Here is a 288358-nt window from a genome sequence, read left to right on the forward strand (position 1 = left end):
TTGGCCTCTCCAAACAGTCCCATTGTCTAACATGGGAATCTAAAGCTGTGGCTTCATCCCCATCCCCCCAAAGCTCATACATATGAGAAGCTACACCCAGTAGCTTTTCATACATATGAAAAGGACACCCAGTTACACATCCTATGGCTGACTGTGCTCAGATCATGTCCAGCATTAGAACCGCTGCACAGACAGATATTATGTAGGGCTGTGATTTGATCATCTTCTCTTAGGGCCAAGTTAGATGTGTCACCGTCTAGTTATGGACTTGAGTTTACTTACGATAAGCAGCCAAATGGAGCTGCACCTGGCACCAAAGCTGCAGTGTGGAAGAAGGGGGCAATTGAAGTTTTGTTTCTGTGCTGTTATCCCTCAAAAACTGCCCTCTTGAAGCAGCTGTTTAACCCCCAAAGTGCCAATCTGTAGCACTTAGGATTGCACCCTTTGTCTTACATACCTTTAAATTTACTTATAAATTTATTCTCCTGTGTTATTAATGCAAATCGTTGATTTCCAGCTGTCATTTACTGTTTATCATTTTGGTTGGCAACCTTCAGTCTCGAAAGACTATGGTATAAGCCTACAGCATCCGGTATTCCCAGGCGGTCTCCCATCCAAGTACTAACCAGGCCTGACCCTGCTTAGCTTTCGAGATCAGACAAGATCGATCATCTGCAGGATACAGCAACTGTTTATCACTGCAAGTGATATTAGAGTGACATTTTAAATGGAAGTGTTGTTTTTAGATGGCTATGGGCTGGGAGGGAGTGTTGTCAGCTACCTTGGAAACAGATAGTGGAAAGTCAGGATATAAATGTTTTAATGAAAATAATCTAAAACGCAACAAGAGAGGAGAAAGAAGGAAGGGAGTAAAGAGAGAGGCATGGGCAGTTGTTCCAAAAATGAGTCATGACTCTCTAGGGAGCCATGGAAACTAGTCAGGGGAGCCATGGAATCCTTGAGAAAACCCACCATCCTATATAGGATTGTAGCTCTAATAGGGAGCCATGGCCAGTGGCCCAGTAGGTCAAGGGAGCTGCCAGTCATAAAAGTTTGGGAACCAGTGGTAAGAGGATAACAGGGGACAAATACGTACATGTGCAGCTATACAAACTTGGGCTTTGTGCCCTCGCTATTTTCATTTTTGGACTATGTCCAGCCAAGTGTAACCATTCTCAAGGGTTCTCAAACCCTTTTCAAAGATGGAATGTAAATAGACAACAAGGGTGGAGATGTTTCATCCCTTTATTTGGAAATATCATCTCTGGGAATCCAAATTATGTCTTATACAGGACACAAGGACATCTGCTTGGATGGGTGGGTTGCACCAAGTTTTGATTATATAAGGTCTAAATGCATTTTTTTTTTGTAAGTATATTCCAAACCTTTTGAATTCTGCCTCTCTGTTCTTAATTAATCAGTCCCTGCTAGCCCTTACAATTATTGTGCTGTTCATTAGCATTTGGAGAGGTCACAAAAATTAGGCTGCTGAATAAAGTAGCATACAAAAAAGAAGGCACGGGTTTTTATCTCCTTTCGTTAATAGTTTATTAATTGGCAATTAATTGTTTCACAATGATTGTTGACTTAACATGGGCACCATCTCAGTTAGCAAGGAGAGAAGGGGGTTTGAATCGTTTGTAATGATGAATATTCTGACCAATATAACCTTGAAGAAATAAAACAAAAACACGACATTTTAGGTTTAGTAAGCAGTGTGGGAGTTAACTACCATGGAGTAAAATAATACAAGCAAAAGAGATTGTGGATTGTGCCAACACTGGGACAAAATTTTTTGTTTCTTTCTTGAGTGGCCCAGTGGTGTTGTGTAATGCATTTTCTTTATTTATTCACAGACCACCAGGCCATAGTACATACAAATGACTTGAACTCCTTTTGTCATAAGGCCATGTCCCATAGGTGTGTGGCAAATATGTGGAAGGAACATTGCGCTCACCTGGTGCCTGTCGCTAATATTGGGGTGACCATTGGCCTCACCCCAATCTCTACATGTTTGTTGAAAGGTTTGAAAGGGATGCCCTATCTAACCTGTCAATTGACTAGAATCCCCTCTCCCCAAATACATTTTACAAATGTCACTCTGTACTAAGCATGTTTACTCTCAAATACGTTTCACTGACATCCATCTGACTTACTTTCAAGTAACCTTAGAATTGAAGCAGGGGAAATTTAGCAGCACGCAGTCAAAAGCCCCTTGCGTTCGTATTTAAGGAGACTTGCATGACAAAAGACTGCCCCAGTCACTTGAGCGTTGATCAATCCAACATTGGGTGTGCAATAGGTTTTTTGCTTAGTGGTGGACTCTGCATACACAGAAGAGCGTCTGTGACTATGTGTTTGAGAAAAATGAAATTTCTAACTGGAAATCAGTACATGGATAGGGCAGACCTGCTGAGATTGACACTTCCATTTTCAAAAATGTAATTTCTGTAGACATTTTTCCTCTTCTGTGCTACTAAGAGGTCTTTCTATTATCTGTGTGAACCCATAATGATATTTATAGGGAGTGGGGCAGATGGGGAATGGACCCTAATTACAGGGCTTCACTTGAACCAGCCAGAACTCACCAGGACCCAGCCCTTTTTGGGTTCTGAGCTGAGTTCAGACACTTGTAAGCAAGGGGATTCTCTGAGCCTATGTAGAATGCTTTCCCTTTACCCCAGAGCAATCATAGCCAGCGTTCACATTCTTAGGATTATTGGCAAAGTTTTCTAAATCAGGCAGGATTGAGCCCCACTGTCTCTTATTTTAGAAGTGAGAGCCTGACTAATCAATGTTAGATTGTCATGTATGCAGCATGGGATAATTTCTGAGACCTCCTGTTATCTGTCATCCTAATTGGACAGTACAGAGACCAGACTTCTTGTTATAGGCCTACAGGAATATGTTCTCTTGCTCTAAATCATCATCTTTTGATGAAGGATACTTCTGCATACGTGATGAGAGAAGTGTCTCCGGCCTGCTTTCTTGATGTGAAAGAAGATATTAAGGACCTGGACACCCCCCTTTTCACTGCTCATTTTATGGCTAGGGAAGCAAACTGTTGCTAACCCTGCCTCTTTTGTTAGGGGAACTAGGATGTTACCATCATATTCTACATCTGGAGCAATTCAGTTCCAGAGAGAAAACCACTTTGAAATTGGAAGGTATATAAAGAAAAGGAAATAGGCATTGATGAAACCTGTGAGTTAAGAAGGTGACCTTCATTCCTAATCCTTTAAATGGGGTTAATATGATTGGATGAATGTAAAAGAAACCTTCCAGTTGTGCTAGCAAACGCATTTAGTCCGAACCCCTATAAACTAAGTCATTATGTACACTCTGAATCAATCAGTAAAATTCTTTTTTTAAGAAATAGTCAGGAATTCTGAATAGAATGGCAGCTGTTTTGGTCAATGTAGCGGCAAAACTGCAGTTTGATATTGACTCTGAACCTGTCTCCTAACCTATCTGAATACTTAACATTTGTACTGCACTTTCTGAGTGTGCAAAGTGCTTTGCATGGAGCAGGGTTGTGGCTCAGTGGTAGTGCACATGGAGAAAGTCCCATGCATGCAGAAAGTCCCAAGTTCAATCTCTGAAATCTCCAGGCAGGGCAGAGAAAATTTTTGTCTGAAATCAGTCCTCAGTAACCATCCTGATGCACAGAGATCAACGGTCTGGTTCCATATACGGCAGTTTCCTATGTATTGACTTGCTGTAGTTGTTACAATAACCCTGCAAAGTAAGTACAGTAGTCGTATCCCCCGTCAATCTGAGGCTGAGTGGAAGTGGTTTGCCTAAAGTCAGCTGGTACTCTCATGGCAGATGTGAAGTGCAAAATGGGGCAGTCCTGATTTCGCAAAGTCTTTCTTAGCCAGTGTGCATCACCAGCTCTTTCTTGCTAACGTGGACTCACCCTCCCGAGCACTACAGTGAAAAGACCTGATCTGGCCCACCAGTGCCAATTTTACACTCCTTCAAGTGACTGCAGGGCTTGAGAAAGGGAACTTTCATGGTAAACATGGAACCCCAGAAGGACCATTAACACCCTCCTTTCTTCATAGACCAATAAAACATTCCACTACATTGGGGGCCCTCCCAGCTGAGAACTGCAAGATGATCCGTTGGTGAAGGCACTAATCCCCAGTTAGTGGTGGGGGAAAATATAGACCAGCTGCCTCCTGCCGTGATCCAATCGTCTCTTGGATACGACAGGTGCTTGATTCATTGTCATGTTTTCTGTTTAAATCACAATCCTTGTTAAAAACTTGTGCAGCGTAAGCCCATGTTATTCTGAAAGCCTACCTACATTCATATGGAGGGCACTGTGAAGATACCTACTGTCGATCAGCCTTGCGTTGTGAAAAGATGCAATGCATGCGACTGAGTGACAATGCAAAAGATGCGCTCAGGAATAATTTGACAGCTGTATAGAGAACACTGACATAGTGTCTGGGCTTTGATATTAAGAATGCTGAATTACCTCATGCTGTACCATTACTTTGTGTCTGATGCGCCCTGTGGTTAGGATAATCTGCAAAACCTTTTTTTAAAGTTCAGACTGTATATGGATAGTGAGTTACAGACAACCATAATTTTATGACAGTGACAGTAAGAACATAAGAACAGCCCCACTGGATCAGGCCATAGGCCCATCTAGTCCAGCTTCCTGTATCTCACAGCGGCCCACCAAATGCCCCAAGGAGCACACCAGATAACAAGAGACCTCCAAGGTTTTCTGGGAATTGTAGTTAAGAACATAAGAACAGCCCCACTGGATCAGGCCATAGGCCCATCTAGGCCAGCTTCCTGTATCTCACAGCAGCCCACCAAATGCCCCAGGGAGCACACCAGATAACAAGAGACCTCCAAGGTTTTCTGGGAATTGCAGTTAAGAACATAAGAACAGCCCCACTGGATCAGGCCATAGGCCCATCTAGTCCAGCTTCCTGTATCTCACAGCGGCCCACCAAATGCCCCAGGGAGCACACCAGATAACAAGAGACCTGCAAGGCTTTCTGGGAATTGTAGTTAAGAACATAAGAACAGCCCCACTGGATCAGGCCATAGGCCCATCTAGTCCAGCTTCCTGTATCTCACAGCAGCCCACCAAATGCCCCAAGGAGCACACCAGATAACAAGAGACCTCATCCTGGTGCCCTCCCTTGCATCTTCTTAAATGCAGGCAGCACAACCCTAGAAATATACATAGCTGCAGTGGTTCCAAAAATGGCATCCCAGTACAGCTGCAACAGCATCATGCATCATTATGTAACTGCTATGTTGCAGGTTTAGAGTTTTCAATCCCATGATGTATCTCCACCTTATTACCAGCATGGTGTGTATCAAAAACCTGCAGACCAATCTTACCTGGGGCTTACAGGGGCAGATCTTGGAATATGCTACCCTAAGTCCTGGACTGTTGGGGTAGAACCCACACCGCTGTTGTGTGTGTGCTGGGGCGGCCACTGCAAATGACCAAAGACTCTGGGCTCATGACAGTGGTTTGCAGTTGCCCTGTTAGAGTAAGTAGGTCAGTGGCAGTGGCATTTGGGGGGAGAATTGTGAGTGGTTCTTGGAAGAGGAGCAGGTCAGACAGGGGCAGGTTTGTGGGTGGGTGGAGGAGGATCTTGAACCATTCTCTAGCATCTTCAAGTAGGGCAGGGAAAGAACCCTGGACAGCCTTGGTCAGTCAATGCTGATACTACTGAGTATAGTAGATGGCTCTATGGTGTGACTCAGCATAAGGTAGCTATTGATGTCCACTAGAGACAAGTTAGGGACTCCATGGGGACTTTTCTTGTGCCTAGAGATTAAGCTGTGCCTTACTGAGTACAGGGCCAAAGAATGCTCTGTGGTGATGCAAGCAGAGTTATACCTCATGCTGAACGGGAAGACACTGCCTCACACAGAGCTTGTGTTACAGTTCATTTTGTGGAACTGAACTCCCCTGGAATTAATGGTACCAACAACCATGCATGTTTAGCACTGGGGTGCAGATGTTTTCCAAGCATGTAACTGTGCTTCTCAGTTTTATTTAACTGAAAGGAGTTGCAAGTCATTTTTTTCTTTAACAAATGAAATCAAAACGGGGGGGGGGGGAGGACACTGTGACCTGCTCATCAAGGAGATGGTTTTGTTATAGGGAATTGTCCCCTGAGCCTTGTATCTAACACCCTTGTAGCTCACTCCATGGCACCTTAGTTTGGTCAGTTACATCAGGACCAACACACTGCTAAACAAAGGACTGCAGAAAAAACTTGTTTGCCATTGGTCAGGTCATGTCAACTGTATGAGGAAGTCATCTGTGCAAGAAATGGAAACTGTACCTGCTGAGCAATGGTCATGTTGTACAGTGTGCAACATGCACGTGCATAATTTCTTAGCCTTTTTGGATGCCCTCTTTATCTGCACATTAGCAGAAAATTCTGCCATCTTTTAATTCATAAATGAAAAGCATTTACCGTTGATGAGCTAGCAGAACTCCTAGAAATGTCATCGTAAGAGCGCAAGCGACATATCTACGCAGAAATACACAGATTTACGTGCAGATGGAAGGCCCTTCTGGAGTGTTTTGATTACAGCAATATTGGCCCAAACTAGTGACTGCTATGACCTGGTCTAACTCCTTGTCCAGCTGTCACACACAAACTCATCTCACCCCTTGCTTCCCTCTTATCTTCTATCCTGTGCCTTATCTTCCTACTTATCTAACTGAAAACAGAAGGCTGGATTTTCAGTAATTTCACAGAGGCCCCTGACAGCAACAACAGGGATATAATTTAACTATTAGATGCCCACATCCTCCCTGAGAGTGTTGCACCACCTAAAGGAATGACTTATCTGCTTTCAAATATTATTTTCCTAAAATTCCAAATTCAGATGGGGAAGTTTTTCAAGCCTGCAAGCTGAAGACTGTAAGCTAGTCCTCTCCTTACCTGAAACCCCTATCCCAGCTCTGTTTGATGTATAAGTCATCATGCCAACACAAGCCACCACCCATGCAATTTTTTTGTGCCAGATGCTGGCAAAGCAAACAGGAGATTTATCTAGTCCCTGCAGGACTGCAAGACATGATTGACAGGCATCTTCTGGGTGTGTGGGTCATAAATTGTGAATTTGTCGAAGTTTTTGAAACTGCTTAACAGTGGACTGTTGTGGGCTGCTCTTTAACACAGGTATGGGCAGACTTCAGGGTTGGAGAATCCACTTTGCTTTTTTTACCAGAAGCCCAATATCCACCAATTGGACTCGGATAAAAACAGTGGTAGGGTGATGGAGTAAAATGCAGAATGATGGGTTGATCATGAGCCATTGACTGGGCTAACATGTGCAAGTCCAAATCTACATCTAAAGATCAGGTATTCTAACAGGAGGAAGACCTCTTGCAACTGTGTCTGTTAAGTAATTGGGAATTGAAAACACTTGTCAGTCTACTGCAAATCCTCCAGTGATCTACCAGAAGCTTGTGATCTACCTTCTGCTCACCCTGCTTTACGATGTATGTCTAGATCAGTATTTCCCAAGCTTCAGGTTGGGACCCACCAGCTGAGTTAATTTTTTGCGGATCCCGAAAAGTTTTCGAAACATTAAAAGAACCTTACAAGTACCCTTGCCTGGTTTGCAGAAAAAAATAGCTGAAGTTGATTGGTATGAAGTAATCTTCCTACCCCCAAATTAAAATGTCACATTTTCCAGGTTTTTTTCATAGTAATTAGTGGGCCATAGATCACATATGAACCCAGTTTCAGCCTTTTGGCTGGCCTGGGCATCACTAACTGCACATCTTGCAACTTGTTCACTCTTCTGGGTACGCTGGAATGACTGTAAAGGTTTGGGGGAACACACACATACTAGATGTAAAATCTCTAGCAGCCTCAGGAGCACAGGACCCCAATTATTATTAATTAATAATTTATTAATTATTGTTAATTAATAAAATTTTCTTTCTATATCTCTTTTTTGTCCAGTGGGTTGTGATAGATTGTCATTTTAAAAAGTGGGTCCAGGTGCTAAAGAGTTTGGGAACCACTGGTCCAAATAAATGTTTAGATGGAACTGCTGACTAACAACAGAGACTGATCAGGAAGGAGGTCAGTTTTGCAATGTGGCTTTTCAAATGTATAACTAAAGAGATTGTTCACTGGATCAGACGGTATTTTCTTGCAAAGCCAGGCTCTGGGGCTGCTACATGGACAGTACACAGAACTAAGATGCACCTCTGTTTTTCATTCTTTACAATGAAATGCCTTGCCATGGTCACATGGTATGATGTGGGTGTGGGGAAGTGTTGGTCCCTCCCAGATGAAAGGGAGGGCACAGGGATGTAGGTCGCTTGTTGTCTTGTGTGCTCCTTGAGGCATCCGGTGGACCACTAGTGAGATATAGGAAGCTGAACTAGATGAGCCTTTGGCCTGATCCAGCGGGGCTCTTTTATGCTCCTTGGAATGGACTGGGAGGGAGTGAAAGAAAAAGAAGTGATATTATAAAAGAAAAAGGAAGAGAAATGGAAATTGGGAGCAATAAGTATGGTTTTATGACTCTGCAATTAATGTAAGTTGAAATGAAATTTGAAACATAGGGTTGCTACTTTGGCTCCAAGCTTTCCTGGACATCTGGTTCAGTTCAGCTAAAGAAATCTGTGCATATTTGTTGGCTCAGGAGTCCTGGGAACAAACTGGATGAGCAAAGCAGTGCGCATAGATGTCTGCTGCTTTGGATGAGATGTGCAGTCTAAAACAATGTTTCTCAAGGTTTGTCCTCCACCGGACCACTTTGCATGGTCCGCCTGTTCAAAGTACCACTGAGGGTAACTTGTGATGTCATCTTGCGCCAGTCACCTCTGGGTTGTGAGGCCAGATGTGATGCGACAAACACTAGTAAGAGGCTCAGGGTGAATAGGAGAACTTTTTTGAGCATGAAAAAGCATGCTTTGTAGCTCTGTCGGCCAAGCCTCCTGCTATTTGTTGTGTCATATATCTGGTCTTGTGGTCTCGCGGAAGGTGTCTGGGGTGCTGCGAGGACCCCCAGACACCGCCACTGGTGTGCCTATACCACTTGCTGAGAAACACTGGTCTAAAGCACATTCCATTGATATTCTATTAATACTCCTAAGTATTAAAAAAATATTCTAAAGAGACCAGGGTCATGCCTCCAATTTTTTAAAATAAAAAAATAAACAGAATCCAAGTGACACAATTTCACACGCCATGAAAATTGTATTGGAATTTATATTCCTTAAAACTGTCTCAAGTAACTCTGGTTGCTGGCTTACATAATCATGGAAGTCAACACAATACATGTCAAAAATTGAATTTGCATTGATGCTGTACCTCAATGTGAACACAATTTTGTTCCTTTGTCCAAATATTACCCATTACGGGGAATGCCTACTCTTGCTACCAGAAACAGACGCTGCATCCTGCACAGCCTTGTAAAGGTTTGATACAAGGACAGCTCCACATTTCACAACCAGCAGCTTCATGCACTGATTGTCATGCATTTTCAAATGTGGCTAGCATGGCCATCTCTTTCTTTACAAAAGCAAACTTTGAATGCAACAGCTCTGGCATGGCATTTGCTCCACTTTCATTACTCCCAAGTGGTAGGTAGCAGGTGCACCAAGATCAGGGCTTCACATTCTGCTTTTGAAATAGAAATATCCTTACAGCACAGAGCAGCTGTAAGATGAAGTGATGCTACTGCTCTTTCTTTGGGGTCAAGGTAGGGTTAGAGGGCTTTGATGCCTAACATAAACATGGCCTAGAAGTCTCTTTTAAAGGAGTAGGCAAATTCATAACATTATTTGCCATGATTACCTCTCTCTCTCTCTCTCTCTCTAAATCAGGGGTGCTCACACTTTTTTGGCTCGAGAGCTACTTTGAAACCCAGCAAGGCCCAGAGATCTACCAGGGGGGAAGGAAGCGTCTGACAGACACCCCCTTTAATGTATGGAGCCCCTGCTGGAGTCTAGTCAATTTCGTCAGTTTTGTTGCTGCATGCCTGAAGAGCAGCTAAAGTGTCAGTTTCAGTGTCAGTTTAGTGTCAGCTAAATATGTCAGTTTCGTCTAGTCACTAGACGAAACTGACATATTAACAGTTTGGAGAGACAGGGCTCCGCTATCTACTCATTTTGCCTCGCAATCTACCGGTAGATCGCGATCCACCTATTGAGCACCCCTGCCTAAATCAGTGGTTCTCACGTATTTAGCACCGGGACCCACTTTCTAGAATGAGACTCTGTCAGGACCCACCGGAAGTGATGTCACAACTGGAAGTGACATCATCAAGCAGGAAAACTTTTAACAATCCTAGGCTGCAATCCTACCCACACTTACCCAGGAGTAAGTCCCATTTACTACCATTGTTAAAAGAACATACATAGCAGCTTGTTAAAAGTACAAGTCTGTAACATTTGTGCAAATGCATTCACGTACCATGTCTAATATATCAAGTCTCATATATTAAAATATTGAAATGAATGGGGACCCACCTGAAATTGGCCCATGACCCACCTAGTGGGTCCTGACCCACACTTTGAGAAACACTGATCTAAATGCTTTTTATACCACTTTTCTAAAAATCCAAAGTGGTTTACAAGGCATCAAACTGTCAGGATAAAGTATTAAAATAAAACCATTTAAAAAACCATAAAACAATTTAAACAATAAAAGAGCAGATAAGAGACAAAATAATAGCAGCATAAAAGTTTAAGTTAAGGTACCCCTAAGGAGTACCTCCCTTCCCAAAGGCTAGTCGAAACAGATGGGTCTTCAAACCTCACTGGAAACCATGTACCGAGAAAGCTGCTCTCAGATCTTCTGGCAGCTGGTTCCAGACACATGGTGCCATGAAATGGTCGTCTGTCCAATGCAGAGGTCCTGTACCTCTCAGACCAGGATGCTGAGGACAGTCAACAAGGGTGGGCTGTTGATGCCTGTAAGTTATATATTGTTAATGTTAGAAACCGGGTGCTGGACTAGAGGCCTTTTGGTCAGATCCAATCGAATGCAAGGGCCCTCAAGGTGGCTTATAAAATAAAAACATATTTTGGTGGCCATATCAGAAAGATTATCAGAAAGAATGAAGACAGGAATTGTACTGACTATGCAATCAATGGTCATCACGTTAGCCACAGTGGGGGGAATGAAGTCAGATAAAAGCATATCTAAAATTAAAACAGTACAATTAATCAACATAATTTCCTTGGTTATATTCAGAAGTGAGGATTCCCCCCTATAGGGTTTCAAACTGTACAAGAAAGGTCACACTGGGACTGTAAAACTATTTGTGCATACTTGATAAACATGCAGTGGATAACAACAAAAACAACAATCACCCTTTGTGTACTGCTTTCTGAGTATAAAAAGAGCTTCATGTGTATGGTCTTGACGTAATCAGGGATGATGTTGGGGGAGGGGGGGAGGAAGCCAGTACAAATTACCAGGACCCAACCGTTTAGAGAAGGACCCTGGGCCTAACTATGCTGTATGTTTTTGTCTCGTGTAAAGATTTTTAGCAGGTCCTCTCTTGCTGTGGGGCGGAGGCAGCAGAATTTCACCCGCTCATCAGGGCCTGAACCCATTCTTAGTGTCCCTGAATGTAATTGTTACAACAACCCTGTAAGGTAAGTATTAGAGGTAAACACTGTTACCCCCAGGATCTGGTTACGTGTGCACTGAAGGCAGGGGCTGTGATATAAAACACCAAGCCAAACCTATTCGGAATCCAGCGAGGCTTCACTCCCAACATGGCTGGAGCAAGGTGTTAAATTGCATTTGCAATCCCAAGTCAAGGGCACAGAGACTTGGAAGCGAACTCCCAACTGAAATCACATCAGTCATAGAGGGAGAACCCACAGTCGACGACACATGTCCCTGCTCTCCTTCATAGTGGCGTAACTAGGTCATTTGACACCTGGGGCCCATACATTTTCGGTACCCCCATACGACAAAATCAATTAATTAAATTAATTAATATTTTTCACATTTTTATATGACCCTACCTCTAAGGAGCTCAGGGTGGTGTGCGTGATTCCTCCCCTTCTTTTGTCCTCACAACAACCCTGTGAGGTAGGTGAGGTTGACAGACAGTAATAGTCATGACATGTTGTTGGCAACCTTCAGTCTCGAAAGACTATGGTATCGTACTCTGAATGGTGGTTCTGGAACAGCGTCTAGTGTGGCTAAAAAGACCAATTCGGGAGTGACAACCCCTTCCACATTGGGAGCAAGTGCAGTCTGTCCCTGGTCTGTCTCCCTGGCTATGGGCCTTCCTTCTTTGCTTCTTTGCCTCAGTCTGTTAGCCAAGTGTCTCTTCAAACTGGGAAAGGCCATGCTGCACAGCCTGCCTCCAAGCGGGCCGCTCAGAGGCCAGGGTTTCCCACCTGTTGAGGTCCACTCCTAAGGCCTTCAGATCCCTCTTGTAGATGTCCTTGTATCGCAGCTGTGGTCTAACTGTAGGGCGCTTTCCTTGCACGAGTTCTCCATAGAGGAGATCCTTTGGGATCCGGCCATCATCCATTCTCACAACATGACTGAGCCAACGCAGGCGTCTCTGTTTTAGCAGTGCATACATGCTAGGGATTCCAGCACATTCCAGGACTGTGTTGTTTGGAACTTTGTCCTGCCAGGTGATGCTGAGAATGGGTCGGAGGCAGCGCATGTGGAAAGCGTTCAGTTTCCTCTCCTGTTGTGAGCGAACGGTCCATGACTCGCTGCAGTACAGAAGTGTACTCAGGACGCAAGCTCCGTAGACCTGGATCTTGGTATGTTCTGTCAGCTTCTTGTTGGACCAGACTCTCTTTGTGAGTCTGGAAAATGTGGTAGCTGCTTTACCGATGCGTCTGTTTAGCTCGGTATCGAGAGAAAGAGTGTCGGAGATCGTTGAGCCAAGGTACACAAAGTCATGGACAACCTCATGACATGAAATAAATAATAATGGCCCTTTACTTGCTCGGTCATCTAAGCATTTTGGAGTGCCTCTTAGAGTGCTGTACCTTTTTGAGCCAGCTCATCTTAGCACAGCCATTTTCAACCACAATGCCATGGCACTCTTGGTGTGTTATGGAAAGTCTGCAGATGTGCCACGAGATTTTGGGGGAGGTTCATTTGTTAGTAGAGCCACTGGGGGACGTGAGCCCCTGATGTCAGTGTGGTGTGCTTTGTCAATTGCCCAAACACTGATGGTGCACATCGATCATTTTAGTACCTTGTCAGCAGGGCCTAGGAGAGGGGGGTAAATTTGAACCCAGGCCCAGGGTAAAAAAGGGGGCCCAGGAGCCAAAGGAAGGGGCCCAGAAATTTCCCGGGATCTTACATTTTCCTATCTACTCAGACTTGTTGCCTGCATGGGATTCTGGGAACACCACCATGAGTGTGCAGCTGCAGCTGGGCTGAGGAATGCATAAATTACACTTCTTAATACAGTGAACTCTGGGAGGAAACTGGCCTGCTACAAGAGCTCCTTGGTTTGTGGAATTGCTTACCATGAAGGATGTCTAGGAGCTCAGGGACACAGCTCTGGGACTACAGATGCTACAGAAGCAAGTTTTGGTGGTCACTTTCCATTCTAGTGGGAGCCTAAATAGGATGATGCTAATTTTCTGCAAGATTTTCTACATTTCAAAGATTTCAGAGAGACTAAGGAGTGTGTTTGGTTTTCCGTATTACTGTCTCCAGCTGCTGATGCCACCTGGGTGGGTAGACCTGTGCTCCAAAGACTTTTCCAGCGATCTCACCCTCCCCCCACCCTGTTTTGCCCCTCCCTTCCCCCATTCTGCTTGCCTGTCACCCCCCCCCCTTTTGCAAAGGCGCCTGGAAAGGAACTTTGTACCTTCTGATAGAATTCCTTTCAGAGGTCCTGCTTGTCAGTGTGCCATGAGATGAAAAAGGTTGAAAATCACTGTCTTACAGCCCAATCCTAGGCATGCCTACTCAGAAGTAAGTCTCATTATAGTCAATGGGGGTTACTCTCAGGTGAGTGTGGCTAGGATTGCAGCCTGTGAGCCCAAGCCTATGCAAGCCTACTCAGAAGTAAGTCCCATTATAGTCAAAGGGGCTTACTCCCAGGTAAGTGTGGATAGGATTGCAGACTTAGTGTGTCCAATAAAACCCAGTTTGCCTGCTAGGAACTTAGGATCTCACTCCTGCGTTCTGGTTCACTGACCTCCCACCGGCTCACTCCCAGTTCCCTTCAACAGGGTGAGCCCCTCCAATCATCTCAACGTGAAGGTCAGCCTCCCGGGGAGGAGCCTCCCGAGCATGGGAGGGGGGAGACGGACCCCTGGAAAAGGGGCGGGCAGAGCCAAGCCTCTGCTGCCCAATCAGTGCCTGGAGCCCTTTGAAACAGGCGTGGGAGAACCGGCCGCGAGTCCTCTCTGCAGTTTCCCAGGTCTTTCGTTCGGCAAACCAGCCAGCCAGCCACGGTCAAGGGAGCGCTGGCGTCGTGCCATCCGAGCAGGCTCCGGCTGCTGCTGGTGGAGAACTTTCTGATGCTGGTCTGCGGGGCTCGTGCGCTCTCTTCCTCCGCCGCCTTTCCTCCTATGGATGTTGCTTGGGCTCTTCCCAGCCCCTGAACCGACCCCTGCTGAGCCTTTGGGGCTCCATCCAGCTCTCCTGCTGCTGGCTGGCTGGAGGCACAGGTGGCTGTTTACCTGGCGCTCGCCTGGTTGCTCCAGCCTGCCGCTGGAAGTCAAGGAGAAGGCGAGTCGTGGGATGGGGCCGCCGGTGCCTGTCGCCCTTCGCTGGAGGAGCTCCTAGAGCCCGGCTCCAGAGGTAAGGTCCGCTCACGCCCAGCGTCGCCTCCCTCCCCGCAAGCGAGCGATCCAGGCAGGCTGCTGGGCAAATGCACCCTCTTGCTGGTGTCCTGAGCGAACGACGAAGGATGCGCAGCTCTGGGTGTGCGCCTCCTGTACTCCAGGTGCAATCACAGACCGGGGCTGCAATCCTAGCCACGCTTACTTGGGAGTAAGCCCCATTGACTCTAATGGGACTTACTTCTGGGTAGACATGCATAGGATTGGGCTGTCGGGCTGCAATCCTGTCCACACTTACCTGGAGTGAGTCCCATTGACTATAATGGGACTTAGTTCTGAGTATTCACGCATAGGATTGGGCTATCAGCCTACAGTCCTAGGCACACTTTTTTTTCCCCTGGAGGTAAGCCGCATTGAAGACAAAGGGACTTACTCCTGAGTAGCCATGCATAGGATTGCGCACGAGTTAGCCCCCACTGAACACAGTAGCGTTCATTTCTGAACATACCTATACGGGCTTGCGCTGTTGTGCTGCGATCCTAAACATACCTACGGACTGAGGCTGTAATCCTATCCACACTTTCCTGGGAGTAAGAACCATTGACTGTAATGGAATTTACTTGTGAGAAGATTGGGCTCTAAGGCTGCAATCCTATGCACACTTTCCTGAGAGCAAGTTCCATTGAAGGCAATGGGACTTACTTCTGAGTAGACAAGCATAGGCTTGTGCTCTTAGTCTGCAATCCTATACACACTTTCCTGGGCATAAGAACCATTGAATGAAATAGGACTTCTGAGTAGACATGCACAGGCTTGCACCCTTACTGCACTAAAGACGGTGGGATTTACTCCTGAGTAATCACGAGAGGATTGCGTGCGTAAACTTTTTCCCTCTACGTGTACAAGGTTTCTTCCCTTCCTCCTCGCATGTGTGAAGTGGGGGGATCCGAGTAGGCGCTAGTGATACACGAAGGAGCAGCGTCTGGTGGTGGGCGTTCCGAAGTAATTCCTCCAGAGTAAAACGCGTGCGGTGCTCCGTGTAGTGGAAAGGGAAGCAGCAGCACTGGCGAGCGCGTGTGAATAGTGGGGACCCGTGTCTGGAGCAGCCAGGAATTCACAGGGCGCCTGGGTGATCGCCTGCCCTGCCAGGTAGACCCGTGTCACCCTGAAACCTCCCAAGTGTTCATTCCTCTCCTATCCCAGAGACTTGAGCTGTCGGAAGGCAACACGTCTGAACCTGTTACTGGGTTGGTTTAGTGGGTTGTTTTTTGGAATCGATGGAATACGCTGGGTTTGGGGGGGGGGGAGGCAGGAAGGCGAACCGACCTTGCCCGCCTCGATGCGCGTTTACTCCGGAGTATATTCGGAGTGTACTTAAGAGCGCAACCTGGATGCCTAGGAATGCGTAGTAGTAGCAGCTACTATGGGCAGGTGGCCAAGGTGGGGCAGTGGACAGTGGGGAGACGATCGACTGGGTTCTGGGGTCCACGAAGGAAGGGGAGAGCCCAATCCTAGCCATGTCTACTCAGAAGTAAGCCCTATTATAGTCAATGGGGCTTACTCCCGGGAAAGTGTGGGTACAATGGCAGGCTGGCGTGGCTCGCGAACGACTCGGCTGGAGGAGGCGCTTGCAGAGCCCAAGCCGGCGGCGAGAGCGCTGCGGGTGCGAAGTGGAGGAGGAGGAGAGCCTGGCCATCAGACAGCCCCCAGGAACCGAGAGGCCCGGGGCTGGGGGCGGCTCTTGCAGCTGCGGGGTTCCATCGGAGCTCGCCGGGCTGGGAGCAGACTCGCCGCGCCATCCTAGGCAGGTCTACTCAGAAGTAAATCCCATTGTGTTCAAGGAGACCTACTCCCAGGAAAGGATGGATAGGCTAAGGCTACCTGTGGGTAGTAAGTCCCATTGATTATAATGGGGCTTACTTCTGAGTAGACCTGCCTAGGATTGGGCTCTAAAAGCGAGACTGCGCCCTTCCGATGAACGGCGTCAGCAGCAGCATCTGGAGCCGGGCTGGGGGGGGGGGGGAGATTCCGGTCCACAGACGATGCTGGGTGCAGGCAGGCTGGCTTCAGTCCCGGATCTCCACTTGGGGACGTTGCACCCGTTCCTCCAGCGCCCCACTGCCCCTGCCTGTCTCCTGAACTGAATGGGCTTCCCCCAACGCGTGGGGGGGGGGGGGGAAGCGGACTCAACCCTTCGACCCCGCAATGGCCCCGATCCAGATCTCTCCCACCTTCATGCCCACCCATCCACCCCGCCCTCTTTGTCCCGGGAGCGACGCGATCCTTGGCACCTCTTTGGGAGACACAGGAAGATGCACTGTGGTATCTTCCCGGAGGTGGAGACTGGTCACACCAGTCAGTCAGGGGTGGTGGTGGTGGTGGTATGAGTCTAAAGCCCAATCCTATGCGTGTCTACTCAAAAGTAAGTTCCATTGTAGTCAATGGGACTTACTCCCAGGTAAGTTTGCATAGGATTGCAGCCCAAAAGCCCAATCCTGGACATGGCTACTCAGAACTAAGTCCCATTATAGTCAGTGGGGCTTACTTCCAGGTAAATATGCATAGAATTGCAGCTTAAGGGCCCAATCCTATCCAACTTTCCAACTCCAGTGTAGCCACAGTGCAGCCCCATGGTAAGGGAACACATGTTCCCATACCTTGAGAAGGCCCCAGAGACTGCCCCTCCACCACAGAATGCAACACACATCCCACTTGCATATCTGCACTGGAAAATTGGATAGGATTGGGCCATAAGTCTGATGTATACAGTCCAGTGGTCAGTAGTCTCCTTCTTGCATCTGCTTACTCCCCTGGCTTTGGCATAAACAATGCCTTCCCTTACAAGTTCACTGTAGGGTGAAAACCCTACAGCGGCAATTTTCAATTTTTTCATATCATGGCACACTGACAAGGTGTTAAAAAGACACACCGTCAGTTTTTTGACATTGGACAGGGCACACCATGTTGTTGGCATGGGGATCACATCCCCCAATGGCCCTATTAATAAATGACATCCCCCACAACTTTTGAGGCATACCTGTGGACCAACTCATGTGCCAAGGCGCACTGGTTGAAAATTGCTGCACTATAGGAAGTAAAGTTTTAGCTGGAGAAGGGGAGACAGAGAGAGATGGATGGTCCATCTTCTGGCTGAGATCTGACTCTGCTTAACTGGGTAGGGGTGGGCTTCCTCCCTTCCCATCTCTTCCTCTGCTTTGCTGGAAGTTGTGCTGATTTCTCACCATGCCCAGCAGCAGATAGGCTGGGAGATGTGAAGAAGGGGCCTCTGGAAAGGCCACATCAAAGCTGAGCATCCATCCATAACTCGAGTAGAGATGTTTGGTTCCTGTAAGAGAGGACTGCAACCTAAGTCTAACTGAACACAATGGGCTGAGAAAAGTAAATAACACTGTGACTCCTGAAATGGGGGGGGGGGGTGTCCTGTGGATTTCATTGAGATGTTGGTTGTGACTTGTTTAATGTGGCTGATCGTGATGTGTGCATCAATTCAGTTTATCAGGGGACAGTGAGCTGTATTTAGAATTCATTGTGAAGATTCACCCAGGAGAGGCATGAGTGAACACAGAGTCTCTATATGGGGCAAAGAGACTCACACCTTTTGTCTAATTCTCTCCCTGCACCCCTTTTGCAAATACATTAAAAAAACTGAAAATTTATCTAACTTTTTGGTTTGTCTATAGTGGGGGTACCATATCAGCACTGTGGAAGTGATGGTGATTTTTCTTCACAAAGAGACAGTGCCTATGCTGATGTGGTGATGGCTTTAACAGAGAAAGGGGATTGCCATTCAAACAAGGAATATCAGGCAGGATGAATGCCAGTTTATTGAGATGGGGACTGCTGTTCATGTACCCCTGAAGTCCACTTACTACCTGACCCTAAACAGACTACTATGTGCAACAAATTCCATATACTGTCAATCCATTGCACTCACTTCCAAGAAGTAAGGATTGGGGTATCACAATCATCATGGCATCCAATTTTTACAAGTCTACAATCCTTGGAGTAAGCTCAGTTGAAGACAATGATGCTTCTGAGTTAGATTAGGACACTAGATTAGGATGGGTGTGAAAGAGAGTGTGGATGTGGGGGTCACAAACTATTAACAATTTTGATGTCTTTGTTTTTGTATCAGCAATTCAGTACCCAGCTGTCAACCTCGGTGCAGGTGAGCTTAGGACCCAATCCTATCCAACTTTCCAGGGCTGATGCAGCTATGCTAATGGGGCTTGCGTTGCATCCTGAGGTGGGGGGGAGGAGTCACGGAAGCCTCCTAAAGGTATGGGAATATTTGTTCTCTTACCTTGGGGCTGCATCAGCACTGGAAGGTTGGATAGGCTTGGGCCCTAAGTTGTGTCATCTACCTGACAAGTGAGCACAAGTGTCTGTCATTGGGGAAACACATTCCCTGTCCACCATACTTCCTTTCAGGAATCTCCATAACTCTTAGGTAGCCAGCTGAGATAGGATGACTGTTCCCCCCTTCCTGATCCACATGCTGTAAAAATAAATAACTCATGACAGCATATTCCCAGTATGCCGCTCAATGTATTCCAAGGTATGCACTCAGTAATTGTGCGCAAACCTTTGCACAGATGTGTTTTCAAATTGCTTTGACATATATTTTCCCTGGCACATGTGGTATTTGCAGAGCTGGCATTTTTTCCTGCCTGTTTTTCCTGCCTGTTGGGAAGGGAAGTGGCTGCATTTGGTTTTAATGTTTTTAAAAAAATTTTTTAGTAAAGAGCCTACCATTTTCTAAATAGCCGTTGCCTACTGATGAACCATGACTATAGACATATGAAATGATGTAATTTTTAACCATCAGCTCATTTGACAGAGGAAACAGTCATCCCTCTGCCCAGGAAAAATACAATTGAATCTTGTGCTGTAGCTTATATTTATGGTGACAATTATCAGACTAATTATGAACAATAAAGACATGTTCCAAAGTGGCCATCTGAGTGCTTACAATCTGTCCACTGGTTGTGTGAAAAGTTATTCTTGTAATAATTCATTATTCAAAAAGTAGACTATAAAAAACATACTTAGCTTTGAAGTTAACTTTTTTTGTAGGTTTGTTGCCACTTCGTGAAAAAGAATTAGACTCTTTAATGTTCTTGATGTGGCTGTCTTGGTTATACAAGACACACTGTTATAGGGGGAGAAAGGAATTACAGTATGCAAGTTTCTGTGTTTGCAATGCTATTAAACAAAATAATTGCTTCTATTGTTAAATATCAAGATTCCTTGGAATGTCTTAGTGTCTTCTACAAGAATTATTTTTTAGAATGGGATCCTGTTTAAAAAAACTGTAAAAAAACTTTTTACAACATTGAAAATAATAATTCAAAATAAGTTGCTTTTATGCCACACTGTCCTGACTGCTTCAGCAAGTTGCTTAAGGATCTCATGCCTGCTCTGTTCATAGTACATGTGCAAATGCTTGGGCTTTCTTGCTGTTCAGAGGAGACAATTGATTTTGCGGCCACTGGAGAGTAAGCGTGTGTGTGTATGTGTGTGACATCATCGTCAACCAATCAGGTGTGTTAGATGCACACTGACCAAACTGTACAGTCGTGTCACTTTGATGGTTTTGCTCCACTTCCTATGAATCAGGCAAGCTTAGACAGACCAACCTCATTATTTAACAGGTTCCAAATGCTGTTCCCACTGGGTCCCAGTTTTGTTTTCAGAAGTCTAAGGAAAACAAAACATATATGCCTGGCACCTTAATTGCATTTACATGGGAGGAGGCCTCAGGAATTTGTGAGAACATTAAAATAAGCAGGCTTAATGTTGTCATGATTAAACGGCAGAGCAAAGATGCCATTGCTTGATTAAGAAAAAAATACTGCCTTTTTACACTTTAATGTTCTTTTAGTTATAGTGATGAGTAAAGTGGAGAATGTTAAATAAATGAAGGTAGTTTTATCTACCTTACATGATTCAAGCATCCTCTCTAATTCAATTTATCCACATAATCTATTTTGGAGATAATTAAATTGCACCTGTGTTGTCTGATCCTAGGCCGTGATCTAACTTACGCAGTCTGACAAGGATATTTATTGTAGTGCCACTGATGATCGTCTGAAAGCTATTCCGTAGACTTTATTCTGTGAACGTGTTGCACTTTATTTTCACGACTTTATTTCCAGTTTATTGGAGAACTTAATTGTTTTTGGTGCCTGGAAGTGCTGCTATCTCATTCTACCCACTGTGGATGTGAGTGGGAATGGAAAGCAGATGTGGTATGGTGAAGAAATGGGTTGCAGTGCCGACTCAGACATGATACCACTTGGTGACCCCTTAGATAACTTGCTGCCTTTGATCTTTACCCGTAATGAGGAGAAGGGGCTCCTTCACAGGATGAATGAGGGCTGTGAAGCTGTTTACATTGTGACAGAGCTATATAATGGTTAATAAAAACATGTGTGTACTGGTTTGGAAGTTGGAGTTACAGCTGGGAGATCATCGCTTGGCCTTGGAGCCTCCTAGGTGGGGCCAGTCATGATCTCTCAGCCTCATCTTCCTCATAGGAGTGTTGTGAGGACAAAAGAAGGGAAGGAGCTATATACACTGTCCTGAACGTCTTGGAGGAAGGGCAATATAAAAATGTGATATCTACACTGGACGAGATCATGATTTCCCATAAATAGTTAAATAATTAAATGCTACAGGATATACCATCCAATGTTATGCCAGGTAACAGGAGTATAATGTAGTGCAAAGTAGGGGTGTGAATTCTGTTTTTTGGAATGGGGGAAAAATGGGGGACGGGCTGTAGTTTAGTTGTAGAGCACCTTCTTCACACGCAGAAGATCCCTGGTTCATTCCCAGGTACCTTCAGACTGAAATCCTTGAGAACTGCTTCCAGTCAATGTATTGAGCTGGATGGACCCGTGTTCTGATTCAGGAAGAGGCAATGGATAGTGTAATGAATAGGAACCAACCCAAATGGCTCATTCAGATCACCTCCCATTTTTCCCCCCCAAATGATTTGTGTTCATTTTTTCCCCCATTCATACTCTTCATTTTTGTCTTAATTAAAAAAAAATTCCTTAAGTTTGCAAGTAGTTACTGTATTTGCTTTCACCTGTATTGGCAGCATTGGGAACCAAGATGTTGGGTGCCTCTTGAATATCCATATTCTGTCCTGAGAAGCAACATGGGGTAGCATGGGTAAAACAAAGAAAGAAGAAGGCCACTGCCATGGAGATGCTGCAGCCTCTACCTGGGATGATGTGGTTGCCCAGGGCAGAAAGACGGTGTCTTCCAGGAAGAAACTGCATATAGCTGCTGTAGAAAGAAAAATTAGCAGATGGAAGTTGGAAACTTAGATGGATCACTCAGTGTTGCAGGGACAGGCATCTTAGTCCTTCATTCTCTTGTGTTTGCATTTTTCAGTGTGTTCTTTTCAAAATACTTGTGCTCTTGGTTCATCCATGGGATTGTTTCAGCCTTAGAATGTTATTAACAGTGCAATCTTACTGTGCTTACTTAGATGAAAACCCCACTGTTTTCATTGGGCTTCACTCCCAGATAACTGTGTACAGTATTGAAGCCCTACTGAGGCATTTTCCTACAGTGCTTTATAATATCACTGACGTGTAAAGATGTCTACTGTCATTAGAAGATCAGAGAGTCGGTGTGTGGGCACACAGGGCTCTAATCTGTTTTGAGTCGACAATAGCATGCAACATGGTACATAATGAATTAACTTATATTGGAGGCAGCAAACAAGTCATTATTTGATTAGAGAATATTCAAATGAGGTGAATGTCACCATCTTGTGCTATTCTGATTTACATTTTTTTTAACCAGTTAGAAAATTAGAGGGGCTACTGCTGAGAAAGAAAACGTCAAGAGGATTGTAATGATTTTTTCACCTGTTTGAAATTATTTTTAACTGAAATTATTTTTAATTGCTGCATGCTTTTCGGTGTTTAGATCCTGTGCTGTCAGATTTATTTGTCTAATGCTTTTGCTTATTATATTTGATGCAGATGGAAGGCGGATTCATACTGTCTCTGGGGTGATGCAGACCTCATGCAGGCATGTAGCAGCTCAGCTAAACTTGGCAAGTGTTTGTCTGTCTGGACTCTGTCTCCCCCCTCCCCCCTGGCATTGAAAATAATGGAACATGCTTGCCGATAATGTGGTAAGTGTTGTCATTTTAGACACACCTTTGTGTGATTCACGGTGTTACCTGCCAGCATGATGAATGCACAACCTCAAAAAAGGTGGTAGTGTTTGAGACACATTGACGGTTGAGTTGGGTGCTAAGAACCCAATCCTATCCAACCTTCTAGCACTGATGCAATCACAATGCAGCCCTAAGTAAGGAAACAAACATTCCCTTACCTTGATGAGGCCTCCATCAATTGCTCCCCACCATAAGATGTAAGCCTAAAATGTAGATGTAGTGCACACCCAGTTGGCACGGCTGTATCAGTGCTGGAAAGTTATATAGGCTTGAACCCTAAGACCAGAAAATGAACATTTTAAGGTATAATAAAGGAAATGGGTGGTCATTTCTGAGCACAATTCAGAGTACTTGTATTGTCCTTTAACACCCTCTTGGACTTGGAGTCAAGATACGCAAAGACATATCTACTCCTGCACCAGCCTGCCGTATTCAGTGGTCACCCTCAGGTGTCCTCCTCCAGGTGCCCCTGCTGGCTGAGTGGAGACAAGTGATGACTAGAGAGAAGGCTACTCAGTTGGGGCATGGAATGTTCTCTCTAAGAAGGCTCACCTGGTACCTGTGTGACTGTCTTCTCTCTGCCAGAGAAGATGGATTTATTTTCCCAGGGTTTTAAAGGAATCCAATTTTTACCTTCTGTGATTTTAGGCTGACGAGTTTCTAATGTCTAATCTTTCAATCTTCCTTTTTAATTTTTATTTTTTGTTAGCGACCCTAAGAAGCTGGGCATTGAGGGGTGAGACAGAAGTGTCGTGTATAAATAATTTGTTGAAAAATATACTTGGCATTGACATTAGCAGCAATGTATCTTCCTATTTTAGCAAGAAGTTGTGTCACTGAAGCAATAACAAACTGAGTCCTGCAACTGAATAAACAAGCCCATAGGTCCAGTTATCAAATTGTCAGTTTGCATTTTGCAAATAACATGTGCTGCACTCTCATGTGACGTGGGGTTAGACAGCTACATAGCTATACGTATGCATAGATATCATATACAACTTACAGCACAATCCTATGCATGTCTACTCAGGAGTAAGTCTACTCAGGAGTAAGTCTCATTGTGTCAAGTGAGGCTTACTCCCAGGAACATGAACACAGGATTGCTGCTTTATGCCTGGGTTACCAGATGTCTATACAAGGTTCTACCCTTTCTTTTGTCATGCTCTAACACAGTATGTGTGTGACACATGCATAGCACAACACTGGTGCGCCGTGAATGGTCTGCAGGTGGGAGTTTGGGGTAGGGCCATTTATTAATAAGGCCATTAGGGGATGTGAGCCCCCCACCAACAGCATGGTGTGCCTTGTCAAAAAACTAATGATGTGTCTTGACAATTTTAGAACCTTATCAGTGTGCCGTGAGACGATAAAAGGTTGAAAATCACTGCTCTAACAGGATCTGAAGAAAAAAAACTGTCCACCTCAAATTCCTATGGGATTTATGGTTGGGGTCTGTATCATCCTATGTCTAGATAAAGGTTTTCATTCAACGTTTTACAGAAAATCCTGTGAGGTGGGGGCATTGTCATTATAGATTCTGTTCAGACAGTGCATCAAAAGTTTTGCTCTCACCATAGTTACAGGCCCATGGTATCTTTTGAGCTTACAAGCAGACAACAGGCAACCATGGTTTAGAGCTACTTTTCTGTTTTGGTTTTTCATCTGCTTAGTACTCAGCTTCAGAAGTTCACTCCCATCTTCATGGTGCAGCAGGATCTTGAGGCAGAGTGATGACTCTAACTATGGCTTGCCAATGGTTTGTGAATTCAGACCTAGCAAATTCCTAGTAAGCGGTGATTTACGAAACAGCTTCAAACTATAGTTCGATATTCTGATTGGCAACTCCTGGCTCAACCGGTTCCAACAAACCATGATTTGATACGCATACAGCCATTGTATCTTTTGATCTGTAACACTTTGAAAAATTGAAGTTCTTGCACACGATCTGACGTCACACTCTATCATTTGTTTTGGCTATTTTCTTGCCTGTCCTTCCATCTTTAAATCCTTTAAATCAATTTTGGAAAATATTATTGGTCCTGTGTGCCCATTGACCTGAATACATTGCTGTCCTTTTGTAGCAGAATTAGATTTCCTTAACTTAAAACTGACCAATGAGACTGATCTTTCTGAGAGCCATTGAGGTGTTGTTATGACACAAGGAAACCAATAAGATGTTAGTATGAGTCATTCTCATTTCTTTGTATCAGAGCTAAAACCAGAACTCTTATTCAGTTATATGAGAGTCATCAAGTTGGCCGTTGGTTTTTTGTTGGTTATCAGTTTGTTGGGTGACCTGTACTGTGATATATTTAAATAAATTTAACGCAGGTGACACCAATCCTAGTGATGCCACTGCATTTAGGTTGTGCGTATGATATGGTAATTTATTCTGTATGGTCTAATATGAGAAGAGGTCCACCATGGGGGTGACTCAATGAGCTCTCATATCAGATAACTTTCAGAGCTTCCTGAGGGCAGGACTAGAATCCATGGGTTGAAGCTATAGGGAATTAGATTTAGGCTACATATGAGGAAGAATTTTCCATTTGTGAGAGCCAATACCGGAACAGTCTGCCTCTTACAGTTGTGGGCTTTATCAAGCAGAGGCTGGATGATCACCTATCAGGGATGCTATAGCAGTCGCTTGCTGTGAACAGGGTGTTGGACTAGATAACCTCCAAGATCCCTTCCAATGCTAACCTTCTGCGATCCTATGAAAACCTACTATGTTACGTTCAGGGAGCCCAGCCTTTTTCTTTTGCAGACTACATCTCATTGTCAGCTTCTTCTGTTGTCAGCTTCTTCTGTTGGTACCAGAAGTAGAAGTGTAGCAATTAAACAAAAATTGTCTGCTATATGAGTCAAATAGTAATCTTAATAATTAGCATGTCTGCCAAACTTTTACCAGATTTTAGGATCCTAAAAGACTGAGGAGTAATTATAAAAACAAAATAAAAACAAGAAAGGAATTATTTTTGTTATTATCCAAGCAGCATTGGTGGAGCTTCAGTCATAGAATTGCAAACAGTGTGTTAATATTTTTTCTAACAGTTATACTGAATTTGTACACAATTGCGATCCTGGCCTCTGTGCCTACCAGGACTGCAAAATACCACCCCCCCCCCCATGCAGCCCAGAGAAATGAATTGGAAGTGATGTTTTTAGTCCTTCTGAGGAATGGAGAGCCCGTGTGCCTTTTGTGTCTAATGGAAGGCCTAAGAACTTCACTTCTGGTTTTCACCAAAAATTGGAAGTGACTTTTTAGGCCTCCCAGAGGTCTCAGTAGACCTTCTGGGGGCCTTAAATGGGCCTGAAGAAAAAACGTGACTGGGTAGGGGGTCGTGCCGGCCCCCTCCGGGTGGCATCCTGGGGTATTTGCCCCCCTGACCTCCCCCAGGTACGCCAGTGTTGTATAGTTGCCTCTGTGCATCCCTGCTTCTCCTCCCCAACTGTAGGGGAAATTGTGGAAGAGCGCCCCCCCTGGAGATAGGATATGGTGCTAGCAGTGGTCCCTTGCTCAAGGACAACCAGGAAACCTAGGGTAACCCCAGGGCTCTAATTAGAAGAGGGTGTGCTGCACAGCTGTAGCTACTAGTGGCAGCCAGGTCATTACAGGATATAAGGAGCACCTGGAGAAGGGAGAGTTCGTGGATAGTAGGAGAAGTAGAGCTTGGAGGAAGGAAGGAGGAACTGATTGATTGGCTGACGGACCAACGGACAGGTGGATGGACAACGAATTGGCAGACTGACTGATGGGCTGGCGGACAGACAACGAACTGGTGGACTGACTCATGGAGTAGCTGACTGACTAACCAAACAGGGAGTGCTGAGGTGGTGCTGCTGTACTTAAGAGAGCTGATGCTTGGAGAACTGGGAGGAGGGACTCAGCAGTCCTATAGGCAAGCCACGTACTAGTCATCTTCCTGCTGGTGCTGGGGTTCAGCAGTACACTGCTAGAGGTGCTTGAGCCAGGGGAACTAATTAAAGTGGGAATAAGTCCTCTAGGCCAAGTTTAGAACAGGAATTTAGCAAAACAACAAACTTAATGCAGCCTTCTTTTCAAAATAACCTGATCTGTTCAGAATTCTGCAGGAGCTACAGGGATGAGATTTGTAGCATGAAAGTCATTGGAAACTTCTCTTGTGCAAGGCCTGTTGAAATGGAAGGGTGCTTCACCCAAGAAAACAGAAGAGCTAAACTTGGGCAGAGATTCAGATCTGGCACCAGGGCATTCTCCATGCAAACCAAACCTAATTTAAGGAGGAGGAGGAAGTGGGTGTCTCTGCAGATGGGCTAGGGCTTGTGGTTGAAACTACAGTCATATTCTCACTGCCACATGAGTTTGGATTTGAGGAGTTGAGGGGAAATGACTGGTTTGATGCTGTACAGTCAGAAGTTGTTGTATGTTGGTCAGGGGCATCTCGGAGTTATTTGTTTTGCACCTTTCATCAGTGCATTTTATTTCAACTGATGATTCTGTCCATGATCTTGTTTGCCAGTTCTGCACGCATGATAATCAACCGAACTTAATGCATGAATAACGGGATGCTGGATTGCAACCTGTATATATTATTGCGAACTTGCTTTCAGGACCTTTCTTGGGATGAAAGTCTTGTTGTTGTTAACCCCTCATTGTATATCTAAACTGTAATGTAGTTATAGGGTGTTGAGGGTGCCACTCAAGTTAAAAGATGAAATGTTTGATTAAAGCAACATGTTCCCTAAAAGAAGAAGAATGTAGATATTTGGATTGAAAACGGGGAGCAATTCTTCCAAGAATTTTGCAACACAACACATGACAAAAGCCATGCTTTTTTGTCAGCAGAAGATGGGATGAGAATGGGGAGTTTGAATGAATAGGTTTTAGAAAAAGATTATGCAGGGTATGCATTTGTAAATGGGCGGAACATTTGCAAAATGAAGCAAAATTGCCTCCTTGTTTGCTTGTGCATGGTTTCTGTATTGTTTTGGGTAGGAGTTAATATTTTCTACCCGTATAATCCCAGGCACTGTAGAGTTCAGCTTTCAATTGGCCCCTCGCTGCTACCGCAATAAGAATAATATATTAATAATGTAATTTATTTAGATTTACCTCTTTTAAAAGCCTGTGCAGCATCTGTGAGCAGTTTGGGTACAATGTGCCGTTGTGGAACAATGGGAATATCTCAGCAGGGTGAGATGCTAATAATATACACAGAAATTAATTCTGCTTGCCTCGAGCACTAAATAATCAGAGGTAATAATCAAACTCCCCCCACTAAGATGTTGAAAGAAAGAAATAATAAGGAAGTTTTTCTTCCCCAATCTCAGGCAAGAGTTCACAGGGATAAAATGTAAGATTTGCTGGGCAACTTGCTTCACTGAGTTGTCACATGTTTTTCAATGTGCATCAATCTCCCAGGAATAAATAAGATCTTACCCCAAAGTAGCTTATGTATGAGTCATGTTCGCACCTCTCAGTCTGCTTTTTTCACATATGCATTATCTTTCATTCTCAGCTGGTTATCTTCTGGATCTGAATGTTGGTGAAGAGGTGTTGGTTAGCTTAGAACAGGGGTCTCCAAACATTTTGGCCAGAGGGCCACATCAAATGTCTGGCATGATGTTGAGGGCTGGAAAAAAAATTTAAGTATAAAAGTTATATAAATACATTAGAGATGTAACTTAGATGAATGAATGGGCTCATTCATTTAACCTCTCTGGCCCTCAGAACACCCTCCAGATGCAACTAGAGCATAGTTCCAGTCATGTTCAGCAAAGTGGGCCAGGAGCTTTCAGGAGAAAAGCGGCTGGCCACAGGCCGAATAGAGGCTCACCACGAGCTGCATCTGGCCCCCGGGCCGGGGTTTGGAGACCCCTGGCTTAGAGGATTGAGCTAACTAGGATGTGCCCAGTTTGAATCTCACATTTGCCATGAACACATCATGTGGTCTTAGAAAGCTTCTCAGTCTTCCGCATATGCAGGAGCAGCATGGCCCAATTTGGAACTTTCATGTAAGATCACCCCTTCCAGCAGCCCCTGCCCACTCACCTGGCAGCCATGGTGAGCTATACACTTGTGGTGCCATGAACAAAGTGTGGCACCCGGAAATAGTTGGTGGTGACATGATGACATTGCTGCTAATTGGTTCTGGGAGAACCATTTCGGGCCAAATGAAATCAGGGCAGGCACGTGGGTGCACAGGAGCCTCCACTCACCATATTGCCCTCCCAGGCACCAAGATGCTGACTGTGGCAGCAGGTGATTTGCCTGCCACCCCAGTGCGGGGGAGGGGGCAAAGCTTGGGGCCCAATTTGAAGAAATTAGGCAAATCACCCTAAACCTGGCCCTGGCTATATGGGATTAAGAATTTGCACTTACCTTACAGGGCTGTAAGAATTGTAGCAAGATAATAACTTGAAATGGTTTAAATACCTTAAGTGGTGTACAAATGTTAAGTAGTGTTATGCATATACAGGCACACACACCTGTTGTTCTCTTGCCTCAGGAGGCAGGTAGGAGGAAGGTACCTGGAGTCCCTTGAGGTTCCTTGTCTGGCAATTAGATATAGGGACCTTATTTGACATCACAAACACCTGCTCCTAGCTTAGTAAGGTGACATACAAGAGACCCTGTAGTTTCACCTAGCCCTTTAAAGCCTCTTACCTTGCATATCTTAAGAGTAACCAGGCCTTGGGCATAATGACTAGACTACTACCTGCTTCCCTTCCTTTCACAGCCAACTGACTCCCTTGCTTGCCCACTCACCTGCTTCCCAAACACAGCCTGACTCATCCATGAGGCCAACTAAAGTGATCACTTCAGGCAGCAGATTGGTTGGTGTGTGTGCAGGTGCCTTTTATGCATTTGCCTCTGTGGTTTTTCCTTGTATTTGAAAAGGAAGAGGGGAGGAGGAAATGAGGAAGAGAAGGAGAGTGCTGAGCTAGAACACTAGGACAGAGACTGGCACACTGTTGGATAAATGGGGGCAGCATTTGGGATGTCACTTCAGGCATCAGGAAGTCTTGGGTCAGCCCTGCCCAAACTATTTAGTCTGCATTGCTGCACCTCATCCAGATCACCAACCCCAAGTGTAGGCCTTCAGTGTCCTCCATATGTGGGGGGTGTACCTTCATACATCTGTTCTTTTGCATGTATGAAATTGCTCCCTACACTGAGGTGAATTGGGGTGCTTTGATGAACAGTGGAACCCCAAGTGTGTTTTGGATGGTGTTCGGATTAGAGCAGTGTTTCTCAAACTGTGGGTTGGGACCCACTAGGTGGGTCGTGAGACAATTTCAATTGGTTCCCCATTCATTTCAATACTTTGTTTTTAATAGACTTGATGCTACCATGGTATGTGACTGCATTTGGCGAAATGTTATAGACCTGTAGTTTTAACAAACTACTATGTATGTTCTTTTAACAATGATTGTAAATGGGACTTACTCCTGGGTAAGTATGGGTAGGATTGTAGCCTAGGATTGTTAAAAATTTTCCTGCTTGTTTATGTCACTTCCAGTTGTGGCATCACTTCCGGTGGGTCCCGACAGATTTTCATTCTGTCCTGGTGGGTCCCGGTGCTAAATGTGTAAGAACCACTGTATTAGAGGATTATGAAATGTTGATTTAATTTGCTAAGTGCATATTTTTTCAAAACCTGTTTATGAGTGAATTAATTTGCATGTGCATCGCATAGTTGGGCTCCTCACAGGTTACACCAGAGTAGTCCAACTGACTTCCATGGCACTCTTCCCGTGAGAAGCTTTTGAGGCCTGGAAGACACCTTTCCAGCACCTTGCCTAGAGAGGTTAAGGGCCAAATCCTATCCAATTTTCCAGTGCCAGTGCAGCTGTGCCAATGGGGCATGCACTGCATCCTGTGGTGGGAGGGCAGACACAGGGGCCTCCTCAAGATATGGGAACACTTGTTCCCTTACCTTGGGGCTGCATTGTGGCTGCACCGGTGCTGGAAATTTGGATAGGATTGGGCCCTAAATTGGCTCCCTTCTAATTGTTAAGTGATGTCCATAGGGCTTTTGAATGTATGGTATGTTCAGCCCTGAGAAGTCCATCTGCATATCCATATTGTGGGTTATTTCTTACAAGTTTAATATTGTGGTGTTGCTCTTTTCAAAGCATGCCAGCTGCCTTGCTCTGTCGATGAAGGAAAGGAAGGACATGTCAAGTAAATAAATAAATGAAAGTTCCGTGCATTTTTCCATGACAAGTTCTCCAGGCACCAACTGTTGCCTCTCTCTGCAATACAATTATAGATTGTGCTAATGGGGAACTTTGGGGTGGGTGAGGACGAATTGCTTCTTCAGGAGTGTTGTTCTGCTGTTAATTCCACACCACACACTCCAGCAGGTCAGTTTGCCCCAGAGCTCAACTGTAATGAGGTCCCGCTTTTTGATTTTTTTTAAGAGAATCCCATTTGCTATATATTTAGTTTTAATGCTTCCATTTGGGCTACAAAAGGGCATTAAGTATTTCTCAGCAATCTTCGTGTCTCTTTCCCTCTCTGTTTTGACAACTGTATTTATTCAGGAAGCTTACAGAGCAGATAGTCATAGGGTTCCCAGTCCTAGCTGTTTGTTTCTTTTTTAAAAATGCATATTTAGATGTCAATCACAAATGCATGTTCAAGAAGAATGCCATACTGCGTATTTAATACTAAACATTTATTTATTTAAATATGTTTCTGAAAATCTTGCACCAGATACTGATGCTAGATTTTGACCTTGTAAGCCCTGAATCAATATACCACGTCATCTTGTCGGTTTTAAAAATCATGAGCCAAAGTTAGAAGTCTACTTATATTTGAGGCTGTTACTACTGCTCGGTGTTCTTAATATTTGTTAAAATCTGTGATCAGTTTTGTACAGCGAGTCTCTCCTTCAGCTTTTGCAGATTGTTTTGCTTGTTAGGTTTAAGATTGTAACCCTGCCCACTTACTTGGGTGCAACCCTGATTGAACTCGATGGGACTTCTGCACAAACGTCCATAGGCTTGTGCTGTCAAACTCCTATCATCCCACCAGGATACACAGACGAGTGGAAATGCATTTGTTTTCTTTCTCACCTGTATGTCTTTCCCCCTGCCCGCAAGTTGAATGTATACATTTCTCTTTTAAATTGGACCGTTGGCAGCGAATAAACAATGAGTGCTAAATCTAGTTTGCAATTGCAGCAGGTGATGGTAGCTATTTGCAAAAGAGACATTTCAGAATATTCTTCCCTCGAGAAATAGGATCTTGCCCATTTGAGTTTTCCTCCCTGCTAGATATAAACAATTGAAAAAACATTTCTCAGTACAAATAACACTTTCTGGGCAAAATGTGCTCTGGGTTTTGCTGAGGCTTTTGCTGTGGCTTCAAGCAAACGGTGTCACAAATGAGGGGACATACTTTAATTGTGCTCTGGAAACTTTTGTTGGCGACAGGATTCAACGAAAGATGTTATTAGAGAAACAGATTTTCAGGTGTCTGTCCTATTAATTAGCGTTTTGCCTACAACAGTCCCTTCTTGTTCTTGTTCATATACAGTTGCTTTTGAAATGTTTGGGCCACTTCTGCATCTGCTTTATAAATAAGGCTAACTGCATTATTAGGGGAAAAAATGTACAAGGAAAAGTGGCAGCTATCAAGACGGTGTGGTGTCTTAATCTGCCAAAAGGGTTTGATTTATTATTGATAGAGAAGGCATGTTGCTGTCGGTTTATAGAATTAACAATTGATCTGCTTGTTAGGTGCAAGTCTTCATAAGTGTAGCATGTTTATTCATTACGGTCATTACCTAGTGGGAAACAGCTGAGATCACATTTAGCCATGCGAAATGTCGACGCGTTGAACTGTATTTTAATATTCCAACTTTTTCAGACCAAGTCCCCTCCTTGCACTGGCAGGAATAAAACGTATTTTAAAAAACAACAACATATTTTGTATTAATTTGCATCCAGAAATATGTCACGATTTACTTTTCCAGACACATTAGCCAGAGTAATAAAACATTCAGGTACAAAACCTTCTCCATTGTATTAAGCAATGTCTTGGTTAGTCTAAAAATATGCAGATGTGTGAAATTGTAGCTGATGCCCGAAACCATTTTGGGAGGCAAATGCAGAGGGAAGAGGGACTTTCTAGCAAATATTTTCATGATTGTTTGTCAATAAATAGAATTTCAAGTGAACTTGTGTGTGTGTGTGTGTGTGTGTGTGGGAAAAGAGATTTATCTGAAAATGTTTGTTTTATGCATTAAAGGCGGTGAATAGTCATTGTGACACAGCTGAATTATACACAGAAACATTTCCAAAATATGAAAGTTAAGGTCACCCTGAAAAGAAAAGAAAAAATTTAGCATGGCTAAAAAAAATATCTGCTTCCTGAAGAAACCAGGATTCAAAGTTTACTGTTTTTCCCAGTTTCTCTTACAAAGCTAGAGAATCCCAAGTGGAAAACCCGAGTGTATTTTGATGTGCAAATATTGTCAAGCTCTATAGAACGTAGCAGCTTTCAAGCAGAACTATAGATTAGATTAAAAATGCCTGATGATGCCTCAGCATACCGGAGATAATAGTAGTTTCTTTCCCCCTCTAACATGGTATCACATTTAAGGGGTTATTTTACGTTACACAGATATGAACTCTTAAAATCAAGGAAGCGCATCATATTTTAGTCATGTAAGCAGACATTCATAATCTAGTTGTGTGGCAGGGAAAAAAGAAATTCTACTGAAAACTCAGAATATGATTAAAGTTTCATTAATACCAGGCAGCCCGGTTATAACTAAATCCCAGTGTGGTGAGATAGTGGCGCCAGTGTAGCTTTCATTGTATCACGTGGGGAAGTTTGGACTGCTTGAGGCCTTCTAGGGGTAGGGGACATTTGTAAGGGTAAGCCCCAGCAGCAGTTATGGATCAACTTTGGACTGGCACCAGCTCAATCACTGGTGCAAGTCCGTGTTGACCTGGGAAGGTGGATCAGGCCCAGGAAAGGGGTCAGGATTTGGTTGTGCTGCTGCAGCTGACACGCCTCCCCTTGTGGGCTTGTTTCGCCCTCCCCTCTTTCTCTCCCTGCACAGCCTTATCTGCCTCACCTGGTCTTTGGCCATCTGCTGGCATGTGGGGGGCCACTCCATCCTCCCTGCCAGTGGCCCGATACCATGTGTCAGTGGAGGCTGCTTTGTGACTGCCATAAAGCAGCCTCTGCTGCCACAATGCGTGGTATGCTGGCACCCGGCCAGCGTTGGATTGGGCATTAACGGCTTATTTTCTTTATAGAACCCCTTAACTAACATTTGCTGGCTTATTGAAGTCACAGAAAATCAAAATAACATTGATTTCCCTTAAGAAATGAATAATGATGACATTAGTGTCTAGCATGTAGATGAAGACAAGTTACTTCCCCCCTCCTTCAGGTCAAAAGCAATGGGATATTAGCTGTTCAATGTTGTATGTGTCAGCTTGGGGGTGGGGAGGAAGAAGACCCCTAGGGTGTTTTCTGAAAAACAGCATTGACTTCCCAGTCCTTATGTCATTTGAGGCATCTTCCTCAACAAAGTGCTTCAGGTTTGCATTTGCAGCATCACTTGGCACTGAAGAGTGCGGTACTTTCCTCCCTGAGACCAATGCATTCACTTCCGGAAGACAGAAGCTAAAACCCTGTAGCCATAGACTGGTCTCAGTGGCCCATGATTATACTTGGGAGTTTACTTGACTCATAGAGACTCATTACAGTGTCCTTTCAAGAAAGAAAGAAAAAAGCTGGCATGGCCAGGTTTGGGGTTTCTTTGGCCTCCGGAACAGAATAGTTTTTGTAAACCAAACATCTTTTAAGGGAGAGCTGGCCGTGTCACTTTTACGGTCACGTTCTTGAAGCGTGTGCCAGTCAATGAACTTGGTACTCACAAACTCCCCAGTTTGTGTTGCTGCAGGGAGACACTGAAGAGCCCGTGCGGGTACTTCCTCCAGCCATCCTCCCTACAGACTTGTTGCTCTGTTCAAGTGAAGGGTGGGTTTTGGTGGAACAGGGTGTTAGTTTCATGGTGATGCCTGTGGGAACTGCTCTTGCTCCTGTTTCCCTGCACAGCTTGTTCACCCCGTGAGAGAACTCGAGCAGAGGTTCAGTCCACATCTGGCACCACAGGACATCAAATCTAATAGAAAGCTTTTGCCATTAGCTCTGTGCCTTCTGGGGTCTGCCAGGGTCTGACTCCTGCCCTGTCCTCATCTCCTCCCGACAGCCCTGCTCAGATACCAACATTATACAATCAAAGTTGGCCTCACTAGTCTGGCACTTGCTTATTCCTAAAAGATTATTAACTCCCTTTTAATGCCATCCTTCCTCCAATGAGCCTGGACGGGACATTGGTCCTTCCCCATTTTTATGGGGAAAGCAAAGATCTCATGAGGCAGGTAAAGCTGACCAAACTGATGTCCCCCAGAGCTGGCTCAGACAGTGCATTGTTGACCAACCCAACCTCATGCAACTTGTGGCTCAATCCTATCAGGGATCTATGGTGGCAGATCTTGTAATTTCCTACAGCCGGACCTGTCGCGGCGGTGAAAGCTGTACTGTCATCCAGTGGCGTAGCTGGAGGGGGGCGGAGCACTCAGGCTGGCAGGGAGCCTCAGCGAGGCGGGCAAGCGGCCCCTCCCTTTGGAGCCATTCCCGGCGGGGGGAGCGAAACGGAGCCGTATGGTTCCGCCACATATATGCCACTGCTGTCATCGCGTGCTTTGGAGCTACCAGCGCAAACAGCTGGTGGCTTGGCACGTGCTCTAGAACTGCCTGGTTGTTCTGTCAGTGCAGGTAAGGTTGGGGAGGGAGCAGCCCATGGAAGCTTTGGTGCAGGGATTGGGCCAGGTCAGGGACGTGTCAAGCATAGGCAGGGGGCAGATCTTGGCATCAGTGGCAGTGTCAATATCCTATGCCTACATTTCCACCTATGCAGGAGGTATGGTCTGGACTCTGGAGGATGAACTGCTGCCTTGCTTGAAAAAGCTAAGCAGGATGAGCTGCTTTGGAAGAGAGACTGTCACAGGCTGCAGGCGTATCTCTTTGGTGGAGTGTGGAGGAGTCAGCTGGGAAAAAAGGATAATATCTTGCAAACTGTTCTGAAGCTTGGTTTGCAACTGTCTGTGAGAGCTTGGAGGGCACAAGGCAGCAGCCAGGATGATGTCAGCACTATGACGGGAGAACCTGGAAAAATAGTACTTGTAAAACCCTCATTAAAAAATGGAATTTATGTTCATCCTTCCTATATAAACCGCTTTGAGTCTAAGAGGTAGGCAGCATATAAATACTGTGATAAATTTTTTAAAAAATGTCTCCAGCTTGTACCGCCCCCCCCACCTACTCAGAGTTACACCAGCCAAAGAGCTGGTGTAGATCCAAGTAGGCCCATTGGGGACCAAGGAGTGGTGGAGCAGGGAACTATAATAGTTCTGTTCTTATCTCTCTGCTGCTATCTGGACCGCAGTCGACTGGCCGGTTCATAGCATCCAGTGGAGACCGTGTCAATGCCACTGTATGGTCTGGGCTGGCCCAGGATAGGATTGGGCCCTTAGTCTGCAACGTGATACACACTTTCATGTGAGTAAACCCCACTGAACGTAATGGGATTATTTTTCAATAGGCATGCCTAGGATCAAACTCTAAAGATGTGAGCATATCTGCTACGTCCTTGCGCCAGTGGGACACCACTTAATTTTGTTGAACTAGTGGTTCAAAGACTACAGTTTGCCAGGCCCCGCATGATAGTGTTTTGGCAAGAGGGGAGGGGCGGGATGAGTATGGTACACTCAGTGATGTATTAACATCCTTAATCATGTGGGCTTCGGCTGGTATTATAATCAGACTCTGACAAACTTCACGGCTGGGGGTGATTTGAACCTGGATGGTTTTGGTCATACGCTGACACTCTTGTCCAGGGTTTCCCAAAGACACCCTCACATGGGGACACCGTGGGTGGTCCTCAGTGGCCCCTTTCTCCCAGGCCCCACCATCTTGGAGTGTGTGAAATCTCATGAGATTTGGGCACAGCCACCTCAGATCTTGCAAGATTTCACGAGATCCAAGGTGCTGGCCCCTGGTTGAGGCAGGAAGAAGAGGCTGTGGGGATGCTGTGACCCCGGTAAGTTTATGAACCACTGCTCTAGCCCCCACCCCACACTTTCTGTGCCACTGGGAGAATTGTGTCAGTAGGAGTAAGGGATCAAACTTAAATGTGATTTTTTTAAACCTCTAGAACAGTTTTTCTTTTTCTTTTTTGCTGGTATATCTCCCAGCTGTAATTTTGATTAAACATGTATTTGGTGTCAGTGCAAAGAAGTAATAAACACCTGCTACTCTAATGCGGATTTAGGCACAGCTGAAGCGACTGAATGGACGTGAGTGTTCTTAGTTCAGAGGGACGGAAAACTGCCAGAACTGGAGATGTAAGTAGGAGCTGCTGAAAATTAATTGTAAACCTGTCAAGTCTGGTTTGTCATTTTCTTCCTGTTTTTCGAGCACTCTTTCAGCAGATAGTATTAGAGAAGTAATACAATAAAGAATCCCCTCTTTCCTTGCTTTCTTCCCAAATCAACTGGTTTGTGGGCAAATTATAGCTGTAAAGCATCAAAGTAAAAATATGAATTATTTGTTTAAGGCATTCCTGTGTTGATTTTCTTTTTTAAAAAAAATAAAAAATTAGTATTTTATTACACTGCTTTGCCCAGATGTCTGAAAATTGCGAACTTGATTCTTTCCGATAGAAGTTAGGTTGGCTTACTGTGAACGTTTAATCAACTGTGCTGGGTACTTGTTACCTGAGGACTATTCAGACAGAGACCTGGATTTGACTTAATGGGAAATCATGGTTTAGCATTCTGCGTCTTATACTATGTTCTGAAATTGTGAAATCCCAGCATGGCAGGGCCAAATGAGATGGAACATTGCAAGCCTGCGACGACCCAGAAATACGCCTCATTCGGTTTAATGGGATTTACTCCCAGCTGAACATATATAGGTTTGTAGCCTTAAAGTGTTATAATCTCTGATGGGACTAGTGTCTCTTTAATTAATAGCAAGCTGGATCAGGGGCCCATGTGAATTGAAATTCTGGTGGGCTGGTAGAGTCACCCCTGGGGGCTGGGGATAAGAATAGGCCCTCAGTTTGGCTGTACTTGTTGTAAGAGGTGACTAAACAGCCACCGGGTAGATGGGACTCATCAGCCTGGGAAGGCAGCTCATCTGAGAGAAGGAAAACTCTGATCCCAAACCTACACTGCCTTGCGACTACATCCAGTTATGGAAAAGGCTTTAGGAGTCAGCCTCGAGGCAAAATCCGGAGTCGGAGTCTCTGAGGCAGTTCATGGCTGAACACAGTCATGTTCTTGCAACTCCTGCGATGCCGCTGGAACCAACCGTATTGGCTTCTGCCTTTCCATTGGACCATTTCAGCAACATGGAGGGGGGGGGGATTTGCTGCATGAGGAACAGTCTATCCTCCATATCTACTTTACCCAGGCTTCGCATACTGGAGAGGACACTGTTCCAGAACCACCATTCAGAGCGCGATACCATAGTCTTCCGAGACTGAAGGATGCCAACATGGTAGAGTCATTAACCCAGCCTTACAGCCAAGATCCCAATGAAGTTACTATTTATGCTGAAGAAAAGCTCCCATTTCGTGCCAATGGGAGCTTTGGGGGGGGGTAGATAAATAGGAGCCCCCAATGATTTGAACCATGGATTGAATAGGGGTAAAGCTGTGAGTGAGTGAGTGAGTGAGAGATATCAATTTTGGAGTTTGAAGGAACAGAAGGGGGGGTAGCAGGGAGAAACATGAGTTTCTAGTTGGAATGTCTACTGTGTGTCTGTTCTCTGGGACCTGCCTGCTGTGACGGTTCATCTCTGCTTCTGTTTATGGCCTGTTTGCATTTTTATCAGTGAAGCGAACCTTTCCAAGGCATAGTTTGTCTCTGACACTCTCTCGCATCCATAAGAAATTCATAGGTATCGGCTCTGAAAATTTCTCTTCATGCAAAAGTGGGGAGGGTGTAAGCACACAACAAAAGTCATGCTGATGTTCCCTTTGTTATGTAGAATTTCCTGTTTAAAATCTTTTTGGACCTGGGCCTTTTGTTTCAAGTGCAGGAGAGCTCTGGCTATCTATGAACTAAAACACTTTCTTTTAAAAAAAAGGACAGGTATTCAAAAATACAATTGCGCGGGTTCAATTGCAATAGCTAATATACATCTTAAATACAGTGGGTGCTTGGTGGGGGGGATTTGTTCCAGGACCCCCCCCCATGGATACCAAAATTTGCAGATAACTAATTTGGAGGGGGAGGGGAAATGGCACAATAACTTGCCTGTGGGCTCTGCCTGGCCCTATGGAAGTTATGCTCAGCCTCTTGGCCTCTAAGAGAACCTCTTTGATGTGACCGGAAGTAACTTCTGGTTTCCATCCTGGGAGGTATACAGAGACACAGGGAGGCCACATGTGACCTCTCGGTGCCATGGCTGGACATGCTCAGAAGTCACTTCTGGCCATGTCCAGGCGGTCTTGGGTAGCCCAATCCTGAGTTGCCCTAACCTCTTCATAAATGACCTGGAGACAGGGTTGAGCAGTGAGGTGGCTAAGTTTGCAGATGACACCAAACTTTTCCGAGTGTTGAAGACCAGAAGTGATTGTGAGGAGCTCCAGAAGGATCTCTCCAGACTGGCAGAATGGGCAGCAAAATGGCAGATGCGCTTCAATGTCAGTAAGTGTAAAGTCATGCAAAAAAATCAAAACTTCACATATAGGGTTCTGAGCTGTCTGTGACAAATCAGGAGAGAGATCTTGGGGTGGTGGTGGACAGGTCGATGAAAGTGTCGACCCAATGTGCTGCGGCAGTAAAGAAGGCCAATTCTATGCTTGGGATCATTAGAAAAGGTGTTAAGAACAAAACAGCTAATATTATAATGCCGTTGTACAAATCGATGGTAAGGCCACACCTGGAGTATTGTGTCCAGTTCTGGTCACCGCATCTCAAAAAAGACAGAGTGGAAATGGAAAAGGTGCAAAAGAGAGCGACTAAGATGATTACGGGGCTGGGGCACCTTCCTTATGAGGAAAGGCTATGACGTTTGGTCCTCTTCAGCCTAGAAAAGAGGTGCCTGAGGGGGGACATGATTGAGACATACAAAATTATGCAGGGGATAGACAGATAGAGAGATGCTCTTTACACTCTCACATAACACCAGAACCAGGGGACATCCACTAAAATTGAGTGTTGGGAGAGTTAGAACAGAGAAAAGAAAATATTTCTTTATTCAGCGTGTGGTTGGTCTGTGGAACTCCTTGCCACAGGATGTGGTGATGGCATCTGGCCTGGATGCCTTTAAAAGGGGATTGGACAAGTTTCTGGAGGAAAAATCCATTATGGGGTACAAGCCATGATGTGTATGTGCAACCTCCTGATTTTAGAAATGGGCTATATCAGAATGCCAGATGCAAGGGAGGGCACCAGGATGCAGGTCTCTTGTTATCAGGTGTGCTCCCTGGGGCATTTGGTGGGCCGCTGTGAGATACAGGAAGCTGGACTAGATGGGCCTAAGGCCTGATCCAGTGGGGTTGTTCTTATGTACTTTATGAGAGCTTAATAAGTCTGAATGGCCATACTAAATTGTGATGCCACATTTAAAGCAAAGTGGTCACTTATTTTCAAAATCCTCCAAATTTGGTCTCCTGTTTATTTATTTGCAGAATTTTTACCCCACTTTCTCTCCCTGTCGGGCACACAAAGTGGCTTCCACAAAATTAACAAAAATATACTCACGCATACATATAATTATTAAAATGTCATTAAAAAGTAAACAACTTTAAAAACTAATTAAAAGCCCAGAGTAAGATTTAAAAAAATTAATTAAATCACTCAAATGTTTCTATTATTACTCTCTTACATTTTTTGGTGATGGCAGCACATGCTAGTGAGAGAGGCTTTGATTAGTTACAAGTTGCATTTATACTAATCTCGCCAAGAGCCAGTTCAATGTAATACGTTTTTTAAACAGTACAACAACTTAAAACAGTGTACCAGAAGCTTCTTTTTGCATGTATGCTGCTTTGTATTTCATTTGCAGCATCAAGCTTAACAAATCCTTTTTGCAGTTGAAGAGATGCAGTACCACTGTAAGGGCAGTGTATTTTTTGTTTAGAGTCTTGCTGCATTTTTTTTTCACAAATGATGCCTTTCCCGGCTGCCACATACCAAATTACAGTGCTGGCAAAGTGCTGCTACATGTTATAAACCTTGTGCTTGAATCGGTGACATCTGTTTTGAGAGGCTTGGCAGTAGGAAAAAAAAAGCAGCAACAAACCCCACAACCACTCTCTTGCGTATCTTGAACAGTGAAGGAAATTCAGCAGGGAAGAGTTACAGCGTGTAAGAGAGTTCCACTACATCAATCATTAAAGGAGCTGGTGGCAGGTTAAACGGGCCTAATTGGCTGATTTACAAGAAGAATCACCTTTTTGAAAAAGAGGGTTGCAGTTCATTTGCACCGTGAAATTAAAAACAAAAGACCCCTCTCTAAAATCTTGTATAGCCATTGCCAAACAGTACATAGGTCAGTTGGATAGCATACCCCTGGCATGTATGTAGTCCAGTGTTCAATGGCTGGCACCCCTTGAATAGGCTGGGCCTGGAAGTATTACGGGGCGACTGGTCTGATGCTGTATAAAGCTTCTGCAAACTCTGTTTCCCACGTGAAATGGGGAGAGGATTCTATTGGCACAGGAGAGACTTAGAAGCTGATGTAAGATTGGCTGAGATGTGTGAAGCACATTGATCATCTAAAGAAAAGCATTACGTATGTAGTGTTACTAGCGCTCATTCTTTCTGATCCACCCAGCCACACCACAAGTTCTCTTTTTATTACTCTTCTTTTGAGTGTTGCAAAACGGGCAAAACGGATCCAGAGCAGTGACAGGATCCTGGCTAGTTTCCAACGGCCTTTTGAGAGCTTTTTCCCATGTCAATCTGCGAAGCAGAAGAATATTCCTCACTGTGCAGGACTTTTGAGAGCTGTGAAGCTGATAGCTCTGTAGCAATATGTGAGAGTGAGTTCTCCAGGTGTTGTCTGATATGGTGCTTTGGGAAGGCTTTGGAGACTCAGCTCCTACCCATGTCCTATTTGTCTCACAAGCTGGCTTGAGAGAGTTGTGAGATAGTTTTTCTTCTTCCATGGTAGTAGAATTCATGGGTTAGTTTTCCCATTGTCCACCTCTTGACCCACAGTGACCTCCAGGTGTGACTGCAGGTGTAAGCAAAGCTAGAATGGTTATTTGAGACATCACAATGCAATGCTCAAGTTTTATGGTCTATCACCATGATTTCTTGTCCCTGCAAGCGGAGTGTTTCACCAAAGTTAATGAAGCTATATTTTTATTATCTGCCCTGAATTAAATAACCCACATTCATGTCATGCAGTTTTAACAATCTTCAGTTCATCAGGCGTCTTGAGATGCAGTAGAGCTGAGCAGTACTTGGGGAAAAAAAAAACAAAGCTTCCTTTCTGAGATGAGTGCAATGAGCACTCTAGATTCATTGCTGAACTGTGAGTAAAGCTGGAGATTGTAAGGAGTGGGGAATGGTGTCTTTGTGTGTGAAACCCGCACCAGAATAGGTGGGCTAAGCCTGTTTTGGGACAAATGCAAACTTTAAAAGCCATTTCTGCCTAACATTGCATATATGCAACAGGGACCAAATGTGTACCCCTGTGGGTTGGGCAAAAATGGGTTAATTAATGGGCTCCAGTAGTCAAAATTCAAAGCCTTTCTAGCTAAATGGCCTTTGATGTTTCTTCTAATTCTTTGAGCCTTTATTGACATCTTTGTCAGAACTGATTTTGGCCATTAAAAAAAAAAGTACATTAGTTAAACGTAGTTCTCTCCCTTCAGTTAAGGAATAGTGAAGCTGAGTGTGCACTAATGTGGTGAACTAATGTTTAGTCTTTCCAAGAATACCATTGAAAAAAGACATGAGATTCTATGGGGGGGGGGGGAGAACAAATTGAGGTTTACTAGCATGCTGTACTCTATTAAACAAGTTTGAATTGATCAATGTGTCATAAAATATAACCTGAAATATGAGTGTAAAATATGACCTCAATCTTGTGCCTATTAAGATCCATGGGAAACCATTCTCTGGCTTTAAGTGGGCATTGGATTAAGCCCACTGATCCTTCCATTCAGTACTTGGCTAGAAAAATTCCCAAAAGATTGGAGTATCTGTGCTATCAATATTCAGTGTCTGCCCTCCTGCAGTTAAGACCCAGGGAAAAATCAATGTTCCAGCGAGCCATAATTTTTGAAAGCACCCATGTAACATTATCCATTGTTACCCTGTCTGGTATTGGTAAACCAGAAATAGGTAAAGATCTGCGGGAACCCTTTTCTGAATGTATTTTTAGCCGCTTAACTAGGGAAAAAGATTGGACAAGATTGGGTTAATCTTTTAAGTGCAATTATTTATTGATCGGCCTAGGAATCATCCCGATGGTACAAATGCCCTGCTAGCCTCTTAGCTGTGTTTTGCTTTCAGTCAGTGAATTATAGAAAATGAAGAGTGACATTAAACAAACCATTTTCAGGAATAATTACCAAACTGCAGACACTGAAGAAGTGGTGGAAATCGCTGTCAACTTTCTCCCCTTTCACAGGAGTTGGAGACTTTAAAATGGCATTTAATTTTCACAATAATTTTATGCAAGAATCCTCTGAAATGAAAATTTATTGGTTAGCACTAGGGAGAAAAATGCATTCCCAGGGAGAATTGTGGTTCCCCTAAAGAACTAATTCGGAAGGATCGTGTTTGGAAGAAAAGGATGAGAGGTGAAGCATCTTCCATCATTTAATCCTGTGATCTGTTTCCTTCCCCACATTGATAGCCGTCATTACTGCTTACTGTTTCTCTGTGCCAGTGAAGAGTATGTATTGGCTTGTGAACAAAAGAGCACAGTATTTGTTATAGTAGATATTTGTTTTGTTTCATCCTTATGGTTTAAATGGCTGTATGCCTGTTTTTGAACAAACCTTAAGAACATATGAATATAAGAAGAGTCCTGCTGAATCAGGCCAAAGGCCCATCTAGTCCAGCTTCCTGTATCTCACAGTGGCACACCAGGTGCCTCTGGGAGTGATGACAAGAGACCTGCATCCTTTTGCCAGTCCCTTGCACCTGGCATTCAGAGATGGGCGACCTCTAAAAGCCAGAGGTTGCATATAATCATTACGGCTTATAACCTGTGATGGACTTGTCCATAAATGTGTCCAATCCACTTTTAAAGGCATCTAGGCAAGATGCTCTCACAGCATCCTGTGACATGGAGTTCTTCAGATTAATTATGCACCAAAAGCGGACATACTCCAAAACTTCTAGTTTTTTCCCCCTATTGTAATGCAATGAACACTCACTGCATCGCCCTTGGAAAGTTGGTAGGAAAGACCATGGTATAGTGCATGATTTAGGATGATAGTCAAGACCTTTTCTTCATCCAGCTGTCATCTTATCTTGGTTTGTCACCGAGATTATTTTTATGCTTAATAGTATCCCACAGGCTCCTATTTATTCTTCCAGGTTTCCAGAGCAGAAACAGTAAGCAACAGGTCTAATCACTTCTCTGTGTTCACTACGGGTACACTCGTAGTGTACCTTTCATACACTTCATGTATGAAGTGTATTTCTTCCTTTCATAGGTCTGATGCAATGATTTCTTACCAGTTCTTAAAAAATTACCCCGAGCAAATTAGTCTGAGTTGTTAAAGGCCAGCTCTAAAATTACTCAGGACGAGAGGGTGATGAATCTCTAGTCATACAGAACTTTACTTGCAATGGTTCTCCGGATTAGTTTGAAAAAATACATATGATAATGAACTACTTTTGTGTTAGTGAAGACAGAGTTGGCCAATTGATCAGTTGAAAAGTACTTGGTCAGTTGCCCCTGACATCCAAGTACTGAAAACATTAATTGAATAAGGCAGTTGCTAAAATAGATACTATGGCTAACATCAAAATCCCAAGAATGCTAGCTTTGATGAAACATTGAGATCTGAATTTATAGATTTGAATTATAAATAATTGTAGTTAATCATTTCTAATTGGTATTAAGCACACATAAACCAATGATATTCAAGAGACAAAATTGCTTTTTAGTTGGCATCCCAGGGAAAAGACAAATGGCTGCATATGAAGTAAATTAAAATGGAATAAACTATAGACAGCAACTATATACAACAGCAATTGGTTTTATACAGGTTGAGCCCACATATCTGTAGATATTGTATCAGAGGATTTGGCTCAACTTGAGTTCTCTGGACCCGAATTGAGACAGATTTGGCCCAACCTGAACCCTCCAAAGGTGACCGGAGTTGTGCTCCAGTTGCCTCCGAAGGGTGATCTGAGGGCTGGGGGGGGCAGGACATGGGGAGCAAGTCCTCCCTGGTCCTCCAAAAACCTTGTAAGGCCTTTAAATGTCACTTCTGGTTTTGACGCAAAACCGGAAGTAACCTTCTAAGGTTTCCCAAAGACCTTTGAAGGCATTCTGAAGGCCAGGGAGGCTACACGCTGCCTTCCTGACCTTTGGATCACCCTCTGGAGGTGACTGGAGCACAGCTCTGGATGCCTTTGGGTGGTTTAAAGGGTGCCTGAAGCATGGATTTCATTATCCACAGGTTTTTGCATCCATGGGGGTTCCAGGAATGGAACCCCTGAGGATAGTGAGGCACCACCATAGTGTTGTGGTGACCACAGTGCCAGGGCTAGAATTGCCTGCTCCTCAGTGATGCATGTGCTCTGCAAATCCAGTTCTCCACAAGGTTGGAAAGCCTTTGCTTTTGACAGGCACCCACTGCATAAGGGCGTTTTTGGCTTCATGAAATATTGGACTGTAGTACTAAAAATAGTCAGGGAGTTGACTGTCAAAAACGGACAGTTTTTGAAAGGGTTAACTTACCATTGTGCCAACCCTAACTGAAAGGTGACTGTAAAGGTCTTTCAAATACATGTTGACCACAAAGTGGTCAGTTAACCATAACTGTTGATATGGCTGTTGACCGCAAAGTAAATTTTGCAGCATTCTACCTGGAGGTAAATGTGATGCCTGTGGGTCTAACTGCATGTTGTTGGAGACAAGAGCACTGTGCTTGTCCTCTTCTCTTTGGCAGCTGTGTCCAGAGAGAGCACTTGGTATGGTGTCACTGTGGCCTGTGCTTTCCTACCCCCCCTTCCACATCTTTGACTAACTGAGATTACTCAGGGCAGTTTTTGTGTGACTGATGTGATGTCAGTAGGGTTGCCAGGTTGGAGGTACCTCTCGACCTAAGGTTCAGGAGGTGGAATCTGATAATGTCAAATAGCTGCGTATCTCTGACTGCTCAGTCGTAACTAGTGCTGGCACTGTATGGCTGCACCACATACACTGTATCCAGCACTTATTTGGAGCAGGCTGGAGGTCTCCTCAAGGTAACAGAACATTTGTTCCTTTATCCCATGTCGAGCCCCAGCCTGCCCAATGGGACTACTTGAATCTGAGCGAATCCTCTGGTGCTAGTCTGAGCAGCTCCACATTCATACAACATTTGAGACATACAAAATGATGCTTGAGACATTTAAAATTATGCAGGGGATGGACAGAATGGATAGAGAGATGCTCTTTAGACTCTCACACAACACCAGAACCAGGGGACATCTGCTAAAATTGAGTGTTGGGAGAGTTAGGACAGACAAAAGAAAATATTTCTTTACTCAGCGTGTAGTTGGTCTGTGGAACTCCTTGCCACAGGATGTGGCAATAGCATCTGGCCTAGATGCCTTTAAAAGGGGATTGGACAAGTTTCTGGAGGAAAAATCCATTATGGGTTACAAGCCATGATGTGTATGTGCAACCTCCTGATTTTAGAAATGGGCTATGTCAGAAGCAAGGGAGGGCACCAGGATGCAGGTCTCTTGATGTCTTGTGTGCTTCCTGGGGCATTTGGTGGGCCACTGTGAGATACAGGCAGCTGGACTAGTGCTTTACTTTGCTTTTATGAAGGCAAGCGCCAGAGCAGCAGCTGTTGCACCGGCGCGACCAATCAATAGTGTCAATGACTAAAAAAATCTGGTCATTGAAGTCTGCAGTGAAAGGATAGCAAATAGGAAAAACAAAATGAGTGAAATTGATCCTTTCCCCCCCTTTTTTGTAAGAATGTTCTCAATTTTTTCCTATGGAAAAATTGTAATAATGTTTTTATTTCCGCATGATGAATGAAAATACTTTTTTAAAAAAATAGTATTTTAAGATAATATTGTATTTGTATTGGCAACCTTCAGTCTCGAAAGACTCTGGTATTGCGCTCTGAAAGGTGGTTCTGGCACAGCGTCTAGTGTGGCTGAAAAGGCCAATCCGGGAGTGACAATCCCTTCCACACCGGCAGCAAGTGCAGTCTGTCCCTGGTCTGTCTCCCTGGCTATGGGCCTTCCTTCTTTGCCTCTTTGCCTCAGACTGTTGGCCAAGTGTCTCTTCAAACTGGGAAAGGCCATGCTGCACAGCCTGCCTCCAAGCGGGCCGCTCAGAGGCCAGGGTATAATATTGGTACAGCCAATTATATTGCTAGAAACCTCCTGTTAATACCTCCCTTCACCATTTCCTCCTGCGATCCTTCCAGGTGAACTGAAGGAGACAAGAGTGGCAGGCTGGTAGCACAGAGTGGCAGGCCTACAGTGCACAGGTGCGAGGGAGGGAGGAAATGGCACAGAGGAACCTTCCAAAACCTAAATCTCAAGCTCCTGAAATTAACTGGGCTGAAACCATGAGACTTGGCAACTCAAGATGTCAAGCAAATCTCGGCTTTAGCCTGACCCAGAGTGACACGAAAGCACTGTCTGCTTGCTTCAGTGGAACTTAACCTGGGTATAGCAGCAAGTGTCACTCTTGGTCTTTTTAGAGCTCAGCAAACGAGCAGATGAGTGCTTTGCTGGGAATGCTTCCTGTGCAGTTGCCTTTGGCTTACCAACATGAATGCAAATGTTCATGTATTTGTAAGTAGGAGCAGGCGCGAGTCTGCCATAAGCACGAATGCTGTACAATTTATCATTCACGAGCCGTACTTCAAAGACCACGGCACCGTTGAAAGCATGGCTAGCATTGACAACGTGGTCTGTGATGGGAGTGCTTGCGGCAGTTCAGTGGTCCTTGAAGCAGGGCTCATGAATGATACCCAAGATGGTCAAGTGCTCATTTTGTCGATGCTGGAACTCTGTTTCCAGCTCCCAGTGATGAACTTTTTTGAACACAATAAATTAAGGAGTTCCAAATGGCATGATCTTCCCCAATGGCTTCTGCAGCTGTGCATGAGTGCGCCTCTGCAGGCTCATCCCACAACTCACTATGTTAGAGTGTGTGAGAAAGCGTGTTGCATATTCTAATTGCTGTGAAAACAATGGGTGGGTGCTTCTCCTTCTGCTTTCAGGAAAGCTGAAGAATATCTGGCATGTACTGTAGTGATCAAGAGCAGCAAGACTGTTCTTCTAAACCAGGGGTCTCCAAACCCCAGCCCGGGGCCAGATGCGGCCCGCGCAAGCCTCTATCCGGCCCGCAGCCAGCCTCTTGTCCCCTGAGAGCCTCTGGCCCACTCAACTGAACACAACTGGAGCTGTGCTCTGGTTGCGTCTGGAGGGTGTTCTGAGAGCCAGAGAGGTTGAATGAATGAGCCCCATTTGTTCATTTATTCACTGATCTAAGTTCCATCTCTAATTTATATTTAAATTTTTTCCCCGGCCCTCAACACTGCACCAGATATTTGATGCAGCCCTCTGGCCAAAAAGTTTGGAGACCCCTGTTCTAAACTTTGAGGAAGGGTTTCCCAGAGAAGGGCAAGTTTCTGGGGTCTCTTCCTGTGGTGTAGTCCAACTCCAACGTTCTATGACTCGGTGCATTTCCCAACATGGCTAGTCACCCATAGGTGAAACCGTGTATGAACCATGCTCAAAGAACAGCACAGAGGCAAACAACTTTTCTTAGTCTTCGTGATCCCAGAGTAAGGATCCTCTATTGGGTTTGCCAGGCATATGTGTCGTTTTATTGGGAGAATCTGCTGAACTTGTGTTCTGTCCTCAGAAGTGAATGCTAGAGGAATGAATGAGAAAAGCGTGTTTTTCCAAGTAAATTTATGGGCTTAAAGTGTTTCGGACTGAGAGATTTACTAGGTAAATGGACAATGATTATAAAATTGATCTAGCTCCAATTTCCAGAGACAAAAGTGAAAGTATAGGTTCCCCCCCACCCCTCCTTCTTGACCTTCATATGATTTTTTTTTAAACGTCTATCATGGGGTTCTGTTTTATCTATAGGCCCTCTTGTGGTCTCGGTCCAGCATGTTTGGAAGTGATCTCAATGTTTGTACAGGGAATATGCAGCTCTTCATTTTACTGCAGCAGTTCCCAGCTATGACTCAAGCAAAATGCTGTTTTTCTTTCCTAAATTCACTTTCTTCGTATGATGTGCATTCCACAGGTGTTGCGTTTCAGGTTGTCATTTTGCAGCCAATTCCATGCTGTTCTGCCACAGAGCTTTTTTTCAGAGCAGAGCACTAACATGTGCCCTTGTTTGTTTATGATGTGGGATCCAGGGATTTTACATCAAAGCAATGCTTCTGTTTCAGAGATACTGCATTTTCTACCTCTCAGACTTGGATTGGCACTGGCCAAGTATTGTTGACTGATGAGTCAACTGACTGCCAATTATGTGACCATGGTTTACCACATAGTCAAAAGTATCCTCGCATTAATGGGTGTCTGCATCCTGAGTTCATCTGTTGGGAATGAAAGTTCTTTGCTCACTAGCTTGGTAGGAATCAGGGTTACACATACATCAGTCATATAGATCTAGGTACCCCTTGCCCACAACTCTCACAAGACAGTGTGCTCTTTCCAGGGTTCTCCACTCCAGTTAAGCTACATGGTGCCTCCAACTGGTTAGGTTCTGCAATTGTAGACGTCTCTGGACATGAACAGGGCATATAGTTCAGGAGGACTCATGAAGCAAACATTCATAAATGGTCATGACAGTGTCACAGGTCCTAGATGATAGATAAGAAGTTTGGTGTTGAAAAGAAGACCTTCCATTTTATCTGCCCTAGTGCTCCATCTAGGAGGAACCGAATACTAGTCTTGGACAATTGTTTATGTGTTTAGTATAATTTTTCATGTTGTCCTCACTCCTATTAATGCGTTAGTGGTTTATATGCTTGACAGTCAAGTATATCTTCTGGCTGGGAAGCAGTAACTGTTTCCCAAGTTAGTAAACCTCTTGCAGTTTTTAGTACTGTGAAATTTAGTTGTACAGCGTGCAATGGTGCAGATTGGAAAGTGCTTTTAACTTAACTAATTACAAATGAGAAACTCAGGTTCCTTCTATACCTGTGCCCTCTTGTAGCCCTTACGGAACTGGCTCAGGAGCCCAAGTAGACTGGGGAGGGGGGGGGCAAATAAAGCAAAATACAATGCATGCTCTGCAGGGCATTGTGAGTTAGCCCAGCAGTTCTCAAAATGTGGGTCGGGAATCCAATTTTTGTTGGTTCATGAAACTGGCAGGGCAGATTAGGCTCTGTGTATCAAGGGTTAGACAAGCTGCTTCTGGGGGGGGGGAGCACTACTGCCTGATCACCATTATAGCCACACCCCTAGGCAGTTATAAATCAGGCAGCAGCCTCTAGGGCCTCCAAAAACCACTGGATTAGCCCATTCCCTCTTTAAGGACACTCTCCCATCTTTATCAGTGTGCTCACTGTAAGGACTTTCACTTATCCTAAAATACTGAGCATGTTAAGGCTATCCCTCTTTTTCCAAGATTTTCTATATATGGTTTGGGAACAGTGGGGAAGCAGGTCTATCTCCCATTTTACTCAATGGGTAGGGCTTTCTTCCACTTTGAGCTCTAGTGATACAGAAGGGAACAAATTTGCTTTACATCCACAGGAAGTTCTAGGAAGTCTGATCAAATTTTGGACTTCTGGATAGGACAGAGGCCCAGAAGGGTCCCCTTTCTTAGGGGTGTTCCTGCGGGCTTTAGGAGAAGCACTCTTCAGGACCCTTGGAGGACAGAACATGGCTGGAGAAGAGGTGTCCTTCTCTGTGTAGGATGCACTGCCTGATGGGTAACTCGACCCCACACTTTCAAGGCATATGCATCTGACACTCCCTTTTATATAGTGCCTCTTTTTTGTGCTGTGTTTCTACAAATTACTCTGAATATGATCCTAAAGAACAGAAAAAGATGAAAAAAAAAACTCATGGGGAAAAGTGGAAAAGAAGGTGAAAAGTAATCGTTGCTCATAGTTTGCAGCCATAGCTTAAGGTGCTCAACCTCATTATGTGATGCTAGAGCTTCTGAAACATGTTTGCTGACTTTAATGTTAGCTGACTTTAATGTTTGCTGTATTGTATAATGTTGTTCTATTTTATCATGGCATACAGCTTTTTCCTTGCAGTATTGGGCATTTAGGGTGATTTTGGGGAGAACTTGGAATGAGTTAGAATTTTTCCCATTGAGATTAATCCAGTGGTACTCAAACTTTTCCGGCCAGTGGCTCCCTTGACCCCCGTGGCTGTTGGCCATGACTCCCCATCATGTTCTTGAGGGCTGGAAGTAACATCATTAAACAGGAAGTGGCCAGAAATTATTATTATTATTATTAACAGTATTTATATACCGCTTTTCAACTAAAAGTTCACAAAGCGGTTTACAGAGAAAAATCAAACAACTCAAGAAATCAATCAAACAACAATCAAACAGAAAATCAATCAAAAGAAATCAATCAAACAACAATCAAACAACAAAGAAATATTAACTATATTAATATTAATTATATTAATCATATCATTAATTAAGTATATTAATACACAGCAATATACATGCTTTATAAATGATCAGCTGCTGATCACTGTTGGAGACAGGATGCTGGAGTAGGTAGATTTTGTCTGGTCCAGGAAGACTCATTTTTTTTAACTTTGTAAGCATACCAATGGAATTGTTTTACCAAATGAACTTTGTGAACAACCAGTCTGACCAACATTACACACACACACCGCTGTGGACCCCAATCCAACTAGTCATTTCTCCCATTCTCCTTGGATAGGATTGAACCCTTTATTAATTTAATGAAATTAAATTTTTCCAGCAGCTGGTGGGGAAAACAAAAATAGACCATGAAAATATATCAGAGCTGATAAGGGTTTGGTTAGGAAGCTGATTTGTCTCCTATACTAGGAGATGCACAGCTCAAGCCTATGCATGTCTCCTCAGAAGTAAGTCCCATTAGAGTCAATGGGGCTTACTCCCAGGAAAGTGTGGATAGGATTGGGCTGGCAATCACTTCATCAATGGCTGATAAGTACAGTGGTGCCTCGCATAACGAAATTAATCCGTTCCGCAAGTCCTTTCATTATGCGAGTTTTTCGTTTTGCAAAGCGCGTTTTCCCATAGGAATGCATTGAAATTTAATTAATGCGTTCCTATGGGCAAGAAAAGTCAGAACAAAGTCAAATTTGGTTTACGAAGTGTTTATTAAGTGCTCTTTAAAGGCATACATACTGTACTGAGGATTTCAAAAAGGGGGGGATGCTGAGTGGGGAGCTTGCAGGCTGTAATCCTGTGCACACTTTCCTGGGAGCAAGCACAATGGGACTTACTTCTGAGGAGACACACACAGGATTGTGCTCTAAGCTGGGGAGGAGGACAGAGCAGCTGCACTCAATTGCTTGCTTTTGCCGTGATCATGGGGAGGGAAACAAGGAAGCACATTGGGACTTACTTCTGAGGAGACATGCACAGGATTGTGCTCTAAACTGGGGAGGACAGAGCAGCTGCACTCAATTGCTTGCTTTTGCTGTGATCATGGGGGGAAACGTGAAGGAAATGGGGCAGTGAGAGGGTGAATGAGCGATGGGGGGGATGCTGAGTGGGGCGTTTGAAGGCTGTAATCCTGTGCACACTTTCCTGGGAGCAAGCACAATGGGACTTACATAAACTGACATGAAGATCCTCCCCTTACTAGGGTGGACGGGATCATAAACTGACATGAAGATCCCCCCCTTAAGACAAACCAAAGCAAAACAAACAAAAAAATTTGTTTTGCGAAGCATAGGTCATAAAAATTCACTGTGCGAGTTACCAAACTTCGCAAAACGCTTTCGTTCTGCGAATTTTTCGCTGTGCAGGGCATTCGTTATGCGAGGTACCACTGTATTCCCTTCAAATAGCAAGATTCATCACTTTAAAAATACAGCCACTCCTCTTCAGTCAAACAACAAGATTAATAAATCACTTTAAAAACAGGACCCTTTTTCTGCTCCTGGCCAAGTAAAGGGTGTGCTTCTCTCTCTCCCCCCCCCCCCCCCCCGCCAACTGCATGGAAACAACTTTAAGGGAAGTGGGAGGAAAGCGGGAAGGTTTGGAGATTGAAAGGGGGGAGTGGAAGAGGGAGGGGGTTGAAAAGAGAGATTTCACTTTGATGAGAAGCGATCCCAAGCTGGGAACTAGGAACCAACCAGACAAGGATCAGCGAGGGTTTCTTTCTGACGGTCAGCAAGGGCAAGGACTGCAAAATGAGCATGCTTGGTACTTGCTGGATGGGGGCTGGAGTGGAAGAGCTTTGGAAACAACATGCAGCAAACACAGAAGGCGGCAGCCTCGGAGTGGAGGGAGAAGAGGGTGGGGTGGCAGCAGCCACTCTTGCAGCTGAGCAACTCCCATTTCTTCTGCTTTTAAAAAAAGCACAGAGGATGGACAGAAGACGGGCTCGTATTCTGCCCAGGGGTGTGACTGTATCGCTGGGAGAGGACATCCCATGCCTCCCGTTTCAGTTCCTGGCGCCTCCCTAACGAGCTGCACCTCACAGTTTGAATAACACTGGATTAATCTAATGATTGTATACATCCAGATTTTTGCCATAAGAGTTGTTTTTGGGAGTGAGGGAAGACTGTATGTAAGTTGTGGATCCTGGGACAGTGGACAATGTGTAGCAAGTGGCTGTAGACAGTAGCCGATGTATAGCAAGTACTTCTGGTTCTAGGGGTGGGTGGGAATTTGGGGACTGTCATTAATATGGGCCGCATTCTTGTCTGTCTTCCCTCCTGCTGCCTCGCTCCCCCATCCGGTGTAAAATGGAGTTTTGAAATATGCCGATGTCAAGAGCTGACTGGCTGTGACAGATTGAAAGGCTGCCAGCAGAGAGTGGAATGTGATGTCATAAAAAGGGCACTTCATCGAGGTCTGTTTTGCCGAGCCATTTCAGTGTGCCAGCTGGAGTCTGACTACTCCGCAAGCTAGTGGCAGTCTTTTTGTGGAGCTGAATTCTATGCTTCAATATGTTCTACTGCGATTGCTACCCTGATAGTGTTCATGGCATCGCTTCCAGGAGAGAAGGAGCTGACATGTATCAAGTCAGGCCTCTGGTGCATGTCTTCAGGTTTCTGACAATGAACCCTCTAAGGCAGTGATTTTCAACCCTTTTCATTTCACTGCACACTGACAAGGGGCTAAAGTGGTAAAGGCACATCATCAGTTTTGTATGACAATTGACAAGTCGCACCACACCCCCAATGGTCCTACTAAAAATGACCCTTTCCTAAACTCCCACAGCACACCTATAGACAATTCGCAGCACACCAATGTGCCATGGCACACTGGTTGAAAATAGCTGCTATAAGGGCTAAGACAGAAGCCTGAACTAGGGTGGTTCCATACTCCACAACTGTGTGGGTGTTGTCTTACACAACATAGTTTCCGTATGGAATGAAACATATGCAGTTTGGCAGCTACCATGCCACTAAAGGCCTCTGTGACGTGTCTTGTCCTTGAAGCTGCTTATATGTGGTGCTCACCACGGGAGGGGATGTGTGCAGTCAAGTGGGAAAGATCTAGGCAGTCAAACTCACTCATATGGTTCAGTGGTGTTGCCAACACTGTTCTAATACACATGCACTTGGGTCTATAAACTGTGTTTAAAAAAAAAAAAGTTAACGTTTCCCCTGCACAGTTGTGTCCGACTCTAGGGTTGGTGCTCATCTCCGTCTCCAAGCTGAGTAAGCCAGCGTTGCCCAAAGACATCTGTGGTCATGTAGCCTGTATGACTAAATGCTGAAGTGCACGGAATGCTGTTACCTACCCACCAAAGTGGTACCTGTTTATCTACTTGTATTTACATGCTTCCGAACTGCTAGGTTGGCAGGAGCTGAGGCAAGTAACAGGAGTTCACCCTCAGCTCTGGGGTCTTGAACTCCTGGATTTGTATCTTGTTTGTAGATTGCAATCCCCTTGGGGCAGTGGCCCATATCCTCATCCTTTGGACAGCACCATACATGTGGAGGGCACAAAACTAATCATAGTAGTACAGCGTCAGCACACTGTGTTGGCATCATGTGTCCAGTGTTTGTGTGCTCTGTGTTCACTCCCAGAGGCTTTGCCACATTCATCTTGTTTGAGTGTACTTCTGTTGAAAATAACAGAAATCTGTAAGTCTGGGGAGGAAAGAGAATTTGCTTCCAGGAATTGTACCCAGTCTCTGTTTTGTTTAGCTGTTCCGTGTGGTGCAGGGCCTCCTCCATCAGGCCCCCCCAGTAGACCAGGAGGAATACACGGTCAGCCGCTGTGACGTGTTTGCGCAACATTTTGCAGATAAAATCGATCGTATTCGTCACAACTTGGATGCCACATTGACAGTGTCTGACGATGTCCCCTTGGCAACTGCTTGTCCTGTGTTGTGGGATTCTTTTCAGCTTGTACAGCCTGAGGATGTGGACAGACTCCTTTGGAGTGTGAGGCCATCTGCCTGCCTGCTCGACCCTTGCCCAGCTTGGTTGATAAGAGCTGCCCGGGGTGGGCTGGCTGAGTGGACAGGTAGGGTGGTCAACTCTTCCTTGATGGAGGGGACGTTACCACTCACTTTGAAACGGGCGGTGGTTCGCCCCCTCCTGAAGAAGCCCTCCCTGGATTCCACTGTGTTGGATAACTACCGGCCGGTCTCCAACATCCCGTTTCTGGGCAAGGTAATTGAGCGGGTGGTGGCGTCCCAACTCCAGAGGGTCTTGGATGAAGAGGATTATCTGGATCCTTTTCAATCTGGCTTCAGGCCGGGCTTTGGGACGGAAACCGCCTTGGTCGCCTTGGTGGATGACCTACGCCGGGGACTGGACAGGGGGAGTGTGTCCCTGTTGGACCTCTCAGCGGCTTTCGATACCATCGACCATGGTATCCTTCTGGGCCGATTGGCCGAGTTGGGAGCTGGAGGCACTGTTTTGCGGTGGTTCCGCTCCTACTTGGAGGGTCGGTCCCAGATGGTGGTGCTGGGGGATGCCTGTTCGACACCCTGGCCTTTGAGATGCGGGGTGCCACAGGGCTCAATTATGTCCCCCATGCTATTTAACATCTACATGAAACCGCTGGGAGAGGTCATCCGGGGGTTTGGAGTGGGGTGCCATCAATATGCTGATGACACCCAGCTCTATCTCTCCTTTCCTCCAGACTCCAGGGTGGCGGTTGAGGGCCTGGAGCGCTGTCTGGAGGCAGTGAGGATCTGGATGGGGGCTAACAAGCTGAAATTAAATCCGGATAAGACAGAGGCTCTCCTGGTTCGGAAATCCTTGATGCAGGTGCTGGACTATCGGCTTGCGCTGAATGGGGTTGCGCTCCCTCTGAAGGAGCAGGTCCGCAGCTTGGGGGTCCACCTGGACTCGCAGCTGCTCCTGGATTCCCAGGTGGCGGCTGTGGCAAGGGGGGCCTTCGCTCAGCTTTGGCTGGTGCGCCAGCTGCAGCCGTACTTGGATCGTGCAGACCTGGCCACGGTGATCCATGCCTCGGTGACATCGAGATTAGATTACTGTAACGCACTCTATGTGGGGCTGCCCTTGAAGATGGTTCGGAAACTGCAACTAGTGCAGAATGCGGCGGCCCGCGTGGTTACTGGAGGTAGGCGGTTTGACTCTGTCAGTCCGCTTCTCCAGCGGCTGCACTGGCTGCCCATTCGTTTCCGGGCCCAATTCAAGGTGCTGGTATTGACCTTTAAAGCCCTATACTGCTCTGGACCAGGGTATCTTAGAGATCGCCTGCTCCCGTACAATCCGGCTCGCCCTCTCAGGTCATCAGAGAAGGCCCTTTTACAAGTGCCACTGCCTAGGGAGGTACGTGGGGCGGCTGCAAGAAATAGGGCCTTCTTAGTAGTGGCACCAACGCTATGGAACTCCCTTCCCCTTGATTTAAGAATGGCTCCCTCTCTTGAGACCTTTCGGCAAGGCCTGAAGACCCTTCTGTTTAAACAGGCCTTCTGAGTTCTCGGCCTTTTAACGTCTTTTTAACATCTTTTAATATTTTTTACAGGCCTGATTCTTTTATGACTTGCTGCTGCTCTATGCTCTTTTTACCTATTTTTTTTACTCTGACTGCTGTTTTTTATGATGTGTTAATATGTTTTTATTTGTTTTTAAATTGTTTTTAATCTGTTGTAAGCCGCCTTGAGTCCCTTCGGGGAGAAAGGCGGGGTAAAAATAAAGTTGTTGTTGTTGTTGTTGTTATTATTATTATTATTATTATTATTATTATTATTATTATTTATTTATTTATTTATTTATTTATTTATTTATTTATTTATTTATTTATTTATTTAGGCTTTCAGGATGGGGAACCTTGCAGCTCAGCAACTAACAGGGTGGCTGTGTGTGTGTGACTCGAAAATGGTGATGACACACACTTTGGTGTCTGGAATAATGCAGGGAGGAGGAGGGATGGAGGCACCATGACATTGGCACATTTAATATGATTAATGATGCAGCTTAATTTGCATGCATGATTTATCTGTGCACGAAAGAGTTCTCAGATGAGCAGCTTTCTAGCAAAACAAGTGACTTTGGAAAGCGTTTGTCTGAGAGGCAAGGAAAGAAAGAAGAGTACATTTTGTTGCTGTGTGACCTGCCAGACGAGAGAGATAATGAGTTTATGACCCAAGTTGGAAATATTTAATATCTTTTTTATCACTATGAATTATGTACACGCAATCTAGTGAGCTGTCTTAACTTTTGTAAGTCAGGGATGACTTAATTGGACTCTAAGACAGGGATGAATTTCATTTAGTCTTCCTCTGATTATTTTAAAAATACAGCTGAAATTACAGTGACCTGCTTGAGTCAAAACACAGCCCTTGAAGCACCATGGCTAGACTGAGAGATCTTTTTCCATATGGCCACAAGAGGGCAGCATTGCTTCACTAAACACAGAACGACCCATTGCATTCTTGCAGGGTTTGCTCTGAAATGTATTTATAGGGGGAAAAAGAATGCAGTTGTTTAACTAGGAGTTAGATTCTCCCCCCCCCCCTTTAAAGCTAATCATTTGCCCTGGGATGGTTTGAACCACAAGTGATCCTAGAATTATACTTATGCTTTGCCTCTGAAAGGTTGCTTTGAATGCATTAAAATAAACCAAACTTCTATATACAGAGTATAAACCCAGTTATGTGCTGCCAAGTCAGACAACCTACAGTGAACTGAATTTCTGTTCTTTATTGTATGTATTGTCAGGCACCTTGAAAACAACACTTGCAATTAAGATGACCAGTCCAGTTGTGGGAGGAGGGTCAGTTGGTGTCCTGTTTATCTGCTCCAACTTGGAAATTTACTAAGCGACCACGATAAATAAATATTGAAAATAATAGACAGTCTCGGCTTCTTATGTGTCTTTGAGCAACTTGATGTGTATGAATCAGTGGGTGACACTTTTTACAACATGGAGATAAGTGCAAGCATCTGCTCATGATGACAGTTCTTGGTTCTGTCTCAGACACTGAAACCCAGTAGAAGAATGTGAGCATCCTCAAAATTTGTCTCAAAACAGATCTGAAAGGGAAGGAGGCTCCTTGTTTCAACCATAACAGAAGGAGTGGGAGGTCATAACCTGACTGTTGTGTAGCTCAGATACTGCTCAGAGGGGGACTTGTATTGAGCCTGCTGCCAGGGAATCAGTAGCATAGTTGGGGGGGCAAAATGGTAAGTCCTCCAGGTGCCACGATTTGCCATGTAAGCAGCTCCTCCCTTGCTCTCCCTCACTTGCCATTGGAGTCATTCCAGGCAGTGCTGGCAAAGTGCAAGCACTCACCAAACAGCATCTCCTGCATGTTGCCATCGCTGCCCGGAATGGCTCCGATGGTGAGCGGTAGGAGCTGCTTACATAGTGCATTGCGCCTATACTACTTACTGTTTTGCCCCCCTCTAGCTACGCCACTAGGTAGCATGCCAAGCTCTCATAGCAACCCTGTGAAGTGGACTAGGCCCAGAGAGTCAGTGACAGTTCAGGGTTGCCCACAGTACAGCCTTCTGCGTGTCAATACATAAGCAAACCCCATTGTGTTTAATGGGACTTGCTCCCACCTAAGTGTGTATAAGGATTGCAGCCCCAGTGACCTTCACGGCTTGTAGGGCTTGTGATAAGATATGAAACAATAATATCATTGATGTTATTAATATCAATATTATTATTGATAATAATAATTATTATTGGACGCAAATTATTGGACGCAAATGCATCCAACAGATGGGAACATTTCAAGAATACCGTTTACAACACCGCCTTGTCCATATTCGGCAAGAAGACCAACAAGGCGGCAGACTGGTTTGAAGCCCACTCTGAGGAGTTGACACCAGTCATTGAGGAAAAGAGGAGAGCTCAAGCAGCATACAAGGCCTGTCCCAGTGAGCGCAACCTGCAGGTCCTCCAAGCTGCTCGCAGCGAAGTCCAACAGACTGCCAGGAGATGTGCTAAAGACTACTGGCTCCAACTCTGTTCTGAGATACAGATAGCAGCTGACACAGGCAACATCAAGGGGATGTATGATGGTATCAAGCAGGCCCTAGGTCCAACACAGAAGAAAATTGCCCCTCTGAAGTCTGCCGCAGGCGAGGTCATCCAGGATTGGGAGCAGCAGATGGAATGCTGGGTGCAGCACTACTCTGAGCTATATTCCAGAGAAAATGTAGTCACCGAAGAAGCACTGAACAACATTGAGTGCCTGCCTGTGCTGGAGGAGCTTGACAGTGAACCAACCCTAGAAGAACTTCACGTGGCCCTGGACTCCCTTGCCTTTGGCAAGGCACCTGGAAAAGACAGCATCCCTGCTGAAGTCCTAAAGTGCTGCAAAGAGATCATCGTCACTGAGCTGCATGCAATCCTCTGTCTTTGCTGGAGAGAAGGTGGAGTACCTCAAGACATGAGGGATGCAAACATCATCACGCTGTACAAGAACAAAGGTGACAGGGGTGACTGCAACAACTACCGCGGCATCTCTCTCCTTAGCGTTGTAGGAAAGCTGTTTGCCCGAGTTGCACTAAAGAGGCTCCAGGTACTTGCAGAGAGCATCTATCCAGAATCTTAGTGTGAATTCCGAGCCAACAGGTCCACCACTGATATGGTATTCTCCCTTAGACAACTGCAGGAGAAACGACAGCCACTCTTTATAGCCTTCATAGATCTCACGAAGGCTTTGGACCTGGTCAGCAGAGACGGCCTCTTCAAGATTGTCCCCAAGATCGGATGTCCACCCAGGCTCCTCAGCATCATCAGATCTTTCCACAAGGACATGAAGGGCACTGTTGTCTTCGATGGCTCCACATCAGACCCCTTTGACATCCGAAGTGGAGTGAAGCAGGGCTGTGTTCTTGCACCAACCTTGTTTGGGATTTTCTTCGTTGTCCTGCTGAAGCATGCCTTTGGAACTGCAACAGAAGGCATCTATCTCCGGACCAGATCAGATGGAAAGCTTTTCAACCTCTCCAGACTGAGAGCAAAGTCCAGCTGAAATGTCTGTGTGACTTCCTCTTTGCCGAAGATGCAGCTATCACTACCCACTCTTCCAAAGATCTCCAGCAGCTCATGGATCGTTTTAGCAAGGCCTGCCAAGATTTTGGACTGACAATCAGCCTGAAGAAAACACAGGTCATGGTTCAGGATGTGGACTCACCTCCCTGCATTACAATCTCTGCACATGAACTGGAGGTTGTCCATGACTTTGTGTACCTTGGCTCAACGATCTCCAACACTCTTTCTCTCAATACCGAGCTAAACAAGTGCATCGGTAAAGCAGCTACCACATTTTCCAGACTCACAAAGAGAGTCTGGTCCAACAAGAAGCTGACGGAACATACCAAGATCCAGGTCTACAGAGCTTGCGTCCTGAGTACACTTCTGTACTGTAGCAAGTCATGGACTCTTCGCTCACAACAGGAGAGGAAACTGAATGCTTTCCACATGCGCTGCCTCCGATGCATCCTCGGCATCACCTGGCAGGACAAAGTTTCAAACAACACAGTCCTGGAACGAGCTGGAATCCCTAGCATGTATGCACTGCTGAAACAGAGACGCCAACCAGAGATGCCTGCGTTGGCTTGGTCATGTTGTGAGAATGGATGATGGCCGGATCCCAAAGGATCTCCTCTATCGAGAACCCGTGCAAGGAAAGCGCCCTACAGGTAGACCACAGCTGCGATACAAGGACATCTGCAAGAGGAATCTGAAGGCCTTAGGTGTGGACCTCAACAAGTGGGAAACCCTGGCCTCTGAGCGGCCCGCTTGGAGGCAGGCTGTGCAGCATGGCCTTTCGCAGTTTGAAGAGACACTTGGCCAACAGACTGAGGCAAAGAGGCAAAGAAGGAAGGCCCATAGCCAGGGAGACAGACCAGGGACAGACTGCACTTGCTCCCAGTGTGGAAGGGACTGTCACTCCCGGATTGGCCTTTTCAGCCACACTAGACCCTGTTCCAGAACCACCTTTCAGAGCGCGATACCATAGTCTTTCGAGACTGAAGGTTGCCAACAAGAATTGATATTGTTGATTCAACAAATCTATAGGAACAGAAAATCTTGCCAGAATACTGCAAGAACTTTGTGATGGCAGTTAATCCCTGCTGTCCAGTGCACCTGTCTTTCCTTTCCTAAAGACAGGAGACTTTTGACATGCCTGACATTTTATGATTTTGTTACGAAATCATAGGGGGCAACAGAGACCATGAACTCGCCCCGTCATGTTTACTCCAGAGTAGTCTTTTTGCTTTCAGTGCAGTTTGGTTGTTTACTGTATATAAGACTGGGGGCAAAGTCCAATTTAAAAAAAAAAAAAAGCTGATCCAATTTTTTTTTAAACTAATACAAAAACAGGGATAATTGGGCCTTCAGGGATTTCTAGCTAAATATCCATTACAGTTCACATTTGTTTAGCCCATTAAAAGGGCAAACTCTGGTGGACAACAGGTTTCATTCAGAATTTGGTAAGCAGATCTGTGTTTTACTTTTTCTCTTACTTGCCTTGATGGTTTTAAAGCCAATCTGGTCAGCAGGTGTGTGTGTGTGTGTGTGTGTGTGTGTGTGTGTTTCTTTTCAAATTTTGTCTTTTTTCTCTCTGAGTGCTTCACTATTTAGAATGTTATTCATTTGCATAAAGACTTAGCAGCACTTCAGTTTCAGTATTAGCAGTTCTCATTATGTATTAGTGAAAAAAAATGGCATGCCTCTTTATTTCATTGATAAAAATAAGGATCTGTAAGCAGTAGAGAGAATGAAGGATGGACCACTTAGTCAAGAAAAACAACAAATGGAGACAAAGTGGTGCACAGTTCAAATTAAATCCACATTCATAATTTCCTTAATTGGCACAGTCATCTTCTTTAATTGCTTATTATAAAGGATCTCATAAAACCGCATTGGGACTAAATAGCATACGGTAGTGTAGGGGGTGATAAAAATGTATTTTGTATTTTTGTAAATGTTGAAAGGGGAACAGTAGCATTTAGCTGAAAGGAATAAAGCGATTTTGAATGTTACCTTAATCAAAACCCAAATGGTGTAGTTCTTCAGCCATGAAGCGTAAAGCTACTTCTCTGCACCACTGACACCTAGATTTCACATACTGTATTAGAACTCTACTACCTCCCAGGGCGTATTCACCTGACTTTCTCCTTATCCCTTGGATGCCGAAGGTCCTATTAAACAGGAAGATTTTAAACACTGTGTTCTTCAGCTTGTATGAACTGAGCATACTATGCTACATTTAGGTTTGCCATGTGAAACTGAGAGCACAATCCTATGCTTGTCTTCCCAGAAGTAGTCCTATTGTCTTTAGTGGGGCTTACTCATTAAGTGTGCATAGGATTGCAGCCTAAGAACCCAATCCTGAGCCCTGCGCACTGGCTTACTGCCGGCACGCAAATGTGATGTAAGGTATGTTTGAGAGCACTGACACTGAGCGAGTGCCCATGCTAGTCCAGCGCTGACTGGCACTTGGTTAGGGCCGGGCGGGCGCCCAGCCTCCACCATTTTGTGGTCACATGGACTGCTGAGCAGCAGAGAGGAAAGTGGGGGCATGGGGGGAGGTGGGTAGGAGGTGTTCTGGGGAGGGGGAGGCAGGGAAAGGGTGGGGGGAGGCGTGCCGGAGGGAGGGAGCGGGGAGGCAGGACCTGTAGAGCTTTGCTCCACCGGATCCAAAGCCTCTGCCTCAGGCTCACTGCCCGATGTGGAGGCTTTTAACATTGCGGGGCTACTCCCTTTACTTGGGGAAAGGGAATGAAAGTTCCCTTCTCCTGAGGTGCCGCCCACGGCGTGGAGGATGTGGCGGCAGCCATTTTTGGTGCCACCACTGCCGCGTGCCTGGGCAGCTCAGGATTGGGCTGTAAGTCAAGCTACCCTGCAATGAGGGTCACCCCTGTTAGGTAGAAGGTTCTTAAACGGGGTAAAGGGTCAGCCTAATCCCATCAACACATGGTCCTTCAAGATTCACAAACAACTAAGGTCATTGAAGCTAAGGATCAATGCAGCTCACCCACTCCATCTTGCAGGTAAACAACACCTGGCAGGTATCTGAATTGCATTCCTGTTTATGAATGAGGTTAGAGAAACCAGGTGCTTAATGTGTTTCTCTACCAAAGCTCAAGGGAACGGCTACACTCTCAGATCTGCCTCAGAGAGCTTGCCGCCAATGGTCAGGAGTGATGTTGTTTATGCTGTGTAGGAGTACACTTTGCTTCCCAAAGTGTTCCTTTTGGAGGCAAACAGCAACATTGCTCATCTCCTCCTACTAGTCTAATATTATATTACTAAGGAATGTTTCCCACTGGCAAAGAATTGAGGCATTAATACCAGTATTCCCTTCCTCCCAGTTTGCCCAATCCATGAAATGAGGTTTATTTACAACATAATCCTAGGCATGTCTACTCAGAGTTGAGTCCCATTCAAAGCAATGAGTTTTGCTTCCAGGGAAGTGTCTCTAGAATTCCAGCCTCAGAGTGCAATCCTAACTTACCTGTCTGCCAGCCAAGGGTGTCGCAAACGTGGCATAAGGCACGTTTCTTGCTACCTGGAGAGTAAGCAGCACCAGCAGTGAGGCATGTGCCAGAGAGGTAAGGAATGTGATGGGCGACAGGGGTGGTTCAGAGGCGGGGAGGGGCATTTCTGATGAGGAGAGGTTGGAATAGGGGGCAGATCAGGACTGAGAGGAAGTGGGATCAGCAGAGCAGGTTTCTGCCGTATCCTAACCCCCATTCAAGGCCTCCCAGCTTTGCACAGGGCTGCCAAGACTTGTGCCTGTTATTTAGCAGGAACAGAACTGAGACGCCCCATAGGGCAGGCAGGGGCATTACTTGGCATAAGAGGAAAAATATCCCCTTACCCCAAGGAGATCTCCAGTCTGCTCCAAAGCTGCGCTGGATTCAGCATAAGAACATAAGAACAGCCCCACTGTATCAGGCCATAGGCCCATCTAGTCCAGCTTCCTGTATCTCACAGCGGCCCATCGAATGCCCCAGGGAGCACATGGAAGCTCCTGGTGCCCTTCCTTGCATCTGACATAGCCCATTTCTAAAATCAGGAGGTTGCGCATACACATCATGGCTTGTAACCCGTAATGGATTTTTCCTCCGGAAACTTGTCCAATCCCCTTTTAAAGGCGTCCAGGCCAGACGCCATCACCACATCCTGTGGCAAGGAGTTCCACAGACCAACCACATGCTGAGCAGAGGCCCTGCTCTTATAAAAAATAAAACCAAATTTTCTGAACAATTCGGCTTCAGAACAATTTACGACGTAGCTGTATGCCTGAGGAGAACAGGGCAGTGTTTGCCGACTTCAGAAAGAGATAGCCAAAGCAAAATCCATAGGGAGTAGGTAAGAATGCCTGTGAGTCTCAAAACCCATTTGGCTCTGTTCAGGATTAATTTGCAGAAGCAATTAACTTGACTGTCCCTCTTAAAGGTTCAGCCTCTCAGCAATGACCCACCAGGCCAAACAAATAGGAACTGCTGGTTTGTCAGAAGAGTGAGCAGTGGCTGGGGAGGCTATGCCTCCTCCTTGTTGGCCCTGCTCCTCCTTTCCACCCTCACAAAATGGCTTTGCCTTCTCGTCTCACTGAAGAAACCACTAGCTTCTGAAAGCAAATACTGTCCGGCATACCAGTGGGCAAGTTGTCGGTGATAAAGTGGCTTAAAAAATGGGAAGTCAGTGGTTAATGTAACTCCTTATTTTTCTTGAATGAACTCAGTGTGGGCGAACCTCTGATGTTGAGTCTGCATTGGTCTGCGGCAGCAGTTTTCAAATATTTCCTTCTCATGGTACACTGACCTTGAGCTCTGCTGGTGGAGGAAAAGGGACAGACAATTTGTTACTTCAGACAGTTATCCGAGAAACAGAGTGCAGAACCTGGAAGCGTTTTTGAGGAATTTTCAGCTGCTGCGCTTCAAATTCTTGTTGTATACTTGTGGACCTTTTCTGGCACACTAATGTGCTGTAGAATACCGGTTGAAAATCGCTGGTCCATGGGTCATTGTCTGGCAGTATTTCCCCACTTCACCACACAAGCTTTATTGTGTTATTTTTGCAAGTCCATCACTGATGTAGGTTTCTACAAAAGCACGTCTTTTTCAAACAGGCACTTAACTTAGAGAAACAATTTGGAAGAGAAGTCCCAGTAGCCTCTACTGACATGTGACCCGAAAAATAATGAGCCGACCTCCCCATCCATCTCATAGAAATGCATAAGCATTTGCTTTGATTCTTGTTTATCTTTTGCTCCCTCTCCACCCTGGGGCTCAACTTGACCTTCAACTAACAGGATATAATTTCAACAGAATTCACAACAATGCACTGTTGTCAGAACTGGCTTTTTCTTACCAGTGATTTTTCATGCATTTTGTCAGAAAACTAGAAAATTCCAGAGTTTATAAAATTATGCATTTTAATAGGAGCAGATAGGTGTTGCTAAGGGCATATATGATTCCTTCTGCATCTCCCCTTCTCCTTAATCACATCTTGGGGGATAAAGATATGGCATGCAGGAGAAGCTTTATTTATCTTCTTGGTGTATGTTACTAGAGCCTGGGTTGACTATAGAGTGAATACAAAAGGGAGATAAGATTGAAAGAAATATACTGGCCAGGATTAAGGATTGGGTGAGACGGAAAGAATTACAAGAGGGCAAAAATGTGTTGTTGAGAATCTTGAGGCAAAAGCATATTGACAAGAGAAATTCTTAGAAATGGGCAGAACCTCCAAGGGGAGGGGGGGGGACTCAAGATGGATGGAAATTTCTTAAAAGGGAGATCCTCAAGACACAGTCTTAAATGATCCCGATCAGAAAAAAGAGGAGTAGGTGCGTAAAGGAACCACACTGTTTTCACAAGGAGCTCTCTGAGGCATTGGCACATAAAAGAGACACCTACTGGAAGGGTAAATTGATAAAAATAAATACAAACATATACGGTGGCTGTTTCATGGCTCAATCCTAAGAGGTCTTTACACAACCGGAACGACCTGGTGGCATAAACCCCTTTACGGATATCACAAAAGCGTTAGTCCAAGAACCATGACCTTACTGCCGCCGCAAATAGCAAGTGGCTTGAAATGCCCACTGCTACAGATAAGGCTGCACAAGGGGTGGAATGGAGTGGGCGGAAGGTGGGGATGGAGGATGGGTGGGACGGGGAGGAGGTGGGTGGGGAGGAGGACGAATTGGGCCCAGAAGGGGGCAGGTTTGGTGGTAGCGGTGCCCACTGAGTCCTAACCCCCAGTCCTGGGCCTGATCTGCCTTCATGGATCAACATGGACTTGCACCAGCTATAGAGTTGACCCATGGTGGTTGTTGGGGCTTACTCCAGGGCAAGGGAACAAATGTTCACTTACCCTGAGGAGGTCTCAATGTGTCAAAACTCCCCTGTAGGATTCTGCAGGACTCTTACAGGTCTCTCTCTGGGTTTGCAATTTGATATAAACATCAACATGTGAAAAACAGAATCATCATACGCATAATACTATGTTAGGTCTAGGTACTCTCTTCGTAAAATCTTGGTGTTGCTGTGGCTTTCTGTTGCCCTGAAGATGGCTCTGTGCGGCAATAGTTTTCATCAACAAATATCTTAACATCTCTGTTCTGATGCCCTCAAATAATTGTTACTTCATATGGTTTCCTTCTCTAGGCCTTGGATGTGGAGAAAAACCTAGGAGGTGCAGAAAAGCCTGGGCATATTTTCAAATGGGAATTTGGATTTACTGTGGAATATACACCCTGATTGTTCTGTACAACTTCAATAAAAACCTGGAAAAATCACCAAGGTAAGTAAACATCATTGGTTTGAAAGATCATGAGGATCTCCGGAGTGTCTCATATGGATGATTTTCATCTAATGATGACACAGGCAACTAATTTTTGTAATTGCCAGAGAAACTATAGCTTTGAATAGAACTGTAACATTTTTAGCATTGCTTCTTTAGCTCTCCTTGCCTCCTTCTAAAGACTTGATACTATTTAATAATCCTGGTTTATGGAGGACTTTCTTCTTAAATAGGCTGGAATCATCCGTTCAGAACTGCATGGAATCTGTCCAGTTAATCTAGAAACACTTCCCCCCCTGAACCCAAATGTTCAGGGGCTAATAGTGGTTACTCATTAATGAGGGGAGGGTACTCTGCACATGCCCTTTGGCACTTACTTCCTCATTATGACTTCACATGTTCCAAAGCCAAATCATTAAAATAAATTGTAATGATGTGAATCCTTTGTGAATCCTTTGTGAATCCTGTCTGAAATTATGCCATGACTGGAGTGTAACTGTCCCTGTATAGCAGAGCTTCGGGGGGAACTGAAGATAGAAGGATGTTCTTATCTCTCTCACGCAACACCAGAACCAGGAGACATCCACTAAAATTGAATGCCAGGAGAGTTGAACAGACAAAATATTTCTTTACCTAGCATGTAATTAGTCTGTGGAACTCCTTACCACAGGATGTGGTGATGGCGTCTGGCCTAGATGCTGTTAACAGGGGATTAGACAGATTTCTGGAAGAAAACTCCATCAGAGGTTACAAGCCATGATGAGTATGTGCAGTCTCCTGATATTAGAAGTAGGCTACCTCAGAGTGTCAGATGCAAGGGAGTGGCACCAGGGTGCAGGTCTCTTGTTGTCTTGTGTGCTCCCTGAGGCATTTGGTGAGCCATTGTGAGATACCAGAAGCTGGACTAGAAGGGCCTTTGGCCTAATCCTGTGGGGCTCTTCTTATGTTCTTGTATTCTAACTGATGAATGATTCAGCAGTGGAACTACTTTGGTCCTCCTAGATAGAAACAATTGTGGGAGGCTAACTGAGATAAGCAGAGAGTAGCTTGTGATTCACCAGTGAGCCCCTAGCCTATTTCAGGTGTTGGGGATGGTATCAGGAGTTGACCAGGTCAGACATTGACCAATGGTCCATGCCTTTCAGAGGACCGACCAAGCAGATCTAACCCCTCTGTATCCGTGGCAGTAGTACTACCCAGTGCACCATGGGGTATTATCATGGGGGCCCAATAGGGCTGACTTTAGGAGTTATGGGGCCCAACTGGAAACATGTTATGCAAGGCCCGAGGTTCACAGCCAAGGTCAGTAGAATCTTACAGTGCATTCCTAACTTGTGCTGAAGCAGGCAGGCCAGCAGGCCTAGTGCTGTATCCAGTGCAAATTTTGAGCTGTCTGAGGCTTTGTCCAAGGCAAGGGAAAACTTTTCCCCTTACCCTGGGGACAGCCACAGCAGCCTCAATGGGGCTACTTGGATCTGAGCAGCCCGGGACTGCCCTGGTCTGTCCGGGAATGGGGCTAGGATCCGGCGTAAGATCCGCTGCTGGGAATGCCTACTGCCCGACTTCCCCCACCCTGAAACACCTCCCTCCTACCTCTTCCCGACGTCTGTCCCAGACTCCTGCACTGGCTGAGCTTTAAAATTTACCTGTGCACTGGCCTTTCTCACCAAAGAGTGGTGCGAAAGTGCTTTGCAGCACTCTCGCAACACACTTCAGCTGGCTCAAGGGAAGGGCTGGCCGAAGGGGCGCTTAGGATTGTACCCTAAGAGATATAAATAAAATTTGTTATAGACATTATAACTCTATGGTAAAATGGGAAGTAAAGAAATCAAAATGTGCACTTAAAAAGCATTTATGAATTAATGGATCAAATGAATCTAAGCATATTTTACTATAAAATTGCCTGTCTTTACCTTAGCGTGGGGGCTCCTTAGGCTTTGGGCCAATTGGGAGCAGTTGGCCCAACTGACTGAAAACCTGCCCTGGAGCCCAGACCAAGGCTTTGCCCCAGGCTCTCCAACCAACTTCACCCTAGCACAGTGAGGTGGACCACTAAGCACCTTGAAAAAAAGTGTTTTACAGGTTAGATCGGGGTGTCAAACTCGTTTTATACAGAGGGCCAAAGTTAGCATTCAGGGCACCTGCTGAGGACCGGAAGTGATGTCATTAGGCAGAGAGTGACATCATTAAGCAGCTGATGGCCAGAAATCAGCCCTTTGTTCTCACAAAAAACTCATTAACTGCAAATGACAGAAGAGAAAATACACAAATCTTAATCATATTTCAAGATATGGGGGTCCCCAATTTTCATGTAGGCTGCTTTTCAGCAGTAACACCTCAGCACTACTCAGCAGCTGAGAGCCTGAGGGCTGGATAAAAAGTTTCTCCGGGCCTTATGTTTGACACCCCTGGGTTAGATTTTGGTCTGATCTACAAGGAAATCCTTATGTTCTTAAGTAGTATGCCAACTCGGGGTCTTTTCACAGAAGTGTCATGTACTGCTTTTGTGAAAAAGATGGAGATTATACACTTTTGCTTTGTGAACTTGAAACACCCAGGTACACCACAAGTGTTCTCAAAAATATTGGGAGGGGAGGCATGGACTGCACTAGGCTGGTGTTGGCTCATCTCTGACTTAGATTGTCCTTTCCTAAAGTAACACTGAAAGAATTTTGGTTGGCCATTACTTTTCTTCTTAGTCTGGGGAAAAGCACCCAATAGCAGTTGTCATTTATCTCAGAGCAAAATGAAGTAGTCACTGCTGCTGTTAATGTGGGTGTGGAGGAATCATTTTACAAAGGAAAGGTTGAACCTGCCCAAAGACAGAATTTGCATCCTTAAAAAAAAAATTACAAAAATCACAGTTTCCGGTTTGTGCTGACAAGATCAGAGGAAGTTCATCATTTCTTCTAAGTGCTTGAATTTCCTGTTCCTTTCATTGCACCTAAGAGGAGGCCACATCATAAGAATCCTTTACCCAGGGATATGCTTTTGATTTTAGAGAAACCTACATTTTGAACAAGCACAACCATCATACCTGATGGAGTGTAGTTACTTCCCATTTCACTCACTACCAACCTCCTGTCTCATATGGTTCTGACTCTTGCCATTGATAATTTGCCTTGCTCTATGGGCACACTGTAGTTTGGTTGCATCTGAGACTCCAAATATGCCAGCTAATCTTGATGGCAGATAAGTATTTTAATAACACCTTGTAACACTGAGCTTCTCATTTTTGTAAATAAACAAACCCTGAAATCAGTGGAAAACTGTTTTGTAACACCTCTACATATTGGTCACTGTAGGCTGGTTGGGTTGGATTGGGGAAGGGGGTGCTTGGGTAATGACTGTGTCTGCATCTGCACCTATAAAAAATGTATCACCTATATCACAAAAATGCACTTTTAAAGCAATTATAATTCATAATTATAATGTGTAAAAATGCACCCTTGAAATAAAAATACATAACACTTCTAAAATAAAAATGAAAAATCGCACCTCCTCCTAATAAGTATTCCTTCACTATCAATAAGTACATTCAATTCTCATTTTCTGCTCGGGTTAGGTACCTGGAAAACCTAGTGGATAATGAATTAGCAGATATTGAATCATTGAGCCTGTAGGAAAAATGGGGTTAGGTTCCAGGTGCCACTTTTCACCATACACTCTATGAACTATATTAACCTGAATCTTACTTTGAAGTCTGTGGGGCTGGGTGGTAATGAAGGCTCATCAGCATTTCTAACACCTGATGCTTCCTTCTCTGTGCTGGATATTTCTCAACTCAGTTGAAGGTTGCTGGCTGAACAGCGAGGCATCAGAGCCCCAGAGCAACCTTCAGATAGCCTTCCAGAGATCTCAACATCAGCCTTGCATCATTGCCAGGGTTGTGAAGATTCAGCTGGAGTTACCAAGATGGTGGAGCAAGTCTGGGAAACAAATATGCCTGACAATTTTCCACGGGCTAATACCGATACCTATTCGATGTGGAAAATTGACCCATTCAGACAACTTTCTAAAAAATGAGGAGTACAATTGGCTGGATGCAATTACAGTGGTGCCTCGCATAACGAAATTAATTCGTTCCGCGAGTCCTTTCGTATTGCGAAAATTTCATCTTGCGAAGCGCGGTTTCCCATAGGAATGCATTGAAATTTAATTAATGCGTTCCTATGGGCAAAAAAAGTCAGAACAAAGTCAAATTTGGTTTACAAAGTGTTTATTAAGTGCTCTTTAAAGGCATACATACTGTACAGAGGATTTCAAAAATTTCAAGCACAAAACTTCAACTTTTTAATTTTAAAAATTCGTCTTGCGAAGCACGGCCATAGAAAATTTGTCTTGCGAGTCACCAGAAAAAATAGCGAAAACGCTTTCGTTTTGCGAGTTTTTCGGTGCGCGAGGCATTCGTTATGCGAGGCACCACTGTACCAGTCCCTCCCGCATCGGCCGTATACTGTATAGGCATTTCTTCCTCTCTCTCTCCTGTATGGCACCAATGCTGCCTTCTGTTTGTGGATGCCACTGTCTCTCTTCTTCCTCCTCCTCCCTTGCAACCTAAGAACATAAGAACATAAGAACAGCCCCACTGGATCAGGCCATAGGCCCATCTAGTCCAGCTTCCTGTATCTCACAGCGGCCCACCAAATGCCCCAGGGAGCACACCAGATAACAAGCACTCATCCTGGTGCCCTCCCTTGCATCTAGCATCTGGCATTCTGACATAGAACCTCTCTCAGGCCTTAGGAGTGGACCTCAACAGGTGTGGAAGGGATTGTCACTCCCGAATTGGCCTTTTCAGCCACACTAGACGCTGTTCCAGAACCACCTTCCAGAGCACGATACCATAGTCTTTTGAGACTGAAAGTTGCCAACAACAACATGCCTGTCTGCCTGCATGCAGCTTCACCAAGCCGTCCCACCCCAAGTGCACCTGCACAGTCTTATAATAATAATAATAATAATAATAATATTCTGCACAGAATAATGAGAACAGAGTCAAAGATAATGAGAGGTAGGTCTCAATTCTGCCCCTTGCAGATAAGCAAATTCACAGATAGCGAATAGCAGTTAACTGAGTGTATTCCAACTCAATGAACAATTGTATCCTTTCATGCCACACAATTCCTCTTTTTCAGTTCAGCCCAGCTGGCTAGTTTAACACCCTGCTTCCAACAGTGACCTCCCACATGCTTCTACAAAGCCCTCAAGCAGAGGTTAAGGCAACAGTCTTCTCTTGCTCCCCTCTACAGTGGGCCCTTGGTATCTGTGGGGGATCAATTCCAGGATCCCCCTCCCCTTGGATACTGAGTTTTGCAAATAATCAAATCCACAGTTGGGCCTCAGAGAACCTTCAGGACACCTTTGGGAGGCACTTCCTGTCATATCCAGGAGGTCCTTTGAGACCTTCCAGCTGTGGGCTCGGCATCCAAAATCTGCAGGTGGTGAGCCTGTGGATAATAATAATAATAATAATAATAACTTTATTTCTACCCCGCCTTTCTCCCCGAAGGGACTCAAGGCGGCTTACAACATATTAAAAACAATTTAAAAAACAAATAAAAACATATTAACACATACTAAAAACAGCAGTCAGAGTAAAAAAAATAGGTAAAAAGAGCATAGAGCAGCAGCAAGTCATAAAAGAATCAGGCCTGTAAAAAAATATTAAAAGATGTTAAAAAGATGTTAAAAGGCCAAGAACTCAGAAGGCCTGTTTAAACAGAAGTGTCTTCAGGCCTTGCCGAAAGGTCTCAAGAGAGGGAGCCATTCTTAAGTCAAGGGGAAGGGAGTTCCATAGCGTTGGTGCCACTACTGAGAAGGCCCTATTTCTTGCAGCCGCCCCACGTACCTCCCTAGGCGGCGGCACTTGTAAAAAGGCCTTCTCTGATGACCTGAGAGGGCGAGCCGGATTGTACGGGAGCAGGCGATCTCTAAGATACCCTGGTCCAGAGCAGTATAGGGCTTTAAAGGTCAATACCAGCACCTTGAATTGGGCCCGGAAACGAATGGGCAGCCAGTGCAGCCGCTGGAGAAGCGGACTGACAGGGTCGAACCGCCTACCTCCAGTAACCACACGGGCCGCCGCATTCTGCACTAGTTGCAGTTTCCGAACCATCTTCAAGGGCAGCCCCACATAGAGTGCGTTACAGTAATCTAATCTCGATGTCACCGAGGCATGGATCACCGTGGCCAGGTCTGCACGATCCAAGTACGGCCGCAGCTGGCGCACCAGCCGAAGCTGAGCGAAGGCCCCCCTTGCCACAGCCACCACCTGGGAATCCAGGAGCAGCTGCGAGTCCAGGTGGACCCCCAAGCTGCAGACCTGCTCCTTCAGAGGGAGTGCAACCCCATTCAGCGCAAGCCGATAGTCCAGCACATGCATCGAGGATTTCCGAACCAGGAGAGCCTCTGTCTTATCCGGATTTAATTTCAGCTTGTTAGCCCCCATCCAGATCCTCACTGCCTCCAGACAGCGCTCCAGGTCCTCAACCGCCACCCTGGAGTCTGGAGGAAAGGAGAGATAGAGCTGGGTGTCATCAGCATATTGATGGCACCCCACTCCAAACCCCCGGATGACCTCTCCCAGCGGTTTCATGTAGATGTTAAATAGCATGGGGGACAGAATTGAGCCCTGTGGCACCCCGCATCTCAAGGGCCAGGGTGTCGAACAGGCATCCCCCAGCACCACCATCTGGGACCGACCCTCCAAGTAAGATAAGACAGCCCAATGTATTTGTTTAGTCTCCTTTATAGCTGTCATGAGTTCCATAGGTTAATTTTCACTTGTGTATGATGAATTGCTTTCTTTTAGCTGGTCTTTCTTTTAACTGATTTGTCATCAATCAGTTCAGCCCCAAATTAGGAGAGAGGAAAAGAAAACATATTTCTCTCTGGTCCCTATCCTTACTTCCAACCACCTGTCATCTCTTTACCACTCTTTCTTCACTGTTATCACACTCTGTCTTAGGTCCAGGAAATGGTTGTGGCACTGCTTGTGCCAACCAGCTTGGAAAGAGTTAACATTGAAGTTGAAGACCAGTAATTTACATGAAGTCTTCCAAAATCTGACCTAAAAGGAACCCAATGTATTTAATTTGGTTGGCAGTATGCAAAGACCTTGTGGTGTGTTTGTTTTTTCCCCCCCAAGTCCTTCCCACCCCATGCCCATAATGCTACAATGGTTGCCCTCAGAGAACTGGCAGGAAAGGAGATGGCAGCATTCTGCCACCTATTGATCCTTCATATTATGAGGAACAGCTGGTAAATAATCAATCTCGGTTTAGGTGTGAGTGTGAATTTATTCCCGGAAACATTAGAGTTTTAACAATCCACTTCAATTAATTTCCAGCCTGTCTTCAGCTCTTTTGGTTTTATTTTGCATTACTCCCAAGTAATCTGTGGTCCCTTTCGCTCAGCAGCTTCCTTTTTCTGCCTGCAGGATGAGATTCTGGGCCCGATCAATGCTTCTATCTCAGTGGCTGTTCCTGGCATATGTGTTAATGGTGTGCTGTAAATTGTTGTCCGCCACCAGCCATCACCCCCGGGGGCACCCAGGTAGGAGCTTTTAAACTCATTACGTTCTACTGAGGCCAATTAATAACACTCTCCAAACGTTCAGAGTCCACTCTTTAGCCATGGATAATTGATGAAGTTGTTGACAATGTGATATGATCAGAACAAAAAGGTCACGCCGAACACATGTACAACCAGAGATGAATTATTGCTGAGATTTCAAGGGAGTTTACGATCACATTTGTGTAGGGCGGTTTCCCGAGTGATTTCATGACATCTCTGGGTTTGGGATGTGTTTCTTTATTTCCCCTCTGTATCGAAAAGTGAAATATATACAACTGAGTTCATGTTATGGAAACAAGAACATTTCAGTATAGAAAATGAAAGAGGAGGGGGGAGAAAAAGATTATTTCCTTACTATTTTTCACTGGTTACTTTTCTGTGATAAGCTGATTACTTTAACAAAAGGCATTCCTTTTAGTGAACAGTTGCTACAGCCTTAAGCAGCCAGGAGTCCTCTGCTCCTGTCCATATAATGAGAAAAATAAGTGTGTGTTATGAAAGCTTTTCTCTGCTGAAGAGATGATGGCGGTGGCAGGGGGAGTGCCTGGATCGAGGTTTCCAGTCAGTCAGGTGGAGGTTGCATGAGCAGTGTAATAGATCGTGCTGTGCTCACAGACCTAAGGATTGGGGCCAGAACTAATACACGTAACTGGGGCCTATTCCTATCCAATTTTCCAGCACTGATGAAGCTATGCCAATGGAACATACCCCACACTCTGTGGGGATGGGTTAGTTATGGAGGCCTCCTCAAGGTAAAGGAATATTTGTTCCCTCACATTGGGGCTCCATTGTAGCCGCATCGGTGCTTGAAAGTTTTAGGATTGGGCCCTGTGTCTGCTTATTGTCAACTTTTTCCACCCCATGCAGTCTCTTTTATATGTTACATGGTCTGTCCATATGTCAGTTCCTGTGTCCACATTTGAGCCTCTGATGTAGCACTAGTGAGTAGCTTAGCAATTCATGAGCAGTGGCGAACCGCAAGCAAGCAAACAGTGAACACAAGGGGAGCGCTTTTTCTAACCCATATCCCCTTAGGGAAACACAGAGGCTATTGGGGACTGATCTCATCAAGGACCTTACTTTTATGTCTTGATGTTCCTTGATAGTCCATCCCTGGCTTGAGATGAGTGCCACTGTTGTTCTGTACCCTGTAGACTGTGTGGCAGAGGGCTCCTTCACCTGTGCCTTAATTACCATGCAACTCTTGATTTGAATTTACAATATATGCGAGGGAAGTTGAGGTTGAAGGTACTTCTTTTGTGATCAGTAACAACTGTACAGGTATCTTCCATATCCACGGATCCCGTATCTGTAGTTAACACTTCTCTGTGCTTCTCCACCCCTCTCACACTCGTTACTTATCTGTCTTCCTTTGCAGTGCTCTTATTTGCAGCCCTTCCTGTTGCAGGAACTTTTCTTGTTTCCTGTTTGCATCCTGTCTGTCTCCCTCCTCTAGTGTTCTGGCAGACTGCTTCTCACATACAGGAAGGGCTGCAAAGATAGACAGATGAGAAACAGTGCTAACAGGAAGGGCTTGTGCAATGCCACAGTTCTGTAAGTATTGTTTGTTGGCATCCTTCAAGTCTCGGAAGACTATGGTATCGCGCTCTGAATGGTGGTTCTGGAACAGAGTGTCCTCTCTAGTGCGCGAAGCCTGGGTAAAGTAGGTATGGAGGATAGACTGCTACCCATGCAGGCAGAGGCCAATACGGTTGGTTCCAGCGGCGTCGCAGGAGTTGCCAGAACGTGACTGTGTTCAGCCATGAACTGCCTCAGGGACTCCGGCTCCAGATTTTGCCTCGAGGTTGACTCCTGAAGCCTTTTCCATAACTGGGTGTAGCCACAAAGCAGTGGAGGTTTGGGATCAGAGTTTTCTTTCTCTCAGATGAGCTGCCTTCCCAGGCTGACAAGTCCCATCTACCCGGTGGCTGTTTAGTCGCCTCTTATGACAAGTACAGCCAAACTGAGGGCCTATTCTTATCCCCAGCCAGGTTTGCTTTTATCCATGGTTTTGGAATACAATAAGCAGCTAAGGCTGCTGTTAAGAAAATGTCACTGTAGCACCATCTTGTGACTATTTATAAGCATTACAAAGAGTTATGCCATTGCATATTTAAAATGTGACATCTAAGGAAATGGCAGAGAAGGCAAACATGTTTCTACTTCAGTCCAGGAAACTAATCAGAAGACGATGACTATATATATACTGAGCATGTAAACTTACCCTTAGCTTAATTTTTTTAATTGTTTGTGACATCCTGATTATTTTGAGAACCCTAGAAAGAAATATGTGCATTTCCTGATAAATGCTTAGGCAGTGTTGGCAAGGGTTATGTAGCAAAAACATTTGTGTTTTTATAGACTCCATAACAATAGAAAAGGGAAAAAAGGCTTTCCAAATTTTCAACATTGAAACATCTGTGGAACAAACCGTGGAACCAAAATAAATTATGCAAATGTGCCCACTTTAAATACTGTACCAGTTGCAGAATTGGTGGGCGGGCAGCATAATTAGAGTTTATCAAATCTCTTGGATGTTATGCTAGAGCAGGCTTTGTTTATTTACATTTGTCATGTTTAAATATATTTGGTCACGATTAAGCATTCAACAAATTGTTAATTTAAAAACATGTTCTGGAACATGTGCTTTGCTTCCACTCCCAAATCACCCCAACAAAGAGGCAAGTTCCCATGTTAATACTAAGCTCTTGAGTACCTTTATTATCATCACTTTGTAACAAAAATTACATACCATTCCTGCTGAAATGAATGAGCCAAAACACACACACACAAGGTTTACATGGTTTTACACTCATAGGTACCCGCGTCTGCCATCCAATCAGCACGGTTTTCACACTGTCTTCCAGTTTAGTTCAGCTACTCCTACAGGATGCAACAGAATTAACAATGGCAAAAACACGTTGCCATTGGAATTTGATTCCAGTGCAGAATTCAATCACACACCTTTAAAATTCATTCTCCATTCATTCCCAGGGGAAATATACCTGTGATGAGAGATGATCATGTCTGTTATGTGCATCACAATGAATGCTCATTACATATGATGCAAATTTGGTAACTCTACAACTGTGATTGTGCATTTTTGTAGGACTAAGATTGATTTTTACTCCTCTCAAATGCTAGAAGTGTTTGCAATGTCTCACAACTTTATATGAATGAAAAACAGATGACTGTAAAGTAATTGCTTCTGGAAGTATCAAGGAACTGTAAAAGTAATGCATTATTTGTCATTGGAAAGTTTTGTTTCTTCTAGGAAACGGATGCAAGTTCACATGCAAAACTTGGTTCACACTTAATGGAAAACCACCTGTGATATGGGACAAAAATAGGCTGTTTCTGGCCTGTCACATTCTGTCTTTGACTTCCCTCTCCCTCTGACCTTGTCTAAACTACGTACTCTGATGTAATGGAATGTCCACAACCATTCAAACTTGAAAGTGCCAGCCATTTGGCAGACTGTGAAGGAAGTGAAAAGGCCTGGTATTGCTGGCAGGAAGAAGAAACAGAGGCAGCGTTGTTGGGGAGGCTCCTGGCTTAAAACCCAAATGGGAATAGGACCCAGAAGGGTAGGGAATTAAGGGACATGGGGAACTAAGACACAGAGTGGCTGAAGACTTAGGGCTGGTAATGGGCAAAGAAGCAAACACATGAAATAAAGATAAGAGGAGGAAACAAATAACTGAAGGGCAAGGAAGGCAAGAATAGGAGGTGGAGGACTGGGCGATCTGTGAGCCAGTTGACCCTGGGCCGCAGATTGCCAAGGGGTACCTACCTCTGATACACGGTAACCTTTGACCCCAGACTGTGACTTCAGGTAAAGACTACAATATTCACAAAAGCAAGAATCATAGGCTGCTCTAAAAGGAACCAAAAAAACTGCTTTGCTGTGTTACAGAAAACCTTGGCTTTGCAAACTTGGCTCCACAGTGTTTATGTTAAGCAACAGGTATGGAATGCAAAAGATAACAGGAGACCAGGCAACGGTATCAGGCCGAACTAACGAGATGAACCTGAAGTCCTGCCAAGAAACATCTTATCACTTATGAAGTCATGTCGGTCTCCACACTTGTCTTTGAGAATTTTGTGTTGTATTGCTCTCTGCTGACTTTTGGAAATTTTGTAATTTTATATGTTTTAAGAGTAAATCTCACCTATTTCCTACCTTTTGTGTAAAGTATAACCTATTAGATATTTGCTCACCTCTTGCCCAACTCTGATGCAAATTTCAGCCAGAAAAGTCTAGATTTTGAGACAAAGAACAGAAAAATGTATAAAAAGGTCAAATCCACCATTGGTGAGTGTGCTCATTTGTTTTGGGCAAGAGTCCCTTGAGCACCCATTGCATGCAACCGAATAAAGAGCCTGCAGACTTTCACTCCTGGTACTGAGTCTTCTTAAGTCAACCTTACAACACCTCCACTGCTCTTTCCCCTCCTACTCTTTGAGTTGGAAAAATAAGAGGAGGATAGAGCAGAAGAGGAAGTATGGGGGAGAGGAAAGTGATGTACCAGGTTAGGAAGTGGGAGAAACAGAGACTGCCCTCATCCGCTTTTAGCACACATCCTCAAGTGCTAGGCAGTCTTAGGCCAGCTCTGAGGAGGTGTGAAGTTAACGGAAGACCAGTGGGACTCATGAGAAAGGAGGATGGGGGAAATGTGCAGTGCTGGCAGTCTGCGAGTAGACAGGCTAAGGAGCATAGGAAACGGGAAATTTGATACAGTGAGTCTAGGGAACAGAGAAGGAATAGTGAGAAAAGCATTTAAATTCACAGACTGATGACCCAATCCAGTTCAGACCTCACCAGAACTTGCATTCTGGCAGCAAAAGGCGCTTCACAGTTGTGTGAAAGCTGGGCTGCTGTCATGCACTTTCAGGCCACTGCTGTTAAATAGGCAGTGGTGCAGTGCGCACAGCAGTAGCTCATAGGGACTTCGCCACTGCTGGTGGTGATAGGGGCCTCTTGTAGGTAGGATAGGGAGAGTTTCAGACCAGGGAGGAGAAGGATTCCAGCAGCACCAACACAAGCCAGGATCCTGTCCTGTTTTTTAGCAGGTCGCTCCCCATTTCTGTCTTTGAACTTCTGTTGGCTATATACCTGGTGTATGTGTAGGCTTATGCAGAGAAAAGTAGGAGATATTTTTACTTACCTCTGGCAACCCCACCATTGGATGCAGCATACACTCCATCAGCATGGCTGCCTTGCTACGAATGGTGAGACTCTGAGTCACAGGAATCTTCCCTGGGGTGCAGGTTACTAGCTGTGTGCTGTTTCTACATGAAACTATATTACCACAATGGCAAAAAGGGGTAGCATATTTGGAACACTGTGGCTTTATCTTGAGGACTGCATTTCATATTCACAGCATGGTTCTGCATGATTGATGTAGCAGGCATGCACTATGTGCTGTGTGTCCATGTGGGTGGGTATGTACATTGCACATATATACCCAAGACGGGGTGAGCCTATGAGATTAAAAGATAACAGGATGCCTGAGTGACAGTTGTGTCTGTATGTTGCCGACCCCCTTTGCAGTGGCATTTAGTCCCTTCTGGGAATAGCCTTTTCTTTCCCAATGGATTCCAGTCGTGTGTGTCTCTTTGTTGTTGTATTTGAGTTGGCATTGTTTGTATCACTGCAAGGCTCTTCCCTTTTTTTTTATGAGCACAAAATCAAGGCACATATTTTTGGACCAGAGGTCTAGGGTAAAAGTTTGGTTGTCAATAGACAGGCTTCAGAGTGGAAGCTAGGAGAAGGACAGCTTCAGCGAGACAGAAAGGGCAGAGAAATCACTCTGAGCCCATAGCTCAATTCTCCCTTCATCATCTAATCAAACAGCTGCATTCTGTCATTGACATGTGGAGATAGGAAATATGTGTCATTTACAGGGCAGGAGAAGAAAATTGAGCTGCAGTGAATAAAGCGTCACCTTTCCCCTGTCTATCTAGGAAAATACAAGCATTCAATTCTGTATCCTCTCTCTACCTCCTTAACACCACTCTGAAGCTAATTTAGGTTAAGAGGTTCACATGATAACTACATTTCTCTTTCATCATACCCAAATCAGTTCTTTCCACTTCTCTCTTTTAAAGTGAGAGCACAGAGGATGTATGATTTGACCATGGGTGGGGTGCCATTAACAGAGCCTGCATACACTTAATGTCCCTTGACTATGCATCTCACATCAGTATTCCTGAATTACTTTATTTGCTTCTTTGGGGATGGAAGAAGGTGCGGAGGGAAAGAAAAGGTGTGTGCTGTGAGACTGGGATGGAGTGAAAATGTTGCTGCCGCCCCACTTGTGCCAATTGTATCAGCCTGTGTGCTACTGATGTGATGCGATTTGGTTGGTTGGTTTTGAAGATTTACATCTGACCTTTCAATCAAATGCTCCCCAAGGTGGCAAACAACAGATTAGAACTATTCAAAAAGGAACCCAGCTACACTTGCTCTTCTGAACAGTGGCAGAGGCCAGGAGGGCCTGAATCCCCAGGGCTCCTGGTGCTCAGAAGAGAGAGGGCGCAAGCTAAGAAAGCTCACTCTAGTGGCTTATTCTGTTGCCAATGTCTGGTGCTAAGCTGGTCTTTCTCATGTCATGACAGTGTTCTTTTGGGTAGGAGTTGCAACATCTACATGGCCCTTGATCCTCTACCTGGTGACGGAGACTGGAGCATTCACCTTCTCACTTCCATAGATTCCAGGGCAACTATACAGGACATCTCAAGAAAACACACTTTATTATACTGCAATTCACACACACTAGACGCTGTGCCAGAACCACCTTTCAGAGCGCGATACCATAGTCTTTCGAGACTGAAGGTTGCCAATACAAATTCACACATTTACTACAATACGTATATTTCACATATATGCTGCTTATGGTGTACACAGAAGCGGTTTGATTAATTAATTAATTAGACCAAGTGCTTGAAATGTTCCCCATTGGCATCTCTACACTACTGATCTTGTCGACGGAGGGATCTGCAGGCAGCCACCAATGTGTGTGCTGGGATGACCCCACACATCTCTTTAATTGCTTCCCTTAGATCAGTATTATTCAAACTGTGAGGCGTGACTCCTTAGGGAGGCACCAGGAACTCAAAGGGGAGGGACGGGATGTCCTCTCCCAGCGATATAGTCACACCCCTGGGCAGAATACGAGCCTGTCTTCTGCACTTTTTTTAAAGCAGAAGAAACGGGAGTTGCTCAGCTGCGAGAGTGGCTGCTACTGCCCCGCCCTCTTCTCCCTCCACTCCTAGGCTGCCGCCTTCTGTGTTCGCTGCATGTTGTTTCCCAAGCTCTTCCACTCCAGCCCCCATCCAGCAAGTACCAAGCATGCTCATTTTGCAGTCCTTGTCCTTGATGACCGTCAGAAAGAAATCCTCCTTGATCCTTGTCTGGTTGGTTCCTAGTTCCCAGCCTGGGATCGCTTCTCATCAAAGTGAAATCTCTCTTTTCAACCCCCTCCCTCTTCCACTCCCCCCTTTCAATCTCCAAACCTTCCCGCTTTCCTCCCCCTCCCCAAATAAAACGCTTCCTATTTTACCAGTCACCAGGGGTCTCAAAGATGTTTCCATGCAGTTGGCAAACGGGGGGGGGGGGAGAGAGAGAGAGAAGCACACACTTTACTTGGCCAGGAGCAGAAAAAGGGTACTGTTTTTAAAGTGATTTATTAATCTTGTTGTTTGACTGAAGAGGAGAGGCTGTATTTTTAAAATGATGAATCTTGCTATTTGAAGGGAATACTTATCAACCATTGATGAAGTGATTGCCAGCCCAATCCTATCCACACTTTCCTGGGAGTAAGCCCCATTGACTCTAATGGAACTTACTTCTGAGTAGACATGCATAGGCTTGAGCTGTGCATCTCCTAGTATAGGAGACAAATCAGCTTCCTAACCAAACCCTTATCAGCTCTGATATATTTTCATGGTTTATTTTTGTTTTCCCCACCAGCTGCTGGAAAAATTTAATTTCATTAAATTAATAAAGGGTTCAATCCTATCCAAGGAGAATGGGAGAAATGACTAGTTGGATTGGGGTCCACAGGGGTGTGTGTAATGTTGGTCAGACTGGTTGTTCACAAAGTTCATTTGATAAAGCAATTCCATTGGTATGCTTGCAAAGTTAAAAAAAATGAGTCTTCCTGGACCAGACAAAATCTACCTACTCCAGTATCCTGTCTCCAAGAGTGATCAGCAGCTGATCATTTATAAAGCATGTATATTGCTGTGTATTAATATATTTAATTAATGATATGATTAATATAATTAATATTAATATAGTTAATATTTCTGGCCACTTCCTGTGTAATGAAGTCCAGTTCTGCGTCCAGTTCTGGTCGCTGCATCTCAAAAATGGAAAAGGTGCAAAAGAGAGCGACTAAGATGATTACGGGGCTGGGGCACCTTCCTTATGAGGAAAGGCTGCGGTGTTTGGGCCTCTTCAGCCTAGAAAAGAGACGCCTGAGGGGGGACATGATTGAGACATACAAAATTATGCAGGGGATGGACAGAGTGGATAGGGAGATGCTCTTTACACTCTCACATAACACCAGAACCAGGGGACATCCACTAAAATTGAGTGTTGGGCGGGTTAGGACAGACAAAAGAAAATATTTCTTTACTCAGCGTGTGGTCGGTCTGTGGAACTCCTTGCCACAGGATGTGGTGCTGGCGTCTAGCCTAGACGCCTTTAAAAGGGGATTGGACAAGTTTCTGGAGGAAAAATCCATTATGGGGTACAAGCCATGATGTGTATGCACAACCTCCTGATTTTAGAAATGGGTTATGTCAGAAGGCCAGATGCAAGGGAGGGCACCAGGATGAGGTCTCTTGTTATCTGGTGTGCTCCCTGGGGCATTTGGTGGGCCGCTGTGAGATACAGGAAGCTGGACTAGATGGGCCTATGGCCTGATCCAGTGGGGCTGTTCTAGAAAAAAAAATGTCACTTCCAGCCCTCAAGAACATGATGGGGATTCATGGCCAACAGCCACGGGGGGGTCAAGGGAGCCACTGGCTGGAAAGGTTTGAGTACCACTGCCTTAGATGTTTGAATGTTGCAGGTTTTCTACAATGAAGTATGTATGAATTAGTGCTCATTAAAATGTGTGTGTGTGTGTGTGTGTGTGTGTGTGTGTGTGTATATATATAGAGAGAGAGAGAGAGAGAGAGAGCAATGCTGATAGAAAATATTTATGGGACCATCCATATGCTGTGCAGGCGTAGAATATTATTGTTATTAAGAATTCTCATGTATTACTTTTCAACCAAAAAATAGTTCAAAAAGTGGTTTACACAGCTAAGTAAATGGGCAGAAAGAGCTGTGGAGTTCTAGCTGTTCCACTATCAAGTATACAGAGTGGGTTTTTCCAGTAGTATTGAGGTCATCAAAACCTTGCTTGATTTCCAGGCACGATTAATAATGATGCTTTGGACTTAGAAAGCAGTTAATGGTCTGGTTCTACCATACTTAAGAGAGAGCCCAGGTTCCTATAGACTATTGTACAATAATCAGACTTTGAGTTTACCGAGTGGTGTGAGTATACCTCTTTCTGTGGTGATTCACTTGAGCATCTGTCTGAAATGATGTAGGACCTTTCTGCTTCGACTGGACTTTTGTGCAGCCCATAAGCTGTAGGGTTTTAAGAGATACGGCATTCATTTTACTTCTGTTTGGCTGAATTGACTATTTCCTCTTTTGTAAAAAACCTATTTCCACTGCTGTATGCTTTCAGTATGGAGCAGCCTAGAAATTCAGGTAGATGACCTTAAAGCAGTGGGTCTCAAACTGGGGTGTCGCGACGCCCCAGCCTGAGAGCCCTGGGCTCTGCCCCCTTAAGGAGTGGGGGCAGGGGGAAGGCAGAGACCCGATCCCCTGGATCACACCTCAGGACTCAGGAGCATGCTTCCACTCAGCCCTGCCTTCAGCAGCCTCCTGGGGGTCACCTGCAGTGCCAACCTCAGCAAGGCTGTCCATGCAGCACAGACCGCTGCAAAACGTGATTGCGACCACTTCCAGTTTTGCGACTGAGAAACAGGAGATGGTTGTGATCGCATTCTGCCTTCTGCAGGGGTCTGCCTTGCTGAGGCTGGCGCCAGGCTCCTCCAACCCCCAGGAGGCTGCTGCAGGCGGGGGTGAGTGGAAGCCCATCCCTACGCCCCTCCACAGCAGCAAGATGGCGAGCATTGCGTCGCTGCTTTCCTCCTGCCCGCTCAAGGACTTACAGGCTCTCAAACTGTACCAGAGAGTTTGAGAACCATTGCTAGAGGACACACTGGGATAAGGGCAATGAAGAAATCCTTTTAGAAACAACGTCTTTAAGCAATGTTTCTCCTTCTTTATAATTAGATGCCAAAGATTCCCTATTGTTATTGACAACAAAGTGATGGGAAAAAGAGGATGCATTTCAGACAGTTTTCTAAAACTTTTGATCTATGTTACAATTTTCTTAAACCTTCAATTTATACTTCTCCATAGAGCTTGCTGACAGAATCAGTACTTTGGTGCCATTTTTGTGTATTTTTGCTAAGGGGTTTATTTCACCCGCACAGTTGGGAATAGCTGGTGGGCAGCCCTGTCTTAGGCTGCCCTGAGCCACATCTTACCTGTCTGTCTAACTGCTTGCAGCCACCACTGACTTGCTTTGATAGCCTGCCTTGCCTGAAGTTCTCTACATCACTCCAAGGCAGAGGGAGTGAAGCAGAAGAGGAATTTTGGAGGTGGGGTGGGCTAGAACTCTCTCTTCTGCTCCACTTTGCCTTTTCTCTTACAGCTCAGGAGTCTGAGGATGAGAACTCAAAGCAACTCAGAATGATACAGGTGAGACAAGGTGCCATTTGCTTTTCCACATTTCACTCAGCTGGAGAAAGGGTCCAGAAAGGGTTGGACACATGCTTCTGAATCAGTGGCATTGCTAGGGGATGTGGGCCACACTGGGTGACGCGCATGGAGGTGTGTGTGTGTGACACGACCATTCACCAAAATTTCAAAATCTTGGTATTTTAGAATACCATTATGTTATATATCAATCAGTGCGTAATTTCACGCAGAATGCAATGAAACAAACCATATTGAAATATCTATTATATCAAACATTATAGCCAAAAAACAAGAGGGAGCAGGGTGATGGTACATTACCATGCCCACCACCCATAGTGTTACCCCGCCCTCTGCATGGGAAGAGGTTCATCATAGGGGTGACGCGCTAGCCTCCTGTATTACTTTACTCAGCGTGTGGTTGGTCTGTGGAACTCCTTGCCACAGGATGTGGTGATGGCGTCTGGCCTGGGCGCCTTTAAAAGGGGCTTGGACAAGTTTCTGGAGGAAAAATCCATTACGGGTTACAAGCCATGATGTGTATGTGCAACCTCCTGATTTTAGAAATGGGCTACATCAGAATGCCAGATGCAAGGGAGGGCACCAGGATGAGTCTCTTGTTATCTGGTGTGCTCCCTGGGGCATTTGGTGGGCTGCTGTGAGATACAGGAAGCTGGACTAGATGGGCCTATGGCCTGATCCAGTGGGGCTGTTCTTATGTTCTTATGTATTGGGTGATGCAAAGCCTAATGACACCACTGCTTCTGAATATTTTGAGCTATTTATACTGTGCCAAACTTGCAAGCATCTTCCGTTTTGTGTGCTTGTGTCTTTCAGACTTGATGAGAGATGCATGTATTTTGTGCTCAAGTATCCTTCCCCAAGTACAAAATGTAATGTGTGAATTGACCCTTTGTGTTTGTTAGAATCCTTGGGACCATGTGGACTGCACCTGTGGCTGTGCTGAAAGTCAAATCTTGAAATTTCTCAGGCATTCTCACCTGCCTTCCTCTCATATTAAAACTGCAGCAACTGTTACCCTGCACATGCCCGATCTCGTCTGATCTCGGAAGCTAAGCAGGGCCAGGCCTGGTTAGTACTTGGATGGCAGACCGCCTAGGAATACCAGGTGCTGTAGGCTTATACCATAGTCTTTCGAGACTGAAGGTTGCCAACCAGAGGTAAAAGAAAAATATGTTAGCAGTGAAGTATTAAGTGCTCTTCAGACTGGAGGTCTTTCTGTTTATGAAATCCAGGATTGAATTTGAAGATATGAAGTTATCTCCTGCTTGGTGCACGAATACATACAACTTGATTCTGCAGTTGTCTGTGTTTGCCAGTTTGTCAAGGGCCTATTTCCTAACTGAGAAGGTTTATTTTAAAGTGAAACTACAGCAACCTTTCAAACCCCACTAGAGGGCTCTGCAAGATTGGAAACCAGGCAAGGGATACCAAACTAACACAAAGCTGTCCGTATAATGATCAAAGTCATAACTGTGCAATTTGCTAATTGGAATCATGAGTCCTTTGTCTTTTCATAGGTCAGACATGGAAGGTGTGCAGGATCCTCTAGCCCTCTGTAATGCTTCAATTCGTTTGTCTTAATGTTTTATTCAGTATCTTATATTTATGTATATCATTGCCTTGCTTCTAAATAAAGGCTAGCCTCCTTGGAAGGCTGTGTCAGTAACAGTTTCCGCTAATAAGGTGAAAATTGCACATCAGTATATCAAAAAGGATTCTTTTAAAGAATATCTTTCTTGGCTTGAGAACATACATGTTGCTGAACACGAAAGAAAAACAAAATCAAGAGGGAAGGGGAAAAATCTATAGCTGTATCTATTTTAAATACCAAGGGGAACATAGTACACACAGAATAGGTTTTGACAGTCTTCCATTTAAATGCATAGGTATGCTTTCCACTAGGGAGCAATTCAATGTTAATTTGGTCTTTTATAATGTAAAATATAGCCTCTGGTATAGTTTCTCCATGAACGTGCACTTTACAATGTGTTCCTGTACGAACAGATTTATGTATTCAAGGGAGCTGGAAATAAATTACAGATTGGATGATTAATGTGTAGATTTCATGGGTCAGGATTCATAAAGATCAGAAAAAAGAAAAACACTCCTTGCAGGAATGCAGGATGAGCTTAATCAGACCCCAGGCAGGGGACAAATGGTCAACTTTTGGTGTCCAACTGAACAAGTCAACTGGGGTTTGCTGTCCCTCCCCCTTATAACTCTTGGAATAAGGTGATCTTGTTCCATAGAGGCTTAAGGTAAGCTTGGGAACATACAGACCTGCCTGACTAAAGGTATAGTGGCTCATATTACATTGTTGGCATCAGTTTAGAAGTAATGGGAGAAAGATCTTTCTGTTTTATTGGCTGACATCCAGTCCTATCCAAGGATCGGTTATGTGGAGGATAGTCTGCTGCTGAGCTGGAAATCGTTCATGCGGTGCAGGGGGTAGCAGTTGCACCGGGCATCAAGTTTTAGGGGGGCAACAAGCTGAGCTTGACACTAGTGACCAAAATTGTGAAAATCTTGGTATGTATGAATAACACCATCGTGTTATATATATCATTGGAAAGATAATTTAATGCAGAATGCAGTGCAACAAACAGCACTTGAATATCTGTATTCTATCAAAAGTTATGGCCAATTAACCAGAAAATGGAAACACAACTGCCTTGTGGAACAGAAAGTGGATTTTCTTAACTCCAAACTGACCTATGAGACTGATTGTTCTGAGTGCCAATGAGACGTTATTATGATACAGCATGGAAAGAAATAACTTTTTTATTTATTTACTTAATTAAATTTGATTTTGTCATGCGGGGTGGGGGGGCTACAAAATCTTCTTTGACCCCAGGTAGCAGATATATACCTTAGCTATGCCACTGACTGGGAGAAGGCAGCAGAGCAAGTGGATGGTGAGTTGCTGGGCGGAGGAGGTGGGTTCCTCCCAATTTTCACTTTTTTGAAAGCCCGGGCGTGATGTCACTTCCAGCTGTGACATCATTTACAGGGCAACATTTTGAACTTGGCACCAGGCTGCACAATCATTAGCTATGCCACTGAAGCATTGTTCACATATTACACTGTATGCAGGTACGTGTTTTCCATGCTTTTCTCTTGCTGGACATAGAGCAATAAAATGGCTGGCACATGTCTGAAAAGACCATAGGCAGTTGGGCAGTCTAATCCCCCTCCCACCATTGGATACAGAGTGCACTCTGTTAGTGCAGTTGCATCATCAGCAGTGGCAAGGATCAGTAGTGTAGCTCAAGGGGGTGCAAAGCACTAAGTTTTGCACAGCATCTCACTGTGGCATACAAGTGACCCCTCTCCCTTCTCTTTGGAGCCATTCCGGGCCACTAGAGCAAAGCAGAGGCATCTCCGTGAGGTGTTATGCAAAACTTAATGCTTTGCACCCCCTCTAGTTATGCTACTGCAAGGGATAGGATTAGGCAGTGAATTGGGGTTGAGGTATAGTTCATCGACTGTTTTGAACAATAACTGAAATAAACTTGGAGAAAAGGCAGATGTATCCAGCTTCTTAAAAGTGATTTGATAACTGCATGCTTTTTAAAAACAAAGAAATTGAATGAGAGTAAGGTTTGCTGGAAGGCTCCAGAGGTCAAAGACATATGTTGGGGCACCCCAAAACAAACAGGGGTGCTGGGTAACAATTCATGGAATGCTGCACCTGTTCATGGCAGTGAAATTGTTTTCATTAACTTGCATGATGGTCATAGAAGACTTTTTTTTTCTATTCTAACAGTAAAATCTTCAGAACAATGGGCAATTTATACAGTAGTATTTATAGCATTCTGGAGTCTTGTTCTAATGCGTTCTCATGAAATCTCCCTTTAAGGAAAAAAAAAACAATGAAATTCACCTTCTTATTTCTTGATTTTACTGCAGTCATCTGGCTTTGTTTCAGACCAGAGACCATCGGAGGAGGGCAGTGTCTTTTTAAAGCAGGAGATTAGACATATCATCGTGTGTTCGGCTGGGTAATCTCTTCTCATCACGCTGGAAATGATATCTGTCAGAACAGAGTGGAACCAGCATTTGGTATTCATTAACTTTCTGGGATAGCAATCTTTAACAATGCTCCCTAGAATAAAACATAAATTATGAGCAAGACGCTCAAGGATCAAGTTCGCACTGCTCAGTATCAACCTTGTCTTTCGTTTGTGAGTTTTGCTTCCATTATCCTGCTACGCAAGACCCAAGAGGCAACGGAAACAGTGATGGGCATAGTTTTCTTGGCCACGTTCAAATCTTCAGAGTTATCATCAAAAACACTTTGTCTCTGTGCATGTGTGCTCCTGGTATTTGCCTTGGGTCATTGTCAAGTTTTCCCCCCAATTGCATCTCTTCATTGTTATGCAAGAAATGCATAGAGCAAAAGCAGCAGGCAGCTAATCCAACCCCTGCAAACCAATTGGGTGTATGAAAAGTTAAAAAAAAACAAAAAAAGAACCTGTGCCTATGCTCAGACTTGCATACATTGCTAAAGGAGGCTGCTAGTTTTAAAAACAAGACAAAGTATTCATTTGGAAAGATATTGGATACAGTTATCACATTGAACCTTTCCCATGATCGCCACAATATGTTCCTACTCTGTTTCCATAATTGTCCAGGCTGGACTTTGTTATCCATGCGGAATCTGTTCCTGGAACCCCTGTGGATAATTAAATACATGGGTTGCAGTCCAATAGGGCCCCCAGACATCAACAGAACCTTTTTCTGGTCATGTCTGGATCTGTTCTGAGGCCTGTAGAGGCCACATGCGGCCTTTACAGGCCTCAGAGAACCTCCTGGATGCAACCAGAATAAGCTTCCTGTAGCATTTGGGAGGCCCTCTGTGAGTCTTCCTTCTGTGGGTTCGGAACCCACTGTGGGTCAAATCCATGGATAAACTTGTGAATAAAGAGGTCCCACTTTAACTCCTTTGTACTGCCTATCTAACATTCTATTGAGGATTGTTCCTATAATAAGAGGTAGCTAGTGAAGAACTAGGTGGTGAATGACTCTGCCAACCCAGCCTAGTCCCTTATTCTGCATGTCAGAGGTAAAGCTATTCCTGAAGGTGTATATGGAGGGTGTTTTGGGCTGCTGGAAGGGAATATAGCAAGTTGCACATTCTGCCACCAGTCCTGCTGTGGATCTCATGGCCTGGATTGATGGGATACAGCTAGTTTGGGTGCTGAAGATGGCTTTGCGGACATTACTTGGGCTGTTGGGAGGGCTTGCATCTTGCTATCTTTGATCCCCTATAGCCCAATCTCATAGAACTCTATATGCCTTGCCCCCCCAAAGCATAGAGCAGCGAATGGGGTTGTGCTGCTAGGAAGGCCAGACAACAGGCTGCATGCCTTCCAACAACTTTCACATACTGCTTTTCTTAAGTGTTAGTTTGGGGTTCTGGGAGGAAAAAACATGACAGACCACTGCCTCAAAGAACATGCAATCCAATGACACTGTCCATTCCCAATCACTGTACAGTCAGTGCAACTTTAAAAAGAGGCTAAGGTTCTGCACTTTTGGTGGTTGTATGGCTAAGAGGTTCTTTGTTAGGTGCAGTTGCTGCCTCTTCTATCACGCGATTTCCTGATTTTTCCTGTGCTTGCTTAGTCTTCATTGTTGAGAGCAATTTGCTTGTAATAAAATGCCCATTGAATTGTACGGTTCCTGCTCAGCAAAATGTGGAAGCCAAGGCGACCTACCAAGGTGGATTGTCAGTCCCTGGAAATTTGGCAGTCTTTATAACTTCCTTGTGCTGACCTTGCTCCTTTTGATGGTGTTCTTGTTTGAGACTTTGAGCAGGAAAGGAATGAGAAAAATTGCTTTCACTTTCCTTGCCAGTCCCCAGCCCTTCACCCGTCTTTGGTCTGAACCGTAGCCAGAAGGGTATCTGTGTGGCATTTTTGTTAAGAGATGCTGTGACAGGTGCAGGAGATTCTTTCTACATCTTTCCAGCTGGAAAAAGAAAAGAAAATTGTTGCCAGTGGAGGGTCCCGAGAAAACACTCAGCTCAGCAAAAACCTGTTTGCTGCAAATGTTGCTCCGGTCCCCAAACGAGGCACCAAGATAATTAGTCTGCAGCTTGTGAATAACTCTGTTTTACTGATGTCAAGAAGCCTCCCTTTTATCTGAATGAGTCACATGGTAGTTAATGCCAGGTAAGGGAGATTGCAGTTTACTCTGAACACATGCTCCCTGGCAGGGTGATATAATCGACACAAAGAAGACTACTGTGTCACTAGATGGGATGACAAATCCCAGGCACATTCAGGTCACGCCATCCTTTTGGCACACTCCGAACACTTATTTAGATTTTATTCTGCTGGTTGTCTTTCAAGAGGTCTGTTCGGGTAGATAGGAACACGATGAAAAATAAAATAAAGAGTGTTAAATAAAGCAGGCAGGTAGCTGCAAGACATTGCAGTGGGAGAGGGAAAAGGGGAGTCCTTCTACTGCCCCTCTTTTTGACCCATGTTCCTTCCAAGGGGTGGCTGAGCAGAGAGGCCTTTTTTCCTTGTCCTCATGGCAGAATCCTAAGCTTCCCTTCTGTAACTGCCTCGGCTGTCGCAAACGTGCCCTAAAGCATGTTTAGGAGCGCCAGTGGGAACGTCTGCACTGTCCCACTGGCACTAGAGCAAAAAGGAACGTGCGCTGGCACAAACAAAAGCTGCTCTGGTCCTGGGTGGGGGCATGATTGACCATGCTGGTGAATGCCAAATCCTATCCCCTTTGCCAGCTCTGGGAACCTGACATGAGGCAACCTAGACTTACGCCAGCCAGCAACTGTTATATGCCTGACCTCGTCTGATCTTGGAAGCTAAGCAGGGTCAGGCCTGGTGAGTACTTGGATGGGAGACCGCGTGGGAATACCGGGTGCTGTAGGCTTATACCATAGTCTTTCGAGACTGAAGGTTGCCAACCATTTGGTAGGCGCAGATCCAAGTTGCTCCACTGAGCAGGCTGGGGCTTTATAGAATGTCCCCTTACCTTGAAAAGACTTCCAGCCTGCTTAACCTGCGCTTAGGATGCAGCACGGCCGTGCTGGCCTCACTGCATTGGTATGGGTTAGGGTTGGGCTGACAGTCATTCAGTCACCATGTTTCAACCCATGACTTCGGCTGATTTGAGGAACGAAGCAAGTGTCATTCTCTCTTTCAGTCTAGTATCCATGGAGCACACAATCACCTCTTAGGAGCAGGGATCAGCAGAGGATTGAGCCAAACTTCTACCTCCATAAAGGGTTGCAGGGACTGGCTCTGAGAGAAGAATATGCTTTGCCTGCCAATTTACAGGGAGGGTTTTGGGGGTCAATGAGACCCTCTACTATTCTTCTACTTTTTTTTCTGCTCTTTCCTCATTCTCTGTTTCCATTCTGTCATTCTTGCACAGAGAATCTGGGCTCAAAAACAGAAGATATAGATGCAAAAGTATGTCATATTGTACCTCTTATTCCCCAGCCGCTAAAATTTTGCTCAGATAGTCAATTCTCATTCTCCTCTAAACAAATTCTGCACTTTGGTGAGTCTCCAGTGTAAGGTAGTTCCATAATAGTGCAGCTACCTCTCAAGAAAGTTGTCTTAAGGCACAGTTTAGATACAGGTTTCCATTCTCCTCACATCCCCAATTGGAGAAAATTTAAGGGCACCTTTACAAAAAGGGGGCATCAGAGGTCGGTCAGGGTGGACACTTCCCGAGTGCCAGAGAGCCTACCTAGCCAGGCTGACCCCAGCTCACTCAGTAATCATGGCTATGGTAGTACCCAGTAAGCCACCAGAGGTCAGTTGGGCACCATGAAAGGCACAGTACGGGCTTTCCCCACAGCGCCCAGCCAGGAGCTGTGAAACAGGAGTGTTTTTACAACATCTCCCAGAAAGCACTGGAGACATATGGTGTGGTTTTTAACACCCTGTTATTTACCAATATACAGGTTGAGCAGGTACAAACAAGCAGGGGCATAAGCAAGGCATGTAACTGGAATCAGCTGTGAAAGCATCACTGAAGTCCAGGATTAGTTCTGGCAGCCACAGTTTTCTGGTTCATGGGCAAATTCAACTGCTCAGCTCTCTCCAGACAAAAGTCAACGAGTGCCATGTGGACTTTTAAGGCAGGTTTAATGATCCATTTGTATTTGTTGCTTGACTGTTCCTTGATTGAAGATGTCTTAATTCAGTGGAACTGGGGTAAGTCTTGGCAAGGAGGGGCGAAGGCAGCTGCAAGATCCCTAGGTTCAATGATGCTGCCAGGGACAAAGTGTTTTTTTAATACTCAGAAGTGCCGGCCTCTGGGGGATTCAGGGAGCCCCATGGAGACTTCCACAGGGCTCCGCAAGCCTCAGAATAGTTTAAAAATGAAAAGTGATTGGAAGTCACTTTGTTAACCACTATTCTGAGGCTTGGATGGCCCTGTGGAGGAGGGCTCCATGGGGCTTTCCACACTCCCTAGAGGCCAACGCTTCTAACTGTGATTCCCCCCCTTGTCCCTGACAGTGGTGTGATCTTGGGGATTAAATCGCTGCCTTCACCCTTCCCCTGTCCTTTAAGGGACCAGATGCAGAGTCGCAATGCCCAAGTCTGAGAACTTCAGCCTTAGTTGATTAACCATAAATGTCTTGACTCACTAATTACTAACCCACTAATCATGGATGTATGTAATTAATCCATTACATCTGTATAAATGTGCATGAAAAAGGACTGGTTTTGTTCAAGCATTGTTTCTTACAAAAAACTGCCAACCAATGAAACTGGGGATACCTTTCTAATGGACCAAAATGCAGGTAGAGCCTCTTTATCTGCGGGAGTTCCATTCCTGGATCCCCCGCAGATACCGAAAACCATGGATAATGAAATCCACAGCTTTTGAACCCCACCTGTGCTGTGAAGATGACCGGAGCCTTTCTCTGGCCGCGTCCGGAGCTGTTTTGAGTCTTGGAGAGGCCATGCGCGGCCTCTCTGAGGCTCAGAATGCTGCCTGGAGCGTCTTTTTGACAACTTCTGGTTTTTGCTGAAAACTGCATGTGTGGTGGCTCACAGCCTTTCCAAGGCTCAGAAAACCTCCCAGATGTGACCTGAACAAGGTTCCAGTTGCGTCTGGGAGGTTTGCAAGGGAGCGACCTGGGGTTTCAGCATTCGCGTTGGGGCAAATTCGTGAATGCCAAATCCACGGATAAACAGGCCCCACCTGTATGTTTAATTGATTCATGTACTTGTTTAATCAACTGAACATGGCAACCCTAGTGTTTATAGAGTTCTATTTTATCATTTTAACTTGTTATTGTCCTTTGATCTGAAATTCTGGCCTTTGATGTGGATAAGTAGAACATGGAAATAGAGCGTTGGTCTGTGACTGCTGTACACCTTGAGTAAATCACAAATTGATGAAAGCGGAAAAAGAGACTAGAGGATATGAAAATATACTGATAAGCAGTGAACCTTGAGAATGCTGTCTGTATATAAAGGATGTTATCCAGTTCTCGAGAGCCCTCTGTTGCTATAAGAACCATTTCTTGTTATTATTATTATATATAAGTCTGGCATAAATCTCATGACTTAAACTCTGTGCGCTGTGGAAGGGAGATAATGTCAAGCTGATTGATAAAGTGAATTGGACATGACAGTCTGTGACGGGGAAGAAAGGGAAAAATCATTTTCAGCAGAGACAGGATCTCGTGATGTTGTTTAGTGCTTGATAAGCGGATTGAGAATCAGAAATCAGATTTAAATTACTCAGTGAAGGGAAGGAGATGGAAATAAATAGGTTGCACTAGTGATTACATCTCTTCTTGCTTGAAATAGGAGATTGAATAATAAATTGTGCTATTTAAGTTAATTCCATTTACCTGCTGTGTTCCCCCCCCTTCAGAAAACCCCCTTGAGGATTTGAGTACTGAACAATTCTGATAAATAATTTACTGAAAATATGCCAGTATCCGGGTTATATTTTGTATGGTATAGCCTAGTCACCTTGTGTATGTAACATTTACAAAGCTGAGTTTTTTGTGTAGAATTGCTTTCTATTGTTTTGTTTTAAACTGCAGCCTCAGGGCAGACAGTCAAAAATTTCTTGACCAGAATAACTAAGGCTGCAATCTTAACCAACTTTCCAGCACTGGCATAGCTGTGCTAGTGGGGCATATGCTGCATCCTACAGCTGGGGGGCAGTCATAGAGGCCTCCTCAAGGTAAGGCAATGTTTGTTCCCTTACCTCGGAGTTGCATTGCCCTTATGTGTCAGTGCTGGGAAGTTGGTTAGGATTGTGGCCTATGTACCATAATAGAACAAGCACGTTGATTGATATTGCAGTGCCCTGTAGTCAACACATGCTGTTGTTGAGCTTGGAATTTACAATGCTTTAATTACATTTCAGTTACTCTGATGGTTTCTTGCCAATGCATTGACCTTCATCCCTGTTTCTGCACCTATGGGTAAATGTAGCACTGGCCACTAAAGACCCAATCCTATGGTCTGTGGTGCTGGTGGTTGTGCTGGTTGCCTGACTGTTGTGAAACGTGCCATAAGGCACTTTTGTGCCAGCGATACTGGCACACCTCCGATGCTGGGCCCAGCGGCAGTTGATTCAGAGCTATGGCATCAGAGGAAGAATGCCAAGGGCACCTGGTGGTAAGAACTACTGCCATCCAGAAGCAGGCCTTTTTGGGGTGGTAGGAGGGGGCAGAACTGGGTGGGGGAAGGGAGGAGCGGGCCTGGGAGGGGGGTGGACACAGCAGCAGGCTCTGCCACCCCCCTCTTGGGTCAGGAAACCTGACACGGATCTCCTTGATTCTGTACCCGGTCAATAGTGGGTGCAGATCTGAGGAGACCCATTGGGGCTGCCTGGCCGCTACATGGAGTAGGGGAGCATTTGTTCTCTTACCTTGAGGAGACATGGCACTGCTTCCCTGCCCCACTGAATGCAGTGGTTGCCATTTCGGTACCGCTGCAGCCCTGGGCACTAGCGAAGCCTAGGATTGGACTGTAAGCAGTCCAAGAGCAAACGCAATATACAGTTGGCCCGCATCTTATGTGAGACTGACTTGAGCAAATTCAAGTATTCTTGCTTGCCCTCCTTCCCAAAGGCCGAGAAAATAATGGTGTAAATAGTGCAAGTGATTCTGCCCACCATTCCACTTACTCTGTTTATGACCTGGAGTGAACCTGAAATGGGTGAATGAAGCTGCTGTTCCCTTGGTTGCTGCTTATCTCTTGTCTTGAGCTTTTAGAACTTAAAGCGACAGTACGTATTTGTTGGATACGTTCCGACTATATAGGATAGCTACATTTCTGTTGTTTTGCATGCTTGATCTCTGTGGCACATTGTAAGTTCCATAAGTTCAAATCTGCCACATACTGTATTGGCCCATTTGGCTCAGTGTCATGTTTGCTGATTGGCAGTGGCTCTCCAGGATTTCAGATAAGGTCTTGACTGCCCTGCCTGGAGATGCTAGTGATTGAACCTGTGATATTCTGTATGTGCTGTACCACCAGGCAACAGTCCTCCCCAAACACTGCAATGGGAGAGGCAGGGGTAGTGTGGGAATAGTGTCTTGCAGTAGGATTGCACTGGAAGTTTTTGAGACTCTCTCTGAGTTCAAGCATCAGAAAAGAGCGTCCACAACAGAGTTAATAGATAGTTAAAAGGTTATGTTGCTGTAGTCATGTACAGTGCTCAAGTTATGAAGATTGCTGAAGAGAGCACGGCGTCTTCTATTTTTGCTGGAGATCCACTCACTTCCCATTTAATCCGAAGGTGCTGGAGAAAAGCTCTCCATTTAGTTTGCTCGCAATTCATATCACTGCTCAGTGATCACTGTATGATCTCTTCTGATCCCCAGTATAAATGAGGCCTTGAAACTTAGCCTGGTAATCCCTGCATTGAGCCTGAAGTCTTCCCACAGACTAGATGTGTGTATGTTCAAGACTTGAAAAGCTGTAACAACCACAGGAAATGTCACAAGAACTAAAGGAGCAAAGTTCCATCCTATTTCAGCAGTCTTATGCATGTGACACTATATCACAGGAGGGCTCTCAAAGAGTTGGCCTTCTCCTCCTTAATGGTTTAGCACAGGGGTCTCCAAATCCTGGCCCAGGGGCCAGATGCGACCCGCAGCGAGCCTCTATCTGGCCTGCAGCCAGCCTCTTGTCCCCTGAAAGCCCCTGGGCCACTTGACTGAACATGACAGAGCTGTGCTCTGATTGCATCTGGAGGGTGTTCTGAGGGCTGGAGAGGCTGAGTGAATGAGCCCATTCATTCATTTATTCATTCATCTAAGTTCAATCTCTTATTTATTTAAATTTTATATTTACATTTTTTCTGGCCCTCAGCACTGCGCCAGATATTTCATGCGGCCCTCTGGCCAAAAAGTTTGGAGACCCCTGTTTTAGCACATGATAATAATAATCACTGGTGTGTATTGCCAACATTGCTGTCATCCACATGCACATGTGTCTAACTGCTATATGTGCCTGCAAACGTAGTGTCAAACCCAGGTCTGCCCAGCATAGAATTGACCCAAACTGGGGAATTTATAATGCGAGAGGTCAGAGTGAAGTGTATAGCTGATTTGGGATCATTGACTGGGCAGCAATGCAAGGAACCTCAAAGTGCCTCCAGTTAGGCTAACGGTCACCATGAGGCTGCGTGTCATCATCCCCTCCCCCATATAGGCACAGTTTGCTTGTAAGACCAGTTGCGCAGAGGTTTAAGTAATTGTGGGTGAAACCATATTTGTAAATAGCTCCATTTGGACCCACCACAGGTTGAAGAGAGGCGGGAATGAGAGTGAGTTGGGCTGTCAGCTGAGCTGAATTTCTTTTGCCAGAGGGGGTTCAACAGGATAGAATGATGGAATTAGCGCAAAGTTTAAAACCGGTGCTGGGAAATGGAAGGCTGGGGAGTGTCAGAGGGGGAGAGAGAAGAAATCGCCTACCTTTGGTCTACTGTGTAGATTGGTGATGTTCTCCTGCAAAGTGAGGCCAAACTGCATGGCTTCAAATTCTGGGGAAAGGGGGGAAAAAGTTAACTTATAAAAGGAAGTAAACTTACAAGAGGAAAAGCACAGCCTCCAGGGAAATATTTCCAAGAGGCTCTCCAAGCAGGAAAAACACAAAAATGACAGAGTGGAAATCTCTAGTGGAGGGAGAGACTATCAAAATGGACAGCATGGATACCTGCAGTGGGGGAGAAAATGACAAAATTCTGCTTCCAGAGCAGGGATGATGGTAGGGCTTTGGACAAAAGGAAACCAAAGAGATTCCTGGGATAACAATAGTATCTGGAACATCTCCTGGTTGTGCAGCCAGGAGTTTCCTGGGCTTGACTGAGGTAAGGTGAGGCTTAGTTGTACCCCAGTCAGAGAGGTTCCTGAGGGACAAAAAGTGTGGCAGGGTGTGGGCTGCACTCATGCTTAGGTCTTTAGTGGGAGAGGCATTCTGAAGGAGGAAACTGAAAAGATTGTCCCAGTGGCCTGGCAGTTAGGCTCAGTTCTTTTTTGCAGGAAGACTTAGGCCTACAAGTGAGATTGTGTCAGGGTGGAAAGCCTGAATTTGCAAGACCTTAGAAGCAGATGAAACCCGGATGTTCTGCAGTTCTTCAATCAGTGGCCCATTATTAGCCCGCTCTTGATCAGAGGGAGCCTTGCCTCACCCCCACTAGATGACTAGCTGTCAGGAATGCCAGCTAACGAACCAAAATGAAGGGATACCTTGGAGAACAAGGTCCTTGGAAACACATGTGTGACATGCTGTTCAACGGTGGTGTGGACTGGCTGCATTTGCTCAACTGCTTTTCATCCTGAGCAGTAGGTGGCGGTAGAAGAACACACAGACAGCAGGTGTACTGGGATTGGATTTAGAAGTACAACATAGGGCCTCTTCACCCTTATCTCCCCAGCTATCTCAGGGATTCTATGTATTCCTGCTTCTCTCCATTTTGGCTCTGTGCATCCATGAGCCTTCACTTGTGCTTTAATAATTACAGCAAAGACCCCCCAAAAAAGATCCTTTTTGGCCGGTTGCAAAAGACGCAGGTGACTGAATCGTACCTTGTCTATTAGAGACATGCCAGTATGCATTTCATGGGTCATACTTCAGGAACGAGCAGCCCAGCCCAGCCCAGTTAAACTTCGGGTTTATATCAAGTTGCAGCAATTAAAGCATACAGAGGTTTTGTTTCCACAGAGCTCAGACAAATAATTTGATTTTGCACTGTAAAAAAAAACAACAAAAAAAAAAACACCTGATACTATATTGTGCCTGTTGATTTTGTACATATATTTGTACAAAATCAAGTTGCAGCAATTAAAGCACACAGAGATTTTGTTTCCACAGAGCACAGACAAATAATTTGATTTTTCACTGTAAAAAAAACAAAACCTGATACTATATTGTCCCCGTTGTTTTTTTACATATATTTGTCCTTCGGGTGTCCCATGTTTCTGATATTACCTACAGGAGGTCTTTCAATTTGTGAGAAAATTTTATGTTGCATTGCACATTTGCAGTATAAAATGTTTCACAAGTAAGGTTGTAATCCTAAACACCCTTACATGGGAGTCAGCTTCACTGAACTTAGTGGGATTTGCTTCTGAGTAATGATGTGTAGGCTTGCTTTCGAAATGCCATCATGTTTTATACTGATTGTTTTGGTGTGCACTCATAGTCATCTCCTATAAAGTGGCAGCTTTGAAAGGCGGCCAGCAAGTCTCTGAAGTTAACAATCCATTAAGATGAAAGGGGGAGTTCAGGATGAAGCTGTGTTTCTGGGCTGCCTGCTCAAGGCCATCTCTGCAGTTGGATCTGAAGCTTCCAGTTTCATGAAGGTTAAACTCCAGAGAAGTATGTCAATTTTGGGAGGAATGCAATGGCATTAAGTTGAATATACCAAGCTGTCTTGGACTATGTCAGATTATTAGTCCACCTGGCCCAGTTTTGGGTTTGAGTGACAGTGACTATCCAAGTTTTCCTCAGAGCTTTCCCAACCCTGGTCCTGGACAGCACTTTTAAATTGAGGGGTCAAGGACTGATCCCAGGACCTTCTGAAAGCGATACTCCTGCTTCTGGGCGATTATATCTTCTGAGTGGAAAAAAAAACCTGACAGGCTCTACCCCATGCAGTTGTTCAACTGCATAGCATGAATGTGCATGATGGGGAAACAGAATTGCATCTGCAGTGTACTGCAGATTCAGAGTACTGCCTACACTGATTCTTTGTACATACAAACTGTGCATGCATGGACTCATTATGCATGATCATAAATCCTGGATTTTGCATAAGAACATAAAAAGAGTCCCGCTAGATCAGGCCAAAGGCCCGTCTAGTCCAGCTTTCTGTATCTCACCATGATGCTGCAACAGTTGTCGCAGGGAGCACACAAAATAACAAGAGACCTGCATCCTGGTGCCCTCCCTTGCATCTGGCCTTCAGAGGTAGCATACTTCTAAATTCAGGAGGTTGCACATATCCATCATGGCTTGTAACTTAGGATGAACTTTTCCTCCAGAAATTTGTCCAGTCCCCCTTTTAAAGACATCCAGATGCTAGCATCACATCCTGTGGCAAAGAGTTCCACAGACGAATCACATGCTGAGTAAATTTTTTTTGTCTGTCCTAACTCTTGCAACATCAGTTTTAGTGGATGTCCTCTACTATACCAGAATCAGGGGACATCCACTAAAACTGAGTGTTGGGAGATTTAGGACAGAGAAAAGTAGGCTTCCCATTCATGTTTACCATTTGTTTCTGCACACGCAGGGTCTGTTCAGACAGTAAACTGAATGTGTATGAGTCAGGAGCAGTATTTTTCGCTGTGTTCCTGTTTGCATCTTGTGTGTTCATTGTACACATGTTGAATATTTGCAGAGGTCTTAAGTGTCTCTTATTCTTGAATTGTTGGGTTCTTCTTGTATTGTTACCTGGGTGGCACTAGCTCCCTGTGGTTCATTTGGGGCTGTTGTGAACTTTTTCAGTACTTTCAGGGCTTATCATTTCTGTTCTCATTGCAACTTTGTGAGCCACAGTCACTTCTGCTATGTGAATTGGAGAGATTGCTCAGGGCTATCCAGCTGAATCTAGGCTCAAGTCCAGCCCTCCTTGCTTTATTAAGAAGAAATTAGTTTCAGGTCTTGATTGCACTGACAACGCAGCATGTATTTTCTTTTACCACTGCTATTAATTCATCCACCATGGAATAATTTTGCAACAGTTACATTTCTGGGATAATTAGTTGCCCTGGATGAGAACAAGTTCTATCAAACTGGTGTTAGATGATGCATTTTTAGAACTCCACATAACATCTAATATGTTACGAGAGCAATGTGATTATATCAGCAGTTCTCTTTGGAAGACTCCAAGTTCAGCAGCTAGTAGTGCAGCTGTGTGCTAGGCCAGGGGTGCCCAAACCCTGGCCCTGGGGTCACTTGTGGCCCTCGAGGCCTCTCAATGTGGCCCCAGTCTCCAATGAGCCTCTGGCCCTCCAGAGATTTGTTGGAGCCCGCACTGGCCCGATGCAACTGCTCTCAGCATGAAGGTGACTGTTTGACCTCTTGCGTGAGCTGGGGGATGAGGGCTCCCTCCACTGCTTGCCTTTTCACGTCTGTGATGCAGTAGCGGCAGCAAAGGAAAGGCCAGCCTTGCTTTGTGCAAGGCCTTTTATAGGCCTTGAGCTATTGCAAGACCTTCATTCATTCATATAAGTTCATATTTAATATATTCATTTATGTAAACTTATGTAAATTTATTCAAATGTATTGTAATGCAAATTAATTCTTTTCCCCCCGGCCCCTGGCACAGTGTCAGAGACATGATGTGGCCCTCCTGCCAAAAACTTTGGGCACCCCTGTGCTGGGCCCTTGAACTGTATTGATTTTGTAGGCACTGTAGAGTTGTCAGCTCTTTGGCTAGACATACCTGAATTTAATGATTGGACCTGAAAATGAAGTTATCATGTTAGTTTATTTACTTATTCAATACAGCACCATTCATGTCCATGCCATTTTTACTCAGATCTCTAACTTCTGAGGGCATAGCTAAGCTGCTCTGCCCAAAGAATCCTCTGGTTTCCATTGCTGCCCATGGCGGCTACTCTTTTGAAGACTTGTTTGACCTATGGCAGCATTTCTCAAACTTTGGGTCAGGACCCACTAGGTGGGTTGCAAGCCAATTTCAGGTGGGTCACATAGCACCTAGCTCAGCCGCCACTGAAAATAAAAAGCAGAAAATACAGTGTACGGAGCTGCTGGGCAGGACAGGCTCCTAGTGGAGGAGAGGCATGGTACTGTGCCCTGAATAGGTGGGAGGATGGGATGCTAGAAAAGGGGGGGCTGTGTGGTTGGCGAAGGAACCAAGTACGTGTTCTGCTTTGACTTCCGAGCTGGAATGTTTGACTTCCAAGCTATGCAAAACAGCAGCACGAGCACACTATGTAATGAGACCTTTAAATGATCGTGGCTTAGATTTGAAGCCTAAATTGACTATGTCACTTCCAGATTAATGACATCGTTTCCAGCGAGTCCAGACAGATTGTATTTCTAAAAAGTGGGTCCCAATGCTAAAACGTTTGAGAACCACTGACCTATGGCAATTGAATTGTGATGATAGAGGGGTCCTCTTTAACTAGGGTCCTCTTTAGTCCAATGCATGATAAGTGGATCACAATCAAGCTTGTTGATCCCCTTTGAGTGGATTCCCTTCAGGTGACCCACCTTGCTTTCAAGATCCATGCGCTAGACATCAAATTTGCATGGAATACATGCCAGCTCCCAACTCTGTGGTCTATACATTCCGATTTTGTGGAGAACAGAATGGGTGGGTGGAGCTTCATACACTGGACTCCACATGCACAGATTTGCAGAGATGATGCCCACTGTGTGGGCATTGGAAACCAAGTGAATCCAACAGAGGAGGACAGGATAAATTACCAGGATCCCAATCTCCCATTATACTTTAGTTTCACTATCTGAATAGGGTGTACAAATTTGCAGAGGAATGTCTGCTGGAACTGTTTTGCCCTTGCACAGTGTAGCAAGTGCGAGAGAGCACCCACCATCTCCTGGCACCTAGTGATAGTGGATAGTTAAAGCATGTTAAGGAAGGAATGGGTGACAGGAATGGGGAAAGAGGCCAGGTGCTGTTCCATATGTGTTTCTTCAGACTACAGTGGAAGGTTTAAAGGTAAAGGTCTTCTATCTGGCTGCAAACCTGGTAACCCAATCAGGGAATGAATGTATTCATAGGATTGCAAAATCTGTACTGGTTTTCTAATGTGAATGTAAAGACTGTGTGGCTAAAGTGCTCCTCCACAATGTCAGGACCTCTCCTTTTCTCTTACTCTTCTGCCTGAATAACAGCCAGACGTTAACATAAGCAGAGTCGGAGAGGCTTAAGGGCGATTCAAATCTTGCATGCGGAAATAGCCCCGGCCTTGGTTTCTGGTCTGACCTGTTGCATGGATTGGTGCAGCTGAGTGGGTTTCTAGGACTCCTTCAGGCCTGACAATCCTCCCTTGGGAACTTCTTTATTTCTTCAGACAGCAAGGCAGGGATCACTAAAGCAGAAGCATGTGGAGGGGAAGAGGGCAGAAATTAACCATTTGCCAGGTAGATTCCACTGGACGGAAGGCTTGACTTAACCAGCCGCTATTGAGCCTGTAGGGGGTGCCAGTTCCCCTTGCATCTGACTTCAAATTTCACGGCAAAATAAGTTGGGTTGCATCTTGGGAACCTGTCTCACAGGCTGTCTGGCATGACAGCAGCAACAAATAAAATAGTAATAACATTATACACTCCCTTGGTGAGAAATATTGATGTGCAAGAGTGTACTTTGGGCCCCATAAATTATCCTGCGCCACAGTGTGGAAGCTGAGCTGTTTGGTTTCTAAGCGTGATTTATTTTTCACATTTTTATACCACCCTTCTTCCAAGGAGCTCAGGGTGCTGTACGTAGTTCCTTCTGTCCTTTTTTCCCCCTCACAACAAGCCTGATGGCGGCCAGTGGTCCCTCTAAGCTGCACGTCTGCAGCTCACAACCAAACTCCACACAGCTCGGGGTTCCCGAAAGTCCGGCTATGGTGTCATGTGTCATTGTTGAGTGTCCAGAGATGCCATTGTGCTGTATGACCACTTAAGGCAGCGATTTTCAACCACTGTGCTGTGGCACATTGGTGTGCTGCAAATGGTCTACAAGTGTGCCATGTATGCCATGTATGGGGGGGTCATATATTAGTAGGGCCACTGGTGGATGTGATCCCCCAGCCAGCAATACAGCATGTCTTGTCAATTGTCCAAAAACTGATGGTGTGCCTTGACAATTTTAGCACCTTCTCAGTGTTGTGCGATGAACACATTGAAAATCACTGCCTTCAAGGGAGCACTGATGTTGATGTGCCCAGTGTCATCCAGGAAGCTTCATGGCTGAGCAGGGATTTGAACCCGGAGCTTCCAGGTCGAAGTTCAACACCAGAATCACTAACACTGTCCTGGCTGTCAGAACGTTTGAAGGTTGTTTTAAGTATTTAGCTCTTCCGATTAATTTAATCAACCCAAAGCTACAAAGCTACAACCCAAAAGCTACAAAACCCAAAGCTACAAAGGTATGAAAAAACTAAATTCTTTTGAAGAAGGATTTTAGAAAGAGGAGGGAGAGGAATGGGAAAAAAAATCTTAATTAAGATTAATTGCCTCATCCAACTAGGATGACTACTTAATGCTATTAATACTGGGTTGTGATTGAACCTCTGGGAATGCTGCTGTTTTGTGCCTCAGGTGCAATGTGGTAAATGAAGGACTATCTGATTCTGTGGGATCAGTAGAGGAGAGTTGAGTTTTTTTTTGAGTTAGTAGGAATAATTGCAGAAACATGAAGATGCACATTGCTATTAATCATTTATTTTGTGATTATTTTATTGATCATTTATCTTATTTGTTAGTATTCTGGGAGGTAAATTCATATTATTCATATTCTTTTTAATAAATAGAGATCTGAGAGATGGTACCTTGCCCAACTCCTCCCAGTGATATCCTCGCCAAACTGAGATATCAGTCCTGGTCCTAGGAAAGTGCTTTTGTAATAGACCGCAACAGCTATTATAGCCTAACTGGAATAGGAATTTTCTTAGAAGGCTATTTAAAAAGTCATACTATTAATACGTGAGATAATAGAGGTGTAAAATCAGATATTTCCTTAGCTGGTTACATTCAGTTAATCTTTTTGCACCCCAAGGAAGTTATTAGTCATATCTAAATGCCATTTCATGATATTGAAAAGGATGTTCTTCCAGTTTCATAACTAACTTCGTAGTTGGATAGTTTCTGAGTGTTGGATCCATGATCCTATGCATGTCTGAAATAAGTCTCATAATTCACAATCCAATCCTATCCGGAGCTTATGCTGACATATGATCTATCAGCATAAGATGAGGCAGAAAAGCTGCTCTGCTGTTCTTTGTTGGGCTGTGGTCACTAGTGTAAATGGCTGGAGGCTGTGCACGAGCAACAATGGCCCTCCTCCATTTTGCATTGTCACCGGTAAGATTTCACTGTATTTTAATATTTTGTGCCATGATTGTTTTCTTGGTAATCTTGTAAAATGCTTGGTTTTCACCTTCACTCATAGCATGTGGAATGGCATCCTCATTCAACACAACAGTCTATGAAATTTGCTTTATGCACTACTTGATCTGGAAGCATCTTTGACATGGTGCACCTTGATAGTTCTGCTCTGTTGGTGAAGTGATTATGCCCTGGACAAATAGTTGAATCTATTAAGGCTCTTTCATATGAATGGAGGACCTTACCTTTGACTAGGAGGTTGGGTTAGATGAGCTCAAGCTCTTAATAATTCCATCATCTTCCCCATTGCAGCCCGAGAAGGCCAGAATTTTTAAATGTTGTATTTGGAATCTCTGCTTTCAAGATTTTCAAAGGCATCCTTATACTTCTTGGTAAGACTTCTGCTCCCGAATTGCTGTGGCTGCTGTTTTACATCAATCTTGAGTGCACTCAGTACGTGGCAACATTGCATCCCTCTTCAGGAATGGCTAGGAGTCTCAGGCTGTAATCCTAGCCACACTTTCCTGGGAGTAAGCTCCATTGACTATAATGGGACTTACTTCTGAGTAGACAGGCATAGGATTGGGCTCTCAGTCATTCTCTTCTCTCAGGTGTGAGTGGATCCCATTGACTTTTAATGGATGATATATGTATTATAGTGCTGCACTTTAGGAAGCCATTGATGGGGGCAAAACCTGTCTTCCTGTCCTGATAGTATCTGGGGCAGGAGGCAGATCTTGCTCCTAGCTCATAACATAGCTACCCAGTATGTTACAAATAGTATTTTCTGGTTTGCAAGTTCTGTTACCTTCTGTGGGAGCAAGTAAATTCAGCTGATCACAACAATAGATATTTTCTTGCATATCATAACTAGAAGTAGTAGGTTTGTTGAAAGTCCTCACTTAATCAGCTCCAGTATCTACTGTATGTTCATTGTACCGCTTAATGTCACTACTTGCCCCAGATTTATATGGTGACTAATATAATTGTCTCTGAATGCTTGTAACCTCCTTCCTTTTTGATCAAGGGTTGCCTTTGGTGCCAAATTTGCAATTTAAGGACACAAAGAACCACAGTGGCATGAATCATTTCCAGACCGTAATGCAGTCGTGTTGGTGTAAAAAAGGGCTATAGTTAGCCAAAACTTTTGCGGTGTACTGCTTTGTGCTGCCAGAGCGGGAGTGCGGCTGTGATCGCACTGTGCCACTCTTTTGAAGACCCGGCAGGCAAAAGAGGAAAGCCTCCCCTTGGAACCGGAAGGATTCTAATTTGAGGGGGCTCACCGTTTTCTTCATGCGGTGGTTCGAAGCTTTCTTGCCCCTAGTGACCTAATTATGTCACCTGCATGCTGCACACAAACTTTGTTCTTAAGCAAGACTGCCACCAGGCATGCAGGCTTTGTAGTGAAATTCCCCGCAAATTGGTTTTCATCTGCCTGCTCTGCAAGGAGCTGCTGACTTCATCGGTTTATCTAAGGTTGGAGGAACTCGACTGGGTTTTTGTTTTGTTTGTTTGTTTGTTTGCTTGCTTTGCCTTTTTTATTTCCCCTTCTGAAAGGCCAAAGAAGCCATGATCAAGCTCATTTGTCTTCTTAATCTTTGCCTTGTAATTAGTGTGGAGAAGAATAGGCAATTAGGTGCCAAGCCAGCCAATTCCTTCTTCTAAAAGTTTTCTAAGCCCATCACTGGGCCTCGGGAGGGATGAAGAGGAGATGATCGGGGGGAAAAAACAGCAGAGTAAAATGAACAGTTAAAGACACAATATTCATTAAGGTCAGTGGGGAGCTGCCTAGTTGCACCAAGCCCTTGCTCACTTTTACAAAGACAAACAGAGCAGCTGATGATTCTTAAGAAGAAACTTTTGATCTACTTCTCTTCTGCTGCATCTGGTACAGGACTCCCGAGAATTTCAGGATGAGTCTCACAGAGCTTTTCCATCTGATTTTTTATCAGAGAATAAACATTTCTGTGAGTATCAAGGGCCCTGAGCTTATAAGACTAAAGAATGCAATAAAGTTTCTTTTGTGGTGCAAAATACATCTTGAAGCCTGCACAAATCGCTGGAGATGACACAGTGTCGATGAGTGTATTTCCTTTAAACTTAATAGCAGCTGGATTGGTAATTAGACACATGATGGTGTCATGATGACAGAGACTAGAAGGGTTATAGCTGGAGCCAATCTGGATTCTCCCCCCACCCAGTGAGATGCTCCTTTTGGTGCCAGTAAGAGCTTGCATTTCCTTGCAAAGGGCAGCCAAGGCTTCTCAATCTGAACTGAAACCATGCATGATGGGGACATACGAGTAGTCTTCCTCCCCCCACATTGCACTCTCAGTCTATCTGACCTGCTATTTAGTTTGGAAGAAACAAACATGCCAAGCACAGCACTTAATCTAGGAAAAATGGTGTGTTCAAGTATTTCAGGAAAAATACTTGAAAATGTTGTGAATGCCACAAAAGGAGGGCTGCAGAAATCAACCAAGCAAAAACACAATAATACTTATTGGGGTGCATTGCCACATACTGATGCTCTCTTTGTCTGTGAGGATTTCCAGGGCCACACACTTATTTGCAACACACTAATGATGTTTTTGATGCACGAACACTCACACCCTCTCTAGGTGGAGGCATGTCACCTTCCCTAGGATTGACTCCACATTTCAGGGTCGTATGGGCAAACTGCCCTCTGTCAGCCTCTTCCTACCAGAGTGGGCCCAGGTTGCTCTGTCACAACTATGTGAAGATTAAGGATCTCGAGGTGGTCCAGGGAATCAGCACTGGATCCTCAGCAACTGGTGCCAATCCCTGACTTTCCGCAAATGCCAGTGGGTGACTCATTTAAATGCAGGGATCAATGAGCGCCTTAGCTCCCATGGAGGAAACATTAATTGACCGTTTTAATGATCAATACACTCTCTGCCTAACAGAGAAAATGGCCAGCCCATCCTGGAATGTATGTTTGAATGTGGCAGCTCAACGATAGGCATGTTTACTCAGAAGTAACATTCTGTGAGTTCTTCTCACAGAATAAATATTGTAAAAACCCCATCACCTGCCTATGTAAACCACCTTGAATGCTGTGTAATAATAGAGAAAGGTGGTATATAAATACTTGAAATAAATTATTGTGTTCAATGGGGCTTACTCCCAGGAAAGTGTTGCAGCCCTCGATTGCAACCCTATAGGATTGCAACCCTAGATAGTGTAGAATGCTTAATGTGTTTCATGCAAAAAAAAAAAAAAAAAAAAAAAAAAGCTCTTCTTCGGGAGATAAGAATTTGGTAATCTCTCTAAATAGGCAATAGCAGTGGTCCCCAGTCTGTGAGGCATGGCTCCTGGGGCGGTATGGCGAAGGCATAGGGGCATTGTGGAATGCTCACTGCCTGACAGGACCCACTGCCGAGGACCCACCTACCCTGTACCTCTTACCACCATTTTCAGCGTCACTTTGTGGTCTGCAACCCAGAAGTAACTGGCAATGATGTCATCAAGTCACGTGTTATTGCTACTTATGTCCAGGTTCCAAGCACTGAGTCTGCAGCACAAAGGGCTTCACGACAGAGGCAAGTTTGGGTAGCGCTGGGAGACGGTGCTAAAAGGTAGGCTCGGGTGCATACAATTTCTGTTCAAGAACTTTGGATGGCAAGAATCCAGAGCTGGCTATCACTAGTCAAGTTATTTACCGAATTGTCAATCGGTCTTTACAACCTTGATTGGTTACAGTTCTTGTTTCTCAGCACGCATACATAATGGTAAACGCACACAAAAATGGGGCTTTGAGAGCAGAGCTATGTATTTCAAAGGAAAAATTTCAAAGTAGCCCTGAAAGCTTTGAAGGTTTCAATACTAATTTAGTGCTTCCTTGGTTTTCTGGGCCTCAGACCAATATTGCCATCATCCTAATTCTTTGGTTGCTATTTTCTTTTTGCTTTTCTCTTGCCTCTCCAAATCACAGCATGGTCCCAAACACATTACATGAAAAGAATTCTCTTTAGCTTCCGTGGCATTTATCTTCATGTTGTAAGGGAACCTCAGTTGCTAACCCAGAACTCTAATTACTCAGCTGAATGCCTCATACATTGGGTTGCATGCATGATTTTAATATTGGATCATTGTAAGAACATAAGAACATAAGAACAGCCCCACTGGATCAGGCCATAGGCCCATCTAGTCCAGCTTCCTGTATCTCACAGCGGCCCACCAAATGCCCCAGGGAGCACACCAGATAACAAGAGACCTCATCCTGGTGCCCTCCCCTACATCTGGCATTCTGACTTAACCCATTTCTAAAATCAGGAGGTTGCGCATACACATCATGGCTTGTACCCCATAATGGATTTTTCCTCCAGAAACTCGTCCAATCCCCTTTTAAAGGCGTCTAGGCTAGACGCCAGCACCACATCCTGTGGCAAGGAGTTCCACAGACCGACCACACGCTGAGTAAAGAAATATTTTCTTTTGTCTGTCCTAACCCGCCCAACACTCAATTTTAGTGGATGTCCCCTGGTTCTGGTATTATGTGAGAGTGTAAAGAGCATCTCCCTATCCACTCTGTCCATCCCCTGCATAATTTTGTATGTCTCAATCATGTCCCCCCTCAAGCGTCTCTTTTCTAGGCTGAAGAGGCCCAAACGCCGTAGCCTTTCCTCATAAGGAAGGTGCCCCAGCCCCGTAATCATCTTAGTCGCTCTCTTTTGCACCTTTTCCATTTCCACTATGTCTTTCTTGAGATGCGGCGACCAGAACTGGACACAATACTCCAGGTGTGGCCTTACCATCGATTTGTACAACGGCATTATAATACTAACCGTTTTGTTCTCAATACCCTTCCTAATGATCCCAAGCATAGAATTGGCCTTCTTCACTGCCGCCGCACATTGGGTCGACACTTTCATCGACCTGTCCACCACCACCCCAAGATCTCTCTCCTGATCTGTCACAGACAGCTCAGAACCCATCAGCCTATATCTAAAGTTTTGATTTTTTGCCCCAATGTGCATGACTTTACACTTACTGACATTGAAGCGCATCTGCCATTTTGCTGCCCATTCTGCCAGTCTGGAGAGATCCTTCTGGAGCTCCTCACTTCTGGTCTTTACCACTCGGAAAAGTTTGGTGTCGTCTGCAAACTTAGCCACTTCACTGCTCAACCCTGTCTCCAGGTCATTTATGAAGAGGTTGAAAAGCACCGGTCCCAGGACAGATCCTTGGGGCACACCGCTTTTCACCTCTCTCCATTGTGAAAATTGCCCATTGACACCCACTCTCTGCTTCCTGGCCTCCAACCAGTTCTCAATCCACGAGAGGACCTGTCCTCTAATTCCCTGACTGTGGAGTTTTTTCAGTAGCCTTTGGTGAGGGACCGTGTCAAATGCCTTCTGAAAGTCCAGATATATAATGTCCACGGGTTCTCCCGCATCCACATGCCTGTTGACCTTTTCAAAGAATTCTATAAGGTTCGTGAGGCAAGACTTACCCTTACAGAAGCCATGCTGACTCTCCCTCAGCAAGGCCTGTTCGTCTATGTGTTTTGAGATCCTATCTTTGATGAGGCATTCCACCATCTTACCCGGTATGGATGTTAGGCTGACCGGCCTATAGTTTCCCGGGTCCCCCCTCTTTCCCTTTTTAAAAATAGGCGTGACATTTGCTATCCTCCAATCTTCTGGCACCGTGGCCGTTTTGAGGGACAAGTTGCATACCTTAGTCAAGAGATCTGCAACTTCATTCTTCAATTCCTTAATAACCCTTGGGTGTATGCCATCAGGGCCCGGTGACTTATTGATCTTTAATTTATCAATGAGGTCTGAAACATCTTCTCTTTTAACCTCTATCTGACTTAACTCCTCGGTCAGGAGGGGCCGTTCGGGCAGCGGTATCTGCCCGAGGTCTTCTGCCGTGAAGACAGATGCAAAGAACTCATTTAATTTCTCTGCCATCTCTAAGTCTCCTTTTATCTCCCCTTTCCCTCCCTCACCATCCAGAGGGCCAACCGCTTCTCTGGCGGGTTTCCTGCTTCTAACATATTTGAAGAAGCTTTTATTATTCCCCTTAATGTTGCTGGCCATGCGTTCCTCATAGTCTCGCTTGGCCTCCCCTATCACCTTCTTACATTTCTTTTGCCACAGTTTATGTTCCTTTTTATTCTCTTCATTAGGGCAAGACTTCCATTTACGGAAGGAAGCTTCCTTGCCCTTCACAGCCTCTCTAACTTGGCTGGTTAGCCATGCGGGCACTCTCCTGGATTTAGTGGAACCCTTCTTTCTTTGCGGTATACACCTCTGCTGGGCCTCTATTACTGTTGTTTTAAGCAGCCTCCATGCACTCTGGAGAGACTGGACTCTTTTTACCCTCCCTTTCAACCTCCTTCTAACCAGCCTCCTCATTTGAGGGAAGTCCGCCCGTCGGAAGTCAAGGGTTTTTGTTAGAGATTTGCCTGGTATTTTTCCCCCAACGTGCACGTCAAAACGGATTGCAGCATGATCACTGTTCCCCAATGGCTCAGTAACGTTTACATCTCTAACCAGGTCCTGCGTACCGCACAAAATTAAATCCAGAGTCACCTGTCCTCTGGTGGGCTCCGTGACTAGCTGATCTAAGCCACAGTCATTTAGCACGTCAAGAAATCCGGTTTCCTTATCGTGACCAGAACACAAATTGACCCAGTCAATATGAGGATAATTGAAGTCCCCCATGATTACAACCCTGTCCTTCCTTGTCACCTCCCTGATCTGTTTCCTCATTTCAAGGTCCCCATCAGATTTCTGGTCTGGAGGACGATAGCACGCCCCCAGTATTACATCGCTGCACAAGCTTGGTAATTTAACCCACAGAGATTCTACGGTGGAGTCGGACCCACCTTCAATCTCTACTTTGCTGGATTCTATCCCTTCCTTAACATAGAGGGCCACCCCACCTCCAACATGCCCCTGCCTGTCCCTCCTGTAGAGTTTATAGCCCGGGATTGCGGTATCCCACTGATTCTCCGCATTCCACCAGGTTTCTGTTACGCCCACTATGTCAATATTTTCCCTTGTCACCAGACATTCCAGTTCTCCCACCTTTGCTCGTAGACTTCGGGCATTCGCATAAAAGCATTTATACACGGAATGCCCCAGGATGGGCTGCTTATTCGCTCCTTTGTCCCCGCATCCTCTCATTGTGCCAAACCGTCTATCACATCCCATCACCCTACCTTTCCCAATTTCTTCTCCTACTCTGCCTTTGTCTTGTTGTTCTCTAACCTCCCCATCCTCATCCCATAGGGATGAGGAGTCCCGAACCGGATGCCCCTCGGCTCCTGTCGGCCTTCCCCCAGGGATCAGTTTAAAAGCTGCTCTGCCACCTTTTTAATGTTATGCGCCAGCAGTCTGGTTCCATTCTGGTTCAAATGGAGCCCGTCCCTCTTGTACAGGCCCCGCTTGTCCCAAAACGTTCCCCAGTGCCTAACAAATCTAAACCCCTCCTCCCTACACCACCGTCTCATCCACGCATTGAGACCCCTGATCTCCGCCTGCCTAGCTGGCCCTGCGCGTGGAACAGGTAGCACTTCAGAGAACGCTACCTTTGAGGTCCTGGCTTTCAGCTTCCTGCCTAAAAGCCTAAATTTGGCCTCCAGGACCTCCCAGCTACACTTGCCCACATCGTTGGTGCCGACATGCACCACAGCCGCTACCTCTCCCCCAGCACTGTCTACTAGCCTGTCTAGACGAGAAGTGATGTCTGCAACCTTCGCACCAGGCAGGCAAGTCACCATGCGGTCCTCACATCCGTCGCAAACCCCCCTCTCTATGTTTCTAATAATCGAATCCCCCACTACAAGAAGCCCCCGACCCCCCTCCCGCCGAGGAGTATCCCGAGTGCGCTCGGATACGGGCCCATCCCCTGGAGAAAGGGTCCCCCCTAGGGGATTGTTTCCCTCCTCTCCAGGATGACGTCCTCCAGTCCCGAGACTTCCCACCCGGGCAGCCGAGGAGCTGCACGCCTGAGGTTGGGACGAAGCCTGATCGTCCCCAGAAGTCTCCCCACGGTCCTCCTCTGGCTGCCTGCGCTTCTCCAGGTTGGCCACCAAGGCTTCAAGGGAGCGGACGCGTTCCCTGAGAGCCTGGAGCTCCTTGCATCGAGGACACACCCATGACTTATGCCCCAGAGGCATATACTCATACATGTGGCACTCGATGCAGAACACTGGATAGCCCCCACCCTGCTGCTGGCTGTCTGACTGCATAGCTTTTTTTTGTTGTTGTTGTTTTATTTAGGGGTCCTTTTAAAAACCGTACAATTTAAAAATTGTACGTGTGCATGTTTGCATAATTTTAGCATTTACTATTTTTTCTTTATGTACTTGCAACTGTTACCCTGCACATGCCCAGTCTCGTCTGATCTTGGAAGCTAAGCAGGGTCAGGCCTGGTTAGTACTTGGATGGGAGACCGCCTGGGAATACTGGGTGCTGTAGGCTTATACCATAGTCTTTCGAGACTGAAGGTCGCCAACCAACCACTTGAACATGAGAGAGGGCTTTCCATAGAGATGGTCAAGGTGATATTGATAGCAGTGAGGGAGTGCATAGATCAGGACGGTCCAACTTTTACCGCTAAGGGGCAGTTGCATACCCACCATAAGGTCTGACTGGGCAAAAGCCCCAGGCACGAGGTGGTAGGGCCCTGCAGAAGCCTTTTTGAGGCTCCTGTTGGGGGCAGAAACTGTGCTTCTGGTTTTCCGGAAGCACAGTTTATAGCATTGGGGAACCTCACAGAGCTTTCCCCGATGCGGGTGGAGGTTGTGCAAGGCTCCATGAGCCTCTGGTGAGTAGGGGGGTGGAGGCGATAGCCCGTGGGGAGGGCGCTATTGCAAGCCTTTGCCCCGGGTGCAGGGCTGGGGAGGTCTGCTGCTGCTAAGGGGGCCACAATACCCTGGGCTCCATCCCCCCGAGGGTGCAAATGCAGAAGTAATTGGTAGTGACATGATGATGTCACCGCCAATTCTGGGTGTGCAGCTGCTGAAGTCACTCGAAGGAGGATGCAACAAGAGAAGCAGGCAGAGGAGGAGTAGGCAGTGAAAACAGTGGGGCTTTTCAATCTTCTTCTCTCATCATTCCGTCTTCTCCTTCTCCAAAGGCGAAGCTGGAACGGCAAGGCAGGGACAGTGAAAAGCCACTGGAGCAGCAGGAGGCGGGTGTGGCAGAGTTCTGAAGAGCCACCAAAAGAGGCTGCATGGACCACATGTTGTCTGGGGGCCACATATTGGATCACCCTGGCATAGATGCTCCAAGGAAGCTGATGCTGCCTCTTCTAATGGAATTAATGATAGGAGAAGTCTCCCTCTGGTCAGCAGAAGATTCCTTCCCTCATGCCTTGGTTGTGGGCTTCCCAGCGGGTTCTGGCTAGCCACCATAGGTAGCAGGATACTGGAGTAGATGGACCTTTGGTCTGACTAGCAGGGTGAGAGAGGAAACATCAGAAGTGACTACGGTGGCAGTGTAAATTAGTGGCATCATGGCTGTTAGAAAAGTATGAGCTCAGCCCATTGCAAAAGAAAAGACCATTTTCAGATTGCCATTTATGAAGAGATTGGACCTTTAAATGCAAAGAAATCTGCTGGGTAACATTAACCTCTTTCAGACTCTGTGTTAAATAATTAAAATGAACTAGCTAGCCTTAAACTATACAAATATAGACTGTTAGCGAAAGACCTTATTAGTACACCATCCTTATTATACTAGCTTAAATTGTTGTGAACACCAGCATGTTCTATTACATATTTAGTGTAGATACCTCTTTGAAAAGTTAAGAGTTTCATCTCTCATTCTTCCAGTTGGTACTCTACCAAGTCCTTAAATACTGGTACCGCACACACACACAATTTCTGAGCTTCAGTGCCCATGTTTTGGTGTGACCAAAATACAGAATGGTTGGAGCTATGTAGATGAAGTGGTTGGACTAAGCCAATGATTCTCACACGTTTTAGTACTGGGACCCACCTTTTAGAATGACAATCTGTCAGGACCCACCATAAGTGATGTCATTAACCTGGAAGTGCTGTCATGACCGGAAGAGACATCATCAAGCAGAAAAATTGTTAACACTCCCATATGACAAAATCAAATCAAATTAAGTAAAAAAAAAGTTTACATTAAGTTTAAAAATGTACTTAAAATAAAGAAGAACCCCCCCACCATCTCAAGCAAGCTGATCTGTTTTAAAAAAATTTATCAAACATCCCAAAAGCTGCAATCCTATCCACACTTACCTGCGAGTAAGCCCCATTGACTATCATCATTAAAAGCATATACAGAATAACCTGTTAAAAAGTGCAGATCTGTAACATTTCCCCAAAGGCAGTCACATACCATGATAGCATCAAGTCTAGTATATTAAAAATAAAACACACATTGAAATGAATGGGGACCCAGCTGAAATTGGCTTGCGACCCACCCAGTGGGTTCCGACCCACAGTTTGAGGAATACTGGATTAAGCAGATAGGGACAGGTTCAGTTCTTTGTGACTGAATCACCAAGTGCAGAGAACAGGTTCAGCCCCTAGCCCAGCCCAACCAGTGCACCCATTTACTTCCATATAAAGGAGTGTTTGGCATTCTCTCCTAGGTGGAAAAGCAAAACACGATTCTTGGGGACACCACTTCAGAAACAGCAAAGGATACTCCACCCTTGATACTTGAGTCCTTTTCCCACAGTCCAAAACTCTGTACAATGGATACATGTAGGAAATTGTCTCAGTCTCCACTCTCCTACATGTGTTAAAAGCCATTTCTGCCCACTTTGCATATATGCAACAGGGATGAAATGTGCAGAAACAGGTTAATTGTAATGTATACATACCTGCATGGTATACATTACAATTGTAATGCATATATGTAGGCTCCAGACATGTGACCTGGAACCATGTAAGGCACCAGAGGTCTCAAACCAGGGACTGTGGCACTAATGTCCAGCATCTCACACCCATCATCAAGCAGCTCATAGTCTGGGGTGTTAGCTCTCTTCCCAGGCTGAGCCAGGGACAAAGCTAACTAGTTGGTTCATGGAAAGTTGCAGGCTGCTGAGTCACACTGAGTCAGCAGAATTACTCTGCACCTGAGCCTGCCACACCCTAGTTAACAGAGCAGAATCTGATAGGGTGATCAGACTACTTAAACCCCATTCTGCAGCTCCACCAGGGCAGTAGGTGTTAAACTGTGATACTGCTGCAGGAGATTTTGACAAACTGATAACTGTGTGAGTATATGCTGTGAATGACCTTGGATTGACTAACTGACTGTGATTTGTGGACACTGATTTGGATAAGGTAAAACTGGACTGCTGTACTCTACGTATATGACCTGGACTGCATTTTTATTCTTTGTGTGAACCTCCTTGCTCTCTGCTATACAACAGGTACTTCAAAGACTCTGCTGTGTCTGCTGGTTTTTGTGCACCCTGTTCTACACTGTTTCACACCCAAGGTTCCTCTGTCAAACCCTTAACATGGGGGACCTATCAGCCAATGCCTCCTGTGTTACAGTGCCACCCAAGAAGTGGCCAGAACTGGTACTGCCACTCTTAATCCATAGGTTTTGTGCCTACCGAGCTGATGTATGGCTGGGTGCAAGACAAGGAATTCACATTCATTTCACATAGTTTCAGACTGTATGAAACTGGTTTGCCTTGTCTATTCCTCTGATATAGATCCCACATGGTGATTCCCTTTGTATTTTGTTTCCCACCTGGGGATTTTTCAATATAGAAGCTCTCTTTACAGTCACTCTACCCATCATAATTATGTGCATTTTGCTAGTCTTATAAATAAATATAAATAGCTTTTTTCCTGCGGTCAATATCTCTTGCAAGGGTAAGCCAGGACAGCATTTTCCATTTTGTTAACAAAGATCTTGATAATTTCGCACAAATTACTGCTTACTGAAACCTTTCTGGATAGTCTGCCTCTGCCTCCATTCTTCGGAAGCCAGTCCTTGATATGGACTGGTTAAACAGCAGTTCCTTCCAACAGAAGAAGGATACACGTCAGCTGTGCATTTTCTTTCACACTGTCAGTGTTTCTGTTTCTGATGCAATTCAATGAAATAATTGACTGGAGAGTAATTGTATACAATCATGGCTGGACAGCAGTTATTATAGTGACTCAAGTGCTTGATGCATGTGAACTTAGGGCTCTGTCTCAATTTCAAGCCCAGTTACACAGACAGCAGATGCACATGATGTGTCTGTTGTACCACTTCAGGCTGCAGCTACAGGCTGAACCCTTCCTAGTGTATTCAAAAAGCCAGAGGTGTTCCTGGAGGGGGGCAAAACTGTAAGTGTCTGTAAGTCTCCCAGATGCCCTTGTAAAGTCTCCCAGATGTAAGTCTCCCAGATGCCCTTGTAAAGCAGCCCCTTCCCCTCCATTTCCAAATCATTCAGCAAGGCAAGAACAAAGTGGAGGAGACATCTCTGCTTTGCTTTCATAGCGGTGACTGGCTTGGAAGTGGAGGGGGAGGAGCCACTTTACTTGGGTGTGTGGGCTCCTGAGTCACTTATTGTTTTGCCCCTTCCAAGAACACCTCTGCCAAAAGCTCATGTAAAACCTCCCCATTTGTTCTCATATGAACCCTCCCCGCTTGTATGAACCCTCCCAATGTGTGTTCTAAAAGCACACATAAAACTTGCTTGTCTTCAACATACTAAGTTGCAGAATCAAAGAGTTTTTAAAATGGGAGAAGATTCAATCCTCAACATTCAGTCTGACATGGTATAGTCCTACTACTAGTATGTCATGTATGTGAGTTGGCAATTCATCTGTTTTGCCTCCTGCTTTTCCCACAAAGAGATTTCTAAGGAGGTCAGGAAAAGTATGACAATATATTTATTAATTTGCTGTTTAGAAAAAAAAAAAAAATTCTTTGCATTTTCTTTTCACATAGCAACATTCAAAGCAGCTTATATGTGTAACGAACTCATGAATACCTCTGAGTGTCCATGGATCACTAGATCAGGATAACAGTAAATTTTGTGCTTTTGTTGTTGGCTATCTCTGAGTAATTGTGAGGTTCGGGACAACCAATGGTAGAAAGCCCAACATGAATATTGGCAAATAATTTTTTGCCAGTGTTGTACTCATGATGGAGTCTTGTTACACAGTATGCTAATCTGAAGGCGTTGTGCAGGCCTATGCGCATTTAATCAGAAGTGAGTCCCATTGTCATTCATGGGACTTGCTCCCAGATAAGTGTGCATAGGATTGCAGTCTTAATGTGGTTTTAAACCATAACTGCTGATGGAAATGGTGTTTTGTACAGTTGTGTTTGATGGATGCATAGTTGGGTCCCCTCTCTCCAAATGCTATAAATAATAATCTAATCCAATTTGATAGTAAAGTTGTATTGATCTGTTTTTCAGATAAATGCTAAACCACTGCACTGTGAGATCTATTGTACAAAGCCTTCATACGCAGCTCTCTGATACAGGCCTGTGATTGTCTGTTCTGGGTGGTGCAGATTCTAGGTCTTTTGTAAATATTTTGCCCTGCCCTTCAAATAGAGATTCCAGAGACTGTACTTGGAATCTTATGTTTGCAAAGAATGTGTTGTACAAATGAGTGATTTTATGGTGTTCTTTACCATGTCCTTAGTGAATGAGATGCATCTTCAACAACCTTTCTCTGTGCCACTTTACAAGGCAGGTGGAATTATACCCCAAACCCCAACGAATTCCTTAGCTGTGCAATAACTCTGATGTGATGAATGCCGTGGATTTCCTTCTCCTTTTTTGCTTCCTCCCCCTTATTTACAGGCACTTCTAACCCCCCCCCCCCAGTTATTTCTAAAGACTCTAAACCTCCTGGGCAGGTTCAGCGGTCTAAAAAGCTGCTGGGATATCTGCCTATAGCAGTTTTGGTACTTGGTCAAAATACCATTATCTGCCATCTGTGTGCTTTTGTGGATCTGAATGATTCTCTGTCTGGAGTGGCTAAGCCTCAACAACTGAGCAGCCCAACTGATCTGCCTAGGTGAAGGGGTGGGATGGACTGGCCACATGGGTTCCAATAGGTGGGTTCCTATTCTCCAATCAGATAACTTGATGACATAATCAAACCTGCATTCCTTAATTCAAGTAGACGGATTTGTTTTCTGAACTTGTTTTCTGCAAGTTTTGTTGTGAAATCTAATGTTTTGCAGTAGGTGCACCTAGTTACTCTCCAGTAAATGCAGAGACCAGGATTCCTTGGACAATATGAATCGCTAGGACTGCAATCCTATCAGGGAATTTTTTTAAATTGTTTTGTTTTCTTTTTCACTCCAAGCCACCTTAAAAACCTCTCTGGTTGAAACTATTGTATGGGGGTGTTTGTGTTTACTTTGCTCCGCACACACTAGCATACCAACTCCATCTACTGGGCATTACTGGTTTCTGTACCTAATTTGGTCAAGTTTTTCTTTATGTCCATCCAGTTGAGTTCAGGCATTGTCCATCAGCCTGTTTGTACTCCCAATTTGATTAATTTCCCTTGCCATTATTATTATTATTATTATTATTATTATTATTATTAATGTTTTGAGTCTGGCACTAACTACACTATAAATGGGTTCCAGAGGGTTAGAATATTCCACATTCCAAATGGATACAAACTGCAAGAACGGAGATTCCAGCTGAACATCAGGAAGAAATTTTTGATGGTCCAGGACAATTTGGCAGTGAAACAGATTGACGAGGAAGGTGGTGGATTCTCCCTCACTGGAGATCTTCAAGGTTTGACAGGCACCTGCTAGAGATGCTCTAGGAAGATTTCCTGCTATACGCAGGGTGATGGACTGGGTGACCTTATGAGTCCCTTCTAACTCTACGATTCTCTGAAATAATTTGACTTGAGTAATATATAAGATTATTTGATTGATTTGGCTGACCTTCTTCTGGTCAAGCTATTTTTATACCTCCATAAGCTGGTGGTGTATGTTTCTTTTCTATTGGAAGAATAGGCAGTGTTTGTATTGCTTCCCAGAGCACTTCTGGGGTCCAAAAATATGTGGTAAGGGATACCACACTGTCAGTCACTTGTCTTATGTTCCACGGCGTTCCCTGAATTCATATTTGGGCAAGCTGTTATCTGGCACATTTCTCTCTCATACTGGTGGGTTCCAGTTAATCACCTGGGATTCTCTGTGGTACTGAAAATGGTTTTGTAGATTCAATGTTTGATGGGAAGTGAGGTACCTCTTAGGGGCATGATTGCCATTCTGCTCCATCCACTTCCCTGTGTGTCGCCATGGCAGAGGAACCGGAGGCAATTGCTCAGTCCATACTTTGCTTTTTTCCCTTTCTCCTTTTTAGTGACAATTCTAATTTTATCTCTCTGCTCCTGGAATGCATTAGAGTAAAAACTGTCATTAAAGGATGCAGCAGGAGAAACTGAAACGAATATAACTTGACTAGCCTGTGGCAAAGATCTATACCTGTTCAGCCGAGCTTTTCTTCTGACACATTTCATGTTGCAAGGGGGAGAAAGAGGGAATGTCTGAGGTATTTATTCAAATTTTTCTCTGTGGGAACACAGTACCTGAGGTATGGCCCCACCAGGAAGCTTTGTGTTTTAAAGGCCATGCTCATGGGTGAATTTTTTGTAGTGTGGAGAATCTGAAATTTCCACTGAAGGTGTTCAAATCTTTCCAATTTGATTCATAAATCCATAGCCCCTTCCAGCTATAATGTTATGTAATTGTGGTGAATGAATTGAATGTTGGGTAGTTGTATAATACGTTTAAGCAATTCTCTTAGGCCAATCTCTGAAAACCAGCACAGTGAGACATGCAAGAGCAGAGAGCGATGCACAACTTTGGTACCATGTCTGTGAACCATTTGTAAGTGTGTGCTTCTGGGGCTGTTTGGACAATGTCAGGGTTAGAAAACAACCCGGGGTAATTTGGCCTGGATAAGGTAGGGCCTAAGCTGTAAGAACATAAGAACAGCCCCACTGGATCAGGCCATAGGCCCATCTAGTTCAGCTTCCTGTATCTCACAGCGGCCCACCAAATGCCCCAGGGAGCACACCAGATAACAAGAGACCTCATCCTGGTGCCCTCCCTTGCAACTGGCCTTCTGACATAGCCCATTTCTAAAATCAGGAGGTTACGCATACACATCATGGCTTGTACCCCGTAATGGATTTTTCCTCCAGAAACTTGTCCAATTCCCTTTTAAAGGCGTCCAGGCCAGATGCCGTCACCACATCCTGTGGCAAGGAGTTCCACAGACCAACCACACGCTGAGTAAAGAAATATTTTCTCTTGTCTGTTCTAACTCTCCCAACACTCAATTTGAGTGGATGTCCCCTGGTTCTGGTGTTATGTGAGAGTGTAAAGAGCATCTCCCTATCCACTCTGTCCATCCCCTGCATAATTTTGTATGTCTCAATCATGTCCCCCCGCAGGCGTGTAAAATGCTGAGTCACCAAGAAGCAGGTGAAAAGAGAGCTCACTAATGAGACAGGTGATGAGCAAGCATCAGGAGGAGGGGACACCACCCTTCCTGATTCACACACAGGACACACAAAAAGACTGTAAGAGCCCTCATGTGGTAGAAGGCAGGGGAGACTGGTGGTCACGTATGTAGCGCATTGTGCTGTCTCTATTTTCTTTGCTATGCTGCTGTTATTTTCCATTACCTTGTAAATACAGACTGAAATAATGAAGGATTTGTGTCTGACGTGCTCTCTATCATGTGGGCTGAGTCTTTGAGGCTGCATTCCGCAGGCAGCAACAGCTAGGAGGCTGCTCCCTCCTCGACAACTTCTCCAGCTGGCTTCTCTTCACACGATTAAAGAAGTGAGTGTAACACAAGTTTGCACGAGTTTCCCTCATCCTGTTACAATGGAGCTCTGCTGCCCAGTTGTGTGGCACAGGGTTGTTGTCTGATCCAGTCCTGGTGCTATTTAAATACAGCGGAGCCTCCTTATCCATGGGCTTGGCATCCATGGATTTCACTATGTGTGGATGCCAAGCGTGCTGCTGGAGGGCCTCAGAACACTTCCTGGCCACGGCCAGAAGGCACTTCCACTCATGTCTGGGAGGTCCTCTGAGGCCCTCCAGCCATGGATTTCATTATCAATGGAATCTGGTATCCAAGGAGGGTCCTGGAATGAACCCCTCATGGATACCGACCAGTCACTGTGGGCGCAACCCTAACCCCTTATGTCATTGCTTTCCAGCGCTGACATAAGGGCATTGCAGCTCTGAGGTAAGGGAACAAACATTCCCTTTCTTTGAGGAGGCCTCTGTGAGTGACACCCAACTGCAGGATGCAGCACACGTCCCATTGGCACCGCTATGTCAGCGCTGGAAAGCACTGACATAAGGGGTTAGGATTGCGCCCTGTGCAACTTAAAACTAGTATTTAAATAGAAATCATGATCCAATTAATCACCTCCTCCCTCTGCAATTAGACGAGGGTGCCCTGGCAGGTCAGGATAAGGGCAGCATATGTGCACTGCTCACATGCATGTCTGAATTGCCTAGTTCAGGGGCGAGGAGGACAGGTGTTGTATGAGACAACCCTAAGACATTTTAAGTGCACACTGAGAACAGAAACTGTGACTGTGACAAATACATTTGCAGATATGTGCATCATCGAGACACTCCTGTCAGCTCTGATGGATTACAGTTTCCTGTAGTGGGAATGTGCCGCAGCAAGCCAGCTTTTTCCTTTGCTTAACACAGGACTTTTCAACTTTTGTTTTGGGGGGTTTTATTTTTTTTTTTTCTAAATGACACCTTGTGCAAGTCCCATCTCTTGCCACAGGATGTGGTGATGGCATCTGGCCTGGACGCCTTTAAAAGGGAATTGGACAAGTTTCTGGAGGAAAAATCCATTACGGGTTACAAGCCAAGATGTGCATGTGCAACCTCCTGATTTTAGAAATGGGTTATGTCAGATGCAAGGGAGGGCACCAGGATGAGGTCTCTTGTTATCTGGTGTGCTCCCTGGGGCATTTGGTGGGTCGCTGTGAGATACAGGAAGCTGGACTAGATGGGCCTATGGCCTGATCCAGTGGGGCTGTTCTTATGTTCTTATGAGATGGTAGCTGGGCACAAGGGTGGGCAGTTGGCCCCACATTTGAGGCTTGGCTCTGCATCTTCCTTCCCCAAACTGTGCCTGTTTGGAAGGGCCAGGAGACCGCACAGCCACACCTTGCCCGCAGGAGTCCCATTGCCCCCGCCATCTCTGCTGGCGGGGGGATGGGACAGGCAGTGCTGTGTAGTCACTGTGGTAGTGGGACCAAGTACCCCCCCCCCACACACACACACAGAGCCCTATCATTGGGAGTGGAACTGAGAAGACCTAGCAGAGAGGCCAACCTTCATCACAAAACTCTGGCTCACTGCTCATGTGTGCAACTAGAACAGAAGGTTAACAACAGTTGTGGGGTGACCAGCTCCACTGTATCAGATTCAATGTGGCATCTCTTCCTGAATGCAGTGCCCTCATCTTCCATTTAAATTCAGCTACAGGAACTCAGTTTCTGCACTGAAGCAAAACACTTCCTCTTGTAGATTTCATATTTAGCAAAGAACATAACCTATCTTGCTTTCCTGCTTTGGTCAGACATTTGTGTATTAGCATTCCTGGGTAAAACTGAGCTATCTTTCTGGATGCTGTTCAAATGAGGCCACTTCCAAGAGCTTACATATTTATGATAACCTCAGGCCATCTGCCACCAATCTCACAATGCAGGAAACAAACATTCATGCTAACTAGAAGCTTTCTTATCGTAACAGCGCAATTTATTCCCCTCACTGTATCATATGATTTTGGATTGTTACAGCAAGCAAACATTTTTTAATGCCCTCCCTGCCTGAATCCAGGCTTTCAGCAGGGAAGGCTACATACAAAATATGTCCTTCCGTGTTTTTTGTTTGTTGGTTTTTTTTAAAGTGTTGAAACTAGGGGAATATGTCAGAAATTCTTTTCAGTGGATGCGGCATAAACAAGTTGGTAAACAATATGTAAATGAAGAGGCTTTAAGGCGATAGGACCAGTGGGCAAAGAAAGTTTGGAACAATGCATGAAGTATGTCAACACTTTCCATCTGGCTGTTGAATTCACATGTAATGCTACCATGGAGAATTCACAAATCCCCTTCCTTGACATTCTCTGGACCGTAGAGCAAATCATGCCTGTGTCAGATTTAACTTGCAACCAATGGAGGATCACATTTGCCTGGAATGAAATTACTGCCAAACCAGGACACTTAAAATGGAACATGGCCCACAGTTTGGCCCTCAGGATTAAATACATATGCAATGACGGTGATAAATACAGTCAGCCTGCGTTTTACATGGACGGACTTGTGTGAATTGAACTATGTGTGCTTCTCCTCCCCCCTCCAAAGATGAAAACAGCAGTTTAAATAGTGCAAGTGACTCCGCCCTTTGCACTTTATTTATGCCCAGAGTAAACCTGAAACAGGAGATAAAGCTTATGTCCCCATAGTCTCTGTGTGTCTCTTGTCTGGTGCGTCTAAGTATTTAAGCAGCACTTTTTCAACCAGTGTTCCACAAATTGTCTGCAGGTGTGCCAGAGTTTGGGGAAGGTCATTTATTAGTAGGGCCATTGGGGGATGTGAGCCCCCACCAGCAGTAGCATGGTGTGCCTTATCAATTGTCAAAAAAAGATGATGTGCCGTGACCATTTTAGCATCTTGCCAGTGTGCCATGAGACAAGAGGTTGAAAATTGCTGTCTTAAAGAGACAGTATGTATTTGTTGACTTTAAGGGAATTTCAAGTATATGCAATTTTGTCTTTATACACTGACCTCGGAATGTAATCCTCACAGAAGATGCGGGCTGACTATTACAAAAGAGTCCCTGAACTGAAAGAGCCCCTGCTCTAGTGAGCCTACTCTCTCAAGTAATTGACCAAAACATCCACTGGGTTTCCTTCTTCTTAAGAGAATCTCTCCTTCACAAAGAAAAGAAACTCCTAATCAATAATAAAAACCACATCCCTCTTGCCTTGTCTTCAACCAGCATCTCCTAATTACTACCTGTCAATTAAGGAGAGCTACACCTTGGGAGTCCGCTCGTCACACCTTGCTAAAGTTGTTAGCAAGCCTATTGTCATTGTCTCTGGTCAGTCTGCTAATCTGCAGAGTTTATTAGTGGGAGCTAAAATTAAACCATCCATCACCAATTTTGGATCACATTACTGTGAATCTAGCTGTTGCATTGCACGCACTTACCTTTGGGAAATGATTACCTTCAAAACAACTGATAAAATGTTGAAATTATTTTATAAAACGGAACATTAACTGCAAGTCCATTCATGCAGTATACTTGACCAAATGGAAGTGTCCTGGATTCCACATTCAGTATGTTCTCAGAACAGACCTTTGCGCACGTTTCCAAAATCACGGATCTCCATTCATAAAGGTGCTTGAACAGCTTGTTGCTAGACATTTTAGTTCTGATGGCCATAGCCTCTGTGATTCAGAGATGGAACCATCAAATCCTGTAAATAAGAGAAACAAACAAAACACCCTAAAAAGCCATGATCTCAGTGGTGAGGACAGCACAAGTCTGTGAATATCTCTTTAATGCTTGGCCATGAGCCACTGTGTTGAGAATTCCAGCATGTCTAGCATTGTCCAAACTGTCCCCACCTTGGCTTGTAAAGGTTATCTGTTTGGTCAACCACTTCTTTATATATTTAATGTTTCAGTATCCTTCATGGATCAGGTCTGCATTGCTGTTCAGTTGCTTTTGTCATTGGGGTGTGTGTGTGTGTGTGTGTGTTATACATTCATTGGTATTTTAATCTGGACAATGTGTTTCAATTACCTAATTTAAAATATATATGGAATTCTGTTGCAACATTGGTTCTTGGTGTCTAAAGGGGAAAAGGTCCTTCTTATTTTCTTTTATGAATAATAAAAAATGCTACATTGTTTACAAGATTTATATATGTGACACACCAATCCTAAAAAGTTTACAGCATGCCAACAATATTTTTTCTATAGTACAGGAACAAAGGCTCTGCAATGTAGTTTCTGTTACTGCTGCAGTACACAATGCAACCCCATCCTAAGCCTTGCAGATGTGGAAGCCAGGGGACAGGAAAACATAAGAGCATAAGAAGCACCCTGCTAGATCAGACAAAGGGCCCATCTAGTCAGGCATGCAGCAGGATGATTTACAGTTGATTTATTGGCAGAATTCTCATCTTATTCTCATCTTATAGGCAAGTATCTATGGGCACAATCCTAACCCCTTAGGTCAGTGCTTTCTAGCACTGACATAAGGGCAATGCAGCTCTGAGGTAAGGGAACAAACATTCCCTTACTTTGAGGAGACCTTTGTGGGTGACACCCAAAACTGCAGGATGCAGCACATGTCCCATTGGCACCGCTATGCCAGTGCTGGAAAGCACTAACATAAGGGGTTAGGATTGTGCCCTATGGTAACTAATGGTGGTAGCCTAGTCAGTAAACATAACTTGAGTTCATTCCAAGGCACTTTGTCTTGTGTGTTTTGTGGAGATACCTGGGCAATGCGCTGGTGCATTCTGCCATAGAAGTTGGTGACTGGCACAGACATGGTGCTTTTGCTGCTGCTGCTACAGCATTTCAGGTTTTAAAAAAGGAGCCCCCCACCATCACTCAGCCTGCTGACCCCTTGATAAATAATTGGTTGTCATTGGGAGCCCCATGAAAATGAAGGCCCCCTCTTCCGTGAAATTTTTGAAGCTGGCAAAAATAACAGGCAGTGAACTAGGGTGATCAGTCCCTATAGCGCATGCTTTTTTAAGGCTGGAGCACTTATTCGAAGTGTGGGATGGCCCTGTTGGCTGGAGTTTACGATTCATACGTTTATTTTAAAATGCCCGAACTGTAAACTAAAGTCTCCCTAGAAAGAGTGTGATGGCATGAAGGTTCCTGTGCATTTGATAAGTATTTCGGCTATATTACCAGGAATGTGTTATTCCCTAATGAGGTGAGGAAAAAAACCTTTAAATCTAAGACAAAGCTATTTGTGTGGAAAATAACCATTTTAACTAGATGTCTAAATCTTTCCAAAGAGCCCTGAATGAGTGTCCGCTGCATCACATCAACTTTAATCCTATTCAGACAGAAGTAAAGCATTAAGGTTGCAGGAGGCCAATACGCAGGGTCTGTAAGAACATAAGTACAGCCCCACTGGATCAGGCCATAGGCCCATCTAGTCCAGCTTCCTGTATCTCACAATGGCCCACCAAATGCCCCAGGGAGCTAATCTCTTCTGCCAGTGATGACTTCTTCGTTCTCTTTTTCTTCTTCATAAACCTTAAATGTGCAGAAACTTTACATCTCACTGTCTCTTTTGGTTGTTTTCTTCACTTCTGCAGTCATGCTGGCAAAACTATTGCAATTGTTACCTGGCCCTTGTTGCCCTTTTCTGTCCTTGGAATCATTCGTTATGTCTTGCTTGCTTAACGATTGTCTAATTCTGCTCTGCACTTGCCATCCTTCTCATCAGAGGTTGGGGAAAATTCACATGGCCGAGAGACCTGTTGTTGTCAAGGGGAGTAAAAGTCTCTTCTGACAAGCTCGTGAGCATGATTCAGAAAACACCATCTCGTTATTGGTACTTTGCCTTTTATGGTGAAAGTTTGCCCTCCTGAAGGCTCATTTCTGCAGAACATTTTAACATTGTTCTTTCTGCCCTTAACCTTCAGTAAATGCTTCCAGTACAGTTGTTTCCTGAAAAGCATCCCAAAATTGGACATATAAATATATTTAAGTAGTGCAAGTTCTTCCTTTGTACTGCTTTTGTCAGCATATTAGGAAATTTGAGGTCTTTGTACCAAGCTTATACAAAATGTCCAGTTTGTACCAAAAGTTCTAAGGAACTGCAGTATTCCATCCGAAATCTCTTTTTCTAGAGCTAGCTGATATGAACTGGGTGCTATGCTAATCTACAAGGTAAATTCACACAAATGGGTAGCCATGTGGACCTCAGGAATCTTACCTTCTCACTTGAATCTTTTTTACATTTATTCCATTCCAGTGTTCATGGCGTGCAAATAATGGCCCAGTCCTAACAAGTGCTTGGGGTCTCTAAACTTTTCGGCCGAAGGTCCACATCAAATATTTGGCACAGTGTCGAGGGCCAGAAAAATAATTCAAATATTAAATTTATTTATAAATTTATATATAAAATTTAAATAAATACATTAGAGATGGAACTTAGATGAGTGAATGGGCTTGAATGTCCATGATTTCTCCAAGCACCAGCACAGCCCAAGAAATAAAGCACACACTTAAATGGACTCCCATTCCCCCACCCCACAAGCACAACTCTGGTTGTGTTTGGTCAGCTGGGCCAGAGGCTCTCAGGGGATCAGAGGCTGGCTGCGGGCCGGATAGAGGCTTTCCGCTGGCCGTGTCTGGCCCCCGGACTGCGGTTTGGAGACCCCTACACTAGAGGAATGCGTTCCACCAGTGCGTGATGTCACAAAAGCGCCATAAAATATTGAGCTTGTGGTGTTTTGTGAGTATGCGCCATTATTGTGTGGCTAACAAACAGACTGGGATTTCGTTCTCACCTGTTTTATGTGAGTGAGCCCGTGACAACTGGAAAGGCAATATAAGTCCTATCATAAAATCAGTCAAACCCAGAAAGTAATTAAGCAGCATTTGCAAGGCAAGGGGCCTTTCTGGAGAATTAATATCTAGCTGCGAATCACCGGATGGCCTCCAGCCCAGGACATTAGCTAGCCTGATTGCTTGAAACATCTCTCGACAGTCCAGTCATCTTAGATTTTCATATATGCCTCTCACATCAAAATGTCTTTTTTTTTTTTTTTTTTTGTGGTTTCCAGGCCAAGTAGATTGCTCTCACATAGCCTGCTCAGTTGCTCATGCAATTTTGTAAGAGGCATTTGCAGGTTATCGCATCTTCCTTGATGAAGGAGGAGGGAAAGCTGCTGCTGAAGTGGTTCCTCTTGTGAAATCAAGAGGAACGGTGGGCTCCTTTGCACTTAGTGTCTCTGCCATTAATCTTGAGTTAATACAACCCCTGTGCACGTTTTTGCTTGCAGTGTCCATCTTAGAAGTGGTGCACTCCACAAATTCAATTATGCTTAGCTATTGCTATCCTGTTTTGAGGGGGGGATCAAATTATGGTTCTTCAGTTTATAGCATGACACAATGTATTTTGATAGAGGTTTTCATCCTAGGGCTGTCATTGGTGATTTTGCTATGAAGATGGACTCAGTCATGCCCATGTGCCCTTGCTTTAAAAATGGTCAGAGAGTTAGAATAGGCGAAAGGAAATATTTCTTCACCCAATTGTAATTAATCTCTAGACTCTTTTCCACAGGCCATTGTAATGGCACTTGGCCTATTTGTATTGGCAACCTTCAGTCTCGAAAGACTATGGTATCGCGCTCTGAAAGGTGGTTCTGGCACAGCGTCTAGTGTGGCTGAAAAGGCCAATCCGGGAGTGACAATCCCTTCCACGCCGGGAGCAAGTGCAGTCTGTCCCTGGTCTGTCTCCCTGGCTATGGGCCTTCCTTCTTTGCCTCTTAGCCTCAGACTGTTGGCAAAGTGTCTCTTCAAACTGGGAAAGGCCATGCTGCACAGCCTGCCTCCAAGCGGGCACTTGGCCTAGATGCCTTTTAAAAGGGGATTGGGCAAGTTTATGGAGGAAACGTCTATCACAGGTTACAAGCTGTGATGATAACTATATGCAACTTCTGTGTTTTAGAGCTTGCCTCTCTGAATGTCAGGTGCAAAGGTGTGGCAACAGGATATATGTATGTTGTCAATTTGAGTGCCCTCTGAGGCATCTAGTGCGCCACTGTGAGATTGAGGAAGCTGGGCTAGATGGACCCTTGGACCCTTCAGCAAGTTTGTTTTTGTGTTAGTTGCTCACTCACCCACCCATAAAAACAGTGATGCATATACTCGGATAAGCCAGTGTCCTGTTGGGTTGTGACTTCCTTTCCTCTTGCCTATTTATGCCGTGAACTTTTTGGAATAATATGTGAGTAAATGAATGGCACATCTCTTGTATTAGATTTTTTTTTGAATGGATAACTTAGAAGGCAGAGTGACAGAGGTTAAGTCAGAATGCCAGATGTAGGGGAGGGCACCAGGATGAGGTCTCTTGTTATCTGGTGTGCTCCCTGGGGCATTTGGTGGGCCGCTGTGAGATACAGGAAGCTGGACTAGATGGGCCTATGGCCTGATCCAGTGGGGCTGTTCTTATGTTCTTAGGTTCTTCCTTATGTGTTCTGATGAGTAGCCCAGTTAACCATTTTAGAGTTTGTAGAGAAATAAAGGAGAAAATGGCATAGTTGTTTACTAGCCATCTTTTTATCTTACTGCTCTGACATGGAGTGGTGTTAGATGGGATACTGTGGAGCTAGTATAGTGTAACTACAGGATGGGCAATGCAGCAAGTCTTGCGGATGCTGGAATGTGCAGTGTAAACAGCCCCCCGCCCATCGTCAGAGCCATTCTGGGCAGCAACAGCAGTGTGCTCCTGCGCATGGGAGTCCAATTAACTGAAGTTTAAGAAAAAAAAATTCTCTAGAAGACCTAGCCAGATAAGCTGTATTTGTATACAGTTGAGAACTGTATTCAAAACATTGCGTCTTCCCCCAGTTGATAGTTATGTGGCTAAAGTGTCTAGACTCTAGATCAGGGGTGCTCACACTTTTTTGGCTCGAGAGCTACTTTGAAAACCAGCAAGGTCCGGAGATCTCCCAGAGTTTTTTTTACAATGTTCGTGCCATCATAACATATAACATTTATGTGTACAATGTATGTTGGTGTACCTTGAGCCCCACTGAGTATAACAGGACTTACTCCTGAGTAGACATGCCTAGGATTAGGCTGTGAGGCTGCAATCCTAGCCACACTTACCTGGGAGTAAGCCCCATTGAGTACAATGGGCCTTACTCCCGGCGTTTCCTCCCAGAGGCACCTGAAGGGGGGGGTCGGCACTCCGCGATCTACTCATTTTGCCTCGCGATCTACTGGTAGATCGCAATCCACCTATTGAGCACCCCTGCTCTAGATTATCACAGTGATGCTCTCTAGACCAGTGTTTCTCAACCAGTGGTACAGCTACCACCAGTGGTACCTGAGGTGGTGTCTGGTGGTGCATGCAGGACCCCCAGACACCTACCTCCTGGCAGTGAGACCAGTGACATGATGCAGCAAACAGTGGTAGGAAGCTTGGCTTGGTGGGCAGAGCTCCAAAGTGTGTTTTTCATGTGCTCTTTTTTCCCTTTCATCCACCCTGAACTTTACAGGTGTTTGTCATGTTGCATCTGGCCTCCTAATCCGGAAGTAATTGGCAACGACATCATCACCAGTTACTTCCAGTATTACTTCCAAAATGTGGAGCACGCAAAGTGGTCTGACCAGGGACAAATGTTGAGAAATGCTAATCTAGATTGCATTGGATCCACAAGCTTTCGTTTTTCTGTTGCGTTTTGACTTAGTTTTCTGTGAAGTACATTTTAATTTCATCCACGAACCATTTTTTGCTCATGTGGTGCTTAATCGAACACTTATGCACATGGTCTAGAGCTGTTGAGCACATTTCCTTTCGAGAAAGGGCTTTGCAATCAAGCTGAGTAATGAAGAAGCTTGAAGTTTGGGGCTTCTGATAAAGCATTGGCTTCCCTAAATTAGCTGAGCTGCATCATGACTTTCATTTCTGCCCAGGAAGCTATTATCACTTGCATATGGCGATATCCATGACAAATCATATCCAACCTTTAAAATAATATTATTAAACGCTGGAGGGAAGAGTGCAACACATGAGATACGAAACACACACCTTTGGCCTATGCCAAATACGGCCGCCTTGACAAAGGAAGCATCTACTTACATACTGAAGGTTGACTGACCTAAGTTGGCAAAGTTATTCATTTGCTTGGGGTCACTTACCATCCACTTTTCTTTTTTGTACACAGCAAGTTTCAACTTTGTGTGTCTGGAACACCCACTTCTGTCAAAGCTTCTTTGATTTATCAGCCAGTTCAGCACGGCGCTCCTTGCGGTGGTGAAGCTTTTGAATGAGTATCTGATCTAAGGTCACCTATGCTACTTATTTTTCAGGGGACTTTAATCTCCATACAGATGTGACCTCTGACACCCACCAAAGAATTTAGTGTACTATACAGTCCGCTCTCGCTTTGTCAGCATTTTCTGTCAATGGCACATATGAAAGGTCATGGTTTTGATTTAGTTAACTTCTTGGATCTCTCATTACCAGCACTGGAGGTCACCCACCTTGATTTCAAATACATTTCTAGTTTTATTGCATCCTTATGCTTCCACACCAATAAATTGCTTGTAAGATGCAGCTTGCTTCCTCAACATGTCACTTTCCGGATGAAGGGTAGTGAAGTGGGTTTGTATTTGTTTTCCACGTAAACTTGTACGTGTCTTTAATTTTGTGTCCTGCCAAGAACCTCTTCCCCATCAAATTGTTCTTTCTTTGAACTTGTCCACAACACCTTTCCTAGACATAGTCTCACCTGTCCAAACGATGGACTCTTCTCTGCCTTAACTCTTGACTTTTACTTCTCCTCTCTCAAGTGTACACTTATAAGTGTTGTAACACTTATGGCCCAATCCTATGAGCTTTTTGACGACAGCATATCTCCCGATATGCTGTGGTATATGGCCCAGTGAAAGCAGACTGTTGGGTCATTTGGAGCTGCCAGAGCAAAGCAGTTGCAGCTCCACCTAAGCACCACCATGGAGCCTGGACTTTGCCAACCCTGGTAAGTGGATGGTGTGGGTGTGTCATTTGCAGGGATGGGAGGATGGGGGGGGGTTTGAGAGGGGAGAGCAGAGGCAATTTGGGACAGGGAGGAGTAGATTCCAGGGGCAGTGACCTGCACAGGATATTGCCCCTTCTTTCCTGTCCCTTTCCTCTCTTTGGGCTTAGGCCAGTTTCATAGCTGGTCCATAAGTGGCCAGGAGGCCTACCCTGAGATGGGTAAAACATTTTTTTACTTACTTCTAGTCTGCCTTCCGGTCACTCCCCTATACTGTTGCATGTGGCATGTACTCCGTTGGCACCACTGCATGCTATAGCATGGTGGGGGATGGGATTGGGCTGTTAGACTACATGCTAATTTTGGACAGCCCTTTTCCACAGTAGGCTTGTTCCACCATTGCATACAAGTTCACACAGGTCTAACCTACGCAAAATACTAGTGCAACGGCCCAATCCTATGGATCTCCCCCCTGCTGATGCAGTGATGCAAAAATTGCTACCCCTGAATTATGGGGGGGGGGCAGTTACGGAGGTTCCTTTACCCAGGAGTAAGCTTCTGCAGCTTACCTCTGTGCGCTGTTAGAGTGTCTTTTGCGACTGCCATAAGGCAGTTAATGCTGGCACTCTCTGCCAGTGCTAAAGCCCAATTGGATTGAGCTGTTAGTGCTTGAATGCATGGTGGAGCACATGCTTGGGAAACATCCAATATTAGTTTCTGGCAGAGTTAGCAATTCAGTACGCTAAACTGTAGAATATATCTGTCATCTCAAAAGCTGGGATCTGAGATGCTAAACCTGCCTTCATTTCTAAGGGTCAAAATGCATGTTCCTGCCACTGGGTGACCTTTGTTTCACCTTGGACTTGCCCTGTCCTTTATCAAAGTTAGCAGAATGTCTTCCCTGAATTTCATGCTGTGTCTTCAGCCAGGAGGGCAGAGAGAACAAGTACTTGATTTTTTCCCCAACTGTAGTGTGTTTTTGAATGAATCTCTGAAGATGTAACCAACTTGCCTGTCATATCAATTAAGGAATTATTGGAGCTAGAACAATCATTTCGCTCTGCTTATTTCCTTGACCGAAACTCTTTGTTGTTTGTGTTTGCTAGGAAACCTACTGGCATACCACTGAAACTGGTATGATATAATCCAAGGTGGGGGGGGAGGGGCAGAGAGTTTCTAACTATGTCATCTCACCCCCACATTAATGGCTTGATCCTATCAGCCAAGGTATTGCAAAAGTGGATGACAACCCTCTAGGGGAGCTGGGTGATAAGAGAAGCTTTGCAGAGTTGTGACTTTGTATCCCAGAAAGAGCTCTACCCTGTCATACTGAAAGTACAACTGCTTTTTAAGCCAACAGCTATTGATTTTTTGGGGGGGAGGGGGGTTCAGAGTGGACGTAATCTCAGTGGAAAATCTGGAGCAGTCAGACAGACATCAACCTGGTTTACCTAGTGACCCCATAGTGTGAGGGTAAGGGGATGGGCACTCCGAAAGGCCACAGAGACGGTGCATCCTTTCTCACTACATTTTAGAAAAGCTTCTCTTCCTGCTCGTCTAAAGACAACATCAACTCACCACAGGCAAGGGACTGTTTACATACTAGTGTTAAGCATATCTGGGATGTGTGTGTGTGTGTGTGTGTGTGTTTGTAAAAAATGAATGATCTGATGCTCACATCACATGCCTACTCACACTGGCTCCATCTCACACTGGCTGCTAGAGACAATGATTTGAGTTCTGGATTTGAGACTCAAGACCATTAGTGTTACTTTTTCGCCATTATGGTGGCTGATTTTGTCAAAAAGTTAGCTGTTCAAAAGACAATGCTTTATAACTACCTTATGACAAACCGAAATCTGGCTACCCAGGAATAAATCTCTTCATCCTGGAATTATAAAAATGGAAGAAATCCCATTCTGAAATTCTTCCTCTAAAATTCTTGAATATATTTATTTTATTTATACAATTTATACCCTGCCTTTCTACACTGCAAAGGGCACTCAAAGCAGCTTACAAATAAAACAATACTAAAAACATTGATATATATGATAAAACATTTGAAACAATAAAACACAATAAAACGTGGATCCCAATTAAAATACGTTCATTAAAAAGTGCCATGCCTCCCAGTGTTAGCATAAAAGGGCTTCCCTGAATAAAATATATCAGGATATATATTTTGGTATATGTATGGTGAGTTTCTCTTTATTGTAATGTAGTGATCAAATTATATGTTTTGAGTGCCATTATGGAGCAGTACTTAAGTGGTCAATCAGAAGCAAATTGTGTTCCTGATTGTTTTTACAAATGAGGCCCATGGGACTTGTAGTGCTCTCTTTGCCGTTGCCTCTGTAATGGCTTCCATGCGATCATATGGAATTCACCTACTCTGATCTTTTTAAGAAACTCTTCACACCTCCTTCTTGGCAGGACTGACTTCCTTGGTTGTGGCGTATCAATTACAGGATGTTTTGAGATAATTCATGAGCAGGTCTGTCCTGCTGCAGTAAACTGTGCTGTTCAAAGGATCAGGTGAAAGGGAGATTGGATGTCAAGTCTGAAGAAAAGGAAACACACCCTCCTTCTTTCCTGCTCATCCTTGTGCAATGGTCTTTCTTGTAGCATTTGAATGCAGGCAGTGGAACAGGGAGCTGGAATTGGCATTTACCTTGTTAGCAAAATGGACAGGTTTTGCTATTCAGAGTTTTCTAAGCAATCATTCCATTTCAGGATTACAGCCTTGAGGCATCTAAACATCACTGACATAAGAGCATGAAAAACCAATGTGCTGATTCCGGATATGCTCACTACTTGAAATCAAAGAATAGTTGGGAAGGGGATGGACCTGAAAGTTCACTTTACTCACATTTTGGCAGTGCAGCACGCTTTGCAGCAGTTGCAAAGGGGGACTTGCGATTCCTTGTAGCTGAGCTATTGCTGCAAGTGTTGAACAGCTGTGGCAGCACACCAGTGGCCTCCAGAAGAGCCCCAGTGCTGGTTAAGCCTTTGTGGTGTGGTGGGCAGAACCCCTGTGTGGTGGGGGTTGTGTTGAGGCTGGGAAGAGGGTGCTAGCAGCAGCAGCTCCCTTGATATCCTGTTCCCCTTCCCAGTCTTGGACTATCTTCCTGGATTAAATTGGACATGCACTAGTAAAATTGCTGGCACAGGTCTGGGTAGACCCATCACTGCAGTGAAGTCTTACTCCTGGGTGAGGGAACAAATGTTCCCTTACCTGGAGGAGACCTCTGGGACTGCCCCCCCCCAGGAAGCAGCACCTGCTCCAGTGGTGCAACTGCATTGATGGGGGGGTTAGGTAAAACTAGGCTATTAATCAAACAGGTGAAGGTGGGTCAAACCTCACTAAAGCAGGATGTTGCATGGGCAAAACAGGAGTCAATGACTAGATGTGCCATTGCTGTCTTGGAGTGCCAAGGAGAGCCATATTTATTGTGGATATAGGACCTCTTGGCTGTGCCAGGTTCTATCCATGGAAGCTCTGAGGATGTCACAAGAAGAGGTGCTTGCAGAAAGAATGGAGCTAAAGAGCCTCTGGTTGTGGCAATGCAGAGTCATCGTATGCTACACTGTGAATGGACAAAACACCTCCCCAATCTAACACAGGATCATGGTCTTCATTCAACTTTCAGATCTGAACCCAGCTGGACAGACAGGAGTAGACAGAACTCCCAGATGAAATAGTTTCATGGCAATTCAGCACTAATCTTGGCCATTTTCAAATTCTTGAGACATCTTCACTCCATTTGTGTTTTCAGATGTTTCAGGAGGAAGCATGCAAACAAACTCAAATATGTCGTTTTGGTGGGTGTGGGGGAATCCTTTGTGATCAGGAGGAGTGAGATCTTTGTTCCCACTATTGCCGTTGGAAACAGCAATCGCCTAATTAATAGGGGCTATCATGTATCCAGATTAATAGCGGCTATCGTGAAAACTCAGTACACGACTCCCCCAAACTATGCAAGGGAGTGCTGCTAAACAATATAGCTGTGCAATGGAATACTCCTGTTAGTGACTGTGTTATGTAACTTTGCTACAGAAGCTCATAGACCCAAATGAGAAAGACCTTGTCTTAGAGGAAGGAACAGAGCTCAATGCTAGGTCACCTGCTTTGCATGCAGATGGCCCCATTGTCCAATCCCTTCTGTCCCCAGGTAGACCAGAGAAAATTCCTGTCTGAAGAGTCACTGTCATCAGTGTCAACAATATCTAGGTAGAAGCGTAAATGCTCAGACTATGGATCAAGGCAGTTTCCTAACATAAGAACATAAGAGCCCTGCTGGATCAGGCCAAAGGCCCATCTAGCCCAGCTTCCTGTATCTCACAGTGGCCCACCAAATGCTTCAGGGAGCAAACAAGACAACAACCTGCATCCTGGTGCCCTCCCCTGCATCTGGCAATCAGAGGTGGTCTACTTCTAAAATCAGGAGCTCGCGTATACCTATCATGACTATGCAGGAGAAAATCATGCAGAGGATAGACAGAGTGGATAGAGAGACACTCTATTCCCTCTCACTTAACACCAGAACCAGGGGACATCCATGAAAGTTGAGTGTTGGGAGAGTTAGGGCAGACAGAAGAAAATATTTCTTTACCCAGCATGTAATTAGTTTGTGGAACTCTTTGCCACAGGAAGTATTGATGGTATCTTGCCTGGATGCCTTTAAGAGAGAACTGGGCAAATTTCTGGAGGAAAAGTTTATTATTATTATTATTATTAATAATAATAATAATAATAATAACTAGGTATTTATATACCGCCTTTCTGGTCATCGGATTACTCCTCTGACTTTATTCAAGGTGGTTTACATAGGCAGGCGTTTTTAAATCCCTCAAGGGGATTTTGACAATCATAGAGGTTCTCTCTTTCAAGAACCAACAACATTTCAGAATGGATCTTCCTGGTTTGGTCTCGCTTCTGGCCTCCAGTTCTCCCATGCAGGCTGACAAGCAGCTCCATCTCTCACATGGAGGGCAGCCAAGACGCTTCTTGCTCACACCAAGAGCAGGTGGAATCACTCAGCTTGGCTTGTCAGCTGCTTCAAGTTCTCGCCATTCTCAGCCGTTCAGGGAGCTGCCGGTGTCCTCGAACTGGCGACCTTCTGATGTTATCTTTGGGCTAATGAAGGCTCTACCCTCTAGACCAGACCTCCTGGACATTACAGGTTACAAGTCATAGGAGGTAAATGCAAGCTCTTGGTTTTAGAGGCAAGCTGCCTCTGATTGCCAGATGCAGGAGAGGGTACCAGGATGCAGGTTGTGTCTGTTGTCTTGTGCACTCTCTGGGGCATTTGGTGGGCCACTGTGAGATACAGGAAGCTGGACTAGATGGGCCTTTGGCCTGATCCAGCAGGACTCTTCTTATGTTCTTATGACTTGTAACTCGTGATGGATTTTTCCTCCAGAAATTTGTTCAATCTCCTCTTAAAGGCATCTAGGCAAGATACCATCACCACCTCCTGTGGCAAGGAGTTCCACAGACATATTACAAACTGGGGAAAGAAATATTTCCTGGATTCCTAATTAAGGCACTTGATAGTATGTGTCTTCATGCAGTCCTACTTGCAGTTGGAAGCCTTCTTGTTTCTTTTCCCATGTTTTTCTGAACTGTCCTTTCTATGGCTTCCCATCTCAAAACAATACTTGCTTAACCATCTGCTGACACACAGTATGTGACTCAGTCTTCAACATCTTTGTTTTCCCTTTTGGGCATTTGTCTATACATCAGTTTCCTTCTGCAGTTCTCCATTTGCTAGTTTCTCCAACCCAAAAAGCTTCCTTATTCTCTATAGACAGGTTGTTTTGAAGTGTCTCTGAGTTATGTGTTATCTTCCAGCATCCAGCTCTGTGGTGAGCCGCAATGTTCACATTGCTGTTATTTATCTGCACTTTAGCTTTCAATGTGAGTTCTTTCATACAATCTCCACCATAAATTTACTGAGAGCTCAGTAATACATATCTGAGTTCATATCTGAGTTCATAGCAAATGCATGTGTAGAGATGGGTTTGGCAGGAGGTGGGGGAGGACTGTTTGTCCGAGCAGTAAATCTGTCAAAGGGTACACATCTCATAGCCAACCTTAAGTGGCTCGGGGCCCAATCCTATCTTCCCTTCCTTGCTGGTACAGCTGTTCCAAAAATGGGTGTGCCCTCTCTGTCAGGGTGAGAGAGAGAATTCATCGCTGCATAAGCCTCCCAACTGGCAATGGGTCTCCTCAGATCTGTGCTAGCAATTTTGCTAGGGCAGCAGTTCGCACAAACTGTGGGTCCATGGCCCACTAGGTGGGTCATGGCCCAGTTTTTGGAAGATAATTGAGCTCAATGCTTAGAAGAGGCACCTGTATAAGTTGAAGGCAAGTGAGAAGTTGTTTAGAAAGGGGAAGGTAAGTGATGACATAAAACTGTTATCTCTTGGCTTCTGGTGACCGCATAATAAAGGATTATGCTGGAGAAGCAAGTTTGTCAATGAGTTATTGAAGCTCAGCCAGTACATCTTCCTTCCTTTGCCTATTATGGCAAACCCATTCTATGTGATTGCCAGACCATCCTCTCTAGTGTGACACATTTAGTGGCTGGTCCCCTTGGATGGACTCTTAGGAGCAAGCGACTCTTCTGATGTTCCTGGAGCAATGATAAAGTTAAGTTTCCATTGGATGAGATTGCAGGGGATACTTGCAATGTTGGTCTTATTTAAAATATACAACCAAATTCTACTTGGAAGCAGACAGCTAAATGCATGCAACAGTGCTCTCTTATACATTCAACCAATCTGTTGCTCGAAAATTTCCTTTGTCAGTCTGATTCTCTCAATATTCAGATTACAACCTGCAGCAAACTGTCTCTCTTGTCTCTCTAACTAAATGGATGGTCTCATCTTTCCAAACTCTACCAGGTGTTGCATTACAAAAGCTGGAGTGAGATTCCCTCTGGGATCAGGACCACATCTCCTGTCATTCAGTCCCATTAATAAAACATCAACCAATCACCCCTCAATTATGCATAAGTCATCAGCCTAGTAAAGGAAAGTCTCTGAGAATCCTTAATGGTATCTATTCTTAATTGTTCCCGGAAGTTTTCTCCTTATTAATGCTTGAAAACATTCCCCAGAAGATTGTAGGATCTTTTGGAACATGGAATTACTGTATATGGTGATGTTCTCTGCTTATTTAACTTGTTCATTCTTTCATTTGGTTTTCTTTTTCCTCTCTCAAACAGACCTAATTTGCATCTGTTGCCCAATGGGACAATTTTATTGTTATTACTTAAGTATCAGTTACTTCCATGAAAACACAGCCTGCCAATAAACATAATGCAGTGGCAATGAAAGAGGCTTTTATGCTTTGATCAACACTTTCTTAACTTTCTGGAAAATGTATTATGCATTTCACAGCTGTAGCATGTTTTGTTTAAAAGTACAGTGAAGGTAGGGGACGTGGAATAAAGACGGAATAGTTTTTCTATACATTATTCAGTGTGAAGACTCCATTTTCCTTTACATAGTTCACTTGCCTCTGTAGGGCAATTAGCAGTTCACACATGGTATTTGAAACATAAATGTCTCATCAGCGTACACACCGAGTATTGGTCTCAGTGTTGTATTTAATTTCAACTCTGGAATTGGAAAACTACAAGTTGTATTAAAAGGTGTTCTTTCTCATCCCATTTTCTTTTGAACCAAAACCCCCTTCTTCTGAATCAAGGAGTATCTCTGAAGCACAAAGCCTTCCTTTAGATTGGAAGTAGCATCCCACTGGATAAAAGAAACCATAGGTACAGCCCAGTATGCCTAATGTAATATGAAAGCAAGAGGGGTCGCTTATATGTCTGGTTTCCTCTTGAGACCTTGTGGAAGGAAATTCATTTCATGATCAGTTTCCACTGACGTGTATCAGGAGACAAATGGATTCCTTTTCTGCAACTTAGGGCCCAATACTATCCAGCATCAATGCAGTTGCAATGCAGCCCTTCATATGTTCCCTTACTTTGAGGAGACCTCCATGACTGCTTCCCCCATCGCAAGATGCAGCACATACCCCAAAAGCACAGCTGCATCGATGCTGGAAAGTTGGATAGGATTGGGCCCTTAGATACTAGAGAAGCCCTTGCTGAACACTTTTAACAATAATATTTTGTGTTTTTCATTTCATTTATTCTGGATCTCTTGATGCCTACCCCACCTTTATTCTTCTATATATATTTTTCCTCTGTAAGAAAAAGTAGTGTGGCTTTGATAGCCATGTTTTTTTATTCTTCAAGTCATCCTTCTGCCTATTAAATTGTGATTAAAAGAAATTATATTATAATGTCAGTCCGTTAATTTGCCCAGTGCTTTGCAAACACTGATAAGACCTAGCCAATGCTTTGAAAACCTTGTTGTCTGAATAGGATAAAGCACACACACACACAAGATGAAGAGGCACTTGACAGTGCTTTCAGGGGGAGAGAGAGAAAGGGAATGAGAGGATGTTTACATGGATACTTGTGAGGTGTTGAATAAAAATGGGCTAAGCAGGGGTGGCAGAACATTTGATGTCAAGGAGACCTATGAAGCTACCATACTGAATCAGATCATTGGCCCGTTGAGGTCTGCATTGTCTTCAGTGATGGGTTGTGGCTCTTCAGGGTTTTAGACTATGGTCTTTTCCAGCCCTGCTTGGAAATGCTAGGCATTGAAACTGGGTCCTTTTGTATGGGTCCATACAAAGTCGGTGCTTACCACTGAGTGATTGTAGCTCCATGGTAGAACTATCTTCCCTTTCCAGGGAGTTCCAGGCATGCAGTCCCATGGATGAGATGATTAGGACTGCATGACCAGAGATGTTTGTGATTGTCCAAGATAAGGGTTACAAGTGCCAGTAGGGGAGCAGCTGTGATAAAGATCATCATACGTGATTAAGGCTGCAGTCCTAACCAATTTTCCAGGACTGACATAAGGGCAATGCAACTCCCAGGTAAGGGAACAAACTTTGCCTTACCTTGAGGAGGCCTCCATGACTGCCCCCCAACTGCAGGATGCAGCACATGCCCCACTGGCACAGCTATGCCAGTGCTGGAAAGTTGGTTAGGATTGCGCCCTAAATTACTTTGTCCTTGAACTGATTTTTGGGAGAGTGCATGGGCAGGACCAGCCTTGTAGTTGTATAAACAGTCGACTCAATAGACTGCATCAACATTCTATATCTCCATCACTGACTCACCAATGACATTGACTCAACATTCTGTATCTCCATCCTTAATAGGGCACCGTCAAGTAAAGCAGGGAACCTGCGAAGTGGTGGCAGTGCATCGATGTTGCAACAAGAACAGGATTGAAGAGCGGTCTCAAACGGTCAAGTGCTCTTGCCTCCCAGGGCAGGTTGCTGGCACAACAAGAGCTCAGCCCTCCTGTGTTGAAGGTAAGCAGCTTCCTCCTCTTTTGTCATGCTGGCTTAATAATTTTAAAAATCTCCTTGATTGTTTGGAGTCCTGCTGTCTGGGGGGAAAAAAAAAAAGAAGTCTAATCCTTCCCCTTGTTAATTTTGGACACATTTTTCTTTGTTAATGATAATGAGTATGTGCCTAAATCATGGTGTAATTAATCTCCTTAATTTATGTACTCGGCCATTCTGGGCCTGTGCCAAGAAGATTTCTTACGTTTCTTTTCTTTTTTTGCACAGAAAAGTCTACTTTAAAAACTAGCCTGAAAGCAGAACAAGGGAATTAAGTTATACCTTGCTTGTGAAGTCAGAGATAACCAGATCTGCTCCATTTGGGAACATAAGATTTTCCTGTACAGGCCAAGAGAAGTTTAACCAATATACTATCGATGCTATCAGAGAAATTTGCAACATCAGAGACAGGGGAAGCTGTAATAAAACCTCCTTGCTCAGCTTTTTTACCACCCTTCTTCCTGGTCTCTGACTTCAAAACTCCAATTTCTAATCCTGCACACGGAAGAGATGTGCAGACTTTTTTCTGGGATCTTAGCACAAAACAATGCATGATGAGTAGGACTATTTGTGCCTTTGGCTCAACCACTCTGATAAGACCCCTAGATGGTGCAGACTAGACAATTGTTTGGACAACTTACTATAAGCATTCTATCATAGCCAGAGATCCAGTGAGGCCATAAGAAAATCTTGCATAAAGATGATGCAAACACAGGAAGGAACAGAAGCGTTCCTGGGGTGGGTGTTGCCTTGTGCAGCACTTACCTGGAGGAACTCGGCATTCTAGAAATTTGGGGTGACATAATGATGTAATCACATTGCATCAATATTCTGCACTTTCAGATTGCTTTTAATTCAAAAAGCAAACTACCTTCATTCAGTGATCTTCGGCCCACTTCAGGCCAAGTTGCTTTGTGTTCTTGCCGGCTAGCGGCAAAACCTGAACGTCTGTGAGAGCGCAGGGTGGCTGGGCCTGGAGTGCACTGAAGATCACTGAACAGAGGCTCGAGCAGTGTGGTGTTACCTTCCCCCTGAGGGTGATACCCAGTGCATTCTGCACCCCCCCCATGACACCACTGGGAAGATGCCATTCCAGTCCCTTGGTCTCCTGAACTGCTTAGGACTGGTAGAAGATATAGAGTTGCCAACCTTCCAGGATTGACCTGGAATCTGCAGGATCAGCATCAATCTTCTAGTGCAATGATTTTCAACCTTTTTCATCTCACAGCACACTGACAAGGCATTAAAATGGTCAAGGCACACCACCACGTTTTTGACAATTGACGAGGCACACCATGCTACCAGTGGGGGCTCACATCTCCCATTGGCCCTGTTAATAAATAACCTTCCACCAAATTCCTGTGGCACACCTGTGGACCACTCGCGGCACACCAGTGTGCCATGGCACAGTGGTTGAAAATGGCTGTTCTAGTGCAATGATTTTCAACGTTTTCCATCTCACGGCACACTGGAAAGGTGCTAAAATTGTCAAGGCACCCTATCGGTTTTTTGACAATTGACAAAGCATTCTATGCACTGCCAGTGGGAGCTCACATCTCCCAATGGTCTTACTAATAAATGACCCTCCCACAAACTCCTGCAGCCCAGCTGTGGACCATCTGCAGCACACCAATGTGCCATGGCACACTGGTTGAAAATTGCTGTTCTAGTGACTACTGAAGCAATCCTGGAGATTTTAATGACTTTAATATCCTGACTTAATGACATTGTACCATGTTGTGGGTGTGTGTGGAAATCCAGGAATAGCTTTATTGAGAGCTGGAAACCCTAACAAATTGTTATTGCACAACCAGAGCTTTATGCTCCAAAGTACTGGGTGCAGTGTTCAGGATCCTGAGTACCTCTGTTTTCATTGTGTTTCTGTTTTCAAAGAGAGTTTCTAACCCTTAAGATGGTGATATTGATTGAGAAATGATTAGCAAATGTAGTGAAGGAACCCAGATTCTCAGTGGTTAACAGGAGGGACTTTAGTACCATTCATGTAACCACCTTGGGAACTTTACAATGGAAAGAGGAAAGGCAGAAAATAAATATTATAAATCAATGAATAGGCCATTGACCATCCCAGTGCCTGGGAGGAACCAGTGAAATAATACAGAAAAAGTATTATAGATATAGAGGCAGAGAGTTTCTGCAGATGTCCACAGAATCCCTTCTCCTGGTCCATTGCCCAGGTTTGTCATCTCCTCTTGCTGTATACTTAAGTTACATTTTGTACCAATGCAAGCCTCTTGTGGCAGTCTACTAACAAGCAGGACTGTACCACATTGCATTTAGCTGTCTGCTTCCAAGTAGAAAACTATGATTTGCATCATGTGTTTTGGCCCAAGAATTCACCTTTATTGTTTCAAAGGTTAGGTGAGTTTGGCACTGTTTTATTACTGCTACTGAATCGACACAAGTTTGTTTGCAATTACTAATAATAGCAATTATCAGGTAAACATTCTGATGCTATTAGAATAATTATTAGAATGACTGCAGTTGTTGGGTGCATGACTCTTTTAATGGAAGTTGTAATTTAATCCAGCCTCAATTGGTCTTAGGGACTTTGCTTGGAAAAACCACGTCCCGAAGTAGCAACTGTTACCCTGCACATGCCCGATCTTGTCTGATCTTGGAAGCTAAGCAGGGTCAGGCCTGGTTAGTACTTGGATGGGAGACGGCCTGGGAATACCGGGTGCTGTAGGCTTATACCATAGTCTTTCGAGACTGAAGGTTGCCAATCATCATCCTGAAGTAGCTCTCTGCTTTTTTTCCTTCCTCCCCATAGCAAAAATCACATCAGTTGCCATATAATTGTAACCAACTGTCTGTTACTCATGGAGGAGGCAGTGTTAGAAGGTTCATGCCCACCATTAGTTTTTGCTCCACTGCTGCAGCTCTGAGCTCCCTGTCTGTCCATCTTTCCACTATTATCATCTGCTGAGAGTGACTGTCTGTTGTAACATAAGCCCCTGGGTGAAGATCCACAGGCAAAGAGCCCTGGCTCGCACCTCTGACAAGCCATAGGGTTAGGCAGGGTAACTGCAGGGAAGAGATCCAGTCAGGTTGCAGGACCTTGAAGAGCTTGTCCACTCCCACAACCACAGGTGTCAGCACTTGGCTTCCTTCACCCTACCCTCCAGCACATTGGCTTCAAGCTGGTCCAGCAGCAGCCAGGAGAGAAAGAGGCTTAAGCAGGGTACCTGCAGGGAAGAGATCCAATCAGGTTGCAGAACCTTGAAGAGCTTGTCCAGTCCTACAACCACAGGTGTCAGCACTTGGCTTCCTTCACCCCAACCTCCAGCACAATGGCTTTTGGAAATTTAGGTCTTTTAAATCATTCAGGAAATTGCTCTATAGGTCACTTTCCTTTCTATTCCCCCCAGCAACTACACAGGAGCATATTTTCCCCTTTTATTGGAGAGCTTGATGTTAGACAGTGGCACCTATAAGACTTCATTAATGTTTCTGTCAGCATCAGTGGAAAGGATCTTAAGACATAAAATGTGGGGGGATTTACACTGGAATAGAAGCAAAGCAGAGCAATATTTTAATAGCTTGCTGCTAATTAATATTGACATAGAAATCATGTTTGTTAATCCACACTGAAGATACTTATCTCCTATTTCCATTGCTTTCCACACAAAATCATGACCTTTGAAAGTGAAATAACAAAGACTCCCAGTTTTCCTAACTTCCCCTGATGTTTTAATCTCTGAAGTAACCTATAAATGAATGAAACTTTGCAATGCACAAGTAACCTCCAGTGGGTGTTTTCATAAGTGGAAGCATATTTGAGCTCTACTAGGCTCTGTCATCCCCTGCTCCCTCAAATGCCCATTCTTCCACACTGTCCCTTATACCTAAAACTCTCTCCCACATAATTTCCCTTCCTTCCTTCCTTCCTTCCTTCCTTCCTTCCAATTCATTCTCAAAGTCCAGCCTTTTCTGTGAAGCCATTGGCTTCCAGTGGTTCCCAAACTGTGAGCCGTGGCTCCCTGGGGAGCCGTGGGAACCAGGCAGGGGAGCCACGGAATCCTCACAAAAAAACCCACTCCCCTATGTATAGGATTGTAGCCCTAGCAGGGAACCAATTTCCCTTGAATGGGAAAACATCTTCTGTCATGATGTGAGGTGGGATTACAGCTGCATTGGGAAAGACAGCTGAAGAGTTTCTGAGCCAAATTGACCCACTTGTGCCTCTCCTTGATGTCATGCCTTGTGACATATGTACTGCATAAATGCAGTATGGGTGGGATACACCAAACAGCATAGTCTTGACCACTTTTTGTGGCACACTTCTCTGTACAGGATATGGTGGCGTCACTGTGTGTGGAGTTTGCTACTAAGAGTTGGCTGAGACTCAGGTATACATATTCGCTGCCCAGTGTGGCATCAGTCCCTTCCACAGTACCTGGACACTAATGGTCATCTTGGGTATGGCCATCCAAGCTGGTCTGAAGCATCGTTGGCAGTCTAGACTTCCTGTTCTCCAAAGTGGAAGGCATGTGCTTACTCATAATTTGGGCGAGACAATATTCTTGCACAAGTTGCCAACATGTAGGAGCTCAGAGTTATTTCTTGCCGGTTTTAACACATTCCCTGTGCCTCTTATTTAGCTTAAATTTACTTTGATGTTTAAATTTTTCATCTCATGCTATTTGTGCGTGAGATTTAAATTTAATTACTCAATATACATTGAATGTATTTTTTCTGCTGAATCCAAGGCAGTGCCTATAAATTTTATACTATGCTCCGTGCTACAATAAAGCAATCCTTTATGATGGACAATAAATCCCAGATATTTATTAAAAATCTGCATTAGGGTAGCCAAGTTAATGTTGCTCCTTGAGTTTGTGGGATGATATTCTGATTGCTTAGCTGGACACTGCATTCATTTTGTCAAAACAATGCCCTGCCGAAACAGTTTAGTGCCTCTGACTGCGCTACAGATTTAATAAAGGAAATGCTATGTATTCAGAAACTGTAGATATAAAAACAGGCATGCCTGCGTTTTCCCCTTTAATATGATGGCTTAGCATACTTCATTTATAGTGTAAGCACTGAGGTAATTTATTCGGAGACTTTAGGGCAGAAACCCATGCGTGTCCACTTAGAGTGTGAAAATTTGATTTTTTGTGATATCCCCCAACCCTGTGGAGGCTTCCCCATTGTAGAAGCCCGAAGGAGGTTTTTAATTAAGCTTGTCTTCTTCTGGCCCCACTTCTGTAGCTAATTTTGGTATCATTATTCATTTTTATTTCAAAGAGCCATTTGGGCTGTGTGCCTTGAACCTTTTTTGTATATATGAAACAAGAGTCTAAAAAAATACTTTAACAAAAAGAAATACAGTTAGACCCTGCTGTCCACGAAGTTGCCATCCACAGATGCCAGCGGATACCGGGGTCAATATTTAAATGCCTTTAAAACAAAACAAAAGCACAAAAGTGGGTTCTTTTTTTGTTTTGTGTCAAAACCATGCCATTTATGCTTTTAACCAATGCTGAAACAAAACCATTGCTTTTATGCAAATGCCTGAAGTCTCCGAGCAAAGGTGGGAGAACTGGAATGTCTGGTAACAAGGGAAAGCATTGACATAGTGGGCATAATGGAAACATGGTGGAATGCGGAAAATCAGTGGGATACCACAATCCCGGGCTATAAACTCTAAAAGAGGGACAGGGAGGGGCGTGTTGGAGGTCGGGTGGCCATTTACATTAAGGAAGAGATAGAATCCAGCAAAGTAGAAATTAAAGGCGGGTCCAACTCCATAGAATCTCTATGGGTTAAATTACCAGGCCTGAGAAGTGATGTAATACTGGGGGCATACTATTGTCCTCCAGACCAGAAACCGGAAGGGGACCTTGAAATGAGGAAACAGATCAGGGAGGTGACAAGGAGGGACAGGGTTGTAATCATGGGGGACTTCAGTTATCCTCATATTGACTGGGTCAATTTGTGTTCTGGTCACGAAATGGAGACTGGGTTCCTTGACATGCTGAATGACTGTGCCTTAGAGCAGCTAGTCATGGAGCCCACCAGAGGACAGGTGACTCTGGATTTAATATTGTGTGGTACTCGGGACCTGGTTAGAGATGTCAATGTTACTGAGCCATTGGGGAACAGTGATCATGCTGCGATCCGTTTCGACATGCACGTCAGGGGAAGAATACCAGGCAAATCTCTCAAAAAGACCCTTGACTTCCGACGGGTGGACTTCCCTCAAATGAGGAGGCTGGTAGAAGGAGGTTGAAAGGGAAGGTAAAAAAAGTCCAGTCTACAGAGAGCATGGAGATTGCTCAAATCAACAGTAATAGAGGCCCAGCAGAAGTGTATACTGCAAAGGAAGAAGGGCTCGACTAAGTCCAGAAGGGTGCCTGCATGGCTAACCAGCCAAGTTAGAGAGGCCGTAAAGGGCAAGGAAGCTTCCTTCCATAAATGGAAGTCTTGCCCTAATGAGGAGAATAAAAAGGAACATAAACTGTGGCCAAAAAAAAATGTAAGAAGGTGATACTTGAGGCCAAGAGAGACTATGAGGAACACATGTCCAGCAGCATTAAGGGGAATAATAAAAGCTTCTTCAAATATGTTGAAGCTTCAAATATGTCTGAAGCTTCTTCAAATATGTTAGAAGCAGGAAACCCACCAGAGAAGCGGTTGGCCCTCTGGATGGTGAGGGAGGGAAAGGGGAAATAAAAGCAGACTTAGAGATGGCAGAGAAATTGAATGAGTTCTTTGCATCTGTCTTCACGGCAGAAGACCTCGGGCAGATACCGCTGCCCAAATGGCCCCTCCTGACCAAGGAATTAAGTCAGATAGAGGTTAAAAGAGAAGATGTTTCAAACCTCATTGATAAATTAAATACCAATAAGTCTCCAGGCCCTGATGGCATCCACCCAAGAGTTACTAAGGAATTGAAGAATGAAGTTGCTGATCTCTTAACTAAAATATGCAACTTGTCCCTCAAAACGGCCACTGTGCCAGAGGATTGGAGGATGGCAAATGTCACACCAATCTTTAAAAGGGAAAGAGGGGGAACCTGGGAAACTATAGGCCAGTCAGCCTTATAGCGGGTAAGATGGTGGAATGCCTCATCAAAGATAGGATCTCAAAACACATAGACGAACAAGCCTTGCTGAAGGAGAATCAGCATGGCTTCTGTAAGGGTAAGTCTTGCCTCACAAACCTTTTGGAATTTTTTGAAAAGGTCAACAGGTATGTGGATGCGGGAGAACCCATGGACATTATATATCTGGACTTTCAGAAGGCATTCGACACAGTCCCTCACCAAAGGCTACTGCAAAAACTCCACAGTCAGGGAATTAGAGGACAGGTCCTCTCCTAGACTGAGACCTGGTTGAAGACCAGGAAACAGAGAGTGGGTGTCAATGGGCAATTTTCACAATGGAGAGAGGTGAAAAGCGGTGTGCCCCAAGGATCTGTCCGGGGACTGGTGCTTTTCAACCTCTTCATAAATGACCTGGAGACAGGGTTGAGCAGTGAGGTGGCTAAGTTTGCAGACGACACCAAACTTTTCCGCGTGCTGAAGACCAGAAGTGATTGTGAGGAGCTCCAGAAGGATCTCTCCAGACTGGCAGAATGGGCAGCAGAATGGCAGATGTGTTTCAATGTAAGTAAGTGTAAAGTCATGCACATTGGGGCAAAAAATCAAAACTTCACATATAGAGTAATGGGTTCTGAGCTGTCTGTGACAGATCAGGAGAGAGATCTTGGGGTGGTGGTGGACAAGTCGATGAAAGTGTCAACTCAATGTGTGGTGGCAGTAAAGAAGGCCAATTCTATGCTTGGGATCATTAGAAAGGGTATTGAGAACAAAACAGCTAATATTATAATGCTGTTGTACAAATCGATGGTAAGGCCACACCTGGAGTATTGTGTACAGTTCTGGTCACCACATCTCAAAAAGGACATAGTGGAAATGGAAAAGGTGCAAAAGAGAGCGACTAAGATGATTACTGGGCTGGAGCATCTTCCTTATGAGGAAAGGCTACGGAATTTGGGCCACTTCAGCCTAGGAAAGAGGCTGTGGGGGGGGCATGATTGAGACATACAAAATTATGCATGGGAAGGATAAAGTGGATAGAGAGATGCTCTTTACACTCTCACATAACACCAGAACCAGGGGACATCCACTAAAATTGAGTGTTGGGAGAGTTAGGACAGATAGAAATAAAAGAAAATATTTCTTTACTCAGTGTGCGTTCAGTCTGTGGAACTCCTTACCGCAGGATGTGGTGATGGCATCTGGCCTGGATGCCTTTAAAAGGGGATTGGACAAGTTTCTGGAGGAAAAATCCATTATGGGGTACAAGCCATGATGTGTATGCGCAACCTCCTGATTTTAGAAATGGGCTATGTCAGAATGCCAGGTGCAAGGGAGGGCACCAGGATGCAGGTCTCTTGTTATCTGGAGTACTTCCTGGGGCATTTGGTGGGGCCGCTGTGAGATACAGGAAGCTGGACTAGATGGGCTTATGGCCTGATCCAGTGGGGCTGTTCTTATGTTCTTATTTCTAAGCCTCTGCAGCTATTTTTAGGGTCAAAAGACCCTCCAGGTTGCACAGAGGTTCCTTGTTCCACCCGGTCTTACCCCAGAATCAGGGTGTCCAGATACGACGGAGGACAGGGTGCCTCTACCTTTAATCATTGTATAGCAGAGAGATGTTTGGCAGGTGTAGCTTTTTAAACCCTTCCATGTTGAGCTGGACCTGCCAAAATTCCCTCAGCTATACAATGGATAAAGGTAGAGGCACTCTGTCCTCCACTGGATCTGTCACCCTGCCCAGAATACATCACCTTTTTTCATTTGAAAGGCATTTAAACATGGACCCTGGTATCCACAGATTCCGGTATCCGTGGTAGGTTCCAGAACTGAACTCTAGAACTGGGGTTCTTCTTGTATTGGCCATGGTCCTAAATTCATTTGAGGTATTAAATTCTCAATACCTCATTAGAATTCTCAATACCTCATTAGAGGTACCTCTTCTCATTACAGAAGAGAGGAGGAGGCTGTTCATGTTAACTGCATTGGGAATTACAGGCTTATGTCAGTCATCAGGTGGTTTGCTACTACACAAACATCGCCATGAAATGAATGGGAACTGTATGGTACACATGCTATGAGGTGTACACATGCACAGGATGTTCTCACAGTTCAGTACAAGGCGCTATAAAGGGTTGTATTCTTGGAGTCCTAGTGGACCATCACACATAGATTTTTAAAATGTCTTTCCTTTTTTCAATTTATGTTCTTTTTTTAAAAAAGGAGGCAGTAGGTATAGGCTAGCTGAGTGGATTCAGTGTGAAAAAAGACGGCAGTGGAACAGTGAAATTCTAGGTATATTTGCTCCTAGTTGAGTAAATTAAATGCATTTTGAGAGCTTTCATGAAAATCATTTAAACAGGCCATAAATGGAGTATGCTTGCATTGGAAAAACTTTTTGGTTACAATTAATGAGCATTATAATGTTTTGATTAAAGTGAAATAAGAGACTGTGGCCAGTAGATTGTCAGGACTTAACATCAGTGAACAGGAACAAAAGCAAACTGTAATTAAAATTTTGAAATCCATCAGGCCTCAAGCCTTGAGTGCCGTAAATAAGAGAATTCCAGCTTTTTAAAATGAACTCTTAGTTTAAACTATCTCATTTGTGAAATGGGTCTAATAATAGTCGTTCGGTTGCAAGGCTTAATTAATGTTGGTATAGCACTTTGCAGGGCCTCTCCGCTGTGCGGCTACAAATACCGATAGGAGACAGAAGTAAAAGCATCTCATTAAAAGAAAAGAGGAACACTTCGTGAAAACCGGGGGTAGTTTGAAACAGCTGACAAGTCCTAACAATAGGGTTGTGGGAAGGAAGACTTGTCCTGTTTGAAAGGTGCTGGAGATTATGATGTTTGACTCTGCAGCAAGAGCAAGTAGGATTGGGATCTGCTGGTAGATCTTTGGGTGATTTGTAGCAGATCAACCTTTGTAGTAACAAGAGTTTCTCCGGCATGGTTTACCCTCTGCTAGTCACTTATTTCTCAGCCTCAGTGTTCTTTGCATGCAAAATATGAGTGTTTATAACTGGTTACGTTTGATCATCTCTCTGTGTAGCTTTTAACAACAGAATCATATAATGTTAGAGTTGGAAGGGACCCCTTCCATCTAGTCCAGGGCTGCCCAAACCATGGCCCGGGGGCCATTTGTGGCCCTCAGGGACTCCCAATCCAGCCCGCAGAGAACGCCCAGTCTCCAATGGGCCTCTGGCCCTCCAGAGACTTTCTGGAGCCGATGCAACTGCTCTCAGCATGGGAGTGACTGTTCGACCTCTTGCATGAACTGTGGGACGAGGGCTCCCTCCACTGCTTGCTGTTTCACATCTGTGATGCAGCAGTGGCAGCTAAGGAAAGGCTGGCCTTGGTTTGTGCAAGGCCTTTTATAGGCCTTGAGCTATCGCGAGACTTTCAGTCATTCATATAAGTTCCACCTCTGATATATCCATTTATGTAAATTTATTCAAATTTGAAATGTAAATTAATTCTTTTTTCCTGGCCCCCGACATAATGTCAGGGAGATGATGTGGCCCTCCTGCCAAAACGTTTGGACACCCCTGATAGTCTAACTCCTTGCTTAGTGCAGGGCAACTGCTGCAGTGTCCCTGATGGGTGATCATCCAGCTTCTGCTGCATGAATACTGCATGAAGCACACTTTTCTAGTGCTGAACTGGTCTTATAGTTAGGACACTCCTCCTTATGTCTAGCCTAACCTTCCCTGTGGTTTCAACCAATTGGGTCTAATCTTGCCTTCAGGAGGCACAGAGCGTTAGGTCTTTCCCTTCTTCTGTGTGACAGTCCTTATATTTGAAGTCAGATATCCTGCCTCGCCTTAGTCTTCTGTTCTCCAGACTAAACAAGCTCATTTAACCTCACAGGACTTGATTTCCAGACTCCTCATCAACCTTGTTGTCTTCCTCTGAATCCATTGTAGCTTATCAATATCTTTCTTAAAATGCAGTGGTGAAAACCAGACTCAAAATTCCAAGTGAGTTATGACTAGTGCAGAATTAAATGAAACTATTACTTTTATGATCTGAACTCTGCCTCTGTTAATGAACCCCAGCATCACATTAGCTTTCCTTGAAGCTGTATCACACTTTTGGCTCATGTTCACCGTGTGGTCTGCTAAAACACTTACTGTATGCTGCTGCCAAGCCAAGTCCCTCCCTATCTTGTATCTGTGCCTCTGTTTTTTTGTACATATATGCAGGACTTTACATTGGTGTCTGCTGAACACTGGTCTCTGGTTGGGCTGGTTGAGAGAGAGAGACTCATGGGGAACATTATTTTTCACCTGGCTTCAGGAGGTAGTCTTCAGAGCTCTGGTGGAAAGTATGTAGATCCCATAAGCCTGACATCTGCCCACTCATAAGCCTGAAGTCTGCCCACCCCGGTATACAGGCTTCCGTTTGTTCATTGCTGTTCTTTCTTTCTTTCTTTCTTTCTTTCTTTCTTTCTTTCTTTCTTTCTTTCTTTCTTTCTTTCTTTCTTTCTTTCTTTCTTTCTTTCTTTCTTTCTTTCTTTCTTTCTTTCTGTAGGATGGAACTGGATCAGAATCTTTCTAGTTATAAAAGGAGGGATAGAAGCACAGACAAATTTGTCATTGGGGAAGAGGGTGCCACTGTCTCACTCCCCCAAAGCTACAGACGGTGAAGGCCATCCCAACCCTTTTTGTCCAGAAATGAGCCCCACCCAGGTTTTCTCCAGCTGCATTGATTGATTTTTCTGAGCTCTCAAAGTAGCATAGCAAATGAAAAGAACAAAACCTTGAATAGAAAGGCTTTTTAACTGCCTAGCACTGCAGTCACCAGACTCCGACAGAGCCACACACTATTGTGTTTAGTAAAGGTCATCCTCTTCTGTGTTCCAAGCAAGCAGTAAACACTTGACTTCACAGCGATCATCAAGAAATTTAGTTTTCTCCCCTTCCTTTTGTAGGAATAAACACTCTTGGGTTAGCACCTAGAACTTGGCTGTCAGCCACTTTCAAGAAGATAAAGCATTAATAAGGCTCCTGTAACTACCTTTCCCTGGTGTGTTAAAAAGTGACTGTACCTCTTTCCAAGTCAAGGTGTTGTCTGTGCCATAAGAACTTGAAGGGTCTTATACTACTTACTAATAATAGGGTTTTTCTGTGACTTCTCTTGTGTTTTGGGAACCAAATAAACCCAGAGGATTTAATCCCACTGTGGTAGTAAATCTTCACCTTTCTGCAGGAGTCTTCAGGCTACACTAAAGCAGTTTTCATTGAAAAATATAATTAGGAGAGTCTTTCTGAACACATTTCATTGTGATGAAGTGAAGGGTAATTTGAAATTCCATCGGGCTGCTCTCAGCAAGAGGGACAACAGATGGTTACCCATAGCATATTTATGCTTGTGAAAGAAAACACACAGGCACAGTCATGAGCACATGAGAACTAATCCACATGCCCAGAAAAAAAAAAAAGTGGTTTCCTGGAACTACAACACTTCCAGATGCAGGTGGTGGGGACTCACATATGTGAATGATCCTCGATGCAAAAATTCCCTGCACTTAGAAAATCAGCATGTCAGGGAGAAGACTAGGCAGGAAGATACCCTGGCTTTCCACAGGTAGTTTTTAACACCATGTTGCACTGTGCATGAGCTGTTGAGGTTATGGTTTTTATTAATACAATACTAAGTTGTTATTGTTTTTACATATTGTCAGATTCTAACAATCCCATTACAGAGAACATAGTGATGTGGGACATTATTTCTGACTTTCTACCTTCTCCCTCCACCACCTAGGCTTGCTTGAATTTCCTCTTTAAATCTTTTCTCGCTCCCCCAGCAATGGAATGGCTACACCCTGCCTTAAAGGGCCATAGCTCAGTGGCATGCTACATACGTGCTTCGTGCAGATCTCAGCTTCAAGCCCCAGAGTCTCCAAGTAGTGCTGAGGAAGTCCCTGCCCAAAACCCTAGAGAGCCACTGTCTGTCAGTGTGGACAATGCTGAACAAGCCAGGTTATAGATTCAAAGCAGCCTCAGATGCTACATGTCTGCCTCCCCCACCTATATTGTCAACCTCCTGGCTGGGCTTAGAAGTTAGAGGGGAAGGAAACAGGTGTGCTCTTGGTGTACTTGAGGTCCATCTCCTCGCTGGTTACCCAAGCACTGACTATCTGACACCCCACCCCTGCAAATAAGATTATGGGCCATGTACTGGTATAAACAGTTAGTTAGGCAAGCAACACAGTTCGAGGGCTGGACTGTGAAAGGAGGGGACATGCAAATCGCTTCCTCCTTTCATTTTGTTTTGGACATGACTTTTGCTAATATTTTTAGTAGTACTTTTAAACTGGTATTTTATAAAGCCCTAAGATCACCATAATTTTAACCTGAATGATGAAGGAATTCCAAGTGAACATGTTCCTTTTAAGTGTCATGAAGCACAATCCCCACCCCTTTGTATAAACAAATAAATTAAAGGTGCAATCCTAACCAACTTTCCAGCACTGGCATAGCTGTGCCAGTGGGCCATGTGCTGCATCCTGTGGTGGGGGGCAATCTTGGAGGCCTCCTGAAGGTAAGGCAATGTTTGTTCCCTTACCTTAGAGTTGCATTGCCCTTATGTCAGTGCTGGAAAATTGGTTAGGATTGTGGCCCAAGGTTATGATCTTATGCACTTGACCTGAAACAGCAACTGTTACCCTGCACATGTCTGATCTTGGAAGCTAAGCAGGGTCAGGCCTGGTTAGTACTTGGATGGGAGACCACCTGGGAATACCAGGTGCTGTAGGCTTATACCATAGTCTTTCGAGACTGAAGGTTGCCAACCAAAACCCACTGAACATTTCTTAGTAAATATGAAATATCCTGCAGTGCCCCTATGAGTGTCCCACAGTGCCCTAAGGCAGTGGTTGCCTTTACGACTGGCAGCTCCCTTGACCTACGGGGCCATTGACTGTGGCTCCCCATTAGGGCTACAATCTTATACATTGTATAGGGTGGTGGGTTTTTTGCAAGAATTCTACTGCTCCCCTGGCTGGTTTCTGCTGCTCCCCAGGGAGCCACGGCTCACAGTTTGTAACCACTGCCCTAACATGTTGCAACACACATTTTGGGAATTCCTAAGTTAAACCAAGCCTAGTTATTATATTATAAGTGAACTCATTTCTTTAAAAACAACAACTCCTCTGACAGATTATATGCATATCTTATTAAATGAAACTTCAGGCAATGAAATTACACTCCATAATGACAAACTCCCATCCAAAGACACCTCTAACTGCTACCTACATTGAAAATGCAGAACAGAAATGAATTAATTGAATCAGCATCTAAGCTACTGCATCTACCATTGTTGGCCTGCTGTTAGTTAACCTAATATAAGTTTAGGGCAACCCCCCCACCCGTGGATTAATGCACTGTTGCTTTGTCCTATATATGTAAGCAGCGTGATTTTTGTGCACCTCTGTAGAGCAGAGTATCATCAACTGTGAGGTTCTGAATAATGAGCACATGGGGAAAGTGACGTTAGGTAAGGGGATTAACATTTATTTCCATATTTCAGCAGTAATTCAGTTTAGATGGTGAAACAATCTATTCTCTAGGAATTTTGTACAAATTGAATAATTGCAGGCACCAAGTCAAATTAAATAAAAGATGTATACACTTGATGATGATTTCCTCCACAGCCAAAGCACAATATGAAAAATAGTGGCGAATGCTTTGCAAAGAGAGAGAGAGAGAGAGAGAGGCCAATTAGGCCACTGTGTGTAGCTGCAGTGGTGCATAGTCTGCCTAGCCCTCACAAAGGGATTTAAGCAGCCTAATAATGTGCAAGATTACACCATGTGTGCATAAGCTAACTTAAACACAGATGTTGGTATCAACCTGCAGAGTGACAAAATATTCTGCGGTGGTGGGTCTGGAGGGGGGCAAAAGCTCCAGTGTCAGGACATTGAGGCACAACCAGGAGAAATTTACTGCCTGAGCATGGCAAGGCCTGAAAGTCCGGGGCCTGTATCTAGATGGAAGTCCGAGGCTAAAGTAAGGCAAAAGGAAAGTGTGCCATGTGACCCTGGACTGACCAATGGTGACTGGAGAAACGTGCTGCGTCACAGTGACTTTGCAGCCCCAATGCAAGTAATGGGAGAGGGGAGGGTGCATCCTGGGAGGATGATGTAACCAAGTCACGAGAAGATGAGGTAATGGGGATGAGGTCATCCCTTACCCGATTGGTCAGGGGAGGTATAAAAGGGAGGCTGCTAGAGCTTGCCCTGGTGGGTTGTTGGAAAGAGTTTGGAAGAGCGTGAATCTGTGTTGGAGTATCAAGAGAACTGTACTTGCTGTTTCACTGCTGTGAGACTGGCTGCTGCTTGTGTCATATGTAAATACAGCTTGGTGGTGGACATTTTCCTGGCTCGTGTTTTCATTCCATCTCATCGCTATCTTGGGTCACTTTGGGTGCCAGCATTTCGCTGCACTGCATTGTAATGCGGGCTCTGCACGTCGCATAGCCCCAACACCCAGGCACCACATCTGTGGGCCCTATGCGCAGCTCTGCCTCCACCCATGCGCTGTCGCCTCCGCCTGGACTCTGGAGCCATTTGGGGGGGGGGGCAAGCAAAGCCCAGCATGACCTTCCTTGCGGTGCTCCAAAAGCCACCTGAGGCTTCTGAAGCGCCCTTAACATAAGTTCCGGTTTTCTGTCAGAATACCAGGTGTACTTTTAATGACACTCTAGAAGCATCAGGCAGCTTTTGGAGTGCTCCATGTGAGGCTCAGTGCAACCAGGTAAGTATGGAAGGGGGAACGGTGTGTTGCGGAGGGTGGCATGTTGCGCACCTGGCCCCAGGTGTTACAGCAGCCAGGCCCATAACTAATATCCTCTGCGGACTCTTTTTAAAAAACTGTTTTGTTTATTCTGTGTCTATGCCAGCTGGTCAACACTGGCTCCTGTGGCCACGAGCAAAGGATTCAAGCTGGGCCGAAACAGAGGTGGGTGCATTGATCTTTGTGTGCCTCAAAAACCAGCCCTCCCCATTTCAGTTATTTAGGCTGCAATATTAATGAAACATGGACATGGAAAAGGTTCGCCAGCCTAGGAGGGTCACAAACGTGCCATGAAGCACGTTTGTGCCTCCTCGTGAGCAAGCTGCACCAGCGCATGGAGGTGCACTGGCACACAGAGGCTGCATCCAACCTCTCTGGCGGCTTGTGGGGTGAGCCTTGCATCTGCTGAGCTCAGCCGATGCAAGGCTCTGGGGTGGGCAGGGAGGAGGTGGGAGGGAGGCGTTCTAGGGTGGGGGGAGGTGGGCAGAGAGTGGCCCCGGGGGCAGGTGGGTTGGCAGTGGGAGGCCGGGCTGGGATCTGGCTGTTATGAGGTGGTGCAAGCCTGAGGAGACCCATAGGGGTTGCTGTAGCTTACCCAGGAATAAGGGGCTGCGTTTCCCCTTACATTTGGCTAAGCCACTTTGGCACCCTATCTAGTGCTGGATACAGCGCAAGCCTCCTGGCTTACCTGTTCCAGCGCAAGGTAGGATTGTGCTGCACTACTATTTTCTTCTTTTGCCACTTATTTCTACTATGAAGCTTATTTCACTTCGTTTTAAAGGAACTGATTTCAATTAAATGTTTGGAATGCATTGCAATCATTTATAAGAAATGTATAAAAATTGAATAAAATGGAATTAATAAGAATTTCAAATACATTTATATTTGGGTGTTCAAAAATAAGTCCCACTAGGTTCCATAAAACTTGCAGGTAGATTTGCATAGTCTTGTACCCTTGATGCAACATGAGCTACATACTGGCTCTCAGACAGCCCTTGGGAAAGATGATGACCACCGAGATGTTAACATGTGCCCTGGGCAGATCTCCCATTGTCTCCTTCTGAGCCAGCCATGGTCCATGGAAAAAGGTTTCAAAGGCAGCATCCGGGCATTTCTGCTGCTGATGTCATAGTTCCTGCTACAAGTGAAGACCTACTGTTCTGAGTTCTATGAAAATGCTCACACAAGAATGCCCTAAGCCTTACTTAACTAAGCCTTATCCTAATCCTGCAGTTCTCAAACTCTCAGGGGATTCAAGAACTGATAAGTGTTGGTGGGGGTGGGGACAGGGGTAATGTGCCACAGCAGTGCCACAGTGATTGCAGCGCTGTGGGAACTCGAGCTTATCTCTCTCCTGGGGGGGGGGCCTATAGGCCTCGAATAGGGTCCAGGAGGCCTGTAGCCCCCCTCTGAGGGTCTCCCCCCAAGCTTCTTATCACTCCATTCTGCAAGTTGGAGCCATAAGAAGCTTGAGGGAGACCCACAGAGGGTGCTGTGGGCCTTCCAGGCCCTCTCCCAGGTAGGGAGACAAGCTCCTGAGTCCGCATGGTGCAGTGATCACTATGATGCCACTAGGGGAACCATTCCTGGGCCACTCCCCTAAAAGGGTAATGGTCCTTTTTTACTTCCTATAGTGGGTCGCAGCCCACCACTTTTACCACCACTGCCCTAACCCTATTGAATCCGCCCACTCTAACCATAACCATGTGAGCAAAGGTTGTGTGGGCTTTTTTCTGGTTACCATTGTCTTTTACTCCCCCTTGACTACTCACAGATTTTCACTAAGATAACAAATATTTACTGTTATATTTTATTCTCTCTCTCTCTCTCTCTCTCTCTCTCTCTCTCTCTGAGTGTGTGTGTGTGTGTGTGTGTGTGTGTGTGTGAGATAAATTATATAAATATTGCATTAAATAATATTTTTTCCTAATGGATGAAAGTAATTATTATTCTTAATTAAACTACCGTAGTTAACTTCCAGCAAATGTAGTCTGACTACATAATTTGAACTATTTTTCATACGGTAGCTGTAATTATGATCCAATGACCCGAAAAACAGTTTTACCACTAATTTAACTGCTGATAGGTTAACTACTGCCTATCACTGGCTTTGCAAAGCAGAACAGAACAAAATATGATTAATACGGGTACATCAGCAAAACTATATGCAACTTTAGAAAACTACAAGTTGCTGGTATTAAGGCTGCAATCCTACACACACTTTTGTGGGAGTAAGTTTCCCTTAGCTTAGTGGAACTGACTTTTATGCAGTGGTGTCGCTAAGGAGGTGTAAGGGGTGTAGGCTACACTGGGTGATGTGCATAGGGGGTGCACTACTAGCCAAAAATTTTTTAAATCTTGGCATTTTGGAATAATACCATCATGTTAAATATCGTTCAATGCATAATTTCATGAGGAATGCAGTGAAACAAACCACGTTGAAATATCCCTAGTCTATCAAACGTTATAGCCCCAAAACCAGCAGGGGTGCATCACCATGCTCACAGCCTGAGGCGTTGCCTGCCCATTGAATGGTCAATCATGGGGTGATGCGCTGGCCTCCCGCATGGGTAATGCGAACCCTAGTGACGCCACTGCTTCAACATAGACATGCACAGGACTGTGTTGCAAAGTTATTAACACATCAATTCACTCGCACAGAAACAGCGGAATTCAAGGATTTATGTTTTTGTGGTTTGGGGTAAGATTTGTATGTAACGTAACCTGCAAATATGACTCATATTTTCAGGAGAGTCTTATAATCAAATTTTCAAAAGTGATTGATGCTCTGACCTTCAGATTGCTTTGTTGGTGAAGGTCCATTTATTTCCAGCTTGTTGCACCGGAGTATTGTTCGGAATACTTGTTCTCTTACTCTCTGAGCTTTCTAAGGCTGCAATGACCAACTCTGGGGAGTCGGTTGCATTGAGTTCAAGAAGGCTTATTTTGGAGTGAACAAGATAAGGGTTGGACTGTTAGTTTGAACTGCTTGGACAGGAAGAGTTTGAAAATAGCTTGATCGCCTTCTGTAGGACTTCTCTCACCCAAACAGCAATTTATTCTCTCCTGTTGCTTTGGAAAAACGTAGAGAATTTCAGAAGTCATGTGCTTTGTGGGAGAGGTTAGCATGGGGGTCTTGTCAGGAAACTGCCAGCCCAATCCTGAGCTGCCTGGCATGTAAGGCTGCCACAGTGCCAAAATGGCAGAAGTGGTTTGTGATCACATTTTTTCTAAGTTATGAGGTGCAGGGAGGTCAAGAGGTTGAGTAAAGAAAGGCCCCTCTGTCTCTGGTGCGATCCTGGATTCCGCGTCACCACCATCCCCTCCACCCCACCCCTTCGATGATAGTGCTTCTCGGGCTCCTAGGTCACAACCCACCAGTTTAACTACTAACTTAGGCTGTAATCCTATCCATGCTTACCTGGGAGTAAGCTCTACTAACTGTAATGGGACTTACTTCTGAGTAGACATGCATAGGACTGAGCTGTTAAATCTGTAAGTATCTGGTCTTGATATTACCATTTTGTTTTTGCCATATCAAGGGGGAGGGACATGATCGAGATATATAAAAATATGCATAGGATGGATAGAGGGAAATTCTTTTCTCTCTTGCACAACACCAGAACCAGGGGACATTCATTATAACTGCCTGGCAAGAGGGTTGGAACAGACCAAAGGAAATAGTTCATTTTACCCTATATGTAAGTTATGTAGAAGGTGATGGCACCTAGCCTGGATGCCTTGAAAAGGGGGATTGGTCAAACTGATGAATGAAAAGACCATCACCGTTTACAAGCCATCATTACTATATGCAACTTCTGGGTTTTACAGGTAAAACCCTGTCTCTGAATGCCAAGTGCAAGGGAGTGGCAACAAAATACAGTTATCTTGGTCTAGAGGGTAGAGCCTCCATTTGCCTGAAGATAACATCCACAAGGTCGCCAGTTCGAGGCCACCGGCACTGTGTGACCTTGAAGCAGCTGACAAGCTGAGCCAAGCTATTTCCATCTGCTCTGAGCGTGGGAGGATGGAGGCCAGAATGTGCGACCAGATCAGAATGAAACATCTGAATTTGTTGTGGCTCTTGAAAGATAGAGCTTTCTTTCAATTGTAAAAATCCCTATTTAATAAGGGATTTAGACAAGCCTGCCTATGTAAACCGCCTTGAATAAAGTCTTGAATAAAGACCAAGAAAGGCGGTATATAAATACCTGTATTATTATTATTATTATTATTATTATTATTATTATTATTATTATTATTATTATTATTTATCTTGTAGTCTTGAGTGCTCTCTAAAGCATATGGTGGGCCACTGTGAGATACAGGAAGCTGAACTAGATGGGCCCTTGGCCTGATCCAGCAGGGCTCTTCTTATGTTCCTCTTTGTCTTTCAGCGGCCATTGTCATCCAGAAGTGGTGGTGCCATATGAGCCCTTGCCTGGATGGAGAAGAATGTAAAGTGCTACCAGATTATTCAGGTTGGTCGTGCAGCAGCGGAAACAAAGTCAAAACAACCAAGGCAAGTTTTCTGCTCATTCCCTTTTCTTACACTGGGAGATCCAGGTGAATTTGGGAGCAAATGAGTCAGTGGGAGATCCAGGATCATATTTTGTGAGGGGTGTCCTTGTCAGAACATCAGGACTGGAATTTAAACTTTTTTCCCCTTTTAGAGGAATATCTAGTCATAGATCACATTATTTCAAGCTTAGTTTTCATTCTTCCCTGAACAAGAGATGAGCAACTTTCAGAAATAAAAAAAATTATATTGGGAATGTATATATATAATTATCACATTTATGCAGCTGTTAAAATTCCTGCCAAAATGATGTATGGCTTGCTTAAATCAAGGGGGGCTTCTTGATTGCTGCAATGCAAAACCCTCTCCATTGCATTCCTGCCTCCCAGTATTTGAGGTGGTGTGTGTATTTTGCCCTTACCAGTCAAGGCTGCAAGTGTTGTTCCTTTTCCCTGTTGGAGTGATCAGCAACACTTTATCCGTACAGGAGAAAGTAAAGGGATGCGATCAGAGACATTGGTGGAATGGAGACTCAACCTTGCCTTCTGTTTCCGGAGCTCCAAGTCTCCTCCTGTTTGTATAACCCCCTTCAGGGTTTTTGTTTAGAGCCATGCTAATGTATGAGAGATTGTAAAGCATGGTATTTTTATGTGCAGATAAGTCGAAGGACTACCTGTAGTTTACCTGTTTCTTTGACGTATTAGCATCTACATCAGCGTTTCTCAAACTGTGGGGCATGGCCCACTGGTGGGTCGCAACTCGATGTACGCAACCAAATGTGCAGTCTCTTGCCATAAAGCAATACTGGGAGCCACTGGAGGACGCTTCTGGATAGCATCAGGCCCACAACCCACTATATTGGCTTCTGTGGGCCCGAGAATGCCTTGAGGAAGTGACTGGAACCAATTTCAGGTTTGCTTCCAGAACCTCTGGTCTACTTCCGCAAGGCATTCGGGGACCCGTGAAGGCAAATGGAGTGGGTCTGGCATGACCCGGAAGCAGCCTCTAGTGACTCCCAGTAACGCTTTGCAATGTGACAGTGAGCATCAGGTTGCAACCCACCAGTGGGTCTAGTGTGACTTTGAATTAGCCTCTAGTGGTTCCAATAATGTTCCAATAATGCTGTGTGACAGCAAGCATCATGTTGTGACTCAGCATGGAGGACAAGGTGGGTTGCAGCAGTACAAAGTCTAAGAACCACTGATTTACATAATTTGTGTGCTGTTTTCATGATGGGCACTAAGACACTGTCAGTGGTGACACCGCTCAGTGAGCAGCCGCCTTCTTCTGAAATTATTAGCTCAAAGTTTGAAATACTGGTAGTTTGTCCTTTTTAACTCTTGATACATGGACACTAAATTCCAAGTTGAAGCAATAACGGAAGCAACAAGACTAGACAGATGAGTCTCGATCATTTCTTTTATGAACTTGCTGATTGTATGGGAGGCACTGAAGGCAAAATTAGCCCTCTGAATAGATGAGAAATGCTTTCCCCCCGAAACTCCTGTTTTATTTGCTTTAGTAATGCCTTTGACATTGATTTCACCACCGTTGTAGCTTATACAAAGATTAATGGGGAGGCTAGACTTGCAAATCTGCTTGTCAGCATATACTTGTTTTAAACATCAGGCATGGGCAGCATAAAATGTGGTAAGCAAACAAATTCCTTTGTTCCTTGAAGAACTCTTTTTTGGAGTCCTACAACAAAGGGAAAACTTCTTGTTTTCTTTAAAATAAAGTTTTCAGGCTTTATAAAACAAAGACCTATTTGCCATAAAGACAAAGAATAAAGTATGCTTACTGAGGCCTCAGGTCTATCAAATGCCTTATACTGCCAGGATGCTTGTTCTGGCAGCATAAAGTGCTTTACGCTGGCACAGAAGCCTGGCTGGACCAGCAGCACCAATCCCATCCTCCTCCTAGGCCCGATCTGTCCATCCCCCTCTCCATCTCCTCCCTGTTCTGCACGCCCAATTCCCTGTTAAGCCCCTCCCCCTGCCCTCTTCCCACCCCTGCGCTGTATGTACCTGCTCCAACAGGTCTTTATCGCTCCGCTGACATCACTGGGAAGGCTCTGGCCTTCCCTTCATCACGCTTGGGTGTTGAGCTACTGCAAAGCACTTTATGGTGGAACATGCGTTCCACAGGTGTAGCCCCTCAAGAAGATTGGGCCGCTAGTCTCGTTTTCACATATTCTACCGCAATCATCCCTCGTCCATCAACAAACTGAAAACACTTTTGGCTCCAAATGGAACATAATTTCTCATTTCAGTGTATTGTGCTACAAAATTTTCATGGACCGAAGTCCCACAATCTGTGCAAAAAAAAAAAAAATTCTGCTTGCAGTTGTTGCCCTCGTTTCGTGCTCTTTGTTGTCGTGTTAGAATTATTTTTCTTTCCCTTGTTTTTGTGCTGTAATAGTACCCTTCTTTTGCATGAGCGCACTGCTGGTAGCTCAACTAACGGTGAGAAGATAGCAGCAAAGTTAGGTTAGGGTTACTTAGGGCCCAATCCTCTCCAACTTTCCAGTGCCAATGCAATGCTGAGGTAAACGAGCAAATGTTCCCTTACCTTGAGGTGGCCTCTATGACAGACCCCCTCAGCAGGATGTAGTGCATGCCCCATTGGCACTGCCACATCAGTGCTGGAAATTTGGATAGGATATGGCCCTTACCCTCCAGGAGCAGCCCAAAGGATAGTTGAGCATAGAGAAAAAGAATTAAGGAAGGAGCAGCCAATCAGAAGCAAAAGCAAATTGACACAGTGCAGTCAGAGGCATCAGCAGAGCTACAAGCCCTAGAATTCAAAATAAGCAGAACTGGTCTCTTCACACGTGTGATTACAGTTTGCAGAAATGGCACAGGGAACATTCAGATTTTGACGGAGTCTTTTGCACACACCCATGGTTTGAGATTAACTACTGTGATGAATGAGCACCCAGGAGTGCCCTAAACTGGCTTTGCTTCATTAAAACAACACACTGTTAACTCCCCTCTTCAAAGAAGAGGTTCCCCCAAGTGTGCAATCCACATCCCACTGAAGTCGGTGGAAAAGCTCACTTTGATCTTAATGGGTTAGCATTGCACCCAAAGGTGCCGCAAGTATCTTTAATTTGATCAGAGAAGTGTGGTTGTGCTGTTCCATTTTCCTCGTTATTTTGCTCGTGTATTTTTCACACAGGGAAAGAGGCAAGAGTTGGAGATGTCTGGCTTAATGCCCATAAGCTATCTTTCATACTGTGAATGTACTCTGATTGGTCTGCGTTTGCTTAGCTGTGGCTCCAGCGTCTTTCTTTCATCAGTGTCACTGTGAGCTGGGATTGTCCAGTTTAGATGGTCAGATTCCCCAACATACAGTCATTGCCCTGTTCACCTCCCCCCCCCCCATAATCACATGAGAAAGAGGCTTGGGTTAAAACTGGGCCACTTTATTGAATGCCAATCAGAAGTAAAAACGGGCAATGGCCGTATGGACAAATTGGAACTGCTACCACCAGGATATCTGAGAGGAATTTTATCAGGAGTACAAAGTTTCTTTGGGGCCTGTTCCCAAAGGGGGAGTCCCAAAGGACTTTGTTACCAGAAAAATCTAAAAATCTGCCTCTTTGGTGAAGAGTCTTTGGCAAGACCTTGTATACAGTTTTATTCACCCTGGTCTTTGGGGTTGGTTAGGGGTGGGATATCCCTGGCTACTTCCATCAGGTCCATTTCTTTTATTGCATATCTGCCTGTCTTTCTGCAGCCTCCATAGTTTTAGCATGTTGTGTGCTGCTTTTTGACACCTATAACTGCTTTAGTGGCTCTTATTGAAATGCTTTTTAAAAAAAAATCAAGTCATTCTTTATTTGTTGCTCTGGCTTTGTAAGTATATGGTGTGCATTCTTTTAAACTTATTCTTATGTAATTTTGTATTTTTAGATTGATTTTATTGGGCAATGTAAGCCACCTTGAGCTTTTGGAAAAGCGGGTACAGATGTTTTAAATTAATAAATGAATGCTAAATAATGGTATCCCATATAGAACTTAAATTTAGAACACTGTAGAGTTATACATTGCCTCCTTTATGAATTCATGCACTCAATGCAGAATGACTGGTGTCTGTTCCAAATGAGTGGTTAGGAAGATATTAACCTATAGAAATGACACCAGGAAAGCAACGTGATGGTGGTGGGGAGAATATTGATAAAGACATTTTTTTTATTGACACAAAGCACAATGTACATAAAACATGGTGAAGGAAAGATTTGATTAGATCGATTCTTTGGGTCAGGGAGCATTTTTTTCATTATGCATAATGATTGCTATAAGCCCGCATTTGCTACCAGTTTTGCAGGGATGGGCTGGGACTCAGATGACTCAGAATTGAGTCATGAAAACATGCTTTTTTTCTTGAGTCACACGTGTCAAAAACTTGGACACTGACTTGGGGGTTTTACCCTAAAATATAAAGACTCAAATAGACTCGAGTCAAGGCTCGCTTTCATGTGTGCCTGTGATTCTGCTTTGTGTGCTTTCTTGGAGTTTTCTTGGTGCTCCTTCTAGGGCTTGACTCACTTTTCAAAAAAATTTGGACTCGAGTCAAAATGACGTGAAAAACAGCTCTGGAATAGCCCGACAGCCACCATTTTGACTTATGGGCAATTCAAGTCAAGTGGAGCGAAGACTCAGAACTTGACTCGAGACTCTGCACTGTGGATCCGGCATACCCTTGCAGTTTTGTCAAACATAGTCTTTGCTGGTCAAGTAATGCTAACAGTGTTGGTCAACTACTGTTTGACAAATCTTTCTTGTAATTTTCCAGTTTTACAATATCCAGTAGACCTATATTTGCTTGTCCAGTTATCGTATCAGTGAAACCTTGCCAAAAAGTAGAACAAAAGTAGCAGATTACAAAGCATGTTGTTGGGCTTGTCACCCACATGGACCTATGGGTCGTACAGCAGCTGGTGTAGTGGTTTGGGAAAATAGTTTCAGGAAGACATTAGCTCTGGGCAGACAATTTCCATCCATTTGTCCATATGATTAAACATTGGGTGCGAACTTTTTTCTGAAATTCTATTTCAGATTTATTTCTGGTTACATGCCTTTGACTACGTTCTATTGCCCTCTTCTCTCACCATGTTTTTGGGATTTTCTTCAGTGTATCTATGGCAGTCATTACTATGATTTAATCCTTATCTTCTATGCCTCTATAGTTAAACATTGCTTATGAGTTTGCTTCCGTGTAAGCTGTATTTGAGATTAATCTTTGGCTATATCATGCCAGTGTGAAATTCAGCAGTCGACACTTGGTACAAAACAGAATGTTTTATATAGATGGAAACTCTGTATCCACTGGGGTGCTATTCCAGAACCCTCAGTGGATACCAAAATCAGTGGATACTGGCATCATCCTTGAAATGCCTTGTAACAAGGTATAGACACTATACTGCATTAGGCCACTAGATGGGAGTGAATAATTCCATTAGATTCCATTATTCACCCCATCCAATGACTGTATGCGGTACAGCATCTATAACAATGCATTCTGGGGTGACAGTGGAGGAGCAAGAAACCTGGAAGTGGGTCTTTAAAGCTATCTTTAACTCCAAGACGCTTGCAACTAGTGTGGTTTAATAGCGCGAAGGTAGGAAATGGGATCTTGGCACTTTTTCTTTGTTACAAGGCATTTTAAAGTGGACACCAGTGTCAGTGATGAGTCAAATCAGTGGATGCTGAATCTGTAGATACCGAGTTCCCACCTTTTCAGTTAATGTCTTGATTGTTATGCGTGGTTTTTTCCGTTGTTTGCTTCAAAGAGTGAGTTACACTTGGTTTCATAGTTGTTGCACTATACCAGCACTCGTCTAACCACAGCCTGCGGGCCGGATTCGGCGCAGCACTGTATCCCTCCCCCATGGAAGCAGCACTTACCATTCTGCCACGCTGCTTACATGAAACCCACCCGACCGCTGCAACACGATGCTTGCAGTCACATGCATAAAGAAATATATTAGAAATGGAACTTATATGAATGAATGAAAGTCTTGTAATAGCTCAAGGTTTATAAAAGGCCTTGCACAAAGCAAGGCCAGCCATTCCTTTGCTGCCGCTGCTGCATCACAGATGTGAAACAGCAAGCAGTGGAGGGAGCCCTTGGCCTGCAGCTCATGCGAGAGGTCGAACACTTGACCTCACACTTGACAGCAGTTGTGTTGTGCCAGGGTGGGCTCCAGCAAGTTTTCAGAGAGCCAGAGGCTCATTGGAGACTCCCTGCGGGCTGAATTGTGGGTCCCTGAGAGCCACAAATGGCCCTGAGCCGGGGTTTGGGCACTCTTGGCCTAGCGCATTGCGTTGCAGCACTCGGGTGGGCTTCTTCCCAGCAACAAAGCAGGACAGTAAGAGCAGGTCTAGATGGGGATTTTTTTTACCATGCACAGTGGTTGCGAGTTTGGCAACTGCTGTTCCAAACGTCAGCTAAACACGTGAAGGTGGCAAACAGGAGTGTGTTACATCCCTCACACTGATGCATTCCCTTGGCATGCATTCCAAGCAACTCTGCATTCAGTGCTGCTCTACATGGGAGAGGTGTGGAACACAGCAAGATTTTCTCCCCATGATTCAGACCTTTCTAAACCCTATGTTGAGCACCTGTCTTCTACCCACAAATGTTGGTTATACCTGTGGGCAATGTGACAGGAAGAACATTTCTGCAGGGCTGTGGCTAGTAGATGCACTCTTGTTTGCTCCCTTCATTCATTTGCCAACTGCAAATGGCAAACATCTTCATAAGGCTCCTGTTACTTGCCCTCTAAGAATTGGCCAGTTGTTTTCAGAGAGCAGTCCTATTGTCTGCCTGATGTATGCAGTCCATTCCAGAATAATATTTCCAAATGGCCAAGGGGAGTTCATGTTTATCTACATAATCTTTAGTACTCATGCTGCATTGTTCCCAAAGTGCTGAAAAATAAGGGTATTTTTGTTTATCATTATGTATCTACTATACTACCCTTGTGTTTATCCATTGCTACCCTTGCATTTATCCCCTAGTAGAATTGCTAGGGGCAAGAAGAATGCCTTTCAGGGTTGCCAAACCCAATGCATAGACTATGCTGTGAGTCACATAACTACGCTCAGAGTGTGCAAGTCACATAGCTTTTGCCTCATAATATATTTTTCAGGTTGATAAGCTCTTGACCTTATCTCCAGGCTAATTCCTGTTGTTACTATTGCCTGATAAGTGATGATAGCAGTCCAGCCCTCAAATATCCTTGTCAGTCAAAATCAATAGGATTTAAGTGTGAGTAACTGTATGCTGGATTGTGGCTAATATTTATATGGAAATTAGCAGTCATTGCACCACCTCAGACTTCACAAAGGCATTGATTAGATGGCTAGTAACAGTACCCAGCTTATGTCTAAGGGCCCATTCAATAAAGCACAATACTAATTCGTCCTATGAAAAAGAGAGAGAGACTTACGGGAAATTAATGAAGTCTCCTTTGTAGCAAGTGGTTGAGAACAGCTCACTTTAAGAAGCCCTCAGATTATACTGGCAGAGCAAAAGAAGAGCATGGACACTCTCAGGTGTTTTCACAGGACAATCCCAATTCCTGTGACCACTCTCATTATAGTCCATGTGAATGTGAGAAAAATATTTACGTTACATCTTGTTCACTAGTTAATGTAGATTTTGCAGTCCAGAGTTTTGAATCTCAACAAATAGAGTATATTTAGCTGATGGATTTAATTGAAGTCCCCTTCCTCGCTTCCCCTTCTCACCAAACTGCAGGTTCAAGGGATTTCAGGTTTTTCAAAAGGGGGCTAAGTATGATTAACTGCAACTTCTCTACATATGCAGTAATGGAGCAAAGCAAGACATTTGTGTACTAGAGTTAAACAAAAAAAAAGAAAAGAAATGAGGAGTAATACAGTACCTAACACTTGTGAGATTATGCTTTTGCATGTTGTTAATAGCTACAATAACTGTTTGGTGGAGATGGATATAGGCACACAAATAAACCTGTTTTGGAGCAATTATGAAGCTAAATAAAAATTAATGGAACGTACTTTACTGTTTATCGTCACTGAGCATAGCTCATTAACAGAGCTGTTTTAAAAAGCACATTAACGGTGCTTGGAAACTGCTTTGTGAACTATGAAGACAAGAGTACTTACCTGAAATGAAAGAGGGGTTCCCAAACTTTCTTTCATTGGCAGACTTGAACTCAAAGTTGCTTGTCAACAATTCCAAAATCTTCCATTATCCTTCAGCTTGCAGATCCTAACCCCCTTCCTGGGCAAGCTCCCCTAACATGGATCCATTTGGACTTGCACCAGTGATTCGCAGGTCTGAGTAGACAGGTTGCCATGGCTGGGGCTTTCCCCAGGGCAAGGGGATAAATGTCCCCTATCTATAGGAGACCCCCAGACTACAAAACTTCCCTGTGGGATACAGTGCAAGCTGCAATGGCCCTATTGCATTGGCACAGGGGAATTTCAATAGGATGTGAAATGAAAAATGTGACCATCATTGTTTTATTGGTACAGCTACTCAATCTATGCATTGAGTTTGTTCATTGTAATTTGTTCTTAATAGACTTGCCTCAAAGCCATCTTATTGTTTCTTACTCCTGCTTGTCTACATTTTCAGAATCTAGTAAAAATGTGAGTCTCAGATTATATTGAATCTCATAAGATCTCATAAGCTTCCATTTCTTCCTAGCTATACTGCTTCCATTATAATTCTGATCTTTTTCTTTTTTCCTTTGTTTGCAGGTGACACGGTAGCAAAGAATAAACAGGTGTCATAATGGAATGTACAGCTGCTTGAATGTTGCACACAGACACTTATTTTGTGAGAGAAGTATCATGTTAAGACTGTCAGCTTTTCAACAGTGGGCAAGAACTAGAGTAGCAGTATTCCTTTTTGACTAAGACAACTCTTCTGAAATGATGGCTTTCTTACAAAGAACGATACACATTTTGAAGATGGAAAAAGTGTGTCTCTATCCTCTGACACTCAAGATGAATATCTGTAGAAGAAGAGCAAAACATCTTCCAACATGCATTGTTAATAGAAATGTATTTGTGACATTATAAATCCTGAAAGCTTGATTGAAATAATGTATCTGAGAGGGTGAAGTTAACAACCAGTAATAATAATATAGATGGACCCTCCATATCATAAAACCATGACAGTGATAGTAAAGACAATCAGATTAGTTTGAAAGTCCACTTCAGTATCTTTTTACTCGGGATTTACTAAGTACCAATGAAGTAGGGAAGAAAATCATGATGCTCATTCATTAGTCCTCACCATTCTTCATATTCTGTTACAGTTCTGTGCAATTATGTTTATTTCCATTTGTATAATATTAAGGAGAGTAGTGAGGATGTTTATTCCAGAAGTAGATAGATTTTAGTGCCTGAAATAACTCCACTCACTTGGGAAGCAGCAGAGTATATAAATCATAATTGACTCTTTATGTCCAGAAATTGAAAGAAAAGCCATTAATGAGGCATTTTGTTCTTCAAGGCAATCAACCCACTTGGAGAGCTTTTCACTCTCCAAGTTATGAGCATGGAACATGCATTGGATGTGGTAGGTATCTTTTCGACCTGGGATAATCACACATTCAGAGGGGAGAGCCTATCTGATGAATGACATGGCATCTGTCATTTCCACAAAATATGGGACAGTGGATGTGTGCATCCCCTCATGTGCCAGCAGTCTTGTGCAAGACAAGGGGGCAGATTCAACTCAGTAAAGCAAGATATATGCCAGTTTCCTACATCTTTTAATGTAGCATATTGAGCACTGGCACAGGTGGATATAGGGCGACAGCAAAGTCTACCGGAAGGGACCTCAGCCTCTTCACTCATTGTTATACTAAATTAGAACTGTGTGGGTTGGTGCTTTCTTGCATCTAGCAATGACAGCTGACCCAAGTGTTTCGGACCTTCTATTTGCCATGCAGAAATGCAGAGAATATTAGCCCTAATATTATTATTTCAAGGCACACTGGGACTTTGGATAAAGTTGTCAGCATTGCACCTCAAAGGTTAGAGGAAGGAAGCTGATTTGTCTGGAGGTTTGTTGCTCTGATTACATTCTAATAGGTAGCATATTTAACACTCATAAGCAAAGTTCTAGATAGAAAGAGGCTCTTCACTTTGTTAGTTGCTATTTATAAGGATTATAATAATTAAGTGTCCAGTTCCTTGACAGGCCACATTTTCTAGTTCATACAATTTATGACATGTAATTGTTCCCTATTATTTTAGTTGTATCTCATTCCGGTTTCTGTCTTTGCCGAAGTGTTACATACTCTTGTTTTGTCATCAGCCTGCCTAAATGGAATTGTAAAAGGAGGCGAATTTATAGCCCGTCTGTTCCTGGCTGCATCATTTGACTTTAAGATCCACTGGAACTTATTCAAATGCCGCGATGCACACACATCTCTCTGCAGATGAACCATCATTGACCCAGAGATGGCGATGCTTTATGTAAATTTTTACTGTGTTAACGTGCAACCAATTTTTGTAGATCCAGAACTGCCAAAAACATGGAGATGGTGCTGCACTAATTTATTTAATTGTGCACAGAATTTCCTTGCGACAATGTGAAGCTGTCTAGAATAATAGTCACTGTTGGCGTTTTATTTTCCAGGGGAACGTCTTGAAATGTTCATGCAATGTTCATTCTGTCAAAGACCTTCATAGAAGTTTTTTTTTGGGTTTTTTTTTCCTCTTAAAACCAGGATCAAATCCAACTTTCAAAATCTTAGGCCGCAATCCTATACACACTTTCATGGGAGTAAGCATCGTTAAACACAATGGGACTTACTTCTGAGTCCACATGAATAGGATTGCACTGCCAGTTTTAGTCCTGTTTAAATCTTGAATTTAATAATAGTTGGGGTTATTGGTGATTATTGTGTTTATTAATTAGTAAACAGTCTTTTTTTGGATATGTGTTTGGAAAGTTACTACAGTCTGTCTCATGGAGAACAAGATTGGTTCATCAGCAATGTTTTCCCTCCCCCCCTGCGGATGTCAACTCAATAGAATGACTTGATCATTTGGTTACCCCTATATCAGCACTTTTCACCACTTGTCCTCTGCCGTCCCGCTTCACATCATCCACCTATTGGAAGCGCCACCAGCAGTAACTGACAATGATGTCATCACCAGGTTCTTCCAAATTGGGAGGCGAGATGCAATGTGATAACCACTTGTAAGAGGTGCAAGGTGGACAGGAGGATTTTTTCAAGCATGCAAAAAGCACACACAGGAACTGTGCCCGCTGAGCCAAGCCTGCTACTGCTCCTTGTTGCATTGCATTGCTGGCATCGCTGCCAGGCGGCTGGGGTCCAGGGGTCCCATGAGTACCACCAGACACCACCTCAAGTACCACTGGTTGAGAAACACTGCCCTAAATCATTTTTTGGCCCTAAATTTTAAGGCTGAGGAACCACTGACAAAGCCATCATTTGTATACTTTGTAGTGAACTCAGACGATTGAGTGCCTATCAGATTGGAAGCAAAATTGGCAACCTATAAATAAGATAGTGGTTTCAACATACTGACAGGACTCCATAGTTTGTAAATTAAAACATGAAGTTTGTAAATTAGAAGAAAAAGCAAAGGAAGAAAACATGCAAAGCTTGTGAGGACTGAGTGTGAGCCGTGCCTCCCTGCACTTTGCGCCTTGAAATGTTGAGAATATTATTTGGGAGGGGAAAAAACCCAACAGAACTCTGGAGTGTGAGTAGGCAGTATGTTTTTTACTCCCTCCCTTCCTCCTGCCTGTATCCAGTGTGGGGTTGGGGCTGCTTGTGGCTCAGATCCAAGCAGCCCAGGGCTTCTGCGGTTTCCCTGGGACTGGGGTTAGGATCTGGCACAAGTGTGTATAGACCTGTGTAATCTCTACTGGAATTCAGTGACCAGTGGCGTCACCAGTGGAGTGCGGTGGGTGCGGCCACACCGGGTGACGTGCCAGGGGGGTGACGCGCCCTAGGGGGATGACACGCTAAAATCACAGCTTTAGGGGCTACCCCATCATGCCATACACAGTTGGATGCGGAATGTCCAGCGGAATGCAGTGGAAAAAAACCAGAGTGAAATAGCCCCTTTCCTTCAAAAGTTACGGCCAAAAAACCGGAAAGAAAAAATGCATGGAGCCCTATGGAAAGTGAAAGTGAGTCATATCACGCGTTTACTCATGAGTAGATGTACTTGCCTTTGTGTATCGGAAAGGCCAGGCTGAGAGGAATCCAACAACATCAGAATGGTCCTGATCCAATGAATGCATCCCCCCCAAAACACCCGAGGAGGATGTCCCTCCCTCCCAGCTGCGAGTCTATTGAGCCCTATGGAAAGCTAAGCAGCCTCACGGTCATGTTTACTCACGAGTAGGCAGATGTGCCTTGGCTGGTGGTCAGGCCAGCCAAAAGGAAATGTGAGGACACCAGAATGGTCCCGATCTGATGGAACTGGAGCGCAACAAATGTTCCAGAAGGCAGCCTCTCCCCCCTCACCAAAAAGGACAAAAAAAGAGGCTTGAACTGGTAAGGAGAATGTTTTCTATTTTGCACTTGCAAAGCCAGGTGGGTCTTTGTATTGATATGCTTGAAATAATAGAACTTTAAACTGGGCACTGGGGAGGGCTTGAAATCTCACTGATTTTTTTTGGGGGGGGTGTTATTTCAGGCAGACTACAGAGAAAATTCACTTGGTGGAACAGGGCTGACTCTCCCTTATTTATTTCTTTTATTTTAATTTAATTATTTATAATTATTTATTTTAATTTGCTTGATGATGTCACTTCTGGCCATGACATCACTTCCAATGGGTCCTTGTCATTCTAAAATGTGGGTCCTGGTGCTAAAAGTTTGAGAATTGCTGCAATAAGGTGTTAGTAAGTTGACACAGAATGCAATGAAACAAACCACATTGAAATATCTGTGTTCTATCAAAAGGTACAGCCAAAAAACCAGTGGGGGCGGGGCAATAGTACATCACCACACCCACCACCTGGGGCGTTGCCCCCCCCACTACATGGGGTGACACGCAGACCTCCCGCACCGGGTGACGTGAATCCTAGTGTTGTCACTGTCAGTGACCCTGATCATCTGTACTAAAATCCTTATAGAAATGTTTATTTTAAATATACAGTACTTATAAATACATATAGGCATGTCCTGAGGAATGTGTGTCTATCCCCAGTGACATGTCTGTCCTTGATAGCTAGATATTTGGGATGTTGTAGTGAGAAGAGAGAGAAAAATATTCTGTCCTTAGCTTAGAAGTAAAGTGGTGTGATGAGCTTAATTCTTTCACCATTTTGGAAGCTGGTTCACCACAAACTCACTAACGATATCTAATTTATTCATTATGTATAATCATAACCCAACCTTTCAGGAAAAAAATCATATCTATTCATCTGCACGTTTCACTGATAACGGCATTGTTTATGGATGCTCCTGGGATTATTTCTAAGTAGTGCCTTCTCAGAAAAATCAGTCCAGAGTTACACCATTGCTGATTAGTCTGCACTTCAGAAGATATTCTGAGGAATCTAAAGACAAAGAAAACAGTGTCTGTATGATGATGATGATGATGATGATGATAATAATAATAATAATACAGGTATTTCTATACCGCCTTTCTTGGTCCTCAGATTTTTCCTCGGACTTTATTCAAGGCGGTTTACATAGGCAGGCAATTTCTAAATCCCCGTAGGGATTTTTACAATTTGAAAGGTTCTATCTTTCAAGAAACCACAACATTCAGATGTTTCTTTCTTGATCTGGCCGCACATTCTGGCCTCCATCCTCCCACGCTCAGAGCAGATGGAATAGCTCGGCTCAGCTTCTCAGCTGCTTCAAGGTCGCATGGTGCCGGTGGCCTCGAACCGGCAACCTTCGGATGTTATCTTCAGGCAAATAGAGGCTCAACCCTCTAGAACAGACCTCCTGCCCCTGCCTCCTTCCCTCCTGATGGGAAGGGGATTTAGTAAGCATAGTGCTATGCTGGTTATTCACACATCTATCTACACAAATCTGCAATCAGGACTTTTATGATGGTTTCACACATATACAAAACTAGTTTTGCATTGCTTCCTTAGGGAGCATAGAATTATAGAATTGGAAGGGACACAAGGTTATCTAGTCCAACTCCATGCCTGTAGCAGGAAATCATCCTTGGTGCATGTTGAGGCTCTGCTTGAAGATCTCCATTGAGGAGACCACCCCCTCAGCAATCCATTCCACTAACAAACCACCCTCACCATCAAGAATGTGTTCCTGATGTCTAACCAGTATCTCCTTCCTTGCAGTTTGTATCCATTTGATCTAGTTCTCAGAGGCAGTTAAGAACAAATGTCTTCCATAAGACCGCACTTCAGGTATTTGAAGAGTACCATCATATCCCCTCTTAGCCTTCTCCAGGCACTTTTGGCTGTCTCAAAATATGACATGCCACTTTGCATGACCTGGTTGCAAGTGCCACCGGCAAGCAGCTGGCTTTGTACACCAGTGGCTGGAGAATGCCTGCTGCTGGATGGTATGTTCATGCAGGGGGTTTGAAGGAGGTTTGGAGGGAAAGGAGATGGCTCAGGGAGGATGGTGCATCAGAACTAGGAAGGAAGTAGTAATGACAGCAGTTGCATACACTGATATCCTAATCCCCTTCCTTGCCTTGATCCCCCAACCCAGGCCCCTGTGGAATGCATGAGGTAGTGCAGGCCCAAGTAAATCCAGCAGCCCAGCATGGGCTTGCCCCAGGTAATGTTTCCTTACCTTGAGTAGGCCTCCAGATGCCAAAACACCCCCTTGGGATTCGGCAGGTGCCACACTGGTACTGTTTCGTTATAGTGCATGGAGCTGCATTGGATTGTACTGCACCTGTGCTAGATTGCTGCCACTATATTTCAGCTTTCAACCTTGGTGCTTATCCCAGAGCTGCAGCCCAGTTTCAGCAATGTGGACAAAACCGCTGAAGGATCGTTCATAACAATTCTTGTGATGTGTTAAAAGAAAAATAACTGCCTTACTGAATTTCATGGGGATCTCATCTGCCTGGATCAGGGGTGTCCAAACTTTTTGGCAGGAGGGCCGCATCATCTCTCTGACACTGTGTTGGGGGTCGGAAACAAAGAGAATTAATTTACATTTCAAATTTGAATCAATTAATGTAAATGAATATATTGGAGATGGAACTTATATGAATGAATGAAGGTCTTGCTATAGCTCAAGGCCTATGAAAGGTCTTGCACAAAGTAAGGCTGGCCTTTCCTTCGCTGCCACTGCTGCATCACAGATGTGAAGCAGCAAGCAATGGAGGGAGCCCTTGTTCCACAGCTCATGCGAGAGGTCAAACAGTTGGCCGTCACACTGAGAGCAGTTGCATCAGGCCAGTGTGGTCTCCGGCAAGTCTCTGGAGGGCCAAAGGCTCAATGGAGACTGGGCGCTCCCTGAGGGCCAGATTGGGAGTCCCCGAGAGCCGCAAGTGGCCCCAAGGCTGGGGTTTGGGCACCCCTGGCCTGGATCACTGATTTGGAGCAATATGCGCTTTTGACTTTGCCCCATTCTTTCTGAAGAAGCCCAATGTATTGTGCTTGACAGTGGAGAAGGCCACTGACAAGTGTGAAAATAAAGAAAAAATGATAAGCTGGTTCTCAGAGAGAAGCGTTGTACCCCATGACAGTGTATAAGTTGACACTGGTAAGTCTCAGCTCTGTAAGTGGCCATCTCCTTCCTGTTAGTCGTTTGATCAGTGACATCACTAGCAGGTGATGAGCATGGTGGGGTGACACCACTACTGACCAAAATTTTTAAAATCTTGCTATTGTCGAAAAACACCATCATGTTATAGATCTTTCCATGCGTGATTTAATGCAGAATGCAATGAAACCAACAATGCTGAAATACCTATATTCTATCAAAAGTTATAGCCAAAAAACCAGCAGAGGTGTGGCAATGATCCATCACCACGCCTGCCACCTGGGGACTTGCTCTGCCCATTGTGGGAGGAGGTTCAATGTGGGGGTAATATGCTGACCTCCTGCACCAGGTGACACAACCCTAGTGACGCTTCTGCATTTGGTTCAGCTAAATTTAGGAGAGAAATCCACATAAGATAACGGTTTGAAAGAATAGCCTGAATCAGCCTGCAGAGACCTTTCTGTTTTATGCACCGTATTATAATTTTATTGTAGGCAGGAGGGCAAACTTTCCCAACAGAAGGAATAAATATTACTGATCAAACACTTAAGGGCCTAATCTGGCCTTGGGATGTGCATATTTTAAACTTTCATTTGATTATATTATGTGCTTGGATTACCCCAAAAGCTGCAGACAAAAGGATGATAATGCAGAAATTTACCAATTTATCCAAATAACATGAAACAGGCAGCCTAATACTATTGTGGGCTTACTGCAGAAGGGCTCATGAGCCATGATCATACTAAGTGCAAGTAAGACATTGCAAAAGGTGTGCCACTGTTTGGCACTGCAGGACCATTGGTGCTAACAGGTAGAGACTCTGAGCATGCAATATCTTTGTTGGCAACCTTCAGTCTCGGAAGACTCTGGTATCGTGCTCTGGATGGTGGTTCTGGAACAGCGTCTAGTGTGGTTGAAAAGGCCAATCCGGGAGTGACAATCCCTTCCACACCGGGAGCAAGTGCAGGCTGTCCCTGGTCTGTCTCCCTGGCTATGGGCCTTCCTTCTTTGCCTCTTAGCCTCAGACTGTTGGCCAAGTGTCTCTTCAAACTGGGAAAGGCCATGCTGCACAGCCTGCCTCCAAGCGGGCCGCTCAGAGGCCAGGGTTTCCCACCTGTTGAGGTCCACTCCTAAGGCCTTCAGATCCCTCTTGCAGATGTCCTTGTATCGCAGCTGTGGTCTACCTGTAGGGCACTTTCCTTGCACGAGTTCTCCATAGAGGAGATCCTTTGGGATCCGGCCATCATCCATTCTCACAACATGACCGAGTCAACGCAGGCGTCTCTGTTTCAGCAGTGCATACATGCTAGGGATTCCAGCTTGTTGCAGGACTGTGTTGTTTGGAACTTTGTCCTGCCAGGTGATGCCGAGGATGCGCCGGAGGCAACGCATGTGGAAAGCATTCAGTTTCCTCTCCTGTTGTGAGCGAAGAATCCATGACTCGCTGCAGTACAGAAGTGTACTCAGGATGCAAGCTCTGTAGACTCTGTAGACACCACTCTGCATGCAATAGTGGTGTACAGAAGCTCTGCTGGAGCAGATAAAGTGGTGGTTTGGGGAGGGGGAAGATTGGGGCAGGGACCTGGCTGAAGGAGGAGAATGAGGGGGAGGATCTCATCAGCGCCAGCGTGTATCAAGGAACGTGTCCCCCTTTTCCTGTCCCAAGGAACATGATACTTACACCAGTTAAATATCGAAATGCTAAATAGCATAGGTCTGAGGAGTCACGTTGGTGGCCACACAGCCTACAGAGGGGTAAGTAAAAAAAGATTTTTACCTACTTCTCCCAGGCTGTCTTGTCACCCTTCCATCATAGAATCCAGCCTGTGCTCTGGCAGGACAGGTGCATTGCATAAACCGCTGGGGGCGTGGATCTTGTGAGTACAACTGCCAGATACTAAAGAGAGCTTTTAGCCTAACATAGTAGATAACCTATGGAGAAACCAGAAGTGCCCATTTTTTGCTACTTTTAGATGTTTGCAGGTGCAGGGAGTCCCGTGACAACTGTCTCCCAAACAGTCTGCAGGAAACCGGCCCTGGCCTGGGTCAGGATCAGGCTATTAGGTACCAATAGAGGATAGTTGAAGCCTATAACCATGGTAGCTAAGTAGAAATTCCAGCTCTAGAGTCATTTTCCTTCTGAATATCAAAGGTTGAGATCTACAAGGGAAGGTGGTTGATGTCTTCATACCCTAGTAGCTTGTCAGGAAACACTCCTAGAAACACAGTGCTGGGATAGATGAATGGATCCTTCAAGCCTTTTATTATTATTTTTTTTCCTGGCAAGAAATGTGCCAGTAAGGCAGTCCCGAGTTTAGATTCACATGGAAAGGGTTGGTGGTTGATACTATTCCTAGGGGCAACAATAAGCATTTTTGAACCTTTTCCTCAAGGTGACTTTCCTCATAGTTCTATTTTCACTAGCAGCCTCAGAGACAAGTATGGGAGTAGAAAGCAATGGATTCCAAAGGGTTAGAGAGTAATCATTTAACATATTATTAGCTGCTTTCCATGTCTCCCTTTGGGGGGGGGGAAGAAAGATAGGGTATGAAAACTGTAATTAACTGTAACTGTGCTGTAGATCACCTTGCTACACCAGTTCCCTGAATGTTACAGGGATTCCTGCAGGACCGTTCCAAATTGCACACCCTATGATAGCAAGCAACGTCTCTGGATCATCCCACCGTCCATCACCGTGGATGAATTCAAAGGTTCGCCAGGTTCAGAAAACATTTTTCTCCCTCTTCTATCCATTGTATTTTAGCAACAAGATTTTTTCTTTTCATGTAAGCTACAGGAGAACAACCGATTTGTAAGCAAAAGCGCCTCTTGTTTCCTTACCCTTTAAATTAAGTGCCCCTCAAAGTAATCTACTGTAGTGGCAAAATCAATGTAAAATACATTAATCTAAGTCCCAGTGAAGTAAAAGGAGAGAGCCTTGTGAAACAACACTTGCATTCCTGATGACTGCAACATTCTGCTCTCAGACCTCTGCAGAGTTGACAAAGGTCTGGCTGAAGGCAGGGTGATCAGTTGCTTTCTTTGAGGGCATTCTCTCCATGATCAGCCAGCATTAGCAGATCCCTTTAAAAAAATTTTTGGATCAACTTGCACACATACAATGTAAGAAAATGCATTTGTTCCTTTCAGCATTTGTGTCTCATTTAAGTAGCTAGAATTGTGAATGGAAACCACTGTTTTTAGTCATGGTTTTTGTACCTTATGGGGAAGGTTTGGAGCATGCTGTGTCTTTGTTAATTTGACAGGCCTGCTGGGATGGCAAACAACTGCTGTTGGAACAGCTACTAGACCTGCTGACAATACTGAAGACAAGAAAGAAATTTAAGAAAGGGTGATGATTATATTTTGCATCTAGTCATAGTTCCATCCAAATCTTATTAAGTATAGGATGAAAACTTATCTGCTCTTTTCCCTCTCGCATAATACCAGAACCAGGAGGCATCCACTAAAATTGCGTGTTGGGAGAGTTAGAACAGACAAAAGAAAATATTTCTTTACCCAGTGTGTAATTAGTCTGTGAAACTCCTTGCCACAAGAAGTAGTGATGGCATCTTGTCTAGATGCCTTTAAGAGGGCATTGGACAAATTTCTGGAGGAAAAGTTCATCATGGGTTACAAGTCATAGGTATGTGCAAGCTCCTGGTTTTAGAGGTGGGCTACCTCAGATTGCCAGATACAGGGGACGGCACCAGGACACAGGTTGTCTCTTGTTGTCTTGTGTGCTTCCTGGGGCATTTGGTCGGCCACTGTGAGATACAGGAAGCTGGACTAGATGGGCTTTTAGCCTGAACCAGCAGGGCTCTTCTTATGTTCATGTTTCACAGCCTTGTATGGTTCCCTTACATCTTTATTAATTAATCCCTAATTTTGAGGCTACCTCCATTCTGTTCACACAATCTCACAAACTCAGGTTTCATTTACTGATTGACTTTCTGGTAGAAACATGTTCCCCCCCCCCCCCAGCTCTCCAGAAAGCCTCAACCAGCATTGTAATATCAGTCCAATTGTCAGCTTCAGAGCAAAACAGATGCTGCCAAACACTTACTGACATTTGAAGCACATCAGACACTCTGAAAACTTACTCCAAAATCATTCTGAGTCTTCAATATGACACCTAAAGTAGTACAATGCAATAATCCTGAATACATTTCCTGTGAAATAAAAAGGTTGTGGAAAGGGCTGCTCTTTGCGGTTGGTTAGCAGATGTTTTTCTTTTAGAAGGCAATTGACGTCTAAGAATGTTCAAGAATTGGTTAACAGTTTTATTGAGATGTAGATCAAGCGCATCACATTCTCTAGTCATGAAACACTATCAGCTAAATTTTAAAACGAGGAAAAATGAGCATGGCAGTCAAATTTTAAAAAGAAAAAAAATTGTAGCAACAAAAGGGTTACAGTAACTGGAAAGTTACAATAATGTTAGTGAAAGCATATTTTGCTCTTCTGCTGGATTTGATTGCCCAGTATAATACTGCTATTCCAGAGTACATACAGAATCTATATCAGAGGCGAAGTCAAATGTAATATGAAAAGAACTCACAGTTGATCTTCATCTCCAAGCTTGACTTTATCTCACTCTCATAATTTGGATGACAAATACAGTGGCTGAACATACCAACTGATTCAACCAGGAATTTTTCCCTTCCATCCCACACTTCCAACCCAATTCTGTGAGTCATTTATGAAAGCGAATCTATTGTCATAAATAGCCCTGTAGCTGTGCAAATGTTGTGCTGCCATCATGTATAATAGAGCCAATGACAGCAGCTCTGCTGCTGCACTAGGATGCATGCACTAGGATCTCCTGGACACTTTGCTGGCCCAGATAAAGTGGTGGGTTGGCAGGTGGGAAGGTAAGAGGTGGGGAGTGGGCTGGAGGGATGGATTTCAGGGGCAAAAGCATGGCTTGGGCCCTCTCCCTTATTCTCCAACCCACCCTATCCCCTTCTTCTCCTTGGACTTACGCCAGCTGTTGTGGCTCAAGAAGACCCATAGGTGATTAGTCAGCTTACCAGTAAGTAAGTAAAAATGTTTTTTACTTACCTCTCACTGGCTATCTGAGCACCTTCCCTACACCACAGCATACAGTGTGCTCTTGATATGGGCTGGTGGGGGACAGGATCAGCCTGTTTAAAAGGCTATCATTTAATTTTTTTAAGGTGGGACATGTATTTTTTAATCCACGTGTTGTCTGAGGAGTTAAAAACAGAATCTTTTTAAAAGTGCAAGACCGCTATTGAGATTTGCAGAAGCTTTTTCATGACATCACTGGCACCAGCCAGTCAGTTCTTTCCACAACTGACTTTGCTGTTAAAGAACTGATTTTTTTTTTTTTTCCTGAGCTGGGATATGAAGAGAAGGTATACTTGGTCTAAACTTCATGAGGAAGCTTACAAACTGGCCCAAGTGTTCTAAAGCTGTTACAGCTCTCTTCACCCCACATCTCTGTAAGGCACACTTAAATAAAACCATGATCAGAAAAAAGACAGGAGGAAAAGGAAGTAAACTTAGAAGAGAATTCAGAATTTGCATTTCAGTAATCAGCTCCCATCAAAGAGCACAGCTTGTAGCCCATCCAATATCCCTGCTAAGTGACTATGTTCACTGGCCAGTAACCTACACGCACACTGTTGTATGTTACGAAATGTCTGGAACTTGGGCTGGTTAGAGAGACCCAGGTTGAAAGTCAGGATTTTAAAGAAAAGCTTATTTGAAAGGCAGCAAAACACATAGCTTGGCTACCCACATTTGTAAACAATGTTCCTCTAATGGGCTAACTTATTACTTTTGTCTACAAACAGTTAAGATGGAGTACTTAGATTAAAGCCAGTGGTAGTCCAATTGACTTTTCTACAACTAAGGTCATGTTTTTGCACAGCAGGTCTGTAGATCAGCCTGCAGATCTATATTTTGTTATAATTAGGTTTTTTAAATGCATAGTATACTGTCCAACATTTGACAGAGAAAATAGGTAAGCTTGTGTTGTTGTTGTTGCTGTTTTAACATTAGATAAACAAGAAATTCATTTTATGGCATTGAACAAACCCAATAAAAATGGATTAATACGTGCTCACCCCTAAGTATGCACAGGCCTGTTGGACATGCCACCTGGCTGGGAAAGATTGAATGTACCGTAAGTGCCATTTGAATTACCTGGTGCCTTTATGTCAATGTATTCATGTATTTGTGTTTCTCAGAGCCCAAGACCTCCTGATGGTGGCGTGCCAAATGCAGCCCCTTCTAACCTGATAACGTGCCAGACTCTACTCCTACCACTTCCAATGTTCTAGCTCAGCACTGTTCTCCCTTCCACACTCCCTTTAACTCTTTCCTCTTCTTATTCCAATCCAGGAAGTGGAAGGGAAGAGGAGAAACAGAAGTGGAGACAAGTAGGTTGACAGAAATAGGAACCCCCCATGAATCTGCTGCCTGAGATGACAGTCTCAGTTGGCTTTATGGATGAGCTGGCCTTGCTCATGATGGTGGTGATTCAGGAAAGTGCCATTGTGATCAGCTCTTCTTTATTACTTATAAAGCATCAACACTGTATATACACGGCACCTTATAGAGAGTGAGAAGATGGGTGTCTGCAATCTAGAAATTTACACAAGTCAACTGAGTGGGGAAAAGGGGGGGTAAAGGCAGCAAGAGAAGCACATGCATTTGCTTCATATTGTATTGCAATGTACTTATGGTGAGGCAGTGTTTCTCTAACTTTTGGTTGGGACCCACCAGGTGGGTCATGAGTTCGTTTCAGGTGGGTCCCCATTCATTTCAATGTGTGTTTGATTTTTAATATATTACACTTGATGCCACCATGCGATGTGACTGCAGATCTATACACTTAGCAGGCTACTAAATATACCTTTAACAATGATAGTCAATGGGACTTACTCCCGGGTAAAAGTGGATAGGATTGCAACCTTTGGGATGTTTGGGGAGTTTTTTTTAAAGAGATCAGCAACTGCTTGGGAGGGTTATTCTTTATTTTAAATGAATTTTTAAACTTCCAAAGTTGGCAACCTTCAGTCTCGAAAGACTATGGTATCGCGCTCTGATACTTATTGTAAACTTTTAATTTACTTACTTGATTGGTTTGATTTGATTTTGTCACATGGGGGAGTGTTAAAAATGTTCCTGCTTGATGATCTAACTTCTGGCCATGACATCACTTCCAGGTTAATTACATCATTTTTGTCCCAACAGATTGTCATTCTAAAAAAGTGGATCCCAGTGCTAAAAGGTTTGAGAACCGCTGCAGTAGGGAATGTAGGGACACAAATGCAGTGTCATGGAGAGGCTTCTTGGAAAAGTTGGTTTTAAAAAAGGATTTGAAAAATGCATCCCACAGGTGTACCAAGAACTGTAGGTTTTCAACTGACTTGGCAACGACAAAGGCGGCTTCCGGGGTTGTGATGTGAATCTGCATGTGTCCAATGTGATGGACTAAAGTATCATGTTTTGTGGTCCTACAGTGTTTTGTGGTCTTTGTGGTGAGGCTTGGAAAAACTTCAGACTTTAGTACATACGAGAAACCTTCTAAGACCAGCACTCAAGCAAGAGAGGCGATAATACAACAGCCCAATCAACATAGTAGGCCGCACACAAGCAGGAACTGTTTGCCTTTTAGTTGAAAAATAAGTACTTCTCTTTGTAATTATGTCTTTCTTCTGGAGGTCAAGCAGATAGTAATGTAGCATTTGATTCACTGCAAAGAAAAGCTGTCAATCGTCACGTTGATTATGAATGATTCTTCGTGCCCAGCCAAATGGGTTTGCTTCCTGTTGGAAATTAAAGAACATGCACGCACAAGGATATGCCATCCTCTGAAATGCTTATAGGGCACCCCCCCCCGACCAGCAGCAAATGCTTATCTGATCGCTTGACACAGAAAGCAAAGATGACAGATGTACTGTCAGTATTCAACACTGTCAACTTCATCATGCAAATCCACCTAAAGCTGTTTTCCAGAGGAGATTGGAAGGGAAACAAGCAGATTGACTTATGGCATAACCTTGTAAACAGGAACTTTTAACAAAAGACTGTGGTTAATAATTGATGGCTTGCAAGTGGATCATGCAATGCAGGCTACTTAGCAATGCCTGGCTATATTTTTAAAGCAAACCACAATGGAAACATGCTTGCTTGTTCCTAGGATGGAGTTTTCAGTTTCAGTATGTGATGTGATCAGCATATGTAAGCTGTTAACTCTTCACAATGGAGAAAAAATCCATGGTAGTACTTCTCACTAGGGTTGGTCCAGTCATGAGGTCAACTGATATGATTGCCTCAGGCAGAGATTTGGCATGGGACGCCCATCCCTGTCCAGCTGTTCATCTCCATGGCTGCTGTTTCTCTCCCCCTCCCACATCTTCGAATGGAAAAGGAAGAGGGAGACAGAGTGGAAAAGTAAATGTGAAGGTAAGGACAGTGTGCTCTAGCAGAGGCTGGCACATCATCAGATAAGGCAGGCAGCATTTGGCATGCTATCCCAGGTGCCAGTCGGTCTTGGGGCAACCCTGGTGCTGGTTCTAAGGCGATTGGGCCAATTTGACATAATCGGGCCCCGTGCATCAAGAGGCCCTGCACTGGAGTTGCAAGCAGATTGCCCATTGCTGCAGCCAGCATCTCACATGTCAGGAGGCCAGTTTGGTGAGCAGAGTGTCTCCACTTGTTGGCCTAACAACCCATTCTTGTGTCCATTTGGTCTGAAATGGGTCTCCTGTATGCAGTTGGTAGTGACGTCATCACATCATTGCCACCTATGTCTGTGTGGTGCCCTGCTTCGCCGCAGGTGCCAGTGGCCATGGGAGTGCCTGCCATACATCCAGATGAGTGAGGGGACCCACAGAGTGGGGGTTACAATGGCAAACGGTGTCACATCAGGTCCCGCAGCTTCTAAGGCTGCCCCAGTTGACGCAATAGTCCAGAGGTTCTGAAACATTTAGCTCTGGGACCCACTTTTTAGAATGAGAATCTGTCAGGACCCACTGGGAAGTGATGTCATGACCAGAAGTGACATCATCAAGCAGGAAATGTAGCCAATCCTAGGTTACAATCCTTCCACACTTACCCAGGAGAAAGTCAATTTACTATCATTATTAAAAGCATATACAGAGTAGCCTGTTAAAAGCACCAATTTGTTACATTTCCCCGATGCAGTCACATATCATGGTAGCATCAAGTCTAATATATTGAAAAATAAAATATTGAAATGAATGGGGACCCACCTGAAATTGGCTCATGACCCACTTAGTGGTTTCTTACCCATAGTTTGAGAAACACTGCACTAGTCTTCTGGAAGTTGTTCTTTGAGGGCTCAGTATGTATTTTGGAAGCCACTGGAAAGGTGGACCCCTTCTGCCTCTGGCCTCCTCCTTCCTTCCTTCATTGTACTGTATTGGCAACCTTCAGTCTCGAAAGACTATGGTATCGCGCTCTGAAAGGTGGTTCTGGCACAGCGTCTAGTGTGGCTGAAAAGGCCAATCCGGGAGTGACAATCCCTTCCACACCGGGAGCAAGTGCAGTCTGTCCCTGGTCTGTCTCCCTGGAAATGGGCCTTCCTTCTTTGCCTCTTTGCCTCAGCCTGTTGGCAAAGTGTCTCTTCAAACTGGGAAAGGCCATGCTGCACAGCCTGCCTCCAAGCGGGCCGCTCAGAGGCCAGGGTTTCCCACTTGTTGAGGTCCATCCCTAAGGCCTTCAGATCCCTCTTGCAGATGTCCTTGTATCGCAGCTGTGGTCTACCTGTAGGGCGCTTTCCTTGCACGAGTTCTCCATAGAGGAGATCCTTTGGGATCCGGCCATCATCCATTCTCACGACATGACCAAGCCAACGCAGGCGTCTCTGTTTCAGCAGTGAATACATGCTAGGGATTCCAGCACGTTCCAGGACTGTGTTGTTTGGAACTTTGTCCTGCCAGGTGATGCCGAGGATGCGTCGGAGGCAGCGCATGTGGAAAGCGCTCAGTTTCCTCTCCTGTTGTGAGCGAAGAGTCCATGACTCGCTGCAGTACAGAAGTGTACTCAGGACGCAAGCTCTGTAGACCTGGATCTTGGTATGTTCCATCAGCTTCTTGTTGGACCAGACTCTCTTTGTGAGTCTGGAAAATGTGGTAGCTGCTTTACCTATGCGCTTGTTTAGCTCGGTATCAAGAGAAAGAGTGTCGGAGATCGTTGAGCCAAGGTACACAGTCATGGACAACCTCCAGTTCATGCTCAGAGATTGTAATGCAGGGAGGTGAGTCCACATCCTGAACCATGACCTGTGTTTTCTTCAGGCTGATTGTCAGTCCAAAATCTTGGCAGGCCTTGCTAAAACGATCCATGAGCTGCTGGAGATCTTTGGCAGAGTGGGTAGTGACAGCTGCATCGTCGGCAAAGAGGAAGTCACGCAGACATTTCAGCTGGACTTTGGATTTTGCTCTTAGTCTGGAGAGGTTGAAGAGCTTTCCGTCTGATCTGGTCCGGAGATAGATGCCTTCTGTTGCAGTTCCAAAGGCCTGCTTCAGCAGGACAGCGAAGAAAATCCCAAACAAGGTTGGTGCAAGAACACAGCCCTGCTTCACTCCGCTTCGGATGTCAAAAGGGTCTGATGTGGAGCCATCGAAGACAACAGTGCCCTTCATGTCCTTGTGGAAAGATCTGATGATGCTGTGGAGCCTGGGTGGACATCCAATCTTGGGGAGAATCTTGAAGAGGCCGTCTCTGCTGACCAGGTCGAAAGCCCTACAAGGGAGAGAATGGCACCTGATGGCTGGTGTTCCTTGCCACCCTTTGCTGCTCACTCATATGCAAAGAGTGTCAAGGAGCATCTACCATGACCACTTCCTCTGAGCTGTGGTTGCTACAGCCCTCCAAATTACAGATTTTGAGAAAAGAACGGTGAATTTTGACTGCATCCTAAATGTTGAGAAGGTTCCACCATCTGAGAAGGTTGCCTACTTAAAAAAGCCATCACCGTCATACAATTTTCAGCAAAGATATGAGAGCTAATGATTTTTCTTCTTCCTAGAAATACAGTGTCTCATATATCCCATTTTAGATCTATTTTTACTAGTATTTATTCATTTAGCGCAAGTCTAGGTGTCCACCTGACCTGACAGGACTCTTTTTTCTTTTGTCATTCATGGTGTTTTCCCAATTTCCCTTGACCTTGTCGAGCTGGGCCCGGATGGTTCCACATCTTTCCCCAATGATTGCGAAAATGCAGCATAATCAACTTAGTCTTACTGCTCAAGGAAGTAAATGTCTGGGGAATACAAAGCCTTTGAACGCAATTCTGGTATATTGCTGAGCTATTGACCAAAATATGTTGCAACATTCTTTTGCTAATCAATGTGGTTCATTAGTGGAATTTATTAGATGCATGTGTGCTATAGACAGCCACTCGCAAGCAGGTAGATGTTGAATAATGGTCACATAATAGATTGGCTAAAGCCTAACTAGGTTCTACATCTTGTTGCCTTTCTCATACTACTTTATTAATGTATCCTGCATGTGTCGAGAAAGTGGTTTCAGCAATCTACCTCTGGCCCACAGAATTCATACAAAGGACTCCTTGTTTTCATGGCCATCTTCTTTTATCAGTACATGTGATCACTGAAATATAGTGTGTGCATCCTTTATGTTTCACTGACACCTTCGAATGTTTGCTCATAACAAATGCAGCCTCAAATGAAGCAGCACAGCCCCAATCTGTGCAAGGATCTCTCTCACACTCCCCCCTTTTTTTAACCAAGCTGTCTGGAGAACCACTGAAGTCGTCTTTGAGATCAAAGATTCCCCCAACCCAGAAGGATGACCACAAGCCCCAGTTGCAGCCATCTTTTTGCTTTGCGACTCTAGTGTCCCAACCACAGGTCCCTAGTGCAGCCATTTTCAACCACTGTGCCGTGGCACTCTAGTGTGCCATGAATGGTCTGCAGGTGTGCCACAGGAATTTGGGGGAGGGTCATTTCTTAGTAGGGCTGTTGGGGGATGTGTGCCTTGACAACAGCATGGTGTGCCTTGTTAATTGTCAAAAAAACTGATGGTGTGCCTTGAAAATTTGAGTACCGTGTCAGTGTGCCATGAGACAAAAAAGATTGAAAATCACTGCTCTGGTGCATCCAAGGCCAAGGCAGATCTGCTTTCAACAGAGGGACAATTCTTCATGTCAATCTTCTCTCCTCCCCCCCCCCCGAGACACCATGAAACAGTGTACCACCTCCTGCCATGCAGTATTTTTTCCAGAATAACAGGCACCCTCCTCTTTAGTTTCCTTCCATCTAGTTGCAAACAACATTGGATGCCTGGGTTTAAGAGTCAGTTTAGGAATTCTTAAAGAGACAGAAGCCTGGGATGAATTGGGGTGACAACAGTTGCAGGCATGGACAGTCCATGTAGAATGGGGATTTGCGTGCCCGGAATCACATGTGCTGAAGACTGGAGAAACAATTGCTTTCCCCACTTTTCAGTAGCACCTCTTCATGGCCTTAGGATACAGCTCATCTGTCTACGGATGTGCTAGAAGGGACCTGAGCATAGCCATGGGCACAACACTGCCTTTGGCACTGCAATGTCACTGCTCCCTTCCAGTCACTGCACTAATGAAGCAATTACTGTAGCGAAGGAGTGGCAATAGGAAGCCAGCAGAATACCATCCATCACATGACTGAATGTCTAGGATGTGCCAGGAGGCTTCTTGGCTGGGCAACAGGGCAGGACTGGTCAGGTCTATCCTTCTTTCCAGGCATTAGAGTCTGGTTCAGTATCTTTTCGAGGGAAAGCATCCTCAGGAGGTGGCAGTTCTGAGCAGAGGTGTGGTGGGAGGGTGGGGAGGAGGAGGAGGAGGAGGAAGAAGAGGAAAGGGTGCTTCAATTTTTCCTCCCACTCAAAATCACACACGCCCAAATTGCTTTTCCCACTGCAGGGAAAACAATGAATCGGAGATTCTGTAGTAGAAACAGTTGGGTAGGAAATTTGAGCACAGAAAGAGCTAAGCCAGCACCAGTAGTGTAGCTAGAGGAAGGAAACCATTATGTAAGCCCCTCCCACTCACCATCGGAGCCATTCTGGGCAGCAATGGCCATGTGCAGGCACTCACTGAATTAAATAGCATCTCCTGCACATTGCTGTTACTTCCTGGAATGGCTCTACAGCAAGTGGGAGGGGCTGCTTACATGGCGTATTGCGGCGCCTTTGCACTACTTACCATTTTGCCCCCCTTTAGCTACACTACAGTACGCACATGTGATTTCTGTTCCAACGGCTCAATTTGACACCCTTCCGTGGCTGCTTTTCTTTTCTTTTTTTAAATTGGGGAACTTTAATGTAAGCTGTAATTGGACTCTAAATATGGGCCTTGATTTAGAGCAGTGGTCTCCACTTTGGGAAGGGATTCCCTGGCACAAATGAAGGTTACCTTTCCACTGGGGAGCCTCTTCATTGTGCCTCTGATTGCCCCCAATCTTTGCACCGGCCAGCCACGTCTGCCTGGAAATCTGGGCACAAAGCCTGCTGGGCTGACACAACCCAGAAGCAGCTGGCTGGCATGAAGACTGGGGGCAATCAGAGAGATGCCTAAGAGGTCTTGTCTGATCTCAGAAGCTAAGCAGGGTCAGGCCTGGTTAGTACTTGGATGGGAGACCGCTTGGGAATACCAGGTGCTGTAGGTTTATACCATAGTCTTTCGAGACTGAAGGTTGCCAACCTTCTGAGGAAAAATAAACTTTGTTCATGCCAGGAAAGAATGGCAGTGGGTGCCAGATCTAGCCCATAGGCTGAGGTTTGGCACTAACCTATTTAGAGGATGCAGGACCCAACCCTCATTGTTTCCACACATATAGCAAAGAGCCAAAATAATGCCTCTTTATCCCTACTTGGTACTAGTGTCGGCCACACCCCATAAGCTGAAGCAGGAAGATGGTACCAGAGATTATGTCTCCATGTTGGTTGATGGGAAGACTTTCCCTGAAGGCATGGGTGCTAGATATATCAGAGATGTTTTCCTCTCATTGCTTTTTTCCCTTTCACAACACAAGATCAGGACCCTCAGAGGCTGTGCAGCTGGTTCTGTAAGTCCTAACTAGATCTTAAGCATCCATAAATGTCTTTATGTATATTAGTGACATGAGAATTTAATCACTCTTATGAGATCATATCATGGGTCATAGTCACAGGGACGATTTCCACTGGAAATAATTATCCTCAGCTGTAATGTAATGTGTTAATAGAATCGCTTTAACCAAGCAAGCCACCCTATTAACACTTGTCATAGCTGTTCGTATCTCAAGTATATCTAGCAGTTTGCTTAGCAACTTCATTCTCATTGAACGCTGTGTTTCATTGCTGCAGATCACCTTGCCAGAGGCCAAGAGAGATTCAGAAAGAAGGGCAAAAGGAAGTACCTTTTCAGACAATGCATTGTTAGTCTGTGAAACTCCTTGCCACTGCATGTGGTGATGGCTACTAGCTTGGAGGGCTTTAAAAGGAGATTGGTGGAGGACAGTTCTATTGATGATTAGTAGTTAAGATGTCTACTACCTCCAGGTTCAGCAGCTTTATGCCTCTGAGTGCCAGCTGCAGGGGACCAATGACTGGAGAGAAGTTACTTTCTCTTTTACTTGATAGGTTTTAAAGAGGTAGCCGTTGAGCCACTGTGGGAAAACAGAATGCTAGACTAGATGGATCTTTGGCCTGAAACAGTAGGGCTTTTATGTTGTTTGGCTCTAATCACTGCCAAACTTCATATTTACATGCAACGTGGTTAGGGGGGCATCTGGTAATGGTCGGAACAGCTACAATGTTTACTGTTCTTTGGTTGGCCTCTGGAGCACTGGAAGGAAAGGGGCGCTACTGTACCTCTAGGACTCAGCAGGAGAGAGCAGATATACCAAGGAGAGTCTCAGGCTCTGTTCAGCAGCTAACAAGCTTGACAAGCCATCCTAACATCATAGCTCCTCCTCTCCATCATGCCCCTGACTCCTCCCCTTGGCACCCCATGGGTTCTACTCCCAGTTGTGCTCATATCATGATCTTGCCACGTGGGCCTCAATAAACCCACCTCTCTGCCCTTGTTCGTCTGACTTTGAAATCTGTCCACTGCTCCACCCCATACTGCAGTTCCCCCCCAACTTTCCCAGTGGACTAGAGACCTTCCTCTAGAGCTGAGGGCTGATTTTCCTGTGCCAACCACAAGCCCTAGTTTCTTTTCTAACAGAAAAGGGAACAAAAAAGAAAAGGGAACAAAAAAAAACCCCACAGCATAAAAATCCCCCCATAGCCATTTTCATGCACTGTGCTCTCTTGCATGGGGGCAACGTCCTTTGACAGTGCATTGGGCACCACCTCTGCTACTAATGCTCAAGGTACATGGATTGGCCTGGTTAGGTGGGTTTTATGAGAGGCATGGGCTCTCAGCAATCTGGCCAACTCTTAAGAACATAAGAACAGCCCCACTGGATCAGGCCATAGGCCCATCTAGTCCAGCTTCCTGTATCTCACAGCAGCCCACCAAATGCCCCAGGGAGCACACCAGATCTTGGCATCACCTCTGCATAAAAACACCTGTAACCACCTGGTGTGTGCAGTCGAACATACAGGGTGATTTCTGTATGCAATCAGGAACACTCAGTATGGCCAGGTATAAGCACGAAGCTCACCTCATTATGGGTCAAGTTCATTTGTACAGTTCAGGGTGGAGCTTGTCACTCCCATGCATTCCGTTGCATTCCGTAGACTCAGAACATCTGGATATGGTTGTGGCCAATCCATGAGGAGAGCCATTTACATGCATCACATGTGGCATGGAGCCTCTGTCTTGCATTCATGCAGCTTGTGTACAGGACGCCGTGGGCTCGCACAATGCGCACGTAGCAGAGATGTTATTTTTGCCCTAAAGGTTTTCAGTAGGTTGTCCCACAAGGAGAGCTATCATCCCCTCCGAAAGCACGATTCTCATTTAATTAAATATGAAGCAATTATACAAAGCATTATGGCTATAATTTGATATTCCTGCAGTACTTTGGCTTTATAATTAGCTTGTTGGCATGAAAATCATTAGCAGTTCACGTTGAGGAATGGTGAGAAATGTGTGCTTTCCGTTGCCGCCAAGGCGCCAGTGCCGTGGTTGCTGCGGTTTTCCATTACCACAAACAGCTTACTTAGCTCTAGCAACAGTGCAAATGGGGGAACTTCACAGGCAATTGAAATCAGCCCATTTTGTTGTTGTGTTTTTAATTCCAGAGGTTTTATTTATAAGTCATAAATGAGCTGGGTTATGGCATAATCAGGCAGGTCTCTTCTCACAAAAGAAGCCATGATGAGAGTGTTCCGGTCTCAGCAGGTGCACTCTATAATCCTTTATGGAAATGCCCTGCACCGCGTATTCGGCAGGGTGACGGATTGTGCCCAGATTGAAACCGACACGCTATCCAGTCGCCAACCATATATTTTTGGGGGGGAAAAAAGACACCTTCTAATTAAAGGGATGGAAGTAGAATATAAACAGCAAGTGTCTGAACTGAAACGAAAGACAAAAGTGCGGAGCACTTGAGTAGAAACAGTGGCCTTGTGTTTGCGATCGGCAGTCCTGAAGTTTACAAGTTCAGGGAAGCGGCCTGACCCCAGTGCTCTTGCCGTGAGAATGTGTAAATTAAATTGTAAGCTCTCTGTGAAGGGGAGCCTGTCACTGCTTAATTAAAAGCCTTCTCTCCAGCCTCTCCCTTTGCCTTGACTTCTAATTCCAGGCTGATGCGGGGGACGGGGGGTGCTTTGTCTTTGCAGCTCGTAATTAGACTTGGTAATGCCGCCATCCCTGTTTACAGTGTAAATCCCACTAATGATGAATGGAGTAGGCTTATGAAGAGGCCTGACAGTACTTCAGGCAAGCGGATGGGCTTCACAAACAGGGACTGTGCAGTGGGTAAATTATTGCCTGTTAATGACTGGCTGATTGCTGGGGAAATGCCATCGCGTGGACTCTCAATCTCATGCAGTGGATGGGGAAGGCAGCTGGAGTAAAGTCACAAAACATTGCAGGCAGGAAGTCTGTATAAACTAGCTTAAGTGGCAAACCCATGCACACTTACCTGAGAGTAAATCCCATTGAACACAATAGAGCTGACTTCTAAGTAGACAGGCAGAAGATTGCACTCTCAGAGCCCTCCCCAGCAGCTAGGTGAATTGGGGAGGGTCACTTTGAGAAGGTGGCAGAGGGTGAGTCACAAGCCACCGTCTCCTTGAGCAATGTGAACTGCTGGAAACTCCCACCAATTCTGTCACATCCTCCGCTTTGGTAGAAGTTGGCTACTAGGTCATCAAGTAGTGCTTGGGGCTACGTTTGTCACAGGGTCCTGAAGCTGCGAAGTCTGAAAGTCTGTGATGAAAACTGGCACAAATTATTTGAATGCACTGTTTGTCATGCAAATTGCAAGATTTGGAATCCCCCATTCCATTGGTGGTTGTTTGTTAAAGACTGGGGAATAAATATTGGAGGGGGAAATGGGAAGCGTTGGTGATCTTGGAGAACAGTCATACCCTTACTCCTGGAAGCCCCATTGTGACTCTTTCTCAGGCCTAGTTTTTTTAATTACTGCAGTGGTATTAACCACATGTCCAGATCGCTCCACTTCAGCCTGCATGTCCTCTATCCCAAAATGTCCTCCAAACAAAAAATTTGATGTCAAAGAGAAGTCTCTAGCATTCTGCCTGACAAGCTCCTTTGCTATGTGTGGGGATTTTTGGGGGGGAGGGGGAAGAGGTGGTATGGAAGTGCATTCAATCATGTGAGCCCCCCCTCTACAGTCTGAAATGGTACAGTCAAGGTTCATGTTGCCCCTTCAAGTGAGAGCTAGGTAAGAAGTCTCAAGCTCACACTTGAGAAAGATACTGTCTGTTGTGAATAGTTTTTGGAGTGCCATAGAAACTTGCAGTGCAAAGAAGCTATATGCCATTGTATATGTTAAACATCTGAATCATGCTTGCGTGTATATCACTTGATAGATTTGTTCTCCTTAAATGCCCCCTGGGTTCACTAAATACAGTGGAGGCCTGTACACACAGATCTCATATACATGGATTCAGTTATCTGCGGATTGGGTCCTTGCCCTCCCGCACATGTCTTCTGAGGAGCTGAGGGGAGCACTCCTCCCCTTGCCTCTGGAGCAGGGCTGCCCAAACCATGGCCTGGGGGCCATTTGCGGCCCTCAGGGACTCCCAATCCGGCCTGTGGAGAACCCCCAGTCTCCAATGGGCCTCTGGCCCTCCAGAGACTTGCTGGCCTTGAGCTATCATGAGATTTTCAGTTGTTCATATAAGTTCCACCTCTAATATATTCATTTATGTAAATATATGCAAATTTATTCAAATTTGAAATGTAAATTAATTCTTTTTTCCTGGCCCTTGACATAATGTCAGGGAGATGATGTGGCCCTCCTGCCAAAAAGTTTGGACACCCCTGCTCTGGAGGGTTCTCTGAGTCCAGTAGAGACCACAGCTGGATGTCCGCAGGCTCTGCCAGGCTCACAGTGAGCCCTAGAGCTTAAAAAACATCACTACTGGTGTCTCTGTAAAACTGGAACTGATGTTTTTAATGCTTTATAAGGCATTGGGAGGTCCAAGGTTTCAGGTAATCACAGGGCGTTCCAGAACGGAACCACTGCAGATATGGGGGTACACCTGTATTCTTTTAGTGATCACATATCCTGAGCCCAACACATGTACTGGCAATGCTACCTTAGCAGTTGCACATTCAGAGCTTGTAGGCAATGGCCAGAGCTGAACATATGCTGGGTTCCTCCATTCAGTTTGGAGCCTTGGCCAATCAAGGTTCTAAACTGTGGGCACATTTGGTGTCCTTTGCCAAAGAGCACCAAATGTGTGGCCACAAGGGAGCATGGGCAGCAGGTTCTTCACTGCTCAGGCACAGGGCGAGGAGACATGGCCCTGTTCCCTCCTCCCCCCTTCAGACGGGGAGAGTTCAATGACGATAGGGGAGATGTCTCCTCAGTTGCTAACTCATCACTGAATTTGTGAACTGGTGAGATTGCAAAGCTCTGTTTTTGAGCCAAATAGGGTAATAGGAAATCTCTGTCTCTGATCTGGGATGCTAGATTCACACTTGCAGAGAGATAAAGGGATATATAATTATTAAAAATAATTCAGTACCTAAAATGGACAGCGGTTTGTCACAGAGTTTTAAAGCGGAGAATAGGCTGTGGGAATGGCTAAGGAATCCCTCTTAAGGTTGCCTTCTGATCTCATTCCTTGAGTCATGTCAGGTATAAGACAGATTAACCTTGTTGAAGTGTACTAGCACAAACAGATTTATGATACATGCACTTACCTCCTGATCTCTTCATTAATCTTGGTTTATCAACATTAACCTTTAAATCAATAGCAGGACAGGAAAAAAAAACCTGCAAATTTGGATAACTCAACAGCACCAATACACAATGTCTGATATCTTCTGCTTTGCAAAAAAGAATTGTTTGCCTTGCCACTATGGGGCCCTGGGCCTAGAGTCCCTGAAAACCCTTCTGGTTTTCCTTCCTGTCAACCCACCTAAAGCCTTTCCCATTAGATTCTTCTTCTGGACCAACCTGATCCTTCAAGGCCTCGGAAACTGCCATGCAGGAGTGGGTTGCACTCTATCCCACAGTTCTCCTGATGAACTGCTCCTCCTGTTGCTGGCCTGGCTATATCCTGTCCGTATCAGTGCTTTTGGGCACAATCCTAACCCCTTATGTCAGTGATTTCCAGCACTGACATAAGGGCAATGCAGCTCTGAGGTAAGAGAACAAACATTTCCTTACTTTGAGGAGGCCTCCGTGCATGACATCCAACTGCAGAAAGCAGCACATGTCCCATTGGCACCGCTATGCCAGTGCTGGAAAGCACTGACATAAGGGGTTCGGATTGCGCCCTTTATCCATGAAATGCCTAGCATTTTGGTCACAGTGAGTGAACCACAAGGTTGCTCTCCTCCTTTCTCTGAAGAACCTGATATAGCAGGTGTCATACAGCCCAAAAAAGCTTTGCTGCTGATGTGATGGTGGTAGAAAAAAGTCTTCTTTTGCCCTGGAACATTCCGAAAGAAGGATCTGTGGTGATATGACAAAAATCACCAGTTTTTGTCTGGCTAGTTATGATCTCTGTTTAACCTACTCCATATATTAGGAGGTGGCTGACCTAACAATGCAACCTAGCAATGCAACCTAGCAATAGGTTCTGCTTTGTGAATGCAGAAAGGGAGTCCCACTTGACCTCTTTGCAGGAAAACATAGGCTTGAAGGAACAGGAGAGGAGCATTGACACTTTAGGCAGCCACCAGCTATATTGAAAGTTCCTGGCCCCAGTGCTGCCCAGTGGTCCACACCTGCTAGACCTGCCAAGCTTCCTGAAATGGAATGCAGAGTTCTCCTTTATTTCCTTTGGGTGTGCAGAAGATATTTCCAGTGGACTGAACCCTAAATAATTTTAAAGCAACAGGTAGCTAGAACATGATGAATTTAATACGTTTTTCCTCCCTGCAAGCTTGTGAACTATGGATTCTTCAGTATGCATCAGAAAAGAATAGTGGTTTTACATATGCTCTTATATAGTCAGAGACCGTGGCTCATCATCTCTCTGTTCTGATGAAATTAAAACAATTCTTTTATTTAAAATGTTGCAAACAAACATTTAAAAAAACAACATCTAATGAGAGGAGAGCTAGTTTTGAAAAAGACATGGCATATGGAAATGTCCTACTCACCAAAGTCCTACTCACCTGACAGCCAGTCATCAGCAGCATCAGGTAGTATTACAGGGCAATCCTGTACATTTTACTTGGCAGAAAATCCCACTGTGTTCAATAGGGTTTTCAATCAGGAGAGTATATGTAAGATTACAGCCTTACAGCTAATGTAATCCTAGGCCGGGGTGGCCAACCTTTCCACTGTAGGGCTCTTAGACCTTTAACAATTGTGCAGAGGAGGGAATTTCTGCAGGTGCAGCTTGTCATCTCATAGATGGCAAGCTGCACCTGCTGAAATTCCCTCTTCTACTCCTACTCATACGTTAAAGTTTCAGGAACCTTGAAGTTGAAACCTTGGCCACAGTCTATGGTAGTGGATCTTGTGATCTGCTACCTTAAGGTCAGTTATGGCGGTGCAAAATGTGTGCTACTATTGGGTGCGCTGGAGCTGCCAGCACAAATGGCTGAAGGTCCATGTACTGGCCAATGGCCCACCCATGCAGGCACTGGAGTAGGTAAGGTGGCGGCAGGGATGAGTGGTGGGTGGTTCAGGGGAGGATTGGGGCAGATTGGGGAAGGAACCAGGGGTGATGGGGGTGGGATGGTCTGGATCTCAGCAACAGCGTTTGTCTGATCCTATGCCCCTTTCCCAGCGTAGACCCACTCCTGACTCTTCTCAGACATATGCCAGCAAAATAGCTGGCATAAGTGGGTTCAAAGAGACCCTCTGGGTACAGGTAGCCTGTACCCAGGCAGCCTGGGTACAGAAGTTCTTTTCTGGACACTATTACTTTAGAGTTAAGGTAGGGGATGAAGCCAGATTATAAATGCTCCCAATGGCAACAAAAGTCTCCACATAGTGAAACTTAGATTTCAGGATAGGGATTCAATCTGACAATCATGCCGTTTTCCTGTGTGCCAGGAGCCATTCTGGTGAGGAAGCATTCAAAGCAATGGCTGGAGGATTTCTCCTTCTTCCTCTCCAGGAATCTGGGAGCAATGCAGTCCTGGGAAAGCTTTTGCACAAAATTCTTGCGGTTGTACATACTGACCCTAGATGGGATGTGGATATCACCAACTTTGGCCTGTGTGGGTGAGAGATTAATCTCACTTCGTCATTCTTTATGGGAGAAAGAGCCCAACAGTGAAAACCCTATTTTTAAAACCCAATGCTGCTATTATTTTATTTCATTTTTCACACTTTTATACCGCCCTTCCTCCAAAGAGCTCAGGGGGGTGTACACAGCTGCTCCCATCCCTTTGTCCTCACAACATCCCTGAGGTCGGTGAGGCTGAGAGAAAGTGACTGACCCCAAGGAAGCTTTGTGGCTGAGGAGAAATTCAAACCTAGATCTTCCAGGTCTAAGCACCTCCCAAACCACTACACCACCCTGGCTCTCTCTATAAGAATGTGCTATATAAGAACATTCCTCAAGAGATAGATGTATGCAGGTCCAATATAGTGTTTGTGGTGGAATAATTGTAGTTTTGCTCATTTGGCTCATTGTCGGAGGGGAAGAAAGGAAGCGGAGAAATAAAGTGGTGTATGTGGATTTATGGAGTGGGTTACATGACAGTGGGTTTTCCTGTCAAGGTCACCCTGCATAAAATGTATGCTGACAATGACTCGATCGAGAAGTATGCTATAAAAACAATAAAATGTGCAGGAGACAGAGAAGACGTCAGGTGGATTATTACTTTGGCAGTCTCTGGAGACCCGAATACAGGTGCAGCCTAACAGCAACAGATAAAATAAACGCTGACAGCCAGTCGATGCTCCCAATGTAAAACTGGTACTACTCCAGGGAGACGACTCCTTGGACTTACACCATTGGTGCTCACTTGGAAATTGCCAAAAGTCAACCAGGATGGAGGATGACATTTAATAGGGTTGCAGGTAGAATAAAAGGCATTACCACTGAAAACATTTTAATAGGCACTTTCTTTCTCTGTTCAACCACTTTTCCTTCAAGCCTCTCTTTAAGACCCGTCTATTCAACCCAGAATTTCTTGACTGACAATTCCTGCTTTTTGTCAGTAGCCTGTGGAGATGTAGCCCCTGCTAGTACACACCCAGCTCCAAAGGAATTTTTTAAAAATCCACGTGTGCATTACTAAGAACATAAGAGCCCCACTGGAGCAGGCCATTGGCCCACCTAGTCCAGCTTCCTGAATCTCACAGTGGCCCACCAGATGCCTCAGGGAGCACACAAGACAACCAGAGACCTGCATCCTATTGCCACTCCATTTAGATAGAGCCTATGTTTAGAACCAGGAGCTTGCATTCACCCATCATGGCTTGCAACCTGTGATGCAATTTTCCTCCACAAAACTGTCCAATCCCTTTGTAAAGGCATCTAGGTCAGGTGCCATCACCACATAATGTGGCAAGGAATTCCACAGATTAACTACATGCTGGGCGAAGTAATATGTTCTTTACTGCATGCATGCTCCCTGCACTGCTATTACTACAACTTCCTTGCCCTCAAGACTGTGAAAGCAACCAAGTCGACAAAGAGAGTTGGGAGAGGCGAGTAGAAGCCAGCTCCCTCTCCCGGAGCGCAGGCACTGCTTCCTCATTCTCAGTCCGTGCCAGCTCCCAGCATGCTGTGCTCATTCTGTTTATTTTAAACAGGACCATGTAGAAAAAAAAGGAGTGAGAATGTAAGTCAGAGGTCAAGGTAAGGGGAGGCAGAAATGCGTAGGATTGTGCTGTAAATAACTGGTTCAAAATTCTTTACTGATCTGAAAGATCCCATAAGAATAGCAAGCTAATCCATACATTAGTCGAAGGGTGCCCTGGTATTCTTGCACAGGGGACACATATGAAAGACATCTATACTCACAATCTTAAAATTTAAATGAACAGTTTGTTGGTATGTTGAGGTTTGCTCCTCAAAGCCTACAGCAGGGTTGCATGAACCCGGCATTTGCCTAGTGAGCGGACTTTTTGGTTCCACTCGGAGCTGCATTGCATCTTCCTCTTTTGGATGACAGGGATGCTCTGGGCAGTCGTGTCTGCCCAGTCGCGTGGGCTTCTGGGATGCTGGGCAGACAATGAAATGGCCCAGAGTGTCTCTGTCCTACAAAAGGAGGAGGACTTTGCACAGCACCCTAGTGGAATGCTTGGATGCAGTCTGGACAGGGACGACATTCCAGACATGCATGGCACAAGTTTCTGCACTGCTGGCCTAGAGGATTAGCTATTCTTCTTCCCAGGGTTTTCCTTTTAAAATTATGAATATCAAAATAGATCCAAAGGGCAGATTTATTTTTATTAATGGTTCCTTCGGTGGCTATTTGTTAACTATTTGGTCATTATACAGCCTGAATTCTAATCAAGATACATTCGTTCTCACTAATTTGCAAAAACTTGAAATCTTTGGTGAAGACATTTGGCTATTAAGTGAAGATTTTAATGCTACTCTAAATCAGTGCAATAACTAATTCAAAACTGAACTTTAGTATAAGACACTGAAGACTCAAAAAAGAACCCAAGGAGAGTATCCCTTGAGCAAGCTATTTAGGAGCTATAAGCCTGTGGATATATTTTTCTTCATACATTCACAGGCAAAAAAGATTACTTTCTTTCCCCCAGTTCATGATACTCATTCCAGTATTGATCTTCTCCTAGCTACCCCTATGCTGCTGACAGATCAAATCCAGTATGTGAAGTTAGAAGAAAAATATGGTCCAATCACTCATGAGTCTCTTGTGTGATTGTCACTAGAGAAACAAATACAAAAGAGCCAGATTGGAAACTTAACAGATTACTCTTACCCAGGATGGAAACTGCAAGTGCAGGAATTAAATACATTTTCAGAACTGCCTTACCTGTGGATTCTGGTTAGAGCTACTGGTATACTTAAATCCATTCAGGGGGGCAAGTCAAATATTTATTTATTTAATGAACATCTTGTAAGTCGGTGGCCTAAATATTTTAATTAATAAATAAAAAGTGTATGGCAGTATACAAAAGTCAGGAAATAAATAAAAGAATAAAGTAACGATAAAACAAGTGTGGATTGCATCAGGAGATAAAACACTGATCAGGAACAGCAGAGAATGATAAAAGATAGATTGAATAATACAGAAGACAAGGATAAGGCCTGGGCAAATAAAAGGTCTTTACCTGTCACAGAGAAAGTATCATCAGGTGAGCATTCCTGGAAAGGACTTTCCAGAGTGAGGGCACTGAATATATATAAAAAGCCCAACCACATCTACGGATGGGGGTAATTTGAGCAGAGGCTGGGAGAAAGATCTAAGTGACTGGCCAGGCTTATGTTAGAACATGGTGGTCCAATACAAGGCTCTTTCTGGTGGCCCCCAAAAGCATGGCCACAGGCCCCCACCTCCTGCTACTTCAGTAGCTTTTTGGTCTCCCTGTTGTGCCATTCCTGCCTGTCCTTTGGAGAGGGAGAACCCAGAATGGTGTGGCAGGGAGCTCAAAAAGCCCCGCTGCATCCACTCCCGCCTCCTCCACTTGTGACCTGAGCCTGCCGAATGACTTCAACGGCTCAGAATGCAGAATTGGCAGTGACAACAACATCATGTCACCACCAATTACCTACAGTTAGGCACAGTAAGGGGTCACACAAGGATCGTGCCCCCCCCCCCGATGCCCAAAGTTGGACTGCCATGTGTTAGAAGGTAGCCCTTAAATTATCCTGGCACTAAACCACCTTTGGTTTTAAAGATTAATACCAGCACCTTGGAATTGAATACAGAAATGAATGGGATGACTAGGATTTGAGACTGGGGGTTTGTATTCCATAGTCCCAGTACTAGCAAAGCTGCAAAGAGAGAAAGTGAGTGTAAAAATTGTCCACGAAGTAAAGATTCTAGAGGTTAGGCAGAAGTGAAAAAATAGTAAAAGACTAGAAATCCTATACATGTTTACTCAGGAATAAGGTCCACACTGTGTCCAATGGAGCTTACTCAGTCAAAAAGGTATGTAGGATTGCAGCCTTACTGATTACCTTTAACGCAAAACAATACATTAAAGTTATTTCAGATGAAGAAAACTCAGAAAGGTCTTTTTTAATGAACATAAATCAGCACTATCATAAAAAATGATGGCAGAACAGAGAGCCTCCTGTTCAAAGCCTCTCTCAGGAAATCAATATGAAGCTGATTCCCATAATTAAAAGCTCAAAAGATACTTACCTGACCAAATTGACAGAAATAGTTGAAGCATTTGCTAATTGCAATGCAACCTGATCTACTTCCAAGAGGCAAGCAACTGCTGACATTACAGAGTTTTTGCAAACTAATTTACCTAATATTCTCTCATGGCATACATTGCCTTTCTTGAACAAGCAGTTGCACCTAAAGAGGTCCAAGGCATGATCAAGAGGCTAAAAACAATAAAACTCCTGGCAGAGATGGATTCCCTGCTGAGACTTCTTTTTAAAAAAATGCTGTGATGTATCAGTCCAACCTTCCACTTTGCTTTCTCAATGGAGTCATCAGGACTTTTTATGTTAGCATCCTTCAGTCTCGGAAGACTACAGTATCGTGCTCTGAATGTTGGTTCTGGAACAGAGTGTCCTTTCCAGTGCACGAAGCCTGGGTAAAGTAGATATGGAGGATAGACTGTTTCGCATGCAGCAAATCCCCCCTCTCCACTTCGCTGAAATGGTCCAATGGAAAGGCCGAGGCTGTTATGGTTGGTTCCAGCAGCGTCACAGGAGTTGCCAGAACGTGACTGTATTCAGCCATGAACTGCCTCAGGGACTCTGGCTCTGGATTTCGCCTCGAGGTTGACTCCTGAAGCCTTTTCCATAACTGGATGTAGCCACAAGGCAGTGGAGGTTTGGGATCAGAGTTTTCCTTCTCTCAGATGAGCTGCCTTCCCAGGCTGACGAGTCCCATCTACCCAGTGGCTGTTTAGTCACCTCTTATGACAAGTACAGCCAAACTGAGGGCCTATTCTTATCCCCAGCCCCCAGGGGAAGCCATCAGGACTAATGGAGAGGTGAAACGAATTCAATAGATAATGTGCATCATAAGATCTATCTCTTTACAGACCGCACAGTTCTATATTTAATTGAAACTGAAAAGTTTTCTGTGTGCTGTGCGTGAACTAATTAGTTAATATGGAATAATATCAAGCTTTTGAGTCAATTAGAAAAAAAAAATGAAGAATCTTCTCAATTAGCATCCCTACCAACCTGGAAAGGAATATAATCCCAATTCCAATAAAAACTGGGTAATGTCTCTTTGGCTGCAATCCTATACAGGTGTGCATCACTTAACAATGGGGATATGTTCTCCAATCCCCATTGTTTTGCGATTAGGTGATAAAGCAAACATTCAGCCCAATCTAGTGCCTTTATTGTGTAAACAGGCACTCCCTGCCTGACACTTGCTGGCTGCACAGGCTACTGGAGATAGATTGCCTCTTCTTTGCATTAAGAGCCTCTCTGTTGTGTATAAACAGACACTCTGCTGCAGGCTATGGGAGGCACAATTGCCTCATTAAGAGCATCTTTACTGTGCTTTGACCACTGTCATATATGCTGTCTATTATTAAGCGAACAGTTGTTAAGCTAAGCACGCTTGTACACACTTTACTAGGAGCAAACCCCTGAGTAGACATGTAAAGGATTGTACTGTTAGAAACATCCAGAGCAGGGTGGTCAATCCTTCAACTTTAGTACTCCTGAACCCTTAACAATTGTGTACAGGAGGGAATTTCTTAGATGCTTCTTGTAATTGGTTACTTCACTCACTCCTACTCCCCACATTCCTGCCGCCAACACCATATGTCAGGTGGGAGGTGGAAAGGAATGGATTGGGTGACTTGTGGAAAGTTCACTCAACTCTATGGATATGGTTTGGTTCAGAAATAAAATAAGCTACTTCCTGATGTTTTGAGAAATAATAATAATCATAATAATACTGGTATTTATATACCGCCTTTCGGGTCATCAGATTACTCCTCTGACTTTATTCAAGGCGGTTCACATAGGCAGGCTATCTCTGAACCCCTGAGGGGATTTTTACAATAACAGAAAGGATTTATCTTTCAAGAACTGCACAACATTTCAGATGGATCTTTCAGGGTCTGGTCTCACTTCTGGCCCCCAGTTGCCTCCCAAGCAGCTCCTTCAAGCAGCACTTGAAGGGCAGCCAAGACGGTTCTTCACTCACACCAAAGAGTAAGTGGAATAACTCAGCTCAGCCTGTCAGTTGCTTCAAGGTCTCCCCATTTACGGAGCTGTTCATGGCCTCAAACTGGTGACCTTCTGATGTTATCTTTGGGCTAGCAGAGGCTCTACCCTCCAGACCAGACCTCCTGCCAAATGGGTTGGCGATCCAATGTGAGTTGAGTTTGGGAGCCCCCTCATTGCTAGGAGTTTAGTGCAGTGCCTCTTGGAATGCTTGAAAGGGGCCGGAGCAACGGAGCATGAGCAGGGGAGAGGCTTCACTTGGTGGGGGCATAGCTAGAGGGGGCCAAAATGGTAAGTACTGCAGGCGCTGCAACGTGCCACGTAAGTGGCTCCTCCCACTTACTGTTGGAGCCATTCACGCAGTGATGGCAATGCGCAGGAGACACAGTTTGATTCGGCAAGTACCCGTGCATTGCTGTCGCTGCATGGAATGGCTCCAATGATGAGTGGGAGGGGCTGCCACAGTACTTACCATTTTGCCCCCCCTCTAGCTATGCTACTGGTGGCGTGGAAGGGGTGTGCAGGCCACATCAAGGGCCATATGCCACTTAATCAGGAAAACCTGTCTTTGTGGTTGTTTCCACTGTCCAGTTTGGCTATTAATCAAGTATGAAGCGCCAATGAAGGGTGGATAATGCAGTTAATCCAGAAGCCACCTGCTCCCTCTGCATTTGTGGGGATGCTTGATTGCCACGGAAGCTTCATAATACCAAGTATGAGCAAGCATACATTAGATACTCTGAAAATGCACTGGCGGTAACATTACCATGCCCTCACAATCATCACCCCACCTGCTATTCATTAATGAAAAAAATGATGATGCCATGGCAACTTGGCGCTCTCGCTCCCCCTGCCCCTCCTCCTTCTCTCAGCAAAAAGCTGGAGGTTGTGAGGAAGAGGAGAAGGGTGCTTTCCATTTCTAGGTTACAAGAGTTGCTTTCCCACCCACGTGTCCTATAAAAGTGAAATACAGGCGGCAAAGTTTTGTTTTCCACCTGAGCGCAATAAAATGGAGCTGGAGAGCGTGTGGGGCGGCAAGCTGCTTCCCGCACAAGTTATGACAAATAGAAGCCTCAGAGGAAACAGTGGAGTTTGGGAGGGGGAAAAAAAAAGGAAAATACTGCCCTGAGTAATTCTTGCTTTTTTTTTCTTTCCTAAGTAATTGCTTAGAGGCTGGGTCTGTAGGCAAGAGAGAATTAGGTTGCTGCCTAATTTGATGGCATGAACTTCAAAAACAGGGGGGGGAAAAGAGGCCATTTTCTTGCATCCGCAGAAAGAGATAATTAGCTTGAAATGTAACAGCCAGGAATAAATCCTGCAGGAAGTTGTTTCGGAGACATATCCTTTCATTGCTGCAGAAGGTCCTGGATCAGTCACCATTTGCCAAGGGCTGGGTGTGGAGACATTTAATCCCAGTCCAGAGCCCCAGTATAGACATGGGACTCTGTGTGTGAGTACGACCTTTTTGGTACTGATTTCCCATGTACGCACATGAAGGTTTTGTACCGAGTGGTCTTTCCTGGATAATAAGATAATATTGATTTATTTAAATATTTCTATCCAGGCTTTCCATTTCTTTTTTTAAAAAAGGACTCTCAAGCAGCAAACAATTATTCCAAACTTGGAATCAAGAAAAAAAGAAAAAATTGCAAAATAAAAACACAATCAATAAAATAGCAAAAACAAGAGCCAAAGAACCATCACAAAGAATGCTCTTTCACCAGCCATGGGATGCAGAAAAGGCTCTCTTCTGGTGTGGGACGTTTCATACCACTAGTAGCCTAAGCTATACCTTTAGCTAAACTGGTTGGTTGGCAACCTTCAGTCTGGAAAGACTATGGTATAAGCCTACAGCACCCGGTATTCCCCGGCGGTCTCCCATCCAAGTACTCACCAGGCCTGACCCTGCTTAGCTTCCAAGATCAGATGAGATCAGGCATGTGCAGGGAAACAGTTGCATCTAAGAGCAGTAAGGTTGCAGCAGCCCAATCCTCTGCATGCTTTTTACCTGGATCAGCGCCGGCCATCCATGAAGCCAACTGAAGCAATTGCCTAAGGCAGCAGATTGGAAGGAGCACCCATCTCCATTATTTGCTACCCCTGCACCTTCCACTTCCTGGACTGGCAAAGGAAGAGGGGAACAGTGGGGAAGAGGAAATGTAGAGGGGAGGGCTGAGCTAAGACACTGAAGAATGGAAAGAGCAGAGTTTTTTCACATCATTGGATAACAAGAGGGGGCAGCATTTGGCAAGCTGCCTCAGGCATTAAGAGGCCTTGGGCCAGCCCTGACTTGGATGGAAACCTTATTGAGTTCAGTGGGACTTACTACTCAGTCAGTAAGTGCTGAATTGCAAACTTTGATCTCAAAGGGCTTACAATGCTCATCAATGCAGTCACTGTTTCTCTGCATTGTGTACCTTCAAATTTCAAGAAGGTTTTCCTTTGAAAACATAGAAACTGGTGCAATGTGTGCTATAAGCTGGAAAAAAAAAAAGCAGATAGGAAATAGCAGGTTGAATGCTTTAAACCAATCAATTTTTTTTTTTGCACATTGCAATTACTCTTGCTGTCAGCAGGCAAAAAAATTTATAGCTACCGGGACAGGTTAAGAAGAAAATGCATTATTGTAAAATACAGCTTGCTTTAAAAATTTGCCTGCATGTCGACAGTAGATTTCCACCAATTACATCGCCGGCAGCTTCGACGGTGGGTGTTCTTTGGACTATAAGGCTGTTGTATTTCATCAGTACAAGTATATGGGTGGTGTCTTAAAACAATTCAATGGCTACCAATGGAAAAAGAAAGAACAACCAAACAAAAAAAGCCTTTCATGGGAGCCAAAAGTCATTGATTGCCCAGGGTGTGCAGCATACATGATAGGGCCTCCTTGCAGAAACGAAGCAGGTCTGGGTCTGTTCAGTACTTCAGTGGGTGATTATCTGAAAGGTCCTGACAACCATCTTGAGTTCCATACTGGAAGAAAAGTGTAATATATTGATACATTGTTATAATATATTGATACATTGATAGTCCATCCTTATTGGCAATCTTTCCAATGTGGCCCACACTCGCTCCATGTTTTTTGGTCTAGTGCGATTATTGTCCAGTGTGGCAGTCCCTGTTGTTTAAATGACCTGGAAAAGGTATCTGACCAGCGAGTAGCATGTTTATTCTGAAATAATTCCTGTTGTTTTAAGTGGGGCATAACAGTAAGAAAACTGGCATAGGATGACAGCCCTATCTTATGCAGAGTTGAGGACACCTATACACATTTCTTGCAATGCACCTAATGCATAGGATCAGGCTGCCTCAACCATACTATGGCAAAGTTCCACAGTCTACCTAACTTGCCTTTGCCACATGCTTCTGTGACATCTAGAGAATAAGCTACACAAGTGGTTCTCAAACTTGGTGGTATTTAGCACCAGGATCCACATTTTAGAATGACAATCTGTTGGAATTGATGTCATTAATGAGAAAGTGATGGCATGGCCAGAAAGGACTTCATCAAACAGGAAAATATTTATCACCCCCATATAATAAAATCCAATCAATTAATTAAGTCAATTAAAAGGTTACAGGAAGTATAAAAATTTATTTAAAATAAAAAACTATTCCAATCAATTGCACATCTACTTTAAAAAAAAATTCCCCAAACATCACAAAGGCTGCAATTCTATCCACACTTACCCAGGAGTCAGCCGCATTGACTGTCACTGTTAAAAACATATAGATAGTAGCCTGTTCAAAGTAGAGATCAGTAACATTTTCCCAAATGCAGTCAGATACCATGGTAGCATCAAGTCTAATATATTAAAAATAAAATACACATTGAAATAAATGGGGACCCACCTGAAATTGGCTCATGACCTGCTTAGTGGGTCCTAACCCACAGTTTGAGAAACACCGTTCTACACAATCCATATCATAATATTTTTGACAAGTGAGTCAATTTACACAGTCATTAGGACTGCATACCTCAGAATGATGACACCTGTGTTGGTAACTATTATGGAAAAACTTGTCATGAAACATGATCAAAGAACAATCCCTGTAAAGTGGACTTTGCTGAACCTTCTGAAGACCATGCAGGCTATAGGCCATTCTGTGACCTCAACTAAAGAAGGTTACACCCACCTTTAATTATTCTGGCTTAACTATGGGCAGCTACCACCACTGAACAAAGCTGTTTGCATGGTTGCTGAGCAATTTCTTCTTGAAGTTTTCTTTCTTCCAGCTGTTGACCATTGCCCATCTTTGTTAGGAAATGACAACATACAGTAACACACATTTCTACAGAGTCTTCACCATAGCAGTAGTTGCTGAGTCCAAGAATGTAGATCTGATTTCATTCTGATGTAGTGTTATCAGGACCCCTCAGGACCAGCCTGAAGTCACTAGGAATCAGCATCAATCTCCTGATGATTACAGATGGTCCCTGACTTATAGCCATTGGAGTTACAAACATCTGACTTATGAATGGGCTTGGTCAGGGCATTGAAGCAGGCACAGCTGTGAAGACACTGGTGAAAGAAACAAGGGAAGCTACTTGGAGACAACCTGGCGCAACTGGTTGTAGAACTTTCCTCTAAATAAATGACACTTCTAGAATCTGATCTTACTTCCTTAGATGCAAATCTTACTAAAGATCATACTGGCTCGGTTGTCACCCAGGATAAAAAAGGTCTGCGGTGTCTGTGAGGTTACCTGCACAGGTGTTGACAAGTGGGCTACAGGAACCAGCTGTACCGGCAGCTGACTAAATTAAGCCCGGCCTACATAAGCGTAAAACATGGACAATTGACAAGAACCGCAGTATAAGCCAATGTTATTATAAAGAGAGGCTATCAGAAAAGAATGATGGAAATATGGACAGAACAACACCTGGACTGTGACATCAGCAAGGCTCGAATTATGCAGCAATGATATTTTATAATATGCACAAAGGTCTTTTCAGACCTCGAACTAGACAAATTGAAGCAGCAGGCACTGGAGCCGCTAGATGCTCCTGAGGTAAATGATCAGAATACCATAGATAATGAGGAACTACCTAAGACAAGTAATATTATATACTTGTCCAACAGAGATACGCTGACTGAGGCTGATGAGATTTCTAGCCCAGTATTGACTGAATGACAGGACATGCTGAAAACACGAATTTTGGACCATATCACAAGTGATACTGAATGACAAAGACTCCCACCACTGCGACAGATTCGCAGCAGACAAGTTCAGAGTCTCTTGAAAGACATCAACACAGCCATTAATGCTATTTCAACAAGTACATTAACTGAAACCAACCAGCTTATGTATAGCACTGCCTTCATTGTAACCCTCGAATTGGGTTACAAATTGTCGAAAAATTGTAAACTATCTGGACCTCCTAAATGGAAGGTATGACTGGAAAAGAAGATTGGGCAAATGAGGTCAGACATTAGCTGTCTGAAATCACTGAAAGATGGAAAATTGAAGAATGACTGTATTAAAAAAGGTCTTTATGACCGACATGACCTACAGCGAAAAACTATAGCGACCGTCATAGAAGAGCTTAAGCAGTGTGTAACAGCCACTGCCAGGAAAATTGAATGCTACATGGGCACTATCCAGCAATTTCAACAAAACACACTGTTTGGAAAGAACCAGAGACAGTTCTGCAAGTCATTATGGACCCCAATAGCACAAAATAATGATGGACCAAATAAAGATGAGGCTCTTAAGTTCTGGAAGCACATCTGGGAAATCCCAGTGGAGCACAACAAAGATGCCTCTTGGATTAAAGACATCGACAAAAGGAATAAGACACCAACAATGGTAGGTATCACCATTACAGAACAGTAACTCCAGCAAGAGGTAAAAAAGATTAAAAACTGGTCTGCACCAGGACCTGATGAACTACACAGATTTTGGTTAAAATATCTGACCAGCCTGCATCACAGACTTGCTAAACAGCTGGATATTATTCTGCAAACTGGACACACTGACACCTGGCTAAGAAAGGGGAGGACCTTTTTGATCAAGAAAGACGGCGATAAGGGCAACGAACCCAGTAATTACTGCCCCACCACCTGCTTACCTACGACTTTCAAATTGTTTCCCAAAATACTGGCTTCCACTTTATATGAACACTTGATACAAAACAACATCTACCCAGTGGAGCAGAAAGGGGACTTTAAAAAATCACTTGGCACAAAGGACCAGTTATTAATCGATAAAAGGGTCCTGAAAAACTGTAAGTGGTGACAGACCAGCCTGAGCATGGCTTGGATTGACTACAGAAAGGCTTCTGACTCATTGCCACATACGAGTAGTTGGATTAATAACTGTTTGGAAATCTACGGCATCAGTAATAACATCTGAAAAGTGGTAGAAATGAGCATGAAAATGTGGACAACAATCTTAACAACAAATAGACAAGAGCTGGGAGAGATTAAAATCAGAAGGGGAATCTTCCAAGGAGACTCATTGTCTCCCTTGATGTTCAATATTGCGCTCCTTCCCCTGTCCACGATTCTCAATAAAACCAGATGTGGCTACACTGTCTCAACTCAGACTAGTAAAATCAACCATCTTCTATACATGGATGATCTGAAACTGTATGGAAAAAACCAGTCTGAGTCAAATAGCCTACCGAACACCGTACGTATATTTAGCGCCAACATCCAGATGACATTTGGACTGGACAAATGCGCCACAATAACACTCCAACGTGGCAAAATCAAGAATGTGGAAGGAATTGAATTAGCGACCGGAGATATTATTTGATCGCTTGGCAAGAGAGATCATTACAAGTACCTGGGAATACTTGAGGCGGACGTCATACAAAGCAACAGAGTCAAGATATTGACTCAGCAACAGTACCTAAAAAGGGTCCGCATGATACTAAAGTCAGAGCTGAATGCTGGAAACACGATCAGAGCCATTAATAACTGGGCTATACCCTTGATCAGATACCCTGCAGGTATAATAGATTGGACCAACAATGAACTAGAGACCCTAGTCAATTTCAATCTGGAATGTATCTTTATAATGAAGGCAAATATGTGAAAAAGTGTGTGCGCAAGAAAGGGAAGGTCTGTGCGTTCCTTCCCTTTTCTTTTGCCTCTTTATGATGTCAAAGGCTGAATTTAAATGCTAGCGTCTCATAAATTTTGTGAATGGTAACTAATGGCAACTCTTAAAGTTGGAATCAGGTCTGGCTTACTTGTGCGTGGGCCACGCCCACCCCTATTAATTTGTATTTGATTTGCACTTTTCCCTGGTTTAGATCTGACACGTGTGATAAATTTCAAGGATGAAGGGGAGAGCTTCTTCCCCCATTGGGCTTTGATTGATTTGAGTTTTGCTCTCAGAGAGCTTTATAGGGTAATTTGGCAAGTGCACACTGGAAAGGAATGCTTATGAAACGGAATACTTATGAAAATGACGGCGTTAACACTTAGTGTGATCTACAAATATCAAAATCTTTCTTTAAGGTGAATTTGGCTTGGAGACAATTAAGTTTTCAGAGTTGAACAAGGGATGGCTGCTTATAGATGTACTTGTTCTGTGCCAAATTCTCATTATGTTTCATTACAGATGTGAAAAGTTGCCATTTCTGCTAGGAGGGAGAAGCTTTGAAACTCCCCTACCTTCCATCTTTTGAACAACTGGCAGCAATTATCCCCCTGAAATGCTGTTGTTTAGGCACCATTTTTTTTTTCAAATTTAAAAGGACTTCTTCACATCATGGTTCCAGTCAATCTTCGATCATGTCACATTATGACATCATAGCGATGGCATCACTATGGGAAAACAAAGCCCTGGAACAGCCCTCATTCTGAGTTTCAGGTGCAAGTTTAACCCACTGAATATCAGCCAATGTGCTAGTGAAGGAGAGTGGGCCAAACCTTTCTGTTTGCTGCATTGAGTTGGAGGTTCAGGGGGCCTTTTTTCTTTGATCCGATTCTGCTGTCATCAAGTGACACCTGACTAGATGTAGCTGAATGTGGCTTGGGGATGTTTACACACATGCATGTCCCACTGTAAGGACTGAAATACATCTACAGCTGCCACCTTCCTAACCACATTCTGCCAGAATTAAATACATGCCTCTGGAATGGGGTGAGGGAGCAGTGACCTGTTTGCCTTGGCAAGGATGAGACCTTCCCCTTTTCCACTTACACTTGCCCTTCAAAGAATGTTGCCCTTTTCTCAAGTGAAGAAATGATTTCATGTGGGGAGTTGTAGTCACAAAAGACATGCTCTTGTTTTGGCTCAGCACAAGCTTTGAACGTTCACCCCACTTTCACCTTTCAGAAGCAACTTCTGCAGGTTTTTTGTTGTTCCAAAAACCTGTTTGCCTTGAAGATACAGTGGGACAAAAACACCTTATTGGTTCCATGCTATGTCATTAATAACACCTCACTGGCATGTGCTCTCATACCCACACCCCATGGGAATTAAACCCTCTTGCAAATCACTTTTAACTCTCCGCAAAACTACACCATAGGCCATTTTTTTCTTTGTTCAGTAACTTGAGAGAAAAGTGCAGGTGACAATGGGTTTCGTTCTCACCTCAGCCTTATATATGTGAGCCAAAAGGCCAGACCAGGAGCCACAGCCAGATCATCAAATACAATATCCTCCAGATTAAGGGGCACAAAGCGATTAGGTGAAGCCCTGACCCTGCAGTCTTTTCCTCACAGGAGCAGCTCAATTCCACCTGAGCAGCCTCCTAGCATTTGCCTGCAAGAGCAGCAGAGACCAAACGCCATTGAGACAGAGTGCAAAGTTCCGATGTGGCAAAGAGCTGAAACGAAATTAGGCTTCCCATACCTTTGTACAACCACATCTCCGGGGGAGCTTATTTCACACAATTCTCCACCTCTCTCTGATTATTTACTGCGATAGCCTGGGACTCATTCATCATTAGTGCAGGAAAAAAAACAAACACTACCCGCTACTGAATTGTGTGCGTGTTTTTCAGACATGCAGATGGGAAATGGCGAGGAAGGTTTTGTGTTGTGCTGACAGTTCTTTTGGCACCAAGTGTGCTGCTCGCCAACCATTTACAATCCCCCAGGTGTCATAAGGGAGATTTTTCTCCCTTTCTCACTCCACGTTTAGAAGTTCTGCTTTTTTTTTTTTTTTAATTCATGACCAGCAAAGAGCAGGTGTAATTCTCTCAGCAACAAGCCAGCACAACAGCCTAAAGCCAGAAGATTTCACAAAAAGAGCATTTCACTCTTCCATGTTCACCTTTTCATTCTGCTTTTTCAGTTGGCTTTTATAATATTTGATTACTGAATGAATTTTAATTGCCTTAATATTAGCATGCTTGTGTCTGCATGGGCCTTTGGCTGTAGGTGCAAGAAAGCAAGCTAAGCATGATTACAACTATAGAGATATATAGTATATTTTCAATCATGCAGTGCTGTCCCCTCCTGAACCCTTTAAGCCTGATACTCTGGAGGCCTGATACACTGAAGTCAATGCAGAAATCTATATGGTTGACATTTTTGAATGTATCATCTTGGAAAGGTGTTCCAGTTTTCAATATACCACAGCAGGGCTGGCTCATCCATGAGGCCAACTGAAACTGTTGTCTAAGGCAGCTGATTAGGAAGGGGCGCTCACCACCATCCATCTGCTTGCCTCCATTGGTCCTCCCCTTTTTTTCTCCCACTCCCTGGATTGGAAAAAGACAAGGGGCACAGAGCAGAACTTAGGAGAAGAGTAGTGGGCTAGAGTGTCAGAGGGGCTGAAGCTAGCACATCCCCAGAAAAGGGCGACAACATTTGGCACGCTACCTCAGGTACCAGGAAATCTTGGGCCAGCCCTGCACCACAGTCCAATCCTAAAAGTGACCCCTTAGGGTGCACCCACACTACCATTTAAGTATTCCCTAAAACACAGAACACTGTGATTTACCATTCCTTGACCAAGATCTAAAGAAGCAATATATATATAGGTCCCACCTCCTTACCCTTGGATTCAAGACCTGTGGTTTTAACTAACTGTACGTTCTGAACTCACGGGGTTTGGGTGGAGGCCAGACCTGCACCTTCTGAACGCAATGGAGCTGTGCTCTGGTCGTGTTCAGAGGGCCTTCTGAGGGCAGAGGAGTCCTCCCCGACTCTCACAAGGCCTTATGAGGCCACCAGAAGGCCAAAATCGCAACTTCCAGTCACATTTGGAACAGAACCCCTGCAGCTGCTGAGACATGACTGTATGCATATTATAATTACAGGCAGTTCACAAATGCTATAAAACCCTGGTTTGATTCACAGGGCCAACCTAAGACATCCTGATGCCTGAGGCATTGTGCCAAATGCTGACCTGATTCTGCACCAGCCTCTGTTTCTGCCACACATCAGTGTTCAAGCTCAGCGCTCTCCTCCACTGCACATTTCCTCCTCTTCTTTTTCCAGACGAGGCAATCAAAGGAGATGGAGTGGAGGCAGGTAGGTGGGCAGAGATGGGTGCCCTCTCACTAAGCTGCTGCCTAAGGCACCCACTTCAGTTGGCCTCATGAATGGGCCAGCCCTGCCAATTGGCATTTATATATGTGTACTGTGATTGTGGGATGCCATGCCAGTTTCACACTGTCAACAATTCTTCTTGAACCGATACTACCCGGAATTAAACATAGGACAAGGAGCAGTATCAGCACATTCTAAACATGAGGGCACCTTTAGATTGTTATTCTATAGGAGGGTCAGATTAAGGGTCCAATCCTATCCAACTTTCCAGTGCCAATGCAGCCGCAATGCAGCCTTGTGGTAAAAGAACAAATGTTCCTTTACCTTGAGAAGGCATCTGTGACTGCCCCCCCCCTCCCAAAAGCAACACACACTCCATTGGCATGACTGCATCATCCCTGGAAAGTTGGACAGGTTGGGGCCTAAAACCATAGTCTACAGAAGCTGAAGCACAGTGTAACTTGGCTTGTGTTTGCAAAGAAACAAAGACCGTGTACGCTCTAGTCATAGTAGGACTAGAAAAAAAATGTCAGTCAATGAGGGTGTCAGGCAATAAGCCAATCAAGAGACTCATCCAAACAAGAGAAGAAATGCACCCCAAATAGAAAGATACACATGCGTTTTGATGGCTTGTTGTCTCTGAAATATATGCTAATATGAGCTAAGGGATGGTATTTTTGCAACTAAGCCCTGCGTTATATACATTATATGTCATAACACAGCTTATATTTCTCTAAATGGTGGGTGGATGAGAATCCCGATTCACAGTTATTCACAAAAAAAAATAGGAAGCGCTTATACTCCCGGGAATTGTTCTTGGAAAGCCTATACAGATTTTCTATCTGACCTAATTGAAACAATGTCATGAATTGGAACAGACTGCTATCAGATCTGTCATGCCTGTCATAACGTGGCACTTGAATAGAAGACTGCCCGTCCCAGGAGAAATTCCTGCTTAGGAACTGCATTATTTAATAGAGTTCAAAGAATTCTCCTTCAAAGTTTCAGAATGCTTGTTATTTGAGAACTCTGGTTTAGAATAAAAGTAGTTTGGATGCTATACACGAATGCCGGGTTATCTTGGTACATGGGGAGGTCCTTGCATCATTGAAGTAGCAGGAGAGTGTCATACGGTTGACCTTTTTGTTGTGGTGTGATCTAGAAAGGAGTCTGATGATTTGGGTTGTGGTGGCTTTTCAGCGTGTATCTATGCTCGTACTGTGATTGAATTTCACTTTTGTGAAAATGTACTCCTCCCATCAGCTCAGGGTTGTTCCACCGTAATGGACATTCACTATACTCACCCAGATTGTCCCAAACATGTCGTAAAGTATGTTTGCAACCACTTGGGAGACAGCAAGCTGGTGATGTATCTAGACCAGGGGTCTCCAAACCCCGGCCCGGGGGCCAGATGCGGCCCACGGGGAGCCTCTATCCGGCCCGGGGCCAGCCTCTGATCCCCTGAGAGCCTCTGGCCCAGCTGACCAAACACAACCAGAGTTGTGCTTTTGGGGTGGGGGAATGGGGGTCCATTTAAGTGTGTGCTTTATTTCTTGGGCTGTGGCCGTGCTTGGAGAAGTCCTAGACATTTGAGCCCATTCATTTATTCATTCCTCTAAGTTCCATCTCTAATGCATTTATTTAAATTTTATATTTAATTTTTTTTCTGGCCTTCACCACTGTGCCAGGTATTTGATGCGGCCCTGTGGCTGAAAAGTTTAGAGATCCCTGATCTAGACCCCTGGCTGCTGGTGGAGGAAAGAAAAGTTCAGAGCAATGCAGGAAGGGAGAACAGAGGCGGGGAGGGGGCATTTTGGGGCTGGGGAGGGCTGAACCGGGGGGGAGGGCAGATCAGGCCCAGGAGGGGCAGGATTGCCAGAGGAGGCCTCCACTGTGTCCTGTCATCTCTCCCAGACCTGAATGCCATACTTGGGGCTGCTTGGACTTGCGCAAGCAATTTAGTTGGCACAGATCTGAGTAGCTCCATTGGGCAGGCTGTAGGGTAAATGGTAAGGGATAAAATATCCCAACACCCTGAAGAGACATAGATATGGTACACAAGGTAGCTCCCCCCATCCAGACACTGGCCCAGACTAGTTTAGCTTCAACAGTATTTTGCATACTGTACCTGTGGAATTTGTAGCTATTAAAAAAATGATTTTATGAATCTGTTATGGTTGCAGAGACAAAGGAGTGTAAGAACTGTGGCTGAATTGGAAAAAGAAATGGCACAGATCTAACTATGCTTATTAATTAATTCTTCAGAATATTGCAAACTTTATATACACCCTTTCCATGCAGTAGTTATATCAGTGGCATCTTGCTGTATGACTCTGTTATGGTGCCCATTTATGGGCATGGGGATGCAGGAAGTCAATTAAAACAAAGTAGAGTCAGTGTCAGGTGTTGGCATCACTGGGCAGCTGCCAAGGGCCTGGGGCCACCCTTTCAATTCCCCTTAAAAGGATCCATTGCCAATTCCCAAGACCACCTTTGTGCCCAGAGCCTTCATGTGCTGGTGGCAGAGTAACTCTTGGGATGCACCTAGGTAGAACAAAGCCCATGGGGAACCGTGTGAAACCCTGAAACACTCACAGTAAAATCTGATGCCTGTTTACTCAGAAATAAGTCTCACTGTCCTCAGTGAGTTTATTCCCAGGTAAATATGCATAGTACAAGAGGCCCAACACCTTGCCCCGGAGCGGTGATGTCATGCAATGTCATGATGTCATGCAATGTTGTGACATCACTGTCCTGGCTACTTCCCAGGGTGGGGCTCTGTGCTCCTCCTCCCAGCTTCTGTGAATGGGGGATGGGGCTTCACATATTCTGTGAATGCTGTGATGTTCTTCCCAAGGGCAGGGCTTTGCACACTTCCTCCTGGCTTCTTTGAAGGCTGGGAGCCTTCACAAAAGCCAAGGGGGGGGGCACAGCTAAGCCACCAGTACCCCTCTGCCTTCATGGAGGTGACTGGACGGAGCCTTTGGGCAGTCATGCACCTCACCCTGGAGGCTCCCGAAGCATGTTCCCCTCAGGCTCTGCCCAAGATATGTCTCTGCATAGTACTCTAGCTTAGGTATACCAATTTGTTAGCAGCAATGGAGTAAACAGTAACTCCAAAAAGTTCCAATGAACTCAGTGAGAGGCTTCCAGAAGTATCTTTTGTTTGTCATGAAGTTAGATTTAAGTTTGTTAAATCAGAAGTTTTTCAAAAGTCAGAAGTCCCTTAGCACAGCAACTGAAACTCCTCACGCTTCACCACATTTCTGTTGCTGCATGTTTTCATTCTCATATTTTTGGAGTGCACGTTGGTGTTTATGTCAAAGCCACCCCTGGGAGAGCTTCACACCAACTAAGCTTTTTGTGTCAGAGATATGTGGGCTGCCCAATTTTGCCGTGGCTGATTGCTAACCTACGGTTTGCAGTTGCTCCAGCAACACCTTGCAGTCCTTCCAAGATCTGATTCCATGCTCTATGAATAGAAAGCTGATGAATCAAATGGCATTTGCGTGATGAACAGAAAATGAAAGTTAAGTTTGGTGTGCTGAGTGGCTTCCAGAATATGAGAAGGCAACACAAGTGTAATGTCTCTTTCCACAGTGCTGATATTAATTAGCAAGTGACATTTTAAATCTATTTCTTATCTTCTGCAGTTCCATCTTTTATTATTTTGTTGTGTGCAATGCTTTCAATTGTGTATGAACAGTTATATCTACTTTATATCAATTCGGAAATGAGACTTGCTTTCAGTACAACGCATTCAATCGTAAAGGACTGACTGTATGGTCCTACCCATTGACTGAGGTAATTGGGAGAACTCATTTTGCATGTCCCGTTGACATGTTAAGGAAGGGATAGAATCCAGCAAAGTAGAGATTGAAGGTGGGTCCGACTCCACCGTAGAATCTCTGTGGGTTAAATTACCAGGCTTGCCCAGCGATGTAATACTGGGGGCGTGCTATCGTCCTCCAGACCAGAAATCTGATGGGGACCTTGAAATGAGGAAACAGATCAGGGAGGTGACAAGGAGGGACAGGGTTGTAATCATGGGGGACTTCAATTATCCTCATATTGATTGGGTCAATTTGTGTTCTGGTCACGATAAGGAAACCGGATTTCTTGACGTGCTAAATGACTGTGGCTTAGATCAGCTAGTCACGGAGCCCACCAGAGGACAGGTGACTCTGGATTTAATTTTGTGCGGTACGCAGGACCTGGTTAGAGATGTAAACGTTACTGAGCCATTGGGGAACAGTGATCATGCTGCGATCCGTTTTGACGTGCACGTTGGGGGAAGAATACCAGGCAAATCTCTAACAAAAACCCTTGACTTCCGACGGGCGGACTTCCCTCAAATGAGGAGGCTGGTTAGAAGGAGGTTGAAAGGGAGGGTAAAAAGAGTCCAATCTCTCCAGAGTGCATGGAGGCTGCTTAAAACAACAGTAATAGAGGCCCAGCAGAGGTGTATACCGCAAAGAAAGAAGGGTTCCACTAAATCCTGGAGGGTGCCCGCATGGCTAAACAGCAAAGTTAGAGAGGCTGTGAAGGGCAAGGAAGCTTCCTTCCGTAAATGGAAGTCTTGCCCTAATGAGGAGAATAAAAAGGAACATAAACTGTGGCAAAAGAAATGTAAGAAGGTGATATGGGAGGCCAAGAGAGACTATGAGGAATGCATGGCCAGCAACATTAAGGGGAATAATAAAAGCTTCTTCAAATATGTTAGAAGCAGGAAACCCGCCAGAGAAGCGGTTGGCCCTCTGGATGGTGAGGGAGGGAAAGGGGAGATAAAAGGAGACTTAGAGATGGCAGAGAAATTAAATGAGTTCTTTGCATCTGTCTTCACGGCAGAAGACCTCGGGCAGATACCGCTGCCCGAACAGCCCCTCCTGACCGAGGAGTTAAGTCAGATAGAGGTTAAAAGAGAAGATGTTTCAGACCTCATTGATAAATTAAAGATCAATAAGTCACCGGGCCCTGATGGCATACACCCAAGGGTTATTAAGGAATTGAAGAATGAAGTTGCAGATCTCTTGACTAAGGTATGCAACTTGTCCCTCAAAATGGCCATGGTGCCAGAAGATTGGAGGATAGCAAATGTCACGCCTATCTTTAAAAAGGGAAAGAGGGGGGACCCGGGAAACTATAGGCCGGTCAGCCTAACATCCATACCGGTAAGATGGTGGAATGCCTCATCAAAGATAGGATCTCAAAACACATAGACAAACAGGTCTTGCTGAGGGAGAGTCAGCATGGCTTCTGTAAGGGTAAGTCTTGCCTCACGAACCTTATAGAATTCTTTGAAAAGGTCAACAGGCATGTGGATGCGGGAGAACCCGTGGACATTATATATCTGGACTTTCAGAAGGCGTTTGACACGGTCCCTCACCAAAGGCTACTGAAAAAACTCCACAGTCAGGGAATTAGAGGACAGGTCCTCTCGTGGATTGAGAACTGGTTGGAGGCCAGGAAGCAGAGAGTGGGTGTCAATGGGCAATTTTCACAATGGAGAGAGGTGAAAAGCGGTGTGCCCCAAGGATCTGTCCTGGGACCGGTGCTTTTCAACCTCTTCATAAATGACCTGGAGACAGGGTTGAGCAGTGAAGTGGCTAAGTTTGCAGACGACACCAAACTTTTCCGAGTGGTAAAGACCAGAAGTGATTGTGAGGAGCTCCAGAAGGATCTCTCCAGACTGGCAGAATGGGCAGCAAAATGGCAGATGCGCTTCAATGTCAGTAAGTGTAAAGTCATGCACATTGGGGCAAAAAATCAAAACTTTAGATATAGGCTGATGGGTTCTGAGCTGTCTGTGACAGATCAGGAGAGAGATCTTGGGGTGGTGGTGGACAGGTTAATGAAAGTGTCGACCCAATGTGCGGCAGCAGTGAAGAAGGCCAATTCTATGCTTGGGATCATTAGGAAGGGTATTGAGAACAAAACGGCTAGTATTATAATGCCGTTGTACAAATCTATGGTAAGGCCACACCTGGAGTATTGTGTCCAGTTCTGGTCGCCGCATCTCAAAAAAGACATAGTGGAAATGGAAAAGGTGCAAAAGAGAGCGACTAAGATGATTACTGGGCTGGGGCACCTTCCTTATGAGGAAAGGCTACGGCGTTTGGGCCTCTTCAGCCTAGAAAAGAGACGCTTGAGGGGGGACATGATTGAGACATACAAAATTATGCAGGGAATGGACAGAGTGGATAGGGAGATGCTCTTTACACTCTCACATAATACCAGAACCAGGGGACATCCACTCAAATTGAGTGTTGAGCGGGTTAGGACAGACAAAAGAAAATATTTCTTTACTCAGCGTGTGGTCGGTCTGTGGAACTCCTTGCCACAGGATGTGGTGCTGGCGTCTAGCCTAGACGCCTTTAAAAGGGGATTGGACAAGTTTCTGGAGGAAAAATCCATTATGGGGTACAAGCCATGATGTGTATGCGGAACCTCCTGATTTTAGGAATGGGTTAAGTCAGAATGCCAGATGTAGGGGAGGGCACCAGGATGAGGTCTCTTGTTATCTGGTGTGCTCCCTGGGGCATTTGGTGGGCCGCTGTGAAATACAGGAAGCTGGACTAGATGGGCCTATGGCCTGATCCAGTGAAGCTGTTCTTATGTTCTTATGACATCTGAAGTATGGTTGGTGGGAATAAGGGAAACAGCTTTTTCGGTTGTTGTTCCCAGGATGTCAAATCGCCCCCTCAGCCATGAAGCTTCCTGGGTGACCTTGGGCCAGTCACTTTCTCTCAGCCCTTGGGTGGGTGACCTTGGGTGACCTTGGGCCAGTCACTTTCTCTCAGCCTCACCTACCTCACAGGGTTGTTGTGAGGACAAAAGGAGGGGAGCAGCTGTGTAGAAGTGCCTTCTAGCTGCATCTGGGAGGCCTTCTGAAGCAAGGGGAGGCTGCTCGGCTGCTCATGGTCTTTTTGTGCCCGCCTCCTGGACGTGACTGGAAGCTATTTTAGGTTGTGTCTGGGAGCAGGGGCAACGCTGGAGGGTGCAGGCCACACTGGGTGATGTGCACAGGGTGGGTGATACGAATTCTGGCCAAAAAATTTTTAATCTTGGAACTTTAGCGTAATACCATCATACTATATATCGTTCGATGAGTAATTTCGTTCAGAATGCAAGGAAACAAGCTGCATTGAAATATCTCGATTCTATCAAAAGTTATAGCAAAAAAACACAACACAACAACAGTGGGGCAGGGGAATGGTGCATCACCATGCCCATCACCCGGGGCAATGTCCTGCCCACTTCGTGGAAGGAGGTCCATGGGGGTGACGTGCTGGCCTTCTGCACTGGGTGAAACAAACCCTAGTGATACCATCGTCTGGGAGGTCCTCTGAGATGCTCCCACCATGGGCTCAGCATCTGCAATAATTCATCTGTGCGTACCAAGTCTGTGGATAAGGAGGGCCCACTGTATGTTTGTTTCCATGGGTCTTTTGTTATCAACTGGAGACATTTCTTAGAAGGCAACCTTTTGTTATTTGTACTTCATTTAATCCTATTGTATTAGCTACCCTGCAGTTCGTTCTCACAAGGTGGGAAAACTTTTCGAATTGCAAAAATGGATGTAGTCAGTCTAGCTGAAGTTATCGATCCCAAACCTCCACTAAGTTTTATGTGTACTCAGAGTCCCTCAGGCTAACAAACCAGGATGCCCCATTGCCTTACAACCCGATCCTGAGCTGCCCAGAGTGCGGGGCTGCGGCAGCGCCAAAATGGCTACCGCAACATCTGGTGTGCAACTGAGCAGCCCACAGCAGCTCCTCAGTAGATGGGGACGTTCGTCCCCTTCCCCTGAGTAAGAGAAGTAGCCCCACAATGGGCAGCTCTGAGCCGGCACAGAATTAACTGGTCCCATGTTGGACCGCATGGCCCAACATGGGGCTCTGGATCTTGTGGAGCAGAGCTCCGCCTGTTCCACCCTCTTCCTGCACTGCTTCCTCCCCCACCACACCTCCCTCCTCTTCCCACCCTCTTCCCTCTTCCCACCCTCCCCCACCTCATCCTCCCTAGAATGCCTCCTTCCCACCTCTGCCACCCCCCCACTGGTGGGCAACTGCCAGCCTCCCACTGGCGCTGGCCCAGCACAAACTCACACTGGGCCAGCTCCTGTGCTTGGCCAGCGCTAACCCTCGCAAACGTAACCCTCACAAACGTAAGCTGGCACACTGAGCTCAGGATTGGGCTCTTAGTCATAGCTTTTGAATCTCTATACGTTGATCTACATGTACAAAATTTTTCGATTTAATGATTTAATGATTTTCTATTTAAGACTGAATCCTTGAAGAAACAGTTTCAAAATGAAACTCTGTTTGCCAATTTTGATGTCACTTCTCATCACACCATGCTAAAATGGGATCAAGACTATAAAGAAATTTCTAAACAGCAGATGCTCTAATGAACTGCCTCCATAGGCAATAACTGCACTGGCTCTTGTTTGCAGCAACTTCACTTTCAACAAACACTATCTACAAATGTGAAATGTGGTTACAGGCACCTGCGTGACTCCATATTACGCATCTTATTTATAGGCAAACTTGGACAAGTGATTCTTCAAGACCTACCTGCAAACAGCTCATTGGGTGGTGGCAAATTGATGACATCTTTGTATCTGGAACAGAAACCAAGGCAATTTGGAACCATTCAAGAACGATATTAACCCTATTCATCTTACGCTCACATCTGCATGCAGTTGCACTGTAGAAAATCCATGCGTCCCTTCCCGGCATTTCTTATCACCGAGCAAACCAAGATACTCTTGATCCTGTACAATAAAACCGCTGATGCTCACATTTACTTCAATTGGAATGCATGCTGTCCAAAACATATTTTTCTACAATTTGGCTCTCAAAATTAAACATAACGACAACAATGATGAACATTAACTGCCCAAACCTAAGCCAGCTACCACCGGTGGGATGGGCTCATGCACTGTCACAAACGTGCCATAAGGCGCATTGCAACGATGCAGTAGGCTGCCTCTGATTGCCAGATGCAGGGGAGGGCACCAGGACGCAGGTTGTGTCTCTTGTCTTGTGTGCTCCCTGAAGCATTTGGAGGGCCACTGTGAGATACAGGAAGCTGGACTAGATGGGTCTTTGGCCTGATCCAGCAGGGCTGTTCTTATGTTCTTATGTAAAGGATTGTTACACCAACAGAAAGGCTGGTGTGGGAGAGGTTATGGGATGGGGAGGGCAGGGAGGGATGAATCAGGCCATGGCTGTCATCATATCCTATCCCTCTTTCTGGGCTTGGAAGCCAGACACATGGCAACTCAGATTTGTGCCAGTGATATTGCTGGTTCACATCTGAGTACCCCCATTGTGGCTGCTGGGGCTTTACCCAGGGTAAGGGGACAAATGTCCTCTAGCCCCGAAGAGACCTCCAGCAGCTGCAGTTCCCGTGTGGATGTGGCAGAGGCTGCATCGGTGCCACTGCATTGTAGCACAGGACTTAGGAGTGGACTGTACCATATCCATGGAATGTCTTCTTCATCGCAATGATTAGAACCCACCAGATCAGTCCTATCCATAGAATCACTACAAAGGTGAGGAAGATACTATTTTTTTTTCTGATAGGTTTTTCAACCAGCCTTTTATCACCTTGCCATTAAAGAGAACAACCCCTTGGTGACAGCCAATTCACAATACCTTTAAAAAAGTAAATTAGCAAGCCCCCTTCCAATCTTTTTCTGCTAGTCTCCAAACTTATTCAAATTTGCTTGTGAGAAGTGAACTAAGGCTACAATCCTAGCCATACTTTCCTGGGAGTAAGCCCCATTGACTATAGTGAGACTTGCTTCTGAGCACACATGCATAGAATTGGGCTCTAAAGCTCACAATCATCAATCCTGGCTGGTTTTGTTGTGAATCTAATCATTGTATCATTGGGCAGGAGGTCTGGTCTAGAGGGCTGAGCCTCCATTTGCCTGAAGATAACATCCGAAGGTCGCCAGTTTGAGGCCACCGGCACCGTGCGACCTTGAAGCAGCTGACAAGCTGAGCCGAGCTATTCCACCTGCTCTGAGCGTGGGAGGATGGAGGCCAGAATGTGCGACCAGATCAAGAAAGAAACATCTGAATGTTGTGGTTTCTTGAAAGATAGAAACCTTCTTTCAAATTGTAAAAATCCCTACGGGGATTTAAATTGCCTGCCTATGTAAACCGCCTTGAATAAAATCTGAGGAGAAATCTGAGGACCAAGAAAGGCGGTATAGAAATACCTGTATTATTATGTATTATTATATTGTATCACCTGATCTTAGGAAAGTTGTCACCTCCCAAAGCAGAATGACTGGCGAGAGTTATTATATTTAAACAGAATATCCCTGCAAGCCCAGCAATGGAATGTATGCTATAACATAGAGAATGCACACAACATTGCTTCCACATGCAGTATTTGGTGAAACCAACTACAGTTTTTGGTGCCTATTTCAAGAATTACAGCTCAGCAATCACAAGGGAAAACCTGAGCAATCTGTTGCAAAATGGACTGTGTGCTACAGCAGAGAGAAGCAGCTTGGGAAAGGCAAAAGTTACTTTTTGTTGTTGTTTTTTAACTGGTTAGGTCATTTTTGATTTTTACTTGTTGGCTCAGGTGAGTCTCCGTCTACCCTGCCTACACATCACTGTAAAGGAAGAACATTTTCACTAAGGTAAGTTTTTAAATCATGTTAATAGGTGTGTGGGAGGCATGGGGGCAGAGTAGCTGCAGAGACAGGTGTCTCCGGTATCTATGGTTTTCATATCTATGGGGAGGTTTATGAAACGGCTCTGCCATGGATAAGATACCACACCTATGTATAAATTTTAGTAATAGTAGTATAAGTAGTACAGGCCAGAATACCAACATTGCTTGGGGAACGAGAGAGCCCCTACTGCACAAGTTTGGACCTAAGGCTCATCTCTTCAGTTAGACTTCATCCCGTAGTGATAATGAGAAACAGCGATGACAATTGCCTGTAGCAAATCTGTGGTGAGATTTCAGTAAAACAAGTTTTTGTTCGTAGCAATACTTTTAATTTAGGACCATGAAAAGCTTGTCTTCCAACTGTAATCCAGAAAAGTATTTGTATGTTAAAAAAAAACAAAACCCACCATCCAATTACACATGGGAGTATGACATGGAAGACAGTAGAGGGGAAATGACTAATGTACAAAATCTTAACCAGGATACCCCGCAGTGCAAAGATTCACAGCCTATGAGGGCATGTAGGGCAAGGAAGCAAGCATATCATCCAATTGGGGAAGTATTAAGAGCACTTTCAAGTGGACAAAGAACAGAAGATACATGTTAATGCTCACAGAGTCATCCTCTGGGGCCACAGTTCAGACAAAAATATCCTGACATTTAAACTCAGTGGATATCTGAAAAGTGCTTTTAAATGTGAGTGCAAAACCATTGCGGAAAGAAGGCTCAGAGCTGGGGGAAAAAAAGAGGTCCAAGATCACATTTCACAGCTCATGGAGAAGCAAAATATTTTTCTTTATTCTCTTCATTTTCAGTGGAGAGAAAAAGCTGTTTTTCAGTCAGGCAGCCATCATTTGCAGGCTTATACTTTGTGTCATAAAACTCTCAAGCAGAAGTATTTACAACTTCCAAGGAAATAACCGGCAGGACTGACTGAGGAACTAATGTGCACATTAAAGTTAGAATATATCCAGGTGCAAAAATTGCACAAGAAATTTTTCATTTCAGGCTCTCTGTTAAGGTACAAGTACATGGCATAAGCTTTGTTGGGAGAGGAGGATTTTTGAGTGCTACCACCATTGGGAACTAATCATCTCTCTCTCTCTCTCTCTCTCTCTCTCTCTCTCTCTCTCTCTCTCTCTCTCTCACACACACACACACACACACACACACACACACACACACCCCTATCTGTACCAGGCTGTGGCATTGCTGGGAGGGGGTGCAGGTTGCACTGGGTGACGCACATGGGGCCGGGTAATTTTTAAAATCTTGTATTTTTGAATTATACCATCATGTTATATATCAATTGTTGCATAATTTCACGCAGAATGCAATGGAAGAAACTGTGTCGAAATATCTCTATACTATCTAATGTTATAGCCAAAAAACCAGCGGGGGTGGGGCATCACCACACCCACTGTCCAGGGCAATGCCCTACCCACAGCCTGGGAGGAGGTCCATCATAGGGGTGACGTGCTGGCCTTCTGCACCGGGTGACGTAAACCTTAGTGATGCCATTGAGACCAGGAACATGTGATGAGGGGAGGCAGACCTGCCCCTGTTGTAGTTCATGGAAAAGAGCCATTGCAGAAATCAGAACGCATGCAGAGTCAGAAAGTGGCTGGAGTGCGTGTGTAATCACAGGGGAGACTACAGCTCTTTCCCATGGACTACAACAGGGATGGGTCTACCTCCCCTGCCTCGCTTTACTGCATGTCCCTGGTCTGTACATGAAAACCAAGACCTGGTTCACATGAATAGCAAATGATGTTATGGTTGCCAGCTGTGATTGAAGTTATTCATGAGGATTCTCTTTCCCAACCTTATTTATGGCCCAATCCCATCCTGGCCTTATGCTGGAGGATCTCATGAACCACCACCATAAGTCCTGGCCTGCTGGTGCAGCCAGTGCTCTGTCATTCTGTAGTCCACTGCCACCAGGTAGCAAAAACTCCACTGTCACCCTTAAATTGGTGGTGGAGACAGATTCTGGGGAGGATCAGGGTGGGAAGTGGGATGGGCTGGGGCATGTCAGGGGCAGGAGGGGGACGATCTTGGCAGCAGCCATACACACCATATCCTTTTGCACCCTTTCCAGCCCAGACCTGCCCCAAATCTCCTCAGAATGAAGTCAGCTAAAGAACTGGCATAGATTTGAGGAGGCTCATTAGGAACCAAGAGGAAAGTAAGTAAAACATGTCTTTACTTGCCTCTCTTGGGCTATCTGGTCTTTTGTCAGCCCGTGGTTTGCAGCATGCACTCCCTCAGTGGGGCTGCATCCTCTGGGCCAGCAGGTTGATAATGCCATTAACAGTGCAAGCCTATGTATCTCAGAAGGAGGCCCCATTGTGTTCAACGAGGCTTAGTATGTGTGTACAGGATTGCATCAAATTGTTCCTAGCCTCTAGCATTCATAAGAACATAAGAACAGCCCTGCTGGATCAGGCCAAAGGCCCATCTAGTCCAGTTTCCTATATCTCACAGTGGCCCACCAAACGCGCCAGGGAGCACACAAGACAACAAGAGACCTGCATCCTGGTGCCCTCCCCTGCATTTTGCATTCTGACATAGCCCATTTCTAAAATCAGCAGGTTGCACATACACATCATCGCTTGTAACCCGTAATGGATTTTTCCTCCAGAAACTTGTCCAATCCCCTTTAAAAGGCGTCCAGGCCAGATGAGATCGCCACATCCTGTGGCAAGGAGTTCCACAGACCAACCACATGCTGGGTAAAGAAATATTTTCTTTTGTCTGTCCTAACTCTCCCAACACTCAATTTTAGTGGATGTCCCATTCCACACTGTCGTTCCTGGAGGGGGGGGCAAAGCAGTAAGTTTATTCAGGTGCCGGGATGCCCTTGTAAAGCGGCTTGTCCCCCTTGGCTTCTGAACCAGTCATGGCTGCAAAAGGCTTTGCTCTCGCCTTCCCGAATGGCTTTGAAGCTGGGGACAGGGGCTACTTGACACGGGTGTCCCGGCATCTGAAGAAACTTGCTGCTTTGCCCCTCCTCCAGGAATGCCTGTGGCATTCCAAAGTGTAGGGGACAATTTGCCCATTTATGATTCTGAAAAAACCAAGGCCTGCTCTTCTGAAATATACTCGCTCTTTGTTTGCTCCAATTAGAGAAGCCAAATTCCAGCTAGATGTGATTGGTTCGGTCATGCTGCTGAAGCCAAGAGAGGGTGGATGGCTGCCTGGGAAGGCCATATACATCACCTTCCGTTCCACGATGGGAAGAGAAGTGCCATCTGAATAGTAAACCTGGTGTGGTATTTCTTCTTGTATGTGATTCTAAGAGGCAAAGACGTATCATGTATAGACTGTTAAAGACTAATTCGCAAAGGCTTTAATATACCCTTGTGACTGAAGGTGCCTATTAAAAAATGATCTGCTTCCTTCTGCCCCGGTTCACCAGTCAGTTCCAATGCAAAAAACGTCAGCCCTGAGGCTACTTGGAATAAACTAGTCTCTTATAGACAGAGATCAGTCTGGATTTATTTGTAGATGAAACTCTCTTGATAGCATAAAGAGAAATATTAATCCATTCAGCCCAGGCCTCTCTAATAGCCAAGACTGCTACACTCGCTGGGTAACAAGAAGGATGTGATTTGATTAAATCCTCTCTCTCTCTCTCTCTCTCTCTCTCTCTCACACACACACACACATACACACACACACACACACACACACACACACACAGAGAGAGAGAGAGAGAGAGAGATTTGTTGTATTTCTGTCCTAGTTAATTTTGAAAGACTTTGATATTTATATCTGAGGATTAAACTCCTGGAAGGCAACCAGTGGTTTAGACTTCAAGTAATTACATGTGGACTAAGGATCTTTTTCCATGGCTGCTCAATGAATGTCAGCCATGGGGGAAAAAACTATCCAGCTTCTGTTGGTTTCAGCCCATAAAATCCTGACATGCTATGTGCTAAAGATGGCATGAATTGGATCTGACACTTGATCACAACTGAATGCAAATGTAAGAACATAAAAAAGTCCTGCCAGTTGAGATCAAAGGTCCATCTAGTCCAGCATCCGGTTTCCCACAGTGGCCCACCAGTTGCCTCTGGGTAGCCCACAAGCAGAAGAGAAAGGCAAACTTCCTCTCTGACACTGGTCCCCCGCACCTGGAATTCAGAGGTTTAATGCTGTGGAACCTAGAGGTAGTACACAGCCATCATAACTACTGGCCATCAATAGAACTGTCCTCTACAAGTTTGTCCAATCTCCTTTTAAAACCCTCCAAGCTGGTAGCCATCACCACATCCTGTGGTCTGACACAGGACTCTCTGATTCTACGGCCATCCTGTGGCAATGTGTTCCACAAACTAACTGTGCGCTGTGTGAAGAAGTAGCTCTGTTTCTCTGTCCTAAATCTCCCACCAACTGGTTTCAGTGGATGATCCCAGGTTTTAGTACTGTGTGTGAGAGAAAGGCATCTCTCTAGCCACTCTCCCTACATCATGCATAATTTTATGTCTCACAGCCCAATCCTGAGCTGCCTGGTGTGCAGGTCTGCCCTGGTGCCAAAATGGCTGCCGTGGCATCCAGCACACCCCGGGCAGCCATCATCACCTCTACTGGGAAGGGGACTTTCATCCCCTTTGTTGTATTTCGTCCCCTTTCCCCGTTACTTTTGTCGCCTTCCCCTGGGTAAGGGAAATAGCCCTGCAATGGGGCTACTCAATTCTGGCTGTAGAATCAGAGTCCCATGTCAGACCGCACAATCAGAAATGGGGCTCAGGATCTGGTGGAGCAAAGCTCCACCGATCCTCCACTCCCTCCCCCACCACGTGTCCTCTCTGCCCTCTCCCCATTTTTCGCTGCCTCCCCCTGCCCCGGAATGCCTCCTCCCTGCTCCCCCCACACCGCTACTCACCACTCTGCCACCAGCTGGTCCTGGCGACCACCTTGCAGTGGTACGTGGGCCCAGCACCAGAGTTGGCCCAGCACAAGCTTGTGCTGGGCTAGCTCTGGTTCTGGGCCCACGGTAAGGCTCTCAAATGTGCCTTATGACATGTTTGCGACAGTACGCACTGGCAGTGAGCTGGTGCGCATGGGCTCTGGATCAGGTCCTCAGTCATGTCCCCCCCAATCACCTTGTTGCCAAGCTAAGAAGGCCCAAATGCTGTAGCCTTACCTCATAAAGCAGTTCCAGCCATTTGAACATTTTGATTGCCTGCTTCTGCAGTTCAGTGATTGTCCCTGTTCGATAAAAGAAAAAGATTTTTCTGCTGTGTGATCCAAAGTCCAGTTTTGGACATCAAATAGAAGAGACATTTGAATCTTATGCTCTTATGCAAATTGTATCTTATTCAATAATGCAAAAAAATATTTACCACAACCACACTAATGTAAATACATAACTCAGATTCATGTGGACATTTCTTATAATGACCTTCAGGATGCAGCATTTTCAGATGTATTTTTCGGCCTGCTTAATGGAGAGGTATCTGCCATTTCTCTTTAGGATGACTATTAAAAGCCCTGCCCTATTCTGGTTTTATGACCTTTCCATCACTGTTCTGATAGAATGGTCTTCCGGATATGAGAATTTTTATTTTATAAGTCTGAGTAACTAGTGCTCAGTAGAAGATGGCCCTTTTTCTGAAAGAAAAAAAAATATCAAAATTTTATTTAGTAGTACAGCAGTTGTTCCCTCTGTCTGTGTGTGTATTGGAATCTGGAAGAACTGGCGAGGAGGTAGATGTGGTGTCAGCAGTGGCCCCTTTAAGGGTAAGGCCTGGGCATCCAGCAGAGTGTGCTGCACAGCTGCAGCCACTGGAAGGCAATAGGGCCCTCAGGGATATAAGGAGCACCTGAGGCAGGAAGGGTTTGTGGATTTTGAAGGAGGGCAGGTTGGAGGAACGAGACGAGACGAGACGAGACGAGACGAGACGAGACGAGACGAGACGAGACGAGACTGACTGACTGACTGACTGACTGACTGGGCTTATTGAATTTGGAATCTGACTGTGGATTGTGACTGAACTTTGGCTTTGGCCTTGGACTTGGGATACCCTGATGGATTTGACTGACCTACCTGGAACCTGACCTTGGACTGTAACTTGGCTTATTGGCTCTGGACTCTGATTTGGCAACTCTAATTGATTGTCTGGTTTACTTGGCATCTGTGGACTGGAACTGGACTCTGACTTTTGCTTGCTGCACTGGTGAGTTGCACAAGGGGGACTGATCAGACTTAAGTGGGCATGAGGCCCAGTGGATTGGGATTTGGCAGAACAGTGTGTGTGTGTGATATTCCACCACTCACACATACAGGCATCCCCCTCCGTCCATGGGGGATCTGTTTCAGGGTCCCCATGGATAAGGAATCCATGGATAAAGGGGAACTCTATCTCCGTGGTCCCACCACAGCCTCTCATGCCCATTAATGTTGCTTAGGTGCTTACTGGGGTGAAAATTCCTGATGGTAAGGGTGGTTTGGCAGTGGAACAGATTGCCAAAAGAGGTGGTGGACTCTCCCTCACTAGAGATATTCAAGCAGAGGCTCAACAAGCACCTGTTGGAGATGCTCTAAGAGGATTTCCTGCCTAAGGCAGGGGGTTGGACTAGATGACCTATTAGGTCCCTTCCAACTCTATGATTCTCTGCTTCTTCCATTCACAAGTTTCTATAAGCATGCAGGAGTTGCCAGAACGTGACTGTGTTCAGCCATGAACTGCCTCAGGGACTCCGGCTCCGGATTTTGCCTTGAGGTTGACTCCTGAAGCCTTTTCCATAACTGGATATGGCCACAAGGCAGTGGAGGTTTGGGATCAGAGTTTTCCTTCTCTTAGATGAGCTGCCTTCCCATACTGCCTTCCCATACTACAACTACACTTTGGGATTATCATCTGTTTTCATGGCCTTTTAAGCACATCCAATAGGTGCAGTCACCTCCCCTCCAGGTATAAAGAAGCAATGATGGGGAAAGCTTTTAGTAAACATCAATGCTCAGCACACAGTTGGCTTAGCAGAGAAAGAGTATAATGCACACAGCCTACCAATTCTACAGAAGAAGGAAGCTAAGCAAAATCTGAAATTGAAAAAGGAACACACCCCACACTGCCTTCTTCCTCTTTCTATAGATTGTTTGCAACCAAAACCTGTGCATAAGAATATAAAAGTGATCATTTTGAAACAGATCCACAGTTCACCTAATTTAGCTTTCTTTGTATCAGTGACTATCATTAGCAGCAACTACCTTACACAGAAAGTCCACAAGCCTGTCACAACTCCCAGCTACTGTCAGAACACAGACTTCCTATTTAGCAATCATTTAACTGAAGTGGCACAGAGCTGAGCTTCAGACCAAGAAGCCTCCAGGTCAAGTCTCACCTTTGCCAGGAAGTCACTGTGGCCATAAGCAAACCACTGCGCAAGTCATCCCGCATACACTGTATGTTCTATGAACACGGAGCTGCCTCATAAGGTACATCACGCTCATCACGCTGTACAAGAACAAAGGCGACAGGGGTGACTGCAACAACTACCGCGGCATCTCTCTCCTTAGTGTAGTAGGAATGCTGTTTGCCTGAGTTGCACTAAAGAGGCTCCAGGTACTTGCAGAGAGTGTCTATCCAGAATCGCAGTGCGGATTCCGAGCCAACAGGTCCACCACTGATATGGTAATCTCCCTTAGACAACTGCAGGAGAAATGCAGGGAACAACGACAGCCACTCTTTATAGCCTTCATAGATCTCACGAAGGCTTTCGACCTGGTCAGCAGGGACGGCCTCTTCAAGATTCTCCCCAAGATTGGATGTCCACCCAGGCTCCTCAGCATCATCAGATCTTTCCACAAGGACATGAAGGGCACTGTAGTCTTTGATGACTCCACATCAGACCCCTTTGACATCCGAAGCGGAGTGAAGCAGGGCTGTGTTCTTGCGCCAACCTTGTTTGGGATTTTCTTCGCTGTCCTACTGAAGCATGCCTTTGGAACTGCAACAGAAGGCATCTATCTCCGGACCAGATCAGACGGAAAGCTCTTCAACCTCTCCAGACTGAGAGCAAAGTCCAAAGTTCAGCTGAAATGCCTGCGTGACTTCCTCTTTGCAGACAATGCAGCTGTCACTACCCACTCTGCCAAAGATCTCCAGCAGCTCATGGATCGTTTTAGCAAGGCCTGCCAAGATTTTGGACTGACGATCAACCTTAAGAAAACACAGGTCATGGTTCAGGATGTGGACTCGCCTCCCTGCATTACAATCTCTTCGCATGAACTGGAGGTTGTCCATGACTTCGTGTACCTTGGCTCAACGATCTCCGACACTCTTTCTCTCGATACCGAGCTAAACAAGCGCATCGGTAAAGCAGCTACCACGTTTTCCAGACTCACAAAGAGAGTCTGGTCCAACAAGAAGCTGACAGAACATACCAAGATCCAGGTCTACAGAGCTTGCGTCCTGAGTACACTTCTGTACTGCAGCGAGTCATGGACTCTTTGCTCACAACAGGAGAGGAAACTGAGCGCTTTCCACACGCGCTGCCTCCGACGCATCCTCGGCATCACCTGGCAGGACAAAGTTCCAAACAACACAGTCCTGGAATGAGCTGGAATCCCTAGCATGTATGCACTGCTGAAACAGAGACGCCTGCGTTGGCTTGGTAATGTTGTGAGAATGGATGATGGCCGGATCCCAAAGGATCTCCTCTATGGAGAACTCGTGCAAGGAAAGCGCCCTACAGATAGACCACAGCTGTGATACAAGGACATCTGCAAGAGGGATCTGAAGGCCTTAGGGATGGACCTCAACAAGTGGGAAACCCTGGCCTCTGGGCGGCCCGCTTGGAGGCAGGCTGTGCAGCATGGCCTTTCCCAGTTTGAAGAGACACTTGGCCAACAGTCTGAGGCAAAGAGGCAAAGAAGGAAGGCCCATAGCCAGGGAGACAGACCAGGGACAGACTGCACTTGCTCCCAGTGTGGAAGGGATTGTCACTCCCGAATTGGCCTTTTCAGCCATACTAGACGCTGTTCCAGAACCACCTTTCAGAGCGCGATACCATAGACTTTCGAGACTGAAGGTTGCCAACAGTTATAAGCATGCAAGCTTAGAGCGTGCAGGCAGCCTGAATGCTTGACGAGACTAGATTGAATATTAACAGGAAGCTGTTAACTTCCTGCTTCCTGTTAGCAATCGATCTAATCTTTTCAAGCATTCACCTGCCTGCACCTGCCTGCATGCACTGTAAGCTTGCATGCTTATAGTGACCTGTAAAGGAAAGAAACATTTTTACCTAGTAAGCACCTAAACAATGTTAATGGGCATGTAGGGTGTGGAGGATCTGGATTCGTGGATAAATGAAACTGCAGTACTTGATCTGGTAGATACAAGGGGGCTGCCCGTATATCTTTGCCCAGATAAACCAGTTGTATATTACATTCAAGTTTGTCATTTGGAACCCATCTTGGTGCTTAGTAGGGAATTGACAGCCCAATCCTATCCACGCTTTCCTGGGAGTAAGCCCCATTGACTGTAATGGAACTTACTTCCAAGTAGATAAGCATAGGATTGGGTGGTTAGTAGCCTATGAACCCGTTTGTATTCCCAATCCTAATCTGTCAGATTCCTCTGGCCTGCAGTGTGGGGACCTGGAGGGGACAAAAGCCCTGAGCACCATGTGCGTGCAGCATTGTGGACCGCTCAGAAAGCATTCTGAGGCTTCCAATGCGGTCTTAAGCACTACTTCTGGTTTCCTGGAAGTACAATTTAAGACCATGTGGGAAGCCTCAGAAGTCATTTCCAAGTCATTCCTAATGTTGTGCAAGGCTCTGTTGCACTGGGTAGGTATCAGGATGAGAGGGGGCGGCGTGATGCGAAGGGGGGGCAGCATCATGGAGTTGAGCCCTGAGATGCAATGAGGTGTAAGTCCATATCTGCTGGCCTGTTTCATTTCCTGTTTCGTTTAAGTATGAAAGCACTGATGCAATATGAGAGAGAGAGAGAGAGAGGTTATCTCCTTACTTTAAAACTCATTTCAGTCATCCTGAATTCTGTTCCAACTCTCTCCTGGAGTAATTAGTTCTTCTTGACATGATCTCATATTACATCTCCCCTCCCGCTTGAGATTTTCGCTTCCCGATCTCACGTCTATCCATTTATTTGCACGGTTAGGCAGGTGACAACAATGGAACAAGCAAACACTAGAACAGCCTTGAGATAACTATGCAGCGTGTCTTGTGATTTGTGCCCAGAACAAGGTTAAAGCTGGGGTGGGGAGGGGGAAGATTCCCTATTATATGGCCAGATTATAAGCATTGGAGTTAATCTTTTCTTTCCGCCCCACTGGAAGGGTGGTAGAATCACACACTGCTTTAGTCTGCACAAATGCTCTGATAAAATATCTCCCCAATGTATTGGGCACTGAAAGATTTGCACCAATGCTCGTTTTGATGTATTTGCATTCAGCACATGCAAGGATGTCTCAAAGGAAGCAAAGAATTGAATCCGACTTGCAAATCAAAATGTTGCAACCCTCAGACGTACCCAAAGGCACCACCAGGGCCCAAAGTATTAAGTAAATGTCAGCCAAAGAAAGAATGACTTCTTAAAACAAAGGTTGCTGGGGTTCCAGCAATGGAGCCCCTGCAGATAATGAGGACTTCCCTATACACCACCCTGACCTCCTTGGAGGAAGGGAGACATTAAAATGTGAAGAATGAATGAATGAATAAATGAATGAGATGGCACCCCTGCTTCCAAAATTACATCATACTGTAAGTGACTGAGGGCCCAATCCTATCTAACTTTCCAGCACCGGTGTAGCTGCAATGCAGTCCCAAGTTAAGGAAACAAATGTTACCTTACCTTGTGGAGGCCTTTGTGATTGCCTCCCCACCACAGGATGCAGCACATGCCCCATTGGCACAGCAGCACCGGCACTGGAAAATTGGATAGGATTTGGCCCTGAGTTGGCTCACAATAGGAAACATCTACAATTCAAAGGAGGGTGATACTTTTCGTGTGTTCTAAATAAAGAACCAAAAAGCAAGCTTTTGCATTTTACAGGACACTTCATCAAGCAGATGGTTAGCAAAAGGACAAGGGACAGCATGTTGTAAGAGCCCTAACAGCCTGAAGTTTTATAAAATCAGCCCTGAGATGTGTGAGCATGAGACACACACAGGGCTACCTAGGCAAAGGAAAGAGGCCAGAAAAAGTTAAGCCCTTCTCCCACCCATTCTGGAAATGTGAATGTTGTATACTCAGGCTGCAATCCAATCTACACACTAACCTGGGAGTAAGTCTCCTTGAAATCAGTGAGATTTATTTCTGAGTAGATGTGTCGAATTGCATTGTCAGTCTGGTCTCTAGTCCAGACTTCAACTGTGCAGGTTCTTCAATATGCAGAGATCATAGAATCATAGAGTTGGAATGGTCTAATAGGTCACCTAGTCCAACCCCCTGCCTTAGGCAGGAAATCCTCTTAGAGCATCTCCAACAGGTGCTTGTTGAGCCTCTGCTTGAATATCTCTAGTGAGGGAGAGTCCACCACCTCTCCACCTCTCTCTCGGCAATCTGTTCCACTGCCAAACTGCCCTGACCATCAGGAATTTTTTCCTGTTGTCTAATCGAAATCTCCTCTCTTGCAGTTTGTATCCATTGGTTCTAGTTCTACTAGTTCTAGATCCAGAAGAAGGAAGCAAAACTGGAGTGATTCGGGTACCGCCTTGGGTGCCCTTCGGGGACAAAGGCAGAATGTAAATCTAATAAATAAATAAATTTGGAGTGGGGATGGGGAGAGGGCAAAGCCAAAGCAAATGGGGGGGGGGAGACACTGGGCATTGGAGCAAACTGTGGGGAGAGGAAAGTAAACATGGGGGCAAAGCTGGGGAGAATGTAAAACAAGGCAGTGCAACACTGGGGGGAAGAATTGGAGCAAATGGGAGAAATGGAGAAAAACTAGAGCAAACTGTGGGGAGAACTGAAAGGACAACGTGGGGGGAGGAATGGAGCTGACATGAGGGGGAGGGAGGCAAGATAAGGTAATGTGGAAAAGAATGAGAGACAGGGAGCACCGTTTGCATCTGACTGCCCACTGCTTTGAAAATCCAAGCATTCCAGGAGGCCTGGGCACTTCTAATTTAGGCTGGGATTTCCATTGCTACCTGCTACCCCACTGGGAAAAGGAAGAAAGACACTGATGAGGCCCTGCACAAGGCCCACCTGGCAGGTTGCCACTGCTGCATTCCTGTGCTGCTGCCTCCTTCTCCACTGAGTTGCCTACAGAGCTCCAAGCTTGGCATGCGCAAGAGGCTGTGGCTGCAGAGGGGGCAGGGCAGTTTCATTGTTCTGCTGGCACTGCTGGGCCAGGGACAGCAAAGAGGTCGAACTGCGTCAATGCGGCAGCAGGTTTTACCGCCCTATAATTCCACCACTATCTGTGAACGTATCAGGCTGTCTCATGGATTGGCTGGCCCTGGTGACTGCAGCAGTGGCCGTTACATTCCAGGACCCCTGAAGGCATGGGTGATGCGTCCATGATGTTAATGATTCCTGCGACTTCAGCATTTACAGAAGGAGTGATATCAGGGCTGCAGAGTGGGAAGGATTCTTTCATCCTCTACTGCAGCAGGACACATGGCAGGTGTGGCTTCTTTTGTCCTTCCTTTCTGGACAGCAGTGGAGCCAGAGGGAGGGCGTAGCTGTAAGTGCTGCTTGGCTCTGAAACTCACCGAGATGCCTCCACTTTGGCCTGAGAGCCAGGGGGAGGGGCAGCTTACACAGAGAGTTTCAGAGCCGTGTGGGACTTACAGCTCCGCCCCCCCTTTGGCTCCTCTACTGTTTCTGTATCCTATCATCCACACCTTTCCCACCACCTGCCGTGCTTCACTGCTGCAGTTTTTCTGGCTGCTGAAGGTAAAGGGGAGATGACAGAGGGAATAAGTTATAGAAGCCAAGACCACCTTATCTCCTGCTGCACTAGTGAAGGAACCGAAAGCTATATAAATCTTCTGTCTTGTGTTGCCTCAAGTTCTAAAGATGCAGAGTCAGCAGCTTACCCATGGACCCCTTCTTAAATTGAGAGATGCTACAGTTGATTTGATCTCATTGGCACTTTGTGATGCTTCTCATGGTGCAGATGGTTTTTGTTTAACTTCAAAACACCTTTCGTCACTGTCCAGTGGTGTAGTGCTACGTGTGGAAAAGCAGGAGCTCTTCAAGGTGCTCCCATTACATAGCCATGCCCCAACAGCCAATACAAAACAAAAATATTCCACTTTAAAGCATCTTACTTTACACAAGATTAGGGGATTTCCCAGATGGAGCTTTAGCCGGGTGTTCATCATTCTTGAGGATTTGAAAGAATTCTGAAAAATTGGTAGGTATTTGGTTCCAGTACAAACACATAGGAACAGGGCGCATGTAAATATGTCATGTATGAGATGTAGTTATATGCAAGGAGCAAAACAAAATAGCCAATTACAGTCAACCCTCAATATCTGTATTGAGATCTGTTCCCTCTGCAGATATTAATATTGGCAGATAATGAAATCCTTGGGAAGGGCCTCTAGGACCTCTCAGACGCGTTCAGAAGCACCTTTCAGTGACATTCAGGTGGTGTTCTGAGGGTTTCGGCAAATCTTCTGGAGGCCTCCGAAAGGCACTTCTGGTTTTAGGTGAAACCTGGAAATGCCTTTTGGAGACCTCCAGGAGGCCCCCTGAGGTGTTCTGAGCTGTGGGGAGGTCACATGCCGCCTCCACACACTCCGAACGCCTCCTGAACATGACTAGAAGACTCTTCCGTTGCATCTGGGAGTGACAGTGAGGCTCTCACTGGTTCAAATCCATGGGTCCCAAACCCACTGATAAGGAGGGCCCACTGTAATTCTTTACAAACATCAGAACATTTCTCCTTTATAAAGGGGGTATTCATAGACAATGCCAAATGCAGAATTCAGTTTGCAATTCTGTGTGCATTTATCTGAGCGTAAACTCCACTGAAAATAGTGGGACTTGCACGTGTGAGATTGGAGGAATCATGGATTTTGGGGAGCTTGGACCCTGAGTCATCTGGTGGGCCACTGTGAGAAAGAGAAGCTGGATTAGACAGGCCCTTGGCCTGATCCAGCAGGCTCTTCTTATGACTTCCAGTTCATTTAAAGAGCTCTGAAGACATGTACTGACTCAGATACTCTGCTAAGATGGAGGAGGTGGTGGTGGAGGAGGAAGTTCAGTAGCAGCTGGTGTGCCATTGGGCAAGGGGGTGGTGGTTGCATTTGACATGCTGCATGCTAGGAGGTCTTGGGCTGTGGGTGGAATCCTCTCACACATACACTCTGTGTGTGTGTGTGTGTGTGTGTGTGTGTGTGTGTGTGTGTGTGTGTGTGTGTGTGTAAGTAAGGCTGGCTGTGGATGTATTGCTTCTCAGGCAGAGAAATAAGAGACAGCAATCAACAAACCATGGGTTACTGGAGTAGCCCTATTGACTCTAGTGAACCTACACTGAACGAAGTGGTGTGCAACGTGAACCTCAGGAAACAAATGCTTATATGCCCGAGAAACAGAGAAAGGAGCAAACACTTGTCCTTCAGGCCGCAATCTTTCATTATTCAAGCTAATGGGAATGTTGATGTTGATGTCATTGCCAAGGAAGAGGCATTTGAAAGAATAGGGGCCGAACACATCAAAGGCACCTGAGAATTGTACCTCACAATCATGTTTTATTGAAATGCAGTATATAACTCAGAAACATACTTGATGTCTCTGCTCTTCGCCCAACTCGCTCAAATATATAATAAATTTCCAGCAAGGGTGTAATGAAAAAGATGCATTAACTTGTGTTTTGTGACTGCCATAAATTATACTGGGGGAGGGTGGTGGTGGGGGGATAGAGAAGAGCGAATTGATGGAAATGATATAACTTACTGTACGGGCTGTTAGAACTATGCATGCAGAACCTGCACCGGAGAGCTATGAATCTTTAATACACTCTCCCTGAGTGCGGGATGCACATTAATGACAAGGAGGAGGTGGAAAGGGAGTGATGAAACAAGTGGGGCAAACGTGAGCCTTTCCGAATGTGGTCAGAAAGTCAAAATGGTCTCACTTCAACAAAAAAGCACCCTGCAGGCCTGTGAAGATTGGTTCACATGAGGGGTAGGCAACTGGCAGCCCAAATACTCCAGCTGACCCTCAGGCATTCATCACAGCCTCCAATACCAGTGGTCGCTTTTATTGTACACTTCTATTGCTAATTCTGATACAAAAGCAGGCACCTCTTGGAGATACCTCTCCTTGCCCAGCACAAACAGCAACAGAGGCTCCAGCTGCAATCCTATGCATGCTTTCCTGGGAGTAAGTCCTATTGAAGACAATGAGACTTACTTCTGAGTATACAAAGTCTTGTGCTCTGTGTCAGAGTCTTCAGTGAACCTACAATGAGCCTTTGGCCCAGTCCCTTAATCCCTGCCCTTCTACAGCCAGAGTGGGTGCCAGGCTATTTGGTGCCCTAGGCAATAAAAAATAGACTATAGAAATGTTTCATAAGAAGTTATAATTAATTATATTCTATAGCTCTGTTGTGATATTTATCTTAAAGCATATAAAGTGTCAGCTGTAGTTTTTATGTGGGTTAAAAAACTAACCTATATAAAATGGTGCTCTCAAAAGTCAATACTATGGCCCTCTGAAGTCTTCGCCCTAGGCAGCTGTGTAGTTGGCCTAATGATAGCACCGGCCCTTAATGTAGCTAAACTTAAGCGTATTCTATAGAATGCCTGGCAAAGTATGGAAGGGCTTATTTCATTCTGACCTTACGTATTTTACCTAGGAATTGTATAGAATGTACAGATACCAATGAAATGAGCTTATTTTATCAGGGCTTTTCAAGTAAGTTGGGGCACCGGAGAAGCAATGCAGAGATCATTAGATGGCTGTTAATCTCCATGCTAACCTCCCTAGCAAACTCCAGCCAAAGTTAACCTTCTATTCTCCTCCTGAGAAAAGGACTAAAGGCTTCCATTAAAATCAAGCAAGCATTATTGCCCCACCACCACAGGATGCAGCGCATGCCCCATTGACATAGCTGCACCAGCGCTGGAAAATTAGATAGGATTTGGCCCACAGTCATTCCCTGATGCTTGTCTCTCTGCTGTGAATTGCACACTCCCAGTTATGTGTTATGTTATATGCTGAGCCTCTGGCTTAACATAGCAGGCACCTTAAAAAAGGATTTGATTAATGGTTCTCCTGCAGTGGATCCCAACGTTTTTTCACTTGCATACCCCTTGGCAGCCTATTTCCATAAATTGTTCCCCTCGTATTAGCTAAATGTTTGTAATTGATATGAATAATATAAACCCTCATATTAATCAATAAAATTTATCTGTCAGGGGTCGAGCCCTTGTCTGACCCCCGCCTTTCCTGGCTGCAGGCCAGGGACAGAACCGCCAAGCCACAGAGCGGCCACTGCCTCACCAGCTGACCAAGCGAGACACAGGGCAGCTGGGTGGAAGAGATGGTCCCCCCAGAGCTCACTTGACTGGAGCAGTGAGAAGGGCAGGATTACCATTAACCACCAGAGAGGAGAGAAGCTGGCTAGGGTTGGGGCCCCTTTAAGCCCGGAGGGAGAGGAGGAGCCGAGGGTGTGACTGGGAAGGATAAAAGCAGGGAAGCCTGTGATGACAGGCAGTTCCGGAGAGGTAAGGCAGGAGTCTGGAGTCCCTGCCTGAAGACCAAGGGTCTCAGGTTCTGCCTCCAGGGAGGAGGACAAGGGTGTCGTGAACCCCTTCCCCCTGGTTTGGTCTGAGGCTTCCCCTGCAGGGGACCCCTGGGAGATGGACACACCCACCCAGGGGGACGCTAAGAGACCAACCAGCTGACCCTCAGCACCCTGCCAGGCGACTCCCAGTGACCCCGTTCACGGGGCAGCCCTCACAGTATCTTTTATGATCTTTTACTATATTTTTAATAAATTCGAGACTGTACAGTTCTTAGGTAACAATTACTGGTAGGTTATTTTTCAGGATCTGGTCTCGGATAAAATCAGACAAAACTATAGTTAGACAACCACCTAAGTTTAAACCCCTGACATCTGAGGATCATAGAAAATGCCATAATTTTTGACTCAAAACCTGCCCTCGACTTATCTGTGAGATCGGCTTATAGACGAGTGCCTGCGGTGAATATAGATATATGCAGGCACGAATGGGACACAAAAAGAATGGGCACAAATACTGGGATGCATTTGACTGAGACACAGTTCACCTGGATGCCATTTGTCCTCTCACTTGATATCTGGTTTCTCTGGGATGGAAGGACTGCTGGATATCATAATTGTCCGGCATTATACCTAAGCTCATGGATTATCCCCCCCCCCCCCCCAAATAACTCAAAGGAATAATACCCAACAAAGTCAGTCATCACCATGCAATACTGCTACTTTCATCTTGGTCTTCTGCTTCCACTTTTACCTCCATTTCCACTTCCCTGGCATTCAGACTTGTTCTGAGACACTTGGAGAATCCATAGGCGGCTCATAGGCTTTCTTAAACATCTAGCACATGGGTGTCAAACCTGTTTCATACAGAGGGGCCGAACAGCATTCATGCTGCCTCCTGAGGGCTGGAAGTGATGTCGTTAAGCAGGTCCCAATCAGAAATAAGCATTTTTTCTCACTTAGAAACTCATTAGCTGCAAATGATAGAAGAGGAAACACACAAATATTTATATTTTCAAGATATGGGAGAGCCCAATTTTCATGCAGGCTGCCATTTCAGCAGTGACATCTCAGCACAGTTCAGTAGCAGATGGTGGTACTGGGAGATCTGGAGGGTTGGATAAAGAGTTGCAAGAGCAGTATCCAGCCTGCAGGCCTTATGTTTGACACTCCTGACTAGTAAATGTCTGCTTGCTTGGTCCGTTTCTGAAAAAAGTTGAATGCAAAACATGTAATTGATTACTTTCTGGGCCGAATAACATGGTTGGCTTCTGACAAACTTCAAAGACATAGAAAACACATTGGCAGCTTTAGCAAAAAGGTTTTTCTGTGGCTATTACTTCATACTGCAGATTTTTTCTTTTCTTTTCTAGATTCAGAACAGTATTAATTAAATCTTCATCGGTTAAGGTATGCAAGACTCCAGTCCATTTAACTACATCAATTCACTCTTCCACATCTACCTGAGTAATTTCACATTCAGGGAGTGTTTTTTAAACATTGAAACCACGTCTTGAGCTGTGGCTTTCCTGCAAAGATGAAAGCCCTCAAAGTCTTCTTCATCCGAAGATCCCTCAGCAAATATCACAGCTGGCCACAATCTCCTCCAGGCTTGGCATAAAGTTTTGCCTTGGCTAAATTCCATGAACAGACAACATCCAAAATAGCATCCGTGATATTGAGGGGGCCTTGAAACTCCTTAATTGTGACTTTGTGGTTCAGGAACTTTTGAGGAAAATCCTGTCGGTAGTAATACCCATCCTCCCCCAACCCCTGTGTCAGCCAAGCTCGGCCGATGCAAACATACTCTGTTGGGCCTGGATCTGGCACAGGGAGGCCAGCGCAACTCCTTGCGCTGGCCTCCCTGACTCTAAAGTTGGCGCAAATGTGCCTTATGGCACGTTTGCGACAACCCCGGGTCGGCACAAATGACTTGTGCTGGCCTAACCCAGGGGTTAGGCTTGCACTGTTAATCACAAAGCATTTGTACAACACTTAACTGACCAATCCTATGGGGGCCTTGCACTGCCAGAACTAGATTTCTAGTTTAGTGCAACTGGGCCACTGCCACATGCCGGCAGCCTGTCAATGGGGCTGGTAAGGCAGCAAGGAGGTGGGAGAGAGGCAGGGGTGGGAGTATTAGGATAGGAATGAGGGGGAATGGGGAGGAGATCAGGGTAGGGAGTAAGGCAGATCAAGGCCAGAAAGGGGGCAGCAGCACCTCTGGTATTCCCGGACTCAATCCACCTTTCTGGGTCCACTTGGACTTGTGCCAGCACTGGTGCAGGTCTGAGTGGACACAGCAGGGCAGAGAGGACTTACCTCTGGGCACGGGAACAAATGTTCCCTTACGCAGAGACTTCCGAGACTGCCTGCCATTGAATACATCTCTTGCTCCAGTGACATGGCTGCATTGGTGGGGAGGGGGGATTTAGGTTGGATTGGGTGGTAAGACAAGTTGCTCCAACTTCAGCTTCCCTAGAATGTGGCATTAAAGCAATGGTCTTCATTCATTTGGTGGCATTATAGAATTTCCAAAGCTCACCTTTGATTGCAAATGCCTGCTTTGTCCTCTGTGGTTAACACCACTGGCTTGCATTTTTTATTCACCTTCATTAACCCTTCCACGATGAACTCTCGCACCACTTGGAGAGGTGCACAGGTGTTCTGAACACTCATGGCCACTTGGAATTCCTGCTGGATGCTGCTGGTCAATAGAGCAGCAAAACATAGAGGGACTTTTAGTCAATTTCCAGTTAGTATTTATTTAAAATAACCAGGAAAAAAAACCCTCAGACATTCCTCTCCCTGTATTTACACATGCTTGCAAACTGCAGGAGCTGAGATCTTTGTAGGGTAATTAGCAGCTACATTATCTGATTTTCGAACAGCCTCAGGGCTTGAGGCAATTACTTATCTGATCTTTCCATCACCCTTTGGTGACCCACCAAAAATCAGGTCCCACTGTTAGAGATCTGATTTTTGGTGGGTCACCAAAGGGTGATGGAAAGATCAGATAAGTAATTGCCTCAAGCCCTGAGGCTTTCTGGTTATTTTAAATAAATACTAACTGTTTTAAATCATTGAGTGCTAGATGCATGGGACACTGGGCATATTTGTCATGAAATTCAGCTTGTTACATTTCTTCCCTAGCTTGTTACATTTCTCTTCCCTAACTTCTGTTGCTGTGAGATTGTGGGCGCTCTTTCTTTTTAAAAAATCCATGTCAAGCACTTAGGGTCTTTTTTCCCCTTATAGCACTGAAAAAATTTATTACCATTATTTGATATATTACTATTATTTCACAGGCCATAGCACCCAGCAATGAGCTCACACTTAACCATTTACATTGAATGAACAATGATCTGGAAACTTGACTGTTGAATGTACTGGCCTTGCTTGCTACGCTCTGTTCTAGGATGTCCATACGGTTAAATCCATTTACATAAGATTACTTGAATAACTCACCAAAACATTTCTAAGCAGATCAGACAACAGACTACCATTATGTTTCTGCAGGGCAGTGACCTTTGTTAACTTAAGTCTAACAAGCCCTGGAAGAAGTTTCTGTAAAGCAGCTTTAATATAAGCAAGAGTAATCTACTAGTCTGTCCATTGGCCTGATGCTATAAGCCACTTGGAACCACTGGACTAAAGCTGCCTAAGTAGTAAGTAATACTATTTAGTAAGGGGGAGCAATAGAGGAAAAGACCAGAGGGTGGAATAGAAAAATATGGAAGGGGAATTTTTAGAAAGCCTATTGCTGTATGTCATTGCTATATATGTATGCATATAAACAGGCTATGCATATAAACAGGCTATGTATGCCTATTGCTATGCAGTCATTGAGGAAAAGAGGAGAGCTCAAGCAGCATACAAGGCCTGTCCCAGTGAGCGCAACCTGCAGGTCCTCCGAACTGCTCGCAGCAAAGTCCAACAGACTGCCAGGAGATGTGCTAACGACTACTGGCTCCAGCTCTGTTCCGAGATACAGATAGCAGCTGACACGGGCAACATCAAGGGGATGTATGATGGTATCAAGCAGGCCCTAGGTCCAACACAGAAGAAAATTGCCCCTCTGAAGTCTGCCACAGGCGAGGTCATCCAGGATCGGGCGCAGCAGATGGAACGCTGGGTGCAGCACTACTCTGAGCTATATTCCAGAGAAAATGTAGTCACCGAAGAAGCACTGAACAACATTGAGTGCCTGCCTGTGCTGGAAGAGCTTGACAGTGAACCAACCCTAGAAGAACTTCACGTGGCCCTGGACTCCCTTGCCTTTGGCAAGGCACCTGGAAAAGACAGCATCCCTGCTGAAGTCCTAAAATGCTGCAAAGAGATCATCGTCACTGAGCTGCATGAAATCCTCTGTCTCTGCTGGAGAGAAGGTGGAGTACCTCAAGACATGAGGGATGCAAACATCATCACGCTGTACAAGAACAAAGGTGACAGGGGTGACTGCAACAACTACCGCGGCATCTCTCTCCTTAGCGTTGTAGGAAAGCTGTTTGCCCGAGTTATACTAAAGAGGCTCCAGGTACTTGCAGAGAGCGTCTATCCAGAATCGCAGTGTGGATTCCGAGCCAACAGGTCCACCACTGATATGGTATTCTCCCTTAGACAACTGCAGGAGAAATGCAGGGAACAACGACAGCCACTCTTTATAGCCTTCATAGATCTCACAAAGGCTTTCGACCTGGTCAGCAGAGACGGCCTCTTCAAGATTCTCCCCAAGATTGGATGTCCACCCAGGCTCCTCAGCATCATCAGATCTTTCCACAAGGACATGAAGGGCACTGTTGTCTTCGATGGCTCCACATCAGACCCTTTTGACATCCGAAGCGGAGTGAAGCAGGGCTGTGTTCTTGCACCAACCTTGTTTGGGATTTTCTTCGCTGTCCTGCTGAAGCAGGCCTTTGGAACTGCAACAGAAGGCATCTATCTCCGGACCAGATCAGACGGAAAGCTCTTCAACCTCTCCAGACTGAGAGCAAAATCCAAAGTCCAGCTGAAATGTCTGCGTGACTTCCTCTTTGCCGACGATGCAGCTGTCACTACCCACTCTGCCAAAGATCTCCAGCAGCTCATGGATCGTTTTAGCAAGGCCTGCCAAGATTTTGGACTGACAATCAGCCTGAAGAAAACACAGGTCATGGTTCAGGATGTGGACTCACCTCCCTGCATTACAATCTCTGAGCATGAACTGGAGGTTGTCCATGACTTTGTGTACCTTGGCTCAACGATCTCCGACACTCATTCTCTCGATACCGAGCTAAACAAGCGCATCGGTAAAGCAGCTACCACGTTTTCCAGACTCACAAAGAGAGTCTGGTCCAACAAGAAGCTGACGGAACATACCAAGATCCAGGTCTACAGAGCTTGCGTCCTGAGTACACTTCTGTACTGCAGCGAGTCATGGACTCTTCGCCCACAACAGGAGAGGAAACTGAGCGCTTTCCACATGCGCTGCCTCCGACGCATCCTCGGCATCACCTGGCAGGACAAAGTTCCAAACAACACAGTCCTGGAACGTGCTGGAATCCCTAGCATGTATTCACTGCTGAAACAGAGACGCCTGCGTTGGCTTGGTCATGTCGTGAGAATGGATGATGGCCGGATCCCAAAGGATCTCCTCTATGGAGAACTCGTGCAAGGAAAGCGCCCTACAGGCAGACCACAGCTGCGATACAAGGACATCTGCAAGAGGGATCTGAAGGCCTTAGGGATGGACCTCAACAAGTGGGAAACCCTGGCCTCTGAGCGGCCCGCTTGGAGGCAGGCTGTGCAGCATGGCCTTTCCCAGTTTGAAGAGACACTTTGCCAACAGTCTGAGGCTAAGAGGCAAAGAAGGAAGGCCCATAGTCAGGGAGACAGACCAGGGACAGACTGCACTTGCTCCCGGTGTGGAAGGGATTGTCACTCCCGGATTGGCCTTTTCAGCCACACTAGACGCTGTGCCAGAACCACCATTCAGAGCGCGATACCATAGTCTTTCGAGACTGAAGGTTGCCAATACAATTGCTGTATGGTTCATACTGCAACCTCCCTCCACAGCCCATATGTTAAAACTGTGGTGACAAAGTCCTTTTTTATATTTCAGCTATGGTATGGAAGTATAGATATGGTTTTCCACTATATAGAGCCAGCTTTCCTTCAGTGTGGAAGTACAGTTGTGTCATTCATTCACTAGAGAGGCCTGCTAGTGCTAATTCTTGTGGTCTTTCTGGACTCAGATAAAAACATTTCTTTGGGCCAAGTGAGATATGACAAGAAGGAGATAGGGTTGCTTTCAAGGGCCAGTGTGGAAAATTGCCCCCCCCCCCCCAAAAAAAAAAAAATATGACCATTTACCTGCAAGTTGCCATCTGCTGCAGTGGCCTTTTAAGGGGCAGGGAGAAGAGTTACCATTTTTAGGGATTGATTTCCTACAGAGATTCCACTCAGGTATCATAAAGATTTTGAATCATTTTGAAGATGATTCCTGAGTGGATCCATTTTTGGTCAGGATGTCCAGATTCTTCAACAGATAGCAACTGTTCCTTCAGTTGGTATATTATCTTGCCCAGAGAGAGAGAGAGAGAGATGTTCAAATGAAGAAAGAGTCCTTTCAAAGGATGATGCTTCACTTACCTTCTTGACAATTGTCAGTTCCAGGGATGTCATGCCATGGTAGAAGGATGTGACAAAATGAGCTACTTAGGAGATGTTTGCACATGACATATTAATGACAAGCTGCACCTGTACCTCCATGAAATTGACCTCCCGGAAGGTCAGTTTCATGGAGGTACAGGTGCAGCTTGTCATTAATTGTTCCACATGCTTGGGAGATGTAAGGTGCAATGTAAACAAAGTATAGGATGCTGAAATACTTGAGAAAGACTTTGAGCCCAGTCCTATCCCTGACATGCTATAGCATGCAGCCATGCCACAAAGGTGCACACTGCATGCTGTGATGGGGGATGACCTGAGGTAAGTAAAGCCATTTTTACTTACCTACATACTAGTCTTCAGGCAGCTTGTGGGTCTCCTTGGACATATGCCACCCATTTTGGTGACATATGTCTGAGAAAGAAGGTGGAAGGGTACTAATAAAAAAGGGATAAGATCTGGTGTGTATGACTGCCAGTGGATCCACCCTCCCTTTCCCCCCCATTTCTTCCCCCAAATGCCCGATTCCACCCTTTCCTTGCCCACTGCTGGCCCTGCTGCTGACATACCAGTGCCGGGTGATCCGGGAGGGCCCCTGCCCCATGGCCAGGACCTCTCACCATTTTTGGCAAAAGCTGGGTAACATGCAGTAGTGTGTCATATTTTGCCAGGCTGTTGGGCTGAGCTGCCGGAACACAAATTCTAGTAGTGCAGCCCAATGATAGGTTTGGGCTGTTTACAAAAGTAAGCCACAACAATCTTACTTCGCTTTGTAAGACTCCTCTGACTTTATCAGGTGTGAGGCAGAACTCACTTAGAGCCTCCGGCAAGAGACGTTTGTGTACCACAATTGCTAAAGCTATTCTGGTAAATGTATTGTGTAAACCTGAAGGTGACATGCTCTCCTCCAGTTATGGAGCATTGTTATTCAGCCTATAGTCTACTCAAAAGTAAACCCCATTGAGTTCAATGGGGCTTACACCCAAGTAAGGTGTATATAGGATTGAAGCATTGGCTAACCAGATCTGGCTTCCATCTTCTGCTGGGATCCTCATCAGAAGAAGTTAAACCAAGAAATAAAGGCTGCTAGCATGCCTCTATGGCGCGCTAGCAATGATTGCCATGCCTGCACCCCTATTCAGCCGGCAGCAGGGCTTTGCTGCCAGCTGATTGGCTGGCTGGCCTTAGGGGGCGGGACAAGTGGGTTAGTTCTAGCACACAGGCGCTAGACTCAGCTCAGTCCGTTCCTGGAAGCGACCGGTGCGGACGCTTTCCCAGGAGCGGAAGAGAAGGCTGCCCCATGATGTGGCTTGGAGCGCGGGGATCCGCACTGGCAAGCTCCCGTCTTTGAAGGCAGTGGGTAGCCTCTCCGCGTGGGGTGACTGCATGCTCTGCACTCGCCCCGGGGAGCAGCGGACATGGCGCCCTGCGAGCTGAGACAGCGGGGGGGGTCAGTTGCGTGCTCTGCACGCTGCGCTCCGGGAAGCTGCGGGCTCATGCGCCCCGCAAGCGGCGGCTGCGGGGGTCACCTGCGGGTCTGCGGGGGGCGGTGGACGTCCGTGGTGGGCGGCAGACCCATGGCTCCTTACTTTTGCAGGTGCAGTGCGGTGGCTATTGGGGGGGCGCCTCATGGCGTGGCACCATTTTGGGCGTCTCCCTTGTGGCACACCGCCATTTTGCAGCTCCGCCAACTGCCCAGTGGCCATTTTATGGGCTAGTAAAGCCCACAGGTCTTTCTTTTATAGGGTGGGAAGGGCCTCCAGCAGGCATCTGGCATTCCTGGTGGGGCAAGTCAACATCATGGATGGAGTGCTGCGGCCTTCTCTGCAGTGATTGTGCCCTTCTTAGGGCAGTTGTATCCTCTGGTTAAAACAAGGACACAGGGGGTGGTGGGCCCCTTGGTGGATATTCATTGGGTGTGTTGACATGGGGAAGAGGGTTCAGAAGTCAGGCGGTAAGGCCGCCAAAAAACCGGTCCCGGTACAGCCCCCTTCCCCCCTCATCGGATGATGAGGAGCAAATGGCGGAGTTGCGGGCCTTTATGGCTCGCTATGATGCAAGACAAAAGGAGAAGGCTCTTCGGAAGGCGGGGCAGGGGGATGGGGGCTCCAGCTCCGCTACAGTTTCTGGGCCTTGTAGGTCAGCCAGGAAAAGTAAAGGGGCCTCCCTCCCTCCCCAGCAGGTCTCCACCCTAGACAATGAGCGGGTCACTGTTGAGGAGGGTGACATGCAGGAAGGAAACTCTCCTGATGTGGAGGTTGTGCATCCAATTAAGAGGCCTCAGCCGCAGGCCTATAGCGTCAGCGGTGGGCAAGGTGAGCCAGGGTGTGACCTTGCCCAGAATCTTGAGCCAGTGTGGGATGAGTGGGAGGGCCATCCTTGGGCCCCTAGCCGGGCTGCCCCAGATCAGCCCTGGTTTCCTTGGGGGCCTCCTTCTTTTTGGCAGGGTCCTAGCTACCCGCAGTACCCTTGGGCCCTTGGTTGGGCATATCCCTACCCCAAATCTGGACCCAAGGCCCACAGAACACCCCCCCCCCTTATTGCCAATACCCTGCTACGCCTGAACCTGATTTGGAACAGCAGGATTTGGACTGGGGGGGTTGATTCTCTGGGATTGGTGGAGGAGCGGGAGAAACCTAAGGTTTCGTATAGAATCATAGCCATCCCTCTGGGTTCTCACCTCACCTTGTCTGTCAAGGAGAAGATATGGTGAGGTGACTTTGTGGATATGTTCAGTCTCCTGCATATTGAGCCCGAGCCTACTCCCAAAGTGGGCGACCCTGCGCGTGATGCAGAAACCGTTAGGCAGAGGAAAATAGACAAGAATTGGACAAATTGGCTGAACGGGTTCATTGTCTATTCTGGGGTCATTGTCCATTTGCACCCGAAAAAGGCAGGGAAGCTGTTTAAATACCTGGACATCATTCATTGCGTTTTTCGCGATCATGCTGGTGCGGCTTGGATGGCTTACGACCATCATTTTCGCATCAGGGCCTCACAGGACCCAGCTCTGGACTGGATGGTACCCAAGTGGAAACTCTGGGTGCATTTGGTTCTGCCTGCCAGGGCGATGCTGGGGGATAGGGTGGACAGCGGGCATTTGATTGCCTGTTCCAAACCCGAACAGCCTACGGCACCAGGTGGTGCGCAGTGGGTTCAAAACCCTCACGCATGTTTCCAGTTCAATGCCATGGGGAAATGTAGTAGGCAGGGATGCTTGTATTCCCATGGCTGCGGCATGTGTGGTGCCAAGCACCCAGTCGCGAAATGCCCGAAGTTTTCGCCCCTTCCAGGGGAAAAGGTCTGGGGGCGGACCCGCAACAGGTGTTAGCAAGGGGCCCAACACCAATTAAGATTTCCTCCTTGGGTTACTGGCTGCAATTTTATACTGATCGTTCTGCAGCCAGACTGTTGTTGGAGGGTTTCCAGTTTGGGTTTAAGATTCAGGCTCTGCCACCTGTCAGTCCCACGTTCGCTCGCAACCTCCGGTCGGTTACTGGCATGTAGGACACTGTGAGGGGTAAAATAGCCAAGGAGATGGAGGCTGGTAGAGTAGTGGGACTGTTTGCTGTTCCTCCTTTGAGGAATCTGCAGGTGACCCCTCTGGGTTTGGTACCTAAAAAAGCCCCGGCCAATTCAGGCTGATTCACCACCTGTCTTTTCCAGAGGGTCACTCTGTAAATGACAGGATACCGCCCCACTTGTGTTCAGTCAGATACACTTTAGACGAGACTGTTGCCCGCCTCAAGAGGTGTGGCCCTGGGGCTTTGATGGCCAAGGCAGATATTCAATCTGCCTTTAGACTACTTCCAGTGCACCCCCAGGATTACTGTCAGTTGGGTTTTCAGTTTGAAGGGGGTTATTACATAGATAGAGCTTTGCCAATGGGGTGTTCAATTTCCTGTTTGGTTTTTGAGGCGTTCAGTTCATTTTTGGAATGGACTGTGCGCTTCAGAACGGGGTTGCAATCCACTGCCCACTACCTTGATGATTTCCTTTTTATAGGCCATCTGGATCTAGTGATTGTGCCTGGCTCCTGGGTGATTTTGCTGTGCTGTGTGGGCAGCTGGGGGTCCCCCTGGCACATGATAAGACAGAGGGCCCCCTGAGTAAGCTCACCTTTTTAGGTATTGAGTTGGGCTCGGTGACGCAGACCAGTCACCTGCCAAGGGATAAATTAGACAAATTGACTGGGATGTTAACCAGTGCCCTAGGGTCCCGTAAATTAACGTTAAGGGAATTACAAAGTCTGGTGGGTCACCTTAATTTTGCCTGTAAGGTCATTGCCCCTGGCAGGGCCTTTGTGCGTTGTTTATGCGACACTATGGCAGGGCTTAGGCACCCGTCCCACAGACTTCGGGTGTCATTGGGAGGATTTGGAACTGTGGCTGGAGTTGTTGGAAGATTTCAATGGGATCTCATTTTGGAGATCTTTGCAGTTGATTGAAGCAGAGCTCCAGGTTCACTCAGATGCTGCGGGAGGTTTGGGATTTGGAGTGTTCTTTAGAGGACGCTGGTGTGCAGCCCCCTGGCCACAGGTTTGGGTTCAGGAGGGGATCACCAGGAGCCTAACATTTTTAGAGTTCTTCCCGATTGTCGTGGCTGTCCATCTATGGGCTGCGGAGTTTGCCAACTCCTCAGTTTGCTTTTGGTGCGATAATCAGGCTGTGGTCCACAAAGTAAATATGCAGACCTCCAAATCCCCCCGGGTTATGAATTTGGTTAGAGTCTTTGTTAAGCAGTGCCTTGCTATCAACACTGTTTTCTCAGCCAGACATGTACCTGGGATTGAAAATAGCATAGCCAATGCTCTCTCTCAATATCAGGAGGAGTGCTTTAGGCAGCTAGCCCCCAAGGCCAGCCAGGATCCCGAGCCCATGCCCCAATGGCTGTGGGGACTTGGTATGATGAGGCCCAAGAAGCCATCTGGGCATCACTGGCTTCATCTACCCGAGCCAGCTCCTTGAGTAAGATCCGTGAGTTTTGTAATTTCTGTAGGTTGGCTTCGGTGCCAGAACAGGGACCATTTGTGCCCCACACTCTTATGCAGTTCATTTTGGGACTGCATAATAGGGGGATATCTAGTAAATCTATATCCATTTATCTGGCTGCCATTTCCTTTCAGTTAAAGGCCTGGGGTATTCAGGATTTCACAAGGAGTTTAGGGTGCAGAAAATGGTGGCTGGTTTTAGAAGGAAATTCCCTGCCAGCCCAGATAAGCGCCTACCTATTACCCCCACCATTTTGCACGGGCTGAGCATGGAGTTTAGTGCCATGTGTTCCTCAGCCTTTGAGTCCCTGCTGTTTTGGGCAGTGACTCTGGTAATGTTCTATGGGGCTTTTCACCTGGGTGAGGTGTTGGTTAGGTCACAACTTGCCCCCACTGACAGAGTCCTTCAGTGGAGTGACTGTGTTTTAAGGCCCGGGAGCTTGTCCCTCCACTTGCGGGTGTCCAAAACGGACCAGTCGGGGCATGGGCAGTGGATTCAGCTGAAACAGGCTCCGATGCAGCGCCTTTGCCCAGTATCTGTCGTGGAACAGTACTGCCTCTTGGCTCCTGCAGGAGCGGACCCGCTGTTTCACCATAGGGATCATTCCCCCCTCTCACTTTATCAGTTTCAGGCCATTTTTAAAATAGCGTTGGCTCAGTTAGGTCTGAGGCCTGAACTTTTTGGGCTTCATTCATTTAGAATTGGGGCGGCATCCCCTGTGGCTCGCATTGGTTTCTCCCCCCAGGGCATCAGGCGCACCAGCAGATGGCGCTCTGGTGCCTTTAAATACTACGTTCAATAATGGAGGTGGAGCGCCATGTTGGTGTGATATGTAGGGGCCGGGAAGGCTCCATGCGCAGCGCCATGTTGGCGTGTGCAGCGCCACGTTGGCGTGATGTGTAGGTACCGGGAAAGCTCCATGTGCAGCGCCATGTTGGCATGATGTGTAGGTGCCAGGCCAGGTTACTGACCGTGACTGGCCATTTGGGGTATTAGTCACAAGGTGGGAGGAATGTGTCATTCCTCTTTGATCTTGCTTTATTCTTAATAGGTCAGTGTGCATTACCTCACAATGTGCTTCTTTTTCTAACAGGTCCGCGAGGGAGGTGCCCAGCCAGGGTCTTGATCTGCGGACACTCCATAGTTTTTTGGGCAGGGAAGCATGCCATGTCATCCAGTTTCGGCTCTCAACTGGCGCTGGGTGATGTGGCTCACATTGACTGGCTGGCCAAGAGGGGTATGTGTTGGGGTCAATTTTTCCTAGCCTTTTTGGATTTCATTGCTATCAACCCCCTGCCGCAGGTAATCGTGGTCCACTTGGGCGAGAATGACTTGGGTCAGAGGACGGCCATGTCCTTGAGGCTCCAGGCCCGCAGGGACTTTACTATGTTAGTTAGTAAGTTCTCTGGGATCACTATCCTGTGGTCTGACATGTTGCCTAGGAGGGTCTGGCGGTGGGTGCGTTGTGTTAAAAGAGTCGACGTAGCCCGCAAAAGGGTCAACGCTTACCTGGGCAGGGTCGTCACAGAGCTCGGGGGAGCGGCTATCCATCATCCCAGAATTTGTTTTGGGGATTCTACTCTTTATTGTGGCGATGGTGTACATCTTTCTCCTATAGGGTATGGGCTCTTTTTAACAGATTTGCAACAGGGCTGGAGACTCTTTGGGCACAGAGAAGGCCAAGTGCTAGGCTGACCTCCCCTTGTGGCGGTAGAAGTGCGGGGTGGGTAGACAGAAGACCTTCTGGGTGTCCAATCTAAGTCAGCAAGGACAGGGGTGAACCAGAACCGCTCTCAAGATGCTTGACCGGCTCGGGGAGGCAGGCTGGCTAGCCCCTTATCTGAACATGGGGGCCTTGCAGGGGTGACCTGAAGGCATAGCAGTTCGGCTGACTTACCCTCTTCGGGTGACGGTGAAAGGCGGGCTTAATAACAATTGAGCTACGCCTGGAGTCGGGGGGACGCCCTATAAGATTGGGTGATGTAGATGGCTAGGGCCGTTTCCCCCACTTAGAACCCCGCACTTGGGATGGGTATTGTTTACCCTTTTTCCCTTGTTGCTATCTGGTTGTAATTCAATAAAGTGGCCCATTTTAATCCCATACCTGTTGTCGGCTGTATTTATTTGGGGAATGCATGGTAAAAGTATTTGTTTGGATTAGCTGAGCGGGATACAAACTTTGAGATAAGAAGGTCGATAGGGGACCTCTTGAGGTCATTTTGACTGTATATCCCATTGGTGAGATGAAGGCTATTGAAGTTTGAGAAGAGTAGCTTTTCGAAAGAAGCCTAAACTCAATAGAAAGTATAGAAACGCTGCACTATACTTTTCAATAATTTGTTCATTTCAATGTGTAATGTATCTAAGAACTTTCTAAATTCCAAACAGCAAATATGAAAAGTGGATTATATTATCCAGTGAAGGAGCTGTAATAGAAAAACACTTTTGTATCATCAATTTTGTTTTAGCCGAATGCAAAATGATATTAATATATGAATCAACGAATGCAGCAATATACCACAGTCCTCTTGAGAACCTGGACTAGTATTTATTAAAGATGCATATTTCTGGTTGTGAAGATTACTTCGTTTTATGCATTTATCATCTGATATGCAGCTCTTCTGTGCAGAGTGTGATTATTTTGCTCTAAGATCACAAACAAATCCCACACTTCCCTTATTATTAGTATTAATAGCAGTTTTATTTGTCATCGCTACAGCATTAAAATACATACATGAGAGGTACTTTGCAGTCATTTTATTTAGCAGTCTGAACTTAAGGTTGAATCCTGCTATCAGTTATGCATGGGTAAATCCCACTAACTTCTGTGTGATTTATGCATGAATAATTGTATGCAGGGAGTCCAGTATTAATGAATATTTTACATATTAAAAATATAAAGTACAGCTGGGACCTGAACAATGGAATTGTTGCCATCAGGTAGCAGAAGCTTCGAGAAAAGAGTTGATGTCACACCTGTACTGGGAAATGGACCCAGATCTTCTACCAGAGTCCAATGTGTTGCCTTAGTGATTTGTACCTGTCTGATTTAGAACTCCAAAGAAAGAAAACCTCCTTAGTGAATGAGGATGAACTGGACCTGACTGCTGGCGCCAGTAGCGTAGATAAGGGGGGAGTTGGTGGGGGGAGGGTTAAATTGCCCCAGGTACCATGCCTTGAAGGGGTGCCAACGGGCATTCCTGACGGTGGACCCAAGGCAAGAAAAACCAGCTGGTGGATCAGAGTGGCCATGCTGGTGGCCCAGTGTGGCACTTTCTAAGGCCTCCAGAAGTCCTTCTGAGATCTTCTGAGGGTGAGGTTGTGACGGGGCATGGTGGTTAAATTTGATTTTGTCATACGGGAGTGTAAAAAATTTTTGTGCCCTGAGTTCTAGGTACGTTAGCTACACTACTGGCTGGACCCATCCCTCTCCCCCCCCCAAATCCCAATCCCAAATTTCACAGACTGAGTGCTCACGAAGTTTTATATGTGCAGCTCAGACATTGTTCAGCTGTCCACATCAACACATGGTTGGCAGTGAGAGCAGCCTGCTTTCCTTAAATACATACAGATAGCTGAGTAGGGCTATAATGAGAAAAGAGAGCATGGAGTTGACAAATCCAGTCTCACAGTGTCACATTTTCCTCTTGACCTATGGAAATATTCCTGAAGAGAAATTCCTTTGACTAATTGTCAGGCGAGTCACAGGCTTTCCCTTGAAGGGAATCTTATCAGAGTGCGCCATGCATTCGTTGGCTAGCAGTGGGGAAGGGTGAGGTCCCAGTCAGATGCATACATGGCAGAGGGCAACGTGTATCATGGCCTGATGGAGGATTTTCTTTGTGATGCTGGACTTTGTAACCAAGCCCAGCATGGCAGAATTGATTGGCTTAGATCAACAGCAGCATTCAGCATTACAAAGAACCACATGAGCTTCCTTACTTAATGCAATTCAGCTTTCACAGGTTGTATGCCTTGCCTTGGGTCAGATCAGCACCTGACAGATGTAGGGGCTTTGCATTTTAATTTGTGTACAGTTGCAACCGTACTGGGAATCCATAAGATACTTCTGCAGGACCCCCCCAAACCCCGTGTTGGGGAGTAAATGCCAGTGTGAGCTGCAGAACTATTGTTTTGTTTCTCTGTAAGTCCTTCATGGATAGTGGATCACTGAAAAGCAGTACGGACGTGACTAAGGATAAGTAGCTTGAGTTGAGACATTAGAAAGAAGGAAAGGACACATAAGAGAAACCAAAAGAAGACAGCCATCGTCTGTTGGAGCTATTGAAGTGAAGCTGCTTATGCTTAAGGCAGTTGTTTCCAGACATGCTCAGGGCATTTGTAATAACATGTATACAAGAGGGACCAAATAAGGATATAGGACTTGATGCACTGGACTTATAGTATATCTGAATGGAAATTGGCATGAGATGAGGGGGATAGAGGAATGGAGATACATGCGCAAACACAATAACATTAATTGAGCCATAAATGTACAACAGAATACTGGTATGGCAGCAGTTGAAATTCTGTGATTTGCTGCCAATAGAAGGCAGCTGGTAATGCCCACGCAGGCATAAGTGGGCTCCAGAGTAGCCACTGGAGCAGGTAAAGTGGCAGTGGGGATCAGGCCAGACCAGGCATGGGCCGGGGGCACGTCAGGAACATATTTCAGTGGAAGTAGTGAACCCAAGGAAATGGATGGTGAGAACCAAGGACATGAATGGTTTCAAAGTACCCATTGCATTCATTCACTCACATTTTTTATACCACCTTTCCGCCAAGGAGCTCAGGGTACTGTACATACTTCCTCTCCTCTTTTTGTCCTTACAACAACCCTAGGAGGTAGGTGAGGCTGAGATAGAACAACTGGCTCAAGGTCACCCAGGAAGCTTAATGGCTGAGCAGAAATTTCAACCAGCTCTGTTTTGCCAGATTCCCAGTCCCAGCTTCACTTAAAGAATTATGCCCACTTTCAGCTAATTAGCTCCCCTTCTTTCCCCAACAATGGCCCTAGTTCTATCCTGCAGCACTGCTAGACCCCACCTCCAGGGTAGCTCACCTGTTCAACCTGCAGAGATCTCCCTTCCTCCCCTCTCCTGCCAGCAGCTCCTCCCACCACTACAGAAGCACCTTGGTCCTCCATAGGTCTTAGGCATGGCAGCCAAACACCAATCTCAGTGTCTCCAGCAGTTTCTGCTCCAAAGTCCATTCATTCATCAGTAGTTCCATAACCCATCAATCCAGTCTCCAACTTTCCTCCTTCTACTACCCACGCCAACTCTCCCTTCATCAGGTGCTTATATGCCTGAGGGCCCTATTGCCTTTAAGTGGCTTTAGCTGTGCAGCACACCCTCTGCTGAATGCCCAGGCTTTAACCTTTAAAGGGGCCATTGCTGACACCACATCTTACCTCCTTGCCAGATCTTCCGCAATTCCAATACAGGCTCTTCCACCTCTACGTCCTCCTCCTGAACAACAACACCTGAGGTTCCCAAATTGTGAGCAGTGGCTTCCTGGGGAGCCACAGAAACCAGCCAGGGGAGCTCTGGAATCCTCATGAAAAACCCACCACTTTGTGCAATGTATGGGATTGTCGCACTAATAGGGAGTCCAAACAATTGCCCAGTAGGTCAAGGGAGCTGCCAGTCAAAAAAGGTTTGGGAACCACTGCACTACACCATCCTGGCTCATGTGTGTAGGCACATACACTCGTCTCTGAGTACATGAAGTGACAAAGCCTTGCTCTTTTTACCATCCTGTAACAACAGCAGCAACAAAAATGCTTTCCAGCCAGATTTTGAAATAGTCTTTCATTTTAGATTTTAACGCCATGTGATTCTGATGTCCTACTTAATAAACCCATGTGCTTTTTGCTCTAGTCCTCCAGATGAAGGATTAAAACCTTCTATCCATATCTGGGCTTCAACACGCTTGTTGAGTTCCTGCTACTGGCAAATAGATCGTTTTGGGTAATATGAAAATGGAGACACCTCCAAGTGCTTACAGGCAGTCATAAAAATGTATGACTTTTATAACAATATGAATTGTGGCTGTTTGGAGTTGTGGCAGCAGCTACCATCAGTCTGAGCGACACATGTTATTTTTTATAAATGTGATAATTTTGATGAATTACAGTTTTTAATTGGGAAGAGGCTGCAGGTGCAAAATGAGATGAGAGGAAGAGAAAAAAAGCTCCTGCTTGACCCTGGGCTCTCCACTGGCTTTGGGGTCAAAATATAATTCTCATCTTCAATCAAGAGAATGCAGCGATCTCTGGGAATACAGAACGTCTCTCATCTAGCACATCCGGTGCTGAGCAAATGTGATATGCCCCATAGCAGAGATGCAACCCTGAAAGCAGACCACTGGACTGAACAAAACAGAGGGCTAAAAATGGCAAATGAATTGTTCTCTCTCTCAAAAAAACCCTCACTGAGCCACCTGACCTGGTTGACCTTTCATAAACCTTACAACTCGGTGTGTCTTTGATTCATGTTTTGTAAGGAGCAGCGCACAACGGGATTTTCTCTTTCAACTGTACTTCATGGCAAACCTTTCCCTGGCCTTCACCGTCATCTCCTTTCCCAAGCAGGTCACTTTCAAATGTCAGCAGCATCAGTTGAGAAAGAACTCAAAGAAGGTAATATCTTGCTAATAAACATCACCTTTCATGGAAAATGCGGTGCTTCAAACACTGTAATAAGGCAATCTGGTTGCAGTGAATTTTAATGGGTTACATCCAATGCCTCCAAACCTGTCACCATTTAAGGGTGATGAATGCAGATTAGTTTGCAGGGCACCTTTAAGCATTTTCAGAACGAGCAGATCTCTCATTTTTTTTAAAACCCAAAATCCAAAGCCTTCATTTAAGGAAAAGGTTTGATAAACATTTGCTTTGTCAAAATAATTTTTGACATTTTTTTAAATCCTCACTCCTCATGGCTTGTCAATACACTGAATTAATAAATGATGCCTAGTGAAAATTAGTCTTGCTTGCAGTTTAAATCTCTCATTATGCTGACTTATTTTAACATTCAGTATTGAAAACCAAGGTTGTCTATAATGACCTCCACCACCTTCCTTTTAACCCAGTGTTCCTTTCTCTGTCCTACAGCTCTGTTTTTGAGCTCTGATGGATATGTTGCAGTCCCTCTGGCTATGGTTATCCATACCTTCCTTATTGACATCCAGACTTGACCACTGTAATGCATTATAGGGGGAACTCCCTGTGAAAAGTCTTTGGAAACTCCAGCTTGTGCAGAACATGGCAGGCCAGCCCACACTGTTGGCATCCTTCAGTCTCGGAAGACTATGGTGTCACGCTCTGAATGGTGGTTCTGGAACAGAGTGTCCTCTCCAGTGCGCGAAGCCTGGGTAAAGTAGGTATGGAGGATAGGCTGTTACCCATGCAGCAAATCCCCCCTCTCCACGTCGCTGAAATGGTCCAATGGAAAGGCAGAGGCCAATCCGGTTGGTTCCAGCGGCGTCGCAGGAGTTGCCAGAACATGACTGTGTTCAGCCATGAACTGCCTCAGGGACTCCGGCTCTGGATTTCGCCTCGAGGTTGACTCCTGAAGCCTTTTCCATAACTGGATGTAGCCACAAGGCAGTGGAGGTTTGGGACCAGAGTTTTCCTTTTCTCAGATGAGCTGCCTTCCCAGGCTGACGAGTCCCATCTTGCCTCTTACGACAAGTACAGCCAAATTGAGGGCCTATTCTTATCCCCAGCCCCCAGGGCCAACCCACATGATCATGTTATATCTATGTCAGGTCATCACTGACTTCCAGTTTGTTTCCAGGTGCAATTCAAAATGATGTTTTTAACTTTCAAAGTCCTAAACTGTTATGTCCGTTGTACTGCTTCTTTAAGAAGCAACCTTAAAAGGCCTCAGGATGAGACCTGGAGGAAAGTGTCACCTTTGCAGTAGAGGTCTGCATGAGTGATTGAGCCTGTATGATCTTCTTAATTCTGTCCCCCATGCTATTTAATATCTACATGAAACCGCTGGGAGAGGTCATCCGGGGGTTTGGAGTGAGGTGTCATCAATATGCTGATGACACCCAGCTCTATCTCTCCTTTCCTCCAGACTCCAGGGTGGCGGTTGAGGGCCCGGAGCGCTGTCTGGAAGCAGTGAGGATCTGGATGGGGGCTAACAAGCTGAAATTAAATCCGGATAAGACAGAGGCTCTCCTGGTTTGGAAATCCTCGATGCAGGTGCTGGATTATCGACTTGCTCTGAATGGGGTTGCACTCCCTCTGAAGGAGCAGGTTCGCAGCTTGGGGGTCCTCTTGGACTCGCAGGTGCTCCTGGATTCCCAGGTGGCGGCTGTGGCTAGGGGGAACTTTGCTCAGCTTCGGCTGGTGCGCCAGCTGCGACCATACTTGGATCGTGCAGACCTGGCCACGGTGATCCATGCTACGGTGACATCGAGGTTAGATTACTGTAACACACTCTATGTGGGGCTGCCCCTGAAGACGGTTCGGAAACTACAATTAGTACAGAATGCGGCGGCCCGTGTGGTCACCGGAGCCAGGCGGTTTGACTCTGTCAGCCCGCTTCTCCGGGGGCTGCATTGGCTGCCCATTCGTTTCCGGGCCCAATTCAAGGTGCTGGTTTTGACCTTTAAAGCCCTATACTGCTCTGGGCCAGGTTATCTTAGAGACCGCCTACTCCCGTACAATCCGGCTCGTCCTCTCAGGTCATCAGAGAAGGCCTTTTTGCAAGTGCCGCCACCCAAGGAGGTCCGGGGGGCGGCTGCAAGAAATAGGGCCTTCTCGGTAGTGGCACCAACAGTATGGAACTCCCTTCCCCTTGACTTGAGAATGGCTCCCTCTCTTGAGAGTTTTCGGCGAGGCCTGAAAACACTGTTGTTTAAACAAGCCTTCTGATTTCTGGCCTTCTTAACTTTTTTATACATCTTTTAGTTTTACAGGCTTGATTCCTCGGTGATCTGCTCTTTTACTCTTTTAATCTGACTACTGTTTTTATGGCCTCTGTAGTGTGTTTTTAAATGTTTTTATCTGCTTGTATTAATGTTTTTAAAATCTGTTTTTTTAATATGTTGTTAGCCACCCTGGGTCCCGTTAGGGAGAAGGGCGGGATAAAAATAAAGTTTTATTATTTTATTATTATTATTATTTATTAGGGACCTATACAGGGACCAGGCCCAGATGGAGCAATCAACAGAGGCAGCCCATAGATTTACTGCACTTGTTATTTCACCAGTCTTAGTTTTTCTGCTCCAGTCCTTTCCAGTGAGCTATAAATAATAATATTTGAGTGGTTAGAAGTCTGATGTGGACTGCTATTGTCACATCTTCTTAGGAATATTTATACAGGTGTATGCCACTTAACGGGGATATGTTCTACAATCCCTGTTGTTATGCAATTAGGTTGTTAAGTGAATATTAACCCAGTCTAGTGCCTTTGATGTGAAAAAGGCACTCCCTTCCAGACACTTGCTGTGTCCGGAAGCCATGGTGTAGGCTTCCTCATGAGGAAGCTGCTTGAACCATTCACTAATGAGGCTATACTGTATCTCCAAAACTAGACGTGATAGGGCAAAACAGATGCCATTTTTGGAATCGGCACCCCAAATATACCCAGGAATTGGTGTAACGTTTAAGGAAGCAAAATGTGTGTTGGCCTGTCTAATCAATTAACAGCACAAGCCTATGCTTGCTTACTCAGAAGTAAGCTCTACTGAGTTCAATGGGGCTTACTCCCCAGACAGTGTCTATAGGATTGCAGCCTAAGTTGCAAATTTATCTTTGGCAGTGGAGAATTAGTGGAGAAGCATTCCATTTCCTTGCAATTTTTTTTTCTTTTTGCAGTAGATCAGTGATTTTTCTACCTTTTTCAACTCATGGCACACTGAGAAGCACTAAAATTATCAAGGCACAACACACCATCAGTTTTTTGGCAACTGACAGGTGCACTGCACTGCTGGCTGGAGTTTCACATCCCCTAATGGCCCTACTGGCCCTCCCCCAAAATCCCATGGCACACTGTCTTGCCACAGCTCCTCCCCACTGGGCCTTGTGCCCGCTTAAGGCTAATTAGCTTTCCTTGTTAAACTCACAAGTGCAGCAGGCAAAAGTCAGAGTCCAGTCCCAGTCCAATAAGTGCAATTGCCAAAACAAAGTCCAGAAATGATATGCCAGGTCACAGTCCAAGGTCAGGTCAGGTTGCATCTCCCTCTGGGTCAGGGTAGCCTTTGGTCCTTCTGAAGCTGCCTTTTATCCTTGGATGTCTCATAATCCAAAATGCAGCTCAGCTGTGAGCTACCTTGCTAGCCCCTTGTTAAGTCCAAATTAGGCTCAGCTGAGCCATCTCTTCAGTCCATGTCCATTCAAAGTCCCATCAAGGTCAAATGAAGCTCAGGTGCCCATCCAGGTCTCCATTGGCCTTGATTGACTGCAGCTGTGGAGCCAGCCCTGCCCTTCCCAGAGCTGTCAAACAGCTGTCAAAACATGGAATCGCTGTCAACACCACATCATCCACCTGATGATCTTCTGATCTTCCATTACACACACCTGCCGACCATTCATGGTACATCAGTGTGCCGTTGCACTGTGGCTGAAAATCCCTGCAAAGCTTCAGTTTGAATGCATTGTTGTTGGGATGATTTGCATTGCCAGAAGTTATGAAAATTATGTTGGAAAAGATTTGTTTCCATTTAGGGCCAAAGGAGAGGGGTCAGAAAGGAAGAGATATGGTTCTAGAAAGAAAGATGGTGTCAAAGTGGCAGGTTAAAGTGGGAACCAATAATACTTTGTTCTCTAAGAACCCACAAAAATCTGGAACTGACCCTATACATTTCAGACTGACTCCTACACCAAATTTGTGGAATACTTCCAGAAAGACATAATCAGCTACAGACCTGTCCAACATCATCTCCCATGAGGCTCGTTTTGTACTGTAAAGATCTGGGAATATACAGAGAAAATACGCATCATCATCATTTCATGCTAGGTTACTTTTTAAAGTGCCATAAGACTTTTTAACTAGGTGTTTCTTTCTTTCTTTTTTTTTTTTTTGGCTGCAACACATTGACATGGAACTCCTCTGAAGTAAGTACTGAAGCTTTTTGGTTTTTCAAAACTTTTATTCTGCTGATCATCTGATAAAGGTGCCAAGTTTGAAGTCTAGGAGGGCTGAAAGCTCAAACAAGCCGAGCTGATTCTTTTTTCAGATTTTGAGATTTGAAGTGGACAGAAACCCCTTCCTGAAAAAGAACACAACAGATCACCTTGCCAAAAGGTCCACCCAAAGAGGAGAAATGCATCAATTGCAGGCATCAATTGCAGGCAATCACCTCTTACTGATGGGGCTAAGAGATACTTTTTGAAGTAGCAACTCTTTTATGTTTAGCAGGGGAAAATAACTGCCCCTGTTCACCCCAGCCTGGCGAAATTAGTGACTGTCTGCTGGTTTTTTCTTTGCATTTTGTTTTAGACTGAGAGCGCATTTGGGACAGGAAACCATATTTTCATTTATTTTTCTGCATAAACCACTGAGCTTTTCATGCAGTGCAGATGTGTGAGTTTGTGGATCCATGGGGGAAAATCACTTCCTCTTTGCTCGTCAAACTGGAAGTGTCTTCCTGAGGCCTCTGGTAGGCCTTCTGGCAGGCCCGCAGAGTCCTCCATGGGCCTCAGAAGGCCTGCCGGAGGTCTCAGAAAGCCACTTCCAATTTGCTCATCAAACCTGGTGCAAATTTACATATCCACAGGGGGTTCTGGAATGGATCCCCCAATGGATAATGAGGTTGCACTGTACTCAGTGCTCGATAAATATTCTTAATTACAAACATAATCTAGACAAAGTATCTCTGTCCACTACCCATTTGATTTCAAGCCAGACAGTGGACGTCATACATGGAGAGACCATGTGTTACCTGAAAAGAGACTAGATACATATATTAGACCAAGCAACAGCGGCTTTTCTGAAATTACATAGGCCATGTTGGGAGGGGAGAGTGGTAGTTTTTTTAAAAGACTGCTCTCCAAGGTCAACATTCAAGAGTCTATCCACTGTCCCTCTCCAGTGTCTCTCCCACCAATTGCTTTTACATTCTAGCTGTTTCGGCAGAAGTGAATGAATGGAGAAGATGCAGAGCCTTTCCCCATTGGCATGGAGACATGGGTGTAGTGTGTCGTTCCTAAGCATGTGCATTTAGAAGTCAATTGCACTAAATCCAATGGGACGAGCAGCCCAATTCGATGTTTCCTGGTGCCTGAAGGAACAGTGGCAGCAAAATAGCTACTGCTGTATCCTACGAGTGTGGGGAAGCCACTTTTTTCTCCTTCCCCCAAGAAAAGCTGCAGGCCACAGAATGGGGCTTCTCAAGTCTGCACCGGCTATTGTGCCAGCACAGACTTGCAGTCCATTTTGGACTGCAAAGCCCAACACGGAGGATAGGCTCTGATGAAGGAGGCCTCCACCAACCCCCTGGATCAGTCACTCCCCTGTCTCACCCTCCCCCTGCTCCGACAAGCCGCACTGCCACCTGGTGGTGTACCTTATCTCTTGGCACTCTCTCATGGCATCCTTCTGGCACTGAGGCTCAATGCCGATTGGCACGCCCTCCTCTCCAAGTGCCAGAAACATGCTTTATGGCACATTTTCGACACCCAGTGACCACCCAGCTCCTACCACCAGCATTGAAGCTCATAGGATTGTGCTCTTCATCCCTAGTAACTGCCTGTATTAGTTTGGGGGAGGGGGTTTGAAAATAAAAAAGCTAGAGAAAATGCTGTAACAGAAGCTGCAAAGTTATGGGAGGGTAAGAGGAAGAAGAAGAAACATCTGTATTGGACCTCTATCTGTCCATGCTAACCTTGCTGTTGCTGTGGACTGGACTGCACCGCAAGCTCCTTCTTCAAGGCATATTCTTCAGCAACATTTTTGGCTTTGGCAGGCAGCCACTATGGTTACCGCAGCTTAGCGGTGGCCAAGCATACAGTTTTTACGCTGCCTGGGCCAATGCCAGCCTCCTCTATGTAAAATGAATCTGTGGGATGCATGTGCATGCAGGTTGGCACACTGCAAACTAGCGTGGCTGTTGCTAACTGTAGCACATAGTGCATTTCTGATTGCGGAGAGACAGCTTGGTCTAGACTAGGATCCAACAGCTGCCACACGAAGCCACACACCGCAGGGCACCGTGTAACATCCCGGGAACAGGACGGCTTTTCATTATTGCTCTTCTGTAATAGAGATCTTTACACTTGCTCATCACACTTAAAGCTTTGAAAAATGGAGCGGATAGATTGTTGAATGCTCCAATGAGAAAAGACTAAGTGGGTCATTCTCTACAAGGCTGATGCAAGCACTGAATAATTTGCCCGTACTGCATTTTAATGTCGACACAGCGAGGATGTGCAGTACGTTACATGCTTCTGGGCTTTAAAAAAAAATTGGGCAAAATATCCAATCTGCCTTCTGAGATAAGCTTATGAGCTTATAGTTTCATAGGAATCTGTGGATGCTAATAATTGCTGATAATAGCAATAAGCAAGTGGATGAAATTGGGTTAAATTGAATGCCATTTTGTTTTCTGCATTTAGATTAGCTGAATCATTATTGCTTCGTTCACCTTTGCAAGTTAAACTCACGTGCTGACAGTGGCTGTACCTTTAGTTTTTATGACTTCTCACAGGAGATCGAACTCCAGTCCTAGGCCCAGATCAAATGTGCAAAGACCCACATGGGAATAGGGATTTTCTAGAATAAGCTCAGGTTGGGAAGCAGTAGCTGCATGGATATAGATTACATGGGCAGGAGGTCTGGTCTAGAGGGTAGAGCCTCCATTAGCCCGAAGATAACATCAGAAGGTCGCCAGTTTGAGGACACCGGCAGCTCCCTGAAGGGCTGAGAATGGTGAGACCTTGAAGCAGCTGACAAGCTGAGCTGAGTGATTCCATCTGCTCTTGGTGTGAGCAAGAAGCGCCTTGGCTGTCCTCCATGTGAGAGATGGAGCTGCTAGTCAGCCTGCGTGGGAGAACAGAAGTGAGACCAAACCAGGAAGATCCATCTGAAATGTTGATGGTTCTTGAAAGAGAGAACCTCTATGATTGTAAAAATCCCCTTGAGGGATTTAGAAACGCCTGCCTATGTAAACCACCTTGAATAAAGTCAGAGGAGTAGTCCAATGACCAGAAAAGTGGTATATAAATACCGAGTTGTTGTTATTATTGTTGTTGTTGTTATTGTTATCTGAAGACGCTGAATCCCAACATTGAGAAACTTTTCAGAAACCTCTGTAGGCTGGTTTGGAAGGTACTCTGAAGTTCAAACACTGAGAGGAGGAGCAGGAGCAGGGGCAGGCATATTCCTCAACCCCCCCCCCCCCGACACATTCTGCTGTCTTGTCTTCACCTAATCATGTATGTCTGTGAGAGGGACAAATTCATTCCGCTTCAACATGTGGTTTAAATAAATAAACTAATTGTTGAAGGATAGTTCAGATATCCCACTGTAAATTGACAGTCTCATACAACCTGTTACCAGCCTAGAGCACACAGCTAGACACAGACCGCCTCCTAGGAGGGAACCGGATGGCCTCTCAGCTATGAGTAGCTCCCACAGGCAATACTGGCCCTAACTTCCAGGATCCAGTAAAAGCCGTGTAACTTAACCCAAGCAGGGCGCAGGCCTAACCCCTTTTGTCAGTGCTTTCCTGCACTGACATAAGGGCAATGCAGCTCTGAGGTAAGGGAACAAACATTCCCTTACTTTGAGGAGCACTCAGTGAGTGGCACCCAACTGCATGCAGCATATGTCCCATTGGCACCACTATGCCAGGGCTGGAAAGCACTGACATAAAGGGTTAGGATTGTGCCCACAGTTGAGTGGGCAAGTAGCCAGACTGAATTTAGAATAGCAACAGTTCTAGGAACTTACAAAAAATGCAAGCTTATAGCTTAAGTATACTTATTTAGAATTAACAGTTACATCCCTTTTTAAAAGACCAATAGAGATTTAACAGAGATACACATTTAAAACAATAAAGTTATATTCCTAAACTTAACAATATCTACCACTTACAAGGTAGTTAACTTTAAGAGGAAGCACCAAGAGCATTACTAGCTCACCAGTCTGCAGCATTGAGAATATACTCTGCTCTTCTGATGATGGTATGTTACCTACCTCCCCAACTAGGTATCTTTATACCCCAAGCCTGATCGATCATCCAATCAGGAGACAGGTCTGAAAATTCCTGACTGAGTGATGTAATGAGGTCACTGAGTGTCCTGAAGTCACTAAAAAGATCAAACCACTTAGCCCAAGTGGTTGGGTCATCAGCTGAATGGAATCTTCTTGATTGCAATGTCCTTGCACCTTCAACTGGATGGAAACTTCTTCGCTTACACCTTCAGCTAGATGGAATCTATGGGTCCTTGCACTTTGCCTGACCTCCTCCACAGAGATTGGCAGTGGCCACATGTTTGTAGCCATGTGTAGCTTGGGCCTTTGTGAACTGACTTGCTGGCTGAATGGCATTGTATGCTGTTACTAAGCTTTGACACAGGGTGATTCAAACACATTGTGTGATGTGATGCGTGTGGGTGTGAAAAGGCCCTTCTTCAAGTTGTCCAGGCTGTTAAATGGTGCCCTGGAAAAGTGATTTCAGGCCATACAAAGTTATCCTGGAAAATGCTGGTTCGCTGTAAAGAAAATCTTTTTTTCTCCTCCACCCCTCTAATTGTGGCATCTGTGCTTGTTTCCGGGCTCTTTAATGAATATGTAGGGAAGGCAAATTATAGCCCTGAAAAAACAATGCTCTCCCACCTATTCACACCATTGTATGAAACAACTAGTCAAAGTAGCACAAAACCTGAATTATTTATAAAGAGCTGCTGCAAGATTGGAGTTAAGGGTCTGTCAGCATTTCCTGAACACCCACTTTTACAAGGAATTAGCACTTTGGCACTTTAAAATTTCATTGAGTGCAAAATGTAGTACAAGCAACAACATAATTTCTCTTTCGTTGTTCTTGGATTTTTCTTTTAATCATATTGATGCCTCCCCCTCCCCCCTCCCCAAATTCAAAGCATTCCCCCGCTTTCATCCTCACAAAAGCCCTGCAATGTATGAGAAATGGTGACAAACCAAACGTCACCCATTTGATGCAGCAGGGATTCTAACCTGCCCAACATCCTCTTCATGCAGTGGCATAGCTAAGCTGGGGTTGGAGGGGGGTCAATTCCCCCGTGTTGGAGTGGTAGTTTTCGCTATCTCTTTGGGAGAGGCAGTGCCTACCTGTTGTGTATGGTGGGGCTCCAAAATCAGCCCTCTTGCCCACTGATTCCCATATGGCTCCAAGTGAAGGTGTTTTCAGGGCCAGGACCATGCTTGGGCAGGGAAGTGTGTGACTGTGCAGGTACAGGGGTGAAGGTGGCATCATCGCTTCACCTGCCCCCCCAGGTATCCGCCCAGCTATGCTATTGTATCCATGACAGCACACAGGCTTCTTTTGAAAATGGGACACAAGTCTGTAGGTACAAGGCAGAATTTGAATCAAGTTGTTTCATATTCAGGCTGTTTGGAGCCATCATTCAATGAAAGCAAAGGGCTTTCATGTCCTCTTCAGTTCAATGGGAACAATTTAAGGACACACCTGTCCAGAGGCATAGCTAGGTCATTTGACACCCAGGGCCCATAAATTTTTGTCACCCCATATGACTCAATCAATCAATTATTAATTTATTTACTCATTATTGATTAACTAATTAACATTTTTACACCCTTCCTCTAAGCAGCTCAGGGTGGTGTACATGGTTCCTCCCCTTATTTTGTCCTCACAACAACCCTGTGAGGTAGGTGAGACAGAGATAGTCATGACATGAAATAAATAATAATAATGGCCAGAAAATAAATGCAGTGAATATTTCCCCACAAGCAGTGGATGAAATTCTGCATCAGATGGTATATAACATGATGGTATTATTCCTAAAAGCCATGATTTCCAGAATTTTGGTCACTAGGGTGTCACCCCCCTCCCCGGATGTCTCATTGGCCTGTTTTGAGTTAAGGTAGTGGTTCTCAAACTTTTAACACTGGGAACCACTTTTTAGAACGACAATCTGTTCAGGACCCACCAGAAGTGATGTCGTGGCTGGAAGTGACGTCATCAAGTAAAATAAAATAATTATAAATAATTAAATTAAAGAAAAACAGATGATTAAATAAGGGGAAGCCAGCCCTGTTCCACCAAGTGAATTTTCTCTGTAGCCTGCCTGCAAGAGCACGTCCCCCCCCCCAAAAAAAAATATCAGTGAGATTTTCAGCCCTCCCCAGAGCCCAGTTCAGTGTAAATTTTTATATTTCAAGCATAGCACTATCAGGACCCACCTGACTTTACAAGTCTAAAAACAAATAACATGGACCTTACCAGCTCAAGCCTCTGTTTTATTCTTTGGGGAATGCTGCCTTCTGGAGCATTTGTTTGAGCTCCACATTCATCAGATTGGGACCATGCAGCTAGCCTTGTATTCCCCTTTGCCTGACTTGACCAGCAGCCAAGGCATGCTTGCTTACTCATGAATAAACGCAACCCTGTGGCTTACTTTCGCTTTCCATAGGGCTCAATACATTCGTCTGCTTGGAGGGAGGGACTTCCTTTTTGGATGTTTTTTTTGGGGCTGCTTTCATTGGATAGGAACCATTCCAGTGTCATTGGATTCCTCTAAGCCTGCCCTTTCCGACAGACTATGGCACGTTCGCCTACTCATGAGTAATTGCGCAATATGGCCCTGTTTTGCTTTCTATAGGGCTCCATGCATTTTTTTATTTCTGATTTTTTTGGCCATAACTTTTGACATAAAGGAGATATTTCAATCCGGTTTGCTGCATTGCATTCCGCTGGAAATTCCACATCCAACGATATATTGCATGATGGGGTTATTCCGAACCTCTGCAATGTTAGCAATGTTGGGGCATTTGTGGTGTCACCCCCCCAAGGGTGGTACCCGGGGCGGACTGCCCCCCGGTCCCCGCTAGCTACGCCACTGTGCCTGTCTCTTTCATTCAAATTAATAGGGTTTGTTTGTCTGGATCTACTTATTTACAATTACATGAGAAATCAGATCAAGGAATCCCTCCCCCCGCGATGCCTATTTTTATGTCTAGATTGTGAATTAGAATGCTAAACTTAAATTCCCTTTCAAGTGTAGCCCTAATGAGAATGTATGATTGTAAGAAGAGTGAAGAATTCACCTAGTCCACATTTTTTCTTTGCCTCTGGGCAACCGTCAAGCAGGGCATGATGCCCCCCCCCATGCCTGCACAGTCACCCACAGCCCCTCCTTTTTATGCATTTCCAAACAACCGGTGTTCTGAGGTCCATAACATCTGCTAACAGGGATGGATCCAGGACTGGCCAAAGTCATCCCAGTGCTCTTCTGCTTCCTCTCGCTACTCATAGGTTTTGAAAAGGAAGAAGGGAATGGAGCTGATGTGGGAATGTGGAGGAGAAGAGAAGAGAGTGGTTGGCTAGAACCCTCTTCCTTTGAAAATCCAAGGAATTGGGGTTAGAACAGACATAAGAAAATATTTCTTTACCCAGTGTGTAATTAATCTGTGGAACTCCTTGCAACAGGATGCAGTGATGGCACCAGGCCTAGATGCCTTTAAAAGGGGATTGGACAGCTTTGTGAAGGAAAAGTCCATCACAGGCTATGTGACATGATGTGCGTGTGCAACCTCCTGATTTCAGAAGCAGGCTACCTCAGAATGCCAGATGTAGGGGAGGGCACCAGGATGAGGTCTCTTGTTATCTGGTGTGCTCCCTGGGGCATTTGGTGGGCCGCTGTGAGATACAGGAAGCTGGACTAGATGGGCCTTTGGCCTGATCCAGCAGCGCTTTTCTTATGCTTTTATTTTCCCAGGTGGACAGCCCTGGGTGGGTCACCCTGAACTAGATACTCTCCGCTTCTGTTAGCTTTATCTCTTAACTCCGTTTTTTTAATGCTTTGTGAACATTTTTCTTTGAAGCCCCCACAACATGAGTATATTGTATTCCTTGAAAACCTATGAGCTTTTACAGTGCAACATGTGCGCCTCCAAAGTGCTACACGACCCATACATTTTTATAAGCCACAGATTAGTAGCAACAACAACAACAACAACAGGTATTTATATACCGCCTTTCTTGGTCTTTATTCAAGACTTTATTCAAGGCAGTTTACATAGGCAGGCTTTATTTAAATCCCGTATTAAATAGGGATTTTTACAATTGAAAGAAGGTTCTTTCTTTCAAGAACCACTACATTCAGGTGTTTCATTCCGATCTGGCTTCACATTCTGGCCTCCATCCTCCCATGCACAGAGCAGATGGAATAGCTCAGCTTCAGCTTGTCAGCTGTTTCAAGGTCGCACGGTGCCGGTGGCCTCGAACTGGCGACCTTGTGGATGTTATCTTCAGGCAGACGGAGGCTCTACCCTCTAGTACATTTTACTAGGCCAGCAGTACCACTTTTAGAAATGTTTGCTTCATTTTCTTTCTTGTTTCTGAAAGCTTGACCTTTCAAGGGGCAAGAGACTACATGCTTCTTTCCCTATAACTTCCATTTGCACCCAGTATTATTTGGCCCTTTGGTACACGAGAACCCGTAAACTGGTCTAGGCTTTTATTTCATAGCTGGATGATATTATAACAGGCCTTCTACACACGCTCTCTGCTATGTGGTGTTCTTTAGTTCAACAAGCAACAGTACCTCAATTTGAACATTGAATGCTTGTATCTCCCACAAAGGATAAAAAGGCAGGCAGTTCAAAGAAACACATCACCGGTTTTCTCAAGATGCCATTGGGAAGCAACTTGGTGACTACATCACTCTACATCACTTGCACATCCCAAAGTGCTTGGAATTGTTTGTTGTATTTCTGCGCTGGAGGCTTGGGGTCTAACGGTTGCTTCTATAGCATCAGGGATGACGGCCCTAACAGCCAGGGACTGCAGATTCCTATTGACCTGTTTGTTAGGAAATTGGTGTGAACTGTCATTCTATCTGACATGTTTGGGGATAAGAACATAAGAACATAAGAACATAAGAACATAAGAACAGCCCCACTGGATCAGGCCATAGGCCCATCTAGTCCAGCTTCCTGTATCTCACAGCGGCCCACCAAATGCCCCAGGGAGCACACCAGATAACAAGAGACCTCATCCTGGTGCTCTCCCCTACATCTGGCATTCTGACTTAACCCATTCCTAAAATCAGGAGGTTGCGCATACACATCATGGCTTGTACCCCATAATGGATTTTTCCTCCAGAAACTCGTCCAATCCCCTTTTAAAGGCGTCTAGGCTAGACGCCAGCACCACATCCTGTGTCAAGGAGTTCCACAGACCGACCACACGCTGAGTAAAGAAATATTTTCTTTTGTCTGTCCTAACCCGCCCAACACTCAATTTTAGTGGATGTCCCCTGGTTATTATGTGAGAGTGTAAAGAGCATCTCCCTATCCACTCTGTCCATCCCCTGCATAATTTTGTATGTCTCAATCATGTCCCCCCTCAGGCGTCTCTTTTCTAGGCTGAAGAGGCCCAAACGCCGTAGCCTTTCCTCATAAGGAAGGTGCCCCAGCCCCGTAATCATCTTAGTCGCTCTCTTTTGCACCTTTTCCATTTCCACTATGTCTTTTTTGAGATGCTTTTGAATAAGCAGCATCTGATAAATGGTTAGATTTCTTACACCTGACAGTTCTGGATTTGCACTGCAGCTGCTGCTGCTATACCTACCCCCCCCCCCCCAAAGTCCACAGCAAACTTCTACAGAACAAGAAAGGACAGCTCTTGCAGATGCTTCATAAGCAGCACCTGGGATCCTTAGGCCTGAGTTCAGTGGTTCCCTTGTAAAAAGCTGCCTATATCTTAAATATGTGCTCCCGTATTTCATTCAGAAGTTGCTAATAAAGTATAAATAAGCTTTGGCTTTGTGAAAAGGGGAACTGGCCTATTTCACAGGCCTACACACACTTTGTTGTAAAAGTTAGACCTATTCTTGGGTATATTTTGCCAGATTGGCTCTAGTTTTGGGGGTATGGCATAGCTGATTGAGGGCCCAATCCTATCCAACTTTCCAGCACCGGTGCAACCACAATGCAGCCCTTGGGTAAGGGAACAAATGTTCCCATACCTTGCGGAGGCCTCTGTGACTACTTCTTCACCACAGGATGCAGTGCACGCCCCATTGACGCAGCTGCACGGGCACTGGAAGAGCCCAATCCTATGCATGTCTACTCAGAAGTCCCCTTAGAGTCAATGGGGCTTACTTTGAATATTCTACATGGTAAGATGAAATGTACAACACATGACAGCATTTACTTCTTATGGCTTATTCTGCTATTACCAATATATAGCCACCCACGCACTTGTTATGCTGCGTCACAAAAAAAAAGACTCTAGCAATGAGATCGCTTTCCACATCAATTGCTTTGTTCCAACTGTGTGAACCCTTACATGAACCTGTAAGTCAAGAGTCTCTTGCAGAGCCGAGAGCTCATCTCACTAACACTTTGGAGCCTGAGCTCTAGAACAGCAAGATAGTGGCAGGGTATAACTTTCCCTTTGACCAGGGGTGCCCAAACCCTGGCCTGGGGGCCACTTGCAGCCCTCGGGGATTCCCAATGCGGCCCGCAGGCAGCCCTCAATCTCAATCGCCTGAAGGCCAAGCGAGACTATGAGGAACGCATGGCCAGCAACATTAAGGGGAATAATAAAAGCTTCTTCAAATATGTTAGAAGCAGGAAACCCGCCAGAGAAGCGGTTGGCCCTCTGGATGGTGAGGGAGGGAAAGGGGAGATAAAAGGAGACTTAGAGATGGCAGAGAAATTAAATGAGTTCTTTGCATCTGTCTTCACGGCAGAAGACCTCGGGCAGATACCGCTGCCCGAACGGCCCCTCCTGACTGAGGAGTTAAGTCAGATAGAGGTTAAAAGAGAAGATGTTTCAGACCTCATTGATAAATTAAAGATCAATAAGTCACCGGGCCCTGATGGCATCCACCCAAGGGTTATTAAGGAATTGAAGAATGAAGTTGCAGATCTCTTGACTAAGGTATGCAACTTGTCCCTCAAAATGGCCATGGTGCCAGAAGATTGGAGGATAGCAAATGTCACGCCGATCTTTAAAAAGGGAAAGAGGGGGGACCCGGGAAACTATAGGCCGGTCAGCCTAACATCCATACCGGGTAAGATGGTGGAATGCCTCATCAAAGATAGGATCTCAAAACACATAGACGAACAGGCCTTGCTGAGGGAGAGTCAGCATGGCTTCTGTAAGGGTAAGTCTTGCCTCACGAACCTTATAGAATTCTTTGAAAAGGTCAACAGGCATGTGGATGCGGGAGAACCCGTGGACATTATATATCTGGACTTTCAGAAGGCGTTTGACACAGTCCCTCACCAAAGGCTACTGAAAAAACTCCACAGTCAGGGAATTAGAGGACAGGTCCTCTCGTGGATTGAGAACTGGTTGGAGGCCAGGAAGCAGAGAGTGGGTGTCAATGGGCAATTTTCACAATGGAGAGAGGTGAAAAGCAGTGTGCCCCAAGGATCTGTCCTGGGACCGGTGCTTTTCAACCTCTTCATAAATGACCTGGAGACAGGGTTGAGCAGTGAAGTGGCTAAGTTTGCAGACGACACCAAACTTTTCCGAGTGGTAAAGACCAGAAGTGATTGTGAGGAGCTCCAGAAGGATCTCTCCAGACTGGCAGAATGGGCAGCAAAATGGCAGATGCGCTTCAATGTCAGTAAGTGTAAAGTCATGCACATTGGGGCAAAAAATCAAAACTTTAGATATAGGCTGATGGGTTCTGAGCTGTCTGTGACAGATCAGGAGAGAGATCTTGGGGTGGTGGTGGACAGGTCGATGAAAGTGTCGACCCAATGTGCGGCAGCAGTGAAGAAGGCCAATTCTATGCTTGGGATCATTAGGAAGGGTATTGAGAACAAAACGGCTAGTATTATAATGCCGTTGTACAAATCGATGGTAAGGCCACACCTGGAGTATTGTGTCCAGTTCTGGTCGCCGCATCTCAAAAAAGACATAGTGGAAATGGAAAAGGGTGCAAAAGAGAGCAACTAAGATGATTACGGGGCTGGGGCACCTTCCTTATGAGGAAAGGCTATGGCGTTTGGGCCTCTTCAGCCTAGAAAAGAGACGCTTGAGGGGGGACATGATTGAGACATACAAAATTATGCAGGGAATGGACAGAGTGGATAGGGAGATGCTCTTTACACTCTCACATAATACCAGAACCAGGGGACATCCACTAAAATTGAGTGTTGGGCGGGTTAGGACAGACAGAAGAAAATATTTCTTTACTCAGCGTGTGGTCGGTCTGTGGAACTCCTTGTCACAGGATGTGGTGATGGCATCTGGCCTGGACGCCTTTAAAAGGGGATTGGACAAGTTTCTGGAGGAAAAATCCATTATGGGTTACAAGCCATGATGTGTATGTACAACTGCCTGATTTTAGAAATGGGTTATGTCAGAATGCCAGATGCAAGGGAGGGCACCAGGATGAGGTCTCTTGTTATGTGGTGTGCTCCCTGGGGCATTTGGTGGGCCGCTGTGAGATACAGGAAGCTGGACTAGATGGGCCTATGGCCTGATCCAGTGGGGCTGTTCTTATGTTCTTATGTTCAAATGAGACTCTGGCCCTCCAGAGACTTGCTGGAGCTCATGCTTGCCCGACGCGAGTGCTCTCAGCATGAGGGTGACTGTTCAACCTCTCGCATGAGCTGTGGGATGAGGGCTCCCTCCACTACTTGCTGTTTCACATTTGTGATGCAGCAGTGGCAGCGAAGTAAAGATCAGCCTTGCTTTGTGCAAGGCCTTTTATAGGCCTTGAGCTACTGCAAGACCTTCATTCATTCATAAAAGTTCCATCTCTAATATATTAATTTATGTAAATTTATTCAAATTTGAAATGTAAATTAATTCTTTCCCCCCGGCCCCTGACAGTGTCAGAGAGGCGATGGGCCCTCCTGCCAAAAAGTTTGGACACCCCTGCCTTTGACTAAACTGCGCTTTCCACATTAGCAAATGTATTTGGCAAAAGCATAGATGATTGACACTTTCCCCTCTCTCTCAGCTAAAGAAAGTTTTTTTTTTTTTTGCTCATAACGATGTCTATAACAATGTCTAGTTTCCTTTTTCCTTCTACTTTGGTATGGTTGGGATTGGATTTGAATTTCGTGTTCTGCTTGAAATCTAAACCTAAGAATGCACATGGGTAAAATTCTCCTGAGTCTTTTCTAGCTGACAATAGGCAGCCAGGGTACTGTACTTCACTCCTTCGTTTCATTGTCCTGCTGACTTGGCTTGCCAATCAGTCTATTTGCATTTGTCCTTTAATGAGAACAATTATAAATTGAGGGATGACAGGTATATCAACAGAAATGTCTCAAGATGGTAAGGGCAGCCTATCTTTGTGCATAGCCTGTTTCTAAATGTTAAACTAAGATTTAAGAACCATTTGTGTAAGTGATGCTTTTACACATGTCCTCAAATAGAGGTCTGGCCATTGTCAGAACCAGTGGGATTGATGGACCTTGAGTCTAGAGCCATTCTTATGGTCTTCCTGTTGACATTTTTAAAACCACTGGTGGTGAACACTATTTTTCTAGCTGTCATTCATCCCTGGAACAAATGAAGCATCACAAGAGAGGAAAGTAGTTTGTGTCTTCCTAAGTCCACACACGATTACCAGGAAGGGAGAGTGCGGGAAGTGACTTCAGCATGTGCATTTTAGGAAAACTGGGGAAGAGTAGGTAAAAATGATAATTGTAAGTTATTTACAGCCCAATCCTAACCTGTGCTGCAACAGGCAGGCTGAGTAACATGCGCTGTACAGGCTAGGAGGTGGCTGGAGGGGAACTCGGGGTAAGGGGATATTGTTCCCCTTGCCTTGAGTAATACTCCAGCCACCCCTATAGAGCTATTTAGAACTGCGCCAGCAAAATCACTGTCACAAATTTGAGCAGCCCGTGTAAGGCTGCTAGGGTCAGGGATGGGGATAGGATTCGACTTGCACTGCTGTGGCTGGTTCCACCTCCCGCCTGAACCTGATCCACCTCCTGAACCACCCTCCTCCACCCAAAACATTATGCCCTCCTGTCACTTCTCCAACTCCCCCTGTGCCGGCCTGCCCCCACTGGCACAAACTTATCCCATCCAGGTCTGGATCCAGCCGGCAGGCCAGCGCATGTCCTTATGCCAGTCTAGCCAGCTTGAGAGTAGCCATGACATGCCTTATAGAATGTTTGCAACACTTTTGGGTTTGCCGGCACCAGCCTATTGCCATGGTAGTATTTTTGGCCTATCGCCACCAAGTATTTTTGAGCTGCCTAGGCTCTCATTTCTCCTCTACATGGCCTACTGCAATGCATTCTGGGATCTTGCCTAAGCACTTGAATACTGTCTTTCAGGAATTGGTAACCCTATGCAGAAAAGGGTTTTGCCCGAAACTCTGGAGAATAGCTGGCAATTTGAGGTGATGGTACTGAGCCAGCTGGGACTTGTCTACTAGAACGAGCAATGGTTTTCCAACACTGAGCTAGATAGATCAGTGGACTGAGGGCCCAATCCTATCCAACTTTCCAATGCTTGTGCAGTCACAATGTGGCTTCGAAGAATGGGAACAAACATTCCCTTACTTTGGGGATGCCTCCATGACTACCCCCCCCCTCACTGCAGGATGCAGCACATGCCCCGTTGGCACAGCTGCACCAGCACTGGAAAGTTGGATGGGATTTGGCACTGAGTCACCAGAACACCTTGAATTGATGTGTGATGTTATGGATTTAGTTTCGCCCAGGAAATGCTTTTCACAGATGTTGGAACCCAGCACCAAAAGTATCTGCAGCTTCTGTGTCACATTTGTATGTACCCAGGAAGAACCTGAACACAACCTGAATGGAGAAGACCTTGACATGTCCTCAAAGTTTTTGCTTGGAAATTGGAGTTTATGCTGGGGATGCTGCTGCCAGTTGGTTTAATTGAGTCAAAGGAGTGAAAACAGATCGTGTTTTGATCAGAACCTAGAAGTCATCTTGAGAACATCACGACCACAAACTTTGGTATATAAGTAAAATAAATAACCAGGTGCATCACTGTCCAAAAATAGGATCGTATCCAAAATTAAGGTGTCCAAAAAGGAGGCCTCCATGTCAATGTCTAGAGCATTATAAAAAACTACAGCCGCATCACCAACCCTAATAGGATTGTATAATTGCATGGGTCCATCAACCAATCAGATGGACAGAACCTTCCAAAGTGACAACATAGATCATGTGCCATCCCAGTTCAGGAGCTGATTCTGCACATGCAGCCCCACAAAATGGAGGGATCCAGCCAAAGGCCACTGTGCACACAATGCCCATTCTATGCAGGGTTCTTTGTCTACCTTGGCACAGTGCCAACATGTTGAAGCTTTTCCATGCATGTCTTTGCTGGATCATGGGATTGTGAGAAGCTGCTGTGGAATTCTTAGAATTAGAGTTTTCCTTTTGTCAAAGTGCAAAATTCTAGTTTGTATCAACTGGTTTAATTGAGTTTGGCAGTACGGTCTCCCCAACATGAACAAATGGGATTCGTACCTCTCCTTATTAATAAGATCATTTTAGCTGTATATTCACATATTGGTGAATGTAACGTGGAACACGAATATTCAAAGTGATGATGACATCATCTCTGGGTGCTTCCACTGCCCAGCTGTGTACCTGCCCATCAGCTGCTAGGTGCTATAGCTGGAAGGGGACTTGGCAGTTCAAAAGGGAAGGCAAGCAGGGGAAGAGGAAGAAGGAAATGCCAGGTGGGAACAGAGGTGTAGATAAAGCTCTACGGAAGAGACAGAAGGTAGAGAGGAACAAGTAGAAGGCAATTGGAGTGAGAAAGGGAAGAAAAGGAGCCGGAGGGACCAAGTGAGTGGTGAGAGAAGGGGATGAGGAAAGAAAGTTAGGAGACAGGAGCCAGAGTGAAGAAAAGAGAAGGAAGAGTCTGGTGGGGGAAAAGAAGAATTGGAGACCCCTACCAAAGAGTCTGTGGAGATGCCAGAAGGCTATAGTGACAGAATACATCATTTGGCCAACTAGACCTCATTTGGTCAACTAGACCAAGGTTTCCTTACCTTGCCCACAATCCCTTCTGTCTTTCAGGGCCCTCAACTGAAGGAAAGAGCCATGGACCTCAGACAAGGGTGAGGAAGGGTGAAATGTCCCATCTCTCATGTTTGAATTTTCCCTGGTCAGGCGTATTTATGTTTGAATTAAAGACAGAATGCTGAGTTTCCTTGACTGTTCCATTGATTTGTCAAGCCATGTCCTTCCCCGGTTCAGATGATGGAGAACCCACCCCCACCTAAGGCCCACTTCACATTTGGTTAACGTAGCAGAGCTTTTTTTTACCCCCTTGTAAGTAGTACATTTTTGCCCCAAATTCATGTTTAAGACACAAGACAAGTGCAGTGAAATAATGAAACACTAAAACAAGGTCAATCATAAGGCCCATGGGCAAGATGCAGCCTCTGGAAGCTCTTTATTCAGCCCACGTAACAATTGGGCAATCCCAGTGCTACCCTTTCAGTAGCGCTGAGGCTCTGGAAGGGAAAGATGGGAGGAGGCCTCAAAAGGCAAGGAACGCTATGGGGGAAGGGGAAGACCAAGAGAACTGAGCCAAGACCAAGCTGCTGAGGTACCGGGAGGGCCCAAGTATCATGCAGGCTGCCCATTCAGTATCTCCACTTCTGCTGAGACATCACTTCACGGAGCTCCTCTTAGCTGCAGAACTGCTAAGTGACACCTTGGCAGAAGTGCCAGTGCTGAGAAGCTGACCCACACAATATTGGGTTCTCCCATATCTTGAAAATATTTGCGTATTTTTTATCAATATTTGCGTATTTCCCTTTTATTTGCAGCTAATGAGTTCCTAAGTGAGAATGAAGTGCTTATTTCTGGCCATCATTGACTTAATGATGTCACTTCCAGTGTACTGATGTTGCTTCCGGCCTTCAGTGGGCACCATGAATGCTATTCAGCCTGCTGTGCGGAATGAGTTTGGCACCCCTGAACTAAAGCAATTCATTGAGACGCATTTCACTAAGATGATGATGATGATAAAGGGCTGGTCGGTGATGGAACTGGGCAAAAACGGATGTGCTCTCTTATTATTCTTCATGCCACATTTGCAGTTTTTAAAATGCTGATCATGCTGACAGGGTTTTGCAGCATAATGAAGAGGGCTGATATTGTAATTTTCTCTTCACCCCCGCCAAGTCTGCCTAGTTCAAATACACATAAAAGATGCAAAGAAAATAGTGGGAAAAGAAGACAATACAATGTCAGGGCTGGGGCTTCTGGATGGTTTCCTCTCATTAATGAGACATCCGTCCACGAACAAAAAAGGATAATGGTGAGACTCTCCTAGAGGAGGTTCGGCGACAGGAACTGCTGGTATTATTTCAGTGATGTATTACTATTTATGACTTGCAAGAGGTGTCTGGGGGAAATGTCTGTGTCCTTACTTGTAGAAGGCAAGTAGGTTTTAAACGACCAGGGAAGAAAACTAACAGTTCTAGCTGAATTACTAAGTGGTGCCGGTTCTGGCATGGACTGTTCTGCATCCCACAGGGGCATCTAGGTTGCAGAAGGTCTCTTTGAAATAAGGGGACATGTGTCCCTTTGCCCTGGGACACATACAAAGTCCAACAGTATAATTGGCACAAGTCCACATTGATCCATGTCGGGGGATAGGATATGGCACGTGCTGGCACTGCCAAGCCCACCCCCTCACAGGCACAGTCTGCCCACCCCCCACTATCGCCACACTCTCCTCTGTTCTTGTGCCAGATTGATCTCTTCCAGAGGGTGCCTGTGTGGCCACCGGCACCAGCAGGAAGGCTCCGGCCTTCCTTCTGACTCACCTGGAACGAATGCTGTCGCAAAGCACTTTATGGTGCTTCTGTGACAACCTGCGCTGGTAAAGCACATGCTCCACCAGTGCTTCAGCATAGGATTGGGCCATAAGTTAACTCTGGCACTAGCACGTGAAAGGGCAGATTGGAAAAGAAATCGAAAATGTAGCCACTAGGAGGAGATTACATATTGTTTTAGGTATTGTCATTGAGAACTGCAGGTTTGGAGGTCCTTGTTGGGGATCCCAACAAGTTGTACAACGTTACCTGCAGTGGCGGCAGCAGCATCAACTTCTTTGCTTCTTCTCCTTCCGCTAAACAGGAATTCTTGATCAAAGCACATGTGCCAACATCATAAACCAGATGAGAATTCTGAGCAGACTAGCTTTTTCCAAACACCCGCTGTGTTTTCCAAACACTTGCCGTAAATACTGAGCTATTTCCAAATTTGGATGAGAACATCTGCAACCAAAATGCCCCCTTCCTCCAGGGGGTTCAGTATGTGACCTCCTCTTAACCTCAAAACAACCCTATGAGGTAGGTTAAGCTGAGAGTTATCAGCTGGCCCAAAGTCAGTAAATTTCAAAATATATACGGGGGCATCTGTACTGGGTTTGAGTGTTGAACTTAGGCTAAGAAGCTCTGATTTCAAGCCTTTGCTCAGTTTTGAAATTTATATAAATATAAATAAATAAATATTTATAAATAAATATATATATGGGGGTGTGTATGTGTATATATGTATTGTATATATGGGGTGTATATGTATATTGTATTGAAGGGCGATATATATATCCCTCAATATATATATATATATATTGCCCCTCAATACAATATAGATATACATATATATACATATACATATATGTATACATTGCCCCCATACTGCCCCTCAATACAATGAAATATTAAATGCTTATCTCTGGAAACTCATCTCTCCCTCTCCAGTGATGGGTCTCTCACACAAAATGAAACTTACTAGTAGGACTTGTGTGAGAATCTTTGTTCACACTATTACTTCATGGCCTGATGTCTTTCAAACCACAAAACCTAGTAAATAAGTGCAAGAAACAAGTGAACCCAACAGAGCAATCTGTCTACATGAGCTTTATTGAAGTCAGCATGTCCATAGATCTTTGTTATTGCTAGTACCTTCAGAGTAAGGGATGAGATAAGCGCATGTTCTTTTTGTTTTCTTAAGCACACACACACACACACACAAACACACACACACACACACTAAAACATAGACTGCCCTTTCAGACAAGTCCATCTATCTAATTGAACTTGCTTCCAATACTTCTGAGCCAGCGTGATCTAGTGGATAGGAGCAAAGACAAACTGGTGCAAATCCCTTCTTACTTCTCTGGGTGCTTTTGTACAAGTTCAGTAAAAAATTGTACCCATTAAAACAAAGAACTTCAGGGCCAAAGCAAATATTACCACAAATGCATGCTATGAGACTATGAGCCCAATCCTATGCCTGTCTACTCAGAAGTTGTTGTTGGCAACCTTCAGTCTCGAAAGACTATGGTATCACGCTCTGAATGGCGGTTCTGGAACAGCGTCTAGTGTGGCTGAAAAGGCCGATTCGGGAGTGACAATCCCTTCCACACCGGGAGCAAGTGCAGTCTGTCCCTGGTCTGTCTGCCTGGCTATGGGCCTTCCTTCTTTGCCTCTTTGCCTCAGTCTGTTGGCCAAGTGTCTCTTCAAACTGGGAAAGGCCATGTTACACAGCCTGCCTCTAAGCGGGCCACTCAGAGGCCAGGGTTTCCCACCTGTTGAGGTCCACTCCTAAGGCCTTCAGATCCCTCTTGCAGATGTCCTTGTATCGCAGCTGTGGTCTACCTGTAGGGCGCTTTCCTTGCACGAGTTCTCCATAGAGGAGATCCTTTGGGATCCGGCCATCATCTATTCTCAAGGCATGACCGAGCCAACGCCCCATTATAGTCAATGCAGCTTACTCCCAGGAAACTGTGGATAGGATTGCAGCCTCTGGGACTGTATTTGGGGCGGGGGGGGGGGAATGAGATATACTTGCATCTCTCATTGGGTGTGAATGAAGCCAGGTGGACATATAATTGCAGAAAGAACCTGAAGTGTGTTTTCCTTATGTTAAAAGGT

At 45.1% G+C, this 288358-nt stretch overlaps 1 protein-coding gene and 2 pseudogenes across 1 annotated transcript; all 3 read left to right on the plus strand.

The window, feature by feature from the left end:
* The first annotated feature begins 67531 nt into the window (after nucleotides 1-67531).
* On the plus strand, nucleotides 67532-172994 carry TAFA4 (TAFA chemokine like family member 4). The gene is made up of 5 exons (XM_066612989.1): nucleotides 67532-67611; nucleotides 75053-75168; nucleotides 143627-143782; nucleotides 164082-164165; nucleotides 172960-172994. Exons 1-5 carry the CDS (start codon nucleotides 67532-67534, stop codon nucleotides 172992-172994), a joined length of 471 nt encoding a protein of 156 aa, XP_066469086.1.
* Nucleotides 87048-87167, plus strand: LOC136643212 (5S ribosomal RNA; annotated as a pseudogene).
* On the plus strand, nucleotides 114948-115064 carry LOC136642348 (5S ribosomal RNA; annotated as a pseudogene).
* Nucleotides 172995-288358: the final 115364 nt, after the last annotated feature.

The sequence above is a fragment of the Tiliqua scincoides genome, chromosome 2 (genome assembly GCF_035046505.1).
Source record: "Tiliqua scincoides isolate rTilSci1 chromosome 2, rTilSci1.hap2, whole genome shotgun sequence".
Classification (NCBI taxonomy): domain Eukaryota; kingdom Metazoa; phylum Chordata; class Lepidosauria; order Squamata; family Scincidae; genus Tiliqua; species Tiliqua scincoides.

Coding starts and splice junctions, on each gene's coding strand:
- TAFA4 (XM_066612989.1), top strand. CDS start 67,532: ATGGGAATTTGGATTTACTGTGGAATATACACCCTGATTGTTCTGTAC. Junction 75,169..143,626: donor TCACCCCCGGGGGCACCCAG/GTAGGAGCTTTT, acceptor CATCCTTAATAG/GGCACCGTCAAGTAAAGCAG. Junction 143,783..164,081: donor TCAGCCCTCCTGTGTTGAAG/GTAAGCAGCTTC, acceptor TTTGTCTTTCAG/CGGCCATTGTCATCCAGAAG.